Source organism: Glandiceps talaboti, chromosome 10 (assembly GCF_964340395.1).
Source record: "Glandiceps talaboti chromosome 10, keGlaTala1.1, whole genome shotgun sequence".
Lineage (NCBI taxonomy): Eukaryota > Metazoa > Hemichordata > Enteropneusta > Spengelidae > Glandiceps > Glandiceps talaboti.
This window is the reverse complement of record NC_135558.1, coordinates 12,747,719-12,974,404: the sequence shown is the minus strand read 5'-3', so window position 1 is coordinate 12,974,404 and position 226,686 is coordinate 12,747,719. Positions and strand designations below refer to the sequence as shown.

Here is a 226,686-nt window from a genome sequence, read left to right as displayed (position 1 = left end):
TGGGAACATGAAATACTGTGTTATTGTCAGAGACCAAAACAAAGTTACTACAAAGTTACAGCAATTTCGACCCATTGTCTAAAAATATATATTAAAATCACTGCTAAAATTGAGCTTGCAAACTAAATACTTTTAATCATGGCTCTTATCGATTGACTGACGAGAAACTTAGGCATTGACATATTCTGATCAGTTGAGTGTAAAAATAATTTCATTGTTTTGTCAAAGAATACATTAATTTGGCTGACGATCTCATTTTAAGCTAATTATCATCGATGACTTCATCATTTACTTACATCCAATCGCATAGAAGGTATTATGACATCATTGTTTAAAAATAGAAATGTAGACTTTTCTTAAAGTATACGTTTGGACAATAAAGGCCAGTAGAAGTAGAAAAGTAAAAGAAGTAACCATCTCATTCGGAGAGGTAATTAGCGAACCCCAAATCTTTTGTCTGGTCAGCTATTCCTGAGTGCTCGTGTGATAATGAACATAAGATAAGATAAGAACAAGTTTGTATGTAGTGTATAGTTAGCATTAGACGTAAAGACGAGAGTAGCCACAAAGGTGTGACTCAAGACTGGTGACATTATATCTGGAGTTTGTGTTGTCTATGAGATTTGGTTTCATTGGTTAATGGTTAATACAGTGACCATACGATACAACAAACCAAGAATATGGTTGATGGTATAAAATAAACTAATGTGGCTTATGATGGTCTCTTGACCAATCAGAATGCGAGATTCCATGGTGACATATAACTGAGAATATTGGAATTTAACAACAAGATTTTCTTCAGACCACGTTATATCGTTTTTCTGACACGGAAATCATAGACTACATTCCATGTGGGTCAATACTATACTAGATGTAAATTGAATGCCTCTACATAGATTTGTGTTCCTATCATGGCAACTTCTGAGTTATGGCTATCATACATGATGTAACCCCCTCCCCACTGCTAATTGGAAATAAATAAGTATATGAAACTATGCGAAAATTGAGGCTTGCATACTTAAGATATTGACAAATCATTAATTATGTCATTAAGGTTATAAGCTACATCAAACAACTTTTAACTCCCCACCCTTTGAAGAACACATGCACGTCGTTACCATCAATGCATGTACTACATTATCTGAAATTTAATGCTTGCATTCTAAAAATATTGCCTAATACCAAAATGATCATTTATTTAAATTACGCATCAGAATTAAAAACTGCTTTAAAAAGTACATCAAACACAATTGCTTTGTTATGGTTATTGTATGTACCAAGTTCCCATAGCGGGTAGTCTGATGATGATGATCATTGGTATCGGCCACCCAAAGCTAATGTATTTGGCCCTGTATATGCTTTAATTACTAGCTTTTGAGCAAATTGACTTGTGTTATTGTTGAGTTGAGAGTGGCTAGTGAATATTGTAATAGTGAAACAAAATTTCAACAAAAAGAATTGGGCGTACCAGGAGGAGGGACACTTTATTCTAATTACATTCTCTCCTGTCTAACTAGGTGGAGGTTTTACCATATGCCCGGATTTACTATCTATTGCAGTGTATAAAATGTTAATTTCTTGTTGAATACTAAATCTCACCGTCGTATGGCCCTGTACATGTATGTTCCCACCATCTCGGAATGGGAAAAGACAATACATGATGCAGGCTTATCGAGGTATCTCTCTATTAAAACTAGATGGGTTATCTACACTCAGCAGTGATTGGCTAATCAAATATCAATATGCATGGGAAGTGATTTATAAGGGTTTTACCCAGGTGTAATAATTGTGCCTTCTCACAGCGGACACTTAGCGAACACCCATCCACCCTCTAAAGGGACAACACATAAAATCAGTAGTACTGACGAAGAAAAAACGTTCATAGCTGTCAGTCAACCAACTAATCAAAATAGAGGACCCTCAATCACTCCACAACTAATTCAAACTAGACAGCACTGTGCAGTGTAGATAGGTAGCTATTTCCGTCAAGTCATAGATATAAAGAGTAAAACAATAAAGGTCCCAGGATTGAACCATGGGTACCCCACAAGAAATGCCCATGCTGACATGGTCTACTACTCATTTGTGATAAAAACTCGAAATCGCATTTTTCAACTTAAATTTTATGTCTGCCTGTGGTTGACCTATATACAATTAAATTAAATGATGCGTATCTTTTGTCCCAGGTACCATTCTCACGGTGTTTGTTAAGACCGACAAGCATATGTCAATGACGAAGATAGTGTACGAAAGGTTTTTGTAGTTCGACCATAATTGGTAGTAACTTTTGTGTCCACCGTTAAAAGAGTACCAATGGGACATACTCAAGTCAGTGCGGTCCATTCAAAGGATCGCGAATTGTATGGTCGCTTTTTATGTAGAGGGTTGCATGAATCCATTCAATATATGAGTTCAACTAGAATATCGAAATAGTTTAGTTGTTTAAGACCCCCTTAACGCAATGTTAGAAATTAGTTTGCCATGGAGAATAACTAAAAAAGCAGAAACAAAGAATTACCCATCAAAAAGGAACTACATGAACAAGGTGACAGAACACGTGAACGTAATCCACTATTTTAAAATAGTACGTGAACAATATGTGTATGTTTGGAGCAGTACTAAGAAGGTGTAGAGGACAGGTAAGGCCATTTAACCTTTTTGGACTCAGTAGACTAGTTTGACCCTAACAGATTGACGAGTATGGCGGCGTGTATTCTAACCCATGAGATGCAATATAGGTGTAACTTATTAAGTACACTGGTTGTGGAATAAGTATGATTTTTAGCAGTAGCCAATATCAGCCAATATCAATTAGTTTGGTGATGTTTACGCCATTGTATAACTTATTAATCCTGCGCATTAAGTCTTAAAACTGGGCGGTAATTACGCAATAATGTCTTAATGAAGATTCTCGTTAGTATATTTATGTCGAACACTGTGATTAGTTGATGGTTGAGACAGGTCTTCAAAATATTCACGCTGAGCGACGCCCGTTGCAAATAAACTTTGTGTCGACAAGTGAAAACATCAATCCGTTCGCCCCACAGACAAGTGAACGTCATGTGATAATTATGGGCCGTGACATTAAGAAAAACATTGGACGTATTCTAGACAAACTCACATAATTGTAACAGGGAAAGAAATTAGTTGGGGTGACAAAATTGTAATTTGAACTTGTTTTTATACAAAATGTTGCGAAATCACTTCAAGTTAATGGCCAAGTGATTATCTAGGTACAAGGCGATCGATTGTGTCAACCTTGAAACGGCTAAACTCTCCAACAGCTAAGCAAAACGTAAGTGGCCAATCTAAGAAAGTATTGAGCTTGAAAATTACTGTCATGACTTTCGTTGGTTACACGCAATTTATCGAAACTTTGACAGAATCAGGAGGACTCAGTTCAACATGTTCAAGATTAACTAAATCCTTGTGTTGTGTCAAAAAACTGTCCATCATTACGCTGTCCTACGTACTGTCGTATTGATATGCAAACACCATGTCACAATGTATTTATACTCTTTTAGTGGTCTGAGATTTTTATAACTGCTGACATCAGACAGTGGACAAACGGAACCTGTTACAAAAAGGGAAAGTAAACAAATGGTTTGGTTTAATAGCACTTGGCTAAGCATGTTGGAACAGCAGAGACTTGTATTACACACCAAGGGTTGATAAGATCAGCTTTATGGCCTCTTTCTGTGAACATGAAATGCCAGGGGAACTGGAAATTTGTCTCTGAATATGAACTATTATGTAAACTGGCCATAAAAATGTTCTTCTCAAATAATGGAATGTAATACATGTCTCTGTACTTCCAACATGCTGTGCCAAATGTCATTAATCCAATTTAGTTGTTTCCTTTCCCTGTTTGAGACATGTACCGTTCATGCATGGTCTGCTGTCGGCAGTTGTATGGTAACTCCCGAATACCTTCGGGTAGGGGTCGGGCCGAGAAGTAGCACCTACTAACTAACGTCATGTATACAATTCCACATACATAGTGCAGTCAAGTGGCGAACACCGATCGAGTCAAGTTAAGTTAGATCTAGCATTAATCTTAGATATCTGTTGATGTCATTTACTGAAGATTTTTGTCTGAATTCGCCAACAAATATTGAAATATTCAATCTAGAGTCCATTTCTCAGACGGCAACTTCCAGACAGTGTGCCAAAATGAGGCTCATGTCATGTAATCAAAGAAACAACAACTAATTGACAACTCGACTCCCCATAAGGTTTTGTGCCTTCGACATGTTGCAATTTAAAATTTATCAGTGAAATGTGTTCCATAATGTGATACGGTCCACAAAAGGATCTGTGAAATGTTTTGGCGTAACCTGGTTTCACAGCTGGATGGTGAAGATATCTATTGCAGGGTATACAATGTTAATTTCTTGTTGAATACTAAATCTCATCGTTGTATGGCCCTGTACATGTATGTTCCCACCATCTCGGAATGGGAAAAGACAATACATGATGCAGGCTTATCAAGGGTATCTCGCTATTAAAACTAGATGGGTTATCTACACTCAGCAGTGATTGGCTAATCAAATATGAATATGCATGAGAAGTGATTTAAAAGGGTTTTACCCAGGTGTAATAATTGTGCCTTCTCACAGCGGAGCGGGACACTTAGCGAACACCCATCCACCCTCTAAAGGGCCAACACATAAAATCAGTAGTACTGACGAAGAAAAAACATTTATAGCTGTCAGTCAACCAACTAATCAAAATAGAGGACCCTCGATCACTCCACAACTAATTCAAACTAGACAGCACTGTGCAGTGTAGATAGGTAGCTATTTCCGTCAAGTCATAGATATAAAGAGTAAAACAATAAAGGTCCCAGGATTGAACCATGGGTACCCCACAAAACAATGCCCATGCTGACAAGGTCTACTACTTACATTTGTGATAAAAACTCAAAATCGCAACTTAAAGTTTATTTCTGCCTGTGGTTGACCTATATATATATAATTAAATTAAATGATGCGTATCTTTTGTCCCAGGTACCATTCTCACGGTCTATGTTAAGCCCGACAAGCATATGACAATGACGAAGATAGTGTACGAAAGGTCTTTGTAGTTCGACTATAATTGGTAGGAACGTTTGTGTCCAGCCTTGAAATTTTATGTAGAGAGTTATCGTTCAATGTTTAAAGAGAACCAATGGGACATACTCGTCAGTGCGGTCCATTCAAAGGATCGCGAATTTTATTGTCGGTTTTTATGTAGAGGGCTGCATGAATTCATTCAATAAATGAGTTCGACTAGAACATCGAAATAACTTAGTTGTTTAAGACCCCCTTAACGCAATGTTAGAAATCAGTTTCCCATGGAGAATAACTAAAAAAAAGCAGAAACAAAGAATTAACCATCAAAAAGAAAATACATGAACAAGGTGACAGAACACGTGAACGTAATCCACTATTTTTACCTCCCGTAAGGGTACGGGAGGTATTAAAAGGGGAATGTATGTCTGTCTGTCTGTCTGTCTGTCTGTGTGTCTGTGTCATCATTTTCTAGAAATCGGCTGGCTCAATTGTAATGAAATTTGGGATATATAATCTTTAGGGTAATAGCTAGACCTGATTAGGTTTTGAGCCAGATCTGTTAATGTTTAATTAGAGAAATTTGCATATTAATGAAATCAAATAATTACGCAATATCTTAAGACTGCATACTTCAATTTCAATATAATTTAGTATATTCGTTCAACATAACAACATACATTTGTCCTGTAAAATTCGTTGATGTATCTTACAGCGTTAATGAATAATTAGCATAATTCATTATTTTTGGTAATTAGGCTATATCTTAAGAATACATACTTCAAATTCAACATAATTTAGTACATACATTAACCATAAGAAAACACGTATGTCCTATCAAGTTTGTTGATGCACCGTACAGTGTTAATGAATAATTTGCATAAGTAATGATTTTCGGTAATTAGGCTATATCTTAAGAATACATACTTCAATTCCAATATAATTCAGTACACACGTTAACCATAACAATCGCATATGTCCTGTAAAGCTTGTTGGTGTACCTTTCAGTGTTAATGAATAATTTGCATAATTAATTATTCTTAGTAATTAGGCTATATCTTACGACTGCATGCTTCAATTTCAATACAATTCAGTACATACATTAACCATAACAAATTGTGTATGTCCTATAAAGTTAGTTGATGTACCTTACAGTGTTAATGAATAATTTGCATAATTAATGATTTTCGGTAATTAGGCTATATTTTAAGACTGCATTGAGCAGTATCATACACTCTTACATACATTAATCTAAGAAAGCACGCTTGTCCAAAAAACAAAGCCTGTTACCATAGTTTGTTTTAGTTTAATGAGTTATTTGCATAATTAGTGATTCCCTTACGGGAGGCATTCAGTTTAAATCTGGTATAATAATAAGTGAACAATATGTATATGTTTAGAGCAGTACGAAGAAGGTGTAGAGGACAGGTAAGACCATTTAACCTTTTTGGACTCAGTAGACTAGTTTGACCCTAACAGATTTACGAGTGTGGCGACGTGTATTCTAACCCATGAGATGCAATATAGGTGTAACTTATTAAGTAGATCCTTCTCCTTACTAGCTACACTGGTTGTGGAATAAGTATGATTTTTAGCAGTAGCCAATATCAGCCAATATCAATTAGATTGGTGAAGTTTACGCCATTGTATAACTTATTAATCCTGCGTATTCAGTCTTAAAACTGGGTAGTAATTACGCAATAATGTCTTACTGAAGATCCTCTTTAGCATATTTATGTCGAACACTGTTTAGTTGATGGTTGAGACTGGCCTTCAAAATATTCATGCTGAGCAACGCCCGTTGCAAATAAACTTTGTGTCGACAAGTGAAATCATCAATCCGTTCGCCCCACGGACAAGTGAACTTCATGTGAAAATGATGGGCCGTGACATTAAAAAAACATTGGACGTATTCTAGACAAACTCACATAATTGTAACAGGGAAAGAAATAAGTTGGGGTGACAAAATTGTAATTTGAACTTGTTTTTATACAAAATGTTGCGAAATCACTTCAAGTTAATGGCCAAGTGATTATCTAGGTACAAGGCGATCGATTGTGTCAACCTTGAAATGGCTAAACTCTCCAACAGCTAAGCAAAACGTTTAGTCACGTAAGTGGCCAATCTAAGAAAGTATTGAGCTTGAAAATTACTGTCATGACTTTCGTTGGTTACACGCAATTTATCGAAACTTTGACAGAATCAGGAGGACTCAGTTCAACATGTTCAAGATTAACTAAATCCTTGTGTTGTCTCAGAAAACTGTCCATCTACGTACGGTCGTATTGATATGCAAACACCATGTCACAATACTCTTTTAGTGGTCTGAGATTTCTATAACTGCTGACATCAGACAGTGGACAAACGGAACCTGTTACAAAAAGGGAAAGTAAACAAATGGTTTGGTTTAATAGCACTTGGCTAAGCATGTTGGAACAGCAGAGACTTGTATTACACACCAAGGGTTGATAAGATCAGCTTTATGGCCTCTTTCTGTGAACATGAAATGCCAGGGGAACTGGAAATTGGTCCGTGGATATGAACTATTATTTAAAGTGGCCATAAAACTGTTCTTCTCAAATAATGGAATGTAATACATGTCTCTGTACTTCCAACATGCTGTGCCAAATGTCATTAATCCAATTTAGTTGTTTCCTTTCCCTGTTTGAGACATGTACCGTTCATGCATGGTCTGCTGTCGGCAGTTGTATGGTAACTCCCGAATACCTTCGGGTAGGGGTCGGGCCGAGAAGTAGCACCTACTAACTAACGTCATGTATACAATTCCACATACATAGTGCAGTCAAGTGGCGAACACCGATCGAGTCAAGTTAAGTTAGATCTAGCATTAATCTTAGATATCTGTTGATGTCATTTACTGAAGATTTTTGTCTGAATTCGCCAACAAATATTGAAATATTCAATCTAGAGTCCATTTCTCAGACGGCAACTTCCAGACAGTGTGCCAAAACGAGTCTCATGCCATGTAATCAAAGAAACAACAAATTATTGACAACTCGACTCCCCATAAGGTTTTGTGCCTTCGACATGTTGCAATTTAAAATTTATCTGTGAAATGTGTTCCATAATGTGATACGGTCCACAAAAGGATCTGTGAAATGTTTTGGCGTAACCTGGCTTCACAGCTGGATGGTGAAGATATACTATGTCACCTACTTTAAATGTATTCTCAACTTGTGTGGATTTGTCATATCTCTTTTTCATGTTTCCTTGTGCATTTTCTATATTCTCTTTCGCTAATGATACAGCCAAATTGGGACACCGTGTCATTTCCTCTAAGAATAATATAAATTCGCGTTGTGTGACATACCAAACTGTGGTATTAATTCATTATCAACCGGTAATCTGGGCTCGACCCCAAACAGTACCTTGCAAATGAATGGTGACATTTGTGTCGTGCCATGTGGTGTAGACCTGTATACAAATAAAGCTCAAGATAGAGAAATATCCCAAACCGACCCTAATTTTTGGGGGGGTATTCAAGAAAAATGATAATAAAATCGCGAAAATCGTGAAGTCTCGCAAGAAATAGTGGGTGCGGAAACTGCCATCAACTTTAAAAGACAATATAAAAGAAAAAGTCTGCATACCCCACCTATTTTAAAATTGAATGTAATCGGAACCACAATTTATACCCGTAATACGTCCGCATGGCGAATGTTTGTATCCGGTCTGTGTTGCACATCGAAATCATACTCTTGAACTTGCATTATCCATAGTGCTACTGTAACAAATGTGGTGGGTGCCAAGGTCTCTAGTGTAACAAATGGGTTGACCTCTAACGTTAACGTTAATTCTCCATCAGTGTTACTTTTCCACCAAGTTTACCCTGATCTCTTTATCTAGCTGGTACATCGTGTAACTATACTCAAATCACTCTCATATCTCCACCTTGAAGATGGGATCACTTGGACTTAAGGGAAGTAAGGGAGTTAACTGAGAATCATTTTAAAAGTAGCCAGCCAGGGAGAAGATGGATGCTCCTTGCATTGCCTTCAGCTTGCCCGTTCTCTTCTCTAAATTGAATCAATACTTTATGACAATTTTGAATTCTTAAAAACATAAATTGTACAATACTCAAATGATTGGGTGAAAAAATCATAAGCGCACCATAAATGAATAACTAAAGTTTGTTGTTGTCTTAATTCAATGCAAATGATATTGACACATTAAGAAAATTAGCTTATCAAAAAACTAAATGCCGACACGAGAATAAGTTTTATTTGTCCAACTTCAATAGAGCATCTATCACCTAAACTAAACCCGTTAACTAACGGAACATCAAAGCTTGACATGTAACTACCCGCCAACACCTACTTGTCCGCACCCAATACCTCACACAATAACAACCAACACCTTCACACACACAGCACCAACCCACCAACACATAGACAATAGTGATGATATTTCTATTGTCTGCACTCTATATATACAGCACACCCAGCGAGTAGAAAACAGTTGTCTGATGATCGCACGATGCGTGAAACTCCGAGTTACAACCAAGAAAGAGTTCCAGAACTACCAAAACTATATATATATATATATATATATATATATATATATATATATATATATATATATATATATATATATATATATATATAGGGTTATATATAGGGTTCCTTCTCTTTAATTGTGTAAGTTAATATACTGAGTCATGTAATTTTTCCATCTAGAAATGGTCCCGCTTGGTTCTATTGTCATCTGTACTTATTGCGATTTTCGTAGGGTTATCCATCAACAAACTTCCAACCGATTACATATTGCTTCCGGCCTTTGTACGGACAAATGGAAATAATGTCACAAGGTTGGTTTAATGTTAAATTTAAGCATATATATATATATATGTGTGTGTGTGTGTGTGTGTGTGTGTGTGTGTGTGTGTGTGTGTGTGTGTGTGTGTGTGTGTGTGTATGTCAACATTAAAAGCACAATGCAAATAATGAACAAATGTTGGTGATCGTACTGTGTATTGGAAATGTTTCATAGTACGATGTGCTTTAGAGTTGCAATTTTATCCTAAAAGATTAGAAAATTGTGTTCATAACATTGATAATAATGGAACATGTATTTGGATTATGTCGTGTCTTCCAACCTTTCAAATATCATAGTAGGGTAGGTCGACATACTTTATCAAACTCTCCGTTTTGCAAGATTTAACACTAGGTGGCGTAGTTGTGATGGCTTGACAAAGGCTGTCCACCTGAACAGGCGAAACGTTGCTCGTAAGTAACGTTGTTTTACAGACCGGATGAACGTATTTAATAGCATTATGTATCTTTATAAAGTCAGTTCACTATCTCGCTACTTTCTTTATCCCTGCCTCTTAATCTGTTCCTTTGGCTCTGTCTCTCTTTTATGTTCTTGCAATTTCATTTTCTGATGGTCATCTATATTTTCAGATGGCAATCCATCACAAATTCTCCACGTCATCCAGTCAACTACCAATGTCGTCCAATCAACAACTTTGTCTTCGTGAAGACTCATAAGACAGGAAGTACGACACTTTTCACAATACTGGACAGATATGGATACAACAGGAATTTGTCTTTCATGTTTAACAGAAAAGATCATCTGCGAGTCGGTCATATCAGGAGCATTGCGATTAATCGTGACAGTCCTAAGAAACTGTTCGGGCCACCCATAAATGTTGACATTAATGACACTAGTAGATTCATATTTAATATATCCACAGTTCATTTAACATTTAATAAAACTGCTTTAGACTTGTTCATGACACCAAATACTAAATATATTACAATTTTACGGGATCCAGCAACACAATTTGAATCCTACTTTTGGCATTTCGGTTTGAACAAGCGTGTCTGTCGTCTCAAAAATAAACTTAAGTCTACGGTTAATAATGCTTGCTTTCTTAAATTTGCCCGTGATCCAGGTCGATATAAAAGTGTTATGTCAGGTACCAACACACAGTTCCGAGACCTTGGTTTACCAAGAAGTAAGCATACGAACGAGACATTCATTAATGAGACAATTCAAAAACTGCAGAATGAACTAGATTTGGTGTTAATAACTGAATATTTCGATGAATCACTTTTGTTGATGAGGAAATTGTTTTGCTGGAATATGACAGATATTATTTACATATCTCAACATGTACGAAAGATACAACCCAGTAAATACTCCGCTGATGTAAAGGACAAGATTCGACAATTGAATCGAGCTGATTTTCTTCTTTACCTGAACTTTAATAAGACTCTTTGGAAACGCGTGGCAGAATATGGCCCAACATTTCAATCTGACCTTTCTGAATTTCGATCAGAGCTGAGGAACTTTAGTGATAACTGTATAAAAAGTACAAATGCAACAGATGGGAATGGTCAGCAACTGAATATCCCACGGTCAGCACCGTCTAAGGAATGCAGACAATCAATTTTAGTGCCGAGAGAGTGGATGAAATTGATAACTGAACGGCAGCATTGAAGACATAAGTGTGACCTATTTATCAGAAAAGTGCCAACGAACAAGTACCAACAACCATGGAACTATGACTATTCAAGTATGGTTTAACGCCGAAATCCCTCAACTAGTAGGAGTGCATCATTATTTTACGTAATGTCCATATCTTTACAAAATCTAACAATTCATGTTCACTACCTCCTGAAAACAACGTTAGTCGTATACGTATTTTGCCAAGGCTGACCCTATTTTTTATGTTTCTCATTACCCGACCGACCAAAATTTTCAGCTCCGATATCAAAATAAAAAATACTGGGTTTGTTTGTTTGTTTGTTTGTTTTTAAATACTTTTGTTTTTTCCAACCTTGATATTCTGCGGAACAGCGCCCCTATGGTAAGAATAAGGGAGCGTCTGTAAATTGGCGGTTCCTTTGTGACACAAAACACACGATTCAACAAGTTGTCACACTGTATACAATGACTATACTTTGTACAGTATATAGCAGGGAACACATGTACACTAAATTTGGGAACATGAAATACTGTGTTATTGTCAGAGACCAAAACAAAGTTACTACAAAGTTACAGCAATTTCGACCCATTGTCTAAAAATATATATTAAAATCACTGCTAAAATTGAGCTTGCAAACTAATACACTCTAGCACTCACACTCTCATACTCTCGTACGGGATCGTTCAGGTCCAAGTCGGGAATTAGTCACAACTGAGAAGATATTTCGGCTTGCCAGAATCACCTACCCGTGTGCTTCTGGATGTTTAATTCTCACTTTAAATATACTTCCAATACAATGGAACTTACACCACAACTAAATATAGAAAACACTAATACATTTAATCATGGCTCTTATCGATTGACTGACGAGAAACTTAGGCATTGACATATTCTGATCAGTTGAGTGTAAAAATAATTTCATTGTTTTGTCAAAGATTACATTAATTTGGCTGACGATCTCATTTTAAGCTAATTATCATCGATGACTTCATCATTTACTTACATCCAATCGCATAGAACGTATCATGACATCATTGTTTAAAAATAGAAATGTAGACTTTTCTTAAAGTATACGTTTGGACAATAAAGGCCAGTAGAAGTAGAAAAGTAAAAGAAGTAACCATCTCATTCGGAGAGGTAATTAACGAACCCCAAATCTTTTGTCTGGTCAGCTATTCCTGAGTGCTCGTGTGATAATGAACATAAGATAAGATAAGAACAAGTTTGTATGTAGTGTATAGTTAGCATTAGACGTAAAGACGAGAGTAGCCACAAAGGTGTGACTCAAGACTGGTGACATTATATCTGGAGTTTGTGTTGTTTATGAGATTTGGTTTCATTGGTTAATGGTTAATACAGTAACCATACGATACAACAAACCAAGAATATGGTTGATGGTATAAAATAAACTAATGTGGCTTATGATGGTCTCTTGACCAATCAGTATGCGAGATTCCATGGTGACATATAACTGAGAATAGTGGAATTTAACAACAAGATTTTCTTCAGACCACGTTATATCGTTTTTCTGACACGGAAATCATAGACTACATGCCATGTGGGTCAATACTATACTAGATGTAAATTGAATGCCTCTACATAGATTTGTGTTCCTATCATGGCAACTTATGAGTTATGGCTATCATACATGATGTAACCCCCTCCCCCACTGCTAATTGGATATAAATAAGTATATGAAACTATGCGAAAATTGAGGCTTGCATACATAAGATATTGACAAATCATTAATTATACCATGAACCATTAAGGTTATAAGCTACATCAAAACGAGAGTAGCCACAAAGGTGTGAATCAAGACTGGTGACATTATATCTGAAGTTTGTGTTGTTTATGACATTTGGTTTCATTGGCTAATGCAGTGACCATGCGATACAACAAACCAAAAATATGGTTGATGGTATAAAATAAACTAATGTGGCTTATGATGGTCTCTTGACCAATCAGAATGCGAGATTCCATGGTGACATATAACTGAGAATAGTGGAATTTAACAACAAGATTTTCTTCAGACCACGTTATATCGTTTTTCTGACACGGAAATCATAGACTACATGCCATGTGGGTCAATAATATACTAGATGTAAATTGAATGCCTCTACATAGATTTGTGTTCCTATCATGGCAACTTCTGAGTTATGGCTATCATACATGATGTAACCCCCCCCCCCCCCCCCCCACAGCTACTTGAAAAAAATAAGTATATGAAACTATGCGAAAATTGAGGCTTGCATACATAAGATATTGACAAATCATTAATTATACCATGAACCATTAAGGTTATAAGCTACATCAAACGAGAGTAGCCACAAAGGTGTGAATCAAGACTGGTGACATTATATCTGAAGTTTGTGTTGTTTATGACATTTGGTTTCATTGGCTAATGCAGTGACCATGCGATACAACAAACCAAAAATATGGTTGATGGTATAAAATAAACTAATGTGGCTTATGATGGTCTCTTGACCAATCAGTATGCGAGATTCCATGGTGACATATAACTGAGAATATTGGAATTTAACAACAAGATTTTCTTCAGACCACGTTATATCGTTTTTCTGACATGGAAATCATAGACTACATTCCATGTGGGTCAATACTATACTAGATGTAAATTGAATGCCTCTACATAGATTTGTGTTCCTATCATGGCAACTTCTGAGTTATGGCTATCATACATGATGTAACCCCCCCAACCCCCCCACTGCTAATTGAAAAAAAATATAAGTATATGAAACTATGCGAAAATTGAGGCTTGCATACTTAAGATATTGACAAATCATTATTTATGCCATGAACCATTAAGGTTATAAGCTACATCAAACAACTTTTAACTCCCCACCCTTTGAAGAACGCATACACGTCGTTACCATCAATGCATGTACTAAGTTATCTGAAATTTAATGCTTGCATTCTAAAAATATTGCCTAATATCAAAATGATCATTTATTTAAATTACGCATCACAATTAAAAACTACTTTAAAAAGTGCTTTGTTATGGTTAATGTATGTACCAATTTCCCATAGCGGGTAGTCTGATGATAGTCATCATTGGTATCGGCCACCCAAAGCTAATGAATTTGGCCCTGTATATGCTTGAATTATTGGATTTTGAGCAAATTGACTTGTGTTATTGTTGAGATGGGAGTGGCTAGTGAATATTGTAATAGTGAAAACATAGTATAAACATCGACTGATCCGATCCATTAGTCGGATCAGTGGATGTTTACACTCACGGCATAATGCGTTAATTTTGGGCAAATAGTGAGTTTGTTCTAGCAAGTTACTAATTAATGCAAAGCTGATAAACTCAGATAAGACAGTGATTTCAGGTAGGAAATAGAATGAAATAAACAGTGAGAGGAAAAAGTATTTAAAACTTTATTTGAAATATACAGAAAACAATATTAGAAATCCGGAAAATCGCGAGAAAAAAATTGATTATTTGTCCTTTTTCTTGTGATTTAACATGGCGCATGGCCTGTCAGATTTCAATGTACCATTGAATGTCCCCGAGGAATAGATATTAAAAAGATTTTTTTTAATTGTTACTTTACTGGTGAAAAAATCAGCCAAACTCATCATTAATCCAAGAAAAATAGCATCATCATAGCATAAATTTATAATTTTACTAAATTATTAACGTTTAGATCAGAAATTATTTAAATTTTCGAATGTCTTTTTAGCTCAAGTCTGTTGACCAATTGTCGCTTTTAAAACCTATGTGTGTTCTGAACTAATCGAGTAATTCAAGATGAGCTTACAATCACTCGCACTAACACAAACGATTTTTTAAACGTCTACAGTAGGCTACTGGCGATGTGGGTCAACAACAACAACAACAACAACAACAACAACAACAACAACTAAATATTTTTGGTACTCGAGTTACTGGGACTCAAGTTATTCGCAATTGTTGTTACCCGGTTTTCTAAAATACAGGCCTATGTTGACACTAACAATTATTGGAAGAAATGAAGGCCGACGTGATATCCATGAAAACATTAAAACTGTTGCCACATATCACTCTTGAATCAATAACTCTAGATCTGGAGGTATGGTACATCATGAATGGTACGTGCGCGTGTGTGGGAGTGCGGGGAGGGGGTATTTTCAGTTATGAGTTATTGACACTTTTATAGTCTTTCCTGTGGTTTAAGTATTGCCCATGACATCAACGTCAGTTTATTGTCCGTTTTCGTGATTTATGCAGTTAGGGGGGGCCTAAATTATTTCCTGTGGTTATGGAACAGGTTCACGCAGAAATCCTATCCTAAAGGTGCCAAGTTTTGAACTTTGTAACAGACTTTTCGATCGCGATTGAATGATATAACATAAAATGTATATACAACAACATAATTTTTAAAAGGAACTTCCTTCAAAACTATTCGACAACTTAACATTTTAACAAACAGATTTAACCCTTAGTTCAAGGAACTCAACGTAGCTCTGAACAACAGGGCTACTTCTTGAAGTTTGTAAGTCTGTGATATAGATGGCCACCAGGGGGCGTAGTCACATATGCGCCTTGAATGACCTGACGACCCAGGTCACCTGACGATGCTGTGGCTGGGTACTGTAAACATAGGGTGCAAACGACGCGACAAACGCTCGACTAGACGTGTACAGTAGTACAAGTACGTACAGCGAGGCGGAAGCTTTTTCAGATCTCCTCTACCTAGTAAGCCACAGACAGCGAGTACTGCATTTGACGAGCATCGTGTCCGATTGGTAAAAAACAGAGGGTGTATGATGAAACGCAACAGTGCTTGTTTGCTGTATGCAGGTAAATGTTAACGTGGCCAATAATGAAATGCTATACATAATCACGTGTCTTTGTTCAGCAAATTATTCAGACAAAAATATTATTACCATCGATATGTTTCAGATAAGACAATATGCCCACTATGGAAGCAAGCCAGCCGATCAGGTGCATTTGACAAAATATTTATGTGCGTAAGAAATATCCTAAAACTCAACCAGGTGAAAGTGTTTAGAACGAGTCGAGACGACATCGCAATATTAAAACGAAACTAGAAGATTTCGTAGAATGATAAGCAGTGCAATAACATGTGCTCTTTCAAGACCAAGTTTCGATTTTTTAAGCGAAATGTGAATGACTTTTTACTTGAGGTTAGACAGAGAAGAGGTGCATTGCAAGGTTAAGAATTTAATTCATGTACGTTTAATAATACACCGCATTTTTAGTGATGCCCAGGGGATGTGATCAGAATCAATTTTTTTGACACTGTTTAGCCCATAGACACTGTCTATTATTTGCCCAATTTTAAAGCTTACCATATTGTAACATAGTATACGTACAGTGTAGTGATGAGTTATCATTTGAATGAGACATGCAAAGACAAAGAGTACACACAGAGATGAAAAGCAAGTTATGTAATTGAATAATCCAAGAGTCGATTGACTGAGGTCAACGAGAGGGCTGTGTACAAAAAAAAACAGAACAGTGTGAAACATGAATGGAACGAAAGAGAGAGAGCAACAATGGAGAGAATGGTACAATAGTGAGCCAAATTGCACAACAGATAGTTACACCATGGAGATATAATGGGAGATTAATAATTCCATGGTTACACATTTGTATTCAAGCTGTGGAGTCAGGTTCAGGGTTAACTAAGTTAGGGCTCACTGACCACAGTCATGGTCTGAGCATGGGTTATACTTCCATGGTCTGAGGTTCGGGGGAACTTGATCCCTAACATATTGATGTTGCATCATGTAATGGATGGGTGCTGTTAGACGATGTGCCGATTTTGATTTGAGACTAAGAGTTTATTGGATTCATTGTTAACGTTCTTGAATTTGTAGATTTATGGAATCTACTGAGTTCAATAATTATGGATTGAGCCTTCAATCATTATACATGTACGTACTGAGCATTGATGTACGTACAACCCCAACCCCCACCCCCAAGTGGGAGCTATTCTTCTTATTATAGAGTATATGTTTATGTGCCACCCTTTGGAGTAGCGTTTCCTAGCCCTTTGGTCTAAAATGGTGTCTGGGTTTACTTTAGGTGAAGAGTCTAAAATGGTGTCTATTTTGCATTATTTTCAATTTTGCTTGGTCTAACATGTGGTCCATTTTCCTTTACCAAATCATAACTGCTATTAATTGCCCCAAAATGATGCCTCTTAAGGAAAATATATTTAGGTCTAAACTTTCATCTTTTAAAAAACCTGTAATGGTCTAAAATGGGGTAATGGTTTTTGGTCAAAGTGGGTCTAAAATGGGGCCTTGGGGTTTCCAGCACTGGACAGATCAGATATTCAGAGATTCAATATCGATAGTTCTGCTTGCAGACGGAGTAAGTCAGGACTCGATTCTCACCTTGTCTCCATTCTTCCACATCCCGCAAAAAATGCTGTGTCACAAACCTAAACCCACACCGGTCAAATAATAGCAATCAGTCGACTATTTATGTTCATTTGACATCAGTTGGACTACAATAGTCCCTAATTGGATGACCATTAAGTCACGCAATCAACATTTTCCTAATATCAAATGCTGGATGCAAATAAGCAATTTATGTATATTCTCTACAGCGTATCCATATGAATGGTGTAATTGCTCAAGTACAAGCAGGAAGGGTAATTGACATTATGAACATTTCAGCGTTTGAGATTCGTGGTTGTCCGATTTGGTTACTTTTGACATCAAAGAGGGATGTGAAACAAGTAAAAAAGAGTCAATCGATCACAAATATTAGGTCTGTTTATTCTTTTGGCATGCAAGCGTTTTGCTTGTGTGTTCAGAATAGGCTTATTACATAATGTTTTTGCAGGTCCATGTACATAGACTTAGGGACAACATCAGAATCAAGTCCTGACATAATTATGCCATCTACAAGCAGGACTGTATTGTTGACTGCAATCATTGAAAGTTAAACCAAGGGAACATTGAGAAATACTATCTGGAATACTATGCATGCACTCCCAGCCACACTATTTGAATTCTCAAATATCACATCTGCATGCAAATTAGTATGTAAGGTACTAATGTACACCATGACGAGGTACCCTCACACATCAGTCAAACAATGAGTGGAGGCCGGTGATGTGGAACAACACGACTTATCTTACAGCCTACATGTACTATGATATATAGATGTGCATGCCTTAGAATCTAGTATTAGTCTGATCATGCCATCACCCTGGAGTGACTGATCAGACTACCATGCACAACTCTGTTGTTCATAGCATCTAGTTTGTAATACTCGGTACAGTTTCTTCAAATAGAAAATCAGTCTAAAGCCCCGGTAACTGCAAACTAGAACAGCGTTTGTCTTGATTTTTTTTTTCTCAATATTTTGGACTTATTTGAGTTGTTACATGTATATGGCATAGCCCCTCCTATGACACTGTTTTAGGGTCTATGTATTCACTGAAAGATGTACATGTATGTCACAGGGCTCAAAATTAACAGTAGTCCGTCCCATGTCCACAGACTACCAATTCTTGTCGTGGGGTTACCATAATTTGTAGCTGTTAGCCCACTCAGGCTACCACTGATTATGCGATGATTTAAAGGATGGAAGATTTACAGACATGAAAGTATTTTAATAACAATACATATTTCCAATAGAGGAACTCTGTTTTCAGTTACGGAATATAGGACTTATTGGTCACCATCCTTGGGCTACCACTTTCTAAAATTGGTAGCCCACTGCTGGGACTACCAAAGAAAAGAGTTCATTTTAAGCCTGCATAATGAATGTACAGTCATCAACAAACCATATACATGTACGAACATCCAACCAATTGATTTGTTGACAAGCAATATTAGGTCTGTACATGATTCGTGACTGTTTACATATGGACATCAAGTCAGCATACAAAGTACCGTAAACAGCCAGCTAGTCAGTCAAATTTAAATGTTTCCAGTAAAGGTACATGTGTGGGGGGGGGGGGGGGGGGGGGGGTACTACTTTACAATATACAAAAATTAACACATCATCATGATTCATAATGAACATGTATATAGCAAAAAAATTTCCGCCATTACTCCAGAGGTTTGTACATATTCAAGCTATGATATTGTCAAATCTTACTGAAGCAGAAGTTCTGCATGTAGTTTACATGCTTAGAACTAACCAAGTATTTTATCATTCTCACATTACTAGGTCTATTCCTGTGTGTACATGGTCAAGGTTTCTTCAATGCGGATGGTAAGTCAATGTCATTTTTACAATTATTTCCATGTAGTCCAGCAATGTAGCCAACCAACACTTTGTGGGTTTTTTTCCCTTACTACATATGTACTTAGTGCATGTTTATAACAAGGTATTTTAAAGTCATTGCAGGTACGTTATGAAGACATTTACTTATAAGTTATATTGATACACTGACAGTATGTGGCTAGTCTAGTTACTATACATGTAGCTGTTTTCATTTTCTATGATCTCTCTCTCTCCGCATCTAGTCAAATGGACAAATTTAACCGAAAGTCTAGCTTAAATCTCCTGCTTGGGAAAGGGTGGAGAGTGCATGTCAGTAGTAATCCATCACACACGGACACACACACCCAGTGTAAATGATTACTTTGTTCAGTTTACTACAAAGTCTGCAGTTGAAAATAAGTCACGATGTGATGACGTCATCGTGTTTATATCAATACTCCAGTAGCATAAACTAATGCTGTTGGTAGTAAGAATGGAATGCTGTGCTAGAGAAATCCATTCGACTATACGGTGGAGATGATCGAGATGATTGTAGCTTGTACATGTATAGGGACTAGACTAACATTTGCTACTCTGAGTCTTATAAACATTCTTTGAAGATGGTCAGGACACATCTCCTCCATCAATTATACTTGTGGACTTAGAATTTTAAAAAATTGAGTTATAATTCAAAACAGAACACTGCTGTACCAACAATTTATGGCAAGAATATGGAACACTGGCTTGCCTGTACACTAGACCTGCTTAAATTTGAATAAGCTAGGGAGTTAAGGTGAGTGATATGGCAGGGAAAGGAATGAAGTAAGACCCTCTAACTTAAAGATGATTAATTCCTCTATAACAGATTGACTACTGTTCCACACTAATCCAAAATCTGTACTACAATGTACATAACCACAAAGTTTGGTAGCTTAGTTTGTTGTTGACATATCATCTTGACTCTGTAATAACTTGCCACCGAAAGGTATAAATTGGAGAAGTATGATATTTGAGTGTTGACAATTCACCTTTTAACAAATATATTGAATTCACAATTTCAATTACTTCCCCATTCAAACACTTCCCTGTACGCATGCCTGTCACCTAACGTCAATTTGTGTGGGGATTTTGACTAGCATCTGCCTCATCTAACATTACCCTAATTTTTGTGTACTTTAAACGAAGCTTCGGCCAGAAAGCTAGCATAAATTCTTAACTTTTTTTTTTTTATTTGCCTGCTGTGAGATGATGTCAGTAACATCACCATGTCAACAGAACTGTGGAAGTATCACCAGATCTGATAGAACCAACGGATCGACCATGTAAACTTGATTACCATATCGTGAACTATATACATGTCTAATGTATGATCACATGTCAAATTTTAGCTTTAAATAAACACCCATTAAGGAAATGCTAGGTGAAAGGGGAGGTGACAGTCGAAATCTGCCACATGATTTCACTTTATGCTACTGTATCACAATTTTGTTGTTTCCTTCAATAACTATAACTTCAGACATTTTTCAGGAGGTTGCAGAGGTGACATGAGGTCATTGTGCAGACAAGCCACAACAACCCAACAGATTTGCTTCCCTTATAACATGAGGTCAAAGGTCAATCTCCGCTTGAATGAGCATGTCAAAATATTTCCTTAAAAGGTCAACACATAACTCAGATCAAGCTTATACTTGCCATTTACAATGAATGACTTTTTTTGTTATGTACATGTGTGTAAGTGTGAACTGCAGCCATGCCAGACAGCCTAACAAGAAAGCCCAGCTTGCTAATAAACTTGTTCACTGTATTTCGGGTTCAGTACTATAAGAAGGGGCTAAAAACATGAAAACTTTCATCTTTTAAAAAATTAGAATGGTGTAACATGGGGTGTTGATTTTTGGTCAAAATAGGGCCTGGGGTTTCCAGCATTGACCACACACCCCTACCAGAGCAGGTCAATGATACCACCCCTGGGGAAATCATCTCTACAGATGAGATTTGGTGACTGATATATATTTACTTTAGCTTTTGATGCTTGGCAATATATATCTCAGAGGCTATGAATAACCCCTAAAAATTGCCTAAATAGAAACAAAAAACTGCAGATCTGGCGGGAGGGGGGGGACCCCTTGGACTCCATCACCCCAGAGGCCACTCAATCGTTAAACCAACAATAAGATTCACCAAAATTGGTAAAAATCTTGAAAAGCTTCTAGGGGAGACCCCCTAGGACCCCCCCCCCCCCCCCATAAGAGGTGGACATGTCCAAGCCTCAAATCAAAGTTCTCCCTCCACCTCTTACTGTCAAGATGCTATGAAACTTTATTTCAAAAATGTTTCAACCTTATGTAGTTGCTTTTTATATGTTAGAGCTGTCTTGTAAAGCTTGCAAATTATTGTCTGAAAGTGTCTGTGAATAGCCTAAACATTGCCTTTATAAGTAAAAGTCCTCCAGGGCCCCTAGAACCCCCCCCCCCCCCCATTCACACACACACTCACACAAGAGGTGGACATATCCCAGTCTCAAAGCTCTTCCCTCTACAGCTTACTGTCAGATGCTATGAAACTTTATTCATGGGGTCAGTGACTTTTTGTCGGTCCAATGGAAAAAAACACTGACATCCCCCCCATCCCCCCAAGCTGGAGAAACTGAATGGTCTATCTGACTTTTTGAGCTCACCAATCAAGTTTCTAATTTGTATTTTCAGTGTGTCACCATACCATGGCATAAAAACTGTCAATGATGTTTATTTAATTGAAAATCAAATATGTAGTTTTCTAAATAAAATCTGTGTGTGATAGAACAGCATCTTTTTACTCTCTGTATTACCCTGTGCGAAAACCAAACAGAAAATTGTGGCAACAAAAGTAGGTGTTCAACGTTGACATAAAAAAAAATCCGGATATCTCAAAGAAGCAAAGAAAAAAAAAGTTGCCAGCATAGGGGACACAAGGAGAAAAAAAATAATCCTCAGGCTAGCAGGTGGGGAAAAAATAATGACATGACTCTCCGCCATTCTTCCAAGCCCCCCCCCCCCCCAGGATATCGAATGGTCTACCCCTAACACTAGACTACATGTAGTAGAATGACTCACAGAAAGTAGACTAGTAAACCAGCATGCATGACATGATTATACATGTCATAGTAAACTTCCTGGTGCAGATGTCTGTGAACACCCTGGGTCTGCCTAACTATAGTATAAGTACAAGAAAACTGTGTCTCTATTTGAGCTATATATATATAACTTTGATGAAACATAAATCAACCTGATCGATATTCCGCTGGCATAACACGGGTACAAATTACAATATCCATCAGGTAGATATTTTGATAAAACAACCTATAATATCTCATTTTGATATACATGTATGATCAATGTATGTTAACAATGTCTGCATTTTCTCATTAGTTATTTATTAATTGTAAAATGCCCTGACCCCAGACAATTTGACATGTAATGTTGATAATTAATTTTTTACACTTAATACACTACACATACATGTACAGTAACGCATAGCAACTATCAATCCCAGTGGATTAAATATTAAAACATTCCTTTGTTGTACTGCATGCAATCAGCTTATTAATATTTGGGTTTTGTCTTCCAAAGTATGCTTTATTAATATTAGGCCTAAAAAAAATAATCTAGTTAACCGACCCCACCTAGCTTTTCACTGCCGACCCTACACTATTTTTGATGTATTCAAGAAAAAAATGATAAAATTGCAAAAATTGTGAAGTCTCGTGAGAAACAGTGCATGCAGAAACTGACAATAATTAACCATTCTTCCAATCTGTAAGGGCTGTACATCTGATAGGAAGAAATAAACAACACAGAGACCATTTGTAAAACAATGGCAAACATACATGTAGAACTAGACACTCGACACTCACACGAAAAAAAAATATAATAAAATAAAATAAAAAATCTACCTACCCCACCTATTCTAAAATTGAGCATAATCGGAACCACACAATTTTTTTTATTTGGCCATTTTCTTAATTGTCAAAAAAATTTTAGCAGGGAAAATAATACGTCAGATTAAGTATCTCGGTTATTCTTTACTTTTTAGCACAACTGAACTTGTTCAGTAGTGCTATAGGGATCGCCCGGCGTCTGTCTGTCTGTCTGTGTGTGTGTGTGTGTGTGTGTAAACAACTTAAAGTCAAAAACCGCTGAACCGATTGCCACGATATTTGGTAGGTCCATTACCTTGGGTGTCTAGTTGGGAAATTGTTCAAATCAAAATGATCGCATCACAGGTGTGTGATTTGGGTCAAAAAATGTGATTTTTGGTCAAAAAACTTAAACTCAGAAACTACTGGGCAGATTGGTGCGAAATTTGGTGGGAACATTCTTAAGGGGGTGTAAAGTAAGATTTGTTCATGACGGGATGATTCCATCAGTGATATGCAAATTAGGGCTAAAAATGTGTCATTTTGGTTAAAAATCTATAATTCTAAAATTACTGAGCAGATTGGGCTGAAATTTAATGGGAATGTATCTAGGGATGTATGGACGAAGAAATATTAAGCATACCATGATTCCATGAGTGATATGCAAATTAGGTGTAAAAATGTTCATTTTTGGTCAAAAACTTATATCTCAAAAAGTACTTGGTCAATTAGTCTGAAACTTGGTGAGGTGTTTCTGAAACTGTTATTCTGCAGATTTTCTTAAAAACATTTTGACAAAATTGGCCCTAGCGACCATGACCACGCCCTTTAGCAACAACCAAATGGCAGTATATTTTGGTCAAATAACAACATCATCTGGTAAGCAAGTGAGTAAACATTCAAAAAATGTATGCAAATACCCTAGCAACCATGACCACGCCCATAGCAACAGCCAAACGGTGGTGTAGTTCACAAAGATAACAACAGGGTTTAATAGATAATTGAATAAACATCCAAAAAATGTATGTAAATTTGCATAGCAACAAGACCACGCCCATAACAACAGCCAAATAATCACGTATATTACAAAGATAACAACAGGAATAGAAAGACAGATGAATAAACATTCAAAAAATGTATGCAAATACCCTAGTAACCATGACCACGCCCATAGCAACAGCCAAACGGTGGTGTATTTCACAAAGATAACAACAGGGTTTAATAGACAATTGAATAAACATTCAAAAAATGTATGTAAATTTTCCTAGCAACAAGACCACGCCCATAGCAACAGCCAAATGATCACGTATATTGCAAAGATAGCGACATGGTTGGATAGACAAATGGATAGTCATTCAGCAAATAAACACCTATTGTTAGCATAGACTAGCATATGGATAAACATTTTTAAAAACTACAGTTGTGCTACAACACCATTGGCGGTATTTTATTATAGTGTTTTTGTCGAGAATTGTAAAGCGATAGGGGAAGGTGACAGCAGTGAATATAAATTTGTAGCAAAATTAGTAGTCAACTGTTACCAGTTCATAGGAACAAACACTTTCCCAACAGTATGGGTAGCTTGGTATTTCTTGTTTATTCTTCTTACTTACTTAGTACAAGTAATATATCTGCCATACCAAAGTCACCCATCTGGTTGGGTTCAGTAGCGGCCATATTGGATTTGTCGTAAGACCGTAACATTCAAATGCAAATGATAAGATTTATAGTTAAGGGCAAATTTGTACGTAGTTGAGAACTTGACCTTTGATTTGTGCAATAATTGATATAAATTTGAATAACTATTTCTGTTTGACGAAATCTTTACATTACATGTATGTGAACAAAATTTGCACAGGAATGCTGGTAGGATGGTTGACAATAACAAACAACTACTAATTTATGTAAATATATGCTGAACTAGATTTTGACCGAATTCTATAGAATCGTAATTTAACGGAATATTTTCAAAATAGACGTGGTGTATCCAATCGATAAAGTAATTATTATCAACAGGTTGAGAGTTGTGCATCTCAATGTGCACTTCAGAAAGTGGGGAACAATATGTGATATAAACTCTATGACAAGGCAGATGCAGCCACCATTGAAAGCTGAGTTATGTAATGTTACATAATCACATAGCTAAAGTCCATGGGATGTTCCATTATCCAGTGGGGGTGTTTTCATGTTTGAAGTTTGGTTCTCTCACTGCATGTGTACCTTTGTATGTCAGACATTGGATTTCAGTTGTGTACATTGCCATTGGCAGTATTTTTAATGTTCATCATTGATGTCACTTATCCAACAGTGATGGGGAGTGCAAATGATGAAATCTTTCACTCTATGTGTATGCGGTGGTAATGTGATAATTATTTACTGTCATCTCTTTTTTTTCCATAGATTGCCACTTCAACCTGACACAGAAGAATACAAATTTCACTTCACCGGACTACCCAAATCCCTATGGAGCCAACATCGATTGTACCTGGAACATTACAGTTGATGAAGGTTCTAAAATCAATTTAGTCTTCACTGATTTCAACGTTGATGTGGAAGGGGATGTATTTGAGATATATGATGAGACCATTGCAGCAGACAAACTGATAGGGACTTTCGAACGAGACAGTAAGTTGTACATTCGTTGCTTAACTCACCCTTGGTAAAACTTGCATGGTGCTGAAGCAGAGCACTTCCTTAGACGATGATAGTGTTATTACTTGCTCGGATCACAAGGGTTCTCCAACAGAGTTGCTTGCGATGTTACGCACTCATTAATCACATTACCGGTACTTGCAAACAGCAAATACATCAACCATGAGAGAGCCATAGTAGATACATCTAACAATTACTTCAAAACATTTTTCATTTACCTGTTAGTTGTCAAAAGATAAAATATGACCGAAACCACTTCACAAGAAAACATTTGAAACCACCTGGTGGTGCAGATGTACCAACTTTCTATCAAATCTGCCAAAGTTTAATAATACTGTCCTTAAAAAAGACTGATATTCATCATAGATGTTCTTTGACAAGATGGGATAAAATAATCATGAGCAAAGTACCCAATAATCACCTGTAAAAAAAGAGAACTATACTCATAGAAGGGTTCAAAATTGTTGAACACTGAATCCTATATTAGTGTGGCTTGCCTATATAATGGTTTATTATACCATACATACATGTAGTCAGGTTCAACAAAAAATATGGAATATATACTCTGGTCATTCTACATCAAGACAATGCGCGTCTATGTCACAACAATGCGTGTCTACATCACTGGTTCTGCTGTGTTCAAAATATTAGTCTAAACATTCAAAATTACCATTACTTTCCCTGATTTTTCTTTGATATTACTAGCGCTGGTATAATTATATTACACAATGTATTTTCCAATATTTTTCTTCAGTCAGTTGGAAAATACTCTTGATCTAATGTTGTCACTATTCATCTAGTGACTCATATAATGACATGCCCCATAGGTCACTCGTATTATCCTTGGCAGAACGAAGAAAAATACTGAGGAATAATACCTACTTGTCTTCAAGTTGTTGATTTATATCCCTTATTGATTGCTCTTTAGCTGTTTTCTACAGAAATCCAGTTCATGTGATCTTTGACCTGTGACCTGTGACACACAATTTTTTGAGTCAACTTTATAGGTGTATGTGCACTGAATGATTGCAGGACACTTATATAAAGAAATAAGTGGGGTTTAACTCCTGATGAAAAACAACCATTTTCAAATATTTGTAAATGAGATTATGAGAGCTTGAAACATAATATGTTGACTGGCACTGCCTTTAGATCATTGTGCTTCACCTCTGTGCTTTACTCTTTGAGACCATCATTTGTCTCAGATTTTCATCGGAATACATTTGCCTCGAAGATTCAATTAATAATAAAATCTCATTTCAGTGGATTCTGTTGTACAAGTGGGAACTGATTTGATTGTTAACATCTGACCTTGAAAGTCGAGGTCAAGTTCACATGTAATGACACTATTTGCATAACATGGTCACCATTTTGACATTTGACCTTGATTTTAGTAAATGCAGAAATGGAGACTATCTTTGCTTGTATAGTTATATCGCACACTTTATATGAATGTTCTGGTTCATGCTTCAACTTAAAATTCTATTCGTATCAGAAATGTCTATCGACAGTGAGACATTGCATAACAGAATTGTAATAGAAAATATATGCCAAACAGTCTGATCATTCTGATGACAAATTTGTTCTACGTTCTCAACTTTATTTACTTTCTCGAAATGGCAGATTCAACTGCAGAGAGTATCATTGTCTTGTCTACAACAAACACTCTGATTGTAAAATTGACAAGTGCCAACAAAACAGCTGGGTTGTACAGAAGAAGATTTAAAGCATTTTTCAATACAGAAGGTAGGTTAACCAATGACCTATTTTGGTGTGATCTTTACTTTTCTTACATACAGAGTTACTCAGTATAGATGAATATCATTAACATTTGAATTAAAAGATTTTGCCCAATCTATACTCTTCTTACACAGTGAGTGTGGTTGGAAGTTCATTAACACCTGGACTCAAGTATTTCATCCAATCTATACATGTACTCTTCTTACATACAGAGTTTGGGTAGATTTCATCAACATCTAATTTAAAAGATTTTGTCCAATCTATACTCTTCTTACTTACAGTGTGTGGAAGGAATTTCACTAACACGTGACCTCCAATATTTCATCCAATCTCTATATGTACTTTATAGTCTCCATCAGGGAAAGTCTGGAGATCATTGCTACATTGGGTTATGTCCAGCCAGCTATCCCTCTGTTCATCACCTGTATCTTAGACATGCATGGGTCAATTTCAACCAAACCTGGCACAAATACCATAGTCAGCATATGGAAATTACTTTGTTTCACTATTATGTCCTAATGGCTGCCATATTTGTCCTAAAAATTCAGATTTTGCCCACTTATAACCTTGGAAGCGTAATAGAAAAAATACTTCATTTTAGTGTCTACACCCTTATTATCCATATTGAGCTGTCTAATGTGACCGTCACATTTCACCTTGACCCCCATGTTCAAGGTCAAATAACGAGTGTTCAAAGTGCATATGTACACATCTGATGTGCATATGCTGAATTCAAGAGTAGTATATAATAATGAGAGAGAAGCCACATCTTTTCATTTACTCCCTTGTAAACATTTTACTTTCTACAAGACCTAACGAAATGACTTTAACCCTAAGTAAATTAGATCAGTTACCAATATGTGGTAGGATCTAGTAAAATGTCATAATTTTATGCAGGGGTGTGCCCAATATTGCCATCTTTGTTGAACATTGCGACACATGCCGATTTCAACCAAGTCTGTCACAAATGTCAGATACTGCAGTTCTTTATGTACATCACTTTATTTTGTGACCTTATTGATAGTTTAACTGAATGGCCGTCATATTTGTCCTAAAATTCAGATCATGAGGTTATGCCTTTGATGGAGTCTTACTATAGTGTGTGTGGTTGGAATTTCACTAACACCTGGACTAAACAATTTTGTCCAATCAGTACTTTTCTTCCACGCCATGTGTTGTTGGGATTTCACTAACACCCGGAGGTAACATTTTAGCCTACACATGTATCTTTACTTTTCCTTCATACAGCGTGTGGTTGGGATTTCAGCAACGCAAGGACTAAAACATTTGGTCCCATCTATTATCTTGACGGTGGACCTGGAGAGGTTACTTGTATCTGGACACTTTCAGCCATGGTTGGAAGTAAAATGTCTGTGACTATTGACTCCCAGCTGAAAGATGACCAACTGTCAATATTGGAAGATGGTGAGGAAAGGGCAAAGTACACAGGTAAGATGTTCGCCATATTGTTAAGTTTCTTTTGTATCATTTTGAGAAGTTTTAATATCACTATTAAAAAGTTGCTAATGGTATGAATTTTCATCCTTAATCGAAGTTTAACATTTATGAGTCTAGTTCCTGTACCAGTCGACATTCTCTATCATTACTATCCTCTCCACATATACAAGGGCGACGATGATCGTAGTAATTATAACACATCTAGGAAACTATAGACTAACATGCATGGATTCAGTTGAGGTGTTGTGACAGTAGTAAAATTAAAATAGTATGGGTTACTATCTGGTTTTATACAAGAGGAGTTTTTTTCCAAGAAAAGCTATATTCAAACTGAACGAATCGGAAATAATTCAGAAAAACAAAAAAACAAGCATGAAGCAGTGATTAGGAGAAGAACAATATTTTTATTTATTAAGACATGAATTTTACTAATGTGATAAGAAACTGCAGACATAAATAAATGGCTTGAGAATGAAAAAAAAAGTCAAAGAAAGTGTTCTCTAAGTCATAGATGTGGGGGTCATTTGGAATAACTGCAACTTGTGAGGGTGACAAGTTTGTGAGATGTAAATATTTATTTTCAAACAGTAGAAAATTGTGAGCTGATTGACCATCAACTTAGATGAAGCTATGAGTTAACACGGCTTGAATTAGTGAGGGTCAGTTTTTGTAATTAATAAAAATACACTATAATAATAAAATTAGTTGAAGTTTGTCATCTAAAATCAATCTTTAAAGCTAGAGGATTGCAGCAGACTGACAGACTTTGTTAATGATGTGCATCCCTTACCGCAAAACTGTAAAATACATCATGTCACTCCGCCCTCACTGGCCTGTGCTGAGGTTGACCAATGTGTGTGGGTGCCCCGTTACAGCATACCTTACAGGCTACCTTATTGCCAAACCCTTCTGTTTTCAGTTTTCAAAAAGAGCCAATTGATACAGGAATGTAGAATTTACTCTAAAGATAGAATTGTATCAAGTGAGGAATTTAACCTGTAGCATTGGGGTATTTATTTATTTATTTATTTATTTATTACATCTTTGCAATGGTACAAAGTTCCTTTTAAGCCCCCAGTTTTTTAGGTTCACTACATTTTGTCATTACTATTCAGAAAATGAAGGGAATGTAACAAAAAGATGCTCATGTTAGTGTTGTTAGTTGGTGTGGTTAGGGCAACAAATGTGTTGTTTTTTCACTAAGTTGGCTCTGTTAAGAATAATGGATGGGGTTCAAATGGAATTCTTTTTGATATTGGTAGCAGAATTATTTTTGTTTCTACATTACTAGTCTCAAGTATATAGGATCATGCAAGTTATTTTATGCCAAAGGATTTGTATACCTGTATAACAAAACAGTCTCATTGAATGCTTTCTACAGGTCCAGGAATTTATCCTGATGTTATATCTAATGGACGTAACCTGACAGTGAGTTATGTGTTTACCAGCAGTACTGGCCATCCTAAGTTGCAGGCTTCCTTTCTCACTATATCTGGTAAGTGCTCACTACAGAGTGATTCTGAACCAGTTTCATCGGAATCAGTCTGCTGTTTGTGATGTAAATAATTGATATGTCCATGTTGACTTGTTAGAAGTGGTTTGACCCAGTTGAATCAGCTTGACAAGTGAAGAATACATTCATGTTAAACTGGTTTGCACTGGTTTGGCCCAGTTGAATCAGCTTGACAAGTGAACAATACATTCATGTTAAACTGGTTTGTACTGGTTTGACCCAGTTAAATCAGCTTGACAAGTGAACAATACATTCATGTTAAACTGGTTTGACCCAGTTCAATCAGTCTGTAGTTTTGGGTTTAAGTAACTAACACAGCTGTGTCTTGATAACTGGTTTAATCTGGTTTGATCTAGATGGATCAGATTGTGTCATGAAAGTGACATCTCTTTATTGCTTGATGTCAAATCTGAGAATGCTTAGACTCCAGTTCAGACCTTTTTATGGACAATAAATACATCTTACCCAATGCTGGTGAAATATTGTAGAGATATTCTATATCTTTGCATGGTTAAATCACCCATCATTTTGTTTGAATGTGTAAAGTATACTTTACGTTTGTCTGTGTGAGTCTGTGTGTGTGTGTGTGTGTGTGTGTATTTGTGTGTGTGTGTATATAGTATATGTATGTATGTATGTATGTATGTATGTATGTATGGATGGATGGATGGATGGATGGATGGATGCATGTGAGTTTGTGTGTATTTATGTATGTATGTATTTATTTTAATGTGTATGTGTATGTGTGTATGTATGTATGTATGTATGTGTGTGTATGTATGTATGTATGTATGTATATATGTACGTGTGTGTGTATGTATGTATGTATGTATGTATGTATGTGTGTGTGTATGTATGTATGTATGTATGTATGTATGTATGTGTGTGTATGTATGTATGTATGTATGTATATGTGTATATCAGCTTGTAGATTGATAACCATGGGCATTTCTTGGCATTTTCAGACTGCGGTAACAGTAACATTACCTTGTCAGAATCATCCATGACCACAACAATTGAACCTGTTCGAGCAGGCACATTAGGAAGCATGCTTGACTGTCGATGGATTATTACTGGACCAGCAGACACAACACTGTTTGGAAAATTCGCTACTCTAGATATTAAAGACAGTAATGATTACATCACAATTCTAGATGGACCAACACGGGGCAGCTCTCTCATTGGACAGTACTCTGGATCTCACACCGAGGCAGAGGCAAAAGGTATGTTAATATGTCGGTCCATCACTACCATGGACATTTTAAAAGTCTAATCATCCCCAGTTAGTTACAAGTGTGTTTAGAATATTAATTAGAGATAACTATGACTTAAAGAATATATTGAAAATGAAGCCATTTCAAAATAACAAAGTGATATGTAACTTTCACACTTTGACAGACACTGTATGGCATACTAAAAATAACAAAAATATGAAAAAAAAAATCATTGCAAATGTTACAGACTAAAACATTAAATGTGGCATTAGATCTCAATATCTCCCTTTGCATCTAATTCACTGAGGTCCCAAGATGAAATGTCAAATTTAACTGAAGTCACCTATACCGTCATTAACATCATGTCTTTGATAATGAATCAGTGAATAGGGAACTTGCAATCCAGACTGAGCATGCTCAGATGCAAAGGAGTATGGGATTATCTGTGGTTATCGTAATACCTAATCTGGAGCTACTGATAAACAAAAAACCCTCCCACAATGGTCAGGGTAACTATGATTTGATCATTCATGGTTGCAAACAATGTAACAGCAATGTTTACAATACCATTTCATTAATATTTATTAAAACATTTCCCATGATGCAACATTCAACATGGCGGGTTTGCAAGTTCCCAATTCTGCCCAATAATAAGTTGGGTTTTTATTGGCGGCAGTTACATAATGTCCAAATATGGTATATTTGTCAGGTCAGGATGCTATTTATACACTGTTTACACCGTTTTCATTTTAACAGTTGAGGGTTTACTCATTTGCATGAACAACTTCAGGTTCATGATTCGTTGAGCTAGATGGTGGTAAAGAGATGACTTGATACCGTGGGGTAGCATCTAGACTACTCAAATGATATATACTAATCTATTTGTGTTGACCTTACACTGTTACAGCACTTAGTCCTGTTCTCTCAACTCAAAACTACCTGTGGATCCGATTCAAGACTGATGAGGTTGTCAGCTATGGTAACTTTAAACTGTCAGTCAACTTCCAAAGTGAGTGAAAAACTGTTCTTTCATCTACTTCATCGTTTTTATTAAAGTTTTGATACATCTTTACTGAATTTCTTGCAAAAATATTGTGTTCAGTTTCATGTCAGAACAAATATCAAAAATAACCTAGTCATCACAGGAACCCCCCCCCCCCCCTTCACCCCCAACTTAAAAGTAAAAGTGGGGCTCCCTGTATGTAATATTCGTTTACAAAAATATGCTAATGAATTTATGAGGTCGTGCAAAGTCAGCATATCAGTTGCTTGAAACTCAGTATTGTATTTATCAGTTTTATTGATCCTTGCCTAGAGAGATTTTAAATAATCTTACCTGAACCTGACTAAGATGGTGACACACATGGTCAAGTTTATTTTTATCCTTTTCAGAAAAGTTGGCTAATTGACTAAAACTCTAATGTTTTCATTATTGCTGTTAATGTTGAAAATGCTCAGAAGTAAAACTCATAAAAGTTCTGCTACATCTATTGAAGAAAATTCCTACTTACTCTCACTTAACATCAAGAAAAAAATCTAGCATCACTATGCCATACAAATTTATTTAAAAATGAAGTGTAAATTTAGTCACTCTAGAATCCAATATGGCCACCAAATACTGTGTTAAGTGTATGCCAATTTAGAATCCAATATGGTAACCAAATACTATGTTAAGTGTATGCCATTTTAGAATCCAATATGGCCACCAAATACTGTGTTAAATCTATGCCATTTTAGAATCCAATATGGCCACCAAATACTGTGTTAAGTGTATGCCATTTTAGAATCCAATACGGCCACCAAATACTGTGTTATGTCTACCGGTATGCCATTTTTGAATCCAATATGGCCACCAAATACTGTTCAAGTCTATGCCATTTTAGAATCCAATATGGCCACCAAATACTGTGTTAAGTCTATGCCATTTTAGAATCCAATATGGCCACCAAATACTGTTCAAGTCTATTCCATTTTAGAATCCAATATGGCCACCAAATACTGTGTTATGTCTATGCCATTTTTGAATCCAATATGGCCACCAAATCCTTTCCTTGAAAACAAGATGATGAACCAAGACCAGCAAAGGAATAATTTGAATGAATTGAAAACTTTGATTTTTTGGAAAATTTGTCCCTGAGGCACATTCTAAGATATGATTATTGTAAACAGTTTTCTTTCATGCCATATGTCATTAAATTTTTCATATTTTTTTTTTTTACTCAGCTATGGGTAGACAATACTTACATGAACTACCCGATCAAACATTCAAAATCAATGTTACAACTGATTCACTCCCCACCCAGTACTACAGTTTCTCATCAGCTTCAACATACACTGATTCCTCTCAAAATCAAGTCCAGTTGATGTTTGACAAGTGTAATCTAACAAAAGTGGGTTCTGCAGTGACCTTTTATGATGGAGACAGTGAACTTTCACCCCAACTGACCCAGTTTACTGGGCCACAGTCGGATTGTCCTACTGTGTACTCCAATGGACCAGAAATGTATGTTGTTGTTGATGGCTTCAAGAAAGGAGACTCTATCAAGGGTACATTCAATGCAATTGCACCAGGTAAGTGTGAGAATTTTACGACTGTTGGATGAAAACCCTCAGTAGCTATAACTAGAACTTCTTTTTTATTATTACATTTCTGTATTTTTTACTTGTTGAGGTACTTAGCTGTCTATGTCACTGATCTATGACTATGATATCTCTGCTGTCTATGTCACTGGTCCATGACTATGATATCTCTGCTGTCTATGTCACTGAACTGTGACTATGATATCTCTGCTGTCTATGTCCCTGAACTGTGACTATGATATCTCTGCTGTCTATGTCACTGGTCTATGACTATGATCTCTCTCCTACACTCAGCTTGATATAGTACATTTGTACCTATCCAAACTGATTAAAGGTAAACACCACTCCAGGATATAAAGGCATTTGCATAAACTGTGGGTTCTAGTCATGAGTCCTAAGTGCGTATCCATTCAGAATACAATATATATCATGAATATTCATTGTTCAACCATATATAATATTTCTGCTGACTCCCAAGACTCAAGAGCCCACAGCAAAGATAAAGGCACAATATCAATTGTTTCTCTGAAATTTACTGTAATTCTAAGTGATGTAAAATTATGAAATGATACTCCAGAACCCATAGTTTATTGAACACAATTAGCAGAAAACAATCAATCTTAATAATATCAATACATACTCACATAGTGGAAATTGCATTTAGTTGAGAGGCTATCCGTGATTTTGGATCTGTGCACCATGTCTATGAGAAGTCACGAACCAAACGTTGTCTGGGCAAGTGAGTATACCCCAAACTTGTTGGAATAACGTAAATGTCAGTGTATTAAGCAACATCCTGATGTGATAAATGTACCATATTTTGATACATGATGTTAATTGCTATGTTTGAAAAAAAAACCATGAAATTTCATCTCGGCTGCTTGTTCCACTAGACATAGTGACTGATATCTCCAGATTCAAAGCCATGGACAGCCTCAAGACTAGAAGTGTATGGTCACAACCCAACTCTTGAAATTTCTATTTGTTGTTGTTGTTGTTACTTTAAATACAGTATAAATGTTTTGAAACACAACAGACCTAACAAGGATGCTATTCTTTCTTTGTTTTTAATTGTTTTGTTTATCTTAGGTTGCCATGGTTCCTACTTTGATTCAAGTGGTACATTCAGTCTGAGTAACGAAAGATTAAAAGATTCACCCATGTGTAGTTGGACCTTGAAACCAACAGCTGAAGGTACAGAAATATATTGAACACATTGCCTGGCCTATATTCGGGCTATAGCACCCGTTTATTACACCCGAGGGACTGTGAGTTACCAGAATCACATGCTATTTCCCGAGGCCAAGGCCGAGGGAAATAGCATGTGATTCTGGTAACTCACAGTCACAAGGGGGTAATGAACGGGTGCTATAGCCCGAATATAGGCCAGGCAATATGTGTTTTATAATATACCTCATGCTGTGAACTCGTGGTGGCAGACGACATCGTCAGAAGCCGCCATTTTGACCTGCTGTGAACGCGCGGTGGTCACGTGACCATGTAAAAGTTGATGGAACTATTTCCCTAGGGAAATAGTCATTCTATTTTCCTATCACGTGACTGATTCTAGCGAATCATGGCACAGCATTATCACTAGGTATATTATAATAAATTATATTGGGCAAAATATATCACATGTACATTGCATAGCACATGTCATATAGAACTTCAAACGAGATTTGAAAGTCGAGTAAGTTTCGGAAGTGCTATTTGATAACCTGAGATGTGTATTCAAGTGGAGAGTTAGATGGTATTCTCAATATTTTTCTTTATTCAGCCAAGGAAAATACAAGTGACCTAAGGGGTCTTTGTGACTATGAGTCGTTAGACAAGTAGTGACAACCTTTTGGTCATGAGTATTTTCCAACTGAATGAAGAAAAATAGTGAAGTATAATATAAATTATACCAGCGTCAATAATATCAAAGAAAATCGGGGGAAAGAAATGGCAATTTTGAGCATTTTGACTCATATTTCGAACACAGCAGAAGCAACGACATAGACACATGTTTTCATGACGTAGAACGACCAGCGTATATATTCCATATTTTTTTGTTGAACCTGGTTTGTGCATGGTATAATAATCACTAAGCAATATAAGTGTACCAAAGGCAGAAATAAGCATGACTATATATTTCCTTTAAATGATTATCATTTGTTTTTTTTCTCAACAGAGGGTGTCGTTTATGTGAGTTTCTCACAAATGAAAATGAACGAGGGTGACGAACTCATTGTGTATGATGGAGAAACAGAGAAAAGTCCTATAATTGCAACTATGAATAGTTCTCTGCATAGATCCCCTATCATCTTTTCAAGTAACCACTCTCCTGGTCCGATGTTTGTGCAGTACAAAAAAACACAGACTGTTTCTACCGATGATTCTCTGTTCTTGGCAACATATGAGCTACATGGAGGTAAATAAATGTATCTCTTGGAATTATTTGTGTTGGCCATAGTAGTTGTGGTGTTCTGTGCAATCATACTTTTCATGAGTTTAGAAAATGAAAGTACATCCGAAAATACCACAGTCACAACTGCACTTAGCCTAAGCACCAACATACTGGCTCGCATGAGTTATAGAGTTCTGTTATTATTTATGTTTAGCCAAAACAGCCATTTTTAGCACAACTAAATACTAAAGTAATTCAGTAGTGCTATTCCTGTCACGAAATGTGTGTATCTGTCTGTCTGTCAGTCTGTTGTGTGTGTGTGTGTGTGTGTGTGTGTGTGTGTGGCTTTCTGTCTGTGTGTGTGTGTGTGTGTGTGTGTGTGTGTGTGTGTGTGTGTGTGTGCGTGTGTAAACAACTTAAAAGTCAAAAACTGGCTGACCAATTGCCTTTAGATTTGGTGGCGACATTACTTTGAGTATCTAGATGAAAAGGGGTTCAAATGAAAGTGACCACATCAGTAGTTTTCAAGTTAGGCCCAAAAGAGTGAGTTTCTATCAAAACAGTCCTTTTACACTGTGGAAGTCTATGAATTGTAGCTGAAACATTTCACTAGGCTAAATATCACTATGGAAATGAAATTCGAGTATACTACAGATTATATGCACATTCAGAAATTAATATAGTTTTCGTGTTTTTTTCACAAGGTTGTCAAAAGACTGTAGCTCTGGACGACAAACACACAAATGGCAAAATGATGTCCCCAAACTTTCCTAACTATTATCCATTCAACGCTGTATGCTGGCACAAACTGAAGAATGATGATGGCGACTTTATGCATCTGTACTTTGATACTTTCAATCTATATGACAAACACCAGGTGCAAATCATTAACAATACAGACAGAACACCAAGTGAATTTGGCACTTATTCTGGAGATGTCCTTCCTAATGATATTGTCTTTAAAGGCAGTGAAGTACAAGTCAGTTTCAGTAGTGTGGTTACTGACAATGCCGACTTGACTGTAAATCAAGGTTATCAAATTTCATACACTCTGCTAGGTAAGTGTCAAACAAGACCACTACAACAGCAAATGCCAAATAATATTTCAGAGATAACAGGATGAGTAAGCATGGTAGTAAACATTTGAAAAAATTTAATTATTCATACAGTTGTAAAATAACACCATTGATACCATTTTTTTATTAAATTGAACCCCATGCTGTATTGAGATTAGGCCAAATAAAAATAATTGTTTAGTTCCAGTAATCTGACCCAACCTAGTTTTTTACTTCCCAACCTAAACTCTTTTAAGGTAATTCTTAAAAAAAATTATCGAAAAATCGAAAATATTTGCCAAGTCACACGAGAAATAGTGAGTTTTGAAATGTCATCGCTTCATGTGACCCATAACGCAAAGACCATAGTGAAGGGCTCTCGATAAACGATGGAAAATGTTATCTGAACTTCACCAAGAAAAGAGTTATGAAAAACAATTAAAACTAAAAATCCTACCTACCCACCCAATTCTGAAATTGGGTGTTATTGGAACCACACAATTTTTTATTTGGCTTTATGGTTATTCAACTAATAGCATGTTAAGAGTCAAACAAACCTTTGTAAATAGCAAACCTCATTTTAAGCTAATCAAAGTTTGGGCTGAATTGTAGAAATTATCTGTGAAGGACTAGACTCTCTCACAGTCCTCGAATCTTCACATAAATAGCTAAAACTTGGGTTGTTTTGTATGTATCTACTGCGTAATTGTACTCATATACTACTAAACTTACTAGTATTCCAGTATCCCAGTATCCCTGTACTGTGCGCCCTCATTGATCACATAGGGGTAACATTTTGTTGATGTTTTACACTAAGATTTTCTTGCATGTCATTGGCCGGTGTATGTCCCACTTTCACTGTTTACAAATGCAGTGGATCAGTGTCAGTAATTTCACCACTGAGGATAAAAGTAGTCACAGTGATCAATGCCATATAACACATACAAATGGACTCATAATAGTCTTTAATAAAACAGTACAATATATCAATAGGGAATCCTTGCAATCCAGACTGAGCATGCTCAGATGCAAAGGACTATGGGATTATCTGAGGTTATCGTATTACCTAATCTGGAGCTACCGATAACATAAACCTCCCACAATGGTCAGAGTGACTATGAATTGATCATTTGTGATTAAAATAAAAAAATATTGTTAAAAAAATATTGTTCATAATACTAATTGATTAGCATTTATTATCACATTTCCCATGATGCAACATTCAACATGGCGGGTTTGCAAGTTCCCTATTACAAATCAATATTAGATATATTAATAGAAGGTATATGTAACATGTTATAACATGGAAATTTTCCCTAAAGACTTATTTTCACTTGTTTTGCAGGAAAACAAAAATGCAAAAATTACTGGTGACTAAAGTGCCTTGTGGTACATGAACACAATGTACTAACCTGGTAATTTAATAGTGAAAATTGATCTTTTCTAGTAGCGAAAATATCTAGGTTTACAATATTTTAGGGCTAAAAGTGGTAATCTGTATTAAACTAAGGTCTGATTTTTTGGATTAATGTCTGTGTACACAGTTCACAATAAAGATTCTTGATAAACGGAGTCGAAATGGTAAAAACCTTCAAAGACCATAGAGAGAGACAGACTGTACCCTTTAAAATACAACATTTTGGCCTACTTGGTAGTCAAACTTTCAGAAAATCAAGAATCTGAGTTGAGAAAAATTGTTTCCTTATGGACATGCATTTTATGCTAATGAGTTTTATATGAATTATGTCAACAGATTGTGGTGGTAATTTGACTAGTAAGACAGGCAACTTCACAACAGTTGGATATCCTGAACCACTTACTAAATCTACTACATGCATTTGGATTATTACCATTCCTCCAAAAGATGGCAAGAATGTCACCATTATTGATCTCAAGATAAACTTTGTTGACCCGAAATCAGAGAAGTATGTGTAATATAATTATTATCCCTCAATATTTTTCTTTGTTCAGCCAAGGAAAATATGAGTGACCTAAGGGGCCCTTGTCACTACACGTCTAGCGACTCATAGTGACAACCCTTAGGTCACGAATATTTTCTGGCTAAATAAAGAAAAGTATTGGGTAATAATATCATTATACCATGCCAGTAATATTTTCTTAAACATCGGGGAAAGTAATGGCAATTTTGAGTATTTTGACTCATATTTCGAACACAGCAGAACCAATGATGTGGTTCTATCTCAGAGATAAATTTCTTATTTCCTGGAGTGACATTCCCCTTTAAAAACTAAATTTCATTGAAAAAGGTAACTACCAGGCAGTGCTTTGAAAGCACAGCAGTCATAAGATTCATGCACAGACCATGGGATCCCGTGCTATGAAAATCGAGACGTCACTCAAACAAAATGTCATCTCTGAGTACAAATTTACATGATTCACAAAAGACATTTCCCTCCCTTCTGTGCCTAGCCTGTACATTTTGTGGTCTGGAAAATAAAACAATAATTCACTTATTTTATGATTGTGAAGTTATTAACACAAACATCTTTACAAACTGGGGCAAATACTTATGTGTGTGATCTATGGTTTCAGCAGAGCAGCTTCTTTTGGGTGATACGTTATTACCAAGTCTATTAAACTTTCTTCTGTTAGTTGCAAAGAAATGGATTTACATAAGTCGTTGTAATGAGAAGGTACCAGACTTCACATCTTTTAAATCTTTTGTACACAGGATACAAAAAAAACAACTGAATTTTTTCATTGCCAATCATAAAGACAAACTCGATAAATAACTGAAAAAAAATGGGGTAATTTTCTCAGGTTCTTTGTCCAATGACAGTATAAAGAAATTACTTTCTAAAATGGAACACTTTCCAGCAAGATGTTTCCAGTGAGGTTATCTACTTATTCTGACTGCAAAGAATGAAAAAAAGACATTTCCACACATGTGAACTCACGAATGCAAAAAGGGCATAAATAAGGGCAGCATTACTAGGGGTAGTGTGTTTCTCATCGTAACACCGTAAAAATAATACATAGATCAATCAGTTACAAATTTAAAAAGTGAAGAAAAATGTAACTCTGTGTGTTTATGTGGATGGTACTTTGAATTCATAATCATACTTAAACAGTTAAGGAGAAAAATACACTAAAGTCTCATCCACCTTAACAACTTTCCCCAACTCACAAAGAGGGTGATCATATATTAAATTCAGTGATGTATTCTTGATTGCAGTAACTACATTGAAATCCGTGATGGACCATCCCAAAGATCTGACAAAATTGATTTGGACCAAACACAGGTTGGAACAACTCCACAAACAATTCTGTCCAGATACAACTATCTGTTTGTGAAATATGTCTACAAGGCAGATGGAAATGCTGGTAAAGGCGTGCCAGCTAATTTCTCCTATGCTACACATGGTAAATAAATTTTTATATGATTGGATAAACTCAACTTATCACATATGTACCGGAGATTACTTGCACTGGTGCACATGTATAATAGTGGTATTTTCACTGCAGTGCAATACCAAAAACATTATTGCATACGTGCATACAAATGAGGACATGATCGTTTCTACACATGAAATTACGTGATCTTAATGATTTTAATGATTTTTATGAAAATTTGCAATTTCAGATAAATGTATGTAATAATAACATAACCCCATGCAACATGCGTTCCAGTGTGGGTACACTGGGGTAGTTGCACTCTTCTTTGCTGTGTTTTCTGCTGACTTTCAGAATGCATGCCAAGAACACTGCAAACACTCGTGCTGATACCTTGAGTATTCTACACTTGAACTCCTGTTTCATGGGGTTCTGTTATAATATGCCCCTAATCCCCTATAATGGTTTTGGTTTGCAGTCATTCATACAAGGAGTGTAATGTTTAATGCAATGACAAAAGACAGTCTGAATCGAAAGTTTCATAAAAATAGATGGTTTATCAAATTAAAATTGCAACCAAAAGTTAAAATATGAAATACTTGAGTTACATGTACATAACAAATTTGAAGTTGAATTCATAGTCATATTGTTCTGATATGAAGGAAACATTATGTGCAAATATGCAATTGCCAGTTTTAATACCAAATTTTATACCAGAGTCTGATTTATCCTTTCACCTCTTTCACCATTTCAATTCTACACTGATTGTCGTTTTTATCACCAATTGTCTACTGTTTTCAGCTTATCCCTGTTCAAATTCTCCATAATTTTACTGATGTGCATTATTTATTCATCTTTATTGTCAGATTATTTGTTGTGATATGTGATTTGACTTGTGTGTTTCAGTACGGGCACGTCAATGTTCCCAAGGCGATTAATCTGATATTATCTTGATTTTATGTATCAAAAGAAAAAACTTGCCATTCAGTTTGAAACGCTTTTCCATGTGCAATTTCTCTGTTGTTTCTTTCAGTGTGTAATGCCACATGTAAGAACAATGTGTGTATGCATAGAGCCTGGGTTTGCGATGGTATTGACCAGTGTGGTGATATGAGTGATGAACAAAACTGTCCTGGAAAAGTTTGTCCCCAACAAGAGAGCAAATGTAAGTCGTTTAGTCAAAATATACAAGAAAGTTTTATCATCTCTTCTAAATACTCATTAAATACTATTAATGAAATAAAAAGAATATTATACCATGATCGAGCCAAGTTGACCAAAAAATAAAGAATATATACTCTGGTTGTTCTACATTACGACAACTCGCATCTATGTCACTTCAAGGCGTGACTGGTTCTGCTGTGTTAGAAATATGAATCAAAACAATTGAAATTGTCATTACTTTAAATATTAGGGATTAAAATTATTATAAATACATAAAAATCATAAAATGATACATGTGATTAATATTTTTTTTATTAATATCTGGATAACTATAATCGAAGCTCAACTTGGTGGCGATTTATTTATTTGGAGGGGTGCAGATGAGCGCTATTAGCCAGTAAAAATAACCATGTAACTTTCCTCATTTTGCAACATAATGATGATTTGTGAAACATCTCTGGAACCCTAAGACATTGAGACTTCATTCAAGTGTCTACTCCTATCATGATGCTGTACTATAAGATGTTACCTTTCTGCTAGTGTCATTGTATTTGACCTCAACCTTGACCTTCATGGACATCCTCAACCTTGACCTTCATGGACAATGACTGAAATCAGCCATGTTTGTTGTAAAAAAAATAACTTTTATACTGTATAACTCAAAAACTGTGTAATACTCGGAGCCTGCACGCAAGTGTCTACTGTAGACATGCATCAAGTGAAAGAAATTTTCTGTTATGATCTTCATTATTTGCCAAGTTCAGAGATGACACTATTTAGATGGTATTCCTCAATATTTTTCTTCATTCAGCCAAGGAAAATATGAATGATCTAAGGGGCCTTGTCACTACGAATCATGAGATGAGAAGTGACAACCCTTAGGTCACAAATATTTTCCGGGTGAAGGAAGAAAAGTATTGGAGAATAGCATAATTATACCAGCGCCAGTAATATGAAAGAAAAATCAGGGAAAGTAGTCATGGCAATTTTGAACGTTTTGACTCATATTTCAAACACAGCAGAACCAGTGACGTCAATGCACATTGTCTTGACGTAGAACAACCAGAGTGTATTCCATATTTTTTGTTCTAAATGGCTTGTGCATGGTATAAGAGGTGTTACATTGTGATATCACTCTGTCTGTTTCCTCCTCAGCTGTTGCTGGACCTGTCATTCTTGCAATCGTCCTGACGTTCATAATCACCATTATCATCGTCATCGCTACACCTCGAGTCAAGACCTGGTACCAGACCAGGAAATATTCTGCTATGGATAGTGATGTCACTGAAAGAATTTGAGGCAATTCATCATGTAAATGTGACCCTTACAGGTGCCTTTACTTCAAAGAAGCATAGATTGAGATAAAAGTGTCCAATCACCTTATTAGTAGAATTATTAGTAGAGTAAGGGGAAAGTCATTTTGTAGAGCTTGTAGTAGACTAGAAAATGAAAACGTACTTATTTACCATTTATGACCTTACTGTTCAGTAATGCTATAAGACTGGTAAAGTGTCTGTCTGTCTGTCTGTCTGTGCAGTTGTATTTTATATGTGGACAAGACTACTAGGCCAATTATCATTTAAGGAGATGTTATTTTTGGTGTCTAAAGTGGAGAAGTTGTTGAGAATTATTGCACCTGGCCATAGGTGAGCTGTTTATTGCACATAGGTAAAAGAAATATTGTCTAAAAATGTGTCTTTTGGTCAAAGCACTTTTGGTCAAAAGCACTGTGCAAATTAATCCACACATGAGACAAACAAGATAGGAATTACTTACACCACACCATCAGTTGTGCTAGAATGCCATTGGCATGGTTGAGATTTTTTTTTTTTTTGAGAACACTAAATACTAGGCAACAAAAGTACAAATATTTGCATTACAATCAAGTGTAAAGATATCTGCTTGAGAAGTTACAAAAGGAAATTTTAGCAGAATGTTTAATGTTTTGCAGGAAGGAGTTAAACGGTGAATGACCGTTCAAGAACATATTCATGGTGAGAAAAATTGCAGCATATAGTATATGACTATCATTCATGTCATCAGTGAATTTTAGCGATTTTAGTATTTTCCACGTAACTGTAAAAGTGTTCATTTGTGTGTATTCGGCTTTGAAACCATAAATGATCGTTTGGTGACAAGAAGTAGTGAGTATCACTTTTATAAAAAAAAAAAAAAAAAAAAAAACACCCCTGCTCTTTGTCAGTGTTTTTGTTAAGGGTGGTGGGCAGGTAAAATCTACCCGAGTTCCTCTGTCATTTTACTGGGGTTCCCTACCAGGGATTTTTTGTTAACTATGGTAAGCAGGTAAAATCTACCTGAGTTTCCCTGTCATTTTACCAAGGTCCCCTACCATTGTCTTTGTGAAGGGCTCTAAGCAGGTAAAGTCTACCTGGGTTCCCTTTTGATTTTACTGGGGTTCCCCACCAAACTTACGGGAAAGTATGCCTGTTTTACCATAGTTCCCCCATTCTGGTAATGGGGTTCCCCGACCTTAGCAAAAAACACTGGCTCAAATACTCGATGACAACTGAATATGTGTCATGATGAGTACTGTATAAGGGTTACAAATATGTACTATCCAGATTATAAGTAAAACATTTTAGACAAATTAATTCATTTTTAACTATTCAAAAATCTTTTATTAGCTAGATATTGACAAATGTTGCTAAATTTATATGTAGTTGTGCAGTTGTTATTTTTGACCTTATGATGTAATATCATTTTGTTCTACTTAATGTTTTTCAGTACTCATATATCGGTGTTTTTAACAAAACTGCAAGTAGTGTGTTTGTCTGTCAGTGTCTGTCTCTCATTCTGCCTATCTGTCAGTCAGTCAGTTTCACTATATGTTAGAGTGTCTGTCTGTCTGTCTGTCTGTCAGTCAGTGTTGTCCATCAGCCAGTCTGTCTTATCTCTCAGTCTGCCTATCTGTCATTTAGCAGTCTCTCCAAATATATGTCTTTGAATGACTACAATTTTAAGAATTGTGTTTGTGTTTGGGAGGAATGTTACATTGTGTATCAAATAATCAATTTGTACAAGGCAAAGTAATCAAACCTATGTTGTTCAAAATTGGGTAAAATGGTTTTGCTAAAAAGATTGAATCATTTTCTAATGTTCTTAGTAATTTCTAGAATCTTTATTTTGAAAAAAGAAGTTTGAATTTACCATTTTTAAGACAGCAATATTTTAGCATTGTTACTTAAACCGTAATGCCATAAAATTCTTGTAACATCAGCATGATTTAAATAGGGAACTTGCAAACCCGCCATGTTGAATGTTGCATCATGGGAAATGTGATAATAAATACTAATAAATTGGTATTGTAAGCAAGACTGTTACACTGTTTGCAACCATGAATGGTCAATTCATAGTTTACCGTGACTATTGTGGGAGGTTTTTTTATCGGGAGCTCCAGATTAGGTATTACGATAACCAAGGATAATCCCATAGTCCCTTGCGTCTGAGCATGCTCAGTCTGGATTGCAAGTTCCCTATTGTTCAGCGTTGGATATGATCAAACATGGAAATTTTTGTGCAGATTTTTCACAATATGACAACAACCCATGGTGTGTGACTGACTCTTCACGTTTCATTCGTGAGGTTCAGTAATTATTACATGTTTGTCCAAAACTGCAAATTTCCTGTATAATCATACCATGCAATCACACGATTTCGTGTACAAGGAACAATCATGCCCTGGTGCATATAATTTGCATACACATATGCAACAACGTTTCGGTATAGCAGTGCAGAAAAATGCCACTATTGTTCGTTCACACACACACACACACACACACACACACACACACACACACACACACACACACACACACACACACACACACACACACCAGTGCAATCACTGGTACATATGTAATAATATGTTCATTCTAAACATACTAATAACATAACCATCTGTTTTATATATAAGAATTATGATACAAACATTATCCAAACATATCTATGTTAATCAGATTGACGTTCAAAGAAAACTGGTTTTCTATCATTTAATAATGAGAATGGGGAAAAGTCATATTGATTAGATAAGATTGGAGATTTTAGTTATACAAGTCAGAGTAAATAGTATATGAATGAGACTTGCTCCCCTCTTTTCTTAAAGTGGCCATATGGATGAGAATTTGGTATTTATTTTGGATTTTTATTTGATAAAACAGCTTCACTATGTTTTTCTACATGAAAAAATAATGTGAAAGAACATATACTAAGTCCATGTTCATAACTCAAAACATTGCAAAAAGATGCACAAAGTGTAAAAAGTTTGTTATTGTACGTACAATAACAAACATTTTACACATTGTTTAATGTTTTGCCCTTTATTGAGATGTGAACATGGACTTGGTATATGTTATTTCGCATTATTTTTTCAAGTAGAAAAACATAGTGAAGCTGTTTTATCAAATAAAAATCCAAAATAAATACCAAATTCTCATCCATATGGCCACTTTAATATACCATTTCACAGTTAGCATTGAAGTTCCAGCCATTTTGCAAGCAACGGTTGCAAGCGGGCATCTCAGATTTCGCAAAGTGTGGGCTAAAATTTTGTCATAGCAACTGATTGTATGACCATGCCCAAAGCCATGAACAAAATGTGTGTAAAAGAACTTTGTTCTTAAAAGATCATTACAGTAGTGGTCAGGGATATTTTGATTTCTGGTAGTCACTAATACAACTGCCGACATCAGGCCGTGGATGAACAAAACCTGTTACAAACGGGGAAAGTAAAAAATTGAATTGTATTAATAACACTTGGTTCCACATATTGGAACAGCAGAGACCCGAATTACACACCATGGTTTGATAAAAACAGTTGTATGGCCTCTTTATGTGTACATGAAATGGCAGGGGGAATGGGAATTTGTTTGTGACCATGAACTATTATGTAAAGTGGTCAAAAAAAAGTTCATATCAAATAATGGAATGAAATACAAGTCTCTGTACTTCCAACATGCAAGTATTATTTATCCAATTAAATTGTTTACTTAATAACTTGGATATGGCGCATTGCTTGATTCATTATCAACATATCAGTAAGGAATATTTTTGCTATGATCCACTCAAAGTGTTGTGTTGTTTGTGTTCACTTAATAGTGTGTTTGCACTGGGCAAAGGTAATCATTCATTGCATGTGCCTTTAAGCATAGCACAGACAAAGGTAATTTAGTGTGCATTTATCCCTAATTGTGTAGTGTAACAATTTTATGACTGTAGAATAGATATCGATACCTGACTCCATTTTATATGGGAGTGTAGAAATAATGAAGTTTATGATTGTTCCATTTTTTCTTTTACTCTTTCAGTGTTCTTAGATTTTAGATTGATGCTTTGTTAAATGTTGGTGTTTGAAGTATAAATTCCATGACTCTTTCACAGTGGCCAGAAATTACCGCTTATACTTAATTCCAGTATCATATTTAGCAGTATTATTTTTGTGTGTGTGGTATTGTAGCTTTTTTTAATACATGTATTTCAATAGGCTGTAAGGTATGCCATGACAAGGTACCCTCATGCATTGGCTAACCCCTTTTGGGAGCAAGCCGTTGAAGGTGGAATGACACAGCATATCTTACAATTCAATGTTTGAAAGACAAATATCAAAAATCTGCAAGTTTTTAATCTGTTTATGGTTCAGATATTTGTCATTCACAGTGCTTGTAATATTCAGATTTCTATTTCAAGAAATGGAATGTTTTAAAATATTTTGTGGTTTTGTACTTTGTTTTATAGCCTTACAAGGTAAGCTTCGTATATTTTGGAGCGTCTGTAAAAAGTCATGCTTGTCAAGTCTCAGTTGTCAACTGGATCTTACATATATATATTTACATATAGTAGTGAAATTAAGAACAAAATTGAAGAATTGAATCTCCTAAAATGAAGAATGTAAAACTTGAAGGCACTTAAAAAAAAAAGACAAAAACACAAAACATAATCATAATATTGAAAAAGTATATGACAAATATTGATTAAAGTGGCACAAGCTGAGTCTACTGTAAACTTTTACTCAAGTGAAAATACACAAAAACCTTACTTGAATTATTCTAGTATAATGTTAATGTTGGTGCATGCCTTCTGTGACATAAAAATTGTCTTCTGGCATTGTTAGAAGAGTTTATTACAGAGTAGGGAGTGCCTTGACGTTTTGTATACATACAAAAAATTATTGCTAACGGTGGTTAAGTGTGTTTAAGTAAGTACAATACTATGAGTACCTTTTAAATATGCATTACAAACTATGGCTAAACACAAATAAACTCAGCTTGTGCCCCTTTCGCAATAAATAGTAAATATGTAAGCATAAAACAGTCATACAGAAATGAAAATAACATGAGTACAAAAATTTTGACCAATACGCACTACATACTAATTCTTTATATATTTACATTTCTACTTTAAAAGTAAAATATGTATCAATCAATCTCATTTTGTGTTTGATGTTCTACATGAAATTATGAATGTTCACATATAGCTGTTTCAGAAAACAAAACAATTCTCATTGTCGTTATCCCAAAGGGTAGTACTCTGAAGGAATGAGAAACATACCTTATTATAAAACCTGGAAAGAGAGTGTGGAATTCTTACAAATTAGATGTCTCAGTTTTGCTAGAGAATGGTATCAGTATTAGCCTAGAATCCATGCGGATGTGGGGTTTTGAATTCCTTATTTCCCCCAACACATAGATTGGGAAATCAAGATTCAAAATCCTTAATGGCCTGAATTCTAGACTATGTTAGTATTTTAATGAAAGATTTTCTTGTAATCAAGTGTTACTTAAGTGGTGTGTTACTTTGCCAAGCTTTTAGCTTTCCTTTATTCGGAATAAATAATGGTATTCACCACATTTTGACTTCTTGTCACAATTTTGTTTTATCAGTTCATCAAGAAAAGCTGCTCCATTACCCATACGACAGTTTGGCTATGTGAGAAATATCACTATTTTGAAAACACTAAGTTCTGAAACCTGTGGCACACCATCATATGTTACATCTTTCTGTCAAGATTCAAAATTACATTGTCGTAAAAGCACATTGTCAACTGTGTGGAAGAATCAGAGAATTTTTATCCGCAACAGAAATTGCTAGATTTAAGCTTTATTTCGAAGAAGAAGAAGAAGAAAAAAAAAAAAAAATCTAATTGTAAGCCAGCATGTACCGTACTGGAATGTATGTAACATGCATAGACGTAGTACCACTACTACTAAAATATCGTTTTTATTTTGAGTTATTTGTCAGATATGACAATACAATATCACCAAGTGGAGTCATGATGGGTGAATGGTTAGCGTGACCGGCTTGGAATCTACAGGTTGCATGTTCGAGCCCTGTCGCTGCCTGCTGTTTGTTTCTGAGTGGCTAAAGTCCTTGGGCAAGATTTGAACCACGACTGTGCCTCAGTCAACCCAGCTGTATAACGCGACGGGGGACCCGGTAGGATGCAGGTTGCAATGTGAAGGCTTTAATCCTATGGATTGTATGCTCCCTGGGGAGTTGAGGAAGACTAATGGGCCGTTGTGCTGTTCTGATCCGAGCCAGGGGTAATAATTGTATAGCGCTTTGAGCACGGAGTGGGAAAGCGCTATATAAGAACCCAACATTATTATTATTATTTATTATTAAGTGAGATCCTACGAGTAAGTACTATTATGCACTAGACTCTCTCACAGTCCTCGAAGCTTCGCATAAATCACTAAAACTTGGGTTGTTTTGTATGTATCTACTGCATAATTGTACTAGTATACTAGTATCCCAGTATCCCTAGCCCTGTACTGTGCGCCCTCATCGATCACATTTTGTTGATGTGTTAGGCAAAACCGGGACTTCGCCTAACACATCAACAAAATGTTAGCCCTATGTGATCGATGAGGGCGCACAGTACAGGGATACTGGGATACTAGTGACTCATGAGTACAATTATGCAGTAGATACATACAAAACAACCAAAGTTTTAGCTATTTATGCGAAGCTTCGAGGACTGTGAGAAAGCCTATACTATGTACCTAAATAACCACATGCACTCTAGCACAGTACTACAATAGTTCTTGATTCTTAGATTTCGTTTTTCTTGGGCATAGGCTTGAACCTGACAATGATGTTTGTCACTTATAAATACTTTCTATATATTTTGACATTGGATGGGAAAATGTTTAAGACACCATCACCAGCACAAGTCTTTGATGGTTGCCGCCATTTTTTTTTAAATCAGAGAAAACTGGTATCTGGTTTATGGGTTTTCAGTTGATGATTCCCGGTTTTAGTATCTGGTGTACTTGTTTCAATATTTGGTTCTCGTCTCTAGACTACCCCTGACCTTTGTGCAACATAATATGTGAGGTATTTAAATGACATTGAATGGGAAAATGTTTAAGACACCATCACCAGCACAAGTCTTTGATGGTTGCCGTCATTTTTTTTTAAAATCAGAGAAAACTGGTATCTGGTTTATGGGTTTTCAGTTGATGATTCCCGGTTTTAGTATCTGGTGTATTTGTTTCAATATTTGGTTCTCGTCTCTAGACTACCTGATCTTTGTGCAACATAATATGTGAGGTTTTTAAACCTAACTTCATTCAAACTAGAGTCTACTAGATACGCGTCGTATCGTCCATTCATGATTCAGTCAGTAATGCAGTCCACAATATTTGCAAGCCTACAAGGACACACAGGATCATAGATTGCCAACACGATTTTTTAGAAATTGTTGTTTAGGTGCAGTGTGGCCTACGTGTATATAGACCCCAGCATTCATATTGTGTCATAAAATAAACGTCTTATATCAACATCCAGTGGCACATACTTTATTCTGTGTAAGGGATGAACCATTTGATTTCGGAGGGGGTGGGTAGGAGGATTTTGAGAGAGAAAATCTGTCGGCAGGTGGAGGAAAATAAATAATTTGATCCATAATAGCTTGGGAAAAAAATTGTTCAAACAGACAGAAAGTAAAAAAAAATTAGCCAAGTGATCAGTCAGCTCCTCATGCATTTTTTTACCATCTATCTATCTTAAATAGAAGCATGGATTGTTAACTGCTACAAATGTACATAGTATTGCTACTTATACAGAACAAGTTAGTTGTGAACCAGTGACATGTAGGTATAGTTATGAACCACACATGACAAAAATGGTAAGGGAAAAACAAATTTGCATTGCTTCTGCATATGGAAAAAATAATTTGATGCAGGACTGACAGTAGAAAAAAAATTGCTGTCACAGTGATGGGAAAAAAATTGCCGCCATACCACCCCCCCCCCCCCTCGAAATCAAATGGTTCTCCCCTAAGTATATATAATATATTATCCAATAATCCGTGTCACATGTCAGTCACTTGTAGCGTCAATTTTGATATATGATTTGAAAACAAAAGAGTTGGCAGACATGAAGGGTGACGTGGGAGTGTTTTAGACTGCCAAATAATATTAAAGACGTTAGTCTTTACAGCACAACTCAGTGCCGAATGGTACTGTTCAACGATAGGAGCATATACTGCACATGCATTTCAAGAAAAATATGCATTTCGTACATATAGTAGTTGCCTTGTTAGCAGTGACAGCTGTCTTCGGTTTGGATTGCAACTATGACTTGACGATGAACGATACAAGTTTCACTTCCCCAAACTACCCGGCTTCATATGAAGACAACATCGCTTGTACCTGGACCATTACATTTGATGAAGGTTCTACCATCAATTCTGTGTTCACTGATTTCAACATAGACGGAGATGGCGATAGTCTTCTTATATATGACGGACGTGTTGAAGAGGAACAATTAATTGGTAATTTCACAAAAAATGGCCATGGTATGTTTGATTATATACATAAACTAAAGATCATTTCTTCGTTGACCGCGTTTAGAAACACCCTTTACACTGACATATATTGTCTGCATTCCTATCTGAGAATTACTGTACCAGGCTTACAGTTAATATAATACTGAATTACAAAGTGTGTGCTTTTCGATTGTAAAACCAAAGTGAAAGTGTCAACCTTCACCTTTGACCTCACGGTAGCCATTTTGAATAACATACTGTTTATCTTGCCCTTTGACCTGAGATATCAGCCATAAATAATATTGTTCTTATGTCAAATTACAAACTGACTTATGTGTTGGCTGCTTCTAGCCACTCGTATACCTTACCACCTCAGATTATTTGGCTTACATGTTATTTGGCGAAGTAAAACGAAACGTTACCATTGGAAACCTCATTTCATGGTGTGGGCAATTTTTACATTTATGTTATTGTATGTTTTATGGTCTCTCCATTCAGTTTCACGTTGCCATGGCTTTGTTATTATTGTGTGTGTGTGTGTGTGTGTGTGTGTGTGTGTGTGTGTGTGTGTGTGTGTGTGTGTGTGTGTGTGTGTGTGTTGATACTTCCCCCAACTTTGTTTGTATTCTCGAAATTATAGCTTTGTCTATTGAGACCTTCAGCGTATTGTCTTCAACAAACATTTTGACTGTGAAGTTGACCAGCACCAAAAATACATACCCTTCAAGCAAACGACGATTTGTAGCATCAGTTACCACAGGTAGTAAGTATAATAACTCCATACACTTATTAATCATAAAAATTGGCTGGAACACTGTGGCAGCGTCGTGTTCACACATTACATCTTTCACATCAGGGCATATGTAGATCTGTTGGGAAGTTATTTTGTATTATTTTTGGATTATATTTCACGAATGAAACGGTCCTTTCAATATGTTGCCTGAATAATTATGGACATATTAATCAGTGAAACGTGACGAACTAATTTCGTTATCAGTATATCACATATATATACCATACCATACCATACCATACAAAAGGTCATAATATTCTTGTACTAAAACTTACATATGATGAACAGAAGTCATTCACAATGTTTCTGTTTCAATTTATTAGGTTGCCAATATATCTACCTTGATGCCTATGGAACTTTCACTTCAAGTAACAGTGAGTTCAGTGGATCAGATACCTGCAGTTGGATGGTGAATCCAACAGGAAAAGGTAAGTATGTTTTCTCGTCCAAGGAGACATTCAAAGTTAATACGGTGACGTCGCTGATGTGTTTTGGGGTTTTCATGGGTTTAATTACCATGTCTCCTCAACTTACTCAGCCAGAGGTTTCTTTGACTACAATTGTTGCATCTTGAAGAGTAATAAGCTTATATCTTTAGATCTGTTTGCCTGTATTTTGTAGACTTTCTATATGTCGTTGTGAAAGAGTATTTTTATCCCAACTCTCAGACTCTGTGCACCTCGTTTACCGTCTGAGTCATGTAGAATTGTCACTTGCTATTTTGATGTTATGCTTGAACTCACAAATTGATATTATTTGGGAAGTTTTGTCTTCATTGTCATCATTTTTTTTAAAAACATTTCTGTTGTTTTTTCTGCTTGGGGTACTTTCGACAGGGGTTTTTCTTTTAAAGTGTAAAGTTGGATACATGTGTTCAGTAATAACCATGATTTGCAAAATATTTAAATAGCAATAGCCGTTCTGGAATGCAACACAGTAGAACTTTTATGCTTAGGTTAGGCCTAAGATTGTGATAGCCACCTTTCCAATAACAAATGTTGTTTACTTTTGATTGTTTATTTTGAATGAAACATTTGACGCAGTGTTATCATTAATTAATGTTGTCCTTTTTCATCAGATGGTGCTCTTGTACTGACCTTATCACAGCTAAGCATGAAGAGTGGTGACCAAATCACCGTATACTACGGGAAAACGGTCGAAAGTCCTAAAATCGCGACTATTGACAGTTCTTTGCGTACGACACCTATCATTTTCTCAACTGACAATACTGCAGGACCACTGCTTGTCGAGTATACGAAAGCAAAGTCCGTAACCAATGATGATGTTGATGAAGATGGTTTGCTGTTTCTAGCAGTGTATGAACTGCACGGAAGTAGGTTTGGCTTTTCAACTACACGCATCTTACTCTGCTCTGTCTGCGTCAACTTGGATCAAGGAATTCTGACTCATTTCTGATTAATATATCTGTTGAAATTATGACGACAAAAGATGGATGTACCTGTTAGAACCCCAGGATTATTAAAACATTCATGTCTAGGCTAGTAGACCACATGGCGCTCAGGCTTAGTTAGTTATGTTTATGAAAACAAACAAAGATAATAAATAAATAAATAAATAAATAAATAAATAAATAAATAAATAAATAAATACCCATATGTTCCAACTCTATCGACAATTAATTTCTCTCTTTATCAAAATATCTTCTTACACAGACGACTGTCTTCTAAAATCGATAATAATTTTCTTGGTTTTACAGTACTAAGTGTACTTCTAGATAGTTCTGGTCACATTAGTTTACAACTATACTTATTAACTGTCTATACACTGTGTCGTCATTGTCTGTTGTCAGTCCAATGTTGTCGGCAAATTTAGCAATTGAGCCTGACTCTTGCGAATTTCTACAATCAGCTGTATATAAGGAAAATAGAAAGAGAGACAGTACTGTTCCCTGTGGTGCCCTCGTAATTGCGTATGGAGTGTCGGAGGGCATACCTGGATAAACCTTCACGTACTGTGATCGATTTGTAAAATAGTACAGTGTCCATAAGACAGTTGAAATATTGAGATTCATATTTAAAAGTTTTTTTCTGCTAGTAAATGTGGCTGTATCGTATTGAAAGCGCTTAAAAAGTAAAAAAACATGCAAGGCGTACAAATATGTTCTTGGATTCTTACTTCGTTTGAACCCAGACCACTAAAAGAATGTTCTTTTAGTCAGTTATTTTAAAAATTGAATAAAAAACAATGACTATGTAACAATAAAAGATGAGACATCATTGTTTATAAATCTTGCACCCTCATAATATGACTGCAGATTATATATCACTCTATTCATGTGTACGGTAACGTCTTGATTTTCGTTCTAGGTTGTCAAAAAGAAATATCTGCTAAACCAAATGGACAGCTGCATTCCCCGTACTTCCCGAACTATTATCCAGTCAACGCTATGTGCTGGCACAAACTCAAGATTGGAGGTGAAAAACTGGTTCATCTGTACTTTGATACTTTCAAAATATACGACAAACACCAGGTGCAGATTGTCAACAATACAGAAAACTCAATTGTGATTGGTTCATATTCTGGAGATGTTCCACCCAATGATATCATCTTTGAAGGCACTGATGTCGAGATACGGTTCAGCAGTGTAAATGAACATACGGACTTGACAGTCATGCAAGGTTACAACGTGTCATACACTTTGCTTGGTAAGTTATCAGATCAAATTATCTATTAGCAGTCAACATTATAGAGAATTATTCCCTTCAAGTCCAACCATACCGTTCTCTTAATGAATAGCACGCAATCTAAGAAACCAGCCATCACCCCACATAATCAACCCACCCAGTCAGAATTATAGCGAATGGTGTGTTGATACTTGTGCTCCACCACTGAGTCAACATTTAGGAATTGTCATTTTATGTAGAGAATCCATGTACTGACCTAACCGTTTGGAAGATCTTGAAGAACCAAAGCATTATGACTATGTCTATTTCTCCATCACCTTCTTTGAAGCCAAGTCATTGAAACTCATATAAGTTAGATTGCATTCAAACGGCTAACCTGATTGGCTCCATATCGACAACTCAGTGCCAAATGGTGTTTGTCGTTACGTTTACTGTAATTTAAAGATGATGACACCCTGTGGACTCTGTGGATGCTAGTATAAAAAAACTCTTTGATTTGTCAGTTTGCTGAAGGATAATGACAGATTGTAAGCCTTTGAGGGCGATCAAAGATACGTGAATTGCAATGACTTTCATTCAAGGCAGATGATGGAGAGAGAGATATCTTAATCATAATGTCTTGGGTGGCTAAAGTGGCTTGGAAGAACTGAACATTTGAGTATTTTTCAACATCGTCCAAAAGTAGCCAACATTTGAATATATTTGCATATAGCACTACACAGCCTATTGCCAAATTATCTTTTGATTATCATTTCTATTTTCTAGACTGTGGTGATAATTTCACCAAGGGTTCAGACAAGTTTTCAACACCTGGTTATCCTAAAGCCCTAAATACTTCCACAACTTGTCTCTGGATCATTAGTATCCCTTCCAAAGACTCTAAAAGTGGCAACGTCAGCATAATTGATTTTAAGATTGATTTCATTGTAAGCAAACAAACAGCAAGGTATGTATTATATCATACTGTATTTATTCTTGTCCCATGTGTGTTTAAGGAATGGAAATATAACAGATGTGTCAATAATATTTCCTTCTCAATTTGCATCATACATCATTGTGGGTTAATGGCCTTTGACTACAATAAACCTTCCTTCGTGTTGATGTTGTTGTTGTTGTTGTTGTTGTTGTTGTTGTTGTTGTTGTTGTTGTTGTTGTTGTTGTTGTTGTTGTTGTTGCTGCTGCTGCTGCTGCTGCTGCTGTTATACTTTATTGTCGTTCTATTTCGGTTAAACTCAGAATATGACGTTGCGTTTGCACAAACTCGCAATATTGGGGAGGCACTACTTTTTCTTGTACATTGTTCACGGGTCATGTAAGGCTGACTAGCCCGGCAACTATCTGGAATGTTCCTACGTGACACGATGGCACGATAATATTTGTATATTGTTGAGGCATGTAATGAAAATCTCGTTATGCGTATAGCTTAATTACTTCTCTCTCTTCTTTAGACAGAGTACTTCGCCTACACATTATATATATATATATATATATATATATATATATATATATATATATATATATATATATATATATATATAATCATAAATACGTATGTTGTTTCAATTAATACAAAAATTATAACACTGTTATTATAAATCTTCGACATTTTCTCTTGACAGCAACTACATAGAAATTCGAGATGGGCCATCCCAGAGATCCGAATTGATTCCTATGTCCGAACTTGAGAATAAAACGGTTCTGTCCAGATATAACTACCTGTGGGTAAAGTATGTCTACTCGGCCGACGAAAACACTGGTGGCTTGAAAGCCAATTTCAGCTATGAAACCTACGGTAAATACTATAACATGGTTCACAACTATTAAAACATCCCATGTATGCTGTTTAAACTTTTAAAGATACACAGAGAAGATTTATTAACACCACCTGAACACATAAACTGTGACTTTTTAATAATTTGTTTATAATAATATGTTCAGCATACTGTGATACATACATACATACATACATACATACATACATACATACATACATACACATACATACATACATACATACATACATACATACATACATACATACATACATACACGCATACGCACATGCATAAATACACACACACACACACTAGATTAACCCTAGGAAGAGTTGGTTTCTCCTGCGTTTGGTTACAGGAAATATTTTATTTTAGAAAGTGTCAGTTGACATGTAAACATATAATCCGTACATCAGCCTGATTGAAAAGGGTAAATGAATAAGAAAGATGGTATCATTTTCACCTCATTCACTTCCAATGGTAAAGACACCTGTTAGTATATAATGTGCTTTATTTCTTGTTCATGAGCAAATTCATATTGCATCACAGCGTCAATCCAAAGCATACACATAGACTGGGTTTCTATGTGGTGGCCATGTGTAATTTCAAGTTATGTGCTTTCATTTCAGTGTGTAACACCACTTGTAAGAATGGTATTTGTATGCATATTGACTGGGTATGTAATGGTATTGACCAGTGCGGTGATAACAGTGATGAACAACACTGTCCTGGAAGTGTTTGCCCAAAACAAAGTAACAGTTGTAAGTTTCTTTTTGACCAAAATATTTTCTTAGGGAAAAAGCAACTGCTGAGAAAGGAAAAAAATGATAATGTGTGTCCTTGATATCGAAGATAATCGCGTCATGTGTCAGAGATTTTATGTTCATCTAGATGTTCTATGCGACAAGGGACATATAAACACAGGGATTGGAAGTTTGCGCCCTCTAGCAACAGATCATGCGACCTGTATTGTCATGCTAATTTATATGTTAATTTATGTTCATACGTCCTTGATGCGACCAAAGCTAAGCTTCAATGTTCAATTTAATGTCTGGATTTACACGTGTGTGTATGTATAACACCTGATCTATTGTGACTTTTTCTGTCCTTAGCAAATGTGATAAATTCAGTGTAGCTTGTGTTTTTAATAGAGTTCGATAATCAACACCCCAGTTCAAAACTCTTACTCCCAAAAATTCAATTTGGCCCATTTTAGATCGTAATCTATACTCTCATTTGCATAAGTATGACATTCCATGAACTGGGCCAATTTACAGTTTCACGGATTGGGTGTAACATATACTCTGCGAAATAGAATTGTAGCCACTGGTTGCAAAGTCAAAATACATTAATATCTGAAATGTAATACAATGGGCCTGTCTTTCAATGACTTGCCCATATTGTGACGTGTGAAGTTCCGTATACTATAACATATTTCTTGAAAGAAACTTGAGGTAGATTATCAGTCAGCTTTCTTTACTCTCTTTTATTCATTAGCAAATGCTGGAACAATCGCCATAACTATCGTGTTGACCTGCCTCATCACCTGTTTGATTGCGATCGTTGGTTGTCAAATGAGGGCATGGTGCAGAAAGAAAAGATACTCTGGGCTGACAAACGAAGAAGCGTAGTTGGGAGCCTAGGGAGCTAGGATCGTGCTAGCTTTGCATTCAAGCTGCATGCATAATCAAACTATACAATTGAAGTAGCCACCAAATAATGATGAAATTATCAAATAATGATGAAATTATCAAATTGAAATAGCCACCAAATAATGATGAAATGATCAAATAATGATGAAAAAACTACTTGATAATGATGAAATCATCACATAATGATAAAATAACCAGTTAACATTAATAAAATCATAAAATAATGGAATAACAACTAAATGAACCCGTAAAATAATGATGACATAACTGAGATATGACGTAAAAGATGTATGTCTCTATGCAATTGCTTTAGAAGTGAGATTTACACAAGTACTGGAAAATAACCCGTACTTCGCACGGGGTATAGATAGAATGTTTGTTAGCTAAGAATGTGTGTTTGCAGTTCTCATACAGATTTTTGTTTATGTTATAGTGTTGTATGTTAAGATGCCACACCAGTCTAGTTGTCAAAAAAAATCACCCTTTCAGCATTTTGCTTAATAAAATTTGGAGGTTCTGTAAAACGCTTGTGCTGCAGTTTCTCAAAATGCAAAGTTATTATCTATGAAGTGGCGTCAGCCGTCCTTCAAGACTGCAGCAAGTAGGCTAACACTGATCTAAAGATTCAGTGTTAATCGGGAATATGTGTTTGTCAGCATTTTCGCTTCATAAAATTCTGCTGTTATTCCATTCTCACATGTAAACCTATTAACCCCAAAGTATGAACGTTGAAACTTTATATATATATAAACATCTCAACATCTCCTGACGAGTGATTTACTCACGAAACAGGCTTGTAGAGACGAAAAACCCGACTTGATTTTCTTCTACCCTCAACATATATATATATATATATATATATATATATATATATATATATATATATATATATATATATATATATATATATATATATATATATATATATATATATATATATATATATATATATGAGGTACTTAAAGTGGTACATTCAATATATATATATATATATATATATATATATATATATATATATATATATATATATATATAGTTTTGGTAGTACTGGAACTCTTTCTTGGGTGTAACTCGGAGTTTCACGCATATTGCGATCATCAGACACTCTGAGTGTCTGATGATCGCAATATGCGTGAAACTCCGAGTTACACCCAAGAAAGAGTTCCAGTACTACCAAAACTATTACGCTCTGCCACTGCGGTATAGAGCACTGTCTTATAGCAGATTGATACTCACCGAGTTATATATATATATATATATATATATATATATATATATATATATATATATATATATATATATATATATATATATATATATATATATATATATATCATAATTGCATATATTAAATATGTCATTCTCCATAATGTTTATTTGTTATGGAATAATTAAGTCTAGTTTTATTGTGGATATTACTGATAAGAGTAGGTTAAAGTTCCGCTGATACAATCTATGAAATATCAAATAAGAGCGTACAACATCCGAGTAATTGAAATAAAGATAATGCACAAGTTTGTCATAAGCATAGTAATAGTGACCATAAAACTTAAAAGATCCTTTTTATAGTTCAGAATGAGCAGCTCGTCCATGGTAGGTCATGTAATATGGGTATGGCGTTTGTCCACTTGCCTAGGGAGGGAGGGCGGGGAGGGAGAGAGGGAGAGACAGACAGACAGACAGACAGACAGACAGACAGACAGACAGACAGACAGACAGACAGATAGATAGACAGATAGATAGACAGATAGATAGATAGATAGATAGATAGATAGATAGATAGATAGATAGATAGATAGATAGATAGAGTAGTCGAAACGTAACCCTGTTTTTGCATGGCCCGGTATGTAAATATGACTTTCCATATATAGATCACACAGGGCAAGACAACCTCCATCTAAATAAAATTTGCAGGCATGAATGATTACATAAAGTACATGACGTGGTGAACATATCAACTTCCGGTAGTCCCTCAGTAACACGAGATCTCTGTCCGTGCTCAGCTGACTAGCTAACAGGTGGTTGAAAGTGTGACTGTCAAAATATTTGAAATATAGTGCATACGTGAAAATGCTGACGAGCTAGGCCTGGTGTGATGATAAGTCACGCTGTTTTTACAAGACAATTGCCACGATGAACGTCAGTATGGATGAGGATATGCACACGAGTCATGGTCTGGGAATGGAACACGACCCGAGTGACGATGCGATGACGATGAACATGAAGGTATGTACTTTACTCGACGTAATTTTACCAATGTTCTCGTGTGTGTGGTTAAACTGCAGATTTCTACCCATGTTATGACAATAACAATTTTGAAAATTTCTGTCCAAAAATTCTAAAATTTCGGCCAACAATAAGAAGTTTATTCAGAAAACAGCGAACAAGAACAAGCAATGAATAATTCATGCTGCGTATTCAAACTTGCTTTCCGGTCAGAAAGGACGCAAGTCAGACAAGATTTAAAGTTCATTTTTTCACTGTTTCAGTGGTTTGGGTTTGGGGAAATATATTAGGCATGGTAGATAAACTATTTTGATAAAATATGGGTTTTTAAAAAAATAAAAGTTATGATAGCAGAGCAGACGACTCTGTTTACCAACGTTTCATACCACAAATAATTTTTTTCGCACGAGTCTGATACAAGAGAGCCCGCATATAAAATTGGGAATTCGTGGTTTGTGTATACTAGTGAGAGGCGCTAGTAAACAAGATTAGATAGAGGTGTATTGTATATGAAATACCTGAGACTAATACCAACCTCTCCCTTGCTGGTGAGTGGCGCACAGTCACTTGTGAGGATGGTCACAATACTAAATAATGACGTTATTAGGCATTTACGAATAATGAAGAAATACCGGTGTGGAAAAGAGTACTCCGGTGACGATACGTTTGGAATATTCGTAAATACCTAGTAACGCCATTATTTTTGCATTAGATTAGATTACATTAGATATAACTCTGTTACAACCGTGTAGAAAATTGGTAATTCTATTTGGATACATAATTGTAATAAAGAACTCTACAATGAAAGAAGCTAATGACAATTTTCTTAATGAAATATTTTTACATGAAAAACCATGCTTGACTATCCTTGAATAGAATATCTATTACAATAGCCCTCAAGTGTACATGTCTGTGGACGTGCATGTATGAAAACAAGCTGGAACAGATGACACCAAAATATTCCCATCAAAACACAAACGTGCTAATCAAAAGATACTTTACTGCATTATTCATATTGTTACGTAACAACAAAACATGTTTTGACATTTAAAAAATATCAACATAAAACAACACTTAAGTAATTGTAGGTATGGTAACTTGCCACGTTTGCGTTAATATCTAACCCAATGTAAATATTTATCGAAGGTCATGACACCATCCGTAGGCTGTCTTTATACAGGTATGCATGCGACTTGTCTACAGAAAAAAATGAGACAAACGTGCGCTCCATATGACAATGTAAAATGTGTCTGTACCGTCGCTATGTCGTGACTAATTCTGTGTACACAAACTCGCTCAACCTCTCCGAGAGACTTTAATTTCTTTGTTGTGCATTGACGGCCTCTAAAGTGTATTCATGGATATATATGTGGCAACCCTTTTCACGTTACCGTCCACCAGCTCTGTTTGATACAACCTCGCAGAAAACATAATATGACACTGTATATTCTACACTAACATAGCAAGATTGCAACTTCTTGCTACATTTTGTATCTTACGAAAAAACAATAACATTAAAAACGTACTGCAACTAGACACATACACGGGGGTGCCAATATGTGTTGACGTCTGACGTCTGCAGTTGACGTCTGACGTCTGCAGTTAAAAAGACAATGTAAAACTGTTCTGCCAATCTGTAATGGCTTTACATCTGATAGGACAAGTAAACAACACAGAGACCATTTGGAAAACAATGGAAACCTGAACTAGACACTCACATATGAAAAAAAAAATTAAATAAAATAAAACATCTACCTAACCAACCTATTCTAAAAGTGAATGTAATCGGAGCCACATAATTATTTGTTTACGCCTTACTGTGAAAGTGAAAGTTTCATACGCTAAAAGTGAATATTCTCTAGACATACTGTTATGTATATTGTCGCATTTATTTCCCCCGACTTCATGCAACAGTTGCTACATAGCAGCCCTCATGGTAATAGATGCCTACTAGCTAGTGCTCTCATGGTCAGGCAATAAGTATATATTATCACTCGTGGCACCGGGTCTTCGAGGTCGTTGTCTCCAACGACCGTAAATTACTAACAACTTCGTCTAAAAAAAATACAGTTAACAGGTGTCGATGAGTTGAGGCAACGGGGACATATTATGGAATTATATCGCTGGACTATACGAATCCAATCATTTATTCATTACATTCTCGTGTCAGAATATTTATTTATAATTGTATCTATCAGGAACTAAAACATACAGAGAACAAAAGGATATCCAGGCCAGTTAAACATACAACATACATGTATGTACACGTATATCTGTTCTGTCCTCTCAGGACATTGCTATCATGGGTGAGGTTCTCTAATCATTTCTACAATCAATGTTGGAATGTCAATTATATACTAGGTACATTCCATGCATACATGTGCCTATTAGATTGGTACATTATTGAAACTATCTCAATGTGAAAAAATATCGCCCCAACAATTGTAATAATGTCAACCGCGGTGAGTTCGTGTACAATATACTCTGTGTACTACTACATAATAAAAAGAGTTATAATGTTAGTATATCGGTATAGCGCCATTAAATGGGTTCTTTTGAATTCTATCAATTCTGTCATCAATCCAACAACCCATCAATCCACTATATACATGTATTGTATATAGTCCTAACAAATTCTACACACTAAGCAACGTATGTATGTATGTATGTATGTATGTATGTATGTATGTATGTGTGTGTATGTATGTATGTATGTATGTATGTATGTATGTATGTATGTATGTATGTATGCATGTGTGTATGTATGCATGTATGTATGTATGTATGTATGTGTGTATGCATGTGTGTGTGTGTGTGTGTGTGTGTGTGTGTGTGTGTGTGTGTGGGCATATATGTGTTATAGTTGTATGTGGATAGATATGTGTGTAGGCAGGTAGCTAGGTAGGCAGGCGCATGCAGAGGGTGCACTTGAGGGTGGAGGAGAGAGGGGAGGCAAGTAGGTAGGTAGGTAGATGGACATGTAGGTAGATGGAGATGGATAGGCAGATAGTCATGTCACATGACGGGGTATAATTTTGTCATCTACTATCTATCAGCGTCTGTCTATCTGGCAATGCATATTTTATCTCTCGTCGAATGATTCACCCTGAAGCATACATATATGTATATGTTTCATATTGTCATTGATCTATATTTAGATAACACACAGCATCCACCTGTATTGCCATTTAATGAATTGATATCGAATAATAGATAGCCTCAAATAAAAATACAGACACGGACTTTTTTATATAAAACGATAGGATAGTCCAAGTTAAAACGAAGCCATTTGTCTTCCACGGAACGTGACTGGTTAAATTTCCCGTCGTGCTAAAAAGTTGGAAAATTTGACATCAATTTCTGGTATCGTGAGGGGGCCATACGGTTCTATACAAAAATATAATATAAAACCGTTGTCCCCTATGAATACATAACGTTATTAATATGCTATTCATCATTTGCGTCACGGTACAGATACCATCCATCTGTTTGGTTCCCATTAACTTTCATCTGTACGGCTGATTTGGAAAGAAAAAACGAAAACAAATAGTCATTGCGTTGTGCTTTCGTTGCCAGACGTACTCTGCAAAGTTAACGAACGCTACATAACAGTTGATTCGTCCTGCCCAGTTTTACCATATGTTTTATTGCTGGAGTCCCTGCAAAACATAGTACTTGGAAAGTGACAGACATCCGATCTCTAAACACGGTGAGGTATTTATACTTGATCAAATAGACATGGTATTCATTTGTATGTAGATGACATTTGCTGGTAGCAGGAATTGTACTGCTAGAACACGACACATATTGGCAGGTCTTTGAAACTGAAATAAATAAAAACCTCACTAATACTACGGTAGTGTTAGTCCGTTATAAAAGCATTTAAATTTAATGTATGTTTGGTTGCTATATTTATCTAGGATCCCGTGTTATAAGTTCAGAAAATGGCGGTTTGCGCTCGGGGTCCACAACAGTGTTATATATCATTCGATTTTTCGATCGTTGGTGTGTGTGTGTGTGTGTGTGTGTGTGTGTGTGTGTGTGTGTGTTGTGTGTGTGTGTGTGTAGTTTCGTACGTGCGTATGTACTCTTCTGTGTGTGTATGTATGTATGCATGCATACATGTATGTATGTATGTATGTATGTATGTATGTATGTATGTGTGTGTGTGTGTGTTGTGTGTGTGTGTGTCAGTTTCGTACGTGCGTATGTACTCTTCTGTGTGTGTATGTATGTATGTATGTATACATGTATGTATGTATGTATGTATGTGTGTATGTATGTATGTTTGTATGTATGTATGTATGTATGTGTGTATGTATGTATGTTTGTATGTATGTATGTATGTATGTATGTATGTATGTATGTATGTATGTATGTATGTATGTATGTATGTATGTATGTATGTATGTATGTATGTATGTATGTATGTATGTATGTATGTATGTATGTATGTATGTATACATGAAGTTGATAAACTAAATAGTTTCACATCCACATCGATATCTATTCTGTATTATGTCAGTTTATCCAAGATATATATATCATGGGTGATACTACCAGTCGGAACGCAGGTCGCGGAGAACAATAGGAGCCTATTAAACTTCGCGGGGGGTCTACACGCATTAAAATTTGAATTTGCGCGTGACCCCGTATTATGGAATTTCTCACAAAATAATCAAAATGTATTACTTTTCACATGAATAAAGGGTATGATTCGATAAATTGTGAACTTATACATGTATTAATATATGATTTCGCATGTTTCATGCGGAGTGAAAATGATAATCCGACGACAAAGTACCGTGGTTGCCGACAGTGTTAACTCATTACGTATTCAGCATGATATTGTAATTGTTAAACTCTCGCGTCCAAAAACAAATTTCGTATTGACTTCATATCGGAGAGGCCCTCTTTCAAACCATGTACTTGTTTAGTAATGTCACTGTTTAGGACGAAAGTGTTAATCGATAGCAATTGGGGCTACGTAAAGACTGCTAAATATTCGACCTAAACGGGCGATATTTGACCTGAAAGCGCCCCCAACGATGACCTTTAGTGTTTGTTATGGTTCTCCCTGGGTTCTTCAACAGTCGTTGCTTGTTCAGATATTCACTTCCTTTCTCTCTTTACATCATTGTGGGCGACTTTTATTACCATTTATTTATAGTTGCTCAATCTTCTCTTTTCATACCACAAGTTTTGTGGGCAATACTAATTGAAATAGCACATACTATTTGATTTATTCAATATTACACTCCAATGCACACAAGAATTACTTCTAGGTAGGGGAAAATTGGGGTGAAGTATATGCACAAAATTATTTGTGTGCATGTTTATAATTTGTAGTTGGAATAGGATGGTGTATCTAAGCATTCTTTGTCAATATAATATACAAAATACACATTTTAAAAAAATATAAACAACTTTATTAAATCCCATACATTTAGAAATTATGGTCATATATGTACACATCTCTACTTTGAATATTGCTCCATAATGCAATGTTTTTGAAAAACATGCTTTAGTAAATATATACATATTTTAGGACATATTTATTTTCATTTCTTCTACTTCCATAGAACATAAAGTAACAGATTGCAAATAATATGGATTCAATGTCTAAAGATTTCAGGAAAATGTAATATGCATTAATTTATGTGTTAGTTAAATCTCTCCCTTCTAAAAATTGAAGTGTCACTAAATTATTACCCTTTGAGTGGTATCACTCTTATTATTCATCTACAATTCAGGATGTCATAATATTTAAGAAACTACAAAATGTTATAACATGTAATTTTATCACAAACTCTTGCACAACAGCAACCACTACAAATCAAAATATGCACTTTCTAGGCAACTCTATTCCTTCCTTCATCAGAATTCCAATTGCTAATATACATATGATCTGCACTAACATTGCACTTATTCAGTTCCTCACCATCTCATACAAATATCATCATTATCTACCTCATCAATATCACATACACTTTCACAATCATATCTGGTCTATTAACAGTTTTCTGCATCTCTCCTGATAGTCTTTAGTCTTGTACATGTATTCTGTGTATACACCTGAACTGAATATAGTAAGACCCCTTGTTATTCATCTTTCATTTGCAACAATATAATTAATATTTTCTTCCTTAATTATCCCATACATGTACTAATTTTTGATTGTCAAAATTCCATCCGTAACTTGCCAATAGCTGCAGAGTAACAGTGTCTACCTGTGCCCATTTTACTTCATGAATATGAAAATAAATGTGTTGTTCTACGTTGGTACTGAGCTGGAATCAAGGAGTCTTGTCAAAGTTAGTACACAGAAAAAACATTCTAACAATAAGGTTCTTTCCTGACAAACATATACAGGTTAGCAGATCTTAAAATCCAGCTAAATGTATCTTCTTCAGTGTTTATATGATAGTTTTGTCAAGGTATACCAATATCCTAGGAATAGTATCACAGGATGGTTGATATGGCTCCACTAGGTGGTAGTGAAATCTGGGTAAGAAAATAGCTTCACATGGATAACTACAGCCACAACACCTAGCTAACCTACAATACAAGGCTAAGTACAGTAACTAATACCAGGCTGATTACATCTATACTACTAGGACAGTCAAAATCCAAGAATGATTCGGTGATTACAGAATGGGATTTCTTGTAGAGCTAGCACCATTCAAAATGGAACTTCCATCAGTACAATCAGATCTGAAAGTACCATGTCTGCCCATTTCACGTCTCTTTTAGAAGTAGATATGTTGATCAGCTAAATTAAACCATGATGTGAGTCTTATGTCCATTCTCCTTCATAGCTGTCCCATGACATGTACTTCTTACATGATGGTAGAGTCAACATCTGCAGTATAGAAAAACCCACAATAAATGTCTCATCATGTTCACAATAATTCTTGGCCAAGTAAACTCAAAACAGTCACCTACACAAACATTATTTGTAAGATTTCATAGTCTAAGAGTTTTTCGGAGATGATAATCTACTGTCTAGTATTTAATAAGATATTTCATGACCTCTATTTCACAGAACAAGTTGTTTTATAAACACTACATTCAATCAAATTGTTTACTTGAATTTCTCAATTTTATAATGTCACACACAAAAGTCATTTAACCCCCGAGACTTACAACTCAAAGTGGCTTCCAATTTTATGCGGAACATTGGCAGTATCACTAGTTTAAACATACTACGAATACAGCAAAAAGTAATAACTATAATTTTAACATGTTGACACTGAACTACTAATTGATGTTTATAATTACATTTACAGTAAAGCAACATCTCAGACTCCGACACCTCATTAGGCCTAAAAAAATAATTGTTTGGTTCTGATTACCCGACCCTAAACTAAATTTTTTTTTTATGTATTAGAGAAAAAAATAATAAAATCGCAAAAACTGTGAAGTCTGATGAGAAATGGTGGGTGCGGAAACTGCATCAACTTAAAAAGACATTCCAAAAATGCTCTTCCAATCTGTAATAGCTTTACATCTAATAGGAAGAAATAAACAACACAGACAATTTTGAAAACAATGGAAAACCTGAACTAGACACTCGCACAGAAAAAAATATATAATAAAATAAAAATAAAATGTCTACCTACCCCACCTATTCTAAAATTTAGTGTAACTGGAACCACACAATTTTTTTATTAGGTCTTACATATACTGATTTAGACATGTAGAATTTCTAGGTATGCTATGTTTAAATGATTCAGTCTATGGGTTTCCTGCATACTACATTTCAATAGTCTGAATCTACATGCCATGGGATGATACATGATAATCATTTTAGTTTCTGTCTGTATTTGCTTGTGGAAACAAATAGAACTTCTGCCTTAAATAATTTACTATTTTACAACAATAACTTTTACACCATTCCATTTCACTTGGTTCCAGGTGTAAACAATTTAACTCGCTACCTTCTCTACGATGTTAATCTAGGTTCTATCCATATAACCGTTTTGTGGCACTACTGAATCCAAAATTTTCCACTGATACTACTTTCTACATGAGGCCTTAAATTGCAGGGAATAACACCATTTACAACTAAGACATATGTGATCTTTAGTTTATTTATTTTATATACATGTACTTCATGTCCCATAAGCCAGAGGGCTGGATGTGGCTCTCTCTAAACCGAAAACCTTATAATTTGATAAGTCCATACAGGATACCTTAACAAGTAACACAACAGTATTAAAATTGCATATTAAAATATATTTCATTTTATGGCATTAAATGCCATTCTCAAAAGTTTTACCTTGGGGAAACTAAAATTACAAGTGTTTCTTACATTGTTACTACCGGTACTGTACCTGTAGCTACCCCTAAATCCGAATACCTCATACACGCAATGACAGTAAATCCAACACAGATATTAGGTGCATCACAATCATGGATTAATATTTTGGTAAAATTCAAAATGTAAAATGCTTGCTTTAAGTAGGAAATAACATTGAAAAAAAATGAAAAACAAAAACTAGATATGAAAAAGTATAATGATTGAAACTATTAATCACTCATAATAGATTCTTCTGTTTTAATACTGTAAATCAATTCCCATTTAAGTTTGAAAAATCATCGTAAATAAAGTTAATCAATATCAGTCAAGTGAGTAAATAAATTAAACCAGAGAATGTGGACAAGTTAAAATATAACAATACCTATTGTTCTCCATAGATGATCAACAGCAGTGTGTCATATCAGTCATAACCCTTTATAAAACATCACTGATACCATGTGATACTATACTAAAGTTTGGGCCACACACTTTAATGAAGTGGCATGTTAGTAAATGTGAAATCGAATCATTGACCATTATTCTAGGAAAAAAAAAAAAGATGGAGACATGTCAGATTTTACAACTATGTTGTTACCCCTGAGAGTCAACATCATTGTTACATAATCGCTAAAGATGGAAATTAATCGATGATCGGAAATGGCGGGGAAATTACTGATAATGGATAATTTTAGCGGGAAATCATTCCAACACATGATACACAGTAACAATATTGTTGTGGTTAGCAAATGCCACTAAAATTTATAAATAGGAGAACTTGCATCACATTCGATGTGTGACGGTCTTGTTTATAGGCAGAAACAGCAAAATTAAAAATATGATGAACAATATACAATTTCTCTAATGATTAAATTGAAAATTCGATAATCGAACGATTTCGTTTTACACTGTGCATCTCCACATGCCGGGTCATCTCACACTTTCAACACGGAATTTCCAAATCACTGTAAACCATTGGAAAGGTCGTGAACCAAAGCGAAATTTCACAAATTGCATAACAAACAACCCAAAAGTATACCCGGATATATGGCATGTCATAGTTGTTTTTAGGACGCATTTGTTAACGCAAAATATCGACCCGATAATTACGGATTTGATTTGCGTAAATGGCGACAAAACTTTTCGTAGGATTGCATTCAAAACATCAAGATCGACCTAGATTTACAAAATATCTACATAACACCAATGAGAATTTATCGATGTAAAAATGTAGCAAGTACACAAACATGACAAATGCAGGATGTCTCAAATACGGACGGATGCTAAAGTGATAGTACTCACCGGTCTGACCCCGGTCCAGGCCATCTTGTGACTGTAGTAAACATGCGCGAAAAACCTGCGCAAGTGCATTTAACGGTCAAATCGCGTACCTGCGTTCCGACTGTACATGCAGCGTTTTATCAGCCTTTCTGTAGCGGCTATTTCTGTTCATTTAATTGCAAACTTAATGGGTGAAATGGTCAACATATCACTTTGCCAATCAATATTTTATTGTTACATTTTCATTTCTATTCCAGATGTACTTTCATTTCAATGCTGACGTCACAATCCTGTTCAGTAGATGGCACGTGACAAATGCTTCACGTAAGTGTAACGCCCTAGACATTTTTATTTGACTTCCTCATAATAATCATAGTATCAGCTGGGGTACTTATGTATAAAAAGTCACTTACATGTACTTTCTGTTCATCAAAATAGCTCACTGTTATGTTGGCCAAAATATATTGGAGAGTCATTTCATGATTTCACATCACAGAATTTTCGCTCGGTTGCCAAGAAACACTCCCAAGTGCTTATTTCCTTGGGATAAATAGTCATGAATATGCATTGTTCTACTAATACATATTCATGTCTGCTAAGATCCACGAAGCAACTGTATACCACTGAAAGAACAAAAGAGGTGAAAAAAAAAAGATTTTCAATTTGGTGTTTCTTGGCTACTATGTTAAATCATGAAATCAATCTCCAGAACCCAAAGTTTATGAAAATACATCTGTTTCCTGGAATAGCCTTCACATTTATGATAGGGTTCGAAACAAACTGTTTGTCATGTAATGAAAGGTCTAAATAGATGCTGGATGGATGGACGGATGGAAAGGTGGGCGGCCGGGTGGACTAACAAACGAACGAACGAACGAACGAATCAATCAATCAATCAATCAATCAACCAATCAATCAATCAATCAATCGATCATTCGTTCGTTCATTCATTCATTAAATAAATAAATAAATAAATAAATAAATAAATAAATAAATAAATAAATACAATTGGCGTTTACTATTTTCATCTCCAGAACTGGCCCTGTCATGTTTTATGGTGTTCTTCATGGCGTTTTTTTACGAAGGATTGAAAGTACTGCGTCACTGGTTACTCTTGAAATACATACAAAGTCCAAAAAAGAAATCTGAAGCTGAAGTTATTCCATCTGAAAATCAAGCAATATTGAAGAAAGGTGACAAGTAAGTCATTTAATATTAGGAATGACACATGGATTACAACACGTTGTAAAAAATACGAACTTTAGATAGCTTCTTATCCATTACTATAAACTACGTGTATGGACACATGTATACAGTTCCCTACAAGCACACAAAAATATATCTATCCATCCATCCAAGTATACATACATACATACATACATACATACATACATACATACATACATACATACATACATACATACATACATACATACATACATACATACATACACACACACACACACACATACATACATACATACATACATACATACATACATACATACATAGATATAGTCATACAGTCATACATACATACATCCACACGCACGCACGTACGTACGTACGTACGTACGTACGTGTATGCGTGCTTGCGTGTGCACTCACACATACACACACGCGCGCACACGCACGCACACACACACACACACACACACACACACACACACACACACACACACACACACACACACACACACACCGTATTCATGCCAAATAAAACACTTATTCCATTATACATTACTGTGTCTTTTTATCCCACCAGGCCTGACAAACACATCACAATGTGCAGTGGTTTTCATCTAATCCAGACAGCACTTCATCTTCTTCAGATGGCCCTGGCATATTCACTTATGTTAATTTTTATGACGTATAACGCTTGGCTCGCCCTCGCCGTTCTGATTGGTCTTGTTTTCGGCCATTTTCTTTTTGCGTGGAGGAACTACACAATGCTCGCCAATGTAGAATAAAAACTCTGAGATGGAGATTTCTGGTATCCTCCAAAATATAGACATACTAGTTGTATAAAACTACTATACATATGTAATATCGTATAACTTGCAGGTTTTTTCACTGAAACAACTGCGATATACTTTACAATATTTTCAAGTTGTACTATGGGGGTACTTGGGTGGGTAATGGGTACATATGTACCCTGGTGGACAAAAATTACAACCACAAACTGCAACTCTAACATATGGATGGAAAGACGTGTGGATATTTAAGAGCGGTGAAGGAACTTCTTTGTTTGCTGCATATGTTATAACAAGTGACTGCAAAGTGGAAGATGCTGAATTATACCGAAAGGCATGCTACAAAGTTCACATTCCAAGAGCTTCAGAAACCAAGTACTATTATTTATAGTGGGTGAAGTGTAATTTGAAGTCACGCCTTCTGTCGGTGTGTAAAATTCTATTTTGATTTGTTATTACTTTTTGTATATCGTTCATCAGACCCTTTCCTGGTGTCGACCTTAAGTCTTTATCATTTGATTTGAAAAGGGAGATCGTCGATTCATAATCACCACTCTAAGATTTTATCGACAAATTATTATAAAAAAGTCATAGTTTAAATTTCGTAAATAAGGTATTGAAAGGTCAATTTTTGGAAACCAAGGTACGATGTTCATGTTTATGAGGTCACAGCAGAGATTTACATGTGATAACCAATTCATCTTTAGATAGAGCCGAGCATTCATGATCATTTAAGAAATCTTAGTTCTTTATCGAGGCTAAGAGTTTAATGCAAACAAATTCTGAAATGTGTATACTTGTACATATATACGCTTGCTTATGGACAACCGACGGTGTGAAAGTTTTGGCATTACATTTTCGCTTTGTTTGCATTCTGTTTTGAAAGATGACGATGTATCTAGATCTCTTGATTAAATAATGAATGACACCAATTTGTAACGGTTACTCTCTGCACTGTCTGTACAGTTCTCTTTCGCCTGCATGTCCATTGTGTTATTTTACTAACTGTGGCCGGTAGTATCAAACGCTCCCGATCATACTTGATACAATACATTTTGTGTAAATATTTACACACATACTGTCTTGTTTAACTTGCCATCAAAGTGACTTACCAAGCTCGTGCAGAATTACGCCATCAGCGGTGTCTTAGAGAAAAAAGATTTTTAAAAACGATAGACGATGTAGAACAACCGTTCATGGCGCTCTGATGGTCTACGCTATATATTGAAGTTCCATGATTCATTTTTTCACGAATATACTGATACAGAAACCAGGTTTCAACAAACAAAAGAAGACTGACTGTAATTGTGTCAATATTTTATTTTTTTTAAATATGTCAATCAAACTTGTCACTTTGAAAGAACAAAAATAATCAAAGCTAAAATGACCGAATACTGAGATGTAATTATTTGTAGTCGAAAGCGCTCAGTTTATCAAACATGTTGTTTTTTATGTTAAACTGATAGCACACACACTGAGATATATTATTTGCCATTCATCAAGGGTTTTCTCTGTAATAGTGTTATATCTATTTGATGTTTTCACAAATAATGTTTCAAATATAAATTCCAAATACACGTATTACCTTTTCGGTGAATGAGATTTTGTTACACACGGTCATACCCTGAGAAAAAATAGCGAAGAGTTGAGAATTACGATAAAGAACAAATGATAAACAGTAATGATGAATGAAACTTGGATTCACGCAATCATGAAGGATCGCCATTTCCAATTTACAAAAAAGTGGCATGGTAAAAAAAATGACATTGAAATTTATAAGGCTGATAATATGGTAAAATTTCGATGAACTATATCTTTCTCGAAAATTACAAGGAAAATGCTAAGCATACTCATATCTACAAGATTTTGGTGTCAACACAGATTTTCAAAAACCGTTCCCATTTTGTTGTCGTTTAGTGCTTAGAGAAATTCGGTTGAAAAAAAAGTTAGGTTAGTGCTCTAATTTGATTGGTGTGGGTGGGTGGGGGTGCCAACGTCATGTTTGTAATCGATGGTGATTGGTTGACGTTCTTTATCAGTGACAGTGTTCGTTGATGTCTGTGACGACGGATCTCGGCCAGGCGAATAAGTAATAACCAATGGCGAGCCCAAGACACAACGATAGAAATAGCCACACGTTGAATGTCATGGCAACTAACATTAGACAATAGCTGATTGTGACTTGGAGAAAATGTAGACACGTCTGCAAGATGTGAGTTCCATTTGTCAGCCCTTCCTTCCATGACCTACTGGAAGATGACAAACTTGTAGTTAGGGATGAACCATTTTAAAACGGGGGGGGGGTTAACGAATTTACCTAAAGAGAAAAACGTTGTGCTATGTGGGTGGATGTATAGGAAGTGTGTTAAAAGAGGGGCCGCGCCGGAAGATCCATGTGCTATGTTGGGGTGGTGCGGAAATATCCCAACAGAAAGAACCATGTGCAATGGAGGGGGGGGTGAATGTTACTATAGGGGAATATCAATGTGCTATTTGAGGGGTAATGAAATGTGTCAAAATGGAAGATCCATTCTGCTATATGTGGGAGTATCATGGGAATGTGGCTAAAGGGAGGAACTATGTGCTCTGTGAGAGTATTGTAAAAAGGTACGAAAATGGAAGAACCATGGGCTATAATTGGTGATAATGAAAGTGTATTATTTGTTATGTCAAAATGAAAGAATAACGTACTATAGGTGGGTATAACAGAAACGTACCACAAAGGTTATAGAACTGTGTGCTGTGTTGGGCTATGTAAATGAGTCAAAATGGAAGATGTTTGGGGGAGGGGTGTGACGGAAATGAGTCCAAAGTAAACGACTATTTTCAAACTATTTTATTTTCTTCCATCTACATTTTCTTTCTCTCAGACGAGTAGCAAAGCACATTAGTTATATACTGAAGTCACTGAACATCAAAGTCAAAAATCACCACACACTCTTTCTTAATGCTAAATTCACTACACGTTCTTAGATGAAAACAACACAGAAATTAGATTTCACATGAACCTACCCACTACTCTCGATGCCATAAGATAACTTTGTCGATAATCCAGATGATCTATTCCTTGTTGACAGTACTACACGAAGTTGCTTCAACCCTTCGTAAAGAATGGCACATATGGCAACAACAAAACAAGAACCGACCATTCCTAGACAAAAATCAATTTACATGTATATTTGTGTAGAAAATCACAGGGAGGAGGAGGCATATAAGCTAAGATTTGCACAATTTGATTAACCTTCTTACAATAGAAAGACAAAGAATACAAAGGGCCAGTCAACACCTTGTGTGTACTTTCAGCTGTTAAACAGTTACAGACAGGCACTGGGAATGAATTTATTGAACATGAAAGTCTATTGTAACAGTTTTTTTGTGCCTACCTGATTCTAGTGTACCCCAGGGCCCTAGTCTAGTGCCCCCCTGCCTATTAGTGTCCCCATCTCTTACTGTAGTTTGTAGTTTAGCATAGTGACTGTCTTCTCTAGTTTTATGGTTGTTTGAGCTGTTTTCAATCAGACCACTATGTATTCTATAGTGGTCTAAGATTACTATGGTCATACCCCAATGCCCTTAACATGGATGCCCATTTAAAATAATTACTATTCACTGCTATCACACATGTACACCAATGCTTGTACATTGTTTTTTTTATGAGATACTGATTGTACTTTGTAATCTTCACTAGTCTTCTAAATCAGTTCACCAGGGACTATAACTTGAAGGTTCTGACGACAGTTGTTGTAAATTAGATAACAAAAACGCATTTTGTAGCCTCAGTTTAGTTACTATGCTCTAAATCCTAAGTTCCTAGTTCCCCTCTAGCAAGAGGGGGGGGGGCACTGTTTCCTAACACACTTGACAGTGTATATGGTGTAAAGAAGTGAAGTGTTATCATTATGTTACACCATCGTTATCAGTGTCAAGGTGCTAACGACACAGTTAGCTTCCATGGTACCTCACATGAGTACACAATGGATTTCTTTTTTGCTGTACCGGCTTTCCATTCCATTGTCTATTCTGTCTATGATAAAAGTAGTCAGAAAAGTAAGCAAATTATATATATATATATATATATATATATATATATATATATATATATATATATATATATATATATAATTTGCTTACTTTTTAATATATATATATATATATTATATATATATATATATATATATATATATATATATATATATATATATATATATATATATATATATATATAGCAAAACTATTACGCTCTGCCACTGCGGTATAGAGCACTGTCTTAGCAGATTGATACTCACCGAGTTATATATATATATATATATATATATATATATATATATATATATATATATATATATATATATATATATATATATATATATATATATATATATATATATTCCTCCTGCCCCCTGTGGGCAAACAGGGAATAACCAATGACGGATTCCATAAATAGTATATTCGGGAAAATACTTTTTAAGTTTTGTACTGAATTGCCGGAGAGTGTGTTTGTTTGTTTGCTTGTTTGTTTGTTTGCTTTCTTACTTACTTGTTTGTTTGTTTGTTTGTGTGTTTTTTTGTTTTTTTGTTTGTTTGTTTGTGTGTTTGTTTGTTTCTGGGATTGCGTGTTTGCTTGCTTGCTTGCTTGCTTGTTGACCCAACAATAAGAGACTTACCTCCAGTGTCTTCGATAAACCACTCATAAAACAGAACGTATACGTTGTTGTCGAAATGAAAATACATATTCATCTGTCGAGAAAGGCAACAGAAATATAAGATGCACGTTTATCAAGAATAAGACAAAACATTTCAATGTATTTATAGAACATATTGAAGACCAACTCGATTTGCCAACTACATTTGTACATATACCACAACTACATGTACATATCTAGCTTGATTTGCATAAAATGTATTTTGCTCATGATTGGTCCCCTGATTTGCATAAAATGTATCTTGCTGGTGTGAATTATTCTACAGAAATTAATTATTCATCACATCTAATTATTTATGTAAATTGAACACCACTTCATTGGCGAGCCTTGTCAAGCTTGGTCACATCTTATCACATTCAAAATGGTGTACAATTGCAGACGCGTTAACTTGAATAACATGTCCATGACTACCTGCAATAATTGTAGCGTTTGTTGTGATTTTGAGGGGTTTTTCTTCAGTTTTGTGGGGGTTTTTCGTTCCCATTTTTAACTGGAAGCAAACGCTAGCCTACAATTCCTGTAATGTTAACACAAATAGACGAGATCACGCTGAAAAACGTGAGTGAGATGTCAGCGTACTACCCGTTTCAAAATGCTGGGTGCCCCCACAGACAAGTAACACATAATTCATTTTATTTTCACCAAAAAGGATGACAGAACTTAGACTGGGAAAGTGTACATGACAAAAACATAATTTAATATTGCATGGTCACCATCCCTGGTGAGGGCCATGGAAATGTAGTTCAGTGAACTAGTCTTAATCCAATGGCCCAACATCTGTGGTACCTCTAAACATTTACATGTATTGGGTCTTGAAGGCTCCGTAATTAATGTTAGAGTTAGAAAATGTCCTATTATTTTGGTAGGTAAGGCGTAATTTAGCAGAAAAATCCACCCAACTTTGCGATTCAGATATGAATCGCTTCCGTCTATTTGCATTTACGTTACAGAAATTGTAGTGTTTGCTTCTAATTAAATATCGCAGGACAAAACAGAAGGAAAAAACCCTCAAAATCACAACAAATGCTGCAATTATTGCAGGTAGTCCATGACATTCTATGCAGATTGTCTGTGTCACTGTGGCCACTATTAATATTCATGAGGCAACTTTGATCACTCATCGGAAAACATTGCAACTACTTACGGTATGTCCATCATGGTCTTCTGGGTCGTGATCGGTTGGGTGTACGTGGTCAGTTGGGTGCACGTGGTCAGTGGAATGATCGTGACCGGTTGGGTGTACGTGATCGGTTGGGTGTACGTGATCTGTCGGATGGTCATGATCGGTTGGATGTACATGATCGGTTGAATGTTCATGCTCTGTAGGGTGATGATGATGTTCAGTTGTGGGGTGTACGTGTTTAGTTGTGGCTACATCTTCTGTCGTGGTTGGAAGCTCATCAGTCGGCAAGGTTGTCTGTGAAATTCAGAAAATACATCGAATATGTCATACATGATTAGATAGCACTTACTTGTCACTGGATCGCATCCTGAAGGCAAAACATATTAAAAATGTGACAAAAAATGTTTCATCATTAAGTCGCACGCCCCATGAAATATGTAAAAGTGGTTGTTTAAATGTGTTGTGATATTTCTCACGACCCGACGGAGCCTATCTTTATTAAATCTGGCGTAATAATTTTAAAAAACTACGCCACCTACGGCAGAATAAGTGCCCATGATAATTATAGTATGTATGCTCGTGTTTTTTCATTGACGATATGGCGATGGCTATCTAGTTATGTGAGTCCACACGAAGTCAAATTAATGTCGCACAAGAACCATCGACAATTCCAAATCACGAGGCGCTATTCACACTTTCAAACTAATAACGCCTCTTTCACAGACATTCATAAACATACAACCCGTTTGAAGTTACCGTTCACAGACACTCTCTGATACAACCCTGCAGAAACCAATAATAGCGCATGCTATACATTAAGATAGCAAAATTGAATGACCACAGTTGGTCCATTTTGCCTCAATGAAATGAACTGATGCAGAGAAAACATTGGCGCCCGCGTGTCTGCGTCTTACAGTACTTTAAATAGTTTATTTCATAACATACAAAATGTAGCAAGAAATTGTGGTCTTGTTATCTTAGTGTAGAATTGTTGGTATCTGCTTGGTTGGATAAAAAAAGAACAGGAACTTGAAATTGGTTGTATCGCGCCCCCAACGTTACTTCGGTAGAAATCACACAATATAAGTACAAGTATGCTAATGTTCGTATTTCTATCGCGCTGTTTTGACGACAGGTTCCACAATAAGAGTAATTTTGTTGGTTGAATTTAATGCATTACCATGTTAAAGTAACATTGCTTGTAATTTGGAGAATTTTACTGTGGAATGTATTAAGCTTGAAGGTCAATGTTTAATGTTTTTTTAATCAACAGTTGCTCCGATATCTACCTCCAAAACACGAATAATCAGCAACAGATAGACAGAAATTCGCCATCTATCAACCTAAGTAATATGTTCCCGTTGGGCTTACAGATAGCGACATTGTTACCACAAATTTGGTTTTAAACTTTGTTTCTTAACTTGTTGTTTTTGTTTTATACTGTTCCTCTTATATTTTTCGTACCTTGCATGGTTCCTTCTGAGCACTATGGCAATTGATTAGACCAACAATGTACTCATATTGCACTTTATTTACCAATCGATTTATGAATTCATTGGATATCATATTTTATGTATTTAACGCTAATAAATTATGTTCCCCGTTCAATTAAAATACCTTTATACCCACCTACTAAATACAACTTGGTCCCTTCCCGTCAATTACTAAGTGTTTCTGTGTGCATATGAATTACTGGTATTATATCACAGACTTTATTTTTACAGTGTTTCGCGTGAGAAAAATTTATACAACAATAATGTATCAAATTACAGATCGTAACCGTTAATCTAAAAAATGTCATTTCTATTCACATGGGATAAAGTAGGTGATTGTGCATAAAAGGTTTTGAAAGTAGTTCTACAAGTGGTCCTGCCATCAGACAACCGACTATAGTCGTTTCGGTTGGTTGCCTAGTCCCTGCCGTAGGTTAAGGCTAAGCCAATTCAAAACCAATACACCCTGAGTTTAAAATTTCAATAGGGGGATAAAATACACCGTGTGTAAAATTTCAATAGGGGGATACATTGTCTGTGTATGTTCAATTGTGACATAATACCATATATGTACAATGTGCCAAAGAAGCCCGCATAGCTTTGGAAATGTCTGATGCGATGATATACAAGGCTTTCAAAGGCCCTGCATAACATATATGTCTTTTTTTCGTCGGCTGTGATTTTCATATACAATTCCATTGGAAATATAATTTGCTGTATATATTGCTAATTTATAAGTTCTAACTTGAATGATCAATTGGTTGGTTGGTTGGTTGGCTGGCTGGCTGACTGACTGGCTGGTTAGGTGGGTGGGTGATTTGGTTGGTTGGTTGGTTGGTTGGTTGGTTGGTTGTAATTAGTTATTGATCATTAACTGGTGGCTGGATAGATATCATGATTAATGTAGTCAAACTGCTGATTTGTCAACTTGTGACGAACTAAGCTACGGATTAGATTGTACTTGCAATCCATTTCACAACATCAACAAAACCTATGTGTCACGTGCGCATATTCCGATATTTGATGCTTCAATAAAGAAAGCTAGCTAGGAACAACACTTCAACCAAACCGACTTATTACAAATCAGAACAGAATAGAAATATGAATACTAATACCAATACAAGTATAAATGTAACACACATCGTTATTCAACGGGCTTTATATATATACACAAACACCGATGCTTTTGCTTGACTGATTTGAGCCTCAGACCACTAAATGGTCTGAGCTTGAAGCCAAGGAAAGACCTCACACAAATACAAAATTAGGTAAAAACAACAACAATACAACTTATACAAAAACAACAGCTGGTGATAAAAGTTCACGCGATGCTTTAATCGGTACGTGGTTTGTTTATCTGTGGAAGCTATAATATAACACTATCGGTCGTACTCTTATCGTGACTTCCTTTTTCAAAAATCAATGTGAAACAATACATTGCAAAAGATTACTAAATGTGTAAAATCTTTGTTATTACTCATACAAAAACAAACGTTTTACACATATTTTATCTTTTTGCAATGTATTGATTTACAAACATGGACATATGTCAATGTTGTGTCATATTATTTTTTCAAAGTAGGAAGCCATGATAAAGTTGTTTTAGAAATTAAAAAATTCCAGAATAAATACCCAATCCTCACCCATATAGCCGCTTTACATGTAAAAACATGTAGCATTCCCATCAGTAAACAAGGTTTAATGGAATTCTGGCTCCTCTGGTGTTTATGCTCTGACATTGATTACATTGTTTGTCTTTGCATGGAACCTTTCCCATACCTGCTGCTTACAACGGGCAAGCAAAAGCACCGGTGCTTTTTCGAGGGTTGTACATACATTGCCGTTTAAAACTATAGATAACGATGTACTCAGATAACGTGAATCACTTTATAAGGGTCATTCTAATTCGATACTGTATGCATAGAGAATAAAGAAAACAAGCACATCTGTTGACTGTATTGTTAATGAATAATAAAGTATATGTATGGGGTTTTTTGTAAATAACTTCACATCGCCCCCTATCACTCGATGGTATTTTTTTTAAATCATATTAATTAATGATATAGTTGGCCTTATCTATCCTTATTGATAAATATGCCCAAGTAACACTGTTTTGGCGGAATTCATAATTCCACACCCGAAATCATAAAATGTACGATGACTAGCTATACTTCAGATTTCAACCTGCACAGGTCTGAAAAGGAGTAGTTCTACTCCATTGTGCTTGGTTTGTGGTACACGTATGGCCCATTATATGAATCGACCCTGACCTTACTAGGTAAACACTAAAGAATTTACACCAGAAGAATTTACCTGTGCATCGGTTGTTGACGTTGGTAACGCGATTTGGAGTTGTCCTAAGAGTAATCCAAATAGAACGACTGATTTAACAAAGGAGTATGCCATGTCACTCTCTGCGTCGCTAAAGGTTTCTGTCAGTGCTGGACTCCCATAAGGTGTACACGTTGGATGACTTTGACCTTTAGCGCAATTTGTTAGGTTGATTGCGAATGAACATTGAATCGAGTCATGCCCTAAAGAACCACATATATGGACGATCATACGGGGGTATCACGTGACTATGATGAACTACATTGAGTGTCAGCGTCCTTGTAAACGTAACATCGATGAAGAAAATATCAAAGGTTATTGGTGCATAGGATTGCGGTGATAATCACACATACTGAGTGGGGTGTACTGCTACAACACTAAACAATCATACAACATTATCTGGAATGACCTTCACAGATTCCCTACCCTACCCTACCCTACCCTACCCCACCTCTCCCCCCCCCGTCCCAACACCACCCAGAGCAGAGTGCATGTGTAACTGTATCTACATACATTGTATATTGTATGTAGATTAACAATCAACCAACATGATCATACAAATTTAAATTATAATGTATAAAGTTCATTCGTTTGAAAAATAATGATCAAAACATGTGTTTACCAACCCTGAATATTACGCCCATGAGTTTAAATGCATATGGGAGTATGGCACGTTGGGTTTTAGTTCCCCATAATGTGCGGAGTTGCAATTTGCAAATAAAACCAGTGTAATCAAAGTGCAGGGGCACAAATCTAATGCAAAGCACTGTCGTAACCACCGTCCTCATTTACGGCAAAGAAATTTCACATTCCGTCAGAGGAAAAAGAAAGTCTTGCTTGCTTGCGGCCATTTCCATCCAACGAATGCGTTGAAATGACCTCGATATTGTTATACAAAAGATGTATTTGCTGAATACCTCTAAGTACAGACATTACATTCTCCCAAATGAGAGCTGATATTTCTTCCGCGACACTGCGAAATATCAAGTCTTGGCCGGTACCGTAAAAGGGGCTGTGGTTTTACGACGATGAAACATTACATTGTCATTAATAAAACATGTACTGTTCTTCTAGTGGCAAGTGTACAACTAGTAGTTTCATCTTTATTTTGTGTTCACAAATCATACATTTCAAATTTGAATCATCACAACATGTCTGTTTTCTTGGTATTACGTCACCGTTTATACACTCAATGGCAGTGGTCATTGGCATCATCAACGAACGATCTCTTCGATGCAAACAAGAAATAACCAAGTGTTAGTCCCAGCACAACGGACATAAAAAGCCATAAGTTGAATGTCATGGTAACCAACATTAAGCCATAACTTATAGTGACTTGCACAAAATGTAAGACAGTCTGTAGAAAATGGTTGCAACTGAAAATACGACCTACGGCTGACCTGTGTATAAATATATAAAAGAGATATACCAAATAAACTGATGAGAACAATATAACAGTGTTAAAGTGCTATATCATGATATGGATGAGAAATGTGTACTAGTTTGGATTTGGATAATGAATAAAACTATATTACTGTGGTCTTCTACTTGAGAAAACATTGTGAAACAACATAGACCAAGAATATGTTTGTAACCCAACACCCCCCCAAAAATAAATAAATAAATAAATAAATAAATAAATAAATGAATGAATGAATGAATGAATGAATGAATGAATGAATGAATGAATGAATGAATGAATGAATAAATAAATAAATAAATAAATAAATAAATAAATAAATAAATAAATAAATAAATAAATAAATAAATAAATAAATAAATAAATAAATAAATAGCAAAACACTGTGATTTCTACAACTGCTGACATCAGACCATGGACGAATGTAACCTGTAATTACAAACAGGGAAAGTAAACAACTGAATTGGATTGGATTGGTTTAATAACACTTGGCACAAGCATGTTGGAACAGCAGAGACTTGTATAACACACCATGGTTTGATAAGATCAGTTTTGTGGCCTCTTTATGTGTACATGAAATACCAGGGGAACTGGAAATTTATTTGTGAACATTATGTAATGTAAAGAGGTCATACAGCTGTTATTATTAAATGATGGAATGTAATACAAATCTCTGTACTTCCAACATGCTCAGCCCAGTGTTATTAATCCAATTATCAGTTATTGTCCCTGTTTGTAACAGGTTCCTTTCGTCTACGGTTTGATGCCAATAGTTGTATATAAACTGGGTAATACAAGTAATAGCTACCGTCATGCACTTGTCGCTTCGTCGTCATATGCCGAGACGTCACCATGCATAAATTGTTTGATTACGTTATTTGTTTACTTAAATTTTGTAATCATAAATCGTTCTAGATGTCCCTCGTTTATGCCTTTTTTTTAGAAACACAACTTGATATCTCCCATTTCTACTGTCCCAATACCTTCAATTACTGCACATTTCAAGTTACCGGTCAACCGTACGGCCCTGTTTGATATAACCATGCAGAAAATAATAAGAAATTGTATATTCTACTCTAAGAAAAAAAAATTGCAACTTGTTGCTACATTTTTGCTACTTTTTGCTACATATTATGAAACCATTTAAACATACTGTAGCTAGACGTAGGCATGTTGGCGCCAATATTTCGACGTCTGAATGTGTCTGCATAGGCATGTAAGTTCATTTCATTTAGACAAAACAAAAGAAACTATATTCATTCATTCTGCGTGGTTAGACAAACAGAGCCGATGAATGGTAACTTCAAACCGGCTGTATTACCTTGATTTCTTTGATTTTGTAGCATATTCTGCCATACTCATGTTCCCCACTCCTTTTGTTTTAACTGAATTTTCAAGTCTTCTAGTTCGTTCTTTCAAATATTCCCGACACTGTTTCAGTCCTTCGTATAACATAGAACAGATGGCGACAACGAAGCAAGATCCAACCATTGCTTAAAGAAAAAAATTCTTTTAAAAAAAGATGTCTCTCCATATGGTCAGAAGTTAAAATATTATTCAAAATAAACGATAGCATGTCAGCTCATAAAAGTGGTGTTTTTTTACCAATCAGGAATGAGATAGACTTTATGTAAATATTGTGGTGGCACCGATGACATACGAGACTAGGAGACGTGAGTTGTATCTGAAGACGAGACGAGAGTTGTAGACTTACCATCAGTGCTGCTGACGTACCAGTTACTGAAGAGAATATAAGCCTCGTTCCCAATATAGAAATACATCTTTTAACGAACAAAGAAAAGAGAGAAATGTAACGTATTACTTCGTCTGCGTGGTCACGTGTTATTCCGGCCATTGTATGAAACAATAACAAAGAATATTACAAGATACACCATTTACTTTCGATTTGAGTCACAGTAAAAAAAAATAGTATAAACATAATACACACTATTAAACACTTTACAAAATATACACTATTTATCTGGGTTGACACAGTGTGTCATTGGAGTGTAGAGAGCCGCCCCCCTCTCCCCCCCCCCCCCATTTACGAAGTCGGTGTACACAAATATATAAATATAAAAGTTCTTTTTGGAGAAGTTTGTCAAAGCTGTTAAACGAACTATCAAAATCAGTGAGCCTGCTCACAAGGTTTCATGTTGAGATAGACACCATAAAAATAACACACAAACATCACTTACACAATGTGGACTCTTTATTCAGTTAATGATATTAACAAAGAAACTAGTTGAGTTACAGTTAATGAAAGAAACAGTTCAGTTGGCTGCTGACCATGGATTTTATTTGAACTTCAAGAAATTATACCTCATGTCTATTGTAATTTGTAGTAGTGTGCATATCATTAACTAAATAAAGAGTTGACATTGTGTATGTGATGTTTGTTATCTTTTTGGTGTCTATCTCGACATGACACATTGTGATCAGACTCATTGATTTTAATAGTTTGGGCAAGCTTCTTCGAAAAGAGCCGTATGTCTAGTAGTGTACACCAACAATATCTAGAAGAAAAGCTGACTAGTCACAGTGCAGTTTATAAAAGTGTGTTATTGGTGGTGGTTTAATGTGCACAAGGAAGCTTAGACGAGTTTTGAATTATTGACAACAACGTCATCATTTTCTGCACAGGTTTCGTGTTTCAGTTGGTATAACATTAGTGTATTCCGCTACGACATAAAAGGAGCCACCAAAGACTTATAAAGTTATGCTCTTAAGACTAAAGACATGCTTCTTTAACAAGTTTCTTACCGCCATGCTATGACCACCAGACATGTCTCCGTGATCACCATGTGACATATCTGTAGACATATGGTGATGATGGTGTCCTGTGGTCATATCGTGATGGTGATGTTTGGTGGTAGCTCCGGGGTTGTGGTGGTGGTTTGTTGCAGCATCGTCATGGTGATGCTTAGTGGTGCCGTGGTTGTGGTGATGGGTAGTTTCGACTGGATCGTGATCGTGGAGTTTGGTAGTTGGGTTGCCGTGGTTATGACCGGCAGAAGTGACTGGACTGGCAGTGGTTACATCATAGGTCTGTGACAAAGATTAAGATATTACATCGAAGACCTTGATGAAGATCTAGTTTGTGAAATGTTGTCATGAGTCTCTTTGAGTCTTCTTTCTTCAGGTTGGGGGGGGGGGTTTGGGAGGAGGGGGTTGGGGGGTTGGGTTTTTTTGCCTTCTTATCTCTCGGTTGGTTCCATTGCTAGAATGTAAAGTTCTAGGTTTCGCATAGTTCAATTCCAACTTCTTGGTTTCTATTAAAATAACACTTCTTATCAAAATATTCCAAACCAAGAACATGACGAATCTATGTATATGTGCATCAGTCAACAGTAAGGTAATGAGAGAAATACTACGTCACTCGTAGACGTCAGATTTCAACAAGGCTAATGTCACACCCATTTGTTTAGCACTAGAAATAAAAAAGATACTCCAGACACAGGGTATTTGCAGTGTAGACAAATAATTCACGTGAAACAAAAATGAGAAGAGCGTGGGTGTTATCTTTGAGATGGTTATATTGAGCAAACAAAAAAGAATTGATGCAACAATTTTGTCTCAATATAAAACCCCGTCTGCAAGTGACAATCACAAGTGACAATTGTATCACAATGTATAAATAAAAATCTGCACGTGGAAGTAACAAGTAACAATTTTATCACAATATATAACCCACCGTCTGCAAGTAACAATCACGAGTGACAACTACTTTACCAACAAGTCTATAAATAACAGTATGCATGTGACAGTCACAAGCAACTATCGTATACGTTGATTCTACACTCTTTAGTTTCTTCTACAAGTTTTCTTCTATAAGTGTCACCGCCATGACTTTATTGCCAACCATTTCTCAATTATTAGTGCCACGTTACAAATATCATATTATTGGAAGAAGTTGACTGTTTTGTTTGAATGATAAGCTTTGTGGTATGTCAGATGCTATTTTAGATAACACCGTCTCATCTATTCTGGGTTTTTACATTCTATCTTAGCTAATGTGATAAATTTTAAACCATAATTCTTAACGGTTTGTTTATCTTTTCAAAACTTACACTTTATAAGTGAAACTACTGCAAAAACAATAATTGTTATCCAAGGTGTTTGAAATGCAACATTTTTATCATTAAAATATTAAAAAGGCGTAAGAAAATAAACCCCCAAAATAGATCAGAACTTGAGAAGGAGTTAATGTTATACCTTGTCAGTAACCCTAATAAAATATACTGTTTGATACTCACTCAAGTAAAAACTTTATTCAGTATTCATAAATACTAATATTACACGTTGACAATTTGTGAATCAATCTACCATTATAATTTAATGTTTCTCATATTTGCAGCAAAAACTTAGATTTAATACTTAGATTTCATATCATAGCAATCAAAATCATCGAATTCAACATTAAAAATCAGAAAATTCCAGTTTCGGCAAAGTCGGCAAAATCATTTCTCGATATTTTCTAATTCATCGCCATATATTCTATAACTATTTCAACAGAGACAGAGTGTATCGCATCGCAATCTCCTTGCTTGCCGTCGACTAACTTGTGGACCTTTCTCACGGCATTGTTGACTTTTAGCGAATCGCATTACGTAATCAACTTGAACTGGTAACATGCGATATTAGTATATGGATTCCTTTGTCTCCAAGTCTTGTCGCGTCTTGATGTTTTAATATATAATGTATTAATAAAGATATAGCCTTCAAGTACAATATAAAAACTAGGTTTTCAATATGCTATAAAGCAGATACACAACAAATTTCCCAAAAAATACATATTTGATTTAAATATGACGTCACTCTTCGTGGATATGACACATTTGACAATCTTAAAAAAAATTTGAATATCTCATTTTTTGTCAAAAATTTGCGTACAAGGTCATCAATTTTAGTATGAGTAACATTTGCCATGAAATTCGGGACAACTTTCTGACAACAAAATTTAGCACTTTTAATACGTTAATACTTATTCATTTCGCGATTTTGATAATAGATCTTCTCGAGACAAAACATGTGAGGGTAAAATAATTACTCCTTGACAAAGGTGTGATGAAATATTCTACCAACTTACTTTTGAACTTTGAGCTGTTGTTGTACCGATGTAAAGAAAACACACCATTAGCAATGATTTTAGTCGATATTGAGACGACATCGTGCTGGATTTATGTAGGTCGCATACACAGATCACCAATGCTGTAGCTGTACTCTAGGAGTACGGAGTTTGACAAGGGTTGCCAGCTGCTCGATACGAAATGAATGAGGTACAGAGTTCATATGAACGCCCAGATTATACAGATAAAAGCACGTATGCCAAGCGATTAATCACTCGGTCACGCATCATGCATCACGTGATACGTGTCACGCCATCGTTCGAATTTCGTAACTTCATAATCAAGTTCCTGATGACCATGTTCCGAATTTACACTACTTATTTATTTATCTATTTATTTATTTATTTATTTATTTGAGTACACGTAACAAAACCCTGGGGAGTCGTTAATGTAACAAAACATAAAAGGAAAATAATAGCAAAACTAATAAACTATCTAAAAGAAGCATTACATAACATAATAAAACTAATGAACTACAAAAGCTATTCAATGTAAAGCAAGAGAAAAATAATGTCTGGGAATTAGACAAATTTATGGAGATGTATATTTGATCATGTATTACAATTATTTTGTAGGTGGTGGTCTCGTTGTATATTGCTTAATTTGATAGATTTGCCAAGTGCAATAATTAGATTTGTGTTGCTCATTGTTTCTTTAAATCTTTGTTCCTCTGGTAAGTTTCTAATTTATCTTCACACACATTACATAACGTAACACGGTCGTCAGGAACTAGACTACCTAGTAACTCAGAGGCACTTGTTTCCCGAGATACTAGTATAATACCAGAATGTTTCTATCAGAATACGATAAAATGTCGATAATACCGATAATATTGTCGTATTTAGCCAACTATATATGGAAAGCGTAAATAAAATTACACTTGTTTCTGTGATCGCGCAAGTTCACTTGACTCACCGCAAAGAAGAGGCTCTTGTGCGATCACAGAAACAAGTGTTTATTTTATCTCTTTCATATATATTTGTCTAAATACGACAATATTATCGATATTGCCGACATTTTATTGTATTCTGATAGAAACATTCTGATACATATCTCGGGAACCAAGTGACTGCGTAGTAACTTCATGACGCGATAGAAATATTCATCCGTCTGATCACTTCAGCTAGTCCTGCTTGTCGATAAAGTAAGTTTGGACTCAGTTTAAGACAACCCCACACTACACCACAGACACTTGAATTGGTTCAATATAATGTAGCACTGTACTGTGAGATTTGTATGACAACAATAAATAATGTTTCAAGATTGTGTCTGTGGTGTGGAAGGGAGAATTGGGTCCTTACTTACTGCGGGTGTTCAGACTCATTCATGATGTTATCAAACAATATAAAAGTAATTTGTCCCCTACTTTCTGGTTTCACGCAAAATTGTACGTAGTTATTGTAATGTAGGGTCTAATTCTCGCCGACTAACTTGTGTACGATGCGAATAGTTTCAGGCCTAGATGAAGGTGAACTTGACAATAACATATTTTCTCATTAAATTCGCCCCAAGTTATACCTACATATTGACATACTCTGCTATATATTAAAAAATAAAACCAACGTTACTTTAAATTGTAATGTCAAATGGCTGGCAACATGTGTCACACACTTTCTCAAAATTATGCTGATAATTTGCGTCAGAAATAAAGTATTAAATAGGGCTAGAGAAGATACGTCAAAGATACGTTCGTAGATTGGTGATCCTTAGCATGGTATTATTTCAGTCTGAGATATTTTAGACACTCCTCATCCGGATCTGTGCATTTAGAAGAACAGTAAAACCGACACCATTATCGGTGTCCAGATAATAACCACGTGACGACGCGGAATGCATAAATTATAATAGATGGTGATGTCACGACAAGGAACGAACGCAGGTTATCTATTATTTACAAAGCTGTTGTTATCTTGGTAGTCTGTCATGTGAATCCCTCTAACACCGGATAGTTTATGTTGGCATAAAAATGACCTCTTTATCAAAATGGTAAAGAAAACAAACAATTATCTTTGTATAAAGGTTTCTCATAGTACTGTGACCAAACCGCTTTACCTATAATACCTATAACAACACAACGTCCCTTTATACTTCCTCGACTCACTGGCAGCATTGCAGCCGTAAGTATACAGACAGGCAGACAGCAAGCCAGACAGGCAGACAGCAAGCCAGACAGACAGACAGACAGACAGACAGACAGACAGACAGACAGACAGACAGACAGACAGACAGACAGCAAACCAAACAGACAGACAGACAGACAGACAGACAGACAGACAGACAGACAGACAGACAGACAGACAGACAGACAGACGGACAGACAGACAGATATACTCGATTAAAATGTAACAAAATATTAAACAATTTATTTATCATTAGGATATATATAGAATAAAGGGAATAAATGGCATCAGTTTTCATATAAAACGCGATTTTATGTGTTTACACTATTTAATACTTCACATAAATGCTACGCATAAATTAGTTCTAGAATTAATAGTTTGATATACTATCTTGATTTCTGAAGGCTTGGCGAAATGTGAACACCAAGATAATTGTAATTAAAATAACTGACGCCGATAGGTTTGCATATGTTTAATTTTAGTCTGTCTCGGTGACTTTGTAGGTAGGCTGGTTGATGGACGAAATACTTGATTGTTCAATAACGTCACAGTTCTGGGGTTCGTTGTCTGTAGTGGCAGGGTTAGGTCTTGGCGGCCATGCAAACAGGTAGTAAGAGAGAGTTATACCAACTACGACAGATAGGAACATATAGAAATTGAAGTACATTGCAATCAACATCAAACAATAACCAAAAAATGTTTGAACTAGATAAAGTCCAGTTTGTATCAGGTGATGACGTCTTGTTAGTCCGTCTTGCCATGTTCTGTAACGTATAAATGGAAATACTGCCTATTAAAGATTATAATGTTCTCCCCTATTATCATTCCAATACTGTAACTATTTCCACCTGTAAGCTCTTATATATGTACAACCCATAACACCAAAGTAAAGCGTTTTCTGTATGTCCCACAATCGTTTATAGTATGTGTAAAGTACAACCCATAACACCAAAGTAAAGCGTTTTCTGTATGTACCTAAATAGTTTATAGAACCCATATCAAGTTTCATATTCTAATTGACCACATATACATTAGCAAAGCCACATGCTAGGCTTGTTAATAAACCAATTGAAAGCGGATACTTTAATGCTTGATATGAATGCTGTAAATGAGTGTAGCACATAATATAGAAAGTGTTGTACTTCACTGTTACTCGTTGTTTAGGACCAAGCTGGCATGCATGGAATACGCACATATCTGAGACATTTTTTTTCTATCGCCGCCAACATCTTTACTGGAAGTAAGATACCACTTTTTTCATAATCAGATATCAATAATACTGTATTCCATTATTGAAATGAGGATTTTAGACAGATTTGTAGACATGTTTCCCTTCCACTGACAACTATTTGATGTACACTAGAGTTACCATGCGTGCACTGTGAAAACTTTAGTGCAAGATGGTACCATGTTGTACATACATATACTTTACCCTACGTGATCTGTTCTGGACCTCATATATATTTATTTTCTATAGTCAGGGTCCGCGAGTCTGAACCAATCACCTAACTACTTACGATATTATAAAAAATAACCTTACATAGGGGGAGATGGTTTGTTCACGATAGGGTCAGTACTCTCTGACATCATCATTCCTCCTCCTGCAGTATGTACAGTTTTCGCCACTGACGATGCGCCATATTCTCTTCTTGATAGCCATTCTCGAAATTGCTTGCAGCCGTCAAACACTATTGCCCAAATAACAATAACAATGCAAGAACCGACCATTGCTGAGAACAAAGTATACAGTACGTCAGAATGATGACCGATGTGTGCACATTTACGTTAAATGTGTCAGATGTTATAACGATGTAAAGGTGGAATTGCAATGTATGTTATGTTGTGGTGTGGTGTGGTGTGGTGTGCATGTAATGTGATGTGATGTGATGTGATGTGATGTGATGTGATGTGATGTGATGCGATGCGACGCCACGCGAAGTGACGTGATGTGATATGGTGTGACGTGACGTGACGTGACAAGATGCGACGCAAGGCGAGGTGATGTGATGTGATGTGATGTGATGTGATGTGATGTGATGTGATGTGATGTGATGCAGCGTATTATAGTCAGGGCTGTGATATATATCTCGGGATAGGGTACAACATTACGAATTACCATACCAGGAAATATCATAATTTTGTAACACAACATACAATCATTTCAAACATTATGTGTGTAATATCGTTTGTCATATTATAATATCGGTATATGCCATATGTTTAACGTGTTAAATGTGTTATGTTGCTGTTGGCTTATTATTAGTAAATAACTGTTCATATTAGTACTAATGACGACATACCTCCAGCTGTTGTCGGATTCCATTCTTGCCAGAGAATTTGGGCGTATTCAGTAAAATGGAAATATAACTAAAAAAAGAAAGAAACAAATAAATAAATAAATAAATACATACATGTAAGTATACACACGCAGACAGACAGACAGACAGACAGACAGACAGACAGACAGACAGACAGACAGACAGACAGACAGACAGACAGACAGACAGACAGACAACAAATACATGATTATAACTTACCATTGTGCCATCATGCACCGTAGAATCACCCATATCCATGTCTTCCATGTAACTTTATTATGACTGCAGGAAATGTCTACTTCTCCCTGAAAATGTCGAAATACAGGAAAACGTTGAAACGTTTCAATCCTTAATTTCTTATCGAAAATGACCGATTCTCTTCTCCGTGACATCTCAGTGACACCTTTATCAAAAATTTGAGTTAGCCGAAAAAATGGGCTGGCAGTTGACAACATGTGGAAATGATTGAGTGACGTAAATTATTTAGAGTAAACAAAATACGTCACTGACACACTTGGGCAAAAATAGTGTAACTAATTAAAACTTGTTTTTTTATTCAATATAAAAGTAACACTGATGTGTATTGCGTGCTGTATACTGAGCTAGTTCTGCTTGCAGAGGAAGTAATTGTACTGCTTCATATTATTGTTATCTTCATTTCATCGACGAAAATAATGAAGGAACAACAGTCGGAAACTGCTAACTTGTAATCATGCAATCACTGCATGTCTACAAGTAGAAAAAAAAGGCGGGAAAATGAGTAACAAAGAATTATTCTATACACTGATACTATAAATCTGTTCCATTATTTTGGCACCATCAGCTCCATAACAAAAGAGATGGATATAAAATGATTTTGACCTTCATATTTCGAAATCGGCAACAAAAGTTAATAATTGCCTCGTTCTCGAACTACAGATAACCGCAGATTTCACGCATCAGTTTTTTTCCACAGGTTCAAGGGCAGATTTCGTGTAAAATGTAAACATTCCAACGACTTCATGTTCTATGGATGCTCATTAACATATATGAATCCTAATTAGTCTCAACTTGTGCACTATGTATGAACAATAAACCACTCCTAGCTGTTTATAACTGTGATTTATTATCAGCTATTCGTATTTCATGTAAATGTCATGCTCTAGGTAACACAGCTATGTGAAACCCGCTATTTACTGTTTGGTAAGACTTGCGAAGAATTAAACTTAGGCCTAAGGGGATTGCCCATGTCTGAATATTATATTGTGTACATGTATATGTTAAAATTAAAACGATTAACTGAAGAAGTGGTTGTCAAATTCCTGCTATTGCTAGTGTACTGTGAGGGGCGTTAAAATATGTTTTGACACAGGCTCTTGACAAACAAGTAGTTTTGATATCAGTTTTAATTGCTTGTAGTGCCTTCACCTGACCCCTAGCTACGACTCGCGATGGCTGTCCTAGCTTTGACGTCTGAAATTCACGGATTGATTATACGTTTCACCAAGACTTGTATTTCTTACCGCTTGAAAGTATCCAAAATGGACCAAGGTATCCGCCAACAATATCAAACTTGTCTGCTATAGTCCACTGAGTTAAGAGAAAGCGAACACGGTATTACTGTTCCCTCCACTGTTTATGGTTCCACTCGGCTAGTGCATGCGCTATACACAAACAAGTCCTCCCCTCTGCGATGGTTGTCTAACCTGTGTCACAGTATTGAGGACACGAATCTCGTAGAATTATATGATGATAACGTTGTGGTCAATGACCTCTGGACGTACGACTGCGTACGTGCAAATCCACATATAAAATTTAAGAAACAACGGGAAAGTGAAAACAGGTAAGCACTGAGGAGGTACGGCGAGAAGGGAGAAAAAAAGAAGACCAATCTGGTATAATAAAAGCAAAAGATATTTAGACCAGAATAAACGAACAGATCATACTTAGATTTGAAAATGAACATTGAGCAGAAGGGAGTCGGAGGAGGGAGAAGATGACAAAATTTAAGAAGAAATTAGCTATTAGCTGGCTGTGTACTGCGTGACTATAAAATGTGGCCGTTGGTGGCGCAATATGGCCCAACTGTTCAAGTGTCACTACATATTTTTTTACTCCAAGTAATATACTGTATCGTAATTTGGTCAGGTTGTGATGACGCAAGTTCCTGTTCCTGTAGTAATCTCTGCAAAGAGAAATTAGTGAAACAATGAAGGTACTTGTTTATGTCAGCTTTGATAGCAGGACACCTGTGTCCGCAATATTGTTTACTGGCTATTATTCTTTAATCCATGTATTATAATGATGTGGTCAACCTGAACAAATGGCAAGCAGCGCGCAGAACACCCCCGTGATCATATAGGGCGCCCTCAACACATGAAGAACGTTAAAAACGTCTTTTCTTTTTGGACCATGAAGCTGATAACATGGCATAATATGTAGTACGTGTACGGTGATTTTTAAAAAAGATCTTATAACTCCACTGTGCTATTGTTCTACCAACTCTAGAACATGACAATTTGCACCAAAGACGGTTGCAGTGTGCGTATACAGTTAATGAGGATGCCATTTTTATCATACCATTTGGTCCATATTTTGGCAACTACTCGAAAAAGGTGATATGTATATTGTAACCTCGACAAAACTCATAATTCTGTCGTTTTGACATCATTTATAGGCCAGATCAAATGAATTAGGTCAGTATTTTCTCAGGTCAGAAATTTATGTAAATATATCCTTTTGGAATAAAGATATAGCCGACTCAATTACATTGAATTATATCACATGAATGTTGAGATCTTTGATACAAGAGAAGAACTTTGTCCAACCGAAAAGGGTAATTTAATCGAGAGTCACACAATGATGTCACGTGACTGTCTTCTTTGTTTGTTTCTTTGTTTGTTTGTTTCTTTGTTTGTTTGTTTGTTTGTTTGTTTGTTTGTTTCGGTACTATGCTTTTTATCTCGAATCTGTCAAAATAGGGATAATTAAAATTATTATTTATTGTCAAGACCAATTCACAGACAGAACTCTTTTTTGCGTTTAAAGTTTTCTCTGGTCAAGCGTGCTCATTAGCAGGAGAGAGAGAGAGAGAGAGAGAGAGAGAGAGAGAGAGAGAGAGAGAGAGAGAGAGAGAGAGAGAGAGAGAGAGAGAGAGAGAGAGAGAGAGGGGGGGAGGGAGGGAGGGAGAGAGAGAGGGGGAGGGAGGGAGGGAGGGAGAGAGAGAGAGAGAGAGAGAGAGAGAGAGAGAGAGAGAGAGAGAGAGAGAGAGAGAGAGAGAGAGAGAGAGAGAGAGAGAGAGAGAGAGAGAGAGAGAGAGAGAGAGAGAGAGAGAGAGGAATCGACGGACGGGCACGACTGGCGGAGACAGACAAACAAACAGACAGACAGACAGACAGACAGACAGACAGACAGACAGACAGACAGACAGACAGACAGAGACGGACGGACAGACAGATGAGTAGATGAATAAAGACAGCGAGAGGAGTGACTGGAAGTAAAGTGGATGTATATTGTGGTAATAGCCAGCAGCTGCAGTTCACTGGGCATTCTTGTGGCACAATGATTCTGAATGAAAATGCCAATTTTAGCAGTATTCAACAGAGGACGGGTCATTCTAATAATAGACACCAAGAGTATACATATATTATGTGATATAATAATTCATCTTGTCAATACACCAATGCAAAGTAAAGACGTGAGAAAAAGTCATCATACTTTGTTCCAATTCTTTATCAATAGGACTCTGCACAGATGACATCGATACGGTTGCAGTGCTAACCCACAGTGTGCCTTATAATATAAAGAGCTAAAATTATTTGACAATGATTCTCGTTCATGCCATATAAACTCGAATTTGAAACACTGTGTCTGAATTTGTATATTTTGGAATGATTGGGGAAAATATTTGAAGCGTAGAATTTAAATATATTTTAAAGTATTAAGAAGCTGCCATTGAGTCGACTTTCCAACGATTTGTCGCGTTTGATGCCAGGCAAGTGACGTCATGATATATTAAGTACGGTACATTCTTTGTCCGTCAATACAGTGTTGGACATTCTCTCTTTCTTTTGGAAAACATGATGACAGATTTTTTAACATGCAACGATTGAATAGTTTACATTTATATTGGACAATGCAAAGAAAAGGATCAAATGAAAAATGTATATTTATGTGAATCTGTGTCAGGTTCGTTTATAACTGTGTTTGAATGGTTTTAGCTAAAACCTAGTTGTACACATTACACACATTTGTTGGATTATTTTGTTGTCCGTGTTGAAACTTTTAACGTACGAAATTTTTTCAAATTCTTTAAATTTGTGCAACGGAAAATATGTAAATTTGGAGAGTCCATAACATAACGAAGCCCAATCTGATTAAAATCTAAAAAGTAGATGTCGGCTAATCGTGCATTGCTATCTTACCTTCGTTATTTGGCTTGAATTGACCTTCGTGGTACATGTTTACATTTTTAGCCTGATCGCCTCCTCTACAAAAAAAAATAAACACGTTTTTGTAGTGATGGTATAGAAAAAAAAACATATCTCGTATACCCCCATGAGTATCTGTTTATTTGCTGGTTTATTTAATTATTTTTATTTGTCCCTATACTTGTCGTTCGTTTGCTTGTTCATTTGTCATTTATTTATTTATTTGTTTGTTTGATTATTTATTTGTTTGTTTGTTTGTTTGTTTGTTTGTTTGTTTGTTTGTTTGTTTCGTTTTGTTTGTCACGCGATTCCTGGGTTCCCTGTGGTCAGAGACCTTTTGTTGTTTTACACGAGTAATGCAGTCAATCTTATGATCGCCCCTTGAAGATTCGTTTCTTCTCAGACCGCTATCTCAAGACCATTATAGTACTCTGAAGTTTTCCATTCGGCCTACACACACACACTATCAGGTGCTATAAAGCATTTTCATAGCCATTCAATTATATATGTAAATTATTAGTTAGTGTAATATGCTAAAACGTGTATACCTACATTTATATAATTTAAAAGCGATGCAAAGTTTATGATAATTAGCATTTCATTTAAATTTTACTGAGATTCGAATAAGTATGATATTTGGTTTTTGAATTACTTAATTTAATTAATTTTCGTTGTAGGCTGAACATGCAACATTGTCTGGTTTTGATGCTTGCCTTTCAATTTTTTTCTTTTTCTGTCTATTTTCTCATGATGTTCACAACAATCACTTCACATGTCCAGATGCACATGCATGTACGCATGCGCACGAGCACTCGTTCACACTTATGCATACGAGCACGCGCGAAAACACATACACACAATTCAAGGTACACAATATCGTTTTTATCTGTTTTTAATATCCAATACATACAGAAAAGGGCGATGACCTATTGACACCTTGGCTTCCAGCTCTGTTCAATATACTTCACTGTTAGACTTTCGACACTACTTGACAGATTAGGGCATGGGTGTTTCCTGCCGTCAGCTACTTACTTTTCGTCTAGCGTTTTGCCGTCATCCCAAGGTTGTAGGAATAGACACTGGAAAATGTTATAAAATTGCTAAATTAATTATGCATAGACTGGAAATGTTATGGAATTGTGAACATTAATTATGCATAGTCTGAAAAATTTTATGAAATTAATATTAAACGACCAAGGTCACATGTTTGTGTATTACATATCGAACGTACCATTGCAACTATACATGTTTTCCCTAGAAGCTATTTCGATAAAATCTAACCTGTAATCTACGAATAGATCGCCTATATTTGATGAATACATTGATTAACATGATTACGTAATAGGGACGTGATGCGCGTGATTAATGTTTAAATTAATTGATTTATCGTGTTTTGCATTCTGAAGGTCACACGTGACACCGTTGTTTGACCTTTAGCCTAGAACCTAGTAGAACACGGTAAATCAGAGCAGAATGTGAGTGTGTGAGACTACAGCTGTACAGGAGAATTGAAGATGCTTTGGTGCTTCACCCATGAGACTCGATGAGACAATTTTAAATGCAAACGAAACAATTATAGACGTGCCGCGCACAGCGGGGGGCTGTAGAAGCAGACAATTTAACATGTTGATTATCGTGCAGTTGTAAACAATTGAAGCCATACAAATCATGAAATCCAGGTGTATAAATGTTTTCAGCAGACTCCTGTTTCTACTGCACTGTAAAAGGATTACAATGCCTTATCACTTTTCAATGTGACTGAGTAAAGGATCCTGCTGCGTATGTTAATTGTGTTGACGTCTCTGTTATTGTTAGTCTAGAGTTGAATTGTGTCTATCTTAGTGTCAAAAACACCATGCGCCATGAGTGTTGCACCAATGCAATTTCATTTGTCCTGATATGGAAGTGCAATTCCGGCCCAACTCCCATCGACTTGATCATTCTTATTTTAGCTCAAATCCCCTTGTTTTGAGCAAAGCCTTGGTTGCTAGGGAATAAGGTGTTTTTGTTGGAATGCTAATTTCTGATCATTCTTATTTTTCATATCATATTTACCAGACCCCACACTAATTACGCAGCCCCTAGGAATATTGTCATGGTTGCTATGAACATTATCATGGTTGCTAGGGACATCAACCTGGTTGTTGAGGACATTGTCATGGTTGCTAGGGCATTGTCATGGTTGTTAGGGACTTAACTTGTCACTGTTGTTGTTGTTGTTGTTGTTGTTGTTGTTGTTGATGATGTTGTTGTTGTTGTTGTTGTTGTTGTTACTTCTGCTGCTGCTTAAAATAATAATAATAATAATAAGTGGTTTATTTACCCAAGCGTATAAAATGATTACAAAAATAATGGTAACAAAAATCAAAAGAGAGAAGGGTAAATGGGGAGTCAAGAAATAGCTTACAGCTAGTCTAGCCTGATCCCCGACATTGTATATTGCGAATGAAAACAATAAGAGGGTTCAGTCATTAAGATGACTGAAAACATAACTGGGAGAAAAAAAAATATATACATATACATATACATATACATTTACATATACATATACATATACATATACATATACATATACATATACATAAATAAAATAAAACGATATTGTATCAATTTAGGCCTATAAACCTTGAACATTATGTTCTTCATCATAAGTAGGACACCAAATCAAAATATGACATGAGGCAGGTTTTGAGCTAACGTCTGTCCGCCAAAATCACGCTTTTCATTCCAATTTGTATACCAACAGCATTTAAGCCTATATAATAGGGGATCATTTTATTGAACAAATGTAGGTTATGTTGGAATACGTCAAAGTTGATAAAAGCTGTTATTCCTTGCTTAATTCAACGTCAAATTGTTCTGGGGGTCGAGTGAAATCTAAACCCCGTATCTTTCAGGTGCTTTTCCTTTTCAATGCTCTATGTTGCTTGTTACCGCATACCTGAACAGTGTAGAATGCTTGACAGCTATTCTTCATTTTAGGCCACTGATAAATATCCACCACGGATCAGGGACATTTATCATTAAAAAAGTATGTAAAACAGAACTAATTATATTATCACACACTGTTAATCTTCTGTTGGTTGGGGTCGCTGACCTCTTTTTTTTTACATTAACAAATTGCAATTTGTGTTCGTCGGTGCGTGCACAGATTAAATTACTGCGAAGTGACTTGCTAATCTGAGACCGTGAGATTATTCAGCGTTATCTTATTTTTTTCCATTATATACATTATTCGTCTCCATATAATCGACTCCCCGTTGCATGTTTTTGGTCGGTTGGTCTTTTAAATTAGTCTGTGTTCGAGGTCCTTGAACAAAGCACAGACAAGTGAATAAAGTCACCAGGGAACATTATACATGCAAATACATGTACATATATTATATAGTCCTGTGATATGGGCTACGATATGTATTGTAACTGGTTTATATGCGTTGTTTCAATGACACATTACAAGTCTAACTAGGTTTGTTTACATCGCGATCTGTAATTTTCCTTTGCTGGCTCGCTAACCTGTTTACATCGCGATCTGCGATTTTGCTTCGCTTTCTCAGGTTTAGTGCAAAATCACAGATCACGCACAATGCAAACAGACCATTACATGCTGCCAGGTTCCTTTATACATACCTTTATTTCCTTTGTATATTGTCGCTTTTGTTTGATTTGATATCAGACTGTTTAATTATTATGGTAAATGCATGACTAATTTCAGACTAAAGAAATATGAGACTAGATGAGCAAATATTTGTACAGGACAGCTTCGTGTGCCATTAATAAGACAAGGTACATTTTCCTCGTCTGTGGAACAACGCATAAAAAGATAACCATTTTTTTGTGCAGAGAAATAACATTCCATACGGTACAGTGCCATCTCTCTTCAACCCAGGATACTCACACTGACTCTAATAGTAGCATGCAATAACGACTGATACGTTTTTTTCTCACAATGTTAGCTCAATCAAGCGATGCTGTCGTTCATTGTACCCCGTAACGATGGCAATTATATTGATCGACCTTTGAGGCCAACCTTTCAGAGAAGAATATGCATGCATTACAATAGAGCTATTTCCAGCTAGCTAGGTCGACATGTTACACCATACACGACACATAAAGGTCAATGACCTCAATGTGCAAGCACTTCCAAGGTGTAAAGCTGTCGCTGGAAGATGATGTTCACGCTTTGAATGACTGTGCAACGGCGGCGTCATGGTGACGAGTCAAATTGCGATAACATTATGTAATCAAGGTGGAATATGAAATGGAGGGAGAATATATCATCAGACTGTTACTTTCACATAAAATAAGTTACATAAGCCTAGCTTTACAATTGATCATCAATTTATTCAATAGAATGAGTGGGGCACAGGTGTAGATGGAAGGACGAGCACTTTGAAATCGAGCATTATTTGTCTATAATACGAGTGCATGTTTTAATGTGTTCAAGAGTCTAATCAAAGTATATATACAACATACAAACTAGTCAAATACAACCAGCGACAGGCAAGCGTTGACAAGCAAAACCTGTTACAAACAGGAAATAAACAACTGAATTGAATTACTAACACTTGAGACAGCATGTTGGAAGTACGATAAGTATTACATTTTATCATTTGACGCGAACACTTTTATGGCCTCTTTACATAATAGCTTGCACTCATTAAAAATGAATTACATGTTCCATGGCTTTTCATATCCAAATAGGACATAAAACTTCTTTTCAAACCAAGAAATGTAATACACATCTGCATACTTCCAACACACTGTGCCAAGTATTCTTAATCCAATTCCTTTGTTTGCTTTTCTCTGCTAGTAATAATTTCCAATTGTTAATGCTATCCTGTCACTGGTTGTAATAAGTTCCAATTGTTAATGCTATTCTGTCGCTGGTGACAGTGGTCGTATCATAATTGCTCATCTTAAACGTCTACAACTTATCAAATAAACACAAATGAAAAATGGATTTTTTCCAACAAAACTCAATTCAATGAAAAGTTCTAAATATAAGATTATGATAAAATCTGCATCGAAATGTTTGGTCCACCAACATCCCGTTGACCAAAATCACAATTCGACAAGTTGTTGTTTTCGCATCGTACACAGAACGGTTATCAGTATATACTGCATAAACTTGACAACGGTCTTTGTGTCAGTAAAATTAGTTAATAAATATTGATCATAAATGACGCCTTCCTGGGTCAATATGCAGTGTCGTTTTATTTTCCTGCAACTAGCTAACTTTAAATGAAACCTCGAAGTTAAACTTTGAAAATGTAAAGCATTTTCTGCAGTAGTTCTCACTCTCAAATCTCACTCTCAAATCACGTGTAAAACGGACGAAGCTTTAGCCAAGAATCCAGGCGACTGGGTGATTTTGATGATAGGCACTACACTAACGAATTCAAAACCCCCGTCCGCGTGGATTCTAGGCTAATGAAGTGTCTCGATATATAAAATATACTAAAACAATCTCATGCATTTCAAATTGTTCTTAAACTGCACGTGTGCATTTTGTGCATACGAGTCCCAAATCGATTCGTACTTTTGATATTTGCCGTTAGCGGCCGGTCGACGTTGAATGCTGACGTCAGTACACGTCACTATCCTAAGACGACCGAAAGCGTCAGCAAAAAATTCCCAGTGTCCAACTCTGTCAAAAGCTGGGTCAAAACCAACCTGTCTTACTGACTGCGTCTTTGCCATAAAAAAGTTATCTACAACATCAGCCCCATCGCATTGACGAAACTGGCTCAGTCTAACTTGCTCGGATCCTTCGGTCACAAACAAACAATCGCCTTCCGCTGGGTGACCGTGTCTGAACTGAAACGTCCTACACCCTTTGCAATAATTATTTTTTTTATCGTGCAAAAAAGTTCCTCCGATGATATCCAGATTTTGGGTTGACTTTTCAAATTTTTCGATAAAGTTTTCAAGTTTTGTTTCAGTTGTGAATTCACAGTCGTCTTCAACCCATAAAAAGTATTTCGTTCGGACTTGACTGAGGGCAAGATTTCTTCCCGCGAACCACCCTTCACCAGGAGGCATTTTGAAGTGTTTCACATTCGACCCGTTAATTTTTGGCGGGAACTCTGAGTCGTCTGCTACGATAATCGTCAAGAGTGGGTAAAATTTATTTATGCTTTGAACCAGTCTGTTTACTTGTTCGTGTCTTTCGTAAGTCTTCGTAATAACGGTTACCTTAGTGTGTAACGATTCTCCTGGATCGAACAAAATTGGTCTTGAGCGCTTTTTGATATGTATGTGAACAGAAACTGTGAAATTCAAAAATGATATTTCGACAACGTCTCTTTCGTTGATATCTCTGGGCAGACTTTGATAGGACACATGCTTCAGGAAGTAATTGATAAGCTCAAGATCGGAAGTTACAAATACTTTCACTTCATCACCCCAATGATCGTGTGTTATTTCCAGCTGCTTATTCCGGGGGTCTTTGTCTGGCAATTCCAAATTTACCGAACCCTTCCCTTTCATTGCACGAAACGTGAAGACATATTTCGATTTGCCAAAATTTTCGTCCAGTATCTCAATACTTTTGTCGACCGACAGGCCAGGTATTTTTATGGCGTCTAAGGGTTCGATAGTTATACCGCCCCCTATGTATGTCAACGGTGACATTGCTTGGCAGACTACAATGGGGTCTTCTTTCAATTTCTCCCGTCTTTCCCATTCTTCAAGTTCTCGTTGCCTTCTTGTTGTAATCTTTGACGTCAAGTAAGAATTTACTCCGTGGGGATCTCTGCGACAAATACACCATGGCAACTCCTCACCTGTAGTCTCAATTTCCGGCGTATTGTGGACGCCATTTTCCCATTTCCTCCAAACTTCGTTGGCCCTTTTAAATGTGTTCGCCGAGTTCGACTGCACGTTCGATCCACCATCAACAACAAGTAGAAAGTTCACGATAGGAATTGACGCTCCCAGTAGTAAGCTTATCCAAATAATTGCTCTAACTGCCTTTGCAGGGAGTTTGAATCGTACGCGGCTACTGGACAAGAACATATTGCTGGTGTACAGTGTGGTGGTATGATCAAAACAACAGCACTGCACCGGTCCGTCGATCGACGAGGTAACACTATCCACTACATCTCTCCACACAAGCACTGTTCTATCGAACAAAAGCTTTGCGTATGAGTGGTTTCCGTAGCACTTCACACGGGAGAAATAACCAAACTGACAGGACGGCCAGCTGCACTTGTTTACAAGTCCTGAATCAGATGGTCCCACGTAAGGTCAACACTGTATCTACATTTTGAGTGTGTGTACAGTGTGGTAAACAACGAATTATTGCAGTGGTTACGTAATGCACCTGATACAAAAAGTGGTGGACTGAAAGTAGTTTAGCTATTGACATGCGCAGAACAAATAAGATGCGAAGGTCGCTCAAAACCACCGTACCGATAACTGAACTCCAGCAAACAATAAAATACCTGTTATCACCAATGAAAGGACTTTTTGTATACCTTCATATTTGGCCTGAGTCCAACCCTTCGATTTTCCGTCTCAATATGACCTGAAGAAAGACGCTGCGATACCCTTCTCATTCGATCATCCTAGTATAGAGGCACATATAAATTAGTAAACTTATCTTCTCTATATTTGATAACACCTTTATGTTAATTTTTGCGAGTTACCTTGACCCTTTTTCTGGATACTGCTAGCCTCACGTTTTGTGTGTTATTCTCAAATACAAAAACATAAGCTATAATATGACACAATACATAATGCAATTTTAACAATAACATAAGCTACCGTGTTAGAAAGCACGCTAGTGGTATGTATGTACGTGTGTATGTACGCAGAGTATGTGCGTGTATATGTATGTATGTATGTATGTATGTATGTATGTATGTATGTATGTATGTATGTATGTATGTATGTATGTATGTATGTATGTATCTATGTATGGTGTATATGTGTGTGTGTGTGTGTTAATGTGTATGCGTATGTGTATGTGCACCCGGTATATGTCCATGTGTATGGGTACGGGTATGTGTATGTTTATGTTTATGAGTATGTGCATGTGCATGTGCATGTGTATGTGTATGTTTGTGCATGTGCATGTGTATATGTCTGTCTGTCTGTGTTAGCTGTGTAATTATTGTAGATTTGTTTTTATTTACAATACTTTTTTGATTTTTTTAAATATTTTATTCTGTGTGATTCAACATTCGTAGCGGAGGACGGAGCGACGTAGCGAAACGCTGCAGTACAGCATCTATGTCTTGGCTGTGTACCATGTGTGTGTCTATGCGAGCGTGCATGTATACGACGTACGTACGCACGCTGTACACATCTATCTATCCATATATCTATCTATATATCTATCCATCCATCCATCCATCCATCTATCCATCTATCATTCATTCATCTATCCATCCATCCATCCACCCACCAACCCACCCACCCACCCATCCATCCATCCATCTATCTATCTTACCATGGACAAAACCAAGCTTATACGGTAGGTTAGTGTTAGTGTTAGTGTTAGTGTTAGGATAATAGGTTCCAACCTTAATGTCAGACCATGCCAATCAAATCGCTGCTGACAACCATGTGGAGAATCACTTGTGGTAGGTGTGATGTGAGGAGAGAAGTCTCACAGGAGTAAAACAGGGACAGTTGGGTAGATATTAGAGATAATGTTGTGAAGATGTTGACCTCGGTCCTGACAATGTCGATGGGAAGTGTGCCCATCTAGTGTTCAGGCCTTCAGCTCAGCCAATGAGATCCATATCCACGCAGTGGCAATTTCACATACACAAATTCACTACTGTGGTGGTAGGCTAGGCGCCCCTCATTGGGAAATAATCATCTCCAGACCACAAGGGGGGGGGGGGGGGCTTGGATTTACATTTTTCTTCCTACATCCCATGGACGCAAGGAAGCCAACGAATTCGTCAAGGGACGTCGCCCTATAGGGAGTGGTGGCATGGTACGAACTTTACTATTTATTGACCAGTGAAATGGGAAAAAAACGATACTTTAACTTTCAACTTGGTTGCAGCACGATGGGATTAAGCATATTAAGTCCTTTATGATTTGAAGAAAGGAAATTGAGGTAGTGTCACTTTTTAGCACGATAGAGTCAGGGGAGGGTCATATTTTACAATAACAGCCCAAGCCTGATTTCCCCTGTAATTAATTGCTGCAGGCTCTCTTAGTGAGAAAGAAAACACAAGCTTAAGATTCAAGGGATCGAAGCTTTATAGGATTCAATAATTTATTGGTAGTGTCCATCCGCCTCCAAATCATCATGATTAATTACTATAATGTGGTCATTTCTTGAGTTAGAAAATTTTCCTTCTGTCTGCACGTTGTATTTCTGCACGTTTTACAATGTAATAACAGTTACAACATCAAGCGTTTAGTTTGTTTGATTTGGGGGGGGGGGGAAAGTGGTGCAAGGATTATCAACACTTCGACACAAAATTCAAATTTTAAACACTCCTTTATTGACAATCTTTACAACACAATAATTTCATAATTTCTTGAATATCAATAATTACAGCAAACTGCTCCCTTGTCACTCACCGTGACAAGTAAGAAAAGCACACCTTAGTCTTGTTAATTTAATTCAATTAAAAAATAAGGCACTGCATATATTACAAGAGTTTACTATTAGTAAGGCACTCGCTTCATTATTCAAATGGCACACACGTACATGGTAGTGTTTGTCTTCCTCCCACACCCACACCCCCCATCCCCTTCCTCCCACACCCACACCCACACCCCCCATTTCGTCCTTGAGTACAGGGTTCAGATTACTAAATATTGTATTTACGAAAAACAACAGCATCTAATGTTCCACCAAAGAGGGCGCACTTGTGATTTACAAATCTCATCAGTCTTCAGTATACATGGTATTGAAAAATTGGAATTCTCATATTTAGACATGTATGATGAAAAATATGTTATCTTTTTTAAAAAAAACACAATCATTTCCTTTTTTTATATTGACTGTTTTAAATAATGGGATATTTTTTTTCTTCAAATTGCTGATATAAATTACAAATGACCCTCTCTCATTATGGTAGAACATTTGCCTCAAAATGTTGAAAGACACAGTACGTTTGAAAAAAAATGAACTCTTTCCAAAGTACAATATTCTTGACAATGCATTGGTTAGTGGAAATTACAAAATCGATTACTGGATCATTGCACTATCTTTAATATGCTCACACATCACGCTAGCGATAAATCAAGATGTGTCCTGAAAATGCAAGTCCCATCTCATCATTAGATTCATAACAGTTGTTCAGTCTGTGGTGTTGTATACAAAACGTCCTCCATGCTTACAATCTCATGGTTTCTGTGATGAAACATTCCATGACTGGGCAAGATGTACAGTTGTTTCTTATTAAATAATTGTAAGACTGGTTACCAACGTGACAACAAATCCGCAAGTATGCAATGTCACTCTATTTCACAAATCTAGACTTCAATAAATCAGAATTTCATAATAAATGTACATTTCACATGGTAGAGCACCCCTAGGGTATGCAAAATAAAGGAGGCCCTCTATGGTGACATAAGCCAAATAGGTAGTACAGTGCTGGACTGTATTTGGACAGTGCCATCCAATGGCCCGTGTTCGATTATACCAGTTGAGGAGCTTCAAGACACCTTAAGTTGGCCAATCTTCTGTTCAATTATCTGGGGTGCTGAAAGTCGCTCGGAATCTCCTCATGGAGCAAGGAAAACCTAACCCAGCTAACTGAAGATGGGAAAGCCATGTAATTACCTGTGAATATTTTTTTTTATCAATTATTACAACAAATAAATATTTCCGCTTTGAAATTGTTTAAATTTTTTTTGGAAAGACTGACAATTTTTTCACTGTGAATCTAGTCATTAATGAATGGGGGGTCCTTGCGTTTCCATGGTTCCCAAAATACATTTGATTTTTACATCACCCTTGTCTCCCTAAGTGATGTCATACTGACAGGTCTAAGGCTCTCAACGGAAGATAACCAAACACATCAATGGTAAGTGAAATGGTAAGCATTATCCCCTAGTGGTAAGTACATAGTGATGTACATATATTTGTAATATTTTGATGATAATTTTCCTACCCTAAATCTGTTTGATGTAATAACACTACCTGTGTGGAGAATGGGAGCAGTACATGATCTCGTTACTATTGCTATCATTATAATTGTTAATACAGTCTATTACAACATCAGATACTATGACTTTTGTCATTTTCTCTCACAGAGGGCGCTGTGGTTTATCACAGAACACACTGCTAGAGGGCACCGTTGTAGGGTACATTGCATAGATAAAACTAATGTTGCTATAGTAACCATATCAAACCCATTACCTACATCTATAATACATTACAAACACCACATAATAAATACTACACGTTGTCTATACTAAAACAGATCCACTCTGGAAGTTTTTTAGTTTCAGTAAATTTGGTAAAAAAATTTAAAATGGACAAATGTAATTGCATAAAATGTATCTGACTTCATCTAGTCTATACTAGGGATACTGGCATCTACATTGCCACACCGCACACCTTTTTTTGTTGGTATTTTGCTTCATATTTTGTCTTCAAATTTTTCCATACACATAATATTCACGGGACCACACATTATATTTACATATCAAATTTTAAAAAATTCTATATCAATGGTCACATCATACTGGGCACATGTAGAATGTTTATTTTTAAAAACCTTACTAATCTTTTAAAGCTTGAGGAGTCCTGCAATGTGACTCCTTATGATCAAACTGAAATACTGACCCCCTCAACTTGGTGTCAATAAATTCAAAAATTACACAAATCATGTAGATGGTTAGTCTGTAAGGTACACTGTGATGATGGTGCCCTCACTCATTGGTGAACCGATTTTAAAGCAGGTCAATGAGATTGGCGCGATACAACGTACGTGTATCTTACAGTCTAGTCAACCACTTACAATGCATCAATTGCAAATCAAGGAAGAACTGACACAGACTCTTAGAACAGAGCTCTATGGCAAAGGAAACTTTCAAAAACTTTTTTTTTAAAACTCACAACAAAAACCACCACAAATAAATAAAGCTGTATCGCAAAGTATAAGGTAACATATACAAGATAGAGTTTTATAACACTATAGTAATCAAATAAGCCGGTTTTTTTCACCTTGTGGCAGATCTCACGAGATCCCGCATGAGCCATTGCATCCATAGCAACCACGTGAGGGTGGTCAAGGTGAAAGTGTCAAACGCTTAGCAACACTATTGTTCTCAACATCCTCGCACACTTGATCACGATCACATGTTTGACAACTGTTGTTGCTAGGCATATTTGCATATCTCGTAATATCTGCAACAAGACGTAAAATCCCTCATTCACGTACACGCCTTGATTGCCATGCTACAAAAAAAACAAGAACTATGGACACTCAACAAAACTTTGTACCACAGCAGAAATTTACATCATTTACAAAAGTCTTTCTTTTTCCCCTTCGAGTGAACTCTGGCATTATGTCAATAAAATGAAATTCAGGGTCAGAGCTGGGGATAGATACGAGCTTGCGTAGTGATTGTGACTTAACTAAGTGTTTGTCACCGAACAAGCAAAAAGCATTTCATCATAGACATACGAACGACCACTATACTTTTAAGCACTCTAAATGAAAGACATGAAAAGAATACAATTATGACTTAGTATGACCTTTGACCTTTGAACTGTGAACCCAGGTCTATTGATTCCATGATGATAACCTTCCTTCAAAAAAAAACTCAATTGCAGTATATTGCCATTGGAAGATACTGCCACTGGGGATTTTTGGCAGAACATCCATGTCAGACAATTTCAATTTCTACACATTTTTTATCACTAATTATTCCATGAATTTCTTTTATCAGTCAAAGTTTTCTATAAACTGTTTAAAATTAAGGAAGTGATTTGAAACTCTGCGAATTTTAAGGATTTTCCACACGCATACAAACTCTGAACAAGGTTCTCAAAAAAACAGCTGCAGTAGGTTCACAAATCAAATTTCAGTCACATACAGATCGAGGAAATGAAAGACTTTACGACACAGCAGTAAACATTGAGAATTACATTTTTTTTTAAAGAAAAAAAAAAGAACAGTTTTAACTTTGACACACCTGCTTGAATAAAAAGTAAAACATGAACAAAAAAAAACATACAGAAATGCAAATCAATCCCTGCATGTAAAACGAAAGAACAAAAAAAAAAAATTCGTTACGGTTTATAACTTAACGCCAGTACAAAACATCACATCAAAAAACTACCACACTTGAAAGTAATGTCAGTTGAATTCAGTTAAAGTTTACGTTACATTCAAGACTGGCTGATAGGCCAGTGGAATTTGTTGATGGTGAAAACAAGACGACGACGACGACGACGACGACGACGACGACGACGACAATGATGACGGCGGCGGCGGCGGCGGTGACGACGACGACAATGACGACAACAACCGTATATTTTCAGCATGGTTGCGTTGCTTCATTTGATTGGTTATTATATTACAATACATGCTTTATCAACCAATCATAATTTGTCTTGTATATTTTTCAACAAAATGACATCAACTAGTATGGCTGATAAAAAAGTAGTGGATGGCGCCCTCTGGTGACAATTCAGTGGTTATATTTATGACTGGTTGATGAAATGAAACTGTTAAAATACTGTCATACTTATCATTTTGACTTCTGTGGTGATATTTTGTATATTAACCTCTGTAGGCAGACATCCACCATTAATTGCCTGCATGCAAAATCCAAGTATTGGCAGTCACTAATTAAATCTATTATTGACTGCAGTGATAAATCTAGTATTGACCGCCATTGATGATAAATCTATTATTGACCACCATGATGATAAATCCATTATTGACTGTTGTGATTATCAATCTATTATTGACCGCCATTGATGATAAATCTATTATTGACGGTTGTGATGATAAATCTATTATTGACCACCATGATGATAAATCTATTATTGACCATCATATGCTGATGAATCTATTATTGACAATCATGCTGATGAATCTATTATTGACCACCATTCTGCTAAATCTATTATTGACAACAATGCTGATAACATTTTGTATTGACTGCCTGTTGGTAAATCCATATAACACCTGTATCTATGCAGACAAGTCTGTATATCGTTCAGCTATTTGACCTTCTAAAGCTGTGGGTTTGGTAGTAAACATGACGTTATTCCATGCCACGATCACGTTCGCTTCGCCTTCCATTTGGACATCTGAAGTCTGGAATGGAGGACCATCTAACTCTTCCTGTGGTGGAAAAATAATTACATCATATTATAACTAGTGATGTAGTATATGTTTCAGTTGAACAAGATGACACAGCGAATAAAATAGGACATCTTGATATGTCAAGTTAAGTTTTGTAAAGCCTGTGAACACACAGCAGGCAAACATCTACACAACTATACTGCAATTTTGACAAACAATGCATGACATTCACAGGTCCTGGTTTTATTACTATGAACCAGGATTTCATTTCTACACAGCCAAAAGTGTTGATACATATTATTGCAGTACTGTAGCAGCAGTGTAACTGATCTTGAAACAGCACTGTAACACCCATATTCCATAGCTAAAACACTACAATTACACTGCTGTAAACAGATGTTGCCAAAGTGTTGTTACAGAGCTGTTGGAACATGAATGGTTCAATTCTGTAACTGTCGCATAACGATACTACACCAGTGCTGCAACACTACAGCATAACGGGACTGTTTCACTGCTGAAACACCAATGTAGTCACAGAGCTGTTACAGTGCTGTAGCAATGTTGTAACAGTGTTGTAGCAGCAGACATTACATGGCTGTAGTTACTACTATAACATCAATATTCAACAATGCTGTTACTTTGGTGGTGCACACCAATAGTTATTCCTTACCTGCAGTATTCTGATCATCTCGAGTGTAACTGCTAGTAGGTAGGGTGCTTGACAAGACCTGATATGTAGTTGCGTAAAATTGTTATTGGACACTGAGTATATCTCATACATTATATAGAGATCATCTACTGCCCTTGACCAGCTGTGGAGGAATGAAAAAACAAACAGTCATTTTCATGATGTCATCTGGAGATCCCTGAATTATTGAATTTGAGTTTTATTTTTGGATGCATGGTAGTATTGTTATTTGTAAGAAATCGCTTGAATAAATTGTACCATTTATAAGTGTTTCTTATTATATTGCAAACACGTTATTTTGGTGGGGTCGGGGGTTATTAATTCATGTGTGTGCATTCACATAAAAAATGAATGACTGGCAGAGAAAAACAATTAGCTATTGACGTCGACTGTCAATTGAGGAGCGAACCTAGGTAAGCAAAACATAGCGAAACCAACTACGTTTACCATAGTTTTCTCCGTGGGTTGAAAATTATTCTGCATCATTAAACATTCAAATCTGAAATGGGAATGCCACCCAAGGAATTAAAGGTATTTTCATAAACTTTGGGTTCTTGAAAGTCATTTCATGATTTCACCCTCACATCAATTTCACTTGAAGAAACACCAAATTGAAACTCTTTTCCACCTCTATTGTTTTAGCAGTGGTACACCATTGCCTCATAGGTATTTGCAGACATGAATATGGATTAGATGAACACTGAATATTCATGATTCCTAAGATCTTATTTCCTTCAGATAAATAGTCATGAATATGCAATTATTCATTATTCTTGAGATAGTAACACCAAGACAAGTATCTGGGCTAGTTAGATGACTATATTTGGTCATAGACGTAGATTTCACGTACTCCAGTCTATGGTCTGGTTCATACTGTCGTCAGAGCCACAACCGCCAATGAAAGTGAGACATGTTACATCCATGTCGCTGACACTAAATGGGAGTGCTGCCCAAAGTGAGGAGATCAAACAGTGACAGAAAGCAACCATACGTACATATATGTATGTATGACAACAAAGTACAGATAAACAGATAAATCAAAACTCACTCACTCACCCTCCAATGGTCACTATAGGTCAAAGTTTACTAATGATGTGACCCCATACATAAGTCATGACAGGTCACTATAGTTGTGACATCATACACAGGTCATGACAGGTCAAAGTTTACTAATGTTGTGACCCCATACATAGTTCATGACAGGTCAAAGTTTACTAATGTTGTGATGTCATACATAGGTCATGACAGGTCAAAGTTTACTGTTGTGACCTCATACATAGGTCAAGGTCAAAGTTTACTGATACTGTGACCTCATATATAGGTCAAGGTCAAAGTTTACTGATACTGTGACCTCATACATAGGTCAAGGTCAAAGTTTACTGATACTGTGACCTCATACATAGGTCAAGGTCAAAGTTTACTTGACCTCATACATAGGTCAAGGTCAAAGTTTACTGATACTGTGACCTCATATATAGGTCAAGGTCAGGGAATCAAAGTCTGACAAATGGCAACCAATGCTGAGTTTGGACTGCATATGATTTTTTGTAATTACACAATAATTCACTGACTTTGCTATTTTTTTATGTCAAATGTTGCTCTCAAGAAAGTGTAAAAGAAAGATCAAGAGAACATGGTATGACTTAGTCTGGCAGTGTCAAAGGTGAAAGGTTGAAGTTGAAAGGTGGTTGGTCATGAAAAACCACACCAAACAGCAAGCAGTTAGGAAAAAAAACACAAGAAAACAGTACCAAGATGTACAGACTAAAGGTTAAAGTCATCAACATCAATAGTTAGATGAATATGAGCATTCTGAACAGAGCATAGCGCACCACAACAACAAGCCATTAGAGAGCTCTATTGCAAACCAGTAGCTCTTACATTGTTGAGGGCAGTGTGCACTTCTAGAGGTTGAGAACAGAAAAACCAAACTAACATACCTAGAGGAATGAGAATCAGCACATTTGCCTGTGTAAACACTGAGACAAAAGAAACGTCACATTTATTTGTACCATTTCAGTACAAGTTTTGATGACTGTTGGAATGCTTGGTGTATTGTGTGTGTGGCGTTTCTTGCTGCTCCCAGTAAAAGATGGAACCAATGGCATTGCAGTGCAACGCCTGAAAATTATTATGTCCATATAGTTACTAAACCAAGTTGCAGTTGCTATGGCCATTTATCACAGTTGCTATGGATTCAAGAGTTTTTATTTTATGTGTTGTTTGTTTAGTTTTGTATTTACTGCTCCCTGCAAAAGATTGGACAGTAACATAATAGCCCAATGAATTCCCTCCTCCATATTGGTACTATAAGAAAGACAAACCAAGTTGCAGTTGCTATGGCCATTTATCGTGGTTACTAGGGATTCAAAGCTGTTTTATTTTATGTGTTATTTGTTTAGTTTTGTATTTACTGCTCCCTGCAAAAGATTGGACAGTAACATAATTGCATAATGACTTCATTGAAAATTATTGTGTCCATATTGGTGACTACAACTTACATAAAGGTAAACTCAGTTGCAGTTGCTATGGGCATTAGCATGGTTGCTAGGGATTCAATAGTTTTTATTTTATGTGTTGTTTGTTTAGTTTTGTAATTGCTGCTTCCTGCAAAAGATTGGACATAATAGCATAAGGACTTCATTGAAAATTATCATGTCCATATTGGTACTACAAGAAAGATAAACTCAGTTACAGTTGCTATGGTCATTTATCATGGTTGCTGGGATTCAGTAGTTTTTATTTTATGTGTTGTGTGTTTGTTCTTTTTTATTTGCTGCTCCCTGTAAAAGATGGAACCAATGGCATTGCAGCACAATGCATGAAAATTATGATGTCCATATTGTTACTATAAGAAAGACACACTAAGCTGCAGTTGCTATGGCCATTTATCATGGTTGCTAGGGATTCAATAGTTTTATATTATGTGTTGTTTGTTTAGTTTTGTATTTGCTGCTCCCTGTAAAAGATGGGACAATGGCACTGTAACACAATTGACTTCACTAAAATTGTAATGTTCATGTTTTTTATTAATCATTACAAAGACAAACTTAGTTGCAGTTGCTATGGCCATTATCATGGCTGCTAAGGCTTCCAGGATAGTGTTTTTACTACCCTCAGTAAAAATGGCGACAATGCCATATTGTATCACAACTAACAACACTTAAAATTATGATGTCAATATCACTATTTAGAAAGACGAACTTAGTTGCAGTTGCTAGGGTCATAACCATGATTGCTAGGGGCTTCAGAAATTGGAGTTTGGCATTGCTCGGGACTTCAAAAATGGAATTTGTAGTTGCTAGGGTCATAATCATGGTTGCTTGGGACATCAAGATTTTGGCATTTTGTGCAGTTACTAGGGTCATAATCATGGCAACTAGGGCCTTCAGAAATTGGAGTTTGTCATTGCTAGGGACTTCAAAAATGGAATTTGTAGTTGCTAGGGCCATAATCATGGTTGGCATGTTGTCTTTTTAAAATCTGTTTGTCAGATATAAATGACTCACTTGTCATATTGTACACCCTAAATGGTATTGAATCACCTCTTGGTGAACACATCTGTGTACCTGTACACATAATACAGTACAATAAATCCAATCAAAACAGATTTTTGGGTCCACACCATAAAATCAGTGCCACCAATGAAATCACAATTTCAACCTTTTTCTGTACTATTTATGGATGAAATCAACTGCTAATTGAAATATACAAAGTCATATTATTGGTATTTTATCTATATTTCAGTCAATGTATTGGATCAAAAAAAATAATACCCCAGTTAGAGCTAGTATAGGTTGAAAGGAACCATGGGTAAGTATTGTTTAAATTTGCATATATGATTATACAAATCAATCTAACACATGTCTCTTGCTGTTATCAAGACTGCAGGATTCATCTTTGTTTCTACTTGCTACACCCACTTTGGAGCTTATGAGTGGTTATAGAACGGGATGCAATGATGGATGGATCTTTCACTCTACTAGTCTCAGTTACCACAACTCTGCCACTGAGGGCTCTCTTCAACCCCCCCCCCCCCCCCCCCCCCCCCACAACATCTGGAGTATTGTATATGTGATTTTTGTAAGGAGGAAGATTAAGCTCCAAGTTTAATTGTTTGGTATATACACAACAATCTCTTTCAAATGAATCTTTTATTTGCGGTTTTGGCTTCCATACTAGTAATTAGATTTTTGAAGTTTAGAAAAGATTTTTCTGTCTATGTTCCTTTCTTTATTTGTAATTGGGTTTCCTTATGTGTATTAAATAAATAAATAATAAATAAATAAATAAATAAATAAATAAATAATAAATAAATAAATAAATAGAGGGCACCATATCTCAAAATCCTGTTTCACTATAGAGGGCGCCCTATCACAAAATGCCACTCCAGTGGTACACTTGTTTCAAGATATTTAGTTCTAGTAGTAGGTACTTTAGACATACATATTGCGTTTTTGAAAATGAATTGTGAAAAGTAGGGAGAGATAAGACATAGACAGTTCTATACACCAAAACTTGAAGAGTTTAGTTAGTCTTATTTCAGATAAAATCAACCAATCAATCAATCAATCAATCAATCAATCAACAGGTACCCTGAAAAATTGTTTCATCGACTTTGAATTTTCAGGGAAAAGTTCAAAATATTCATTTCTTTCATCCAAAATAGAAACCAGGATGTATGGAGTTTTTGTTCCATTCATGACAACACAGAGGAAATTAAAATTAGCAAACACAGGAAATATACAACAAATAGGTTTTTGAAAGCACACTTAGAACATACTGCACTCTGTTATACAACGGTTCATGTTATGTTTCTATAGTTGTATATATATATTGCTTTTCCTTTCAAGTTTTGGGACAATTGAAAATACATATTTGCACTTGTTTTCTCATTACATGGTTATAGCTTTTATTACATATAGGTGCTGTAAAGATCATCCAGTACAATTTTCCTTTTCGTTTTTCGCTTCATTTTTGATGTTTTCATTTTGTAAAATTGAAATGCTTTTTTTTAAAGTTCTAGTGGGTTCTACTTGTATCCTGATTTGATACCAAGATACCAAAGTCAAATGAATAGATAATACAATGAAATTCATATGACCAGAGTGAAAGGAAGAGACACAACTTTGATTTTCAAGATAAACTCAAGTGATAAAACCCCTGTATATAAACAATTACACTCTTTGGAAAGTTCAATTCAAACAATCAACACCAAGTGTGGTATCTGATAACAGAAGGTCCTAAAAATAGATGTCTTGTGCTCAATCTCAGTCTAAGGTTCAATCCATTGTATTGCAAGATTATCTATAAAAATAGTGTTTCCAGTAAGGTCAACTTCACTCAGTCTAGATATTGGCTTCCTTTTATTTTACGACCTCCTGTTATCAGATACCACACTTGGTGTTGATTGTTTGAATTGGACTTTCCAAAGAGTGTAATTGTTTATATACAGGGGTCTTATCAATTGAGTTTATCTTGAAAATCACAGTGTATCTATTCCTTTGACACTGGTCATTTAAATTTCATTGTATAACTACCATGCTGGCTTATTTTAATAGCCACCCCCCCCCCAATTTATAAATTGCAAAAATATGCAAAAAGTGTACAAAGATTGTTATTGGACGTACAATAACAAACGTTTTACATATATTTTAAATGTTTTGCAATTTATTGAGTTTCAAACAAGGATTTTGTATAGGTTATTTCACATTTGTTTTTTTTTTCAAGTAGAAAAACAGTAAAATTGTTGTATTACTTAAAATTCCAAAATAAGTACCCAATTCTAATCTGTATGACCACTTTCACAATTTGTAGAAAATTTATAATTGACAAAATATTAAAAATCTATCTCAAATATTGAACATAAAAAATATTCATGGTGTTGAATAATAAATCTATACATGAAAGAAATATTTGATGATGCTATACTGACCTTTTGACCTTTCTCCATGATACAAAACATGTCGTATTTGCAACATGCAATCGTAATCCCTGCCGCGTTGCTGCGACAACAGCCGGCGTTCCTTCACTTACCTAGACAACAGTAACCATAATAGATAAATTAAAATAATGTCTAATTTAATCTAAATTAATCATAGTACATGTACGTACTAACAGTAACAACAGTGATCACATACTTAAAAATCCAAATACAAAATTGGAAATTAAATACTACTCCGCAACCGAGGTCTCAGTTTACCAAGATTGACACAAACTAAACTTGTTCTTGAGTGTGGTAGATTACACAAATGGGTGATACATGCCACAGTTGTGAAAATCTAATTACCCTGTGATCAAGATAGTGTGTGATATAGGAAGGCCCATAAAGTTGAAACTGTGGACTGACAACATCATGGATTTGCCAGAAATGTCACCCTCTTGTGACAATTAAATCAACATCCATCCAATATGTTACAATAATAGTTTTAGTCTGTGTCTAAACCGAGACCTCAATTGCCAGAGTAGTATGGTAGCCACTTGTGCATCATCCTAGTATTAATACAGAGGGAAACCAGAGTACCCAGCGAACTCTAGCACTGTTTAGTAAGGGTCAAACTTCAGCAGCACCCCTCTTACATACACATTTGGTTAATTTTTAATCAAACCAGGCCAGCGATGAGAGGGTTCACTCAGACTGCAGTGGAAAGAATCAATTAAACTAACCACTCAGATGATAACAACCAAAACAGTAAAAGACTAATCAATCAATCAACCTATCAATCAAATTAACCAACTAAGCTGTCAATCAAATTAACCAATTAAGCTATCAATCAAATTAACCAATTAAGCTGTCAATCAATCCAAGTAATCTATTCCTCTAACTGTCAATCAAGTGGTCAACCAATCAATCAATATACCAATTAATGAAACAACAATCAATCAATCTTTCAAAAGGTTTATAGTCTATCAATAAACTTAATCAATCACTCAACAAACCAATCAATTGATCAATCAATCAATCAATCAATCAATTAACTACGCAGCTTTACAGCTCCTCTAACCAATGTTTATAGCTATCATCAACATAGTATAAAAACTTGTAAAGCTGACATTGTCAAAATAAGGAACTTCCGAAGGTTGATATAACTTACAGCGATGGCCTTGGCTCTGAAATCTTTATGTATGGTACAATTCTTGATGACAGCAGATGTGTAGTCTTCTAAGGTTTGGCACAAGTAAATATATTGCAAAGGAACGGCAAACTCAGGATCACAATTCTCTGCGATAATAAAAAAAAATTAAAATGTTACTCCAGCATAACAACAGATTTGACCAGTTATAATAAAATTACTACTTTTTTTATAACATAAATGTTCACAAACTCTGGGTCCATAGTATGAAAATTTCTACTCACTGAGCCAAAATACTTTCTTGGACTGTGTGATAACAACCCACTGTAGTACACCCCTGATAATGCTGACAAAACATGAGTGGAAATTTCCAAGAATATTTGTGACTTTGAGAGTAGTAATTGTCATTTGATACTATTTTTGAAATTTGGATTATTGTTTTGAAAGCAGTCACAAAAATTCTATGTTGGCAAACTGTTTATCTACAATTTATTGCTGTTCATTTTCCATGTGAGTTACATGTAAATATACTAACAATAAATATACTAACAATTTGTTAGAACTCACCTTCCAATTTTGCTTTTTGTTCTTCTGTTGGTTTTAATTTACCTGAAAAAAAAAGGACAGATAACGGTTGATAAAATTCTCTACTATTTACGCTAATAAACAAGAACATGACATTATGCCATATTCTGGTCATTCCAGCCACTTAGCCCAGGAACATTGTGAGAGGGCACCCCAGACTTGCAAAGTGAGGACTAAAATTTGGTCACAGCCACTGAATATTAGGCAGTTTCTGAAGCTGTGAACAAAATGTGTGTAAAAGAACGACATGCGGGAAACATCATTTTACATATTACATCAAAGAGTTTTCTATTTTTTACAGGCTCATGAGTGACTCATCTGTATGAAAAATATTTGGAGATATTTTGGTAACATTCAACAAGGTTTTTATGATTAAATTATACACACAAACTTTAATTAAACCCATAGTTGCTTGCATAAGATTCCAATCTATATGAGAATACCGTGGGATAGTTTTACTTCTAAAAAATTTGTAAACAAAGCCAAATTTTTTTGCTGGGATATTGTTTACAGGGGTCTCAGAGGACACATTGTCACGTCACGTCAGTGCTGTAAGGTCATATCTGCCTATACAATAGCGACATTACTGCACTGATGCGACGACATACACTGATACAGGCAGCTATCGATAGGCAGTACTTCTAGTACCAGAGATTTTATTCTAGGCAGAAGATGGTGATAAACGAAAATCAAGAAACGAATAACATCAAAATAAATCCAAAACAAAAAAGTTCATGTTCCTCAGTATTTAGTGTAAAATGGTTCCAACAGAACTGGTCTTAAAAAACCTAATAATTCACATAACAAAAATATTCAAGGAAAGTAAATAACAGAAAAAAAATACCAAGCTCATTAAATATTCCGTTTCTAATATTCAGCCACTTTCAGCAGGTCTCAATTGTAACAGGTGTAACATAATGAGAAATGATCTTAAAAAACCTAATAATTCACATTACAAAAATATTCAAGGAAAGTAAATAACAGAAAAAAAATACCAAGCTCATTAAATATTCTGTTTCTAATATTCAGCCACTTTCAGCAGGTCTCAATTGTAACAGGTGTAACATAATGAGAAACGATCTATTGACCTGAACACAAAGCATTGCAATATTACTTCACCGTTAACAGGAAGACGAAAAATGGGAATTCTTACCACGAAATGAGAATTCTTACCATTTTTAATATCTGCTTTCGCTTGCAGGAAGAATAATTTCATTGCAGCCTCATCGTTTTTCATTATGTCTTTCTTTTCCACTTGTACATCAAAGCACCATTTCTGTATACTAACATCTACAAGACAAAGAAGCAAAAAATATTCATTAAAGCTACACTTGCTGTAACTGGGATGTTAAAGGCACACTAGCGGTAACTGGAATATTTTTTTTTTTTGATCAGCCAACCAACAATATATTTACTGAAAATTGTTAAAATACCAATAATTAGATATTGTACATGTCAATTAGATGTCTATTTTATCTATAAATAATATAATAATAAGTTGAAATTGTGATTCACTTGGGGTGATGATTTTAGGTGTGGAGCCAAAAATCAATTTGATTAGATATATTGCTCCATACTACATTGCATGTATATTTATTTATTTATTGTATCCCTTTTGTAGGGGGGGGGCACTAAGCAAGTTAGGAGCAGAACTAACAAAATTAAAATGCATACACTACTGAAAAACTACACAAGATATGACTAGTAAATGACATACAGAAACAATCAAGCAAATTTAGCCACAGGTGAGTCAATACTGTGCTGGGTTTATGATATTCAGATTAATCTCAAAATGTAGTTATTTATTCAGAACATGAACTAAACTTTCTGTAAATTTTTCCCTGTCTAAATCTCTCTCCTGTAAACCCTTCAAAAATTGTCCTGAACTCGTCCTGCAAGCAAGAATGTGTGACTGCATAAATGTTTTACTGTCCTAACTATAAAGTGTAAACGTAAAAATTAGTTTACAAGATATAATACCTGAGGTGGGATGCCTAGAATGTAAATGGGAGTTTAATGTGTCAGCAAGTAAAATTATTTTGTTGGGTTAAAACTCAAAAAAGGCGTCAAGTTGGGTATCAAACATTTTCTACTCGATTACGACACTAAGAATTAGTCTAGTTCTTATATAGTATCGTTACCATTTACACCTCAATTCTTTAGTTAGAAACCACTTTGGCATCCCGATTACTGAGAATTAGATCATTTGCCCACTTGTAAGGTGTGTAAGTAGCACTTGCATGTAAAATACATTTTAAGATCGGATTGACCGGCTAGATCAGGTCTGTAACCCCGTGTCTAGCAATGTGGCTGGTATGTCTGTCGTCCAGTACCTCTATTCTTCTAGTTTTCTATAAAACTACAAAAGCTTTTCACCAAGTATTTACTTTTTGAACACCACAAAGTCTATTTTATTGAAGCACGGTTCCCAGTTTTATAACAGACGAAAACATCACTGATCAAATATCATGTTTTGTTCAAAATTTTTACCTGGACACTGTTCACTTCTACTTTAGCATGTTTAATATTCCCCTTGTCGAATTGTTGACTTTGTGTCTCACAGGGTTTTTTTATGTGTGCTGTTCAATGGTTTGTTGGCGTTCCAATAAGACAAGTTTCTCTTCAATTGAAGGGCTAAACACTAAAGCTGACAATAAAATGCCCATTAAGAATGATTGCTCTTGCGTACATGCAAAAGAGTATTTGTACAAAATAAAAGCTGAGCAAATGATGTGAACAAATACAATAAAATAGGAGAATAAAAATGGCCTTCTTTTGACACCCACTTGACATTAAAAAATTGCTCTTTTTTATTGTCGTTACGTTGTTACTGTTTTATTATTTCCTATTTAAAGGTTGACCTTGAAATAAACACACAATTTTTTCATTGCCAGATTTATGTCCTCAATATGGAGAATCCATGTTCGAAGGGTTTTTTTTTCATGACATTTTTTACAGAATGTTCAAATTTATCACTTTTACAGCAACATTTTGAAATAAGTTTATGAACAACATTTAATTCTATGATATTTGTCTAAAATGATGTCAAAATTTGCCAGAAATTTATAAAAATTGACAAATTTGATGTGAAAATTTTTGGAAGGAACATACAATGTATTGGAAAGGAAACTTATGAGAATTTCCATCTATTTATTCATCTCTTCATATTTTCATTTCTGTGATACAACCTTACAGAAATTGTTGTAAGGGGGCTTTCGAACAACTATCTGCCTTCACAACACGTACCTGAAGGAGTGTATATGTACAATAACAATGACAATAGCTTATGTTCAGTCTTGCTATTGTCTTTTCGATGTCTTCATTGATCAGAACGACCTTCAAGCAGCTGGACTATAGATTTACCTGGCACTTTCCTTTGTCTAGCTTGTCACAAAGGGGGTTCAATTTCTAGTCTCTTATTTAGAACACTGTTACCCAAGACCCTGGTCAAATTGTTTGGGTCAATTTTTGTGGTGAAGTACACGAATTTACATAAATTAGTCTTATGTAAATCATTCAGAATTCCATCCAATATTGATTTTCTATACCATCAGTGGAAAACCATGGATTTGTTAGGGAGACATCCACGGTAAAAACCATGGAAGTGGGTTATACTTAAATGGTAAAACACAGACAATGTTTACACATTAATATCAAATCATTACAATTCTTGCTGCAGTATTCAAATCTAACTTGTTGAAAAAGCCCTGTCAGATGCAAAACAACGTCGCACACCACGACCGTTTTACGGCACCGTTCTTAACGAGCCGGTCCCTACCTGTTTTATTTCAAAGTGTAGTGAAGAAATAAAATAACTCTGGTTTGCGAGAATGATGCAAAACTACTAGTGGTTGAAGATTGAAGTACTCAATTACGACTAAAACACTTGAAAAGTAACTTTGAACTACACAAGCAACATCAAAATAATTAAACGATCAGTTGTTATTTGTGTGTCCCCATTGTAAAGTAAGCTGGATAGCTCCCAGTCTTCTTTCCGCTTATGTAACAATGGTAGCAGTTATTTTTGTTTCCCCATTTCCTGATATGTATATGTATATTGCTCAACAATGGGTAGTGAGTTGAATCATTACATAAGTCTCCAACCACAAAGTGGACTAACCACTGGGTCTTTCACACTACATTTAAAAGGGAAAAATGGTCCTAAACATTATAGAATCATGGCTTTGTTATTTTGAAGTTGTTCATTGGTTAGCTGTTACTTTAGTTCACTTTTACAAATTACATGTACTTCTTATCCATACCCTGGTAGATATGATTTTTGTTTGTCGTAATAAAAATGACTGTAAAATCAATCAGAAATCTCATCTACATTTTACATTGGTGAATTCCCCACCAAAATCTAGATATAATTAGTCTAGTGCTGTCCTTTATCGAATCTTTCAGGTCTCTCTAGGGTTACAATATAGACCATGTTGACATCCAGACTACGATATAATGTACACACATGCACACAGATATAATGTACACACATGCACACTGAGTACATTTTTCAAAGATTTTCCTGACTCCATATATCTACAGTGTTTTCAAAGAAACCTGAGATAAAACACCTGCATCACCTATTCTAACAAAGCAACATTGAACATTCTAGTCTATTGAGTACAAATATATAGATATAGTAAAATTCACTCTCCCTGCTGGTCGTTTGTCACAGTAAACATGCAATAGTAAAGAGGAAACTACAAGTATTGTATACATATATTCTGTAAAATAGTCTTACACATTTTGAACTTTTTTGAGAGGTAGCGTGTGTGTGTGGGGGGGGGGGGGGGGGGGGCAGCGGCTTATTTTTTAACTACATTACATGTATGTATTTCAATGTATTATTATATATATTACTATAGAACACTTCAAGTCACAAATCAACCAAGAGGAAAATAGACTGATTAATTTTTTTTCATACATTTTCAATAAATACAATTCTACAGAAAAAAACGTTTGATGAGCTGATCCTGTTCCTGTTTACCCAAAACTATTATATGCCTGTAAACTTGAAGTCACCATCAAAATAATTTTATTTGGCAGAAAGTGAACAAGCTGAAATTTGTCAAAAGTTACAGAAAAGTGAAAAATTCTGCTTAAATAATTTTTGGAGGAAAGAGGGTCTTTGCATACTGAAGGTATTCGTGGTGGGTGGACATAGCTGACTGCATTGACCAGACATATGTACACATATATGTCATGGCCACAGACAATAACGGATTCTTTTCTATGTTGTTTTGCCAGGAGCAAATACTTTCAAAGCTTGACTACACTTATCTCATCTCTATTATAAATGCACTATTGATATAGATGCCAGGCATACATGTACAGTGTTCACACTATCTATCACAGTATCAGTAGGCCCTGAACTTAATGAACTACATCAGGCCATGCAAAATTAATTTTTTGTTTCTCATATGACAAGTCTTTCTTTTCAATGTGGCATGAAATCAACACCATTCAATAGATATTCAGTGCTATGAACTCTCAGTTTGTAAATTTGGTTTAATTAGCATACTTAATATTTTAAGGTCATTATCAAGGTCAGATTTTATTTGTCAGATTCACACATGGACATATTGATACTAGAGTAAGGTACAACCTATATTTAAAGGCCAGGGAGTCTATCCCAGGTTCTGGCAAGTGTTATCTTATCAGTGGAGCCACATTCTCGATCTCGCAAACCAGAGCTGTTATTTCTTCCGTGACACTACTGATGGCACGTTTTGGATGGTGCCGTAAAAGAGGCTGTGGTTTGTGACAGTGTTTAGCCATATTGATTACATATACATGTATACAAACCATGTATGTGCGATCATTCTTTTGTTCTATACCAACATTTTCAAAAGCTCTTGAAGACAACTGTTATTAAGACCGAAATTTTAATCCTAAGCTAAACTGGGTCTCTAATTTAAGATGCTGCACTGGAGAAAAGAAACGATTGGGGTGTTGGTCATGCACTAACATCAAGCAAATCAATATGCAGATTGGCAAATTAATAATGCAAAATTACAAAAATATTATGCAAATTGCCAGAATAGTGACAACAAATTGATCTTGAAAGTTAACAGAAACAGTCACAAATTATTATCCAACATCAATACTGTAAACCAATATATTTTCACTCCTAAAAATTTTGTGAATTTTCAGTCTTCAGCTATGTAGTTCTCAAAGACTAACTTTCACCAATTACCAGACTGGTACATTATGTTTATGTATACGAAGGCATTGCAGTCACTATTTATTTTTGCGTTTTAGTTTTCCAGTGAAATATTAAAGTGACAAGAAATCTTTTAATGAAAATTTCCAGGTTTACAGTGTTGTGTACGGATTTTTAGCTCTGATGGAAAATTCTACTTCTTAGGATTACAGATATTTAATTTTACAACACTTTAAAATAATACAAGTCTTTACGTATAAACTGCTGGGTTGGTAAATGTACTTTATTTTCATTCACAATGATTTAACCTTTCCACAACATACACCAGACATAAATGTAAATATAACAACTCTATTGAAAAAAAAAATCCATTTGAAGTAAAATTTTGACACAAATTTATAGACAAGACAAATTTCTTAGACTCAAATCTAAATCAAAGTCATGATAAAAAAAAAAGTTTGAGATAAACTGAAATTTTCATCAAAAATTTTGGCGGCAAAATGTGTTTGAACAGAAGCAGTTTTAAGTGCATGTACATGCACTACATACCAGTGCAACAAGTGATATGGTATCAACTTGGTAAAGTAGACTATTCTCAGAAGTAATTGACACAGAATTGATACACATTATCAGTTTTACTGCTACTAGTATTAAATACACTTTAGACACATTGTAAATACAGTTCATCTTTGACCTTGACCTATAAACTGGGTCTTGACCTTTGCCCCCAGAGAATGATAACAGTCATTTTCTGAGAGCCACAGGAATTCAATAAAGGTCCTTTTTACACACAGATGTTCATGTCATTCATCAGGAAATGATGGCATGATACAACTGCTGACATCAAACTGCGGACAAACAGGAACCTATTACAATCATGGAAAGTAAACAACTAAATTGGATTAATAACACTTGGAACAGCAGAGATTTGTATTGCACACCATGGTTTGATAAGAACAGTTTTATGGCCTCTTGATGTGTACATGAAATGCCAGGGGAACTGGAAATGTGTTTCTGAATGTGAACTACAATGTAAAGAGGCCATAAGTCTCTGTACTTCCAACATGCTGTGTCATTAATTCAATTCAGTTGTTTACTTTCCCTGTTTGTGACAGGTTCCATTCATCCATGGTCTGATGTCGGCAGTTGTATATTTATCTCCAGATGTTTGTGTTGACAATGAAGCACTGACTGAAAATCTATGGTATAGTAGACATCTTTATTTACAGAGCAGATCCTAAAACTAAATGAACTTTATACTAAATAAAATCTATTTTTTGGATTAAAGTTTCATGGCAGACATTTTAAAATTGATAAATTAAAGCCCACTTATGTGTGAAACTATTCAACAAATTCCTGTACACATTTATTGTAGATATTTAATGAATTATAAAAAGTTGTTGCTGTGGATGCAATGGCTCAGGCAGGATCTCGTAAGATCTGCTGCGAGATGAAAAACAGTTTATTTGTAATACTATATTACCTTCCAACTATTTACAAGTCTCTACTGTCAGGTGACTCCACTACATGGTCACCTGACCAAGCGATTTGGCATCATTATGCTAATGACATCTGGGTGAATCAGACGAAAGCTACACAGTGGCTTCAAATTCCAAAAAAGTAACTTTATCACTGTTATTGTAATAATATAGTTTTCTTACCTTTTGTATTGACATCTACTATATCAATGTCTTTATATTTTCTTGTTGGGTTTTCTAAGCCATCAAATAATGCTATATATTTCAGACTACAACTTTTGATTCCTACAAAAATAAAGAAATTTATGTACATTAATAAATAAATAAATAAAATAGCAGGAATACATCTATGAGAGGACACAATCCAAAATTGAAATGTTTTTGCTGCTTTGTATTTGCTTGTATTGTGTTGTGTTGTGTTGTGTTGTGTTGTGTTGTGTTGTGTTGAATTGTGTTTGTGTTGTGTTGTGTCATGTTGAATTGTGTTTGTGTTGTGTTGTGTTGTGTTGTGTTGTGTTGTGTTGTGTTGTGTTGTGCTGTGTTGTGTTGTGTTGCGTAGCGTTGCATTGTGTTGTGTTGTGTTACGTTGTGTTGTGTTGCATTGTCTTTGTGTTGTTGTATTGTGCTGTATTGTGTTGTATCGCGTTGTGTTGCATTGCATTGTGTGTGTTGTATTTTTTGTGTTGTGTGGGCGGGGTCTGAGGTTGTGTGGTGTGGTAATGTGCTGTGTTGTGTTGTGTTTGATTTCCTTTTTGTTTTAAGAATTACTTATGCTATGCTATGCTATGCCACTTACAGTTACATATACAAATTGACATATTATGAAAGTTTTTATTGAAACACTGATATCAATGACAATTTCTGGGCATACCCTAAAATCATGTCATTGAATCATGTATTTTGTTTGTCTAAATGTATTGCTGGCACTACGGATCTCTAAGTGACTACTACTGACCTTCCAGTACACAGAATAACACACATTATACCATGCACAAGCCAAGTTGAACAAAAAATATGGAATGTATACTCTGGTTGTTCTACGTCACGACAACACATGTCTACATCACTGGTTCTGCTGTGTTCGAAATATGAGTCAAAACATTCAAAATTACCATACTTTCCCCAATTTCCCTTTGATATTAGTGGTGCTGATATAATTATGTTATTCTCCAATATTTTTTTCATTCAGCTGAAAAATACTCGATACATTGTCACTACTCCTCTAGTGAGTTGTATTTTCCTTGGCTGAACAAAGAAAAATATTGTGGAATAACACACACAATTCTTTATTGAAAAAAAAAATAACGCTGCAAAATGTTCTGTTCTGAACTGTGTGCCCTTTAAAGCATGATGACAACAATCTTAAAATAAAATGAGAATGCCTTCCAATCATGTAAGGTCACTAAAAACATCTTAGGCCTGTCACGTAAGGTCAGGCCATAAATTTAATTTCTTAAGATTACAACCCTACTAAATGAAAATATCTGAAAACATCTTAGGACTGTCTATGATTGTCAAGTAAGGTAAGGCCATAAAATTAATTTCTCAAGATTACAACCCCACTAAATACAAATATCCGAAAACATCTTAGAACTGTCTATGATTGTCAAGTAAGGTCAGGCCATAAAATTAATTTCTTAAGTTTACTACCCAACTAAATGCAAATATCTCAAAACATCTTACGATTGTCTATGATTGTCAAGTAAGGTCAGACTATAAAATTAATTTCTCAAGATTACAACCCCACTAAATACAAATATCCGAAAACATCTTAGGACTGTCTATGATTGTCAAGAAAGGTCAGGCCATAAAATTAATTTCTTAAGATTACAACCCCACTAAATGAAAATATCTGAAAACATCTTAGGACTGTCTACGATTGTCAAGTAAGGTCAGGCCATAAAATTTATTTCTTAAGATTACAATTTACCCAACTAAATGAAAATATCTGAAAACATTTCAAGACTGAGTGTCCACCATTGTCATGTAACTTGTAAAGTCAAGCCACAAAATTAATTTCTTAAGATTACTAACTGAATGGATATACGCAAGTGTGGCATGAGACAGCACAACATATACTGTTACTGCAGTGGACCCCCACAAAGTCACACCTTGGTCCAACACCACTATGGTAGATAGCAATTTGAGAGACTGGCAAGGTTTGCAACTGAGGTCCTATTTTTTTCAGCTTTTTTAGTCAATGTACAAAAGTACATTCAAAATACAACAATAATACCTACTTTACATTCAAAGTACACAGACATCAAGATAGTTTAATCATAGACCCTCCACTAGACGTGCAGGGTCTATAGTTTGATACAGATAGTTATAAGTATATGCACACAAAGCACTCTAATAAACTGACACTGTTCAAACAGTACAATTACCATTCAAACTTCTTGAAAAAGCCCATTCAGGTGTGAAGCTAGTCAAGGAATCAAGCAGTGTTCATTTACGACCACCCCTTTATGACTGATATTACAACTTAAACGAAGATTGTGACATTTCCCACAGGTTGCCTGTGCCCCTAGTCTACATACATGATACAGGTTTATTTTACCCCAAATAAATATAACAGTGGGTAAAAGGGGAGTCAGGAAATAGCTCACAGCAAGGTACTCAATATGACTCAAAATATATAATGTATTATGTACAAATAATTTAGAATTACAAATATACAGCTGATCAATTATACTGTGTCAGTAGATGTTGCTTGGAGATTTGTTTGAAACAATATAAAGAATTAATACACTTTATGTTGACAGGGATGTCATTCCAACATTTTGCGTCTTAAAAACCAAATGAAAATTGACCTGGGTTTGATTTGGCATGACATGGATATAGATTTTGGTATAAGCAGAATTGAGTATCACAGTCGTGACTAGTAACTCTATCCATGGCATTAAATCTCAAAATCTCTCTTTACTAAATGCACTCTTCTTTTTTTCTCTTTTTCTGTATTTTAATCCATGTTTTATTATAAGTGAATAGTTTTTCTCTGTAGTATTGATTAATTCAGTTTATATTTGTTCTTTGTTTCATTTTATTGTACCTTTAATAACCCCCCCCCCCCCCACTCCCCAACCCCCACCCCAATATATTATGTATACCAAATAAATAAATAAACTAAAGTAGTCTAGATATTATCAGTGGCATCTCGGTCCCAAGAGATGATTTGATAACATGGATAGCGTCTGAACTATAAGTACCCCAAAGTTGTCATTACCTATACCAAGGGAGATCTCTCCCAGTTACTAAACTCCAATGGTTGGAATAATGTAAAATTTACAAATGGCACAATAGCAACCATCATAACCATACAGTTACAGAGTCAGACTGTGCCTCCTTTGAGACACCGGTACTGCGATCAATGACTCCACATTTACCCGCTGTTCCTCTCTGTTTTTCAACACTATTGACACGATACAAACACTGTTCCTCTGTCTAGTCTAGTCAAGAGATTGTGGAAACAAATATCAACAATATCTGAAATCTTTATTTGAATCACAGTAACTGAACATCTCTTTATAGATCAAAGTGTGTCAGTTTGACACGAACAAAGTTAACTAGCAAATGAACTCCACTTATTAATTAATTATTGACCTGTCCTGCCTATTGGTTCTGATATTAGAGGTCATGACCTCTGACTTGATATCTAGCAAGTTTTAAAATGGTCAACCCACACCACCATCCATCATGGGACTAAAAGAGGAATAATTACAACTGCTGACATCAGACCGTTGACAAACGGAATATGTTACAAACAGGGAAAGTAAACAAATGAATTAATTAATAACACTTGGCTCAGCATGTTGGAACAGCAGAGATTTGTATTACACACCATGGTTTGATAAGAACAGTTTCATGGCCTCTTTACATGAAATACCAGGAGAACTGGAAATTTGTTTGTGAACATAAACTATGATGTAAAGTGGCCATACAGCTGTTCTTATCAAATGATGGATTGTAATACAAATCTCTGTACTTTCAACATGCTGTGCCAAGTGTTATTAATCCAATTCAGTTGTTTACATTCCATTTGTCCAAGGTCTGATGTCGGCAGTTGTACAAGTTTAGATCGCTCGCCAGAAACCATACCACAGTTCCCTAGAAGTCCAAATAAATTCAAAACAAAAAATTATCAAAACTCTTACCAAGTTGTGCCGCTGCTTTTTTGAGTAAAGCTTCAGCCGAGGTCGATTCCCCTGGCACTGAGACCTAGAAATACAACAACAAAAAATAAATATCACGGTTAGTCATTATGACAATGCATTTATTTATTACAGCTAGAAACACATATTTTTATCACCAGCACTTATACAGAATATATGTACATATATACATGTGCATATATACTCAGACCACAAATTCCGAGATGTATATTTATATTCCAGCTATTTTTAAGACGTTTTGTGTTGCTGAAAATGTGGATTATACGGCATACCAGTGTCGTTAATTATCATGATATTGATTGATAGAATCATTACCGGTAAATCACCAGATGTAATATCTACTTTATTTGATATTGATTTGCAAGAGTGGGATCACATAACTTAGTGAAAACAAACCTGACAGGAAAACACAATATACAGAAGTGCATACAACAGATGGTTATGTTTTGATTCTGTAAACACCTGTTTTGCGCATATCTCTCTGAGTCTAAGCAGCTGTGTATAACTGCAGATTTATATACTCCTCACTGCAGATATGTATATTGGGGTAGAAATCCACAGCATGTATACGAGCAAGTAGGTGAAAAATGTCCACTTAGTTTTGTAGACCAGGATAGGTGCTGTGAAGGTTCCTGAGCAAAATTTGAGGATGACACTAATACCTCTAGTGTGCAAGTCCCTCAACATTGCCTATGGCATACATTGTATCATGCAACCTGTGATTGCCTTCAAAGTTAACAGAATTGTCCAAGGATCTGGCAGCTATCATGTCCTTTAAACTTATAAAGACTTTAATAGGAGATGCAAAATTTGAAGAAAAAAAATATGATGCATACACTCCGATCCACAAAGATTTTGATTTTGCTAACACCTGTTTGGTACATATCCCAGTCACCATGTTCAGCACTTGATTTATGCTCTAAATAACTGTGATGATTAATTAGCCTGTGAGATATTGTGTACTGCATTGCCAAATTGTGAATGTAGGTGACCTTTAGGTATTATGACACTCTGTTTTCATATGGCCTTCAGTGATTGGCTTAGATCGTGTCACATGGTATAAACTAGTGACCCAATTGTGACCTCAATTTGCATACACGGGCAATATTCATTTTTTATTTTCCGTAGGGCACTATTACAGTAGCACAGAGTCCTACCAGTGATTTGCTTTGACTATATAGAAAGAAATATGTGTCTGAGACTATAATGTGTTACAAAACACTTATTCGGGCACTAGTATTAGTAGTAGGCTTCATAATACCGACTCATGATGTTATGTAGCAACTGCAGTGTTTTTGCTAAGGTTTGGGAACCCCGGTAACAGAAAGGGGAAAGAGGTAAAACTGGTAGTGCTTCCCATGCAATGCATCATAGTTTAGGTGGGGAACCCCGGTAAAATGATGTGGGAACCCCGGTAGATTTTACCTACTTACCACCCTTAAATAAAACACTGAACTGCATGTACTTCCCTTTGCTTTCAGCCTCAAGAAGTATAGTAAGTTGTTGCATAATATCCCTTGGGTTTAACTGACATATACATATACATGTGGATGTACTAGTGCCCTCATAGCCTCAAGTGTATATAAGTGTATAGTATTCCCCACCATTTTTCTTTGTGCAGCCAAAGGATTACGCAAGTAACGTACCTGCACTACATACATGTATACATTGTAGGGCTTTGTTACTTAAAATAACAAAACTTGTATGTATGTCATATACATGTACAATGTACCAAGTCTGTGTTTGTAACTAAGAATATGTACAAGTGTACAATAATAAACTTTTAACACACTTGAGCTTTGCAATTTATGAGTTACAAACAAGGACTTGGTATATGTTGTTTCACATTGTTCTTTCAAGTAGGAAAATTCAGTAAAGTTGTTTTATACCTTAAAAGATCTCAAATAAATACCCATTTGTCATCTATAAAGTTCTTTTCTAGTAACGTTCCAAAAACCCTATCAATACTTTCTTGTCAAAAGAGAGTATACATGTACTAGAGATCTCCTCAAACTATCTTGAAATAATCCTGAACTACATGTAGTGTGTCATTACTTTCTTGAGAATAAAACATACTGGAGACCTCCTCAACTACCTTGAAACAATCTTGAACTAGCTATAATGTATGTGTAGATGTACATGAAAGATCTTTCAGTACTAGCCATCACAAGTTTCAACACAAAAGCGTCCCACCTAAGGTATCAGTAAGTGAGTGCCTGCGTGTGTGCAGGGGTTGGAAAAATATAGACAGTGGAAATACTAACAGGTACATGTGAACAGGGACACTATCATTCAATCATACAAACACAGTTAGAAGACAAACATTCATCTAAACTATTCAATATCACCGATGCATGGCCAGTGTGGAAGCTACCGTCACACCCATCCTTACTACTCAGAGTAGAAACATAAATCTTCTATTGAAATACAGACAGAGTAATTTCAGACCAAATTATACCAAATGTATGAGGTCAGATTTGAAAAAGGTATGGGGCAACTTTTGAACACATGCGGGCAAAGTGCAGAACTACGACTCTCGTTATATGGCCGTCGAATACTGTGTTAATTATATGGCAGAATAAAAGGTTGTTGATTTCCTTGAAAACAAGGGAGTGAAACCCCAAATTTCTTTTACTATTTCTAAAGGACCATTAGCAAGTTTCCATATTGTAAAGTTTGAAAAGTTTTTAAGGAGTTAGACTTTCAGTGAAATTCGCCCCAAAGCACATTCTACATGTACGTGTACATACATTGAGGAACATAACATCTGACAATATTTTTACTGTTGTAACAAATCTGTAACAAATATTCTGTGACAATGATCCTTCCAGTCAATGATTTGTTAAGAGATCAGACAACCTACATGTATATCATAATGCAGAAGTGTGAATTCTACATGCATGTAAAATATTATATATTAGACTCAAGTACTGAACACACTTACACAGGTAATCAACCATTCTACATATAAGGGCGTCTGGAAAAATTCACTTACATGTACAATGTACATACTGTACGTACGTACGTACGTACGTACGTACGTATGCATGCATGCGTACATATGTATGCATGCATGTGTGCGTGCGTGCGTGCATATGTATGTATGTATGTATGTATGTAGGTACAAATATAATAAACAGCTGCCATTTACAAAAGCATGTTGACTGAAATAATCAAAAGGAACCATAAAGCTGTAGACAGCATACGTCCTTCACAATGATACGTTAACTACCTGTGTTCGATGTGAACAATGAACTCATTGTTATATTGTATGGGATGGTAACTCAATGTTGTAGAATGAAATTTCTTATATACATGTAGGAGCTGCCATATGTTTGAATTTATTTCACACATACACAAAATCAGTATACTTGTGTACAGGTTACTTGTTCAAGCTAGGTCTTAGTAGAATAGCTATTTATTCATGCACACAGATAAGGTCCTTTTCTGTGATTCATACAACTATGTGGCTTCTTTATAGCGTACTCTCTGTTGTTGTGAATACTCTGTTACAACAAACATTCTTTCATGTTCCCATGATAACTTCCAACAGAGTACATGCTTCACAATAATGAACACGTCATTATATTATAAATAAACACTCAATTTTATGATGTGACAGCATATCTATAGAAAAATTATGTTGATGCGGTAGGGAAGGGGGTAGAAGTGCTAGTTACATTAAAGTGTTCATTGTAATTTTGTACTGAAAATCACAGGCACTTGTGAGCTGACACACAATTCAATGATGGTTTTGGTAAAATGAAAACATTGGCATTATTAGATTACATTGGATTAGGTATTTACAAATATTCTGATAATGCCATATCATCAGTCACTCGGGTGCAGTGACTTGTGAAGGTATCGGTATTCTCCATGCATAAAATGTTCAGGTGGGGCAGGGGAGGGATGCCAAGTTAAATGGGCATGTGGAGAACACTGAGGCACTATCAGAATATTCGTAAAACTGCTACCCTATGTTTTGTGCATTGTACTAGGAACATCACTGATTCATATCCTAGCCCACAAGTGACTGTGGTCATCACTATAGTTAACAAGTACATGTACGCATATTAAAATCCATAATTTGGAAATACAGAGCAGTGTTCATCGTTACATGAGAATGTGTTATATAACAGATTTTCATTTTATTGTTTTTGTTTTTTTTGCTCGTCAACTTGTCCTGTGAAATTAGCTGAAAAGTAAACAAATAAAATTCCTATGCAAATTAAGTGACATAAAATATTCAAGTGACAACAACTCCGACAAATGTCAAATACTGTTAAGAAAAAAGATGATTTTTTTTTTTGTCATTCAGTTCATCTTTTGTATATATTATAATATCCATGACTCGGAGACAAATTTTCCTTAAATAAAATTTCTTAAAAATCTCTCTGAACTTTGGCCATATGAAAATTTCTTCCTGGTCTTTTTCAAATAATAAAAGATATCTAGGGTTTCACTGTCTTCTTTTCAGGGAAACTGCCAAGCTTTTATGTTCACCTAGAGATAAACATAATATTCGGTGGCCATATTGGATTATAAAAGAACAAAATTTTGATTGACTTTTGACCTTTATTTTAAACATCGTGTGCTGACTCAATATTTTTTTATTGATTTGAAATGATAATAGGTTAAAGTTTTCTTGAACGAAGATTTATCCCCCCCCCCCCCCCCACCACACCCATTCTTTGGTAATCATCCACCTTGTATAAATTTATCAAAACAATGTCAGCGCAACAAGAATATGCCATTGTTCACACATTTTTAATCATAATCCAGTCAGAGCAATGCAAACAACAGAGAGTAAGGCCAGTAGTCATGTAAACAAACGAGGGCGTGAACTTTGACCTTTGAGTATATTATTATTTTGAATACAGTACTAACATATCCCCTTGCAGCTGACATCTAACTCTTGGAATTCTATCTATCCGAAGCCTCCTAAACACTCTCATCAATTTCTGGACTATTTCAACGTCACAACATGGTAAATGTCGTACAGTTAGAAATGGGACTGCCTGTCTTGACTAAGATCTACTGTTCACTATATACATGCTGGTAGTCGGAGACCCCTTTAATTTCAAACATATCAAAACATGTATAAAGTTTAGCCATACTGTACGTTGTAATATTTGGGGTATTTTATTGTTTGGTAGACACAAAAGATGAATCTAAAATAAGTTACGATATTAATTATAAAATGTTAATTTTTTAAATACATATCTGGTCCAGTAAAGATCATAATAATGAAAATAAAGTTTAAAATAACAACATATTCTTTATGAGTAAAGTCAAAAGTCATGGCCATATTGGACATATGACAGATGTATTCAATTGACAAAAGTACAATGAATATTTCACACATTTTGTATCTATGACATTTCCTCTCCCTCTTGAAATCTGGCACCCCAGGTAGATTTTTTTATTTTATTTTTTATACATATATATTTTTCATATGTGAGTATCTATTTCAGGTAGTTATAATTTCCATTGTTTTCCATATGGAAAATCTCCATCTCATCCAATTTTCTTTTTTGGCCAAAAAAAAAAGAAAAAAAAAGAATTGTTTCTGGTCAGGACAGTTTGTCTAAAATGGTGCAATTTTTTTTTTAAATTCTCAATAAACCTGTCACTCAGTCTATTATTTATGGCTGTTACTGTTGTTTTTATTTAGTACTTTAGAGCAAGTGTATATGTGGGGCAGATGTCATTGGCTCTGCAGTTGTCTCCAATGAAGTAGGGAGGGTTATTTTTGTGTTTCCCTGAGATCTAGAAAGAAAAAAATAAGACCAACGCAGGGGAATTTAAGTGATGCGCGTGCTAACCAGAAATAATTCTTTAAATGATCACTATATTGGACCTAACTACAATTTAGTTGACTATTAAGATTAAAGGTTACCAAATAAAAACTCTTCTGAGTGACCTTTGACCTGATTTACATCATGACAAATGACAACACTGTGCTGGACAGATTCCAACAAATATAAACACAGTTGAGTATCTTGTGACTTGGCACAGAATATGGCATCGGCTCATGAAGTGTAAATCACTACATTATACATTTATCAAGAGTCAATCTTTTGATTTCTTTTGTAAACATAAACGGGTTTGCAGATTGTGGATCATCTTGGAACGTTATCTCCAATCTTCCAGTGTAGTCAAGAAATTGATTGAAGATTATATTCCAAGCATCTGACAATCCATGTTTACATCGGTGACCTTTGACCTTGATGACATTCATAATTGATGTTTGACCTTAAAACTTCACTAGCTGTAACTGGAGTATTATTTTTTCAATCTGACAAACGACAATAAAGACATTGTAAGTGTCAATTAAAGGTTGATTTACCTCATAAAGTAGTACATTAATAGGTTGAAATCGTTCTCCTCCACTGTCTATGGTGAAATCTTGATCACGTTTGACTGTTGATTTTAAGGTTTGGACCCAAAAATCAATTTGATTGGATTTATTTTACCATATTATGTGTACAGCTGTAGAAGTGCATTTAATAATATGTGATTCAATACTATTCAGGGTATACTTAAGTCATTATATCTAACAGCTAGTGTAGCTTTAAGGGGGCATAATCCGAGTTACCATGAATATATTAGTCTCTGGTCATTTTTTTTCATGCGTGTTAAGGAGCCTAGTCGAGTGACTACTTTCTATGATCTCTCTCCATGTACAGCGCATATCAGTAGTAATCCATCACACACTGACAGACGGTTGTAATTGGTTACTTCATTCAGTTTACTACAAATGCAAAATCCTGTCTTAAAGTATGTATAGTCACATGTGAATGCAATAACGTCATCACGCTTATATCAGAATTTGTCCGTTTGACTAGATGGTGGAGAGAGAGATCATAGAACACAACCACATGTATAGTTACTATAATTTATTATACACTGACTTTGTATGTACATCATGATGTATATCAAATAAAACATCAAGGAAACCTATATTATGGCATGTACTGTGCTGACACCACTAGATGATATTTTAAATGCAGGGCTCAAAATTAACAGTAGTCCCATGTCCACAGACTACCAACTCTTGTCATGGGACTACCATGATTTGTAGCTGGTAACCCACTCAGGTTACTGATTTTGTGAGGATTTAAAGGATGGAAGATTTTTGGACACGAAAGTATTTTAATAATACACATATTACCAATAGAGGAACTCTGTTTTCAGTTCATGAATACAGGACTATTGGTCACCTTCTTTCGGCTACCACTTTCTGAAAATAGTAGTCCACTTAGGACTAGCAATAGGACTACCCAAGAAAAAAGTTAATTTTAAGCCCTGAAATGCCACTGGAGGCATGCATCAACAATAACATTGATATAAATTATAATATATACTAGAATAGTTTAATTAAAAGGTTTTATGCAAGTATTTTCACTAAGAGTAAAAAAAGTTAATTAACTCAGTTTGTGCCACTTTAATTAATACCAGACTAATACAAAGTACTCTATGGGAAAATAAAGATTAGTGATTTCTTGGAAGACAAGGCAATGAACACCACATTATTTCAAAGAATGAGGAACAAGTTTTGACAAGGCAAAATTTGAAGAGCGTTTAAAATTTTTTATTATTATAAACAAATTGGTCCCTGGGGTTCAAAAAACTTGTTCTTTTGTATTTAACTTCCTATGTTAATAATGTATCTCATTATTTAGGAGGGATACTACTTTCTTTAATATAATGTATTACCTTATCAGAACAATACATTGTAACCATAGCTTGTTTGTTGTGAAACATACATACCAGAAATATACATTGTACATGTATGTACATGATGTACATCCTGTACTGAATAACAATATAATATTAATGGTTTGGTTACTCTATATTAATGGCCATGCTTTTCTGAAAAGTAAACACACCCTAAACAGAATGAGAAATCTGATAAAATTTACTTATATATATATATATCATAGAGGTATACCTTCCATGTATTTATTTTGTTACATTTGCATTTATCTTTCTAGACATTTGGGCACCTGATCGTTTCGGCCCTAGACATTTCGGCACTACTTTGGACATTTTGGAACAACTAGCCAAAATGTTTTGGCACCACTACCCAAGATAAATTAAATGTTGTTGTCCTTTCATAAACTAACACTAACCCTAACCCTGATCTGAACCCCTACATGTAACTCTAACCCCTAACCCAATCTGATTAAAATCTGATGTGGTAAAAGTGGCTAAATGCTTTATTGACCTCTACTTCCATCATTTAGCAATGTTTGTTTTGTTCCGAGTGATCGCAGCTTTCCCAAAGCGATCACTCAGAACAAAAATAAATATCATAAAATGATGGAAAGAGAGGTAAATAAAGCATTTAGCCACTTTCACCACATCAGATTTTTAATCAGATTGACCCCTAACCCTAATTGTCTTGGGTACAGTGTGGACAAGTTTAGGAGTCATGAGTGAGGGCAAAACATCTAGGGTCGAAACGGTCAGGTGTTGAAACAACCAATTACCTCTATTTAAATTCCTAAACACATCAGAGTGAATTGTCATGAAATGCCTAGGGAGTAGTGACATATTTGACCAGTGCCCACTCTTAAAAACAAAAACCTTTTATCTAGTCCACTTTTAAAACAAAAATATTTGTCTTTATCTAATCTGTATTTATGTGATGAAACTTTTCAGGTAATATGTTGTACATGTAAGTTTCAGCAAACAGACAACAGCAATGAAGTAGAAACTAGGGATGAAAACAGCTGTCAAGCCTCTTTAGCCTGGATTCCTAATGACTTATCGAATTCCCATCAACTTCTCTTGTCTATTGTGTTCTTGTGTTATACAAATCATTAATCACAATTCATACAAGGTCACCTAACTTTGTATTACATAACATTGAGGTTAGAGGAATCATGGAAGTATAAGGTCTTGTATTCAAGTCAGTGAAGATGTGTCCGAGTTATCATAGTCTGCCATGTACATTCTAATCTAAACACATTTTTGTAAACTATGGGTTGTGGTTCACTTACATTACATGATGTTATTGCCAAAAAAAAACTAAATTGAAACCTGTTCCTTATTCAATCATTTTTTCAGTGTAGATCACATCAATGGACATGCATTTCCTCACACACATGAATCAACATATATGTGTTTGCAGCATATACATATTCATGACTCTGAAGCGTTTATTCTGCTATTACACATGCATATCTGCTGCCTCGCATGATGTAATGCGTACCCATGGAAATGAACACTGAACAATGAATGGGGGAAAAGTTTCAACATATATTTTCTTGGCAACTGCATGCAATTTAAACAGTAAAATCATTAAATGTCTCTCCACAAAGAAAGTTTTAAAAAATGCTTGTATTTCCTGGAGCAGTGTCCATTCCCCTAAAACACCAATCCATACTTTTACTTTAGAAACTTCCACTTCCTTGCTTATTGTTCATTTTATTTACATTTTACCAAGGTAATGACACATTTTTTTAGGACATACAAATAATTTTCTTTGATCTAATAAAATCAATAAAAGTTAAAACACATACATTTTTTATATGTTTTTAATGTTCCCATTTAAATCTCACAATCAATACTTACACAATAACTTGAATATATTTACACTGTTTGAGTATTGTAACTTTTTCAATACACTACATTATAGTTATACCATGCACGAGGCAAGATGAACAAAAAATATGGAATACATATATTCTGGTCATTCTACATAACGACAGCGCTTGTCTATGTCATGACAATGTGTGTCTACTACGTCACTGGGTCAGCTGTGTTCAAAACATGAGCCAAAACATTCAAAATTGCCATTACTATGGCTCTTTAGTAAGTCACGCTCTGGGATTTTCATCCCACCCACTGGATTTTTGTCAGGAAAGTGTATATTCATTCCGTAGTTGTAACATTTCCGACGTTTACATGATGGTTCATGCAGCTTGTGTGTGTATTTTGTGTATCTATTGTCTATTGCTATGATTGTTGTACATGTATTTTAGCAAGGGAGTATGTAAAGCTGGTGTCAGTTCGAGATAGTCGACACAAAATCCATGTCATACATGTAGAAACTGTTGGTATGTTCAAATTTCTCACAACATTCGTCAGTCGAACGGCATCCAATGCATGTATTTTTGGTTGATTGAAATCATAACGATTTTGTTCATAAGGGAATAGTCGTTATTTGTTTACAACAATGTGGAAACCTGGGAGTAGAAACAACACATTTGCCGTTTTTAGTATGGATTATATTTTTTCTGTGTGCCAATACAATATCCAGGTAAAATGGTAATAAACACCTTATCAATTTATTATCTATGTATGGTTATGGTGGTCTGTTAATATTTATGCGAGAATATGTTGATTCACATGTTTGATAGTGTCTCCATGACAATATAGTAATGTTTACTGGAGACTACTGTTCGGACAATGGGAGAGGACCTGTTGCCAATCTGTGTCTTACTTGTCTGTGAGCTAACAAAAAAAAAAAGTTTCTTAATGTATGCATAGCCCCTATGGTTTCTACTGCATTATAAAAGAATAGCAATGCTTATCACTTTTCAATGTGATTGTGCAAAGGGTGCAGTGTCTCTGTTATTCCACAGATAAATGTGTTACTTATCTGTGGTTATTCTTAGTCCAAGTTGAAATGTGTCTATTAGTGTGTCCAATGAGTAAAACACCAACTTGAAGGTAACCCAGATTGCACTGTAAACATTTTAATGTCTGGAGTTGGTCCACATCCTTTAAATAGTAAATGTTTTATTCTCTTATTGTCTTAAAGCAAATTCTTTACTAATCAGAGTATATTGTAAACCTGCATATTTTCACGACTAGAAAATTTTGCGATTTTACAGTCTTCATGTAGTTCACAAAGATTAATTTTCACTAATAACCATACTGGTACATTGCACTATGCAGACATATATATTTTCGCTACTACTTATTTTTGCGTTTTTGTTTTGTAGCGAAATTAGCGAAAATAAATCTTACGCGAACATTTCCAGGTTTACAGTATGACAGAGGTGTTGCTAATTTTTAGAGTATGTTGAACGTCTCAAAAAGTCGGTAAAAATGTACTACCTGTACGTCAATTGAGAATTATTGTACTTCTGGCTGCCAGAGAGTGTGTCCTTTATGATAGGACAACATTCTCATTGTGGATCAAAAATATACAAACTTTATTCTTGACAATGATCAAATAATCAAAATCATAAATCTTTAATTCTTAAAAAGTGCATTACATTAAAAATATTCACAATGTGCTGTACAACTGATTGGGAAAAACAAAAACAGACATAAAAGACAACAAAAATACACTATTTGAAAAAAAAATGTTAAAACTGTTTAAAATGTCTCAATATTAGAAACATACCAATATTAATAAAAAGGTTCACATGCAAAAAGGTAAAATATGTAAAAATGACTGAAAAAGACTCCAAAAGGCAAGTTTTTAAACTGTTTTTAAAACTGTTGAATGAAGAAGCAGCTCGGATCGGTGATGGCAAGGCATTCCATAGAGGAGTGGGGCACAGATTGAAAAGGGTTGATATTACCATAATACATACTGGTGTCTGTATAGGAACAATCACTAAAATTTGATGCTTCACAAAAAATGTGCTGTGTATCAAATTGGCTTAGAGAGCAAGCAGAAATGCTATCACCTCATTATGTGTCTCTATAGACTAAATAATTACAAATTTAAAACTATAGACAACAACATATGTATTCTTGTTTTAACATGATATTTGGCAAAGCTTAACTAACTAACCAATTAATGTAAACAGTGGCAAAAATCATGTCCCAACAGACACTGGCCTAATGCAACAAAAATGAGAACCAGCCAATCATATCTCACACAGAGACCAATAGAAATTATTAATAAGCTGAATAATACAGCAAAATCTCTTTAATATTAAACAAAAATTGATCAAATTTTCCAACCATATTATCCCTAGGTCCTCTCATGAGTTTACAAAATGACAGAATTTTCTGTGGATCTATTTAGATCCTTAGGTTAATAAAAGAATTGGCACCTCACCATTGCCTCGAGGAAAGAAGGTACACATCAGGATAAATTCACCTTAGCTCAGCTGGTTAGAGCACTCTGTGACTAGTGTTTAGAGGACTTGCTTTCAATTCCTACACGTGTCATTTTCCTTTCCTCATTTATAACAAATTCAAAATAAAATTACTTTATGGTGAGTTTCTTTCATTTATAGCCGATCAAGTTGTCACCCCCCCCCCCCACCCAAAAAAAAAAAAAAAAAAAATTTAAAAAAAATTATGTTTACATATTATTCTGTTGTCACTCAATAGGATGGTAAACGTTGACTTGGGATGGGAAACTAACACAGTTCTGATAACACCATAGTGGGTAGAGAGTCTAATGTTATAACACTAATCACCGTATTATCACAGAGTGCTGACCACTGCTGCCTGGCAATATTTTTAGTACTTCACACATCTCTAGATATATTTATAGCACCCTTATCACATAATTGGCAGACTATTAACAGTATGGGCTAATACACAGCTTGATAACTAACCAGTGACACTAAAAGAATTAGTTTCCCCTGGTTTGGTAAATCAAAACAATCAAATATGGTCAAGTGACAACAAAATCTGTAACACTCTCTACATTGTTTTCACTTTCATTTTGCGAAAAGAAACTCAACAGGCAGCGTTTCTCTCTACGTACGTGTACGCGTAGCATTGATTTTCTAATCATCTCCGATCAAACGTTCGAGGTATACTATGCAAATGTACCGTGCCCACCCATTTACTGGTATCCGTGTACATGTACACGCAGCTTTTTCAACACCTCAAAATTGAAGGCATGAAGCCGCAAAACCATGTGTTAATAAATTATTCATGTCGATCAGACTCTTAGCTACAGTCCGCCTCGTACACTACACAGAAGGGTTTGAAACTGTCCATGGAAAATTCACTTATAGTCTCGGGGGGCCTTACAAGAAATAGTCTGCAAGTTAAGCCAGGTCAGGGCTTGCAATCTATACGTCGATAAAAACACAAGCACTGAGAGAATACGTACTGTCCCGTCATGTAGCATATTGACGTCATACGAGGCCTGTTGTAAAGGCCATGATTGCCTGTCGTCGAACGGTGGCATTCGTGGATATGGTCGAATGTGGTGATATATAAACACGCGTCAATTATACTGGCAGTGTGACTTGTAATAAAAAAAATTATTTTACTAATAACTAGACTCGTGATCACATTTGGATGCCATGTCAGAAGCTTTCTACATGTTTTAGATTTATTTTGATCTTATCGGACGCCGGTGAACATTCAGACCGCACTTTGCATAACAATGAAAGTTTCGATCGCTATAGACTACGTCGGGTACGGAGTGTGTTGACGATATATTGTGCGGAGGAACGCGATCAAGTTGTCACTTGTAAATGCCCTCAAAAAGACAACTACTGACGAAATCTCTGATCTGCTAGGTGACTATTACACCAAAACTTCTGACACACACCTTATTAAAAAGATAAATTGCACTTACTTTGACGTACGGCGACTGTTCGTCTAGAGTAGCCACCGACAACTTCGTATGCATCTCTGTCTCCATATTTGCTAGGGTCAAAGGTGAAAGGTTGGGCCACACCAATATATTCTTTTGTAAACAAATGCGCAAACGTAGCACTTGATTGCTAATTTGAATAATCAATTACTCAAATAGTTTAACGTAGATAGACCCTGGAGATTTTAGAATCTGGCACGATGCGTCTCCACCTGTATGCTAGAATTTTTTTTAAAAATGGCAGGAATTTCGCGTTTTTTCACCGACCGATATAGCTTCGGCCAATGTTATTAAATGTGGCACTGATCGGGATGGTAAATGTGTTTTAAGCTTGCAGAGACTTTTGCTCGCTTTACAAAACTGAAGAGGTAAAAACAAGGTAGCTACCTTTCAATATGCCAGAAATCGGAGACTGGAATTTGGAAATTAACCCCCACCCCCACCCCATCCCCATAAATTCTCTTACAACTTATACAAGCTAAATGTATACACAATACGCTTTTGAACATTTATCTGATTTTTACTAATTTCAACATTTAACACAAAAATGTTGTTGTCTTTTTTGTTTGCTTATATTCTGAAAAGTGTACATTGCTTTGCAGCTCAAGACGTACACACGCAAGTACACGGAGTGTACTGCCGATGTAACTCTCTACACTGAGTAACTCGGCAGAGTGTACTTCTGAAAAATATATCGTTGTACCAGAGAAGTGAGTAACTAGCGAAGGTACACTGGAGTACATCTAGAGTTACGCTTGTGGAGATATTAGCGTGTGTAGATATTACTTGTTGTGTTTGTAGTCTGAGTGTTATGCCTATTGCGCCCTCTACGGACATAAATAGGTATTGGTGGCGGGTCGAGGTTGGTGACAATATTGGCAAAACTAACAGAATGCAAATGTTTCTAAAAATGAGTTTTGGAGAGAAATTTCCAACGTCACTTCCGTACCAGACTCTGATAAAATCTATGGGTATCCAATCTCTAACTGAATTGAACTTAACTAAAAAATGAAATATAACATTGACATGCGCAAAAATTTACCCTGTCGAATAAAACTTTTGGAATCCACATTTTCCAATGCCCTTAAAAATAATAGCTCTGTCGAGTCATCGACGTTGGAGAGAGATAACATAGATGTCTATAGGCATTTATGAATTCGAAGCATCACCAGGACGTTTGGACTGATAAATTCCTCTCTGTTTCTGCCCATGTAACCACAAGCTCCAACCCACATTAAGAGTCTTTGGGTCGACAGAACCATATACACTTTGGTGGAGAGGAAATTTAACGTTCAATATCCAAACGTTCTTTTGACGCTTTTCATACAAACATGCCTCTATATATAAAGAGATGAAGGTCAGATGTTTTGTATCTTACTGTATTTATTCCATGATCTCAGTTAAATGACATTACGGTCTTCCATATAATTACATGTATATAAAAAAAATATTTTGTGGTAATATTTTGGTGGTCGTTCCTATACATGTTTATTTTGTATCGATATTGAAACTCACAAATAGTTGTAGCTAAACACAGTAGATATTATTTATCACCAAATCCTTACATAAGGTCATCAATATAATGATAGACGATACTTGGTAGTTGTTTTGTGACTGGCTGGGTAGTCGTTTTCCTAAATCCCACATTCCTAGGTGGTACTGCTGGTGGTCTTGTTGTTTTGGTTTTACGTTTATTCACACGTGTAGGTAAACGACCTGATGAGCGTGTATCCCTATCTCTATCTCTATCTCTATCCTTATCCCTGGGCTTAGCCTTAGCTCTTTTCTCCACTTCCACGATAGAGGAATCACTTTCCTGAATATGTCGAATCTGAGCACCGGTGATAATATTAGTGACAACAACTTTACTGAAAGCTTCAAGACTGGCACTGTCGCCTAAGGACTGGTCTTTTTGTTTGACAGGTTTTTTCGTTTTACCGACTCTTTGGTTTTTGTAATCCGGAGCTTCTCTCTGCACGCGTTTTTCGTAATCACGCACCTTGTCAGCTGTTACACTCGTTGAATACGACTTGTCCTTCAACTTCTTCTTCTTCTTCTTCTCGTCAGATCTATCCATCTCCCGTGAAGCTATCCGTGTCTGTCTGTCAACCATCGTATTCTTCTCGTAACGTTTCAAAACTTTACCATAGGACTTGGGACTAAATGATAAATCATCGAAAGTATCGTCGTAAACGATGGCATCCATATCCGGCAGATAGGGTGGAGGTTTTACCGTTGAGGCTGAAGATGTGCCAGCCGGTCTAGTGGGTCTTGGTGTTTTCTCGCCACCACGGGTTTTTTTGTCACCCGAGTCACTTTTCGCAGGTTTTCCATGGGTTATGGTAGTCTGGGTTGCAGCCTCGTTGTATCTACTATGAGGCTTGTATGCTGTTGGTCGTGAGATCGGTGCATGTTCTTCTGGTTCGCATTCTTCATGATCAAATTCATCGCCAGTCTCAAAGTCGTCATCATCCTCTTCAGAAGAAGAGATACCGTAGAAGGCAACCCCTCTTTGATCTTTTTCTTGGTGTGTTTCTGTTTGGTAAGTCTTAGCAGCTTTTCCATAAACGTGTGGATTATATATGATATCATCATCACTGTCGTCGTCATAAACGAAAGAATTCACATCAGGCTTAGATGGTGGCGGTTGAACAGGTGGTTTGGAAGACTTCCCAGCCGATGATGTTTTCTCATCCCTGTTGGCAGATTTGTATGGAGTCGGACCGGCTGATTTTGCAGTACTATCAGTGTAGCCTCTATACTGCTTGTAGGATGCTGGTTTGGATGTTTTGGTGGCCGTCTTTGTACTTTTTTTCGATGTATACTTCTGAGGTTCAATTTCGTCACTTGTTTCGTAGTCTTCCTCTTCGTCAGAAGTAGAAGCATCGTGGAGGGCGACCTTCGTATCTTTACCTTTTGGTGTGTCTGTCGGCTTATCGCCTACACCCTTGTATTGCTTCGCCACTTTGTTATACATCAAAGGTGTGAAATCTCTCTCATACAAATCGTCAAGTTCTGATTCAAACAACGCCATTAAATCTGACAAATTTGGCATGTGGATTGGTGGTTGGATCGGGGCCTCGTCAGTAATATTTCTAGTTTCGAGTTGTGACCTATCAGTAGTTTGTCTAGACCCGGACGCACCATCTTGATTCAAACACGCTGCCAAAATTCCTTCCATTCTAATCGTATCCTGTTTGATGTTATAAACAAGGTCCTCCAACGTCGCAACTTCACCGTGATTAAATTGAACCTGTGAGGGCCCCCCGGTCGTCTTTGAAGCTTTAGCTGTTTCCACTTCTCGTTCCAATGTTTGAATTTGTTTTTTCAACGTAACGATGTCATTTTTCATACTTTCAATCCTCTCACTTTGGCTTCTCATAGTCGCCTTTGCCTCCGCAGCCTCCTTGCGAACCAATGCTTCGTTTCTTTTAGATCTGTCCAATTCTTCCTGATTCAAGTTAACTTTTTTCACGTTGCCTGTCTCCCTCGAATTGTCGTATCGTTGACTGAAAAATAGAGAAGCAACGTTGATTATTAAGCAATCAAAATTGTTTAAATGTCTAACTTGTCAACCATCACTGCTTTCTACATCTGTTTTAACCATTTCGTCATCACAATGTCGGAAGACGATTGATGCTTATATTCCGATTCGCTTATCCGATCAGAATAGGTTATTGTAGCTATGAAACTATGTACAGAGGCTGGAGGGGGTGGGGGGGGGGGTGGGGGGGGTGGAAGACTAAAATCTATGATTTGAGAAAAATTGCACTTCTTACCTTTTCTGTTCTCTTTTTACAGTCTCGAATTCATCATCATCATCATCATCATCATCATCATCGTCGTCGTCATCGTCATCTTCTTCATCGTCATCTTCAGTTTCACTGGTCGTTTCCTCCGTCTCATCCCCCTCCTTCTCCTCGTCATCGTCTTCCGTTTCTTCTTCTTCCTCCTCCTCCTCCTCCTCCTCCTCCTCCTCCTCCTCCTCCTCCTCCTCCTCAGTTTCGTCTCCCTCTTCCTCCTCCTCCTCCTCCTCTAGATCTGTTTCATCGTCTTCTTCTTCCTCAGTGGTGTCGGAAAAATAATAAGAGTAGAAAGCCTTGCAATCCGAATGTTTGGTCGATCCTTGAGCTGAAATAGAACGTAAAGTTGGACTACTTTCAAGGGACTCAACTATTTCGATTCCCTTTTTTTTTTTATCTTCGGTTCATTTATAATATTAGATTGCTGTATGGGAGAATTTGATATAAGCATTCGAGTTTACCTTCTACGAATGTCCACATTTTGACGAACTTGGAACCAATGAAGTAATAATATTGTTGGTCTGTATTTAAATTCTCTGAGATTGTGTATTTGGGAATTATGACAACAGATGTAAAGCTTATTTTTGATAACATTGTAAAAATTTATAGTTTACATATCTAACGCGAAGCTTGCTTCAGACCTACTGGTATTTATATCTTGAAGTTTGTTTCCATGGATGGAGTTGAATGAAATTTGATTTGGTTACACACAATGTAAAATATATAGATTTTGTTGACGTAAAAAAAAACTTACCTTTTTTCCTATAAGCCATATTTACATTCTTGAGATATTTTCAACTTCGTGTACTGCTATTAGGGATGAAATGCACACCATTCCTGACTTTATATCAACCTAGGTGCATCAGCCATGGGTGATTTTCACGACTCACAAATATATCGCGTAATTATTGTTCTGTGGACAATCAGCGACGCGCGCACGCATTTGTACAGTCATTGTGACGCGTTGCGTAGTAACTGGGTTTTATCACGTGACACAACCATTCTAGAGCTATATATCTTATCTACTCACGTACGTCGCGATATATATAGTGTCGATGCGCAAGTAGTGTCATGTCCCCCGGGTTGCCTTTAACCAGTTAATGGTACATTTTTATTACTTATTCCGGGACCTATAACTAGTAGCTATATAGATTTTCATAAAATTGGACCATAAGAGTCTGCTTGAAGACTATATGTAGGTAAACAGAACTATATGATTCAACTTTTTATTTTTTATTTTATGTATGTATGTATGTATGTATGTATGTATGTATGTATGTATGTATGTATGTATGTATGTATGTATGTATGTATGTATGTATGTATGTATGTATGTATGTATGTATTTATTTATTTATTTATTTATTAATTTTTTTTTTGGGGGGGGGCATTATTTTTATCTTACCAAGTTTTTTTTCAAGATATGTTTGGTTTTTAGAGGAAATTCAAGTTGTTGCTGATTTGATCACACTAATTTCTTAAAATGCGTTGATTTACACTAGTGCACACTAGCTTATTTTCATTTACAGTTTCTGTTGTACAAGCACTGACAGAATCATCAAATTGTTGAAGTTGGTCACTAATCTTGGTAGAAGAGAAGAGACCAATGCGTGTACATATATAACAATGGCATGATACCATAATTATATATATTTTTTCTTTAATTGAACAACGCATGTATCTATTTTATTTATTTATTTACTTATTTATTTTTATTATTTGTTTATCTATTTTGTCTCTTATTTGTTTGTTTGTTTGTTTGCTTGTTTGTTTGTTTGTTTGCTTGACTTTTTGTGAGTTGTTTGGAGGAAGAAATTCGAAATTGTTCCTTGTTTGTGACTGAACCCATGCTAGGCCGAGGTTCATGAAACTTCGGAAAGAGGAAAAGTTGGCATAGCGCCACCAACGACAATCTGCGCTAAGACGAGCCGTTGAAATAAAGTTATGCATTCATTATACATATGAGAGGAATTCAGATAAATTTGGATTGTTAATATCACCCATTATATTTCTGCTCGGCCTACTTTCAGTTTAAGAGAAAAAATGTTATTGCTACTTCTATGCAATCCACATCTTCTGCACTGTGTATGCAAGTCTAATATTTAGTTTATAGATTAAAAAATATCAACGACTACGACAATGAGGAGAGTTATTATATTTTCTGCAATTTGATTTTAGTCATAATTATAATATCAAAATATCAAAAATGAAGACAAATACATGAATCAGAAATCAAATTAAAGGAAAAAAACAGTAAAATCTTGTATATAAAAAATGAATTTATCGTGTCATTAGGCCTACCAAAATACACTTTGCACAAAACTATCAGTCGTTCATTCTTTATCTCGTGTATAAATGATTTATTATAACAATATATCTCATGATCTGTGAATGCGTAAAGATAATGATAAAAGTTAATTAAAACGAAAGTAATACTAATATACACCTTTTGAAACAGTAAGCTTTTAAGACACGCAAGGGAACTTCCTGGCGCAGTACAATATTTGGTCACGTGACCATAATAATGAATTAAACATGGCGGAGGTGAATAGCGGCTGCTGCTAGGCCCGAGTTCATTTTTTGACCAGTGCGTTTTGACAGGAACTTACTTATAAACTGCAGAACTCGGCGATCGAACTATTTCTTAGAAGCTGCTGAGTTAAGGGACTCGCGGACTTCAAAGAATGGGGAAAGGATCCAGTAAACTGAGTGCGAGCGAAATCAAGGAGCTGCAGCAGTGCACCTATTGTAAGTTCAGTTGTCTTGTAGTCTCTGAGACGTCCGAGGCTGTAATTCATAACAGTGGTTATTGTGTCCGTGACCTTGTTCACGACCATTTTATTCTGTATATGGCTTATCATAGGGTTGAACAAAAACTTAATTCTTCCGGAAATAATCCGTTTATTATATAGTTATGAACGAAATTGCGCACCGTTATCCATGTTGCCTCATTGGCATTCGAGATCGTGATCTCGCACACGAACGAAGGACTGAGCAACTGTGGTATGCATATCGTAGCCATGCGTACGCGTACCCAAGCGCATATACACAAGGTAATCGGATGTGTCAAGTAACATTACGGAATGATATTTCCTGCTCATGTACAGTTTTACTCGATATAATTTCCTCCAAAGGCTGATACGTAGTATTCTTCCCATTGATTTTTTAATTATACACGCAAATCCAGTTCATGCTGACTTCAAGTTCAACGTACACCATTAGGCATTATAGTTTAGGCGATCAAGTTACTGACAAGACATGCTAGCCTTCGTAGTTACCAGTTGTCATAGCCCCCAGATACTCAGTAACGATATCGTTGATATAGGAATCCTTTTAACGGGCTAGCTTGTCATTGTTATTGTTTGGTAGGAATTGTTTTGATGATAGCCAAGAGCCTAGGGCTATGTTTTTGAAAAATCGATTCAAACGGTAACCATATACATGTATTTATGCTTTATTATATTTGTATTTCAATGAATATCTGTATTATACCATTACATATAATTACACTTTCGAGAAATGTAGGAATATAGGTACTTGGTCTGGATGCAAATTGAAAACATTGAAAATATAATATTTTATTATTTTTGTAGACTTAATTTAACCAAATATAATTTATATATATCATACTGTATATAATTACTATGAAATATAAATATATATTATGAAATATAGGTACAAATATATGTACACTGTGTGTGTACACCATCGCAGGTATATATTTGTGCAGACCCCCCAAAAATGCATGTAAAATAATAATGTAAATATATGTACATTGTATATACGACATGTACAGTGTATATACAACATGTACAATGTATGCAACAACATAGAGTCATGTCTTAGTCATTACTGTATCTTTTTATCCCCTCAGTAATTTCTTAGGTTGAGGTTGTCTTAGTCTAGTCCCAATACGGAATCATTACGATTTATATACCCCACTCACCACATCCACATCCATACTAAGCTTGCCCTTGATATATATATATATATATATACCTCACCGCCCTTGATATATATATATATATATATATACCTCACCCCTGATAGTCAGTCACCTCAATATGATCATGACTGTACTCCCTAGTTTAGAATATAAACATACAGTCACATTTGAATACCTACCCATGTATGTTATGCCGCAACATTTCATCTTTGTTCAGCGAGGAAAATTTGAGTTACCTAAGGGGTCATGTTACTATGAGTTAGAGACGAGAAGTGACAAAACCCTTCGGTCGTCAGTATTTTCTGGCTGAATGAAGACAAATATTGGGGAATAAAAAATATTTATATCTGTATAACTATAGATAGTATAGACAAAATCAGGTAGAGTCAAAGTTTGAAAATGTTGACTCATGTTTTGTGTATCACAGAATGAATGGCATAGACAGACGTTATTGTGATGTTGAACAACTTTGGTGTAAGGCCTAATAAAAAAAATTGTGTGGTTCTAGTTACACTCAATTTTAGAATAGGTGGGGTAGGTAGATTTTTTTGATGGCAGTTTCCGGATCCACTATTCTCATGAGACTTCACAATTTTTGAAATTTTATTATTTTTTTCTTGAATATGTAAAAAAAAAAGGTTTACGGTCATCAGTGAAAAGCTAGGTGGGGTCGGGTAACCAGAACCAAACAGTTATTTTTTTAGGCCTGAGTCCCATATTTTTGTCAACATATTGAACTTGGCAATTGTATGTTGTCCATACAGGTTGCTGGTATTCTTGAACTCTTTGGTTTAATGGATTTTGTGTTGAAGATGCTTACAAATGTATATAAGTTATAATTGTGCATTTAATTGTATAAACTAATATTAGATTTAGCTTCACAGGACAGTTATTTATTGTAGGAAAATGAGAATAGAACTTATAGTATACATGTATATACTACCAATAGAAACCTGAATCAGGTTACAATACAATAGAATTCACTATAGAAGCCAGAATTGAAAAAGTACTCAAATGGTTTAATCTTATAAATGGTGTGTGAATATTATCATTGCATAGATTTCTAATGACTTAACTCTACCTCATTCACTACCCCACCTTTTTTTTTTAACCTTTTGCCTAATTACTAGTAATGTGCATTGTCTGTTCTGTTGTAAGTGATAATTATATATTGTTTAGTATGCAGTTATATTGTTTTGCCATGTTGAATAGTGGAGTGGCTGTATAATAGATGTACAAATGTACTTTGTATTTAAGTAAACAGTTACAGTTAAGTTAGGATATGGGAAACCCCCTAGCATAAACCTTATTTGTAGTATTGGCAAAAATGTCTCAGCCAAGATCTATGGTAGAACTGGAGACAGTCTGTACAAATAGATACATATTTGTGTTTAACTAGGGGGTAGGATTAGACATCCTTGCTGAAAACTGAAATGTATCAATGGCAAGAATGTATGACTCTACAAGAGATACATATTTGTATTCAAGTACGCTGTATGGAATTTGGGTTAGGGTTAGGTTAGTCCCTAGCATAACCCTAAATTGTATCATTGGCAATGCAAGAATGTAGGACAGTGGGTTGACTGTACTTTATTTATATTCAACTAGGGAATAAGATTTAGGGTTAAGATTACAACTAGGGTTAGAACTTAGAATACATACCTAGCATAAACTTGAATTGTATTATTGGCAAGAATGGATAACAGTATCTGTATCACTTTTGATACTGTAGACTAGCTGTCTCACAATTGAGCAGAAATTCTCATAGTCTGGTTTCCAACTGTGGTTCTTGATCTAACAACCCATTGTTGGTTAGATGGTAAACGCAATGTCATACATGTACACTCATTTAATATTGGTGGTGTTCAGAGTCCCCTTCCCTTTCTGTGAGTGAAGGTATAAATCGTAACGATACTTTATGGAAACTAGACTAAAATCCTCCAGGGTGGTGTGTGGCGCTGTGTGCACTTTGACCTTTGTTGGTTTTAGTCATGGGGATCATGGCATGATGATTTCAGATTTAACTGTTCTGGTGATTTCCTTACTACAACAGACTAGGCCAACTACAAGAGATTCACATTTGTAGTCAAGCTAGGGAGTTAGGGTTAGCATCAGGTAAAGATAGGAATATGATTAGACCCCTTATCATAACCCTTATTTGTATCATCTGCAATGGGTTGACAGAATCCATGTGTTTCCCTGGTGTGTCAAATCATTTTTTGCCAAAAGTAATATAAATTCAAGTCTGAATTTTAGACTTTTGCCAAAATTCAGTCGAGGATGAAATACATTTGTTGTTTTATTGTATATCTATACATGAACCTCGGCAAATTATTACTAGACAAAAGAATAACTTAAATGCCAAAGTTGAGTCATATGAACTTATACAATAAACAAACTGCAAAATTTACTGATAACATTTCCCCATGATACTGCAAAATTTTTACATGGGGCCTTAAACTGTATTTACAACTGAGATGTCTAACATTTATTTATTTATTTATTTATTTATTTATGTATTTAATTTGATATTCTTTGTGTCCTAAAAACCAGAGGGTTGGTAGCCTTGATCCGAATATGGTTTCTAACTGTGTTAGTGGAGGTGTAAACGTAACAATATCGTATCATAACTAGACTAGAGCGCTGGATATGGCTCTTTTTTTCTGTAAATTTTATTCAAGTACTGTAGTGATAAGTCCAGACACCTTACAGTAATAAACAATGACATAACAGAACTAGAAATACTGTGAAAATAAACTGTGTACTCAAAATAGTATGCTACATTCCATTGTCGAGTATTTGAATTACAGTTTGCCACTTGTTCTACTACTCAGTGGTCATTTTACTGTCTTTAGTACAATGTATAAAGAAATTGATAGAATGCCTGTCATACATAAGATGGCAGGTACAGATGTATTGTGTGTTTAAACTCTTGACATTTCTCTTATATAGATAATGTATTGGACAAGGTCATTCGGCCTATTAAGTTAGACTTTTTTATATGCAGTGAGAAATATAATCATAAAAACATGAATAGATAAGATATGCTAAGGATAGTGTTTAGCAATGCCAGATTATATTGATACTACTATGGAAAGCAAGGTATCGGCAAACTCTAACAAATGTAATAACTATTGTGCAATATGTTGATATAAGCTACAGTTTGTATATACAACTGCAAAATATTTGATTACAACACAAAAGAGCACAACAGACCAAAATACGAACAGCACAAGACAAATACTTACAGGAGATACACATATATACTAAATATTTACATTGTCATCAAAAACTATCCATGTTTTTACCATTTATAAAATGAAGTAAGGTACATGTATCAAAAATTCCAGGGCCTTCTCTGTCTTTGTTGAAACACCAGCCACCTTAAAACAAGTTGATGGATCGTTAGACTTTTCAAATTTATACTGTGAAGATTATATGTTCTACCACTTCAGGTTATTCAAAACGTGATGCGTACTAATGACAGGGAATTTGATTATTATCGTGAGACAGCTAATAACGTTCATAACCCCAATTAACTTTTAATGAATCTATTTTTCTACTTGGTAAGATAATAATTACAACAGTGGTTGTCCTAATTGCATTTTATATGCCCACATAAAATTAGCTTATTGATAATCTGAATTCTTGGTACCTGCAACAGCATTTTACCTCACTCTAGATGGTCGAAATACAAAATGTAGAACAAGAAGGTCGACTTATTCTCACACAGACAACTATATAGTAATGCATGTGAAGCGCGTAGAATGGAAGTTATGGTGTCGACCAAGAAATCAAATGTTCGTTGTTTTAACATTCTCGCCAACCAGAGTTATTATTTCTACCACTACACTTCAAAATACAGTAGGGACCGGCTCACTAAGAACGGTACTGTAAAACGGTCATGGTTTGCGACGATGTGTTTTAATGATGCACCTAGGCAGTAATATTCTATTTCAGATACAAAGAATTTGCCGACAGTAGCATATTACAGTGTTTTATTTAAGGGCGGTAAGTAGGTAAAATCTACCGGGGTTCCCACATCATTTTACCGGGGTTCCCCACCTAAACTATGATACATTGCATGGGAACACTACAGTTTTACCTCTTTCCCCCTTTCTGTTACCGGGGTTCCCAAACCTTAGAAAAAACACTGTGTTACATGTATATAGTATACAGAATGAAAAATTCATAGGTTATATGGTATAACATACACATACGTGTACCTGTATATATGGTACTCAGAATGATAGTCGGCCCATTGTCATTAGCCATAGATGTTTGCAGCTATATCTATATGCCATACATGTACCAGAAAACATAAATTAACACTTGTCAGATATTAGAAACCTGACATGCATGATTGTCTCTAGAAATGAATGATTTTAGTCGCCAATTTACAATCCAAACAGCATTCTCAGATGTAAAAAGGACCTTGGGATTTTATGAGTTGCAGTAATACCTAATCCTGGGTGATCAGAGAAAACCAGTTAAGAGTTCGCATATACATGTATTTCTATAACTTGATACGTACATGTATCATAATTCTGGTGAGGAACCCCAGTAACAAGTCTAGTTAAATAAGGGATTTTACGTCTCGTTGCAGATCTCGCAAGATATGCAAATATGCCTAGCAACAAAAGTTGTCAAATGTGATCGTGGTCAAGCTTTTGTTTTGGCCGTGCGATGATGTTGAGAACAATAGCGTTACTAAGTGTTTGACACTTTCAGCTTGACTCTCATGTGGTTGCTATGGATGCAGTGGCTCACACGAGATCTTGTGAGATCTGCTGCGAGACGAAAAACAGCTTATTTTACCTCCTTTACATGATTGAACTACGCACCACACTTTATAAAAACATTATTTGTGAGTGTGACAAGATTATTTACAGTGGATCAAGGTTATAAATGGAATAGGGATGATACCACATTTCCCACAATGCACTATTCAAGATGGTAGATTTGCCAGTTTAGTGTTCCTTATATACAAGTAAATGTATCTTCGATCAACCTGTTACAAAATAATGTTCTGACGCAAAAGAAAATCGTGTCACTGGTCTCATCCCAATTGCCATTTCAACATCTGGATAAACATTTCTTCAGAGGTTGCAAAAAAAGAAAAAAGACAAAAAAAAAGAATTTGTTTGTGAGAATGCACATGTATGAGAAGCCCCAATGACACTTGTATCTGCAAGACTAATTAAATAAACGAAAATCATTTTGCACTAGTTCATTTTGCTTATTTTTTAATTGTATTATATCTGTACCTTAAAACTAATTTGACAACGTTACCTAATTAATTACTTAACACCACTCCAGGAAATAAAGACATTCTCGTAACCTTTGAGTTTATAATTTGACATCACATATATTTCACTCATTTGAAAAGAAAATGCCAAATTGAAACTTGCTCCGTATTCATTGTTCTGTGGCTGTGATTCAATGTTGCCTCATGGGAGTTAGTAGTCATATGTGTAGGTATTAGATGGACAATAAATATTCATGACTTCTAATTGTGTATTACCTTCTGATGAATAGGTCATGAATATATATTCTTCATCTAGTGCATGTCTGCTACGTGTACAATGTACATTTTAACTCCAATGAGGCAATGCTAAACCAATGTTAGGACAATGAATGTGAAGCCAGTTTCAATTTGGAAGTTCTTGGCCGTCAAAATATTGTCGTCATGACATCAGATAATGAGTTCAGTTTGTTATGACAGTGTTGTGAGTCCCATCACATAGATTTATTCCATCACGTAGGTTCCATTAAGCTTGCATGTAATATATTTAGAGTTGATAACACTATGTATGCATGTTTTCTGATAATACTTGCATGTTAAGAGGGGGGTCTAAAGTGGCTATATACATTTGTAAGACATGTCCATTTGTGCTTTATCTTCAGATAAGTGCATATCATTATCTTTGAACCAGTAAAAACTACAATTTTTCATACTGAACATGTACTTTAAAAAAAGTGTATCGTATATATATATTATGTATGTTTCTGACTGGGGGTATTTTTATGATTATTTAGATAAATACAAATGATTCGTTTGAGCTGGTAAAATCCATCTTTATATATATTACATGTACTATACATGTCCTGAGACTTATATACAACAATACAATGTTTAAGTGTATGGTCATTATATTTTTTATGTTTATTCTGATAAGTACGTATAATTCCTTTGAGCTGGTTAAAAACAGTTTTTACCTGTATATGAACATGTACTCTAACTTACGCATAGGTTTATGGTTGTGGTATTTCTATTAATTATTCTGATCAGTATCAATAATTTCTTTTGATCTTGTAAAAAAAAAAAATCATTGTCTGTGCATGTGTATACTCTCTGTGCATGTGTATACTGTCTGTGCATGTGTATACTGAACATATAAATGCATACATGTAAGTTTATGGTCATAGTATTCAGATAAGTACATGTATGAATAATTTCCTTTGATCTAGTAAAAAACCATTTTTATCTATATCAATATACATTTACTGCATATATAAGTACTTTTGACTTTATACACAAATGCATAAGTTTATGGTCATATTTAGAGTATGCTAATATTTGTTCAGAGAAGTATGTAAAAAAATTTTTGATCTGGTAAATAGCATTTTTATCAATATATCTATCAATATACTGCATAAATATTGACTTATGCAAATGTACGTAGGATTATGGTCATATACTTTTGTGACTATTCAAATATATAAGATTAATTCCTTTGAGTAAAATGGTAAAAACCATCTTTATCCATGCACTGAAAGGTACTTATATAGACTTGTATAATTTTATAGGCTTGTGGTTGTTGGTACAATGTACTTGTACAGTTGTTGTGGGTTTGTATAGGTATTTTCTTTCTAAACACCACCTATAAACTTGGTTGAAGTATTAAATCCAGGGGTGAAAAAGTCATTTTGTAAACTGGTGGTCCCCGGACCAGTGCCTGAAAAAATCCAGTGGTCCTGCTGAAAGAATTAGTGGTCCCAGGTCCCACTAATGTGAAACATTAAATCTTACCTATGAATCTGTATATTCAGACAACTTTTTAACATAGTTATTAACAGTAAGGTACTGGTCTGACGGACCAGACAAGGTAAAATTTGTGTGGTACACCCAAAAAAATCGCTAGCCCCGGACCCAGGACCAGTGGATTTGTTCACCCCTGAAATCAGATTATCAGAGAAATCTGGGATTTGACATTTGATTGTAAAGATAACAATACAGAGAAGTACATCATTTGATGAACTATCTTTACCTGTATGTGTCGTTGAGAAAGTATAGTAAGGTCGTATCTGCTATGCAATTCTATAGGCAGATCCGACCGTACTGCACTGACTGTAGTATACTTAGGCTGGTACAGATTGATAGGTTTACATTCATCGATATTTCATAACACTGACTATTTCTACTGGAGGTTAGATTAACAATCTTTGCTGTAGGCAAATTTGCATGAAACAGAAATAATAAATTCATGTTTGCACATGAATATTCATGACTCCTGAGTGCTTATTCCCTTCAGTGTACAACATCTCATGAATATTCATTGTACAACTGTGAATATGTTATTCCTGTTGACTGCCATTAGGCAATGGTCCACAGCAAAGATAGCCTGTAGAAGCGCAAGTGATAAGATCAGTTTGATGTTTCTCAGAAATCACAAGTAATTATAGGTGATATAAAATCATGAAACTACCCTCCAGGACCCTTAGTGTATGAAAATGCCTTTATTTCGTGGAGTAGCATTCCACTGAAATCACATGTATATTACTCTCTCTGAGTCCTGTTCAGAACATTTTTAACGAGAACATTGAAAGAAATCAGAGACTGCGGAACACAGATTTGGATTTATTTTTTTAGAAGGCAGCTAAGAAAAACCCTTGTAAGTTGTAATGATGTGGAAAATAACAGAATGAAAAATAACCCAACCCCAAATGAGTTGTGCTTTGAAACATCTAGAATAGTCTAATATAGCCTTTTAGTGAAGTAGTCGTGCCATGAACAGTGATAAGCAGTCTGTGATAATACAGGAAAACAAATGTACAATGTAAGTTAATAGGCCCAATTCTGATATACTGCAGTTATTATTGTAATGTGATCTGTCATATCCACGGATCGCAGTCTAGGTCATTCAAATCCACTCTCCATCTCTCCTTACTGCAACCATTCCCACCTGAGACCCTCTAATGAAGAGTTCAAGGCATTTACCCTTCATCCAGGGATTGCTTTCTAATGTTATACATTATTGTCACATCTTGTAATATCTGTATCACGTTTCTAGGTGTGTTGCATGGAGGGTTTCTAAATATATAATACATACATCCATCAGACCATATTGTCTACTAGTTACAATGTGACATGCATTACCTGTGACACCCAAATAACATGATTACCCTGTCTGTCACACTCATTTATAGCGTTCACATCAAATGTAAATAACTCAGTTGCCTTAATTACAAGCTCAGTGTGGGCCCTTTCTAATGTGGTTAATTTGTAAACAATGCTGCCCACAAAACAGAAAGTCAAGTGAGTGGGCTGAATAGAATAGGTCTATAATGTAGATTTATGTCTAGAGGCTGTTTTATGACATCTATGTTTACAATCAGTCCATGGCTGTTCACTTGTTTTGCACTGCTAACATTGCTTACACTATAATCAGTGACTATTTACTGGCTTTGCACTGCTAACAATGTAACATTGTTTACACTGTAGTCAATGACTATTTACTTACTTTGCACTGCTAACATTGTTTACACTCTATTCAATGACTATTTACTTGCCTTGCACTGCTAGCATTGTTTACACTCTATTCAATGACTATTTACTTGCCTTGCACTGCTAACATTGTTTACACTCTAGTCAATGACTATTTACTTGCCTTGCACTGCTAACATTGTTTACACTCCATTCAATGACTATTTACTTACTTTGCACAGCTAGGACAACTATATACATGTACTATGATTGATACAGTGTTCATTTCGCTAGGAATACCTACATTTTGCAGTATATGCAGAACCAGTGTCAGGTCAAGGGGTAGTCCCAAGTGACAACATGCATCACGATATCTTTCTTCATTCAACTGACAGAAATGCAAGTAATCTACAGGTACATGTACATGTACAATGTATGAGCCTTTACACTTCATGTCGGCAGAAATGAAACCATTATCATGTCCCAAGTATTTTGTGGCTGAGTAGAATTAAAATGAAGATAAATATTGGAGAATAACATAATTACACATACACGTAGCATGTACCTGCACAAGCTTATTAACAATACTTTTGGGGGGAACGGCAGTGTTTTTGCTAAGGTTGAAGAACCCTGGTTACAGATGAAGGAAATCAGGTGAAACATGCATAAATACATTTCTATATCATGCATGAACAATAATTACATCGGTACCTGTGAATATAAAATGTACCTTGGAAACTTTAAGTAGATTTTACCTTCTTGCCGTACATAACAAAAACACTGTAATCCCATGGAGGTAAATTGCATACACTTACATGTTTTGTATATATACACAACCTTTTGAATATTCCAAAAAAAATTAAATAGTATTATAAAATAATTTGTCATGCCACCCAGTGTTGAATCAGAAGTGGGAGTCATCAAAGCCCACACAGGATAAACACAGAAGATGTGAAATATATATTGTAAATAAAGTATATTGTAAATGAATGTTTTGTGCATGACATTTTATCTAACCTGTCTACATTGCTGAGCTGTGACTGTGATGGCTGTCAATACCTATCTACATCACTGATCTGTGTTTACAATACATGACGTAGTTCTTGCAGATACTCAGTTTGTTATAGTAGCCTTTCAAACTTATCCACACCCCAAAAGCCTTTATCAGAGTACCTGTATGTTTAGATTTAGGTAATATTTATATTTGCATGACATATAATTAGTAAATTACATATCATTATATGCCATACAAGTACTGTGGCAAAACTGATAAGCTAGTTCCATTCACATTGAATTTTGTAGTAGTACTACTACAGTGTTGACATGAATCACATACCAAAGCAGTCCAATGTTAGCATAGCCTTCATTTGTTCCAATCATTCAGAAGTAACCCTGAACTTTGACCATGGGAACCTTCCTTATCCAGGAAACTAAATACACTTACTTAATCAAATGGAAATTTGTGTCCACACAAAAGTTATGTCGGCGCTAATCACCCTCCTTTACCTATATTGTTATTAACTCAACTCTGGGCCAACACAACTGTTCATATTTTGTTTTTCCTCTACATGTATGTTGTTAAGTGTAGAGTCGACTCGGAGTCAACATAACTAGCTAAGAGTGAACCCCCCCCCCCCCCCCCCCTATGTTGCCTACCTGTAAAGGGGGGGGGGAGTGTTTCAAAGTTACACAGCGACATTTACATAATGACTTCATTTGAATAATCAAACAGTCTGATTTTGATAATCACTCCCTATGGTAACCAATTAGCTAAGGAGATCTATTTACATTGTATGCAAGTGGAGTGCAGGCAAGAGCTATTGTAGACACAGATCAGCTACATAGACAGGTTCATTTTTATCAGGTTGGGTACGACCCAAAACATAGGCAAACCATGTGGCATCATAACATTTCAGACACTATTACTAACAGCTGGTAAAGTAGAAACTGTATGCAACAGCTGGTGTCTGTAAACAGAGAGTTGACAATAGGTAAAATTAACCCCCAGACAAAGTGTCAAGACAGTGTCACACAGCGAATTTCACAATACCGTGCAGCTTTTCTGTTTGATACAACCACACAGAAACCAAATAAGAAACTGGACATGCTACACTTTACAATAGCAAGACTGAATGAGTATAGTTTCTTGCTACATTTTGTCTAAGTGAAATGTACTACACATGTCACCATACAGACATCAAATGAACACCGCAAAGGACATTTTACGTGCCCTTCATCGGGTGTTTGATACTAAGAAAAACATTGGTGTCTGAATGTCTGCATGGAGTTGCAATACATTTAAATAATTTATTTCATTTAGACTACATGTAGCAAAAAAATGCAATCTTGCTATTAAAGTGTGACATATGCAGTTTCTTGTTTGTTTCTGCATGGTTGCATCAAACAGAAAAGCTGCACGGTATTGTGAAATTCACTATACATACTATCGGTGGCAGTGGATCTGGCATTCGTCTCAAATAACCGCACAAAAAAACTGCTGTCCACTACAAAACATTATATTATTCTTGGATGTTACTAAGTGTATAATATAAATACTTTGAAACAATGAACAGTAAGATATTCAAAGGTTGCCTTAGTTCCTGTGAAAGTCATATATAGCCCCCTTTGTTTCTCTTCATTACTACTTATTTATTGTTGTGCTGATTATATCATGAATATTGATAAGCTCATGAATATTAATAATGTCCAGGACTCTAGTTTAAGTTGAGAGGTCCGTGCTTATATTATTATTTCACATATAGCTGATAATAGTAGTGATTTTTGGGCTAGAAATTTATTCCTACTGATAGAATAATTACACTGTGTTTATTGTCATTTGAATAATCAGGCTGTTTGATTATGCAAATGAAGGTAAATTATTGGTAATATTTATGTTGATTTGATATTTGTAAATGTCATTATTAAAGTGAAAATCTATACTAATCACCAGCTCCCCCATCACCGCCATACATGTATACTATACTAGTGTTCCTAATACTTACAAAAATGTAAAAGAATACATTTTGTGCATTTCCATGTTGTAACCATTCCCTATGTTTGATATTATGGAATCCATGGAAAGGACACTCTGATAATACGGAATACCAGTAATGCAGTATTTGGGTTGTACATTGCATGTTTGATAAATCATTAGCCCATGATTATTTGATGCATGTGATATTATCACAAGCTGTTGTAATTATTTATTATTGTGATACAATACCATGCAATGCGGTTCAATTCAATTCAGTAATTTTGTTTATTCCAAAAGAACAATTATGTTTGGTGGACAACATAAATATACAAAACGAAAAAGACAATAACAAAAACAAAAACATTACAGTACCATGTACTTAAAAACGGTTATTAACATTCAAAATTAGCTCGTAAAATACATGGTTTTGCTGTTTTGAAGTATATTTTAGGGTATCTTATGAATATCGGAACACTTGCTGTGGAATAGTTCATTCCAGGAATCAATTATATTTGATATTTGATATTTGCAAATATCATCAATAATACTGAATTTTGTCAAATGATGATTCATACATAATGCCTAATTATACAATATCATTTGCATGTACATGTATAATATATAGATTTACATAGTACATAATTACATGATATCATTTGCATGTACATGTATAATATATATATAGAAATTTACATAATGCATAATTATATGGTATCATTTACATGTACATCATTAATTATGCATTATGTAAATCTATATATATATATATATATATATATATATATATATATATATATATATATATATATATATATATATATATATATATATATATATATATATTTACATAATGCATAATTAATGATATCATTTGCATATACATGTATAATATATATAGATTCCATCCATTATCGAAATACAGGCATTATGATATTAATATTTTGTCATATACCTATGTGACATATCAATCATTCTTGGTGACGTTCAATATATGAAATATTGACATAAGACACCACGATATTAATGGTTAATGCCATCAGGAGGGGTACCTTGCTAATTGGATCTGAAATGCAATTACTAAATTAAAAGTGAAAGATCTTAGCGTTTTTTCAACTTTCTATATAACCACTCAATTTGCAAATGGAAATAAAAACAAACAAACAAACAAAAATGGTGTCCGATCTTCTGGATTGATTTTAATCAGGAAATTGGATATTATATTGATATGATATTAATGGTGAATGTCATCAGGAGGTACCTTTCTGATTGGACATGTACTGTGATCACTAGAGTGAAAGATCTGTCGTTAAACCTGCTTATAATGTAACCACTCAATCACAAATAGAAATAAAAACCAAATAGTGTCTGATCTTCACTGTTAGTGATAACCATGAAAATGGGGTATCTTTGAAAACAGGGAATTTTTAACTAAAACACATTGTATCTACACTGTACATATATACATTTGTATTTCCGAAAGACACTATGTTCATTAAGAACAGAATGCTAATTCATAAATATAGAATGTCATTTCGTAACCAAACCACATACAAGTGAATTACATTGGTAACCACTGGCTTGTCTGATTAAAATCCGATGTATTGTTCACTTCGCGATTTCTTTTTGACTGTCGCGTTTACTTTCATTTGTTCTTTTGTGAGCACTCGTTACATACATCTGACACAATGCTACAGTCTTTCCTGTACCAAAACTAAATGCTGAGTGAACTCACACAACAAATGAAAACACGCAATGCACCGAAACATACGGGTACAGTTCTTCTGAACTCCCTGTTCGAAAAGAGCAAACGCACAGAGCGCAGACAACGATGTTATCATTATTGTTTGGTGGTTTTCTTTCCTTCAGTTTCAAACGTTGAGTGTATATATAGTAAGATGGATTCTGATTGGCTACTCATAAGTATAAGATTTGGTATGGGAGTGCCTATGGTGTTGTGTCAGATGTATGTAACGAGCACTCACAAAAGAACAAACGACAGTAAACGTAACAGCCCAAAAGAAATCGCGAAGTATACAATACATCAGATTTTAATCAGATTGGGCTTGACTGCACTATACATGGTGCATAGGAGAGTAGCTCTTCTCATGGTTGGACAGCCAATTTTATTCTCAGGTATATTTTGAAAACTTTGAGAGAAATTTATTGACTATTAAAATGCACTACAAAATAATCGTAAAAAAACATTTAAAAGTGATACCCAGTCAAGTTATTGTGTATTATGTTATTTGTGGTGCAACGTTTTGGTCTATATATATTAAAGATTTCTTATCTTTTTGTCTTTTATTACAGTTGACAAGAAAGAACTGCAGCAATGGTAAGTTAATTAATTATTAAATTTCAGTGGTATGTACATGTATATGTCTTGTTCTGATTCCAGGAAAACTTTCTGGGAAATGGCATTTCAGGGTAGAAGTTGACATACAACCATGTAATTTGATAGCAAAATTTGGAGATTTTACCCCTCAAAATTTGCATATAATTTACATAAACTGGATTCTTTGCAAAACTTATTTAAAAAAGAATCATCTCTCAGTAAAGACATTTTAGGAAACTTCTAGAATGCTATTTCCTAATTTAAGCAATTACATTTTTTTTTGTAAGCTACTTTTTGGCACAACTTATCAAAATTCAATCTGGTGACCATTTTGAAAATGCTGTGTAGAAGGAGTAAAGAAACTCAATGGTGTACAAATCTAACTGAAGCAACAAACAGTCGTGTTATCATTCTTCGTGGTGCAATGAACTACCAAGAGCCCTTCTTAAACCAGGAAATGCTTTATACCTAAAGGAATACATACATCATGTATTGCCGAGTTCTGAGTATACATGTATTGTCACGATTGATAATATTATGAAAACAGGAAATTTGTTTATGCATAATTTATGATGGTGAGGTTGCTTCCTTTGCTTGATACATTTTGTAGAAAGTAAACCCATTATGTCAATGTTTTAATTGTTGCAATCAACGTTGGGCGGACATCCGTTGGGCGAAATAAATAATGCAGTGTACTCAATTTCAAACTAAATATAGTCTTCCCTTTATATGCATGCCTTTAGCAATTTGATTCAGGTGGTTAATTCTGTTTTAAAGTCTGTGTTGGAATTCTGTCAAACATATCGTTTGTAGTGATGGGAACTGTGCCATTACAGCTTTCTCCAGGGACTTCAAATATAGAACCAGCCAAATATTTGCATATGAATATTAGTTGTTGCAAAAGTGAATACTTATGTGCAGTGTATAAACATGAATAGTATTATTGTATGTAATCCTTGAATATTTTAGTCTAGAAATACAGGTAACCTATAAAGGGATGAACGCACACAATGTCAATAAATGAACTTCATATAGTTTGTTCCTCCCTCCTCCCTGTAAATGAACACACAGCATCAAGACATTTATATACGGTGTAAAACCAGTGTAAAAATCATAGCGGCCACACCACTATGAATGATTGATACAATGCAAAAACATAGCAAACACATCAAATAGCTAACTGGAAACCCAGTACTGTATACTACCGGTAGTATCACATTAGCAGTAATTTTAATCAACTTATCAACATCTCAGTAGTAAATACAAATCCTGTTATTGTTCAATTTTTGAAGGGGTGAAAGTTTTTTGTTTATTGAGCTTGTGTGTCATTGTGCAATCGTCCCTATGGAACCTACTATTATAGACTTGTTTGTGGAGAAAAAAATCCTGTATATTAGTTGCGGTACTATTATGGGGTTGAAATTAAAATAGCATTTTTGAATTTTTGTGACTGTAAATGACATGTTATTCAAATCAAAGAAAGTTTTTATGCTTTGTAAACCCTGCTTAAATCAAACACCTTGTCAGCCATCTTGCATGGTAAAACAAAAATACAAGAATAAGTAGCAACTAAAATGCCTTCTGGTACATGAACTCAGCATTACAGTCTGGTAAATAGTAAAAATTAGTGTTTGAGAACTAGCTGAAGACTGTAGAATTGTCCTATTTTCTCTCAGCAAGAATCTCAAGGTTTACAATGTATTATATACATAGAATGATGAGCAAGAGTGCTACAAAATTATTGAAAATAAATTTTGTAATCCTATGATACCAAATTTTGATGACAATATCAACTATTAAAGATGAATTATTGCAAAAAATAAGTGACAAGATATATGATCCTTCAGGAAATATCGTAGGCCAAAAAAAATTTTGATGTCAAATTTGTCACTTCATGCAAATGTATAGAACAATCATGAGACAGTAAACTGATAAATTGATAGATCAGTGTGGAATTCTCACAAGACCTGATTTCAATTCCAGTAGATATTGTTGCTGACACTGTTAACAATAGAGTACAGAGTTGTGAGATTAGAGTTAGTGGTCTGTCTTAGATGGAACGGTTTGTCTTCAATCTTAATCAAGTTCTCCTTACTGTTGTTACGCATGGCATAAAGAATCGTGGCTCCAATCCCTCATAAATTCTTATCTTTATTAATAAATCTAAATTTATGCGAATTGTTTGTCTTGAATTAATGTTGCACTTGTTATATGCATGAATTAACTCTGTTTATTCAGCATTTCAAGGCCATCAGCTCATGATACAGTTAGATACTATGTAATTCCCCGATATTTTTCTTCGTTCAGCCAAGAAAATATGAGTGACCTATAAAGGGGCCTTATCGCAATGAGTTGAAAGATGTCGAGTAGTGACAAAACCCTTAGAACATAAGTATTTTCCCAGCTGAGTGAAGAACAAATAGTGGTGAATGGATATAATGATATTTGTGCAAATAATGATTTATGTAAAATCAGGAAAAAGACATCTTTTGTAGAAGGCATAGACCTTGAAGACTAATGTGCTGTTAATTGGTATATAATATAGTATGTATAGTCCTACAGTTCATAACATTATTCATAGCAATGTCTAGTCATAATATACAGTGATGTTATTGTTACTGCACGAGAAAACAAACGTCTATATTACTGTTCCATAGTATTTATACATTGACGAGACAAGGTCAGTCTGAACATAGACACTCCATGAGGGTCTATGGTCTGAATAAATGCACTTAAATATTGTCTAGATGTAAAAAAACTTTCAACTTTATTTAGCTAATGACCAATTGAGCCTGAAGTACAATGGTCAAGATCAAAGGTAAGTTTCTAAACAGAGTCAGTACTCATTACTAAAAGTATACTTTTATGCACTTGAGTGTGCACAAAACTTCACAAGTACAGAGTAAATTGCTGATTGACCTTGACCTTGCTGACCTGTGACCTTTACCAATAAAGTACACTTCAGTGCCACTTGTAAGGAAGATCAACTGTACTCTTGATTACACTCGATGTTGATGTACTTGAATTTGAAATTTCTAGACATGTTGACAAACTTTCACAGTAGATGATAGTGCCAAGAGATGCAACAGGTGGGCATTGAATATGTTTATAGTACATGTACCCGTGTAATTGGCAAGTGTTTGAAATGTTCAAACTCAAGTCATTAGTCATGACAGATAAATGTTTTATAGTACATATTCTCATGTAAGTGGCAGGATTTTGAAAAGTTCAATCTCAAGCAATTTATCCTGACAGAATTGATTAATGTTTTTATAGTGCATATTCTCATGTTAACTAGTAACCGTTGGAAATGTTCAAACGCAAGCAATTAATCATGACATAATTGATAAATATTTTTATAGTGCATACTCCCTTGTAAGTGGTAAGCTTTTGAAATGTTTTGAAAATCAAGCAATTAATCATTCAAATAATTAATGTATTATTCATATTATTTTTCAACCTTCCGGTTTTTCAATAAGTACGTATATTTGTAATATCTATTCAAAAATTCCACATGCAAAATATATTGCCCCTGTACCTACGCTAAATATGGTTTTAAAAAAATCATAAGGCCGGCAAAAATTATAGGTGGATTTCTGCGTCAAGTCTGCTGAGACAACACTCAAAAGGTTGTGATGAATGTGGGTGTGTATGTGCTAATGTTACAAATATGAATGTAGTGACTAGCAAGTATACATGTCTTGAACACCACCAGCAGTACATCATGCAGTGTATTGAACAGTGTTGTCCACTGTAATCGCGAGAACTATATATCTAAGCAGTGTGATTTTTTTCCCATGTTTCATTTATTATTTGGATTTTTATGATAGGAGACAAATAGTATATTTGGTTCAGTAGCTGGTCATTATATAAAGGAAATGAGATGTAAAAATTATAGTTAATACAATCCATAAAAAGTATCAAAATAATTGGTATTTCAAATAAAGATTCTTTTATTGCATGGAAGGAAGTACATGTATGATGACCATGTGTCTAAAACAATAGGTAGTACTAGGAAAGGAGCATCCATGGATACACCCTGAATACAGTACAGATCTCGCATTATGGGACATTGTGCATGAACTATGCTTGCATCTTTAAAGCATCAGGCAAGCAAAGTTCATGAACAATGCTCTTGGGGATTACTGTATGTAAACAGCATTCAATTTGCATCTTTGAGGTGTCCACAGAGCATCTCATTAATGGTGCATCAAGTTAACTTTGCATCAGCATCTCATTATAAACATTGCATCTATTGGCATCTAAATAGCAGAGTACATGATTATTACTAAGTTACAATGCATGAATACATAAAGTGCTGTTTATTTTGTTTCAGAGATGCAAGCATTGTTCGATGCAGATGCTTTAATAGTGCAACAACAACAACAACAACAACAGCATATCAATGCATAGTTAGGTGATGTTTTATGTGAGCTGCACTGTAGTTAGAATATTAGGCTAACCACTAACTTATGGCTAGAAAGATCTAAAATAATGATAATTTTATGTAGTTTATTCCCACACTGTGCTTAAAAGCACTTCACAATTATTACTTCTGGCATGGACATTACCAACACATTGGCCTTCCTCAACTTTCAACTCCTGCTATTGCATACAACCATAGAATCTATTTTCGCATAGGTTGTGTGATACAACCCATTGCAGCCTCTGTAAGCACGTAGGCTTAATTAAAGCAACCTACAGTGTGCATGTATCATAGCTAAAATCTTGCACAAGGACTTTAGCCATTTGGAAATGAACTGCAGCAGCATGGCTCAAACCTACGACTAACAGTTCCAAGCTGGCCACAATAACCATTCAAACACCACAACTCCACAACCATACACAAAGCACAATGATGGTGGTAATACTTAACTCTCCTATACACACGTACATGTACATGTACCCTACAAACTCCATACACAATATTTCCTGTAAGACATTATGAAGCATGCACATACTGTCCACATGTACTTGTACATGGTACTTGTATTTACTATCCCTAAACAAATTGACACAAAAATAGCAGGTACATGTATATAAACCTTTCCAAAGTTTGCCATGGTGGCACTCTACTACCTGTCTGTGTGTACCTTGGGGGTATACATGGTATAGGTTACTTAGTTAATCATAGAGCACTGCTGCTTTCGTCAGTGTCTGAACAATACAAAAAACATCCCTGATTTACACTTCTACAGAATACCAAGGGCCAAAGCTCTTAAGAAGCGATACTATGATACCCCCAATTTGAGTGAGGGCGCTGTATTCTCAATTTCCTGTTTGTAGTCTGCAATGCCCTATTTTCAAAAGAACTAATTATTAGTATGCTGTTGGGAAAACACAATCACAAAGTTTTGATTGATCATACAGACCACTTCGGGTAGCATTTGCTGAATTAATTTGTCCAAAACACTTAAATTTAGTATCAATCTAGCACCATTATTAAAAGAAATTTCATGGGGCTTTGACATATTGCAATGTCTTTAGCCTATTCAGCAATCTGGAGCAATTAAGCAATTGGTCTGTATGAGGTGACACATCCGCACACCCACCCACACCACTCACCCACACAAATCATAAATCATAACACATTTATAAAGTTGCATGCTCAAGGGAAAAAAACACTTTTTATTGCATTTCCAAAAGTGGTCGTAAATTTTCATCTACAAAAACAGTAATGAAAATAAAAAGATGTATTGATGCAAGTAGGATTTGTCAGTGACATAAAAAAAATATAAAGAGTAATTTGTTGGTATTGTATATATATAATTATTATTTTTAGATTAGTAGTTGTTATGCACAGAAAATGGAAGAGTATGCACAGAAAATGGAAGAGGCAGATGAGCTACTGTGTACATGTTGTAGGCGTTGGCTGATCAATCAACACATGTAATACAGTCCTAAAGTGTGTCTTAGTCAGACATTTCACTTGCTAAGATTGATCAGTTTTATAAGACTTGTGGACACATTTTCTCTACTGACTCAGCAACTAGTTTATCATTTTACAGTTAATCATATCTTTCCAGTCACAGATGACTATTGGTCTCTCGATGGTGAGATCGATCTGTTGTACAAAACATCCATGGGCACATTGTCTTGACAGATTCATCAGTTATCAGTACACCTCAACATTCTTTATACAAAGCTTTCATTGGTCAGAATTGAATCACATGACATACTTTAAAATAAACTTAGCTTGCACTAGGTGATATTACCTGCACACGCAGAGGCTATTGCTCAGAACTTTTGCTCACTGGAGTTATTTTGACCGCTGCACATCCATTCTGTACATCATAACAATAAAGCTCTTTAGTTCATGTGCTTGTAATGACATGGCCACTACAGTGAGACACACAAGCTTATTTTGTGCAGAAGTTAACTCAGCTGTAAGCTTGGGCATCATCAAGAATTTGATAAGGAGCGCCATATTATTTCATAAATGGTACATCTTTCCAGCCAGTACAGGACTAGCTGTTAGTACTAAGCAGTTTGTTGGTGATGAGCTAAATCTATTAAGTCCATAGACACCTTTCTTGACGGATTCATGAAGCTAGTGTACATTACTGCTATTTGTTGGCTTGTCATCGCCTGGCGACGAGATTGGTCTGTTGAAAAGAAAAATGTTAAAATAAGAAAACAAAATGTTCACAACAAAACCCCTTATTATATAAACCCATACAAAACATATGGTCACATTTTCTAAACAGATTCATTAGTAACATGTAGTTTGTCCAGCGACTTGGCTATCTGACTTGATAATTTACTGACTTGTGTTTGCCAGGTAGCCAGGTCCCTGGGCTTTCAGCTAGTATTTATATATATATATATACCATTTTAACTATAATTATAAATCTTTCACTTCATTAGATTGGTAGTTGTTTCTTGATGGATAGATTAAAGTGCCATGTTTCAAACCTGGGTCATCGATTTACATGTATGTTATCTTATTATGACTTGTTATAGTCAATTTGAATTCAGTGTTTTCTCTAATGGTTGAGAACCAAGGTAACAGAGACTGGAAATAGTGTAAAACTTGCTTAGATTTCTGTAACTTGTAATGTACCATAATTTAGGCAGACATAATTAAATTTTGATAGTGATGTTTCTATAGATGTTATTCTGCTGGTATTGTTCAACACATATTGACATAACTAGCCCTAGCAACCGTAGTGTATACTGCAAAGATAACAACAAGGTTGGTGAAGGGACTAAAAGTGTATGCATATATGCCTAGCAACAAGACCACGCCCATAGCAACAGTAAAGATGATCATGTGTATTGCGTGGGTATCTACAGGGATGGACCAGTATGTGGATAAACATTTTTTCAACAAATGACACCTAAAATGTACAGTTGTGCTACAGTGCCATTGGCGCTGTTCTCATGACATGCTAAATGCATGTACAGTGTGAGGCAGTTGTAGCTACATTTTGGTTCCACCAAGCAAGGATTAGTTTTCAGCAATCATCATGGTATACATCAAGGAAGTATTTACAATCATTCTCATGTTAAAGTCTGGACATATGATACATTTCTGTTTCACCGCACGACTTCAATAAAGAGTTGTACCATCAGTATGTAAGACTGGTCATCTGTAATACCAGGATTACGAGCAGGGATGTCACATAGTTTACATAAATGTGCATTTTAATTTGCATATCTTCAATGAGCTATTCGAGTATGGTGAGCATAATAATAGGAAGTTAATGATTAGTTTCTATGTAAGTAATCTTGTAAAGATCGGTGTTACGGAAAGTTGCTGATTAAAACTGAAAGGTGATGACAGTACCTCTGTGTGCTGGACACAGATTTCAGGCTGGCGTCCCCAGCAGCACATTTGGCTATGCGATCTTTTGTTAGCAGAATGGCCTGGGAATCTAGCTCTAAGACTACTGAGAACTATACACAAATGCATCATTCTAAACCACAGCCTCTTTTACTTGTACAGGTCAAGATGCACCTCCAAGAGATTATTTTGTAGTGTCACGGACAAAATAACAGCACTGGTTTGCGAGAATGATACAAATGTAAATGTAGTATAAGCTATAAACTTAGATACGTGAATTTTTTTTAATATCCTGGTTGCTTAGATAAGATAGATAAGTTATCAAGTCGGTTAGGGTATACACTCTGAAGAACAGTGATTTGGTCATAGCTAGATAGTCAGCTACTTTATAGATAGATAGATGGCTAGATGGATTGATTGATTCCTCTGTAATAACAAAGACAGCTCTAAATGTCTAACAGGTTTCACATAAAGTGTACTTCATCACTGACTTATGGTCATGGCAGACAGTGTACATGTAATAAAAGTTCTGTAGCTACTCATCTTTGACTCAGGGTGACAGGACCCATGTGTCACTTGTACTTTCCACAGCTGAATGAAGAAAATGTTAGGGAATGATGATATATGTTGGATAGGCAGTTTTGTCCTAAGAGATTTTTACAAGAGAACTTGCAGACTAATGAATACTAATGAACAGTATGCAGACTGACACTAATTAGTACAACATAATACTGAAGTAATTCAGTAGGCTGTAGGCGTCATGAAATGTGTATATATGTAGTTGTGTGTGTGAAAATGACAAAAAACTGTCAGATCGATTGCCTTGAGATTTGGTGGAGACATTACTTTGGGAAGTTTGGGTGTCTACATGTAGATGAAAAAAATTGTTCAAATGAAAGTGATACGATCAGTGGTTTTCAAGTTACATTTACATCTAAAAAAATTATTTTCTATCAAAATACAGTAGTCAGTCTTTTCAGTGGTCTTTGAGGTATGGTTATGTAATGTTACCAGATCAATTGGGTAAAGTCCATGGGATGTTACATTATCATGTAGGGGTGTTTTTCTCTCACTGCTGTCTATGTCTGACATTGGATTTCAGTTGTGCACATTGCAATTGGCAGTATTTTTTTTATGCATACATTGATGTTGTTAGTTCAGATTTTACACAAATAGGACACTACTCAGCCGGATGGATTTTAGTTTCTACAAATATGTACACCTTATTTATTTTATTCAATTCTGAGGATGTACAGAACAAGTCCCATTTACAGGCTCCAACGATACAATAATGCACATTTATCAAATACCAAAACATGGGTAGCATTAATGATAGTACACTTGAAAAAAACAAGACAAAACAAATAATTAAAAATTAAAATGACTTTTGACATTTTAAATAAACCAAATACAACAACTGAAAATAGAGTTTAAAAGCATTATGATCAATCTAAAGCAGTGTTACAATTTAAGGTCTGAAAGGGCTAAAATATCAATGGATGAATCACTCTGAACAGTTTCATCTTATGCTCCTGATTAAAGGCAAGTACATGTACATTGTAGTTTTGAATACTTAAATGACTTCGCTGTTCTCTACTTGAAGAGTTCCCATTAAAAGTTGAAATAAAGTTTTGTCAAGAGGGCAAAAGTAATGTACTGTGATGGCTAATTTATACAGGTATAAATTGTTGTCTGATATAATATTGCAGAGGCACCTGGTAGTAGATAGGTATGTTTATGATGTACATTAGAGTCTCAGAGTCTCCTAATGGGAAATGATACATTGCACATTTCCCAATGATGAATGGAATACAACCATAGTTTTGATTGATCAGGAAAATTAGTTAATGCTTGATTGTTTATCATCATTTTATCTGTCTAGGTTACATTTTTTAAGAGATCTATGAAGCCCTCTTTTATGACATGAAATAAAATTTATGAATTATTTAATATTAATACACATCCTGTCCATACAGATGTCCATCTGATTGCCTCTAAGGAAAAGGAGTTATTTATGACATTTTACAAGTTTTTCCATAACTTTATAATATATGCATTCTTAAAGGACTTGAAAGGAGACCTTGTGGATTCACTATATTTAATACAATCTTGGATGTTAAAAGATGTTCAATTGTTTGTTACATCCATACAGACGTCCATCTGATTGTCTCAAGGGGAAAGTAGGTATTAATGGCAATTTACAATTTTTTCCCGAACTTTATAATGTATGCATTCTTAAAGGGATAGGAGACCTTGTGGAATTACTGTGTTTATTAAAATCCTGGATGTAAAAAGAGATCTACATGTAATGTCTTGGTTTCATTCATTTTTATTTATGAGCTGGCATCGATCAGCACTAGAGCAGAAGTGATGTGTGGGCGTTAGTGGGTACTTCTGTTAAACATTTGTCAACTGCTTCCATTGTTTCAATTACAATAACAGCAGAAACAGTCAACAATATCTTTAATGGAAGTCCCAAGGAAGGCTAGTCCGTCATCTCCATCTGTGTTCCGATTCATGATCCATACTGATGAATGAAAGTGAAGGAAACATATTTTATCTTGTTTAACATCCAAGTTTTTATTAGACATAGTGAAATCAGAAAGAATCATTGCCCTTTAGGCCGTACTAGATGAGGTTTTTGTGTCTCTTTATATAGATAAAAAATGGTGACTCTGGTTGAACTAAGCTTTAGTGATCTAAATATCGTCTTTGAAAATAAGCCTGCATAAAATGAAAATAAGCTTGCATAAAATGTCTGCATATTTGCATTCTCTCAATGCCATTAAACCAGCTTAGGGTGAGATTGCATCCTCCATAACAAGGCTGTCATCATTTCCATCGTTTGAGAACTCAGGCTTAGATGTTAAAAAATGATGACGTCTGTAACCCTGAAGAGACACAACAGTTTATCGATCACATGATGAACCAGTGTGATCTGATTCAGCTGTCAAAATGTACACAAGCAGCAGAAAATGATTGCTTTTCGCAACACTGACATGTACAATGTAGTTGTCGGATTTAGGAATGCCCTGGTGACAGAATTCATGTGACTTGATGAGTTGAACTGACTTAAAATCCAAAAAATGTAATCTGAGAAATTATACACACCATCTCTGAATTGCAAGTTTGACCTTCATAAATTGTGTTTTGTACAGTCCTGTAAGCATTCCAAATAAGAACTATGGCTTATATTCGATTTTCTATGCAATTAGATATTATGCATACCATGTACATGTACACTCACAGGTAGATCTGATATGAGAGATGGCAAATGTCATTGAAGACTCAGATCTTAACAAGCAAGATTAGTGGTTAACACCGATATTCAAAATACATTCAACATGCCGTAGATTTGCAAATTGTTGATTTGACCCAGAGCAGTTCTGTTTATTGGTTGTCTACTACACCATAACAATTATTCTTAGGGGAAATCATTGATGTATTTCTTAGATATATAACATGTGATGTCTTCGCCACACAGGTAGATATCAGGTACATACATTGTACATGTATATGTAAATTGTAACTTACAACAATGGCAGCTGAGCTAGACATGTATATCTAAGCTAACTAAGGTACAAAATAAAACTTTTAAGTGCATAGAATTAAAGCATTCACATTGCAACCTCAATCCTATCAGGTCCCTAATTATACATATGGGGTTTGGGTTGACTGAGGCACAGTCATGGTTCAAACCTTGCCCAAGAGTTTTAGCCATTCAGAAACAAATGGCAGTGAAGGGGCTTGAGCCTACAACCTGCAGATTTCAAGTTGGCCACTCTAACCATTTGCCCATCATGACTCCACGGTGTACCTTTAAAACTTTACCGTCAATGGTGTCTAGCCAATCATGTAACAGGAAGCTAAAGGTGTCATGTTACCAAAATTCAGCCAATGATATACGTGTATGTATAAAACTTTAGCTTCAGTGGTATGTAGCCAATCAATGACTGGAAACTATCTACATAGGTATCATGTGACCACAATTCAGCCAATGGTATACCTGTAAATCTTTGACAAATGACACTATTTTTTTTCAAATAATAGAATGTCATGATGATCAAATGATTGGAGTGGGCAGCTTAGAATCTACAAGTTGCAGGTTCAAGCCTCAGTACTGCCCTTTATTTCTGAATGACTAGTGTCCTTGGGCAAGATTTGAACCACAACTGTGTCTCAGTCAACCCAGCTGTGTAATTGGGGACCTGGTAGGATAGAGGTTGCAATGGGAATGTTTTAATCCGATACACTCGCAGATGGATCAGATATGCTTCTCAGGGAGTTTAGGAAGTATAGGGACTGTTTTGTCATGGTTACAGGTCTGTGCCAAGGGTAATAATTGTACAGTGATTTGAGCACAGTGTGAGAAAGTGTTGTATGAAAGATTTTTTTAACATTGTTATTATTATGATGAAATCATGTGACCCAAAATTTAAAATATACCAAGGCAATGGATTTAATATTCTTTCAGCTCAAGGTCATTATGATTAGAATCATGTTACTGGATGATAAAACATTTGGTTCAGAAACTGGATCTGATAGTAAATAGTTGTCTCTTTTTGCCCCATTAAGACAGAACTGACATCGTTTTATGTATGGTTAGGTCAGCATTCATATTGATTTTAGTTTTACTGTCTGTGTTATTGATTTGTACAACTTATTTAATATTCTAGTCGTGCTGTTTTCAAGACAAAAATACCTCTTTTGAGGATACTCTGATTAAAATTAAACTCAAGGTTAGTGAGTAATTCAGCTGTGATGAGATGTGCAAGACATGACCTAATTGCTAAATAGTAGTTTATTAGCATCGTTACTGTCAGTGATACTGACGTAGAATGTTGACATTTTTTGGATGGAAATGCCTGTTTGTCAAATTGGGAGTCACATTGTATCAATCATATTGTGCAAGTGCTGTATTGTTAGTCAGTCAGTTATTGAGTGAGTGAGGGAAGCAGTGAGGGAGGAAGGGAGTGAGTGAGTGAGTGAGTGAGTGAGTGAGTGAGTGAGTGAGTGAGTGAGTGAATGAGTGAGTGAGTGAGTGAGTGATGGATGGATGGATGGATGGATGGATGGATGGATGGATGGATGGAGGAATGGAGGGAATGACTGAGACGGATTGAGTGAGAAGGGAGGAATTAATCAATGAATGAGTCAGTGAGTCAGTTATTTAGTCAGTTGAATGAATGAATAAGTGTGTGTGTGTGTGTGTGTGTGTGTGTGTGTGTGTGTGTGTGTGTGTGTGTGTGTGTGTGTGCGTGCACATATATGTGCAAAGTGGGTTAGTGGATGGGTGACTCAGTGAGTCAGTCTTTCAGTCAGTCAGTCAGTCAATAAGTGAGTTAGTTAATTTGGGATTTTAATGTTTTCTTTTCAAGATAATCAACAATCTTTTATTTTTCCAGAAAGTAAACACAGTATTTGGCAGCCATGTTGAAATCTAAAATGATACGATTTGGACATTTTTTCAAAAATTTGTGTGGTGATCACTGATTTTTTTCATGATTTTAAGTAAGAATTGGTGTGAGTTTTCATAAACAATGTTACTTCCAAAAGTTTCAAATTTTTATTTCAAAGGCACATACTACAATGTACTGTATTTTTATAGCATTTGAAGGTGATAAAAGTATTACAAGTATTATGTTTGTAGATTATTTCATTCAAATTATTGATCCAATATAAAGGACACAGTATATTGGCATTATTATACAGTAACGTTTCATATACAGGTTGAAATTTTCATTATTATTAAATTTTCTAGGGGGATGGTGTTTGTGAAAACATTTGGGAAGATATGAAATTTTCATATTCTGGTCAATTATTATCAAAAGTATCCATTTGTGAATTTACAAATTCTGGAAAGATCCACATTGATTTATTGATAATAGTTCCTCTGATCTTTCTATTTTCTTTCCAGGCACAGAGATTTTATGAAGGATTGCCCTAGTGGAGCATTACGCAAAGAGGTAGGACTTATATCAATATTGAATTCTTGTTTTCACTTCACTTTAATAATACATTGTACATCATCTCAATAAATATTTTCAGTATACACGTCGTGCTTTCTTTCAATATGTACAAAGTGCTGTATAAGTGTATTATCCTGGCGTACATGTATACCACCTACATGTATAATGGTTTGACCCATTATATATGTATACCTACATTATATGTAAAATGGTTTGACCCATTGTACTGTACTTTCTGTGTTCCCAGGGTAGCATAAATACCTTACTGTTACTCAGCATAACTATGCATATTCCTGTGCAAGATGATCAAAAAACATGGATACTCAATATCGTAGTTTGTCTAATAAATTATTAATTGATTAATTATAACCACAGAAACAAAACTTAAAAACATCACATTGTGGAATCCTGATGATCTAATAATAGATCATATTGCCAGCTTTGAATCTACAGATGATTTATCGCAGGGTCAAGTTGCACCAGGGGCATGAGGCAACAATTCTGGTGAAACCCAAAAATTATAATGATATCCAGGTAATAAAAGGCCCAAGTTAGCTATGAGTCACATTTACATACTTACTTCTTTATTTGTAGTTTATTTTAATAAACTCATTATACACGTCTACACATATTTGTTATTTTGGGTATGTATTTGTACACTTTCCGGTCTTTTAAAAAATGAAACATTTTTAAAAATCGCAGAAAAAGTTTATATAAATATGGAAGACTCCAAAAAAGGATAAAGGAAAAGAAACTATATGGATAGATTTTGTCTGTAATGATTTAATGGAACATGATCATGGTGCATGCAAAATCGACGCTTAGTTCGCTCGCGACAGCTGACGCTTCGATGCGTGACGCGCTGCTTGCCGTGCTCGAGCTCAAACGCATTCCTTGCTTAAACTTGTGATACAGAGGGGTAGGACAAGGCATCGAATAAACCAATCAGGACGCTTCAATTCGAACATGTGACCCATGAATTTTCGCTCGAAGCTCGATACCACCTGCTGCCCTCTTGTGGTGAGGTATATATTTCGCATGTTTCAGTACATTGTGGCATTTGCGGGACAGTAAAACAGATTGCCGAAATAGCATATTATATGAACTGAAGCTCCGAAACGGTGCGTCTTTTGCGAGGGATATAAACAAAAACACAATTGATAATATTTTGGTTTAATCAATATTTGATGCCGTAGAGTTACGGTAGGCTCGAACACACAGTCGATTCCGGTCTATATTATTTTCATAAAATTACATAAAAATAATCATTGAACATTACTCGTCATATCTGTGTCTCTTCAAAATATATCTTTGAATGAAAGAGAAAACGTAACAACATCATTTGACTAAGTAAACAAAAACGCGTAAGTTTGCCCGAAACAGAAAGCGTCCGTGAACGAGGGCAATGTGGTTTCAATCTTACGACGAAAAAGAACACCAGAGTGTCCTACCCTTCCTTTTTTAGCAATTGAGCAAATTGAGCAAATTGAGCAAATGTCGAGCTCGTGCATATGCAATTTTCAAAATCCAGTACTTTTATGGACGGTTGCAAAGATTTGAATCATTCGAGCTCGCGATCGCGAGCGCGCGACGAGACAGATAATTTATATGACAGTTGGGGGTGCTACACAATCGGTACACTCCACACACGTTAGACTAGACATGCATTACGCATGTTACGTCCCAGTCCGCCGTATTCTATTTATATTTCAGCGCGTTTCAAGTTACTGTATGTATTTTTCAGTGTATTTTAATTAGATATTAATTATTGATTCAAGATAATGAAGTAATTATAAACTTGACGGAACTTTTTAATATTGTCTTTATTCATGTTATTCAATTGTTGATAGACACCAGAATTGTTGCCTCATGCCCTTGGTTGCACCATTGCCATTTGTTTCTGAATGGCTAAAGTCTTCAGGATTTGAACCATGATCATGTCATTGTCAATCCAGCTGTATAAGTCTCAGCACCTGCAGTAACATTCTACCTCAAAAGGGTCAAAATAGAACGAGATGATTGAATTATCCACACTCGCATGTATTGTATTGCATGTGTTGCTACTAGTAGCTAGCACATGTAGCGGAAGTCTTTGATGTCCACCAAGGAATCACATGATTGTCATCTTTGTGGCATGCCTACAAGTAGGTGGTAAAATTTCCATTTCAGGTATTATTATTATTTTATTATTATTTTAATTTCTTAGAAAACGCACTACACATACGTCACAGTGCGATGTACAGAAACTCTAAAAAGAATATGCAAAATTTAAAAATATACATTGCAAGTGGTAGGGTAAAGAACACACAGTCCTGAGGTGAAATAAATGTACAGCAAAACAAAAAACGAATCACTGATAATACATATTAAAAAGATAGGTACTGAGAATTGGGGACCTAGTAGGATTGAGATTGCAATCTGAATGCTTTAAGGAATAACATATGCATTTACTAAAAGGCTGCCAAATTGTATGCAACCCCCCCCCCCCCCCCCCCCCCCCCCCCAGGGAGGTATGGTAGTAGATTTGTACAAAGCCTGCAGCTGTGCAGCTGTACTGTAGATCTGTGCCCAGGGTCATGATTGTACAGTGATTTGAGCAAAGTGTGGGAAAACAAATATTTAACATCATATACATGTAGTATACAATCTTTCACATGACAATCACATCCTTCCAGGTACCCATTTATATCATAGAAATCCAGATAACATCCAAGGGCACTCAAATTGTTTTGGTCAATCTGAAAGAAATGGACTGGGCAGGATTAAACCTGCAATATACAGAGGCATACAGAGCTGGTGTATGGTTTATTTGACGTGTCAATCTGAAAGAAATGGACTGGGCAGGATTAAACCAGCAGTATACAGAGGCATACAAAGCTGGTGTATGGTTTATTTCATGTGTTAATCTGAAAGAAATGGACTGGGCAGGATTAAACCTGCAGTATACAGAGGCATACAAAGCTGGTGTATGGTTTATTTGACATGTCAATCTGAAAGAAATGGACTGGGCAGGATTAAACCTGTAATATACAGAGGCATACAGAGCTGGTGTATGGTTTATTTGACATGTCAATCTGAAAGAAATGGTCTGGGCAGGATTAAACCTGCAATATACAGAGGCATACAGTGCTGGTGTATGGTTTATTTGACGTGTCAATCTGAAAGAAATGGACTGGGCAAGATTAAACCAGCAATGTACAGAGGCATACAGTGCTGGTGTATGGTTTATTTGACGTGTAAATCTGAAAGAAATTGACTGGGCAGGTTTAAACCAGCAATATACAGAGGCATACAGTGCTGGTGTATGGTTTATTTGACGTGTCAATCTGAAAGAAATGGACTGGGCAGGATTAAACCAGCAATATACAGCGGCATACAGAGCTGGTGTATGGTTTATTTGACGTGTCAATCTGAAAGAAATGGTCTGGGCAGGATTAAACCAGCAATATACAGAGGCATACAGAGCTGGTATATGGTTTATTTGACGTGTCAATCTGAAAGAAATGGTCTGGGCAGGATTAAACCAGCAATATACAGAGGCATACAGTGCTGGTGTATGGTTTATTTGATGTGTTTCATCATCATCCCGCAAAGAAACAGTCAACATGTCTTTTCAATAAGAAAAAAAATCAAGAGGACCGGAGCTAAAATTTGAAATGAATATCCCCATCTATTTTGATGAATTCCATGTAGTCTAAATTACATGCAACAACTAAAAAAGTAACATCTTGTTTTTTCAATTTCCTGAAGTTTTTTTTTTATCAGTACATTGTACATTGTATATTCAAAAAGTGATACAACATGCGTTTGTTACTCAGATCCAGCAGCGGTAGAAATAGAAACATTTGCATAAACCTTTTAGGGTTCCTTCAAGAGCTTCCCATACCAAATTACTTTTTGTGACAAATTTCCGGCAAGTTTGTGGCAAATCAATTAGTTTGCAGGGCACAGGAAATGAGATAAGTTTTGCAGCAACCAGTAGCAAATCATATCTGTAACATTCATTTGATACCTGTATTGTAGGTTTGTGCAAATCTTTTCCAACCAACCAAAAATCATTTTACCATCATTACATGGATGTGTACAGCTGCATAAATACATATACCCACCCACAGGTGATTTAATAGTTCAGGGTGTACGACATTTATAAATTAAGTAAGTCAGTATACCTACATGTAGCAAAACAGTCTCAAAAATATATGCCAGTTGCTGCTAGTGAAGCTTTATTTATTTATTTTTTAATTCAGGCAGCCAGTAGGATAATTGACCTGTTTTCAGTAAAGGTTTGATGTATTGTACAAAGGGCAAACATTAGATGAAAATAACTGAAAAGTTGCTATAGCTGTGATTAACTCACAATTGAATGCTTCAGATTTGGCAGCAAGTACACATATTTAGGCAAACAAAACGTACATTTAGAGATTCAACTCTTGTGAAGTGAAGTGAATAATTGTATACAACATGACTAAGGTTAGCTTCAGTCAAGCTGAGAAGCACGCATTGAGAGATGATGATATGAAATTAGCTAAATTTCACATCATTTACCATAACGCACAGTAATTGCTTCAAGGCTGCCTAATAATATGCCCAGGAACATTCACATTGATGGAGGCCAGCATGTCATGAGTACAGCCATCAAGCTCAGCCCACAGGGGACAGCCATCGTCAGTACAACTTATTTCTTTCAAGCAATTTAGTGAAATTAAAAATTAAAAGTGTTAGCCTGCAAGAAAATCTCTTTCTAATTGACATCTTTGGGAGATGTAATTGGGAGCATATAATGCATAATTTATACATCTGTGTTGTACAGTCACTCCCACCTGTTTGTGGTGCTGCCCGGTTTTCCCATGCCTCTTTACTTCTGTAGATTGTCAACCTTGACTGAATTCAAAGTTCAGTGGTGCTATAGGTATGACAAAGTGTGTCTCAATGTCTCAATGTGTGTGTGTGTGTGTGTGTGTGTGTGTGTGTGTGTGTGTGTGTGTGTGTGAAGAGAGAGAGAGACACAGACAGACAGACAGACAGACAGACAGACAGACAGACAGACAGACAGACTGTGTCTCAGTGATTCTGTTGTTTGTGTATGTGTGTTTCTGTCTACATAATTGCATGTGTTTGTGAATGATTTGTACTTATGTGTATGCAAGTATGATTCAGCTTTGTGTGTGTGTGTGTGTGTGTGTGTGTGTCTTTGTCTGTCTGTCTGTCTGTCTGTTAATCTGTTGTTTTTAGCTTGTTTATTGAAGTCATTGCAAGGGTTATGGCATGAGGTGTAATTTCTGTGGCTGAAATCAATTCTCTAAGGTTCCTTAATAATTAATGCACATACAAAACATGTACCATCAATAAAAACTTTATTGGTAACATGGCAATAGAAACAGTTCTCTTGTTATTTAGTGTGTTTACAATGGTTTGGGAATAATATCATCATATTCATGTAGGCTTTATCTACTTACATGTACTGGTATATTGTGATACTCATGATGTAGTATACATGTAGCAGACAAACATGATATGCAGGATAGCATTGAAAAGATGAGAGTATTGTCCAGGGAATTATTCATAGATACATGTAATAGGGCTACATGTAATAGGCCATTCCAGACTGCAAACAGGAAACAGAATACAGCGCCCTCGTTCAAATTGGGGGTATCATCACCTCATAGTACCATTTCTTAAGAGCTTTGTCCCTTGGTATTCTGTAGAAGTGTAAATCAGGGATGTTTTTTTTTCGTATTGTTCAGACATTGAGGAAAGCAGCAGTGCTCTATGATTAACCGAGTAACCTACATTGTATACCATGTATACTCAAAGTACATACAGACAGGAAATAGAGCGCCACCATTTCAAATTTTGGAAAGGCCTATTACAATCCTCTGAATGCAGTTATTATAACTCCAGGTATAGTGGCACAATGAATTTTCAAAGGAATTGAAAAACTCAAGATGAGTGTTCACCATGGGAACACTGTATCTTACATCAGTGGCATTGCTTTCTGTCTTTGCCTCCCCCTTTACTGATAATTTACACTGGCTGTCAAAATGGAGTTAAAATACCGCAGTAGTGACAAGTAATCCATTGGGAATGCTGTTTGATGTTTGCATTGTCAATTCCAGATCATCTGTGGTACAATTAACAACAGCACAGATTGACTTTTGCTGGAAAGTGAAAGGAATATGGAGAATATAGTGTTCATGGTTCCAAAAGTAAATAGAGGATAGTATAATATAGTAGTAGTTATGTGTACTTTGGAACGATAAATTTGGAAACGAATGCAACATTTCGATCCATCTACTACGGACCGTGATCACGCAAAAGAATATGTTTGGAGTTAATTACGGGTGTCATTATTGGTTCATCTCTGTTTTGTGCTGACACTCGATACTGGCTGTGTTACTGTAAAAGTGTTATTTTAGGGTGTGGGCCCAAAAATCAATTTGATTGGATTTATTTTCCTATATTACTGTACATGTAACAGGTGATTCAATACTGTTTACTGCGTACGATATTACAAGAAAGTCATTATATCTAAGAAAATAGATTTCAAAAAAAAATGTTCCAAATGCAGCTATCGTTGTGCTGCATTAATTCTAGCTCATCCTTGTTTTGTGTGGACACATATTAGTAATATGAAAGCAAACTACAGGCAACTGTAAGACATTTACAGCTGTCGACATCAGACTGTGGATGAACGGAACCTGTTACAAACAGGGAAAGTAAACAAATGAATTGAATTAATGACACTTGGCTCAGCATGTTGGAACAGCAGAGACTTGTATAACACACCATGGTTTGATAAGAACAGTTTTATGGCTTTTTTATGTGTACATGAAATGTCTAGGGAACTGGAAATTTGTTTGTGACCGTGAACTATTATGTAAAGTGGCCATAAAATTGTTCTTATCAAATGATTGAATGTAATGCAAGTCTCTCTACTTCCAACATGCCATGCCAAGTGTTACTAATCCAATTCATTTGTTTACTTTCCCTATCAGGTTCCGTTTGTCCACAGTCTGATGACGACAGTTGTAAAAGTACCATCGAAGTTTTACAATTTTTCATATTTTGTTCTCATACTGAATAATTCAGGAGGCATAACCTAATATTGTAATGTAATTTAATGAAACCAAATGTCAAAAAATACATTTTTTGATTGATACGGTTTTGGCAATTTCTGATAAAATTTATTGTGTACCATGGAAATTAGAAATATAAATATTGCTCTGCATGTTGAAACAGAATCAATCAATTACCTTGGATGAAATTATGGTCATTTTTCTTCCTGAGTTATATCTGAGTAGACAGCAGTTTTGATATTTACCTATTTAGTTATTCCATCATTACAGTCAGGTGCATAGATCAAGCCCACACAGTGGTGATGTTTTGACATTTTCTGGATGATTACTGTTGTGATGAATTCCCTTGATGTATGTGTCTTGACTCATCGTGACGGATATACATTTGTATAGACAATAGTGGATGGCACGGTAAATGCCATGGAGTAAACTTAATCAAACACTAATGGTGTGTGTCATTTCCTAGGAACATCACATGCCTACATTTCACGGCATCAGTAAGGGAAGATCATACAATATCGCACAAGCCCAGTAAACAAACTTCTTTCATTTAGGAAACCCCCCTTTCCCCTCCCCCTAAATGAACGTTCACAAGTGCAACATCAACGCGTTTAAACCATGATGAAAATTGCAGCAGTCACATCACAACAATTGATGCAACATGACGGCAAACACATTAAAATGCTACTGGAAACCCAGCACTGTATATTAGTTACATTCGAAGTAAATTTTATCAACTTTAATATCAACATCTCAGTAGTAGATACAAATGTACCTATTATCATTGAAGGCGTGAAAGTTTGTGAAATTTGGTTAAAAGTGCAAAAATTAAGTTCATCAATCAATCCAATTGATGCCAGACCCCTTCCCCCAAACAAATAAAGTTCATTTATTGACCTAGTATGACTTGTGCAATCATCCCTAACACTCATGGTATCTGTGTATCAAATGTTACATCTTAGAGGAATGTTTTACAATGTACTTACGTTTTTTCAACACCTCCTAGTGGCATTTATTCACTATACAGTATCCATGTTGTTGTGTTTTACTGCAAAGCAAGGCTTGTCTTGACAGGTTGTCACACTATTGTTATCTTATCAGTGAAGCAATAAGGATTGCATATGGTCATACATGTATGTACATGTAATATACATTTTGTATGATAAGAATAACAACAATATTACATTGCATAATGAGAAGAACAACTATATTAATATGTAATAGATGGATGGGTAGATAGACAGACAGACAGAGACAGACAGACAGACAGACAGACATGGATAGACGGGTGGGTGGGTGGGCAGACAATAGACATGCAGATAGGTATGCAGACAGAGAGACAGGTAGGCAGTCACAGAGACAGCAGATATACAAATGTAGAGACAGACAGACAGACAAACAGACAGCCAGAAAGACAGACAGACCGACCAACAGACAGATAGCAAGCAAAATTTCAACAAATGTTTCATTTGAAATGCAGCTTTTTATTATTTCCATCAACATTGGGAGTCCCTTTCTGCTACACTGTATATATATATATATATATATATATATATATATATATATATATATATATATATATATATATATATATATATATATATATATATATATATATATATATATATATATATATATATATATATATATATATATATATATATATATATATATATTATATATATATATATATATTATATATATATATATATATATATCAGTACATTTGTATATCTTCAACATTGAGCATGACAAATGTGATTTAATATTCAAATATCAAAAATGAATATCCTTGATGCAAGCTGTCACTCTGACAACATACATATACCACAGTGTTACTGTAATTGTCATGATGTCATGATTATTGTCAAGCATTCATGTACATAAAATCCTACAACTGTGAACAAACCATGAAAATGTAACACCAACTACATGTGGTGACTGGCTTTCAAAATATTAGTTGCTAGACTAAGTGCATCATACTGATGTATATACATTTATTATATTGTACATGTAGCAGTAGTAATTAGAGGTCACTGTATGCCTAAACAGCAATCATTCTGAAGTTGACTTCCTGCCCATTAGTTATGACCATCTGTTAACAAATATATTGTAGTATCTTGTGCCAAGATCTGTAACTGTGGTTACATAGAGAAAGAAATCTGGTGAATATGGCTGTTTGTATTTGCATGTTATGTAATACTATTCTTTTCAGAATAATCTGGAACAGATGGAAAATGTCTTGAGAATGCTTGAAAGCTTAATTGTGTGTGTTGTGCTGATGTCTGAAACCATGATATGTCAACAGAGAATACCTTAGTGTTTGACATTTGTGCTAGGGTTGGTTGGTTGAAATTGAGTACAGGCTGTCTGTGATATAGCCATCTATGGATGTGCATGTGCATATACATACATTGTATATGCACATATATGTGCGCATGCACAGATATATACTTGGATGGATGGATGCGTGGAACTACACTTCAATGGTCTGACTCGGGTACTTTTTTGTCGGACCAAATTATATTAGAAAGTTCCTCAAACTTAATTCATACTTTTTTGTTTAAAGATTGACTATTGACCTTGAACATCAATCTGTAGACTCACATTATGTAACACTTGTAATCTGCTAAATAAATTTTGAATTTTTTTTCATTGAAATATAAATAGTATTTAAGTGCTTGTCATCATCCATTTTATCTGAGAAAGGCTATCTTGTCAGACTGACCTCGTCTGATTTATCAATGTCAAAACTTGTACCATGTACATTTGTATAGTCCATGTCCTTTTTCTCCTTATTTGGGGCAATTAATAACAACATTAATATATTATGAGAACAAATTGCTATGTATGATGTTACGAATTTGCCAGCAAATTGTAGGGGCAAATTAGCAACACACTCGTGTTGGGGACTGTGTCTTTAAATGTAGAAGACTTGTTTTTCATTCTGTTAGCAGAAAAATATGCTTTGATATAATGTAGGAATGCATACTTTTGGACTCATATGCAGAATTAATAACGTTTCCAGTCAAAAATCCAAATAATAGCTTCTCTGTTAAATTATATACAATATACTTGGCAGATGTTTCCTGGACCTACCCTGGCTACACTCACTCATTTTTAATATACTATAGATCTCAGAGCGCTGGAGGCGACAGCATACCAGACAATTTTCAATATACTACCTATTTCCATTATGTTATCATGGAGGGAGCCAGCTGAATCAGTGAATGGTAAAAATTTGTATTCCCATGGCAATGTATTTTGAGTCTTGAAAAATGAGATGTCACTCACAGACAAATAATCCCAGAGAGATTTTCATGTAGACAGTACAATGGAGATATCAAGGAAAAGGGAAACGTTGATGAAGAATGTTCTCATGTTACAATAGAAAGTATTATAATAGATGACTAAGATGAACACTGAATAGATAACCATATCTTTTGATGACGATTTGAATTCAGTGAAATATAGCGAACCCAGACCAGACATGAATAGTTTGTCTTTAGTGGGTTTTTTTGTTTGGTACTCAAATATATTAATAGGTTAAAGAGGCACAAGATGATATGTCTTTGGGATGTGTTTTTTTCAGCATATTAAAACTTAAAAGGTACACCCAGTATTCTGCTTAATACCGATGTATACAGTTTGGTGACGGTTAAAAGATGAAGTTGTAGGTAAAATGATATGCTGCACTACATATAGATGTACAGTGGGCAATTTATATTTCAACCATTGCTCATTGACAGACTCTCTGAAGTGATGTTCAAATGGTGTTTTCAGAGACTACATGTACGTGTAACTTGTATTGATCTAACCAGGTACAGACTCTCGAGGAGAAAAAGTATACAAACCTACACCCAAACTTCATTTGAATAATCAAATACAGTAGTCTGACATAGATATTAGACGATATAATGTTATCACTCCTGACATACATGTATCCTAAAATCTGGACTTTGCTCTTGGACTGGTCTCTTGGGCTGGGTCCTGGGCAGGGTTCTCTGGCCAAGTGCTTCGACTAAGCTCTTTGGCTTGGCCCTTGGGCGGGGTTCTTTTGCAGGGTTTTTCAGCTGGGCTCTTTGGCTGGGCTGTTGGAATACAATGTAAATTCTTGGTTATTGAAATTAAAATAGATCTTACACTACAAAAAGGAATGTTTTCTATGTCTACTATTCCGTAATGCACCATAAATTAAGGTCACATTAGTGACTCCTCACTACAACGAATCATCATCTTACATGCATTAGGATATTAACAAACTTCAGTAATGTGTTGATATTGGTATCGATATAAATGAATATATCGCATGTCACAGATCAAGCAAACAGACAGGCTAGGAGAAAGTAAACATCCGAACATAACAAGACAAGCTTGTAAGTATAAGAGTAGTCTGAAATTCAATCTGTTTTTGTACTTGGTTGCTATAGAAACATCACAAAAAGTGACACAACATTGAGTTAGTATTGATCGAATGTGTAGCATAAACTCCTTTATATCAACTAAATAAACAGGTGGTTGACATAATATCTAGTACATACAAGTTAATTCGAGGATTCTACATAAGGAATTACTGTTTTACAAATTCGAAAGATTGGAATTTGGATCAATACACTCTTTGGTTCAAAATGTAGAGCAAGAACTGAAGGAAGGCATGCAAGATTTATGGTTTATGTCGTGTTAAAATAGAATGTGCCTCAGGGACCATTTTCTCTGCAAATCAAAGTTCTTCTCAATCAATTGTCGCCAGACTTTGCCATATGAAAGCTTGTTTGTGGTCCTTTTGAAAAAAATAAAACAAACTGTGAGTTTCAATGTCTTGTTTCTGAAGGAAATCGGTTATCATTTATTTTCCCATAGAGTTAACAACGTATTCGGTGGCCATATTGAATTCTAAAATGTCAAAATTTTAATGTCATTTTGACCTGTATTTCAAAAGTACAAAATGTATGTATGGTGACCCCAGATGTTTACTGATTTTATCTGAGAATAGGTTGGAATTTTTTGAACATTGAAACAGCAAAATTTTAAAGAGTTTATTTCCAATGCGCATTCTACATTAAGTAGCCCTAAACTAAAATAGATACAAACTATTGTGTGATATGTGGTAGATTACACAAGTTGGTGATAATGGAGTCTCTGTTAGGTGAATCTAGACCTGATAAGTGTATTGTATATATGGTTGATGGTGGCCGAGTGGTTAAACCACTTGCCTCTTACATGTACCACTGCGGTCGGGGTTCGAACCCCATTCAGGGTTCGATTAAAATTACTACGTTGTAAGTAAGAAGAGTGTCGTTCAGTTTGACTCTACCGAACAACGCAGGTTTTCCCCGGGTACTCCAGTTTCCTCCAGCATTAACTCTGAACCCATGAGGGATGGCCCTCACTGGACTTCTTGGGAGACAAGTGTTTATATGCTTAAAGAACTATCCAGTATAAATAAAGATTATTATTATTAAAGTGTAAACATTGGAAGTCCCCAAAAATGTACACTGCAAGATAACTGAAGTCATCAGAAATGCCACCCTTCTGTGAGTACAATTATTAAAACCAAAGTCCATTCAATAACTTATATCAAAATATCACAACAATAGTTTTAATTAGTGTTTATCTGAGACCTTGATTGCCAGAGTAGCAAGTTCTTACTTTCATTTAACGTTGATGATGTCTGAGAAATTCAGAGAAAACTGACATAGCCGCTTCAAAACTAGATTTTAAAAAAGGTAACTTTATCACTACTTCTTTCAGTTATCAGGGCTCGAAATTCGCGGTAGCCCCGCGTCCACAGACTACCAATGTCTGTCTCTGGGCTACCAAATTATGTGAGTGGTAGCACAATTGGGCTACTAAGTTTTGAATGAAACTGTGACATCCTGACTCCGACACCTTCCCGGGCCGGGGGCCTCCGAGGTCGCAGTCCTGTGGGACGTGTTCTCGCCAAAATTAGCGTCAAAATCAGTGCGTCTTTCCAAATTTGCATCCACACTACATGTATATCAAATGTACACGAAATACATGTACACTGTACACGTCATTCTTCCGTTCATCGTATACACAGCTTGTACTTCCAAAATGTCACAACAAAACATTTATATGCAACAATATTCTGTATAGCGATTTACTGTTATCTTTCTGTACTTTCAATTTCCCATGGTTATCACTCTCTGGAAATCTGCTCTCCGGCCCGGGCCCTTCCGGTTCTTCTCGGAGTCGGGGTACAGTACACTCTCGGTACAGCACTGCTGCAGTAACTAAATTCCATAACATGAATGACAGCTTTAACCTTCAACTTGACAGAGACACAGTTGTAATGGTGTTTGATAAAATTTTATGCTGATGAGAACTGTTAACTTGGTATACACCTACAGATTCGTTTATTCTTGAACGATGCCTAAAACATTCCGTGTGTAAACCATGCTCACGCAACCCCTGAGAGCATGCAGTGGTGAATGGTAAATTCACGTAATGTATTCGATCTAGTAGTAGTAGCAAAGCTCAAAAGAAAGTTGAAGTTTTAGTGAGAATGAAACGGTGACATGATGATTTGAATTTATCTTAGTGAAGTTTTCAGCATGGACCGTCTGCTGATGTGGTCTTAGACTCTGTTTGATTATCTCTTCGCCCATGAATGGAAGGGGCTTTGCCGTAATGGCCGTCATGTACAAATCCTGTCTAACCCGTCTGTTAATAAGTAACCAATCACGTGAATAGATAATGATAACAGCACATAGTTTCTAAACTACCCAAGACGTAGTCTCCACATCAGGAAATGGCCATGGGGCTTATGAAACTGTTTATATGTTTTCCATACGTTGAATCATATTCAAATTTTACAGGTCTCACTGCACCAAGAGATTTAGATAATAGTTACAAGTACGAATTGCGACTACATGTTATTTCTTCATTGCAATGATAACCGTACGTTGTAAATGACACGGCCCCAGAGACACATACATGCAAAAAATTGTGTCCCCAATGTCAAATATGGCATGAAATACACACAAATAACGTGTTAACGTGACTCTTAAGTTATTCAATCAATCATCGAATTCAATAAATCATATAGTTACATATATACACAGACACCATTAATTTAGGAATGCATGCATATGGGCTACCAGTCATTGCTCTCGGGCTACCAAATTTAAAAGATGGTAGCCCACCTGGGCTACCAAGAAAAAAAATGAATTTCGAGCCCTGGTTATGTATCAGTTACTGGTATATGATTCTTTAGAAATACCCCCCCCCCCTCCCCCCCCCCCCCAATCATGTAGTAAATCAGACAGAAAATGACTGAAGAGCTGTCAATTTTAAGGTGTTCATGGATGCTTTTTAGAGATTTTAAAACCAGAATATGTTTCACTAGCCTGTCATCTAGCTAAATAGCAATTGTTAATGTGAGTATTGAGAATCACCTTTAAGGCAATCTTTGTACATGTACATGTACATATGGATCTTAATTTCAAGATCCTTTTTGGCATTGATGACTTTTATCTTTTGATCATCTCAACCTATTCTCAGTATACTTAAATCCCAAACATCTGCAGTAATGATGAAGATGAGTCAGTTGTCATGGAAACTAAGATTACAAGCTATTGATCGTGAAGGTAAATCTCTGGAGAGATATTCAATAGGATGAATTTGGATGTAATCATTTGTAAACACCACTATCGGGACTTTAAGATGTTGTTTGCTATGTTTTGCCTCTTGAACTGTCAGCACAAGGAAATGCACCATTTATTCTGATTCTTGCTATTCTTGAATATCTTGTTTGGTAATTTTTAGTGAAGACATGAAAACAAAACTGTCAAATGAAAATGCATAAAAGCAAAAACAATAAACAAGGAAATAGAACATGTTATATTAAAAGCAAAATTAAAAAAGTATCTTAAACCAGACTGTGGAAAATTGAAGTCAGTAATCGTAATGCAGATAGGATTACTTGATACAATATATATAGGCAAGTCTGTTGAAAAGACTAAAAAGAGATTATAAGAATTTTATACAATGAGGGGTCACTAGATAGATATCATCTGTTGTGAAAGCTAAGAGATTTTCTAAGTATTTCATCAAACGTATTAACGTTTTACAAACCATAATCTGCATTCCTATAAGGGCAACCTTACTTAATTCGGTGATTTTCATGATCTAAGGAACCCTATATTTCTTCATTTCGGCAAATAAAAAAAAAATCGAGTTCTTTAGGACAGGATTAGAAAAACTCACAATGTCAGTGATTGTCAGATGGCAACCCCATAAGAGCATATCTGAGTGAAAATTATCATTTATTGCTGGGCAGTTTATAATAAAAACCTGTTTTACTTTTTTTTTTAAACTTTAAAATTTAATTTTAATCAAATTCTGAGCCTGCTAGTGAAAAGTTGTTTTACATTGTGTCAACATGTAGATTATTAGAGTACCGTATATACAAAACTGATATGAAGTATTTATATGATCAAAACATAATGTTTATTGATGGCACAGTCATATCAAATGAAATTACAAATGCCGTGTACATTGTACCTAAATAGATTGGATAAGACTAGTTCTTATTATGTAACCCTGTTTACTTAGTACATAGGCTGAATAGTTGAATTAAAATTATATGTATAAAAAAATGAAATTATGATACGACAAACAAATGTTTATTGATGATGGTGATAGATCAAGTCGAATAAAATAACGTAAATTGGATAAGAAGGCAGTTCTAACGTAAGCCTGCTTTCAAGGATCATGATTGTTTTGAATAATTGAATGAAAGTTATATGCACGAAATATGGGAAGTATTGCTGCCGTCAGAATGTAATATTTATTGATGACTGTAACTCAAATGAAATGATTGATTAATGTGTACGTTGATGAAGATGATTAAAGTCAAATAAAATGTCTGGATATCGAAATGAAATTTGGTTATTACTTTAGATTATGCAAATATATACATAATGTATATTAATGTGGAATTTATATGAAATGGAGATTGGATTTTATGATAGTATGCCCATCATCGTAATACTGCCAGACTTTTCTGTAACAGTGGTAGAGCACACAGTTCAAACTTAAGAGGTACATGTAATGTAAAAAATATGCCCACTTACAAGAAGCAAGAAAGACTCTGCCTAATAATATACCCCTGTAGATGGATAAGATGAGTCAACAAAGATGCGCAAAAACTTTTCTTCCACTGAAATAAGTTCTGATAACATACTTACGAATTGTCATTGACATATTTGTATAATATACGTGTTCAACATTTATGAAATGTGTCAACAACAATTTCACTGAATATGGCAGGGTGAATGAATATAAAGCTATTTACAAGTAGTGCCTACTTTCCGCTTGCATTGTCTGCCAAATTAAAGTGTGTCTGACCTATCCTAAATTGCCAAATTTTTTAATGTGCCAAAATAAGTACGTTTACAGTAGTCTCTGGTACTGAATGACACAAATGTTTACCCACAGATGAAGGGATATTTCTCGAAATATCAGCTTTTTTAAAAATGATTTATTTGGGCCAAGGATATGTATTTAATTTTACTTCTTTACAGTACACCTTCTTCGAATGTTGGAAACAAATGTACCACAGCATTGTCCCCAGGATAGATTGCAAGAATGCTGGCTAATTTGCATATTAATTTACATATAAATAACATTGTAATTTGCATTTTGGTTTGCATAGCGATCAACATGTAATATGCATATCTTCAGCACTGGAACATACTATGACATGTTTATTTTAACATATATACACACATGTACATTGGGATTAGTTATTTCTTACAGTTACATGTATTTTAAAGTATTATTATGATTTTGTCCTTCCGAGATTACTAAAGCTCAAGGGCGGTAGAACACTTTTGAAGCACTGGTAGAAACCTACCGAGCATGGATGGTACTTGCACCATGCTTTCACTATAGTGAGGAGAACACTGCACCAGAAAAGTTTAAAATTGAAAATTGTCAACAAAGTCAAATGAAATAGTCATCAGAAGAGTCCATCTGTAAATTTATAACCTTGGTTCACAAAGATAATCACTAGATCTGACATCAATCACTTAATGGCTTCCACAATATTGTTTGTCTAAAATTCCATTATCAAAGTACTGATTAGTAATCTTTATTCGCCCAATGGAATAAATTCAATATCGTAATGAAATGTCTGACTTCATCAACTCTGTTTCGTTATCCTATACATCTGAATTTGTGTTAAGTCATCATTAGTTTTGTATTTTTTGATGATAGCTGAGGGTCACACAATTGTGATATTAGGGTGAGGTACAAATCTACAAAATGTATACATGTATGTGCAGTATTTATAAAAAAATATGCATGTATATATTGTATGTACTCTGTGATAGGTATATGTGCATGCATACATGTGCATGTGTGTTTTTATGGGTATGAATGCATGCGCAAGTGTGTGTACTTGACGTGCATGCATATGTCTGTCTGTGTGTGTGTGTGTGTGTGTGTGTGTGTGTGTGTCTGTGTTTGTTGAAGGACTTCTGCATTAATTTCCTTCATCCATCTTGTAATCCATGAGAGAGTAACACATTTTAAACATCATCCATTACTATGTTTTTGTGGGATTTTCTTTCTAAAAACAGTTCAACTGATATTGTAGCTACAGATATATGGCATAATTATTAATCAATTTATAGTTTGGAGAAAGGGGAAGAAGGCTCACACATTTATTTTTTTTGTGCTTCAACTTTTACAACTCAGAATATGTTTTAATAGTATGCCTAAAAGTATTCTAAAGGTGTGAAGTGGTTAAATGTACATTTCTGAACTCGGCCTTTTCCATTTTTGGACATACAATGTATAGCATGTGCCACGATGTCGTAAGTAAAATTATTCCATGCCTCTGATTTGGCCATGAGCAGGTTCTTTGCCTTGGACATACACAGACAGGCATCTCTGCCGTATAATACATGTAAATTGTAAGTCGTCTGTGAAGAAGTACAAATGTACAATGTGTATGTGACTGTACTGCTGTATAACTGGATCATTGATTGATCAATGAAAGACTACTGTACCTTACAGCAGTCATCTCAATAGTACGCAATTGGTCTTAATTCAATTTGAACTTAGGTATATCAGTGCAGTCTCACGGGGACCTCATCTAGTCTATCGAATATGAAGACTTATTGCATCCAGTCTGTCGAAAGTGAAGACTTCATCTAGCCTATTGAGTGGTTTGTGAATTCTGCATGTTGTGTACGTGTATGACTCAGATAGGATCATTCATCTCCAATTTGTAAGGAATGGAGGTGACACTAACAGCATGAGAATTACTTTTAGTATCAAATCCCCACTTACTTAGAATCTGAAAGATCGATCTGTTTGACGATATCTTTACAGATGGTTAATTTAACTCGGTCAACGCACAGTTTCTTTATAAGGACAGTGCCCAGAATCAGATCCACATTCAGTGCATCATGTCTGGAAGGTGTTGAAAAAGACCGCTGAGGTTCAACAAAAACTGGTCAAAGATTCTAGCCATATTAGTATCCACTTATTTTGTAACGTCTGAAAGTTCACCTTCATTTCTGTATGTTCCCACTGACAAAATTTTTATGTACTGTAAGTATTCAATAAAATGCTAAATGCCATTCTTAGCGCTTGTGGAGTGTTAGATGTCAAGTTAGGGCCATTGTGGTCTCCATATAAATGCAAACATACCTTGAATCTATCTTAACTTCACGACTCAAATTAACTTTTTTCGTTTGGTAGTCCCTGTCGAATACCACTGAACAAAATTGGTAGTCCAAGGACGGTGACCAGTAGTCCCATATTCCAGAAGTGAAAACAGAGGACTCTATTGGAAATGTGTTTCTTAAAAATACTTTCTTATCAAAATATGTTGTGGAAACACAGACATGAACATAAGTAACTTGGTTGTGTATCATAGAACATTACCATATTATTTTGAAGTTCCAACCTTATGAACCTGTTTACTGAGATTAAAATATTTTCATAGCTGTAAATCTTCCTTCTTTTGACATCTGCTCAAAATGAACATACAATGTAGGCTGAGTGGGTTATCATTAGGGTGAGTGGGTTACCATTAGGCTGATTGGGTTATCATTAGGGTGAGTGGGTTACCATTAGGCTGATTGGGTTATCATTAGGGTGAGTGGGTTACCATTAGGCTGATTGGGTTAGCATTAGGCTGAGTGGGTTACCATTAGGCTGATTGGGTTACCATTAGGGTGAGTGGGTTACCATTAGGCTGAGTGGGTTGTCATTAGGGTGAGTGGGTTACCATTAGGGTGAGTGGGTTACCATTAGGCTGAGTGGGTTATCATTAGGCTGAGTGGGTTACCATTAGGGTGAGTGGGTTATCGTTAGGGTGAGTGGGTTACCATTAGGCTGAGTGGGTTATCATTAGGGTGAGTGGGTTACCATTAGGCTGATTGGGTTGTCATCTGTAAATAATGGTACATGTAACCCCACGACAAGAATTGGTAGTCTGGGGACACAGGACTCATAATAATACATGTAGCTCCATTAATTGGAGCTCTGAATTTTAAAATATGTAATTATTTACATAAACATGTATATAGCTTATACATGCTGTCTCCTGAAACCAGCTTCAACTAATTATTCAACATGTGGACGTTTGTGTCTCACAAGCATTAACTGTCCAACTACATGTACATTTGTACAAATGTCAACCCATCTTGCCTGAGGTAGCTTAGCAGTATCAGAGAGGAAATGTCTGTATGTACAAATGTGTTAAGCAGGTTTTGCGTTTTTTGAAGAGGCTCCTTAGGTTGCTATGGAAAAGAAAGGTATGTAGTAATTACATGTAAATATAGCCAATGGCAATATTTCCACTGACAACACTCAGTCACGAATTACATGTAAAAATGTATCATCATGACGAAGGTGGGAAGAGTAGGTCACAACTACCATAGATGACAATATTGGCAGGGTCTGCACAAATAGGGTCCTTTTTTTCAATACTGCCCTCAGGTATTCAGAAAGGGTATACCAGAACATAAATATAGTTTATCTGTTGAACTCCGGAGATTAAAAGATCAAATCGGAATTATTAGTAATTGTAACCACATTTGCCTTTCATTATTACAGCGTTCCAAAACCATAGGAAAACAAGACACATTCATGCTCATGTCAGAATATAAAGGGTATATTGTGTATATTGAAGAAAAACCCAGTACAGGTATGATAAACACTGTGGGTTAGGAGGTCTACACAGAGCTATTTTGTTTAAGTACCCATGGAGTTGTAGATCAGAAGAAAGGTATTTTTTTAGCATTCATGCCAAGCTCACTCAATTGCATTCACTCAAGTAGATAACAGTAATTACTTTCTTAATCTTAGGGTGGCCCTATTTTTTTGTTATGTTTCTCATTACTTTTTATGGCAACCATGGGTCGGTCGGTCGGTCGATTGAAAAAAAAAAGAAGTAAAAAATAACAAAATCCTCTTCATTTCTCTACCTCTCCTTTTCCTCCTCTCTGTCTTCTTTTCATTGGATTCCTGGTAACAAGCCCTTTCCCAGCTTCTCTACACAGTTAGCATATTCTCAGTCCCTACTTGAATAACTTCCATCATGCGAGAAATTCTCTGTTTGTGAACAAGTGTTGTCATCGCCACCATGACTGTAGATGATGTTGACAGTCCAGACACTTGCTTATTCTTGCCAGAGAGGGCACTGTTCCAAAAAATATTAAAGGACTGGTGAAAATAAATGTTTATTTTTATTTTGATGCTGGCGCTGAAAATTTGGTAATGAGAAACAGAAAAAAAAATAAGGTCATCCTTTTCCAAATTCATATTTTTCTTTGGTTTATGAAATATAAAATAACTTTCTGTGTAATCACAAATGCAAATAGCTGTAGGGAGGAGTACAAATATCATTGGCACTACTCCAGTCTTTAATTTATCCCTTGCCCCAGGGTACAGGAGGAATAAACCGCTTTCGTTTCATGATTTCCTGGATTTCTAATATTCTTGTTTTTCTCTACATTTCAAATAACATTTTACATATCACCATCAGACATGTAATAACTATAATTAAATTCCTCTAACTGTCTAATTACTGTCTTATTACTGTTGCATTAAATTAAAGTTAATCCCAGAACAAATTTACACACCATTTATCAGATTAACAGACTACCCTAACCATTGTAAACATCGATCAATCCAACTATTAGGCCTACAAATAAAATTATGTGGTTCCGATTACGCTCAATTTTAGAATAGGTGGGGTAGGTAGATTTTTTAATTAGTCCCCGCTGGACGAAGTCTGGGACGGGGACTTATGAATTGTGTTCCGTCCGTCCGTTCATCCGTCCGTCAATCTGTCCATCCATCCGTCCGTCCGTCCGTCCAGAGCCGTTTCTTGGAGATGCCTGAACCGATTTTTTTCCAACTTGGTAGAGGGTAACATACAAATGGCATACATATGCATGTCAATTTGATTCATGATACGATCCAATATTGCCAACTAGCAGCCATTTTGTTTGCAAATTTTCCCTGTCTAAAGCCATAACTCAGACATGCTTGAACAGATCTCATTCAAAGTGGGCATTAGGACAGTGTTCTATGACATACATGTACATATTCATTGTTGTCGTGATACGATCCAATATGGCGGCCTGGCAGCCATTTTGTTTGCGAATTTTCCATTTGACATTTTATTATGTGTGTAAGTGTATCTTTAATGGAAAAAATTGTATATTTTCCTTCTCCACATTGTGTAAGAAGAGCCTATGTCTCAACAATTTATCGAGATTAGATAAAGTCAACAATAATAATAATAATAATTGAGGAAAGGATGAAATTAAAGCTGTTTATCCCTTCTGGACCCAGTGTTTATATTACATAATTCAACTTGATTATGGCTGCCAAGCAAAACATAAGTCATAATTATCATATAAGCATTTTTCTGTTCCAGAGTTTGCCTTCATTAATTCAGTCTTGTCATGTTCAATTCCTGATTTTGGCTCCCTCTAATGCATATTTGTAACAAGCACAACAATTGATGTTGGGTTGTATATTACGACACTGATAATCAAGGCATCGGCTTTACCAATAGACACTGTTATCTTATGAGGATATAAGCCATTGAGTGGAGTTGGATGCTCAGTAGGGTGGCGTTTTTGATACATGTACCTAGTTTTAATCAAGTGGCTGTACGTGTACATGTACACTGTCTTGATTACAGGGTGATTTACATCCGCGCAACAGAGGCACAGCTATCAATATCACCCACTAAAGTAATCTACCACACCAAAACACTAGTTTAAGTCTGGGTCAATCCTAGACCAAAAAAAGAAAGAAGACAGAATTATTTCTGGTCAGGACATTTTGTCTAAAGTGGTGCGAAAACATGAATTTTTTTTTTATTTTTTTATTTTTTTTATTCTAAACAAACCTATCACAAAATCTACATTTTGTACTATTTATGACAGTTACTGTTCTTTTTATTTAGTACTTTAGAGCAAGTGTGTATGTATGGCAGATGTCATTTGCTTGTTCATGATTGACTCTGCAGTTGTCTTCACTGAAGTAGGGAGAGTTATTTTTGTGTTTCGTCCTGAATGTGCAGACTGCATGGGCTGGGCAAACAGGAAAAAAAAAAGACCAACGTGAGGGTATTTAAGCGATGCACGTGCTGACCAGAAACAATTTTTTTTCTCGCCTAAGTAAGGTGTAAAAACTATAATAGGTAGGGTCGGGTAACCGGAACCAAACAACTTTTTTTATTTGGTCTAAACTGAAACCTAGATTGCCACTGCAGTATTTGCCTGTTTAAAGAGTGAGATTGTACATAATGACTGCCCAAACTCAATTTTGCTGATGATATTAAATTTTTCTTATTAACAAGACCAATTAACTTAGTTCCTTTAGGCATCATGTGTATCCTATTTCATCATTAGGAATTGAATATGAAGGAAGCTTTGCTTTCATCATATGATTGACATTTATTCTAAAAAAAAAAATACAGTCAGTTGCCATGGCAATGATGTCAAATTCTGAATACCCAATCCCTTTCAGTTTCTGGGAAAACTGGTCATAGAAGATTATTAAATGTGGAAATACATTGCTACTTAAGATTTTCAGTATTTTGGTTCTAAGACGTAGTGATATTGAAGATACAGTGTATACCCCAAGATAAACATGCATATGTAACTTAAGCTGTCTGTATAAAAATGCCATATGTCCATCATATGATATATGACTATAAGTGCGATGATAAGATGCAAATGATGTTACCATGGTTATGAATGATATACATGTTGTTGCCATGGTAATGACGTATTTACTGATGTCATACTTTGAAGACAGACGTAAGATATCATCATGACCTTTTAAGAAATGTATTTTCACAAGAATAAAAGACTGGCCAGTGTCCTTTTCTCCCCCGTCTGCAAATTACATAGCGGATGGGAAGCCATTGTCATTTCCTTGAATAAAATGCTTTTCCTTACAAACTGCACAGACCAATGTTGAACCGGAAAGAAAGCTACAAGAAAGCTGAGCTTTGTAACCACACGACTGCTTGATTTTAATCAAAGGGATGAACTTGTTCTTTGTTACCATAATGATGAGATTTAGTACATTTTGTGTAATTTGCTCAATTTCAAAGTTGGTATTTCATTTTGCATTTCATTGATCATACATATTCTTATAATTATGTACGTGCATTTCCTTGCGTATAGTTCTTCATGTTACTTTAGATCTAAGTGTGTTTTTATACAGGATACACAAAACAACCCAAATATTAAATGATTGAATCACAATTTTTTGTCTCTATTGTGTTATCCTCGTTTTTATGGGCATTCAAATTGCATTCATTATGGTCATCTCTAAGTACAACATTGATTTGTTGTCATGGTAACGGCATCATAGCAACAGATGGAAAGTCTGTAGACAGGTACACATGTATGTATACTGCAGTGTCAATATGAAAGACACTGAATTCATCACCTAGGGCTTTCTTTTAAAAGTTTGCCTTTTCAATCCCAATAGCTTAGAACTCTTGAGGGATGCTATTTAAATGAAAGACTGGGCAACTACCTACTTTTGCATTTCAGAAAATTTTTTGTACGGCTTGAATATTATTTGCTGTATTGAATGTTTGAATATCGTGAAAAATGTGTTTGATTTAAATTATACGATGATGCAGGAGTCATAGTCAACACAAAAAATATGGAATATATACTCTGGTTTGTCTATGTCACTACAATGTGTGTTAATCTACATCATTGGTTCTGCTGTGTTCAAAATATGAGTCAAAAACAGTCAAAACTGCCATTAAAATATTACTGGCAATGGTATAATTATATTATTTATATTATCCCCCAATATTTTTCTTCATTTAGCTGAAAAATACTCGTGACCTAAGGGTTGTCACTACTCGTCTTTCGACTCATAGTGATAAGGGCCCCTTACTGGCCTTAGGTCACTCATATTTTCCTTGGCTGAACGAAGCAAAAATATTGGGGCTAATATCTAATTGTGTACTTTGATTCTGAGTTTATATATATTTGTACAACTTACAAGCACATGTATACATTTACATGCATGTGTGTGTGGGAGGAGGGTGGGTGTAGTTTGGTACCGGTACATGTGCTGTAGGTGGGTGGGAGGGCGGGTAGGTAAATGTACTGGGTAGGTGTATACTAAATGTATAGACATAGATCAGAATTTCACTTAATTGTACTCAGTGGCCTTGGGTTAAGCAGCTGTCATCCAGTCCCAAAGTCAGCGATAAAAGATACTAAAATTTCCCATTTATTGCCATCCTTCATTTATCTATCTTCAACCTCGGAAAATATTATGAACATAAGGCCATTAAGGGCTCACAGTCACTTAGAGATATAAGGTCCTGTCACAAAATGATACAAACTCTTGTCGTCACATCCTGAAAGATTATTGAAATTCCTTGTACAGCTTCTTAAGTGCAAGCCAAATGAAGAAAATGTTTTGGGATCTGAATCTGTGAATGTTTGCATTTTCTGGCACTGCAGAGAGGGGTGACATACATGTAGAGTAGACTATTGATTTTACAACCCTTAACACTTAAGTCAAACACTTTTCTGTATTTGTCAAACTCATTTTATAGCATTCATATCAAGTGTAAAAGTATACTCATTCAATTGATTTTAACTCTAATGTAAACCTAGTAAGTGGACTTTTTAGTCACTTTGTGTTTTCTGCTGAGGAATACCAGACTGATTAGAGTGAATGATAGCCCTCACAACCATGATTATATTTATAGCTGACAGTGAGATCATGATCTAGATAATGTTTTATGGCATCTATGTTTACACTCTAGTTATTGACTATACTACTATAGTAGATTTTCCGGTTTCAAGATGCATTGCGTGAGAGGACGTCGCTTATGTTGTTACACTTTGTCTTGTTTTGTCTTTTTTATATTTGAAATAACATTTTCATCAGGAAATGATGGAAAGACATGTTGACCTCTTTGATTATGAGTGATTTTATAGAACAAAGACTAAACGTCATCAATGACAGAGATGGATTTTACTGGTGAACCCAGGGTATGGTCAGGAGATAACCATCCCCCTGAGTAGCACATGCAAACCCCTCAGTGCATACACAATACATGGTATTGTATGGAGAGACGCGCAGTGTACATTTGTATCTTGGAACCAGCAACAGGTTTATTTACTTGCTTGGCACTGCTATCATTGTTTACAGATTAATTACATTGAGAGACATCTCATACTGGGGTGATAATCAGCAAATAACAGTTTTCCATTTGACATGGATGCTATTAACAATTTTGGCAAATCGTGCAAACATTTTACTTGAGTGTTACAAGTTGTATATGTTTTCATTTTGGAGTGCTAAGAGTCAACTAAGTCATAGGTTTGAAGTAGATTTCTGAATAATCTCAGAATTTAAGGTAGATTGCACATTGGGACCAATTTCCGTGAAAATCAAAGTGCTTACAGTCTCTCCAAATTTTGTGATATGAAATTATAAATGAAATTTGGGCGTTCACCATCTTGTGTTACAGTAAATCAACAACATTCAACATTCATACAGTTATTGCTATTACGTATCAAACTGAATATACTGTAAGTTTTCAGATTATTTTCATAGCTAGGAAACTTATTAAACTTTAGTTGGGAAATAAAATACATTTTTGCACTTTTTTAGGTGAAAAATGCTAGAGAAGACATATTTCCTTATCAAAATCAAAATCAAAAATTTTGTAATGCCCATACTACATGTAGATATTTCATAGATTATATCTGAAATAGTCCCATTACTTCACAACTTGTGATATCATCAGAAGCTATACAGAAGAAATCATAGATATATATATAACACCCTTTGGTAAAAGTAAAAATAAGAAGAAGAAGATGATGATGATGATGATGATGATGATGACGATGACGACGACGCCGGCGCCGCCGCCGGATGACGACGATGATAATAATACACAGCTAACAATATATGGTATATTTTCCTCATCAATAAAAAATTAAACATTTCTACAATACATGTACATATACAAAACCATGTAGTCATTTCAAAGATTACATAAAAAAATAGTCATCTATCATTTTAACTTGAGAAATCTTTAAAAGTTATAGGGGAAAAAACGTAGAAGTTCTAACACATGATGAAATGATATATGAGAGAACGCATCTAAGATTATATATACTGTCACTGTGGTATACTTTTCTCATCAATAAAAAAATAAACATCTTTACAAAAGCCATTTGATAGATTATATCTGAAACAGTCATATTTCATTTCAACTTGTGAAATCTTTAAAAGTTATACAGAAGATATATCTTGTGGTGAATTAATATGTGAAGAACACTTATTATTCTAAAGTGTGTACATGTATTGTTTATCATTGAAAAATTGGCATTATACATGACAAGCGTTGCATGTGTTATAACCCTTGAAAAAATACCGGTGCTTTTGCTTGCGTGCAGTAAGCAGGAATGAGACATATTTCCATACAAAGACATGGTGTAATTAGTGTGGGTAACTTATCAAAGCATAAAAACCACAAGGCCCAGGATCCTATAAGTCTGTTTGCTGATACAACACCACACATTATAACAATCCAGTCTGACTGTTACGGTTACAGTTTAACTTTATAAACACAACAAACTGATAAAAATCTCTGGTGAACTTTTATTAGAGACACTCACAGTTGTTTTTGTATCAGTTGTATTGTTGGTTTTACCTAATGTTGTTGTTTTGTGAAGTCTTCCTACTATACTCAAGCAAACACATTGGTGTTTTTATACAGTTGTAGATCTACATTTGTATATGCATGTAAGTGATTACACATAAGGCCTAGAAAAAAATAGTTGTTTGGTTCCGGTTACTACCTGACCCCACCTAGGTTTTCACTGCCAACCCTAAACTTTGTTTTTTTTACATTTTTAAGAAAAAAATATTAAAATTACGAACATTTTGAAGTCTCGCCAGAAATAGTGGATGTGGAAACTGACACCAACTTATAAAGACAATAAAAAAACTGTTCAAGCTATCTGGAATGGCTGTACATATAATGGGAAGAAACCAATAACACAAGAGACCATATGAAAAACACATAACTACCTTACCTAGACACTCACACCTGAAAAAAATATAATAAAAAATAAAATAAAAAATCCACCTACCCCACCTATTCTAAAATTGAGTGTAATCGGAACCACACAATTTTTTTTATTAGGTCCTAGGAACCTGCTAAAAAAGTGCTGTTAAGAGTAAAAAATTGCAACACCATGAGATGAAATATTGGAAGAAATCACCTTACTGTACAGAGCACATGTACATGTATTTTCCTTGTCTATATAAAAAATCAACATTATACATTTGGCATATTGAAAATAATCAGATCGTTTTTTCCTACCTGTGAAATATTTCAAAGCATGGTTATCAGTTATTTCATCAGTCATGAATTCATAATTACAGTTTTGGGGGGATATATACTTATCAGAGAGGAAATATGATGCAGCTGACAGACGAGATTGAATCTAGGAAAATAACATTTATCAACCCAGTCGTGAGTTTAAAGACAATATAAATCCACTGTTATTACATGTAGAGTAGTTTTGCTTTAGTTTGGGAAACATAGTAAGTTCGCAGGGAAATTTAGAAAATTTAGTTAGATTTTCGTATGTTTTGTCGTATAATTTTGATTGGGAATCCTTGGACAGTACTCGGGAATTTCCTGCAGCTTTTACGTACTTTATCACCACAAAGACACTGCTTTTAGAAAAACGAAACCAAACAACACAAGTACTTCATACTTCTGGATGATTACAAAGGACAAAGTTCTTGTGTTTATAGTACCTAGATGTTCTCAAAATTCCCTGAATTGAAATCGTTCTTGGAAATTCCTGGAAATAGATATTTATAAATGATTATGGTGACTGCATGGTGCCCTGATTACTTCACTGTGTATTTAACTTCAGTCAGAAAGTTCAAACCAATCATGATATTATGTATCATCACCAGAATCATGACTACTAGTTTGTAGTAAGTACATGCATGTACATGATATAGCTATTTTGCTGCAAGACGGCCATGTTCCACTTTGTAATGTAGGTAGAGCTCGCTGCAAACCCTCATTACCTGAAATAGAATATTACTATTAGCATTACTACCTAGGCACAGCATAAAAATAATGAACATTCGATTTCTTGGTTGACACCGTGCATGTAATTTCCACTGCACATACATCACATGCATTTTGATAGGTGAGCGTGAGAAGAAGTCGACCTTCTTGTTCTGTTTTGACCCTCTAGCATGAGGTAAAATGCTATTACAGGTACTGAGAATAAGTCAACCTTCTTGTTGTACATGTATTTTGACCCTCTAGCATGAGGTAAAATGCTATTACAGGTACTGAGAATAAGTCAACCTTTTTGTTCTATTTTGACCCTCTAGCATGAGATAAAATGTTATTACAGGTACTGAGAATAAGTCAACCTTCTTGTTCTATTTTGACCCTCTAGCATGAGATAAAATGTTATTAAAGGTTCCAAGAATTCTTGTACTTTGCCATTCCTCCTAAGCTTCTTACACATAGTTTTATGGTTTCCCTGAATTTATTGTAAGCTTGTCACAAAAAGTAAGGACATCACATTTTTAGCCTCTGTGAACCAAAATGAAATGATCATACTTAAATATGATCATGCATGAATTTATTGACCTCACAAACCTCTCATTTACATGGAAGTGCTTAATATACAAATTTATGTAAATGGAAGAGAACCACCCAACAATAACAATAAAATAACATTGCTGTCTGTGCTCTGTGCTCATGCTCTTTTCAAACTGAGCATTATGAAGTACTGTCAGTGTACTATATGTTTTGGTGCAAATTACGCATTCTCATTCGCTGAGTGAATTCACACAGCATTGAGATTTGGTATGGGAATGTCTACATGTATGGTGTTGTGTCAGATGTTGACATTGTAGTGCCCACAAAAGAACAAACAACAGTAAACGTAACAGCCAGAAAGAAATCACGAAGTGTACACTACATCGGATTTTAATCAGATTGCTAACAGACTTAGTCACTATACTTTTGTTTTGTTTTACTGTAATTTTTTTTTTTGCCAAATCTACATAGAGCAAATTTTCACTATAAGTTGTAATATTCTGTGTTGTTTTACAGGAATTTTCATCAAATCCACATCGAGCAGTTTTTCACAAAAACATTTTTTTTTTGCAGGAATTCCAAACTATTTATCAACAGTTTTTTCCAAATGGTGATCCCAGCAAGTTTGCTAATTTTGTATTCAATGTTTTTGACTCAGATAAGGTAAGTGAGATATATATTCATTGGATTACCAATGGCGACTATACTTTTATCTACCTCACACGAGCCAAGTTGAAAATGTTTGAACAAAAAATATGGGATTTATACCCAGGTTATCTATGTCATGCTGAGTGTCTGCATCATTTGTTCGTTGGTGCTTGAATTATGAGTCAAAATGTCTAAAGTTTCCATTACTCTTCTCGACTTTACATCAATTTTGCTTGTGTGGGTATAATTATATTATTCTCCAATGTGTTTTTTCCATTCAGTTTGAAAACACTTGCGCTACATGTAGGTGTTTCTGTCTCTACTCAACTTGCAACTTCTAGTGACAAGACTCCTTAGGCCACTCATATTTCCTTGACAATATAATATCTTGGTAAAATATCTTATACCATGCACAAGCCAAGTTGAACAAAAAAATATGGAACATATACATTTGTACCCATGGTCGTTCTACATCGCGATAAAGCATGTCTATGTCATGGTTATGTTGTGTTTGAAATATGAGTCAAAACATTCAAAATTACCATTACTTTCCCTGATTTTTCTTTGATATTACTGGTATAATTATGTTATTCTCCTATATTTTTCTTCATTCAGCCGGAGAGTACTTGTGACCTAAGGGATTGTCACTACTCATCTAAGGACTCATAGTGACAAAGCCCCCTTAGGTCACTCATATTTTCCTTGGCTGAACAAAGAAAAATATTGGGGAATAATGTCTAATTCTTCTCCAACAATTTTCATTGTTTATCATTTTTATCGAGTATAATCATGATTATAGGCTGTTATTCCAATCAGCCAAACATGAGCAGTAACAAAACCGATATGTGACAAAAATTTTCCAGCATAGTGAAGAAAAAATAATGGAGAATAGAGTACATTTATACGTGCCCAAGTAGCCTATTATCCAGTCTGGTGGAGATTTTAAGGCTCTCATCTTTCTTTTACCACCTGGTATTTTGCTATCAGTCTTTCACTAATGAAGCTTTGGCCACAAAGAAGGTATAAATTTGTATCGGGTTTTAAATTTGTCTTGCTGTGAGGTAACATAGATGGATATTAGAATACTAATGAATCCATCTTAAGCCCTAAAAAAGGAAATTGCGTGGTTCCGATTATGCTCTAAGTTTTCTAAGTTAATAACTACTTGATTCGGAAACCAGAACACGCAGTAAAATCACAGGTGGTGATAGAGACAGTTTAATGACCATGTCTTCTAGTGACTGATTAAAGACCTAATTATGTTCAATTTTAGAATACCTAGTAGATGGGGTGGGTAGTTTTTTTTAATGTGTCAGTGTCTACTTCAGGTAGTTATGTTTTCTGTTGTTTTCCATATGGTCTCTGTGTTATTGGTTTCTTCGTATCAAATGTACAGCCATTACAGATTGGAAAAACAGTTTTATATTGTCTTTTTGAGTTGATGTCAGTTTCCTCATCATCCACTATTTCTTGTGAGACTTCACAATTTTCATGATTTTATTATTTTTTTGTTGAATATGTTAAAAAATAGTTTGGTTGGCAGTGAAAAACTAGGTGGGGTCGGGTAACCGGAACCAAACAATTTTTATTTTTAGGCCTAATAGGCAGGAGCAGCCAATCACAAAGAGATATATTTTATGATGAATGTATACGCATCTAAGTGGGGTTGAATGTCACTGCAGGAAATCGTAATCTAATATTAGGTTTGATTACATGGCCATTAGCGAAATGCCATGCATAGGGGAAAGGTGAGACCCCAATACCCCACATAGCTGGATTCTAGGCTAGTGCAGCACAAGATATATTGTGGAAGTAATAGGCCATTCCAGACTGCAAAAGGAAATTGAGAAAAAAGCGTCCTCACTCAAATTGGGGGTATCATCACCTCATTGTACTGTTTCTTAAGTGCTTTGTCCCTGGGTATTCTATAGAAGTGTAAATCAGGGATGTTTTTTGTATTGTTCAGACATCAAGGAAAGCAGCAGTGCTCTTATGATTAACCGAGTAACCTATACCATGTATACCCCACAAGGTACACGCAGACAGGAAGTAGAGTGCCACCATGGCAAATTTTGGAGAGGTCTATTATAGCAACTGTGACCATGTTCCACTCATCTTTCAAACATCATAATTATATTAGGAAGGTCCAGAGGTAGTGGGACAGTTTTAACTAATTAATTTGCGTATATATGGTGATTCTTCGTCGTCCTAACTATTTGAAAAGTATACAACTTGACTTGCACAGTTATGATGAATAACACTCCACAGAAGTCACAACCAGGCACATTACATCTGTAACCAATTACAGTGTGCGTTGCATAATTATATACTTTTTTTTTGTAACAAGTACAATTTACCTTATATTTATTTATTTCTTTAGCAAATTCAATTTATAATTTATTCATTCGTTTAATTTGTAAAATGCAATTTATTCTAAATAAAATGTGTCTTGGTGACCATGGTAAAATAAAAGTGTCTTGGTGACCAATTTTTTCTAAAATTCTAAGTTCTGAAAATTTGTGGAAACTGTGCACATTTGACAAATCAAACCTGAATTAGGCCCCTTAACTAGATTTAAGTTTTGAATCTCAGCTCAGACTACAGTAGACTCTGGTCCTTGTAATATGCATGATGTGGTAACATTATACGCACAGTACCGTAATAGAAGTCACAACCTTTGTTAGTATCAATAGAATACAATATAGCCCTCATCGGATTGAATTACAGACAGTGTACTTTGTGAGTTACATGTAAGCAGGTTGTGAAATGTAGCAAACAGGTGTCGTACATTTATTCCCATGTGTTTCATATTAGTATTCAGCAGGAATTCATCCAAGCCGTCACTGCTATGTTGGTGACACAGATTATAGACCATAATATGAGTTTTTCTAGATAATTTGGATAATTATGTATGTTCTACAAGTCATGAATTTATGGATAGAGTAATTATACCACATGGTTTTCATATCATTAGGGGTCGAGATCAATAGTTCAGTGTAGGGTAAAAAAACAAACTAAATTCATTTTAGATTGGTCTCAGACTACTCAGTCCTCCCTTCTAACTAATTGGCTAAAAGTGATAATTGTTTCAGACAGCACAATCAATTTCAAATCTGACTGTGTAGTAGTACATGTTGTATAATGTATGTACCGGTAGCGCCATGAATACAAGAATATTATTACAAAGCCAGTTGAGTATGTAGTGAGGAAAAAATAGCTCTTTTATTGACACTATACGGTGCTTTAGCGCCATGCATTTAGTATGGTGGAAATTCTTCTATGTCTCAATTTGACGACATTTTAAAGAAATATTTGTATTTTAAACAGATCCGTTAAAAGTGAAATTGCAGCCATTGATCCTGGCCCACATTGCTATGTTTGGTATGAATTACATTAATACATGGATGTGAAGTAGAACATATTTCAAGTTTAGATTAGAAAAAAATTACAAATGTAGATAATCATATTTATTGTACAACTACAAGTCATGAATTTATTTATAGAGTTTATGTTTGATTATGTCCATGTGTTTCACATCATTTATCACTCAGTCACTGCTATGTTGGTATGAATTTATGTTACACAGATGTAGTCCATCATTCAAGTTTAGATTCAGTTCACGATAATTTAGATATTTGTGTAGCAGCACTAGTGTAGCTGTCATTGTGCAAGTGATGATTTGATCTCAGCAACATTCTTTTGATAGGACGGAATTCTATTTACTTCAAGTATAGTTTACACATACCTCAATTCCAAATAAGTACATGTACATAACTTCATTTAAATCTTGCCTTCTCTGAAGCGTCAAATGCCACATAAAAAACAACTAAATAAGTACGTAAAGGAGAACACCACTCTAGGAAATAGAGACATTTTTTTGTAAACTGTGGGTTCTGGGAAGGTACATCACCTACAATTACTGATTGTGATTTCAGAAAAAAAATCAAGTTGATCTTGTATCTGTATAGGGTATAGTATGGGCCATTGCATCATGGGAGTCTGTAGAAATAATGTATTCAGTTCACTGAATATTCATGAGCACTGTTTTACATGTATAGCATTTTAGTACTCCTGAATACACTCATTCAAAGGCATACACACAATGCCAGACATATAATACTGTCTCTGATTGGTCAACAACAAAAATGTACTCTTTAGGTGTAATATATAAGAATGTCCATGATTGGTCAGCAATGTCACAGGTTGATATTGCCAAAATAATTTGTTAGAATTTGTGAAAAACAGTCAACTAACTGACAGTTGTTACTTGTACCTGACAGTACATGTACATAAATAAATGGGTTTTTCATTGAATAAAAGGTTTTCTTTTTTTTCAGGATGGGTACATCACATTTAAAGAATTCATCTGTGCATTATCAGTAACGTCAAGGGGAACATTAGATGAAAAATTAGACTGTAAGTAGAATTCTTCACTATTTTATATAAATATAAATGTCAATATGAGCTTCATTACCCTGTACAGGTGGCCAGTTGATACAGTGTCAGGCCTGAGGTGACATCAACGTTTCCAGGCGTACATAAGTATATGCTCAAACCACAATACGGTGATGCATTGAAATCCAACAGCACGAAAAAGTGTTGAAAAACAGCAGAAGGATAGGGAGCACCAAAGAACAAAAAGATATCAAGATAAGGAGTCCAGTAGGACAGGGAAAGGCAGGAGTATACAAATGTCAGAAAACATAGGAGATACAGAGTCCAGTAGGACTGGAAAATAGAAAGATAAGGAATCCAGTTGGACACAGAAAACCAAAAAGTTAGGGAGCACCGAATGATAGAAATACCAGATATACATATTTGTATAATGTAAAGACAAGGATATGTCAGAAATTAGAAGCATAGGTAGTCCAGTTTGACAGAAAAGCAGAAGATAGGGAGTACCAAACAATAGAAAGACAAGAAAAGTACAGTTAGACAGAAAACTAGACAACACAGTAGATCAGAAATCAGGAAGATGAGTAGTCCAGTTTTCACCGAAAAACAGAAAGATAGGGAGTACCTAATGTTAATCAGAAAGATAGGTAGTCCAGTTTGACAGAAAAGCAGACAGATAGGGAGTACCAAATGACAAAAACCCCAAGAGACGTACAGTGCGACAAAACGAAGCAACACAGTAGGTCAGAAATCAGAAAGACAAGGAATTCCCTTAACGGAATAATAGAATGAATACAGATAAAAGATCTCCTGGTATGGAGTCCACATTCAAATTTACAGAAAAAGAGACTGATAAGAGTGAAAATGACAGATAGATAAAAACATGCTTCTTGTTCCAAAAGAAAAGTGAAGTCACATTACTTAAAATGCATTCATTAATTTAATAAAGTTTTGTGCACTTCTGTACAACCACTTGTATTGTGTATGTCTGGCAGTTAGTAAGACTCATATACGTGTTTCAAATCAAGAGTCGTGACACTGAGATACTTGAAATACATTCCATTAATAATGTGTGGACTCCTTATGTATACACCAGCCGTACATCAATTATGGAAGTTTCAATATAAGTAACTGCCAAATCCCCTTCACACAGTGAATGGAATACAATGGAAACCAGTTCAGTAGAAACAAAATGTTGTCTTGCTCAACAAAATTCTTACAAACATTGTACATGGTAGTGTCTGGCTAGACAAATATCTCACTAATGTTGCTACATTTATTGTCTGTGAGACAAATATCTTACTATTACAGTATTACCGGCTATAGTATTACTACATTTTATCATCTGGCTACCTAGGTCCTTCAGACTAACATCCTGACCAGTGTGCCCTCTAAGCCATTTTGATATGCCACTGATGCACACAATTTCTAGTGATGCACCAAAATTTGGTGTTCCCCTATCTCTTACTAATGTATTTGGTGACCAGTGTGCCATCTAAGCCAATTTGACATGCCATTGACGCACACAATTTCTAGTGATGCACCAAAATTTGATGTTCCCCTATCTCTTACTATGTGGTGACCAGTGTGCCATCTAAGCCAATTTGACATGCCACTGATGCACACAATTTCGAGTGATACACCAAAATTTGGTGTTCCCCTATCTTTTACTATGTGGTGACCAGTGTGCCATCTAAGCCAATTTGACATACCACTGACGCACAGAATTTTGAGTGATACACCAAAATTTGGTGTTCCCCTATCTTTTACTATGTGGTGACCAGTGTGCCCTCTAAGCCAATTTGATGTGACACTGACGCACACAATTTCTAGTGACGTACCAAAATTTGGTGTTCCCCTATCTCTTACTAATAATGTATTTGGTGACCAGTGTGCCATCTAAGCCAATTTGACATGCCATTGACGCACACAATTTCTAGTGATCCACCAAAATTTGGTGTTCCCCTATCTCTTACTAATGTATGTGGTGACCAGTATGCCATCTAAGCCAATTTGACATGCCATTGACGCACACAATTTCTAGTGACACACCAAAATTTGGTGTTCCCCTATCTTTTACTATGTGGTGACCAGTGTGCCCTCTAAGCCAATTTGACATGCCACTGACACACACAATTTCTAGTGACACACCAAAATTTGGTATTCCCCTATCTCTTACTATGTGGTGATTGACAAGAAATCCCACTTATTTACTCACATCAACAACATTTAGCTATCATTAGAAGGGCACACTGATCCTGTCTATAAAACAGAAACCAGTTCAGTAGAAATGAAGCATCTAGTATGTATTATACAAATGTACAGTAATGTCTAGTAAGAATTTTGTCAAACCAGATCTTTGGTTTCTACCGAACTGGTTTTCATTTTAAACAGGATATGTTCATCTGGGGGACCTAGGTATTCAGACATAGATAGATTGAATCGTTATGCCGAGCTTTACATGTACAAATCTCTAGGGAATGACTATAATACTGTATTCGTGAGTCTGAGATAAAGATTTAACTATCTGCAGGCCAACCAACTGATAAATCAGTGAAAAGTTCAGAATAGCCTTATTCTGTCTACATAGTGTGACTTTTAAGTTAAACAGCATGGTAGACACAATATAAAATGAGAGAAAAACTGAAAGATGTGTTGAAAGATGTGGAATTTTCTTGTCTGTACAGGGTTATATGAGCTAGACAGTGATGTAAAAGTTTTCTCTAAGAGTTCACAACACTGAATTTTTAAAAAAAATTTTTTGTCTGTGTGGGTGTTTGATTTATTTGATCTAGAGAGTGATATAAAAGTTGCTATCTCGCAGACTTTGCCTCTCTGAAATGTTTTGTTTTTGTTTTTTCTGTAGGGGCATTTAATTTATATGATCTTGACAATGATGGTTATATTACAAGGCAGGAGATGTTAGATATAGTAGATGCAATCTACAAGATGGTGGTAAGTATAGCCAGTACTTTAAAGGGAAACGATGCTCAGTTTGACCTTGCCAAAGAACACAGGTTTTCCCCGGGTATTCCGGTTTCCTCCTGCTTCTTCAACACAAGGGCACTAGGGCTCTGCTGTTATGGCAACCATTCAAAAAATTTGTGAATTTATTTGGACGAATAAACTTGATTATTATTATTATTATTATTATTATTATTATTATTATTATTATTATTATATCTGGTCAATTCCCTATGTTGAATTAAAATTTGCATGTTTACACAAGATCAAATGTGTTGGTTTCATTCACTTTCACTGATCAGTATGGAGTTGCCATTGATAAGAACTTAGGAGGAAGTGACATATGAGCCTCAGTAGAGCACTTCCTGTTTGTAATGTTATGCAAATACAACAATAGAAAAAGTGGACAACATGTTAATTAGCCAGTTGCTTAGCAAGGCCTATGCATCACTTCTGCCTAAGTTCTGATCGATGCCAGCTCCATACTGATACAGTTAAAATGATGTCGGCTTGGTGTTTCACTCATGTGACATGACATTTATTACACACCCTCAGACAAATTCTAATGCAAAGGAAACAATCACATAGGTGCCGTTCACAGTGGGGATGTAGAAGTAGTCTAGTTGAAATGTTGATTATCAGTTAGAAAATAAACAATTGCAGGCATTAAACTCATCAAGTCCATTTGTAATGTTTTCGTTAGAAGCCTGTTTCTACTGCACTGTGAAAGAATAGCAATGCTTATCAGTGTTCAATGTGATTGGGCAAAAGATCCTGCTGTGTTTATTGTGTCTTTGTTCCTGTTTAGTCTAGAGTTGAAATATGTCTCTCTTTGTTTCAAAAATGTAATGTCCCATGAGTGAAACACAATGCCTACATCATTTAGTTATATAAGTGAAAGTAAATGAAACCAATGTAATGTCTATGTTTTTATTAAACATAGTAAATTCACACGATGTCCATAAAGTAATGTCAACTTACATTACAGTTATTATAGATTAAACACGATTAACTACGTTCAGCCGAGAAAAATTGATGAAATCTACACATTACAGTTACTGTTCTTTTAATAATGTATTGTTTTATCAGTGGTCGAATATTTTGAACAAGTCCCGTATTCAGCTGAAAAAGGTCAACAAAATCTGTGATAAATAACATCTGTTCTGTTCATTGTGTAATAATGCGCAATGGGTTTAGCTGACCTACATGTACCTAGTTATTTCACATGTGACTTAAAGGCTCTCAAGAGAGTTAGTTTACCTACAGCTTAGAAAGTTTAGTATTCATTTCAAAAATCGTATTATTATTATTCCATGCAGCATTAGAGGAGGGAATGTTCGATGTACAATGCCTTGCGGTGAACCAATCAGAACATGTTTGCCTTAGCAATAGGTTGCTCCTGTATTAGTAATACCGAGACATCAATATTCAGATCTCATTGGAACGGCTACTGATATGATCGGACACATCTGCTGACCATTTTAACCTTGTAATAACTGACAGCCATTATCTGGCTGACTCTTCAAAAAGTATTGAAGTCATCCCTCTGATCTGTTGATTGAGACAACTTTGTTGAGATCATCCAACAGTGACTAATTTAGGTGTAATTTGGTGAAACACCAAATGTGAAATTCAAACAACATTTCTTAGTAATATTAGGCGTCGAATTAGCTGTGTCCACCTAAATGAATGACTTGTCACGTAATGCCGGCCAATTATCAGGCTGTAAATCATAGTGTATCACGATCTCTCTAGAGATAGTCAACAGCTGAATTGTGTTATAACCTGATTTTTCGTTTGGTTTCGGTTACCCGACACCACCTAGTTTGTCACTACTGACTCCAAACATTTTTTTACGTATTTGAGGAAAAAATAATAAAATTACGAAAATTGTGAAGTCTCATGTGAAATAGTGGATGTAGAAATACATCATTGTAAAAAGACAAAATAAAACTGTTCTTCCAATCTGTAATGGCTGTACATCTGATACGAAGAAACCAATAACTCAGAGACCATGTACAGAAAACATAACTACCTGAAGTAGACACTGACACATTAAAAAAAACTACCCACCCCATCTACTAGGTATTCTAAAATTGAACATAATTAGGTCTTTAATCAGTCACTAGAAGACATGGTCATTAAACTGTCTCTATCAACACCTGTGATTTTACTGCGTGTTCTGGTTTCCGTATCAAGTAGTTATTAACTTAGAAAAACTGATTCAGTTAGCCACACACCCCAAAAGTCATTACCAGCATTCCTGTATGTTACATTTACGTACATGTATTGACATTATCACCTTTCATGTGTTGTGCTAATGTTAACACCTGTGTTCATCGAAGTTCTGAATGTTCATTAACATAATAACTTCATTTGAATAATGATAGTCTAAAGTATGTAAAATCACTACCCACGTGATTGAGCGAATCAAAATCACAGACTGCAAAGTAGACAGGCTACATGACTATTAATGTATCTATAGTGATTTAAAAATGGGTTCACAGTTCACAAAAAAGGATAATTTCATTAATTTGTCTAAATCAAATCAAGTTTCTCCAGAAAGTTATAGAAATATGCTAATTTGTCCAAAAATTCAATACCAATGCGCAATGAATAAGAATTCCATCAATTCTTGTCTAAAATCAAATCAAGGTTCTATGTAAAAAAGTTGTAGAAATACACAAATTTTTCAAAAAATGTTGGTTTATACAATGATAGGTAGGTGGTTAAAAGTATAATAGCTAATGGTCATATCGCATGTAGTTTACTGGTAATGGATACCACCATGCCGTGTAATGATATTGCTGAGTGAGATCAGATTAGTGTACTACTTCCTGTTCGTAAAATAAATAAGGACTTGTAACAGTATGCTCTCTAAGTAATGGATATGGGCATGAGATTAATAGGTTGTTAAGTCCCTTGCTTAGTTCAGATTACTTGTCAGTCATCCCATCGGCCAATCACCGTGTATTGTTACAGTACTACCCTAATAGAGGGCGCACTACATCAACCCCTTGGCCAATTTACCACGTATGTGTGTTGTACTACCCCGGTACCCTGATATAGGTTGCACCGTAGACGCTTTCGTGTAGGGTTTGTGGTTGCAAGACATTACCCATCAGCCCATCACCTTGTGCGTGTATGTATGTATCATACTATCCTGATAGAGGGCGCACTACATTTAAATGGTAGATTTTACAACAAGGCAATACAACTGTTGACCAGAAGAGAATGTGATAAATACTTTTCAACCCAGAATAGAAGATGTTGTTGGTTTGATTATGAATTATGATAAAAATTACATAATATTTGTGTTCAATTTCAACCAACATCTGGAGATATTAGCTGCAAACTATTTGCTGTATTTCCTATGCAATGCACTAATCTTTGAACAATTGCTGTGTTTTCAGGGCAATATGTTAGACCTTCCAAAAGATGAAGACACACCTGAAAAAAGAGTCAATAAAATATTCTCCCAAATGGATACGGTGAGTAACTAGACATTGCCTTCCAGGTTTGAAAGGTCACCTGGTCTGTCACTTTTGATATGATAAATTTAGCATGCAGACTAAGCTCTGTATCAGGATATTTTAAAAACCTCTTTTCGGTTTTCCTTATTCAACTCTTTTGAACACTACACTGTACAGAATTAAGATACTTTGCAAATCTTTCTTATTGATTTATTGATTGATCAATCACTGGATTGACCAATTGATTGATTGAGTGATAGATTGATTGATTGATTGCTTCATTTAGATGTGAACTTTGTCGATGTCACTACTAAAACTTCTTAAACATTTAAAGGCCTATGTTTCAATCCTTGGTCATCTCATTAGTGTTATCTTAATTAGGATTACATAGGATTATTCTTTTGTTCTGGACCAATCTTTTCTATAGATCTGCCAAACAACTGATTTTTATATCTAGATTTTAATCCTGATGTGAACCAGGCGTTGAAATACTACGTAGTTTACAATGGCAGTATTAACTTTGAGAATTCTACCGTACTTGAAATTGAAACAATGACTGTTTATGGGTAGCGTGTGTCAAAACTTTTGAAAAAATGTAGACATGATATAAGTTGTAAGTTATCAAGATGGTAGCTTTGTTCACTACACAAACTTCCTGAATATCGAAATACTAAATTTCTGGCGATGGCAGCGTTACCTTTGAGAGGTCAACTTGAAATTGAAATAGTGACAACTCATGTTTAGCTCCAGTCTAAGCTTGACAAACAAATCATTATACACAGGAAATAGACGGTATGTTAAAATATTCACTGCTGAAACTTTCTGAATATAAAAGACTTACTACTAATGGTTTATGAAGGCAGTGTTACGTTGGAGAGGTCAACCTGAAATTGAAACAGAGACTGTTTGAGAGATATACCTTTTTTTTCAAAGCTTAAATATAGACATGAAACAGATCGTAGGTCATTTAAATTGGAACTTCAATCACTGCAGAACTTTCCTGAAGATGTGAGCACTAAATGATTGGTGAAGATAATGTTACCTTGGATGGATCAACTTAGAAACTATAAGAGTCAAAGACTGTAAAAAAAAATGTACACATGAAATGAAACTTAGATCCTTTTATTGGCAACTTCAATCACTGCGGAAACTTCCTGAATACGTAAACAGTTGGTGATCAGCTGGTTTCAACTCGCTACTTTATGATTCTGGTGCATTTACATCCGCAACAGTAATAGACATGAGTAAAACATCCCAGTAATGACGATTTCCAATATGGCATGATGCCAAGACTTTTAGAAGTGGGCAAATTATTTGTACAATGACAAGAAAATGACTTATTAATAGGATACTATTAATATATATAATTGCAATTTCCAGCAGGCAATTATGACCAAAAAAAAAAAAAGACGAAAAATAATAATTGTTGGATGATACTTATGCATATCAAAGTGATTGGTAAAATGAAATATATTAAATATGCAGATGAAATGTATCTGTTCTGACGTTTGTACGTTTCATTTTAATTATCTAGTAGATTTCGTATATTACAATTCAGCATTGTTAATCTCACTGTGTTGACATGCATGATTGGGATTTCTAGCAGACATGTAATGGAATATTTCAAATTGAACAGCTGCCAAGATGCCATTATGACCACATATTAATAAAAAAATTTTTTTAGTAAATTCAATGTTTTTGGTTAAAAAAACAGGGAAAGTCATCGGTGGTAAAATTTAAGTACTTGACATTCATGGTACCCGTTGTAGAGCTCTACTTCTAGGTGTGCTTAAATATAACAACTATTCATTCAATTTCTTGGCTGACACCATGAGTTTGAATAACAAATGCAATTTAATATGAAATACAGTAATTATCAAAAAACCTTAAACTAATAGACTTTGTCCCCTGTACAATATTTGATCAGCAACTCTAAATTTCTCTGTGATGAATGATAATTTCTACTCACAGAATCAAAATATTTCTTTTCAGTGAATCCCAAAGTTTCGACGACATCTCGACAGCATTATCGGGGTGTGTACTACATAATGTACAATTGGTTATTGTCACATGTCTTGGAACATTCACAATTATTCTCACTTTTAAAGTTGTATTTTTATCCTCCTCACGGAATAACACACATCTTTTCCTTGCTATTCCAGAATAATGATGGGAAGTTGACAAAGGATGAATTCCGGGAAGGATCAAAGTGCGATCCATGGATTGTCCAGGCATTGTCACTAGAAATACCACAGTAACATTTCAAAAAGCAATACAAATAGATCACCAGGCTTTACAATAACAGACGTCCCACTTTTGGAAGAGGGGAAAAAAACCAACAACAAGAAGCCGTAAATGGACACTTGTATAAATGGTAGAACTTTTCAAAGAATTTAGAAAGCAAAACTATCAATATCACTCTAATTACATTTAAAAAAAGATTTTTTCAATTTCTCACATTGATAATATCACACACGCAAGCACACACTCACACACACGCACACACACACGTACACACACACATAACAAAATGTATTAGTAAGAAATTGTAAATAATTAAATTATTATTGATGGATTATTCAAATGAAAGATGAATATTCAAATAGCGGTTATTAACTAAGTCTGTTTTCAATTGTTTGTCAGAAGTCGCTGCCTAGCTTCGTTTCAGCAAGATGAATACTCAGATAGCAGTTATTAGCTTCCTTTCAGCAAGATGAGCAACACACCCCCAATTTTTTGCTAAAATATGGTTCAGTCCTGTAATTTTCTTTTGATTGAGGGTTAGTTTAATATTGAATGGGGGGGGGGATTGCTAATAATGATGTACATGTACAGAGGAACCTGGTTCAATACAAAAGACAGATGAAGTGTAACAAGTTTCCAGAAATTTTTCAGAATTGATATAAACAGTAAATGATAAAGGGTACAAAGAGAGCTTGGCTTTCATTAGGTGTGAAATTATCATGTAGCATTTGAAAAGAAAAAAAATGATTTCATATTTCATTTTAGAAATTGGCAATGAAATCAAGGTGTGTGTTTGTAATAATGTAGAATGTAGAAAACATGTCAATTTTTATTCAAAAAATTTGTTGAAATTTGCAGTGCACAGTTGGTAACCTAAAATCAGTGTAATTCAAAATATTACTGTCTGCCTTTAATATTTGACCATGACATCCATTTGTAATGATAAATTGAAAGAGAAATATGAACGATATTCAAAAATAACACAATTTGCAATAATGAGAGATTTTAGTGAAGATTTTTGTTTTGTTAGAGAATTTGAAGATGGAAATAGTTCATCATGTCAGTAATACACCAGACATACAGAATAATTGATGTAATCTCCGAGCCACTTTCACGCACATCGTATAAAAACCTAAATTATTTTCATTTTTTGACGAAAAATAAAAAGTGCTGATCAGTATAAGTAGATACACTGTACAATCATTCTAGGTATAGAATTGTCGGCAATCATAGTTTGGTTTGGGAGTAAAGCTTGTCATGCAACGACATTAGTTATTCATATGTCAGGGCGCCCTCGTTCGTCAATCTCTCAGATGGCCAGTGAGGGCGCGCTATGACAAAACATCTAACATTCACGTTGTACTGCAGATAATGTCCATCTAGAAGTAGGTACTCGATACAGCTAGATATGAGTCAGGTCTTCAGCTTGGAGCATTATTTCTCATTTTGGTGGTACAAGTAATCCACTTTTCTGTATTTGAATTGCGTAAGCCGAATTGTCAAATCATATCACAACATCCCCAATTGGAAAGACGAAATATGTAAAAAAAAAAAAATCCAATCTGCATGGTTTTCAGGCTACAAGACTTGCTATGTTAGAAAAAAATATCCCCCATTGTTCAAAATTGAGAAAATTTCTGTAATTTCACCAGAACAACAAAAAAGAACAAACAATCCTGTATCAGTAAAAAGTGTTCGATCTTGTATTAAGAACTAAATATTAAGGTAAAATTAAGTTATGGGGGGGGGGGGGGGAAATAGTTAACTGCACTAATGATATACATACATCATTTCAAGTAGTGCCAGTAGTTAAGACTGGTGCTACACAAGGTGCATTCTGTAACTACAACTATTAGCTAAATGTCCTATACAAAATAAGAAAGATTTCAAATTCTTTTAAGAATCATAGCTATTTAAAATTGTTAGTTTACCTCCAATTGTCTTTGGAATTATAACCCCCCCCCCCCCCCACTAGACAGACAGATCAACCATTATGAGTGTTCTACTCATCCCTTTCGTCATAAGGGGAGGGGTGATATGGACGGATACTCCTGGCGATGCATTTTACAGTCAACCCCTTCCTC

At 35.5% G+C, this 226,686-nt stretch overlaps 8 protein-coding genes across 11 annotated transcripts; 4 read left to right on the top strand and 4 right to left on the bottom strand.

Annotated features, from left to right (window-relative positions):
* The first annotated feature begins 16,106 nt into the window (after window positions 1-16,106).
* Window positions 16,107-46,514, top strand: LOC144440891 (cubilin-like). Of its 2 annotated transcripts, XR_013481217.1 has the most exons (17): window positions 16,107-16,309; window positions 19,667-19,711; window positions 25,998-26,222; window positions 27,873-27,995; window positions 29,238-29,438; window positions 30,829-30,942; window positions 31,926-32,183; window positions 33,082-33,183; window positions 34,398-34,745; window positions 35,844-35,948; window positions 36,928-37,167; window positions 37,848-38,201; window positions 39,952-40,123; window positions 41,395-41,582; window positions 42,586-42,717; window positions 43,872-44,944; window positions 45,021-46,514. XR_013481217.1 is itself a non-coding variant. In XM_078130334.1 (16 exons), the coding sequence occupies exons 1-16, from the start codon at window positions 16,273-16,275 to the stop codon at window positions 44,012-44,014; spliced, it is 2,787 nt and encodes a 928-aa protein (XP_077986460.1). In that variant the 5' UTR covers window positions 16,107-16,272; the 3' UTR covers window positions 44,015-46,514. The 2 variants fall into 2 exon arrangements, 1 of the variants encoding a protein (XP_077986460.1); XM_078130334.1 differs by having other exon boundaries at window positions 43,872-46,514.
* Window positions 46,515-52,322: 5,808 nt separating this feature from the next.
* Window positions 52,323-57,765, top strand: LOC144440607 (scavenger receptor cysteine-rich domain-containing protein DMBT1-like). The gene is made up of 6 exons (XM_078129993.1): window positions 52,323-52,509; window positions 53,620-53,724; window positions 54,375-54,629; window positions 55,624-55,962; window positions 56,707-56,887; window positions 57,561-57,765. The coding sequence occupies exons 1-6, from the start codon at window positions 52,323-52,325 to the stop codon at window positions 57,763-57,765; spliced, it is 1,272 nt and encodes a 423-aa protein (XP_077986119.1).
* A 3,572-nt stretch (window positions 57,766-61,337) lies between these two features.
* Window positions 61,338-74,192, top strand: LOC144441186 (high affinity copper uptake protein 1-like). 2 transcript variants are annotated; one of them, XM_078130737.1, is made up of 4 exons: window positions 61,338-61,594; window positions 71,432-71,498; window positions 72,209-72,374; window positions 72,940-74,192. In XM_078130737.1, exons 1-4 carry the CDS (start codon window positions 61,502-61,504, stop codon window positions 73,142-73,144), a joined length of 531 nt encoding a protein of 176 aa, XP_077986863.1. In that variant the 5' UTR covers window positions 61,338-61,501; the 3' UTR covers window positions 73,145-74,192. The 2 variants fall into 2 exon arrangements, with proteins under 2 accessions (XP_077986863.1, XP_077986864.1); XM_078130738.1 differs by lacking the exon at window positions 61,338-61,594 and adding an exon at window positions 65,191-65,303.
* Window positions 74,193-83,986: 9,794 nt separating this feature from the next.
* Window positions 83,987-89,387, bottom strand: LOC144440606 (high affinity copper uptake protein 1-like). Its single transcript, XM_078129991.1, has 5 exons — window positions 89,307-89,387; window positions 86,981-87,265; window positions 85,932-85,998; window positions 85,539-85,710; window positions 83,987-84,197 (listed from the first exon to the last, which is right to left on the bottom strand). Exons 1-5 carry the CDS (start codon window positions 89,385-89,387, stop codon window positions 83,987-83,989), a joined length of 816 nt encoding a protein of 271 aa, XP_077986117.1.
* A 2,557-nt stretch (window positions 89,388-91,944) lies between these two features.
* On the bottom strand, window positions 91,945-94,042 carry LOC144440605 (protein SLC31A2-like). Its single transcript, XM_078129990.1, has 4 exons — window positions 94,004-94,042; window positions 93,767-93,833; window positions 93,007-93,196; window positions 91,945-92,230 (listed from the first exon to the last, which is right to left on the bottom strand). The coding sequence occupies exons 1-4, from the start codon at window positions 94,040-94,042 to the stop codon at window positions 91,945-91,947; spliced, it is 582 nt and encodes a 193-aa protein (XP_077986116.1).
* Window positions 94,043-103,650: 9,608 nt separating this feature from the next.
* LOC144440604 (beta-1,4 N-acetylgalactosaminyltransferase 2-like) lies at window positions 103,651-105,210 on the bottom strand. The gene has a single exon (XM_078129989.1). It carries the CDS (start codon window positions 105,208-105,210, stop codon window positions 103,651-103,653), a length of 1,560 nt encoding a protein of 519 aa, XP_077986115.1.
* Window positions 105,211-107,640: 2,430 nt separating this feature from the next.
* On the bottom strand, window positions 107,641-146,183 carry LOC144440846 (uncharacterized). Of its 2 annotated transcripts, XM_078130272.1 has the most exons (10): window positions 146,115-146,183; window positions 132,578-132,641; window positions 128,607-128,708; window positions 121,956-122,072; window positions 120,765-120,806; window positions 120,219-120,346; window positions 119,060-119,160; window positions 115,065-115,103; window positions 113,107-113,248; window positions 107,641-112,475 (listed from the first exon to the last, which is right to left on the bottom strand). In XM_078130272.1, the coding sequence occupies exons 1-10, from the start codon at window positions 146,178-146,180 to the stop codon at window positions 112,323-112,325; spliced, it is 954 nt and encodes a 317-aa protein (XP_077986398.1). In that variant the 5' UTR covers window positions 146,181-146,183; the 3' UTR covers window positions 107,641-112,322. The 2 variants fall into 2 exon arrangements, with proteins under 2 accessions (XP_077986398.1, XP_077986399.1); XM_078130273.1 differs by lacking the exon at window positions 115,065-115,103.
* A 6,297-nt stretch (window positions 146,184-152,480) lies between these two features.
* On the top strand, window positions 152,481-225,804 carry LOC144440999 (neuronal calcium sensor 1-like). The gene is made up of 8 exons (XM_078130504.1): window positions 152,481-152,683; window positions 167,873-167,897; window positions 181,601-181,649; window positions 211,452-211,541; window positions 215,864-215,942; window positions 218,788-218,876; window positions 222,299-222,376; window positions 224,521-225,804. The coding sequence occupies exons 1-8, from the start codon at window positions 152,620-152,622 to the stop codon at window positions 224,614-224,616; spliced, it is 570 nt and encodes a 189-aa protein (XP_077986630.1). The 5' UTR covers window positions 152,481-152,619; the 3' UTR covers window positions 224,617-225,804.
* The last annotated feature ends 882 nt before the right edge of the window (window positions 225,805-226,686 follow it).

Excerpts from the sequence above, each read along its gene's own strand:
- LOC144440891 (XM_078130334.1), top strand. The coding sequence starts at position 16,273 with ATGATGAAACGCAACAGTGCTTGTTTGCTGTATGCAG. Across the intron at positions 16,310-19,666 it reads TGCTTGTTTGCTGTATGCAG|GTCTATTCCTGTGTGTACAT; the intron begins GTAAATGTTAAC and ends TCACATTACTAG. Across the intron at positions 34,746-35,843 it reads ATTCAATGCAATTGCACCAG|GTTGCCATGGTTCCTACTTT; the intron begins GTAAGTGTGAGA and ends TGTTTATCTTAG.
- LOC144440607 (XM_078129993.1), top strand. The coding sequence starts at position 52,323 with ATGAACGATACAAGTTTCACTTCCCCAAACTACCCGGCTTCATATGAA. Across the intron at positions 53,725-54,374 it reads GGTGAATCCAACAGGAAAAG|ATGGTGCTCTTGTACTGACC; the intron begins GTAAGTATGTTT and ends CTTTTTCATCAG. Across the intron at positions 54,630-55,623 it reads AGTGTATGAACTGCACGGAA|GTTGTCAAAAAGAAATATCT; the intron begins GTAGGTTTGGCT and ends TTTTCGTTCTAG.
- LOC144441186 (XM_078130737.1), top strand. The coding sequence starts at position 61,502 with ATGAACGTCAGTATGGATGAGGATATGCACACGAGTCATGGTCTGGGA. Across the intron at positions 61,595-71,431 it reads CGATGACGATGAACATGAAG|ATGTACTTTCATTTCAATGC; the intron begins GTATGTACTTTA and ends TTTCTATTCCAG. Across the intron at positions 72,375-72,939 it reads ATATTGAAGAAAGGTGACAA|GCCTGACAAACACATCACAA; the intron begins GTAAGTCATTTA and ends TTATCCCACCAG.
- LOC144440606 (XM_078129991.1), bottom strand. The coding sequence starts at position 89,387 with ATGTCGTCTCAATATCGACTAAAATCATTGCTAATGGTGTGTTTTCTT. Across the intron at positions 85,711-85,931 it reads GTACGTCAGCAGCACTGATG|CAATGGTTGGATCTTGCTTC; the intron begins GTAAGTCTACAA and ends TTTTTCTTTAAG. Across the intron at positions 84,198-85,538 it reads ACAAAATCAAAGAAATCAAG|GTCAGCCGTAGGTCGTATTT; the intron begins GTAATACAGCCG and ends ATTTATACACAG.
- LOC144440605 (XM_078129990.1), bottom strand. The coding sequence starts at position 94,042 with ATGGATATGGGTGATTCTACGGTGCATGATGGCACAATG. Across the intron at positions 93,197-93,766 it reads GAATCCGACAACAGCTGGAG|CAATGGTCGGTTCTTGCATT; the intron begins GTATGTCGTCAT and ends CTTTGTTCTCAG. Across the intron at positions 92,231-93,006 it reads AACAAACCATCTCCCCCTAT|AACATGGCAAGACGGACTAA; the intron begins GTAAGGTTATTT and ends TATACGTTACAG.
- LOC144440604 (XM_078129989.1), bottom strand. The coding sequence starts at position 105,210 with ATGTTCTTGTCCAGTAGCCGCGTACGATTCAAACTCCCTGCAAAGGCA.
- LOC144440846 (XM_078130272.1), bottom strand. The coding sequence starts at position 146,180 with ATGGAGACAGAGATGCATACGAAGTTGTCGGTGGCTACTCTAGACGAA. Across the intron at positions 120,347-120,764 it reads ACAAAAAGCAAAATTGGAAG|AGAATTGTGATCCTGAGTTT; the intron begins GTGAGTTCTAAC and ends TTATTATCGCAG. Across the intron at positions 115,104-119,059 it reads TCATGGAGAAAGGTCAAAAG|TGTTTACACAGGCAAATGTG; the intron begins GTCAGTATAGCA and ends CTTTTGTCTCAG.
- LOC144440999 (XM_078130504.1), top strand. The coding sequence starts at position 152,620 with ATGGGGAAAGGATCCAGTAAACTGAGTGCGAGCGAAATCAAGGAGCTG. Across the intron at positions 181,650-211,451 it reads GTGGAGCATTACGCAAAGAG|GAATTCCAAACTATTTATCA; the intron begins GTAGGACTTATA and ends TTTTTTTTGCAG. Across the intron at positions 215,943-218,787 it reads ATTAGATGAAAAATTAGACT|GGGCATTTAATTTATATGAT; the intron begins GTAAGTAGAATT and ends TTTTTTCTGTAG.